Raw genomic sequence first — 248,748 nt, 5'->3', positions numbered from 1 at the left:
TTACACCTTTCTTACAATTAGTTATTTCAGTCATTATATATTGAAATGTGTTCCATTTCAACTTCTTTCTTCTACCTCAAATTTATTTTGCCAGGTATTTTTAGAACAAGAAAGTTGGCAGAGCATTACCATAATTTTATAGAAAATCTATCCATGGATAGTTTGTAATTAAGGAAAAGACGATTGGTTCTACTAGAAAAAAAAATGTTTCCACAAATTGCATATCCTTTTCAAGTGAGGATACTAAATTTTTTTTCTTCATTTTGAAAGCTAGAGAGTTTCTTTTATTCTTGATTTCTTGTCCTGTTATTCATAATTCCCATGGCGATATATGGCTCTTAAAACAATACTGGTTCTTGTGAATTGACCAAGTTCCATATTTACTATTTCCCTCTTTTTTTTCTTTGGTATTTTAACTTTTAAAGAAGGAAACAGGAATGATCTAGTTAATGTTTTACTTAAATGGAGAGAAATTTGTTTTATGAAGACAGAGAGCTCTTGTTGAGTCAGAAAGAAGATGGTTTGGGCGGGGGGGGGGGTGTTAATTTTCCTGCAGTGGCTAGCATTGTGGTGAGTTGAGAGGGGCGAGCAGTACTAATGAAGTAATGGAGGCAAGTCAGGGCATTACTAACCTACCTAATATTTAGCATTCTTATTTCAGAATGGGTTTTGAGAGTAGAAGAATTAGTATGTAGAATGTTGGTGTGAATGTCAAGGAGCTAGTAGCTCCTTGAGGGTGGGAATGGTTTCATTTTTGTCATTATATCTCTGGCACCTATAATAATGTCTGGCAATAGTTGGAGCTTAATGGAAGCGTGTTTGATCTGCTTAAGAGATTAAGATACATTTAAATTGGTGACTTTGAGATAGAGAATTAGAATTGTAGAATTTGAACCTGAGAAGGTACCTTAGAAATCATTTAGTCCTACTTTCTTATGTATAAATGGAGACCCCCAGAGAGATTAAATTACTTGCTCCAAAACACATAAGTAGTTGTGTTTTTTTTTCTTTGCATCTCTCACCAATTACTTAATTAACAGGAAGTCAACACAGCTACTGTCTTCCTTTCCTTTGTTTGGCACATCTTATCTTTATATAGGTGCAAGTATACTGATCTATACAGTGTGATATTATTTGTGTGACCAAATATGATAAATGTGGAACAATGTGGAACTAGGAAGTATGTAAAGTCAGAAGGAAATATAATCTCTAAGAAAATCTCAGCACAACCTGAAGAAAGAACATATAAGTTAAGTAAGGAATAAGAAAACTGACTGATTTCTGTATTGATTCAGCCTTACATACAGCCTCTTTTTACCTCTTCCATAAGGAATAAATCTTGGTGGGGAGAAGGTAAGTTTTCCTTCAAAATTTGGAGAGGAAAAAATACAGGATTGGGAAAATTATGTATGTTAATGTGGTAATTGTTTTTAAGTAGATCATGCACTCCTCCTAGTCTTTCCTCAGAACCCCATATCAGTCTTAACAATTGAATTTAGTATACATTAATTCTAGAATTTCCTCCATGGAATAAATATTAGATACCATGTTTGCTATTTATTACCTGTCTGGCCTTGGGAAATTTCCCTTAATTCTTTGGGCTTCCATTTCCTTATCTGTAAACTAAAGAAATTATATTAGATATTTCCGAAGTATAAATCCTATTACTGTCTAAATAATAACCATAGCTTTTTTAGACTAGACTGGAAATTATTAGTTTGTGGTGGTTCGTTTGCTTCATAAAATTGTATTATACTTTATTAAGATGATTCTTAATGGATCTGAAGATTCCATTCTGTTTATTTAGATTTGTCCTAGTTACCATTTTATCTTGAATTGAAATATCAAGGGAAACTCCATTTACTCATGTTAGGTGACTAGCCTGTTATATTTTGTACCATAGAACATTCATTTTATTATTTAAAATAATTTTCTACATTTGGCTTCTTTTGTCCTAATATTTTATATATGTTTATGGAGTAAATGGAGCTTTTAACTGCATTTGAAAAATTATCTCATTTCAGTAATGTAAGTATTGCTTTGTCAATTGTGTGTGTGTGTGTGTGTACACAACACATTTTGGCTAAATTGAACAAACATTAAGTGCCTACTGTGTATTGTAAAGCATTGTTATGCAAAAAAGAAAAATGATAATTTCTGTTCAGAGGAGTTTACAATCTAATGTAGTGTATATAAAATGTACACATGTAGCGGTATATTCTTTGAATAAGTATATTTAGCAGTCACATGAACCCATATATGGCCTGATATACTAAAGTAAAATGACTTTAAAAACAGTTGGCCAAAGTTCTATTGTTTCATTCTTAAAACTGGCAAAGTGTCAGGGAAAAATAGAAAATATATATTTTTTGAAATTTATATTTTATGAAATAATTTTAATTACATTTTATTTTTTAAATTATTAAACATTTATTTTTTTCTCCCCACCACAGGGGAAAACCCTTGTAACAATAGACATTGTCAGACAAAATAAATTCCTGTATTGGCCTTGTCCAAAACTGTGTTTCCCATTTTGCATACTAGTACATCAGTATGTCAGAAGGTAAGTAGCATTCTTCATTATTTGTCCTCTGAAATCATTATTGATCATTGTTCTCAATCAGAGTTCTTAAGTCTTTCAAAATTGTTCGTTTTTCCATGTTGAGATTATAGTATAAATTTTTCTCCTGGTATTTAACTTGGCATCAGTCAAAGTCTTCCCATATTTTTCTGAAACCATCTCTTACTTCATTTGTTTTAGTATAATTCTGTTCCATTGCATTCATATTCAATAATTTATTCAGCTGTTTCCCAATTAATGCCCTCCCCAGTTTCTAGTAATTTGCCAACATAAAAATAGCTGCTATAAACATTTTTGTACATATATGATCTTTTTTTCTTTCTTTTGTTTTTTTGGGGTATAGGGAGAAAGGGACAGGGAATAAGTGTTTATTAAGTGTCTATGATATGAGAGATAATGTGCTAAGTCCTGTAGAAATATCTCATTTGGTCCTCACAACAACCCTTGAAGGTAGTTGCTATTATTATCATTTTACAGTTGGGGAAGCTTGAGGCAGTCAGAGGTAAGTGACTTGACCAGCATCACACAGCTAAGAAGACTGAAGCCAGATTTGAACTCAGTCTTCTTTACTCCAGGCCCAGTAATCTGTCCAATATACCATCTAGCTAGGTACAAGCCTTAAAAAGGTATTGCTGGATTACTTTGGGGGCATATTTCCAAATTCTTTTCCAGAACGCACGACCAATTCACAGCTTCCTCAGTAGTGCATCATTCTGCTTGTTTTCCTATAGCTCCTATAACACTTGTCATTTTTCTTTTTCACTATCTTGGCAAATCTGATGAAAATGAGGTAGAACCTCAGGGTTTTAATTTGCATTTTTCTGATTATTAGTAAGAAGTTGTTTTTTAAAAAAAACTTAAATGTTTATTTTTCATATGCAAGGGAGTAATCAAGTGCTCCATTCAAGTTTTTAAAAGTTGCTATGTCATCGTTGGAGATTTTAGTGCGTAAAGCAGATAAATTGGACATCAGTGAATTCATCTCTGCCTTTTAATCCCGTCACTTGATAGTCCTTATTTATTGGTCACAGAAGTCTTTCTCAAACCAGGCCATGTAATTTACAATAGAAAGAAAACTATTCTTGGAGTTAGGAGACTTAGCTCTGACATGGGTTTAAGCATATCACTTAAATTCTCCATGCCTCAGTTTCTTAAATTTCAATTACAAATAATATTTGCTTTACATACTAACCACAGGTGTATGAAGAGCAAATGAGATAATGGATTTTTAAAAGAATAAAGTTCTTTCCTTTCCCTTTTATATGGCCCCCCCCGCCCCCACCACCAATTCAGCAAGCATTTGTTTAGTGCCTACTACATTCAAAGTACTATGCTAGGCGCTGGGAATACAAAGATAATGAAATATAGTCCAGGCCATCAACGGAGGTAAAGTGACATGTCAGTCAACATACATTTCTTAAGAGCCTAACATCAGTGACACACATGTGATGCCCACATATACACAAGTGCTAGAGATTGAAAAGTAAAAATATGGTTTTGTTGGCCTTAAGGAACTTACCTTCTTTTGTTTTGCTAATTAAATTTTTTTTTCAAATAAAGATCTGCTTTCTCTCCATCCCATCTCTTTCCCCACCAAATCATAATTGAGAAAGCAAGAAAAACAAAACCCCTCTTATAGACATATTTAGTTAAGAAAAACAAATTGCCACATTGGCCGTGTCCAAAAAAATTATGCCTCGCTCTACTTTTGAGTCCATTACCTTTCTATTAGGAAGTGGGTAGCCTGGTTCATCATGAGTCCTCTGGACTTTTGGTTGGTCATTGCATTTATCAGAGTTCCTAAGACTTTCAAAATTATTTGTCTTTAAAATATTGTTGTTATTATTTAAATTGTTTTGGTTCCCTCATCATTACACAATAGTAATCCATCACATGCATATACCATATTCTCTATTTGATGAGCACCCCTTCAGTTTTCAATTCTTTGTTACCACACAGATAGCTGCCATAAATATTTTTATAAATGTGAATCATTTTCCTCTGTCTTTTTATGTATCCTCTGTCATTGGGCTATAACCCTAATAGAAGCATCACTACACTAGGTAAAAGAGTATACACAGTAAAATAAATTTTGGAGCATTTTCCCAAATTGCTTTCCAGAATAACTGTACCTGTTTTCCCACAACATCCTTGTTATAACCTCTTCTCTACCTTGCATTTTTCCTTTGCTTGTTCATTTTGTCAGTTTGAGATGTGAGATGGAACTTCTGATTATTAATGATTTAGATCATGTTTCCATATGGTTGATAGTTTTGATTTCTTCCTCTAAAAATTAACTGCTTTTGACAGTTTATCAGAGAAACTTGCTACTAAGGATTTTTTCCCCATTTAATGGCTGCTTTTATTTTTTTTATTGATTTTTATTGATTTCTTGTTTTTTTTACATCATCGTAGTTATCTCTAGTATCCCTAAATTTCCCTTTCTCAGAGAGCTGTCCCTTATAACAAATAGTATTTTTTAGAGACAAAAAAGAAAGAAAAAAAAGAGGACAATCATAAGCACAAGTGACTGACACACTGAAAAAGTCTGAAAACGTGTAGTTATAACGCCCATAAACCTCCTAACTTTATGAGGGGGATATCCTGTCGTATTTCTTCATTTGAGTCATGCTGTATCTTTATGATTATTAAATTCTCTTTAAAAGCTTTTACTGTCTTCTGTTTCTTACATGATCATAGTTATCCCAAGTATCTACCTCTTCCTACAGGGCTATTCCATATAACAAATAGTATTTTTTAGAGAGGAAAAAAAAACAGCACAATTGAACAAAATATTTAAAAAATCTAAAAAGATGTGTAGTTTGAACCTGTCGACTTCTTACCTCCAGAAAGGGGTAGGCTAAGGATGTCCTCTCACATCTTTTCCTCCCAGTTCTGCTTGATCTTTGTATTTTTGTGACCTCCATTTTTTATTTTTTGCTGGACAGTTTATATTTATATTGTTTTAGTTATTGTGTATATTATTTTCTTTGCTGACTTCCCTCTATATCAGTTCATATAGATCTTTCCATACTTTTCTGTATGTATTGCACACATTTATTACAGCAGAATAATATTTGATTACATTCATGTATCACTGTTATATTTAGGGATTCCCCAATCAGTAGGCATTACTTTGTTTACAATTCTTTGCCATTACAAAAAGCACTACTGTAAGGATTTTGGTGTATATGGGGGCATTCTTATTGATCTCTTCCTTGGGATATGAGCCCAGTAATGGAATAACTCATCCAGAAGGTGTGGACATTTTAGTCACTTTATTTGCATATATCCAAATTGCTTTTCAAAATGTTGTAAAGCTCCATCAGTAGTGTATTTAGTGTCCCTGTCACTCCACAACCCCTCTGACATTGACTATTGCCATTTTTGTAATTTTTTTGCCTGTTTACAAAGGGTGAGATAAAACTCAGGGTTATTTTAATTTACATTTCTTATATTATTGATTTGGAGCATTCTTTCATGTGGTTGTGAATACGTTGCTATTCTTTTGAGAACTGCTAGATTTGACCCTTTGACTTTTGACCATATTAGTCACACACACATATTCATTCAATACCAAATTCTCATCACACAAAATTGATACAAAAGTTTTTTTTTTTCTGATTCAGCCACTTCCCTTCTTATCCTAAATGCATTAATGTGGTCTGTGCAGAAACTTTTCAATTTCAAGTAATCAAAATTATCTGTTTTATTTTGTATTCACCTCTCTCTCTTGTTTGGTTAAGAATACATCTTCTACCAGTAGCTGTGAGAGATATATAATCTGTTTCTCTTTTAACTTTTTTACAGTATGATCTATAATGTTAAAGTCATATATCTATTTAGAATGTGTTATGAAGTAAGGTTTAAGATACTGGTCTAAGCCTAATTTCTGCCAGACTGCTTTCCAGTTTTCCCGGTAGTTTTTATCAAATAGGAAATTTTTCCTTAGGTAATTTATGTTTTCCACTTTCTCAAATAGTAGGTTACTGAGTTCTACTGTTTCTGTATCTCCCTTGTCTAATCTGTTCCATTTATCTGTCTCTCTATTCTTTAACCAATACCAGATAGTTTTCATGATTGCTTGTTTATAGTATATTTCTTATTGTCTGAGGTATTCTTTAGCATTTATTTGGTCAGCTTTAATTTTCAGGTAGTTTTTTTCTTCAAGGGTTGTGTACTGATATTCTCATTCCAAATTTTTCCTCCATAACACTCAATTCTTTAAAAAAAATTCTTATTTTTTTTAGCTTTTTCCAATTGCATGTAAAAATGATTTTGAACATCTTTTTTTATTATTCTTGCTTTGGTGACAAAGAAGACCAAAACATACAGACAGAACAAATCAACAAAGTGCAAGAGCCTACACCAAAAGCCCCCAAGAAAAACATGAACTGGTCTCAGGCCATGGAAGAGCTCAAAAAGGAGTTGGAAAAGCAAGTTAGAGAAGTAGAGGAAAAATTGGGATGAGAAATGAGAATGATGCAAGAAAACCATGAAAAACAAGTCAATGACTTGCTAAAGGAGACCCAAAAAAATACTGAAAAAAGTATTGAAGAAAACAACACTTTAAAAAATAGACTAACTCAAATGGCAAAAGAGCTCCAAAAAGCCAATGAGGAGAAGAATGCCTTGAAAGGCAGAATTAGCCAAATGGAAAAGGAGGTCCAAAAGACCACTGAAGAAAATACTACCTTAAAAATGAGACTGGAGCAAGTGGAAGCTAGTGACTTGATGAGAAATCAAGTTATTATAAAACAGAACCAAAGGAATGAAAAAATGGAAGACAGTATGAAATATCTCATTGGAAAAACCACTGACCTAGAAAATAGATCCAGGAGAGATAATTTAAAAATTATTGGACTACCTGAAAGCCATGATCAAAAAAAGAGCCTAGATATCATCTTTCAAGAAATTATCAAGGAGAACTGCCCTGATATTCTAGAGCCAGAGGGTCAAGTAGAAATTGAAAGAATCCACAGATCGCCTCCTCAAATAGATCCCAAAAAGAAAACTCCTAGGAACATTGTCGCCAAATTCCAGAGCTCCCAGGTCAAGGAGAAAATACTGCAAGCAGCCAGAAAGAAACAATTTGAATATTGTGGAAAAACAATCAGGATAACACAGGATCTGGCAGCTTCCACATTAAGGGACCGAAGGGCTTGGAATATGATATTCCGGAGGTCAACGGAGCTAGCATTAAAACCAAGAATCACCTACCCAGCAAAACTGAGTATCATGCTCCAAGGCAAAATATGGATTTTCAATAAAATAGAGAACTTTCAAGCTTTCTCAGTGAAAAGACCAGAGCTGAATAGAAAATTTGACTTTCAAACACAAGAATCAAGAGAAGCATGAAAAGGTAAACAAGAAAGAGAAATCATAAGGGACTTACTAAAGTTGAACTGTTTTGTTTACATTCCTACATAGAAAGATGATGTGTATGATTCATGAGACCTCAATATCATAGTAGCTGAAAGGAATATGCATATATATATATGTGTATACATATATATACATATGTGTGTGTCTATGTAAATATGTAGGTATATATATACACACAGAGGGCACAGGGTGAGTTGAATATGAAGGGATGATATCTAAAAAAAATCAATTTAAGGGATAAGAGAGGAATATATTGAGAGAGGGAGAAAGGGAGAGATAGAATAGGGCAAATTATCTCGCATAAAAGTGGCAAGAAAAAGTGGTTCTGTAGGAAGGGAAGAGGGGACAGGTGAGGGGGAATGAGTAAATCTTGCTCTCAGTGGATTTGACCTGAGGAGGGAATACCATACACACTCAGTTGGGTACCTTACCCCACGGGAAAGAAGGAGGAAGAAGATAAAAAAGGGGGGATGATAGAAGGGAGGGCAGACGGGGGGGAGGAGGTAATCAAAAACAAACACTTTCGAAAAGGGACAGGGTCAAGGGAGAAAATTCAATAAAGGGGGATAGGTTAGGAAGGAGCGAAACATAGTTAATCTTTCACAACATGAGTATTGTGGAAGGGTTTTACATAATGATACACATGTGGCCTATATTGAATTGCTTGCCTTCTTAGGGAGGGTGTGTAGGGAGGGAAGAGGGGAGAGAATTTGGAACTCAAAGTTTTAAAAACAGGCGTTCAAAAACAACAACAAGAAAAAAAAGTTTTTGCATGCAACTAGGAAATAAGATACACAGGCAATGGGGCATAGAAATTTATCTGGCCCTACAAGAGAAGAAGGGAAAGGGGGATGGGAGGGGAGTGGGGTGACAGATGGGAGGGCTGACTGGGGAACGGGGCAACCAGAATGTACGCCATCTTGGAGTGGGAGGAGGGTAGAAATGGGGAAAAAAATTGTAATTCAAACTTTTGTGAAAATCAATGCTGAAAACTAAAAATATTAAATAAATTGAAAAAAAAAGAAAGTTTAACTTTTAGTTATCACCAGAAATGGCTGCATTCAACTTTTTTTTATGACGTCTTTTCTCTTAATGTTACACTGTCTGAAAAACTAAAAGTATTACCAAAAATAAAAAAAAGATAGAGAACTATGAAAATTAACTTCTGAACATAATTCATTGACATCTTCTCAAACGTTTTGCACAATTCACAAAAATTATTTTTCACCACTGCTCAAGAGCTTCATTCAATAGCTGGTAAGAAAATATCAATGAAAGAAAATGAAAATGTCACTCTGAATCATACAAATGTGTGAATAATCTGGCATTAAAATCTGAATAGAAAAACCTTAATTTTTAGTTATTTCAAGATACCTAAAGAAAATAATGAGTTCTGGAAGTGAAAACATTTCTAAAATTTCAGGACTTCAGTGTCACAATATGCTGTGATGCATTTGTAGAAATTAATGTCGCCAATCTTTTTATCCTAAAATGTTCTGAAATTTTATGCTAATTTGAATGTTTTATTTCAGATATTTGTATTATTTCCATTAAAAGTGAATATAAGAGAGGCAGCAAAATAAAAGAGTTAACATCTGAATGAATAAGACTGGAGTTGGAATCCCACATCTGGCACCTACTGGCACTATGTCCTACAGCAAATCACTTAACCTCTCAGTGCACAAGTAGGCTTTGTAAGATTGATTATAAGAACAGTTGTCAACCTGCCTTTGGCATAGAGAATTTCTTCCCTGGGAGTTCTTTGTACCAATAAGGCAAAGAAGAAGAACAACAAAAAAAAGTGAACACAAAACTGTTTTTAGGTTCAATGCAAACATGATGAAACATTATTTTTGTCTTTTAAATACCTTTCATAGAAAACCTTTTTGTTTGTTTTCTGTATGTATAGAAATTGTTGTTTTAAGTTCAGAATTTTAAAATTAAAAAATGCTAAACAACTATCTCTCAACAAATTACATCTTGCTATTATAAATAAAAAATTTACTGAAACGATTGTTTCTATTATAAATATCTAAACATTTTTAGATTTAAATTTTCAGTATGGAATATGCGTGTGTACTTATTTATGCATACATGTATATCTATCTATATATACATATGTGTGTATATGTACATGTGTGTATATTTATATTCTACATACATAGATATGTATCTCTCTATAAATTTTTCCCCCAGCCCAGAGCAACTTAAGAACACAGACAGGTTTGTCAATAGTTGAGTGGGTCCAGCTAGGAGTGTGCTTGGGGCAGTGACATCAGATAACATTCCACTTCCCCAGAAGAGAAACAGGACTAAGATAGAACAATACAGGAAGTACTGAGATAGAAAGAGATCCCAGGGGTTCCTGAGCTAACACTGGTTTCCCAAATGGGTGCCAAGTTATCAGTATCAAAAATGAAAAAGTAAGTTAACAACAATAAAGAAAGATTTTTAAAATGATCATTGGGAGCTATTTTGCCCAACTAATTATGAATAACACTGGAAATCTAAATGAAATATATGAGTATTTGTGCGTGGTAGTTTGCACTTCGTTCTTGAAGAGGACCATGACATCAGGAAGATGATGCCATGACATACAAATGAACTGAATTAAAGTGAGGGAGAGCTGTGCAAAGTCACCAGCCTCACTTTCTCCTCTGGGTCCAGTGTCCAGATACAGATCAGAACAACTGGAGATAGCCCAGCATATGACTATTTATAAAAAACTATGTGGGTCCATATTAACAGAATGGTAAATAGAATACTTAAATAGCCCTATTGGGTGGTGGGGAGGGGGAGGAAGGAGGAGAGGCAGAGCCAAAATGGGTGATCAATGTCAAGGACTTGCCTGAGCTCTCCCAAATTACCCTCCAACTTTAAAATAACACCTAAAAATGAATTCTGAAATGGCAGAATCAACAGGGCAGGTAGGTGGCATAGTGGATGGAGCTCTGGCCCTTGAGTCAGGAGGACCTGAATTAAAATCTAATTAAAGTTAATTAAAAGCTAATTAAAATTAAAATCAGACGCTAGCTGTATGACCCTGGGCAAATCACAACCCTGATTGCCTCCCAAAAAGGGGGGGAGAATACCATCCATGTCTTAATTGGGATTCCTCCAGGTTTAGCCCTTGATTAGCTTGGGTCCCCTGACAAAAAACATTGTTTCTCCCTATGTTGGGAGAGCTATGAACCCATTTATAGTACAGAAGGGCCAATGAGGGAATTTGTGTCCTCCCAAGAAGTATGCATGAAGTGCATACCAAAAGCACTGACATAACCCACAGGTTATTTTTTTTTCCCTTAGCCATTAACTGACCACCAGTTCTGGTGCTAAGACACTGGCATCTGATTTCTTGGTATCTTGAACAGTCAGGAAGAGATTCCTGGTAGGGACTCCTGAGTTCTGATTAGATTCATAAAATGAACACCAAGCCTGTGACTAGGCTATTTAGTTGAACCATATGACCCCTGAAAAAAATTGAAACTTTAGCAGGGCTTTCTCAGAGACCATAACTCAAAAATCTAAGTTGGAAATAAAGCCAAAAGATTTATGTCTAGGTCACATTTAAGAATTTTATACACACACACACACACACACACACATATATATATACACACATATACATACATACATACATACATATATATATATATCCCAAGGTAGCAAAATCAGCATTCCAAAAGGAACTCCCTTATTTAAAAAAAAAAAAAAACTTATAGCATAGAATAAGGGAGAGCTCCCAACTAAGCCAAGTATGACAAAAAAGCAAGCTATTAATTGTTCTGTGATATTTGGTTTAAAGCAACAACCAATTCAGCAGAGGAATTATTGTGGCCTCGGCATTTATAACTTTGAATTGTCAGAAAATGAAAGATTTAAGGCTAATTATAGTGGACAAAAATGCAAAGCAGCTGGTGTATTGGTATTTATGGAGCAGATTAACCGATCCTGCCACTAAAATTCAGTCATCTGATGGCATCTGCTCAATTTTTTTTCCCCGTTTCTCTCCTCCTGTACCCTGCCTTACCTGCTCCCTCCCCTGCTCCTTCAACCCCATCTACATCTTCATCCTTATCTTCAGTTTTCCAGCCTTTTCCACCCCTCCCTGTCCAACCCCAGGCTGTCCTCCTTAACCTTTGCCCCACTACTGGGCACTATCTGTTCCTTTCCCTTTTCTAAACTTTTTCTGCTACCACACCCTTTGTTCATGAGCCAGCTACTGCTCTACACTTGTAGCTCAAAGAACCCCCAAGCAGACGGCACTGAGATTCCACAGAGCCACCTTTGCCAGCTACAACTCCTTCATATCCTGCCTCTCCTACCCTAGTCTCTGCACCTCCTTCTTACTCCCAAGAGCTTGATTTCTCATGAGACAAAGGAAAAACTAAAGGCATTTTTCCTCTGAAGAGGTTGCCATTCATGATTGAAGGGGGAATGTAGTTTTATTCGCACAGCATGTGCCTTTGAGCCCCATTGATCTTTGTATTTGGAGAAGAGATAGTGCCAAGCTTGAAGAGGATCCAGCACCTGTGGTGCAATTTCAAACCATTTTTAGCGGGGAGAAATACAGATTTAATCCAAATTTTACTCTCCTTTGTGGAAAGGCAAACAGTGAATTGGCTAGTTCCTACAGGTGGATCAGCCCAACTTTGGCCTCTAAAAGATCCTAATTGAAACCCAAATTATTCCAAGGATTACATCAAATTGCAAAAGGAAAGAGAAACCTTACTTCGGGGACTAAAAGTATGTGCTTTTATATCAGAGAACTGGGATAAATTTCAGGGAACATTGCAAGAAGAGAAAGAAAATCACCACTACTCTGTAATAGACTGTACAAAAGTGCTAAATGATATGCTGGATTAGAAAATTAACCTGCAAGATACACATATCATCTGTATTTGCTTTGTTAATCATTGCCAGAGATATGAAAACATTTCCATAAGTGATGTCCTGGTTGCCATGGGATGAATATAGAAGAGCTGAAAGATACGGCTTTGTGTGTATGAAGGGAAAGAAAGGAGAGAAGCTAGATAGGTGAAGGCAGGAGAAAGAAAAGCATGAAAAAAATGGGGTGATTACCACAACCTCTGTACAAGACTTACATATCTCTCATAGGAGGCATCTAAGGCTCTGGCTCAGGTAGCTGGAATCATCTCGAAATCCCAAGAATTACATGCTTTTATTGAAGACAAAAAGGCCATGTCATTGCAGACTATAGGAAAAAGAAACATGACTTCAAACATAAAAGATGCAATGACTCTAGGGGCTCCCAGGGGAATAGCAATAACAGAAGTTCCCAGAGGATGATGGTGAATGAAGGTATGGGGGAGCGGTAGAAGCTGTAGAACCTGAAGAGAATGCTTTTCTTTTCCCAGAATCTGATGTCCCAACCGAGTTATCCTAGTCCATTCCACTTCCCAAAGCAATGAACCTCATGTCACCTTTAAGTTTGGGGACACTTACTATGACTGTTTATTGGACACTGGAGCTTCTAATTTAGTCCTGGTGAACAAGCCAATTTTTAAGTTTTTAAATTTATTTTAAACAAGTAAAAAATTAAAAAAAAAACCCTTGCTCTGTACACAGCAGAACATGAGAGGATTCAATGTAACGCAATAAATTTCCATTTCACAAAAACCCATATAATAAATACTACACATTGTTTTCAAAGCTGTACTACTTTTCTTTGCTTCCTTGTAGGTTTTCTTTTGTTCCCTGCTATGCACTTTTAACTTTATTTTGCCTCTTCCCTCCTCCCCCCCAAAAAGGCTACAATTAAGTACGGGAAGATATAGATATGTGTGTGTATGTAGATATATACATATACACATATCTACATACATATACACACAGACATACATATCCATAGATATTTATAAATATACAATCATACACACATGTAAGACTGTATTATGCTTATTTCCACTTGTCATTTGTTTCTCTGAAGATTGATAGCATCTTTCATAAGTCCAAGGCTTTCCACATCTTTCTAAACTAACCGGCCCATCATTTCCTACACTACTGCAATATTCCAACCCAATCCCATTCTATCTGAGAGATTGTCTGTGAAAATGTTTTTCTCCAATTTTCTGCATTCCTTCTATTCTTGACTGCATAGGTTTTATTTATACAAGAAAATTTTAATTTAAAATAATAAAAATAAAACATTTTACACTTCAACAATGCTCTCACCTTATAATAGGGTTCTAGGTCTGGTACTACTGAATCTGCTTCCTTTACATCTTTTCCCCCCTGGTTTCTTTAAAGTTCCTGACCTTTTGTTCTTCTAAGTGAACTTTGCTATTATTTTTTCTAATGCAACAAGATAATTTTTTAGTAACTCAATTGGATGGCATTATATAAGTTGATTAGTTATGTAAAATTGTAATTCTAAAAATTATATCGGCTTTACCTACCCATGAACAATGAACATTATTTCAATTATTTAGATCTAACTTTGTTTTAAAAGTGTTTGTTTAAATTTGTATATATAGTTCCTGTGTCTTTTTTGGCAGATATATTCTCAGGTATTTTATACGGTCTAGTTTCAAATGGTCTAAAACAATATTGAATAAAATGGCTGACACATAGTGTAGTTTCTCTATTTTTTCTCTTTTGATTAATCTATTTTAGTTTTAACTTTGTCTGAATTCATGATTACTAGCCCAGCTTTTTTTATATAATAAACTCTACTCCTGACCTTTATTTTATGCTTGTGTGTATCTCTTATTTTTATAGCATTTCTTGAAAGCAACATATTGTTGAATCCAAATTTTTAATGTACTATCAGTTCCCATTTTATGGGTAAATTCATCTCATTCACATTCTAAACTATAATTACTTGTATATTTTCCTCCTTATTTTTCCTCATTTTCCTTCTTACCCTATTCCTATCCCTCCTCACTCCTCTGCTTTACCTCTATCCTTTACCTTGCCCTCCTATTCCTTAACTTACCCACCCCTCCAAAAGTCCCTCCCTTATTGTCTCCCCCCACCCTATCCACTTGCCCTCTTATTTCTTTCTGAATATAGAAGACTTTTATACCCTTCTAGAATCACCTCATCATACTCAGCTCAGCCCAAGTCTTTCTTTCAAACTACCCAAATAAAAATTACAGTCATAGTAGAACTGATAACATTTTCATATATAAGATGTAAATTATTTGACCCTCTTGAGTCCCTTATTTGGTCCTTAATATTTGCTTTATATTTCTCCTGGATGTTATCTGTCAAATTTTCCCTTAAGTTCTGCTATTTTTGTCACAAATACCTGGAAGTGTTTCAGTTCACTAAATGTCCTTTTTTTTTTTTCCATTCAGGATTATACTTAACTTTGCTGGGTAAGTTGCCCTTGGTGGTAACCCCAGCTCTTTTGCTCTACAGAATATAGAATTCCAAGATCTGTGGTTCTTCAACATAGTAGCTCCTAGGTCTTGTGTAATCCTTATTATAGCTCTATAATATTTAAATTGGTTTTTTTTTTTGGTTGTTCACAATATTTTCTCCTTAACCTGGGAGCTCTAAAACTTGGCTATGATATTCCTGTAAGTTTTTGTCCTGGATTTCTTTCAGGTGGTGATTGGTGGATTTTTTTTTTCCTTTTATTCTTTGCCTTCTTCTAGAACTTTAGGGCAATTTTCCTTGATAATTTTTTATCCTAATTTTCAGGCAATCTGATTATTCTTAGATTATTTTTCCTTGATCTGTTCTCCAGATCAATTATTTTTCTGATGAGGTGTTTCATATTCTCTTCTATTTCTTCATTCTTTTGATTTTGTTTTATTACTTCTTTGTGTCTTAGAATGACATTAGCTTCCTTTTGCCCAATTCTAGTTTTCATTTTTATTTTTAGAGGGGGGAAGGCAGGGGAATTGGGGTTAAGTGACTTGCCCAAGGTCACACAGCTAGTAAGTGTGTCAAGTGTCTGAGGGCAGATTTGAACTCAGGTCCTCCTGACTCCAGGGCCAGTGCTCTATTCACTGCACCACCTAACTGCCCCCAATTCTAGTTTTCAAGGAATTTTCTTCCTTAGGTTTTTGGTTCTCTATTAAGTTGGTTGACTTTCTCTTTTCATAATTTTCTTGATTTTCTTGGTTTGCTCTTATTTTTAAAAAAAATTTTCCTCAATCTCTTTATTTGATTTTTTAAGTTCTAAGAAATCTTTTTGTGCTTGGGATCATTTGATGTTTCTTATTGAAAAGGGAGTGGCTTTTTTAGCTACATTATCTTCCTCTGAACCAGATCTTCTCTATCCCTATAGTAACCATCTATGGTTGGGTTCTTTCTCCTTTGCTAGCTCATTTTTATTTTTATTTAATTTTTGCAGCTACTGGGGTGATCAAATTCTAGTCCTGAGTAATGCCCCAAGCCTCATGTTCTTCTTACTGTTATTTTCTGAAGTCTGTCCCAGAGTTCGACCTTGGGGTCTCCACTCCTAAGTCATGGCTAGAGCCCCCTGGTCATGCTGTCCTGCAAATAATCTTACTCCCTCCTGTCTCTCAGGTGACTGTAAACTACAGTTGTCCCCTCTTCCCTGAAACTGAAACCAGGGACTCTGCTCTCTTGCAGGTGTTCACCATCAGCAGGGTCTCATCCCCTCTGCTACTGCACTCACCAGTTGTGTGCTAGCTCCTTCTCCTGACAGCCACAGCCTGGGGTGCATCTGATCAGCACAGGTGTGCTTGGTGTCCCTCAGCAGTGGAAGGTTCTTCAGTCTTCTCCTCAGCTGTCAGACCCTCACATAGTCCATGAGATGAAAGTTTCTAAGGCTGAGGCTGCCTCCCCACCCCAGCCACCCCTGTTGAGGGTGAAAAGAAACCCAGGGATGCAGGGATCCCAAACCAAAGTTCCCAGGGCAAGGCCACCTGGAATGAATTCGCAGACCCAAGCATTCTTTAAGTTAAGGAGGCAAAGATTTATTACGCTTTACAGTGGGCAAGAGTTCTTAAGGAACTTGCAACCATAAAGAGGGGCAGGGGAAATTTCTCTAGAAGCTTTTAGGGGACTAAAGGGGGGGAGCATGTCAGGTATTTTGGGGTGGGATTAAGGAGTGGTTAGTTCTTAAAGGAACATGCACATTTAGCATCTATTGCGCAGGCGTATTACCCAGAGTTCTCTAGGAAACAGCCCCCAGCGGGATTACTAGGGGTGTGGTTTTTACTGTGAAATGTCACTGAGTTCACTATTGGTTGAGGCTAAAGGGAATCTCTATATAGTTTCTCATCTAGTGTCTTAGACAAAATACTATGTCTGGGATACATGTTAGAAAGGTCAGTAAATAGTAAATATGGTTATAACTCAGTGTACTAAGGAAGAAGCAGAGATAAGTTGGGGCATGCTGCCCTTTAGCTAGGCAGAGACTGCCTGAGAGAGAATATCTTTTGAGAACTAGATGTGTTTTGGAATTGGGATTCTGGTACAGGCATCCAAGCAGAGGCCGTTAGAATCAAGGTCCAAGCAGAAGCACCTCATCACCCTGAGGGCTTGTTGTTTGTTGATTCTGCAGAGTTGGCTTGCAGTTGTTTGCACTTCACTCAAGCCAAACCTCTGCCCCTAGAGGTCAGCTCTTTCCAGGGGTCTTCTTAGGTTTTCTTAGAAGAACAACTGTTTTACCCAGACTTTATTTCCATGGGTCTACTTTCACTCTGGGACAATGTTCTGTCTTTTTCTGTGGAGTAAATTTGGAGAGCCACAGGTTTTCTGACCTGCTCTTCCCAGAATCTTTTGCAAGCCTGATTTTAAATGTATTTCTACTGGAACTTTAAATGTGGTTGAGATTTCAAAGAAGCCTCAACATGTTCCTAAACTATCCTCCCATATGGTCTCTTGCAGTAGACCACTAATTTTTCCTCATGCCCAAATCCCCCGTAAATTTATTGGAATAAAATTTCCTGTGTAGATTTATGACTACTATTTCCTGCACTCCTGAAGGTACTATGTCTCTACATATGCCTGAGGTACTATGGTACTATGTCCTCATGCCTGAGGACTCCCTCTCTTTGTTCCCAGTCCTCACTCAAAATACCCAGAAGATAGTAGGAAATACTTTTGATATCCCCTCTGACATCCCTAACTCCCTGCTTCAACATAGGCCTCCTAAAATCTGCTGTTTCTGTTACCATTAAAACTAAAGGAGGCTCCCCATCATCTGCTTCCCAGTTTCCCTTGTCCAGGGAAACTATTGAAGAAATTTCACCTATGATTGACGTGTTAATCAATGAAGACATTTTTAGTCCATATAAATCCCCATGGAATATATTCTCCCAGTTAAAAACAAAACAAAAAAAACCTAAGCCATGGCCAGATGGCAAACCTGTGGATCTGCATGAGATTAATTTGTATATCATGCCTAGGCAGCTAGTGATGCCAAACCCTGCCACTATAATCTCAATACCTTGTGAGGCAACCTGCTGGATTTTTTTTCTATGGCCACACATCTGAATTCCCAACACCTGTTTGCCTGGAAATGCTCACAGTGGACATGGACTCATCTGCCTCTTGGGTTTGTAGAGCCTCACCTTATTTTCTCAAATTTTGCAGCAGATCTTAGCCTCTATCACCTTTAAAGGTGCCACCCTATTTCAGTATGTAGATGATATGCTCCTAGCTGCAGCAGAAGAGATCTGCCAGGAAGACAACTCATCTATTACTGGAACTTCACCAAAGAGGCCATAAAGCCTAAAAAGGTACAGTGATGCCTTTCCACAGGTGGAGTATTTGTAGTTTATTTTGGCCTCTGGGACCTGCTCTCTTTCTTGGAGGAGCATTCAAGCTATTCAACAATTCTCTGCTCTCTCCTCCAAGTGGCAGCTGAGAGCCATCCTCGGAGAAGCTGGATCCTGCAGGGAGTGGCTAGCTTCTTTCAGTGAGATTACCAGCCTCTTGTATCTCTGACTAAGAACTTTGTTCCTGAACCCTTGCATTTAGATTCTCAACATCTCTCAGCTATAGCAGAGCTGAGATAAGCCCTGTTATCTGCGATTGCATTGGGACTCCCAGATTTCAGTAAGTACTTCACTCTTTTTAAACATAAACAGAGCAGAGTGGCTTTTGGTGTCCTAATTCAAGCATTAGGACTCACCCTGCACCCAGTAGCTTATTTTTCTGCTCAGCTTGCTGCTGTGGCTACTGGAGCACCTTCCTTCCTCTCAGCTGTGGCTGCCTCTGTAGAGAGGCAGCCACATGAAGTTGAGGCCCTCTTGCTCCATTATCAGGGCTTTTCAGATCAAAGACTTGGTAAATATGAAGTGACTTTGCTAGGGAATGAGAACATCATTGCTCTCCAATTTGCCGCTCTTCAGAGAGCCATTATGACTGTGCCTCTAGTGGGCAAGGCCAAAAAGCCCCATGATGATCTCTCTGTCACCCTTTTAGAGAACTCTGACTTCTGTTTTCTATACTAACAGGTCTTTTATTAGAGAAGGCACCCTCCACATTGGCGCCACTATGGCTTTTATCTGTGATACTGTCTGGGCAGCTTCTCTGCTCTCCAGTCTTAGTGCCCAGGCTGCTGAGGTCTTGCTCAGGCACGTCACCTAGCTAAAGAGAGAAATTCCACAATTTATACAGCTACAAGATATGTGTTTGGTGTCTGTCATGCTGTGGGGATGCTTTGACTACAGAGGGGATTTTTGACTTCTTACAAAGTTGTTGCAAATGTAGAATTCATTAAAGGTCTCTCTGCCCTGAAACTTCCCATTGCTCTGGCCATTGTGTGCTTCTCTGCCCATACAGAAGAGACCGATCTGAATTTGTCTAAGGATGGAATGGTCATGCTGCCACTGTTGCTAACCTTGCTGCCCTGGAAGCTCCTGCACGTATTTTTGATTGCTTACCTTCTGATACCCACCTCTCTTTCCTATGATGACTCTGAAGTGGAAAAGTAGAAGCAAAGGTTTAAGGCAAAATAGGTTGCTGGGATCTGGGTGTCTGCAGAGGGCAGACGCTCCTTCCCCAGAGCTTCTAGCACCAGGTAGGTCTGTCTGTTTGAAAGAGTGGCCACTTTGGCACTCAAGGGATTGCGTATTCAATTAGGAGGGTCTGGATCACCCCAGATGTCACAAACATAGCATCTTTGTGTGTGCCTCTTGCTCTACCTGCCAAACATATAACCCCCATGCTCTCTGTTCACCAAGGCCTATGGTAGGCACTCTATGCCTTACACACCTTTTGAACATCAGACACAGATCTCGTTTGTATGCCTAAGGCTGGACATTATAAGATTTACCTTGTTATTGTTGATCAAATCGCCCAATGGCAAGATTCTTTTCCTGGCTCCCATGCCACTGTTGTTTGTTGTTAAGATGCTCCTGAAGGAGAATGTCCCTTGCTTTGGCCCACCAGCACAGATAGACTCTGACGAGGGCACTTATTTCACTGATTTTGTCTTATTCCAAATCTACTTTTGTCTGGGGATGACTCTGAAATTCCACACACACAAGTTCAGGCCAAATGGACCACGTGAATAAGGAACTTATTTTTTTAATTAGGAACTCATGATTGGCAAACTGTGTTCCAGACACATCTGGAACAGCCTGTTGTTCTCACCCTAGTATTGTTCTATCTGTGCAGCAGACCAAAATAGGAATTACATATATCACTTTTTGGAATGTGTTTTGGATATTCCCTTATCCGTTACTAGGAGAAAATGCCTCTGTTGCTTCCTATATGTAGGAATTACAATCTAGGCTGTATGAATTTTACAATGTGAGAGCTGCAGTACAGGCTGGACCCTTGGACTTTTTAAAAACTTTCAGCGTATTAGTGGGACTTGGCCTACTTAGAAGGTCCATTCCAGGTGCTGCTGACCACTCCTACTGCCATCAAGATTGGAGAATAAGATTCCTGGATTTGTTGCTTCCACATAAAACTAGTACCATTTTCTGAAACATAGTGCTCTTGTCTTTCGACTCTGGTAATCCAACATCAATTATAGCTAATAAAGACTGCTTCCTTATTTGAGTGTATACTACAGTCTGTTGGTGTCATTTTAATCTTAGCATCATTACCCTCAGTCCTCTCTTCTACAGCTCCCTCTTGCCATGGTGATGGGACAAGAAATAATGCTGCATTGGACTCCATGTAGGACATACCCTACGCTAGGGATAGTGGCCACATGTGACCTTCTAGGTCCTTGGATGTGGCCTTTTGACTGAGTCCAAGTTTTACAGAACAAATCCTTTTATTAAAGGATCAGTCAAAGGTCTGCACTTGAGGACCTAGAGGGCCACATGTGGCCTTGAAGCCACAGGTTCCCCACCCCTGCCCTATACCAAGCCAAAGTCACTAGGCCCCATGGATTCTGGGTCTCTTACCAGCTCCATCAGTGCACGCTTGTCTCTTGGGTGCCTATTCCTGTTCAAGCAAATGAAATAGTGCTACACCTTGTGATTGAAGAAAGTGCTATTTGCACCTTTGTTTTTGTCTTTTGTGAAATTACTATTAATAATTGGAACCCATTTAAGTAGTCACAACCAGTGTCAGTAACTTTCAGACATCTCAAGAATTTCTAGATTCCAGTGAACCTTATGTCATCTAGAGTGATGCTCAGTGTTGGGTTTCCCCAATCCCACTTGCTAAACCTCTGTCCACCTTTGAATTATGTATTAAAAAGAATAAGAGCTGGGGTAGCTAGGTGGCGCAGTGAGTAGAGCACCAGCCCTGGAGTCAGGAGGACCTGAGTTCACACTTACTAGCTGTGTGACCTTGGGCAAGTCACTCAATCCCAATTACCCTGCCTTGCCCCCTCCAAAACAAAAAGGAAAAGAAGAAAAGAGCCTGTTGGCTACTACATACATGTGGGATGGCATGAAATGCAACCTTACCCTTCCATCCTCTGTAACATTTACCTGTAAGGCCCATCTCTCTAGACTCAGGGATAGGCAGTCTGAAAACATAACTCTTAAAACTGTTATCGTTTCATTATCACTATACCTAGAATTTCTATGGGGCTAGTGACCCTGGGACAATTCTACATCTATAGTGTTTCAGCTTACTTCTCTCTTCACCAAGGTGGTATGGAATATGTGGAATGGACTACCTAGCTCCACCCATATCAGTACACAGCCACTCTATAAGCCAATTAGAAAGAAAAATTGCTAGGAATTGGGCACCTGGTGGCATGCACATAAAGATCTAGAGCAAATTCTGTAGCCATCTCTACTGCAGAATTCTTCTGGGTTGCTATGCCCACTTTTGGGATGTTGGCAGTTTTTAGGAACATTTCTGCTGAGGTTATAAAACTAGCTCAAGATACAACCCAAACCATCTCTGAGACATCTAGTGCTATCTCCTCCCTCCAGGCAGAGATTGACTCTTTAGCAAAAGCAGATCTACAGAACTTCTTGGCTTTGGAAATTCTTGCTGCTGCTACAGGGGGATGCTGTGTTCTCATTAATTGCTCCTGCATTAATGGGTCAGGAGAAATTGTTACAAATGTCCATAAACTCCAGTGAATTATGATTAACACTTAGCAGGCTGTGATGGAAACCCATGGAATGCTTGATGATAGCTCATGGTGGAATCCCTCTTTGTGGTTGCAGAGGACTGGTTTGTCAACCACCCAGGTTAAATGGGCCCTTAGGCTTTGCCTTAGTTGCTGTACTAGAAAACGTCCCAAGCTTTTGCCAAAGGAGAATCTAATGGCAGTAGGTACTGATGATAATGACGATAATGATAATGATAAAAGTCTTATAGAATTAGCTTATAAATAAGTGATCCATGAGAGAATCAGATTAATATTTAGCTCATTCTATACAAATATGTGAATTTAATTGTTAAACAACTGATGTAAATATGTTTGAGAATTATTTATTTAGAAGAATAATAAGATAATGGTGATAATCATCTGTGTCTAACTCCCTTTTACAAAGTTTATATTATAGTAGTAATTTATGGATGATTTGTGATTGTGAAAATTATGAAGTTATACCTGGGAAGCTATATATTGAAGTTGCATCTTGAGTCATCCTAGTCTTAACAAACTTCAGTCTTAGAGACTTGAGGTCAATCTACAATACTTAACAACATGGGAGTATTAATAATCCAGCCTTAAGCTATGATTAGTGAAGCTTGCTGTTTTTAATGTTAGATCTTATGGGACTGTAATTGATATTATTCTGAGTCTGATTCCAGGTATAATAGTCAAGAAATCTATTGAGCCAATGATCCATAATGTAAGCAGCCCTATGGAATGACATCTGTGAATTAAAGGTGGAGTTCCATCTCAGGAAAAATTGGGGAGAATGACTTTTGGTATGGCTCTCTTGACTTGATGTCTCTAGTGTAACATTTCCTCCTGAACAGAAAATTTTCTCACCTGGCTAAAATTCTAAGCGTGGCTGTGATATTCTGTCAATAAAATTGGCTGCCTATATGACTCTTGCCTGGAATTGACATCAGGTTGTTGTGATTCAGTCATTTTTCAGTCATATCCTCGTTTGGGGTATTCTTAGCAAAGATATTGCAGGGATTTGCCATTTCTTTCTCCAGCTCATTTTATAGATGAGGAAACCGAGGCAAATACAGTTAAATGACTTGTCCAGGGTCACACAGCTACTAAGCATCTGAGGCTGGAATTGAACTCAGAAAAAGGAGTCTTGACTCCAGGCCTGGCACAGTATCTACTTCAACGCCTAGCTGCCTGACATCGTTAGGGGAACATTTTTCTCTTACTGTAGCTATGTTCCTCTTTTCCTTATATGGAAAATTTCTATAATCATGGTAGGTGGTCAGTAGAAATCTTAAATCTTTATCTAATAGGCTAATACTGGAACACATTTAAGCTACTATAATAAGATGCAGATATGTAAGATCAAAGCTCATCAGCCTGAAATTATATTCCTTTTCCGTATCCTGAACAACTAAGTAGATGAGTACTTGGGCTTATTATCTGTTAGCCAGTAGTTATGTGTAAAATTAGGTCCTTGAAATCAATTTGTATATAAAGCATGCTCTGAAATGCAAGCAAATTACACAAGAGTCTGAAGAGAATTTGAGAGCAGTGGCCTATGTGAGTTCATTTGAACATGGTAACAGTTGAACATGCAACTCATTTGATAAAACCTGGAGCCAATTACTTAGTGTATTTACACACACTTCATCACAGCCTTTTGTTACAATTGGAGTGAAATAAGCATCTTTTAAGTAAATTCAGTTGTGTGGCCATTAAACTTAGGCATAGAAGTCATCTACTTACAATGTTGTTACCGATGTGCTTATGTGCTTATTTATAGGATAAGATTTCTTGCAGTATCTCATCTTCCTAAGGAGGGAATGGGCAGCTAAGTGAATAACTAGAGTATATAATTGAAATGAATAACTAAAGTGAACATTTTTAAAGAAAACAACAAGACCAGATGATTGCATGTCAAATACAAATATTTCTAATGGGATACAAAGGCTTTGAATGTGTTCTAATCACAAGTTCTAAAACTGGGTTCACAGTTTTATATATGCCTAAGTATATCAACATGACAGTTTTCTAACTCACAGCACAAGGCTACTCCTTTGTGGAGTTTGAATCTGAACTGAAGAATAAAATAAATGAGCACTAGTCTAAAGAAGTTAAAAGATGGTGGAGTTAATGCTGACTTAAAAGCCCCCCCTAACCTTAGCTTATGTATCTACATTAGTAAATATCTAATTTGTAACTAAAATAGCTCTTTCTACAAGTCAGGTCCTCATATATTGTGTTAGGTTATTCCTTTAGCTGTTATTGGTAGTGTCTAAATCAAGGACCTGGTTTAGATAAGGATAGGAGCTGCAAGGGATATGGAAAAATGCAAATTCTCTAGTGTAAGGATTCCTAATTTAATGTTCTTTTTAGAGCTGTAAGGTTTGAGCTACTGTTTACCACATGACCACATTGGCAAAGCAAAATTAAAATGATTGTATTAAATTGTATTGAGATTTGTTTTGCAAGGGATTTTAGCAGAAAAGGGATCTCCACAAGTGACCTGAACTGGAGAAGCAGATCTGCTAGAAGAAACTGCTCTGAGAATTGGCCTATTTCAGAATGCCTGAGGTTTCCAGAAGATTAGCCAATGGCATTAGGAGATGTTCTCAGAAACCAGATGGCTGTGTGAGATGTCTGAGCCCTAAGATATGATGAACTGATGAAATGGACAGTAGAAATGGGTTACTGAGAAAGAAACTGACTGTTTACCCTTCCTTTTCACTCCTTCCACATGTGCTATTTTTCTTTGTAAGGCCTACTTACTGAAATAGACTGCCCCCAACAGTTCCTGTCAATGTAGTATTCAATCTCTCTCCCTCTTCCCCTCACAGTCTTCCCATAATGTTAAAACATTTGAACCTCAAGTTTAAATACCCTTGAATAAAGTACTTAGTACCTTCAGGTCTTTTTATATTGGTAAGCCAAATTTTTGATTGGTAGGGCAATCCTGAAATTTGTAGGAGACCATGTCTCTCAGTGAATTAGAGGGGAGAATAAGGAGAATTAATGTTGGATTGTAGTATTTATTACCAGTATTTCCATTCATTTACTTAGACTCTACTTCTTAAAGACAGGCAGTGTTTTCTGAAGGGCATAATACAACAAAGTAATTACTTCCAGCCCCCAAGGTATCTGCTAATTAACTAGCTTCAGCAGGGCACCCTTCTATTTACCCCATAAACAGAGGGCAGTTTGAACTAAGGCTTGCCTCACCCCCATGCATTCCCCCACAAAGAAGAATATGGAGAGAGCTGAGAACTTAGACCATCTTTTCATTAAAACGTCTACCAATCAAGGTTTTGTTATGTTTGCCATGAGAGGTCCAAATGATGTATTGTTGGGCCAATCAGATATAAAAGACACTGTTGGCTCTCCTTCCAGGTCTTTTTTGGCATAAGTAGAGGCTAGTCAATAAGACCCCTCTGTTATCAGGTTGCATACCCCTGCTAATAAAGGATATCTTCCTCAGAGAATCACCTCAGCCTACCTTTTGTTAAATTCTGGCCACTACATGTATATTTTTTTTTTCAGTCAATAAACATTTATTAAGTACCTACAATGTACCAGATGCTATGCTAAGTACTGGGGATATAAGAAGAGGTAAAGACAGTCCTTCCTTCAAGAAGTTCACAATCTAATGGAGGAGACAACAAGAAAACAAACACAGAAACAAGTTATAAATAGGATAAATAGGAAATAATCAAGAGACTGAAGGCACTAGAATTAAGAGAAGTTTTATTATTTATTTATGCCTCTTAGCACCTGCAAGTGATGGTTGGAAATGTACCAGAGCTTGATGATATCCACCATATCCCTTTCTAGTGATTATGTGTAATTTGCTATTTTTTATGATAGCAGCCTGAGTGTATTGTTTCTTTTTTAAAATGACATTTTATTTTTTCCCAAATTACATGTTAAAACAATTTTAAACATTTTTTAAAGTTTTGAGTTCCATATTCTGTCCCTCCCACCCTGCCTCTCTTCCCCCCTCCCTGAGATGGTAAAGCGATCTGTTATAGGTTATACATGTGCAATCATGTAAAACATTTCCATATTAGTCATTTTGTACAAAAAAAACAAAGAAAGAAAGAAAAAGAAGGAAGGAAAGAAAGAGAAGGAAAGAAAGAAAAAAGAAAGGAAAGGAAGGAAGGAAGGAAGGAAAGAAGGGAAAAAGAAAGAATGTTTCAGTCTGTATAGAGACTCTTTCTATAGATCTCTTAATGTAGAAGCTGCCAGGTCTTGAGTTATTCTGATTGGGTTTCCACAATACTCAAATTCTTTCTTTCTGGGGGGGCGGAGCCAAGATGGCGGCTGGTAAGCACGGACTAGAGTGAGCTCTGTACCCGAGTCCCTCCAAAAACCTATAAAAATGGCTCTGAACCAATTCTAGAACGGCAGAACCCACAGAACAGCAGAGGGAAGCAGGGCTCCAGCCCAGGACAGCCTGGATGGTCTCTGGGTGAGGTCTATTCCACAAGGAGCTGGGAGCTGGGAACGGAGTAGAGCAGAGCCCAGCCTGAGCGGCGTGGACGATCCAGACCAGAAGCCGGGCGGAGGGGGCCCTAGCGCCCTGATTCAGTGAGCTGCGGCAGTTACCAGACCCCTCGACCCACAAACACCAAAGACTGCGGAGAAGGTTAGTGGGAAAAGCTGCCAGAGTGGAAGGAGTTCGCAGTTCGGCTTCCAGCCCCGGGGGCAGCGGAGGTGGGGCAGCTACAGCTGTTGTTACTTCCGGCTCCAGGCCCACCTGGTGGGAGGAATTAAGTGGCGGATCACAGCAGGAGTGCAACAGCCTGCTGAAGATCTAAGCCCAGTCTGGACTGGGGGTCCTTGGGGAAGGAGGAGTGCGGCTCTGACAGAGCTGGCACCTCCCCCCCAAACATAGAACATAGAACTCGTTAGTCTACAAGCAGTCATACCCCACTGAAAAACTCAAGGGTCAAGTTAGTTGGTTGGGAATATGGCCAGGCAGCGAAAATGCGCCCAGATTCAGTCTCAGACTTTGGATTCTTTCTTTGGTGACAAAGAAGACCAAAACATACAGCCTAAAGAAGACAACAAAGTCATAGAGCCTACAACAAAAGCCTCCAAGAAAAACATGAACTGGCCCCAGGCCATAGAAGAACTCAAAAAGGATTTGGAAAAGCAAGTTAGAGAAGCAGAGGAAAAATTGGGAAGAGAAATGAGAAGGATGCGAGAAAACCATGAAAAACAAGTCAATGACTTGCTAAAGGAGACCCAAAAAAATACTGAAAAATACACTGAAGAAAACAACACCTTAAAAAATAGACTAACTCAAATGGCAAAAGAGCTCCAAAAAGCCAATGAGGAGAAGAATGCTTTGAAAGGCAGAATTAGTCAAATGGAAAAGGAGGTCCAAAAGACCACTGAAGAAAATACTACTTTAAAAATTAGATTGGAGCAAGTGGAAGCTAGTGACTTTATGAGAAATCAGGATATTATAAAACTGAACCAAAGGAATGAAAAAATGGAAGACAATGTGAAATATCTCCTTGGAAAAACCACTGACCTGGAAAATAGATCCAGGAGAGATAATTTAAAAATTATTGGACTACCTGAAAGCCATGATCAAAAAAAGAGCCTAGATACCATCTTTCAGGAAATTATCAAGGAGAACTGCCCTGATATTCTAAAGCCACAGGGCAAAATAGAAATTGAAAGAATCCATCGATCGCCTCCTCAAATAGATCCCAAAAAGAAATCTCCTAGGAATATTGTTGCCAAATTCCAGAGCTCCCAGATCAAGGAGAAAATACTGCAAGCAGCCAGAAAGAAACAATTTGAGTATTGTGGAAACCCAATCAGAATAACCCAAGATCTGGCAGCTTCTACATTAAGAGATCGAAGGGCTTGGAATGCGATATTCCGGAGGTCAATGGAGCAAGGATTAAAACCTAGAATCACCTACCCAGCAAAACTGAGTATCATGTTCCAAGGCAAAATATGGAGTTTCAATAAAATAGAGGACTTTCAAGCTTTCTCAGTGAAAAGACCAGAACTGAATAGAAAATTTGACTTTCAAACACAAGAATCAAGAGAAGCATGAAAAGGTAATCAAGAAACGGAAACTGCAAGGGACTTACTAAAGTTGAACTGTTTTGTTTACATTCCTACATGGAAAGATGATGAGTATGATTCATGAGACCTCAGTATTAGGGTAGTTGAAGGGAATATGCATATATATATATATATGTATATATATATATGTTTATGTATATATATAAGTGAATGTGTATGTATGTATATATCTATGTGTATATGTATGTATGTGTATGTATGTGTATATATATGTGTTTATATATATATATATATATATGTAAAGGAGAGCAGACACAGGGTGAGTTGAGGATGAAGGGAAGATAGCTAAAAGAAATAAAATGAAATTAAGGGAAGAGAGAGTAACATACTGAGAGAGGGAGATAGGGAGAGATAGAATGGGGTGGATTATCTCGCATAAAGGTGGCAAGAGGAAGCAGTTCTATGGGAGGAGGGGAGAGGGCAGGTGAGGGGGGAATGAGTGAACCTTGCTCTCATCAGATTTGGCCTGAGGGGGAATACCATACATACTCAGTTGGGTATCTTACCCCACAGGAAAGAAGAGGGAGGAAGATAAAAAAATAAAAATAAAAAAAAAATTGTTTCTTTCTGGGTGCTTGCAATATTTTCTCCTTGATCTGGGAGCTCTGGAATTTGGTGACAATATTCCTAAGAGATTTCTTTTTGGGATCTATTTGAGGAGGCGATCGATGGATTCTTTCAATTTCTCTTTTGCCCTGTGGCTCTAGAATATCAGGGCAGTTCTCCTTGATAATTTCTTTCTTTTTATTTTTTTGATAATTTCTTGAAAGATGATATCTAGGCTCTTTTTTTGATCATGGCTTTCAGGTAGTCCAATAATTTTTAAATTATCTCTCCTGGATCTATTTTCCAGGTCAGTGGTTTTTCCAAGGAGATATTTCACATTGTCTTCCATTTTTTCATTCCTTTGGTTCTGTTTTATAATTTCTTGATTTCTTATAAAGTTACTAGCTTCCACTTGCTCCATTCTAACTTTTAAGGCAGTACTTTCTTCAGTGGTCTTTTGGACCTCCTTTTCCATTTGGCTAATTCTGCCTTTTAAGGTATTCTTCTCCCCACTGGCTTTTTGGAGCTCTTCTGCCATTTGGGTTAGTCTGTTTTTAAGTTGTTATTTTCTTCAGTATTTTTTGGGTCTCCTTTAGCAAGTTGTTGACTTGTTTGCATCACTCTCATTTCTCTTCCCAATTTTTCCTCTACTTCTCTTACTTGATATTTCAAATCCTTTTTGAGCTCTTCCATGGCCTTAGACCAATTCATATTTTTCTTGGAGGCTTTTGATATAGGCTCTTTGACTTTGTTGACTTCTTCTGGCTGTATGTTTTTATCTTCTTTGTCACTAAAGTAAGATTCTATAGCCTGAGTCCTTTTATACTTTTACGCTTCCAGATCATTTCCCAAGCCAGTTACTTGACTTTTGAGTTCTTTGTCAGGGTATGAATGCTTTCAGAGTGGAGAGTGCTCTTTTCCAAGCTTCAGGGGTTTTGTGCTGCTGTTTTCAGAGCTACTTCTAGTCTGATGTGGTATGATACTCCTCTCCTGGCCTGTGTGTGGTATGTGAGTGCAAGCACTACTTTCTGCCATGTAACTACCAGGAGGACTCCCTCTCCACAGCTACCACAAGCTCTGCCACCCCAGCACTCCTCCTCCCCCAAGGACCCCCAACCAGAACTGTGATCCAGATCCAAGCAGGGCAATGCAAAAGAATCCTGCCTCAGTGCCAGCAAAGAGATCCCTGCATTCCTGCTCTGATAGGCCAGTTGATTCCCCCCACAGAATTTCCAACAGCAGCCACCAGAGCTTCCTGCTGTTGCCACCTCTGCTGCCCCCGGGACTAGGGCCAGATTGTACACTTCTCTCACCCAGGTGCAGCAGTTTTTCCACTGACCTGCTAGGTTGTCTTTGGCATTTGTGGGCTGAGAAGTCTGGAAAGTGACACAGCTGCCAGTGATTCAGTGCACTGAGGCCTGCTCCACCGGTTCTGTTCTGGCCTGGTCTGTCCTGGTGTGGCCCACATTGGGCTGTGCACCACTCCCAGCACTATGTGATAGCCCCCTCCCAGCCACCAGCCAAGCTTTCTTGGGTTGGAGACCTGTTTCACTCTGTCATTTCATGTGTTCTGTAGCTCTAGAATTTGTTTAGAGTAATTTTTTATGGGTGACTAGAGGGATTTGGGGGAGAGCTCAAGCAAGTCCCTGTTTTCACATCACCATCATGGCTCTGCCCCCCTGGAATGTCTTTTTAATACTATAATTAGAAGCTCCAAAATTAAGATAATTTTTTCATATTCAGGTTTAACTGTTTATGTTGGTTTTGTTTCAATAGATTTGTTTGACCTGTGTCATACACAGTTATCTCTTCCTAATCTTTTCAAGTTCTGTTAATCTTTTTACCTCTGTGAATTTCTTTCCATGTTATCATGGTCTATGTTGCTCTGAGGTAACCGAAAGTTTTACAGTGAATTTCAAATTAACTGCTGGAGTATTATCTGCATATCTTGTTTTCATGTTTCTTGGCTTAATGAGAGTAGTTTATAGAGTTAATGATACAGATCTCATTTACTTTTATTTCCCTATGTTACATGGCACCAAAGAAGAGGACTTTTCTTCCTACTTCTTATGAGACAGTCCTGGCCAGTGGTTTCACATATTAAGATTTAAGTTTTGTTCTGTCTGTCTTTTGAAATAATCAGGTTGATTTTGTCTTTTTAAAATTGATTTTGTCTTTTTACTGCCTAAGTCATGATTCTTTTTCTCTGAACTTAGTTCAGAAATTCATTTGTCCTATCATGAGTTAAATTTGAAATCGAGTTCTCTTGTTCTCTCACTTTTCTATTTTTGTGTCAAAGAAATCTGTTTACACTTATGTTTCAACAATCTGGCTAGCAGCTGCTGTGGGCATGTAAAACCAACAACAACCAGCTCACAGAATGCTGAAAGCCCAGATTCTTTTGATCTGCTTTACTAAGGAAAGCAAAGTCAAGGGGTTAACAATCTTACTTTAATCCAGCATACAAATATCACTCACTTAGTTCAGGGGAAAAAGCCAGCACCCTGAACTTTAGAGCAAATACAAACAAATTACAAACAGACCAAATACAATTCATAGTTACCAAGAAAACCATCAATATCTGAGTTCAGCTAGAATGCCTTTAGAGTGGCTCCCCAGAGTCCCACACCTCCAGAAGTGAGAGCCTTAAGCAAATAACTCTGTTCTCTCTTTTTATACAGTTTCAGACATCATCAAACATCATCTGAGTGACAAGAACTAAGGCTTTCACTCCTGGAGGTGCCGGACTCAGGGCAGCTGCTATAATGACCTTCGGGCTGAACTCAGATGTTGATGGTTCTCTTGGTAACTATGAATTGTATTTGATCTGTTGATGTGTGTAATTTGTTTGTATTTGCTCTGAATTTCAGTGTGCTGGCTTTTTTACCCTGAATTAAGTGAATGGTATTTCTATTAAACTGAGATTGTTAATCCCTCAACGTTGCTTTCCTTAGTAAAGCAGATCCAAAGAACCTGGGCTTGCAGTGTTCTGTGAGCTGGTTGTTGTTGGTTTTATACCCCCCACAGCAGCTGCTAGCCAGATTGTTGAAACACCTTAAAGGAGGCATGTGAATACCAGGGAGTCTGTTCTAGTACTGTTATACCACCAAGCAGTCCTTCAAGGATGTCTGGCTTGTTATCCAGAGAAATCTGATCCATTATCTCTAACCTTGTAGGTGTCTCAAGCAATGAACATTTCTTAGTCAGAAGAGAGAAAGAAGGAGTTGTTCCCACCTCTAGTTCCAAATTTCCAGTCAGTCATATTGTCCTCACGCTCTATTATAACCCATCTCATTGTTTTCTCACCTACCCAACCCTGTTCTTTGTTCTCTTGTACTTCCCCAAACTCTATGAAGGCTAGTAATCCCTATCTCATGTTCTTTCATCGTGGAGAAAGCCCATTGACTCAATTTATTGGTTACTGCTACTCTAACTAATAAATTGATCATGCACAGACCATTGTCTCTCAGTTTACCTTTCATTTTCAAATGTAACAGTGTTAACTAGATCAAATATATAAATCAATCTTCACAGCTTTCTGTGATTTGGTATGAAATGAGTATCTCACAAGAAACTTAAAATTTAAAAGTAGATTTCAAAATAATCAGCTAAATGCATAATTAGTAAAATAGAAATTTCTTAACCTTTTAATCTCATTTTAAAATAGATTACAATAGATGAATTATAGCTGTGTTAACTGCCATTACTGTTAATGACGGAATTTCATCCGTGTAAGAAAAGTAATTCTAAATAAAATAATTTTTTGCTTATTCATATAGATTTAACATGAGAATTGGAATTTAAAGGGTCATCAGAGGGAAGCCAACAAAGTTTTGATAAAAGTGACCCAGAATAAGTATGTAAAAATGATATTCAAATTTCTGATATTTTACTTCAATAGAAGTGCCATTCATGCTAGTTTTATTGGAAGTTTTTAGAACTTAGTTTACTTTTAAGTGCACTTTTGTCTGATTTCAGGAGTTGAAATTTTCTTTGGTGGTACAGGGGCCAGCTGTGAAACTTCATCCCTAGTTGTGTAATAGTAGAATAAAGAAAGAGTCCCTGGATAGTGTTTACTGCTGTCATTTTTATAAATTTCTTACATGATAGGTTAAATTATACTATCTGATCATATAATTATTTTGCCCTTTGTAGGCAAAATAATTGTGATAATAGAATTACCATGGCTCTGGATGCATATGAAAGAGTATCTTAGTCCTGACTTTAGTCAGGCTAAAATTATTAGTCACCAATGGCAGGATAATGACTTGGAATGTCAATATCTGAGAATGTATATCATTTTAGACAAATACACTAAATTCTAAATTACAATGTTAATGTATGCCATAATAATAAAATCTTAGCATTGAGGATCAAAGTTAATCTAGTCTGTCTTTAACTCAAACAGCCAATCCTGTCTGTAATAACCCCCCAAAGTAGTTGAAGACTTTCTATGACTAAAAATTTTCTTGGGGGGCGGAGCCAAGATGGCAGCTGGAAAGCAGGGACTAGTGTGAGCTCCCTGCCCAGTCCCTCAAAAAACCTATAAAAAATGGCTCTGAACCAGTTCTAGAACTGCAGAAGCCACAAAACAGCAGAGGGAAGCAGGGCTCCAGCCCAGGACAGCCTGGATGGTCTCTGGGTGAGGTCTATCCCACACGGAGCTGGGAGCTGGGAGCTGGGAGTTGAGCAGAGCAGAGCCCAGCATGAGCACCAAGGACCAACCAGACCAGGAGCCGGGCGGAGGGGGCCCTAGCACCCTGAATCAGTGAGCTGCGGCAGTTACCAGACTTCTCAACCCACAAACACCAAAGACAGCAGAGAAGGTTAGTGGGAAAAGCTGTGGGAGTGGAAGGAGTTCGTGGTTCGGCTACCAGCCCCGGGGGCAGCAGAGGTGGGGCAGCTACAGCTGCTGTTGCTTCTGGCCCCAGGCTCACCTGGTGGGAGGAATTAAGTGGCAGATCAGAGCAGGAGTGCACAGCCTGCTGAAGATCTAAGCCCAGTCCGGGTTGGGGGTTCTTGGGGAAGGAGCAGTGCTGGTGTGGCAGAGCTGGCACATCCCCCCCAAACATGGAACATAGAACTCGTAAGTCTACAAACAGTCATACCCCACTGAAAAACTCAAGGGTCAAGTTAGTTGGTTGGGAATATGGCCAGGCAGCGAAAACGCACCCAGATTCAGTCTCAGACTTTGGATTCTTTCTTTGGTGACAAAGAAGACCAAAACATACAGACAGAAGAAGTTAAGAAAGTCAAAGAGCCTACAACAGAAACCTCCAAGAAAAACATGAACTGGTCCCAGGCCATGGAAGAGCTCAAAAAGGAGTTGGAAAAGCAAGTTAGAGAAGTAGAGGAAAAATTGGGAAGAGAAATGAGAAGGATGCGAGAAAACCATGAAAAACAAGTCAATGACTTGCTAAAGGAGACCCAAAAAAATACTGAAAAATACACTGAAGAAAACAACACCTTAAAAAATAGACTAACTCAAATGGCAAAAGAGCTCCAAAAAGCCAATGAGGAGGCAGAATTAGCCAAATGGAAAAGGAGGTCCAAAAGACCACTGAAGAAAATACTACTTTAAAAATTAGATTGGAGTAAGTGGAAGCTAGTGACTTTATGAGAAATAAAGATATTATAAAACAGAACCAAAGGAATGAAAAAATGGAAGACAATGTGAAATATCTCCTTGGAAAAACCACTGACCTGGAAAATAGATCCAGGAGAGATAATTTAAAAATTATTGGACTACCTGAAAGCCATGATCAAAAAAAGAGCCTAGATATCATCTTTCAAGAAATTATCAAGGAGAACTTCCCTGATATTCTAGAGCCACACGGCAAAATAGAAATTGAAAGAATCCACAGATCGCCTCCTCAAATAGATCCCAAAAAGAAATCTCCTAGGAATATTGTCACCAAATTCCAGAGCTCCCAGATCAAGGAGAAAATATTGCAAGCAGCCAGAAAGAAACAATTTGAGTATTGTGGAAACCCAATCAGAATAACCCAAGATCTGGCAGCTTCTACATTAAGAGATCGAAGGGCTTGGAATACGATATTCCGGAGGTCAATGGAGCTAGGATTAAAACCTAGAATCACCTACCCAGCAAAACTGAGTATCATGCTCCAAGGCAAAATATGGATTTTCAATAAAATAGAGGACTTTCAAGCTTTCTCAGTGAAAAGACCAGAACTGAATAGAAAATTTGACTTTCAAACACAAGAATCAAGAGAAGTATGAAAAGGTAATCAAGAAACAGAAATTGCAAGGGACTTACTAAAGTTGAACTGTTTTGTTTACATTTCTACATGGAAAGATGACATGTGTGATTCATGAGACCTCAGTATTTGGGTAGCTGAAGAGAATACGCATATATATATATATATATGTTTATGTATATATATATATATATAAGTGAATGCATATGTATGTATGTATCTATGTGTATATATGTGTGTGTGTATATATATATATATATACATATAAAAGAGAGAGAGAGGGCAGACACAGGGTGAGTTGAAGATGAAGGGAAGATATCTAAAAGAAATAATATCAAATTAAGGGATGAGAGAGGAACATACTGAGAGAGGGAGATAGAGATAGAATGGGGTGGATTATCTCGCATAAAGGTGGCAAGAGGAAGCAGTTCTGTGGGATGAGGGGAGAGGGCAGGTGAGGGGGGAATGAGTGAACCTTGCTCTCATCAGATTTGGCTGAGGAGGGAATACCATACATACCCAATCGGGTATCTTACCCCACAGGAAAGAAGAGGGAGGAAGATAAAAAAAGGGGGGGGATGATGGAGGGGAGGGCAGATGGGGGTGGAGGTAATCAAAAACAAACATTTTCGAAAGGGGACAGGGCCAAGGGAGAAAATTCAATAAAGCGGGATGGGTTGGGAAGGAGCAAAATATAGTTAATCTTTCACAACATGAGTATTGTAGAAGGGTTATACATAATGATACACATGTGGCCTATGTTGAATTGCTTGACTTCTTAGGGAGGGTGGGTGGGAAGGGAAGAGGGGAGAGAATTTGGAACTCAAAGTTCCAAACAGATGTTCAAAAACAAAAAAAAAAAGTTTTTGCATGCAACTAGAAAATAAGATACACAGGCAGTGGGGTGTAGAAATGTATCTTGCCCTACAAGAAAGGAAGGGAAAAGGGGATGGGAGGGGAGTGGGGTGATAGAGGGGAGGGCTGACTGGGGAACAGGGCAACCAGAATATGTCATCTTGGAGTGGGGGGGAGCGTAGAAATGGGGAGAAAATTTGTAATTCAAACTCTAGTGAAAATCAATGCTGAAAACTAAATATGTTAAATAAATAAATTTAAATTTAAAAAAGCCATAAAAATTTTTTTTTCTCAAATGAAGCAGCCCATTGTCTATTTGAACAGCCCTGTTTGTTGGGGATATTTTCCTTAGGCTGAGCTATAATTTACCTTCCTATAACGTCCACAGTGGGTTCCTGTTCTGATTTGAAGAGTCAAGTTGAACAAGTCAAGCCCTTCAGCATTCTAATCCTCTAAATATTTGATGAGTATTATCCTAGTATCCCTTAAATCTTCTTTCCTACAGACTAGACACCAACACCCCCACTTGCTTAGCAGACCTTACTGTGATATGAATGATGGATGACTTCTAAGCTCTCTTTTAGTTCCACTGAAGGCACTGCAGTTTTCCAGTATCCTATCTAAGCATAATAATACAGATGTCATCTGACCAGGACAGAGTAGAGGATTGCCATGTCTCTCACTCAGGATGCTGTACTACTTTTGCTGCAGACAAAGATCCCATTATCCCGTTTGATAGCCACATCAGTATTAAACTTATGACCTGCTAACAAATACTTCTAGATCTTTCTCTCAGGAACTCTTTTGAAAAACTGTTTCTCCCATTTGTACATACATAGTTGTTTTTTTTTAAAGTCCAGGTATTGCATTTATCCCCTTTTAAACTGTATCTTCTCATCACTAGCCCACTGTTCCAATCTATCAAAATCCTTTGGAATCTCAGTTTTGTGACTTGTTTTATCAGCAGCCTCTCCCAATTCCATGACATCTACAAATCTGATAATAAGCATTCTATATATCACTTCCTCCTGGCTATAAAATGTTGAGCAGAAAAAGACTGAGGATAAAGCTACCTACTGCCCCCCAGATTAAATTAGTGTTCATTGGGTGTTCCCAGTGAAGCTGCTCCAAACCTACATAATTTTCCTTTAATACCATCCACATTTTTCATCTAGTCCACAAAGATTTGGTGAGAAACTTTTTCAAAAATTGTTGAATTCCAGGCACATTGTGTCTTTGACATTCCTTGAATCTAGTCTTCTATTCTCTAGTCTACTAACAATTTCAAAAAAAAAAAGAAAGAAAGAAACTAATAAGGTATCTAGCATAACTTGTTTTTAATGAACTCGTATCAATTCTTAATTATCCCTCTTAGAACCTTTTTTGGAAGTATGCATGAATATTACTTTGATAATTCAGGCTAGAATTTATCAGAACCCAAGAACATTCACCTTTTTCTAGTGCCATGGCAGCACCTTGCTAAACTGTAACTACTCAAAGATTTAAGACAAAGATTCTTCAGCCCCCAATGCAACTTAGTTTCAGTGTCTTTAGATGCTAATCCTAATCATATAACTTGAATTCAATGAAGATGGCGTCGGGATGCCCCATACTCTAGAGCCTCCTGACAATATCTTCCTTAACAGAAATTAGAGTTCCAAAACCCATGTTTCAGATGTTCTATCCAAGTGAGAATCTGATCTTAGAGTCTTGTTGTCATGTTTCACTTAGTTGTTATATCCTGCACAAACAGGAGTTGGGCGGGGTGGAGTGGAAGATGAATCAGGTCACAGTGTCTTACCCTCCCAAAGAATCTTTCTAATACCAGGTTCCAGTTCACAACCAGGGCCTTCAGTCCTATACTTTGCCTAGCCTACACAGTTTTCTTTACTATATCACTGCCCTATAAACAACTATCGAAATCACCATTTCAATGTTAATTCCTGATAATCAGAAATTTGTTACTGTATAACTTAACTTCATGAATGTATTATAGAACTTTAATCTAAGTATTGCCCAAATAGGACCACCATTTAGTCAGTTAATTGATTATTTTCTTAGAACGCATAAATTTCAGGTCAAGGAATAGCTATGATATACAATAGAAAGTGATTATGATCTAGGGATTCAATAACCTTTAGAGCCATTACTGTTACATGAAAAGATTCTATCATAACTTCATTTTTGTTCATTAAAGAAAATAATGGCATCTCTACTATTAATTAATAGAACAATAATTAACATAACTGATTTAGAAAATGGTATGTACCCAAACATTGGATGTCTCCAGCTGAAAGCAGACTGTCGACTTGTTAGGGATATTTTAGTTAAGATTTCTGTCCAATTACATGATATGATGATGAGTGAGGGCAGCAGAACCAGGAGAACATTGTACACGATCATAGACATATTGCTTCTGTGATGACTAACTTTGATAGACTTGGCTCTTCTCAGCAATACAAAGTTCAAAGACAGTTCCAAAGGACTCATGATGGAAAGGGCTATCTACATTCAGAGAAAGAACTATGGAGTCTGAATGCAGATTGAGGCAAACTATTTGCTCTCTTTTTTCTCTACTTTTTTGGTTTTGTTTCTTCTTTCTCATGATTCATTCCATTGGCCATAATTCTTCTTTACAACTTGACTGTTGTGTAAATAAGTTTAATGCAAAGGTCTATGTGAACATATATCAGATTCCATGCCATCTTGTGGGGAGAGGAGAGAGGAGGGGAGGGAGAGGAAGAAAATTTGGAATTCAAAAGCATGTGGAACTGAGTATTGTAAACTAAAAATAAAAAAAAAAATTAAAAAAAGATTTCTGTCCAAATGTCATGAACTAGTTTCCTTCCAACTTAGAGATTTTGAGGATCTATGAATTTGGAATATGGTAAAAATCAGTCAAAGAAAATGTTGCCATCTCATTTAAATTATGAATTTTATAATGTCCAGTTTTGGGGAAATGATATTTTAGGTAATTTAAAGTAGTTTATTTTGGTATAGACAGCTAAGGGGCACAGTGGATAGAGTGCTAGGCCTAGAGTCAGGAAGATTCATCTTCCTTAGTTCAAATATGGCTTCAGAAAGTCATTACTTGTATGACCATTGTCAAGTCACTTAACCCTGTTTGCTTCTGTTTCCTCATCTGTAAAATAATCTGGAGAAGGAATGGCAAACTCTTCTAGTATCTCTACCAAGAAAACCCCAAATAGGGTTACAAAGAGTTGGCTATGACTGAACAACAAAAAAAAGTTCATTGTGGTCATTTGTAAATGATAGAATGTGATTCTGTCCTGTAAACATTCCTTATGTAATTTATTCAAGAATATTTATATGTAAACTATTAGTATTGTGGTTTATCCCATGTAAACTAATTATGGGACTATAATGCCAGTACATCTCAACATTTGGAGATTCTTGCTTTGATCCATGGTTCTTACCTGTATTGGGGTCAGGGAATCATGTCTTAATTGGCTGTTTTGAAGCAGTCATTTCTTACCCCATAATCCCCACTAATTCTGTTGCTGGATCTAAGTTGAATATTGTAATCATTTCTTATTTCTTGCTCAGAATTATATACAAAAATTATATCCCTTCTCTTGGCCAACTCCTACCCTCCAATTAGTAAAATAATCAGAGAGGTAATTTTTACTGCAATCAAACTTAGACATGGACAATCTATACAGATACATCTCATGACAATACAGTTATTTTAAATCACTTTCTAGTTTCCCATAGACTTATGTCATAGTTTAAAGTTGCTGTTTTTACACTTATAACTGACCTTCACTTTAAAGAAATGTAAAAGTCAAAAATTTGCAAATATATAAATATAGTAAAGAATCTCACTACTTAAAAGTAGTAGTGAGGTGAGTTTCCTATCCCATCCCAAGTTTATATTTTATTTGGTTTGGTTTTTTTATTAGACAGAACATATCTTTATTATAATTTTGACCATTCAAAATTATTGTCTGTTTTTAACCTAATTTGAAAAATATTGTACTGTGAGACCAAAAAAAAGATATGAAATGGGAAATTATTCCTGTTTGTTTTGTTCGGAATATAGTATGATACATGGATAATAATACATTTACCCTAAGCCAGGTTACCCTGGATGAAACTTGCTTTGAAATTTTATTTGTTCTGTCATTTAGGGAAAGTTTGAATAAGTTTAACATTCCTTTGAAACACAGTGATTTGGGAATAGATAAGGTCCTAAGCTTAAGAGATTAATTTTAACTATTGTTCATTTATTCTTTAATTTTTCTTCTTCCATATTTCATTACACAAGGAAAACGTTACTTTAGAAACTGCCAACATACCAGAACAAACAACACCTAAGAAACAAGTAAAGCCACTTAATTTTCCACTTTTGCATCTGAAAAGAATGTCTCAAGAATTAGAATCCAATAAGGAATCTAATAGTGTTGATATGCATTTGGCTGTGATCCAAATTGGGAAGAAAGGTATGAAAAATGTGGGCTGAAGAGGAGAAAATGGAAGTCAAAAAGAATTTTTAAATCATTACAACTGAGTTAAAGCAGATATTTGGTAAAATTTATGAAAAAGACAAAATTGCTGATCAGCCTACAGAGAAACTATAAGAAGAGAAATCACAAGATGACTTTGAAGAGGAATCGAAACAATTACAGGAAGAAACCCCTAATTTGGCAAATAACTCAAGTGATATTGAGGAAATGGAGAAATATGGAGGCCCTCTCAATGTAGGAGTTCAGCCATTTCCTGAACAAAGGGAGTACAGTCTGGAACATTCTGTTTTACATAGTTTAAAGCTCACTCTCCAAGAAAATGTTCTTCAGTCATCATCTAATCTATGCTCAGAAAGTAGCAGCCTACACCATGAGAATGATAATAAGCCAGAAATTGAATGTACTTGCAATTTAAATGAAGAGGATGCTGCGTATGATGCAGAAAGTATAAAAATAGCAGACTCACAAATAGCTACAAACAAAATGAAGGAAGATGGAGCATTTGGTATGCAATTTGCAGAAAGTCTGAACAGAAATACCACAAATTTGGAACCAGATTCAGGACATTTGCTACAATTAAGTGGTCTAGGAAGCCATTTTGGTGGTTGGCTTACTCACTCTGATGATATGAAATCAATCATCCAAGAAAAAAAGTTTAAACTTACTACTGCCACAAAATTTAATGAGAAAATAAAACTAAAAGAAAAGTTATTCCAGAGTAGTAATCACAATGCCAGTAACTCTGCAAATGACCTAAGATACTCCCTTCCATATAGTGACAAAATATAAAAAATGTACTTGGATAAAGAATTAAATCAAGATATGCAAAGACTGAAAATGAAGTAGAAGTGTTGCAAGTAGAGTTCCTGTCTTTTGAGGAAAAAAGAGTACAATTACAGAAAGAAGTAGGTTGATTCATTCACCTTCTGCCACTCTACATTCTGTTTATTTTTCCTCTCCATCAATCATCCCGTGTAATTGACTTTTCACATAAGGAAAATGCTATGTTTAAATGCTTGCTATTTGTAAAAGGTATATTTTAAGTTGAATTAAGGAAAATATCCAGAAAGCCTTTTTTATAGTCTTTATTTTGGTTATATAAATTACTCCATCAGATTCCAAAATATTTTGCATGTGAACAAGAGACTTTCTAAAGCAGACATGCAAATTGGAATATTAGAGTATGTGGCCAAAAGAACAAGGATAAGCCTAAAGATAATGAGGGCACAGGCCTAAAAGAAATGTAATGAACTCAGGTTCTCTTATGCAAGTCACTGTAATATTTTACCCTTGAAATAACTGTGCTTTCTGTGGACACTTATTTTCTCAGCCAAGTGTAAGATGTTGTGGCTGAAAATATTGAAAATAGAGGCTAAAATTAGGAAATATCTAACCAATCCACCTGATTGGACTAATACTTTTATTGTGATCTGCTATGTTCATCTTTACTGACTTTACTAAAATCACTAAACTTTATTTACTTTTTTGCCTTTCAAAATGGAACACATTTTTGCCAATTTAATTAGTATCAATTTTCAAAAAAGCATTAGTACAGTATTTCTCTATTTATCCCACAATTAACACATGATGGAGTTGGGACTGAAACCTAAATCTTCTGACTACAAGTTCAGAGTTTTTCTTCTTGAATTTAGTTGTTTTTAAAATATTTTCATTTGCTATAGAGAGACAGTTATCATCTTAGTAATAGAAATAATATAAAATGTCAGCAAAAGATGGAAAAATAATGGCAAAACACTGATTTCTGATATACGTGAACACTGATTGGCTTTAAATACTATCAAACCAGCACAGTTCATTTAATCACCGAATTTGATTTTTTGAAAGTGGCATTGGCAATCATCCAGTCAAATCCCATTATCTTATGGATAAGGAAAGTTTAGGATCAGGGAGGTTAAATCACAAGGCTAGGATCCCTTGGCTCATCTGTACATTCACATTTTCTCTTCTAAGAACTCCTTGGACTAGTTAAATCACCAGTCTAGTACTTGTCCCTAAGTAAACACATAATTTTTTTTTTAAAAAGTGACAATTATACTAAGAACTAAGCTTTCCTTTCAGATTGAAGAGGAAAAGAAAAAGCATCAACACAATGAAATTGAAACATTGGAGGGAAATGATAGTGATAAATTAATTGAAAATAGAATGATTGGCAAGGTTAATGAGCTGTTTTCTATGGAGAGGAATAAGCATGGTAAAAATGAGAAAACTAAAATCCCTGGGTGTAATGGTAATTTAAATTTGAAGATCTTTCCCACCCATTAATAGGCCCATGTGACTTGCTTATGTCACTAGAAGGACAGCCTAGTCACTAGAGGAAGCCTAAGTCACATGTGGTGGGAGCAGTTTACTGAATAACTGGAACTGGAAGGGGGAGCAGGAAATTCTCAGAGTGAGTTAGAATCTTGGGAGGAGAAGGACACAGACAAGGAGTGAACTAGCTATGCTGTGAGTGTGTTTGTGGGAAGGCCCTAGCTGGGGGGAGGATGGGATGGCTTTGGGATGGAGTTTTTCTCTGCTATGATACTGTATACTAACTTCTTTGCTGCTATGATGGATTGGACTTACTGGTTTTGGGATTTGGTTCTCTGGTGTCTGAATAAATGTTTTACTTCTATTTTCTATATGGAGAGTCTCACATTTTGTGATACAGAACTACGCAGGCATATTCACAATTATCGTCGACACTGAGATTATTGCCGTGCTGATACATTTGGTGACAAATAAGGTGGGATTGTGTTGCAACAATCCGGCTAGCAGCTGCTGCGGGGGTGTAAAACCAACAACAACCAGCTCACAGAATGCTGCAAGCTCAGGTTCTTTTGATCTGCTTTACTAAGGAAAGCAGCGTTAAGGGGTTAACAATCTTACTTTAATCCGGTATACAAATATCATTCACTCAGTTCAGGGGGGAAAAACCAGCACCCTGAGCTTCAAAGCAAATACAAACAAATTACAAACATCAACAGACAGACCTTGTCTGATTCAAATCTCAATGCATAGTTACCAGAGTTTAACAAAGTCCCAACATCCAGGCTTACAAGCTAGAGGGCTCTACAGCTTCCCAGAGTCTCCACATCAGCATGCCACTAAGAGTGAGAGCCCTAAGCGAATAGCTCTGTCTTCTCTTTTTATGCACTCTTAAGCCATCATCAAACATCATCCAAGTGACTAGAACTTAGGCTCTTACTATTGACTCTGGAGTTAGCACCTCCCCCTAGGACCCTGAGGGCTTCACACCCACATCTACTTAACACCTAATAGATAGGGGTTTGGGCTTGGGACTTAGAACAATCAAAGACACTTAATCATTTTAAAAGAACAAGAAAGTCCCAACTTAATTGATATTACAGATTGCAAGGTGTAAAAACTCCATTTAGAGGTAGAAGGGCTTTAAAGGAAAAAATGGATATCCCAGGATGGTATGATATACCATATTCCTCCCTAACAAGGGAATAGGCTAAAGGCACGAGACTCTGTGGAAGTTGGGAACAGAAGCTACAGAGGGAAGAACTTAGAGATTTGGAAAGTTGCTTGTAAGAAATTAAGGGAGAGAACTGGCAGCAGTGTCTAGGAGAGGTTTTACTAACAGCTTATCGTATTATATATGAAAGCAGGGACAGACTGTTAAAAGAGAGAACTGAGATGGTTAGAGAATCAGCTAGCTCGAATGGGAATATTTCTATGCCACAGCAAGATGGGGAATCTCAGGTGGCAGAAAAACAAATTATTGTTCAGAAATCAACTGATTTGAATGGGAATTTTGCTGTTAATTTAGTTAAGAAAAAGTGAAAAACAAAGAGGTGAAAAATGCACATAAGTTCAGGACAGGTTGAGTCTGATTGCCAGTCTTGTTGCCATGGTGATGGGGAAAGAGAGTTGGTAGAAAATACTATGTTGCATGATGCTCCTGAGGCACGAAATGAGATAATGTTAGATCCTCAGGCAGAAGCATACCCCATACTGTGAAGGAAACAAGAGACCCAAGGAGAAAATATAGTGTTCAGAGAGGTGCTTGAAGATTTTCCACAACAGGAAGTCACAGATATCTTGAGTAGGTTTATCCAAAGAATGGGAGAATCATTAACATCTTAGATGGTGAGAATCAATGATGAAGGGGCTGGCAGAGTAACTGTAGATAGTGTGGATTGTATGAAATTTATAAGTATTAGTCAGAATCCTTTTGTAAAGCAAGTTTTTAGGGATTGTCATTTGCCAGGAGGTAACAGGATCACCAACTTGTTAGTTTTAGCATTAGAAGGATGCAACAGAGAGTATCCTGTTGATTCTATGTGGACCAGTGGGAATAGGCCCTGGTACTCACTTAGGGATTGTATGAGAAAGTTAAAGGAGGTAATGAAGACTGCTATTATGACAGGAAACACAGCTGTGTACTATGATACGCCTTTAGACGTTTCTCATAGAAATATGATAGTTAAGAGAGTTCCTCCTGCTTATGAACACCTAGTCCTGACTCTGCTAATTGGGGAGATAGGGCACCCTCTTTCAGAGGTGCTGGATAAGATTTCAGTTAAGTGACTCAGGAGACTGGAAAAAAGATAAATTTCCTCAAGAAAGAAGAGTGAATAACCAGCAGATGCAAAGTCAGAATAGAGTGACAAGAAGAACAATGTTTATGGCTCTATTGAGAGCAGGGATAGATTTTGGAAGTATAGATGGTATTCCAACTAGTGAGCTACACAGAATGTACTGAGATAAAGGGTTTAATAGTAGGTGGAATAGAGAAGTAAGAACTGCCCCTACAGATCTTGAAGCCTTGTATCCAAATGAGTCATACCTTCACAGAGACTAGGAAATAGGCTGAACCTCAGCTCAGATTAAAGAAAAACACAGACAGGATTACAGACTCAATGTTAACCTGACTATATATTGGAAAAATGGATCAAACTAAGAACTAGGGAATTGATTGACACTGGGGCAGAGGTCACCTTGATTTATGGGAATCCTGACAAGTTCAGGAACTCCTATTACCATCACAGGACCAGGAGGAACTGAAATATCAGCCAGGCAAGTTAAACTGATGATGAAAATTGGACAGTTACCTAAGAAAGAATATACCATGGTCATCGTAGCTGTTCTTGAATATATCATTGGAATAGAGATACTGAAAGTCATGACTCTGAGTTTACCTGAGGGGAGATATCAATTTGCAGTAAGGAAGATAGAAATTAATACAGTTTTAGTGGTAAAAGTAAAAATGGACCCAATTACTTTACCTGAACCTTCTGAAGTAATTACTTTGAAACTGTATCGTGTGCCAGGTCGGCAAGATGAAATTGCCAGTACTACAAAAGAATATGTTGAAGCAGGAGTGTTAGTCCCTACAACCACTTGATGAAATAACCCTGTATGGCCAGAACAAAAGTCAGATGGAAGATGGAGAATGACAGTGTATTATAGACAATTGAATAAGGTGACTCCTCCATTGTATGCTGCAGTTCCAGATTCTGTTACCTTAATAGAAAGGATCCAGAAATATGATGGGACTTGGTACACAGTATTGATTTAGCCAATGCTTTTTTATGATCCAAATATACTCTAAACAATCGGACCAGTTTGCTTTCACGTGGCAGGGCTGACAATATACTATTACCTATTTGTCACAAGGATATCTGCATAGCCCAACTATTTGTCATAGGAATGTGGCTGAACATTTGGATGAATTAAAGTCACTTGGTGTACAGCTTACCCACTACATAGATAATATAATGATACAGGGAAAAATGTAAAAGAAGTGAAGAGTTTGACCTTATTAATTGAGCATATGAAAAGCAAAGGATGGGAAATTAACCCTGCAAAGATTCAAGGACCAGCTCAAACTGTAAATTTTTGGGGGATACAATAGAATAAGGGAGTGCAAGAAATTCTCCCACAAGCCCAACAAAAGATTCGGGATTTTCCTATCTCTACTAATAAGAAAGAGCCCAAAAAGTTCAAAGGACTATTTAGATATTGGAGACATCACATTCCACATTTGGGACAGATTTTGAAACCCTTATATAAAGTTAGTAGGAAAAAATATAAATTTGATTGGGGACTTGAACAGAGAAAAGCTTTTGAAGAAGTCAAAGCTGCTATACAATTGGCTCTAGATTTATGGCCTATGCAAAGTGGCCTGGTGGAATTACAAGTGACCGTGCATGATCAATATGCAAACTGAAGTTTATGGCAAAAACAACAAAGCCAAAATGTACCCTTAGGATTTTGGTCTAGGAAAATTCCTTCATCTGGAGTTCAACATACACCTTTTGAAAAGCAGTTATTAGCTGCACATTGGACTTTGGTAGAGACTGAACAACTGACTTTGGGCCATGAAGGCCTGGAATCCCAATTATAACCTGAGTAATGCGCACCCCAGCATCTTACAGAATTAGACATGAGCAGGAGGCTAGCATAATTAAAAAGGAAATGGTATATTCAAAATAGGTCAAAAACAGGCAAAAGTGGAGTTTCTGCTCTACATGAATCTATAGCAAGCATAGATCCTGAGGGAAATGCTAAACTCCCAAACCAAGGCAAAAGGTGGTACAATCCTTGGTAAAATGGAATGAGGGATATGATGGATTAACTGAAGAAAAGAAGAAACATGCATGGTTTACTGATAGGAGAGCAAAATATTTTGGCCACATTAGAAGGCAGTACCCTATAACCCATGTACTAAGCAGACTTTGGAAAGTACTGGGATAGGTGGAAGTAGTCAATATGCTGAACTTATGGCAATACATCAAGCTACCAAAACAGTAAAAGGAGGACAGTGTCATACATTCACTGATTTGTGGGCAGTAGCTAATGGATTAGCTACATGGATGCCCATGTGGAAAAATCAAAATTGGAAAATTCATGGTAAACAAGTTTGGGGCAAAGAATTATGAGAAGATATATGGGACATGCCTTTGGTTACTAATTTGTCATTTTTTCATGTAGATGCTCATGTGGCTCTCACTATGCCAGAACGTGAGTATAGTGTGCATGCTGATCCACTAGCAAAGATTCCTACTGAATGTATTGTCCCCACCCTGACACCAAATGACGATTCAGTACTAGCAAAATGGGTCCACCAAAGGGCTGGCCATTTAGGGGTCCAGGCCACACACCAATGGTCACAAGATCAAGGTATTAGTGTCTTTCATTCATTGTTAAAACAAGTAGCAGAGGAATGTTACATATGCATACATACATACATACATATGCACATATGTATATGTATGTTATACATACATATACACATATGTATATGTATGTTATACATACATATACATATACGTCAATTGGAAAAGGAATGAACTGTTCCTAGGGTAGTAACTGGAGAGATAGCAAGGGGAAAAGTTCCAGCCCAGATACGGCAGACAGATTATATTGGACCACTACCTCAAGAGAAATGATATAAATTTATATGCACTTGTGTTAACACCTATTCAGGTGTACTAGTGGCTTGTCCTTATAAGAATGCAACTCAGAAAAATACTTGTAAAACTCTAGACATCATAAGTCTATATTATGGAACCCCAATGCAGATTCAAAGTAACAATGGGCTATATTTCAAAGGTAATGAAATAAAGAGATATTGTGTATTGAACAATATAGATTGGATATATCATATTCTATATTATCCACAAGCATCTGGGTTAGTTGAAAGAATGGAGTATTGAAAGAACAGTTAAGAAAGTTAAGTTCTAATAATTCATATCAACATTGGAAAGATAATTTGTTCACTGCTTTACATTATTTAAATAATAGACCATTAGGAAGAAGTACACTTCTAGCCAGAACGATGACTCCAGATCTGCACATTAGAAAACAGCAAACACATAAAATCTCAAATATTATGTATTGGACTATGAGGGAAGATGTCCCACAACCATATCCAGGAATACCTGATTCAGCAGGATATGATTTACATTATTTAGAGAACTTTTGGTTGGATAGAAAGGAGATAAGAAAAATCTGTATTGGGATATATATGAGAATCCTCAAGAATCATTTTGGACCAATATTACCTAAATCTGGAGTAGCAGCTCGAGGAATACATGTATTAGCTGGAGAGATAGGTTCTAATTATCAAGGAGGAATTATTGTGACACTCCAAAATTTGGGTAAAGAACCTATAGAGTTTTGTAAAAAAAAATGATAGAATAATTCAAGTGTTTATTATTCCTTGTGAAACCATATCCCCTTTGAAGACTGACCCTCCTTCTAAAATAACTAGTAGAGGAACAAGTTTGGTTCTACTGATAGAATAAAATTGGGAGCTAAAGTAGGGGTAAAACCTATGTTGGTCAATGTTCCAAAGGTTGTGGAAATTATAGAACATGGGAAAAATAATACTGTAACTATTGTTTATTCAGAAGAAGATGATTTCCAAATTGTACCTTTGACTTATATATTCTACTGTGAATGAGGCTATGATAGCCTCCTTGTTTGTTTTTGGATTTTTGTCCATTAAATTTGTTTGCTAGATTTCTTTCCTGCAGTCTTAGTACCATCCACCTGCAGATGCCTGGGGCTTAAGCCAGATGTCATCCACTGATATCAATATCACCCCTGGACCTGTCCATGACTGTGATGTGTCACCCCTGGACATGGCATCGACCAAGCTCCAGATGCCAGCTAAAGAACTGACCTCTCCAATAGTACTCTTTACCTCTTGGGGCAGGGACAAGTTTATGTCTAATTTCAGCAGGAAGAAGCTATGGACAAGACCTTCACCCCTTACCCCAAGATTTTGAGCCCCATTCGTTTAAAGGGGGAATGATGATATTGTTTCATATGCTTATTTTGTGTTAACCCTGTTATATTGTTGTTAAGTCCTGTTGACACCAGTTATCCCCAAACTCCTATTGATTGCCCCATTGACCTATGTAATGGATAAGTAAGATCTTGGGGCCAAATGTACTGCTAATTTAAATTTGAAGATCTTTCCCACCCATTAATAGACCCATGTGACCTGCTTATGTCAAAGGAAGGCTAAGTCTCATGTGGTGGGAGGAGCTTGCTGAGAGGAAAAAGAAAGTGTGCCACAGGAAATGCTCAGAGAGTGGTTAGAGATGGAGGAGAGGGTAGATGTGTCTTAGCTGTGCTGTGAGTGATTGTTGGTGGCAAGGCCCCAGCAGGGGGCGAGAAGGTTATGGGATGGCTTGGCTCCCTGCTGTGATATTGTGTATTGATTTCTTTGTGTTATGATGGATTGGACTTGTTGGTTTGGGGATCTGGTTCTCTGATATCTGAATAAATAGTTTACTTCTATCTTCTATATGGAGAATCTCTTATATTTTGTGATACAGAACTACATAGTGACATTGACAATTATCATCTTTTTGTGATTATTGCCTTGCTAATACAGATACATAGGAAATAATTAACATAGGGAAGGCATTGGGATTAAGAAGGGTTAGGGTAACATCGATGCTACTTGCCACTACTGTGGCTTGTAAGACCAATAACACCAGTACACAGAAAGGCTCCTAGCACAGGTTCTTTGACGTGCTTTTCTAAGGAAAGCAACTTTAAGGGGTTTACAATCTCACTTTAATCAAACATACAAATATCATTCACTTAGTTCAGGGGAAAAAGTTAGCACCCTGAACTTCAGAACAAAAAATACAAACAGAAATTATAAACAAAGCAAAATAACAAATGATCAGACAGGCTTCTGTCTGTCTGACCATAGCAATACATACACAGTTACCAGAGAGAGAAGCAGGCACATTTGGGTTTTTCAAAGCTGGGGCGGGGGTGGTTTCCAATGGCTACCCAAAGTCTCATCTGTTCAAATCACAAGACACTCTTCCAGTGAGTGAGCCCCCCCAAAATGCTAACCTCAGAGCATATATACACTTCTTCAGGGTCAGAGCACTTCACACCTCTGGAGGGTTTCGCACATCTTGTGGGTTTCATACTTCTCCTGACCTAATTAGCAAAAGGATGTGGGTTTTCCTACAAACAAAGGCAAGACTCACTCAAAGGCATTTGATTGCCTTAATGCTGAGAAGCACTTCAAAAGAAAACAGCAAAAAGTCCCACTTTGCTTGCCCTTACAGTTAGATGAAGGCTTCCTGTAGAAGGTAGGATTATTTGGATCTTCAAGGAAGCCAGGGAGGTCAACAGTCAGAGAGGAGAGAGAGTGTTCCAGGCATGGAGGACAGTCAGAGAAAATGCCTGGAGCCAAAAGATGGAGTGTTTTGTTTGTGGAACAGCTAGGAGGCCAGTGTCACTGGATTGAAGACTACTTGAAAGAAGACTGGAAAGGTAGGAGCAGGTTGGGTTATGAAGAGCTTTGAATGTCAAACAGCATTTTGCATTTGCTTCTGGAGGCAATAGGGAGCTACTGGAGTTTATTGAGTTGAAGAGGGGAGAGGCAAAGGTGAGTGACATGATTGGACCTGTGTTTTAGGAAAATCACTTTAGTGGCTGAATCAGGAATGGATTGGAATGAGTATGGAACTAAAGTAGGCAGACCCACCAAGAGACTATTGGGATAATCAAAGAATGAGGTGATGAGGGTCTGCACTAGAGTGGTGGTAGTGTCAGAGAAGAGAAGAGGGCATATGTTCAAAAGATGTTGCAAAAATGAAGTCAGCAGGTTGTGGCATTGGCTCAGATATGGGGGATAGAGGGGAAGAGAGATAGTGAGGAATCCAGGATCTAGGTTGTGAGCTTGAGAGACTTGGATATTGGTGTTGCTCTCTACAGTAATAGAAAAGGTAGGAGGGGGGAGGGTTTAGGGGGAAAGATAATGAGTTCTGTTTTAGACATAGTAAATTTAATTTGGATATCCAGGTTAAGGAGTCTGAAAGGCAGTTGGAGATGCAAGATTGGAGGTCAATAGATTGGGGTATATTAGGTAGATTTGAGAATCATCAGTATAGAGATGGTAATTAAATCCACAGGAGCTAGTGAGGTCACCAAGTGAAGTAGTATATAGAAGGAGAAAAAAGGCACAGAATGGAACCCTGAGGGATATCCAGAATTAGAAGTTGTGATCTAAAGGAGGATCCTGCAAAGGAGACAGAGAAGGAGCATTCAGATAGGAGGAGAACTAAAAGAGAATGGTGTCCTGAAAATTCAGAAAAGAATATCCAGAGGAGAGTGATCAGCATCATAGGCAGCAGAGAGGTCAATGAGAACGAGGACTAATTAAAGGTCATTGGATTTGTCAACTAAGAGATCATTAGTAACTTTGGAGAGAGCAGTTTTTGGTGGAATTATAAAGTTAGAAGATGGATTGTTAGGGGATTAAGAAGAGAATGAGAGGAAAGAAAGTGGGGGCACTTATTGTAGAGGGCCTTTTCAAAGAGTTTAATTATGAAGGGCGGGAGAGATAAGGAATGATAGAGGGGAATGGAAGAATGACTTCAGGGGTTTTTCAAGATATGAGAGATGTAGGCATGTTTTTAGGAAGTAGGAAGTGGGTCAGTAGAGAGGAAAGAGATAGAAAATAATTGAGAGAGTGGGGATGATGGGGGGCTATGTATTAAAGTGGAATAGTATGGGATTGCTTGAATAAGACTGACAAGGAGTAAGGCGACTTCACCATGTGGGACTGAGGTGAAGGAGGAGAAAGGGGCAGAAGGCATCTGAGTGATAGCAGATGAGGCAGAGGGGAAAAGTGGGAGCTCATGGCAAATGACCTCATTTTATTCTGTAAAATATGAGGCAAGGCTCTCAGCTGAGAGTGAGGGGAGGAGGAGCCATGGAAGGTTTGAGGAGGAATGGAAAGGTTTGGAAGAGCCTCTGTGGAGAGTGGGTTGGTGAATTGATGAGAAAAGTACAGTAGGATTCCCTAGCAGCAATGAGGTCCCAGTTAAGGTTATGTAACATGAATATTTAGTGGATTCACCTTCTGTCCCACCTTTTCCATGAAGTCATTCCTACTCCTCTGCCCTCAATGCTAATTTGTTCCCTCCCTAAAACTTTGTATTTACTTTCTATGCATTATCTTTATATTTATTTTGTATATACTTTTATACATACTCTTGACTCTCCCATTATTGTGTAAGGTCCTTTTGAGAGAATGGATTGTTTCATTTTTTAGTCTTTGTGTTCTCTTGGCCTAGCACAATGCTTGGTATATAGTATATAGTAGGTACTTAAATTCTTGTTCATTGATTGATTTCATGTCCTGGCCAAATTTTACTGTTAGCTTGTCCCTATACTTAACATTCTGTCTTCTGCCTTTGTGCATTTGGCTAAGCTATCCCCAATCCTGGGACAGATTGGGAATAGTTGAGAGAGAAAGTACAATGGAAAATTTAATGCAGGCTAGTGTTTTGACACAAGGAAGTTTGGGTTAGCCACATTGATCTCTCTTAATGCCAGAGCTTCAGCTACTAAATTTCTTGGTATGTATAATAAAATCCTATTCCTATGAAAAGGGTTCAATCTTAATCTAACTCCCTAATAAGGTCAATATGCCTTCATGTACATATTCCTCTTATTAATGTGCATTGCATACTGATATTTCAGCTATCTGGACCAGTTTGGCAAATCTTTATTGCTGACTTTAGTTCAAACACATTTGAATAGCAGGATTGGCAATGGTTCTACCAAGGTTCATCCACAGGAAATCTGCTTTGAGAAAAATCACTCCACTTTACTCTGTTTTTCAGATTAAGTTGCCTGAACCAAGGCAAATGATAGCAATTCATGTTATCATAATCCAAGTGTATTAAATATTAGCTCCTTGAGATGTTTTCTATAGGAACTTTTAACTACATGTCTTAAGAAAGGATTCAGAGCCATTGACTATTTAGTAATTAAACCTTTATTGTTGATTTTCATCCATGAGTTGGATATTTCAGACCAGATTAAAATTGATTATTTTCTGATTAAATTTAATTTTAAAGCTTAATATTCTTGTCTTTTAATCTTACTATACACATAATTGGAATAATGATATTTGGGGAGAAGATTAATATAGAGAGTAAAGATATCTCCAATTCTGTGATTAACCTACTGAAGACTAAATAATTTAGAGTGCTTCATATTCACTTTTGGGAGATTTTCCCGTACTGAATACATTTCCACTAATTATTGGTAGGATGAAGCCATCTTTGGTTTATTAAGCAGTCAGAGGATTGTTCATTTTTCAAATCTAATAAAGATAGCAAGAAAGCTTAAAAAAGAAACTGGGAAAGTTCTAGAAACAGCAACACAAATGGAATTCAACTGCTATTCCCTGTACTCACCTTCTAAGAAATATTTTTAAAAGAAACTTTCTAGAAGGATTATAGTAGAGCTTATTGGGAGTCTTAGGGTTCAGCTGACAGGAATAATAATAGTTAAAAATTTGGAGACTTTTTTAACCATAGTATAGCTTCTGTAAGAGGATCAGAAGCACAAATATTTGTCATTAATTAGGTTGTTTCATTCACTTGTAGGCTCTCACTGTGATCTCTGAATTTTATAGATTCGTCTCTCTTATTGGATTTAATAACTCCATTTATTTCTAATATCTCACCAATTACCTAAGGCTGAAGGAAAGGCTCTCTTACTGCTCAATTTGTTCTGAACACGGCCTCAGTTCAAAACAGGGCTGCAATGCTTACCCAGTTGACCTTATACGTATAAACCCATTCTCCCATAGTGAACTCAAAGCATAACCTACTTTCTCTTCAAAATACATCCCTTTTTATGTCCCCCAACATAAGGTCCATTGTTATGCTGTACAATCTGTTATAACTTGATGTTGGGAAACACAGAGAGATACCTATACAAGGGATGTAATGTAGGAACACCAAATACCATCCTTCCAGAGCCACGACTCTCTGCCCCAAATGGGTCTTAAGTGGGTCTCTTACATTCACTTCCATCAAGACAATAATTTTTACAGACATTTGTGATGTTTAAAAAGGTTCAAGAGATATAATTTCTAGGTAATTTAATCATATTTATTAATAATGCCAGCATTTTAATAAAAGGATGGTCATTTGGCTGTCTCTCTCACACCAACAAGAACCCTCATGTTGGTGGTCTCACAGTTTATATGCTCTTGGAAGAGTAGGTTTTCCTGAGGATGGCAATCAACTTTGGTTAAGAATTAAGGAGAAAATGAATATTACAATAGGAAGCTGGCCTATATTATAGTAAGGGTCGTGGGGTACATGACTTGGATCAACCAGATCTTGGTCAAAGAGATTTATCAATTTCCATATTGCCTGTGTGACAAAAGGGAGAATCAATACTTCCCCAGAGCTGTCTGAGTAAACACAATGATCATGAATGCAACCATTAGCAAAATCTTATTATTTCTTTTACTGTCTGATTAGATCTTGGCCTGGGTATATCTTTGAGAGAGAGATTTCTGACAGGTTGATTTCTGGATGAGGAAGTAGAAAAGGGGAAAAAACCCTGGTTGTGATTGAATAACTATTTAATAATAGATGAGAGAAATAAAAATTTCTCCTACACTCAATCCAAGAAATGGTGAATCTCTTTGTTTTATTTACTCTATTGTATGCAAGTAGAATCAAAAGAGCCTGGTACCTTTGTTCATTAAGGCTCTTTGCAGAAGTTGCTGGGGTTTTTTCTCCTACAACTCAACTATCCTGTCTCACTTTGACTATGGTAACATAGTGAGTTTGTGTGTTCCTCTTTGAGCCAATGTTTAAGGCATGGGTCCTACTAAAATAGGAAGAATAGAGATCCCTGGTGGGACCCAGTCCTATCTATCCATCTGTAGATTCTGTGTATGAGGGACAGGAAGGATTTGGGGAGAATTGTTCAAATTCATTACGTTTTTATGGGTAGCAGTCATTGATGAAAACTAGTTCCCCCATAGCAAGCATCTTTCCCTATCTCTAAGATCAAAGAAGAACACCTGCAGATGAACCTGTTCCCTCTCTACTTGGTAGAGCTTTAAGTGACTTCATCTGCCAGGTATAGTGCAATGGGGAAAAAAAAGGATTCTACCTTTGCTGATAACACAGTTTTAGACAATTTCTTCCTAGGTATGAATGAAAGAAGTGGAAACACCTATTAATGATATCATTAGGAAGAACAGCTTGACATCAACTTACATTTGGTAGATATTCTCCAACATTTAAATTAAAAAATACTAAATTACACCATTTAAGAATAGCTAGCCTCACATTATGTAGCTATAACATACTATGGAAGTTTGGCCTCTTCTTCAGGCATTCTTACTTTATTTAGAGATGGGGTTCAGTTGGAGGGATTTTACTAATCTGGGCCTAATTTTAATAAGTATCCATTTTGGGCCATGGGCCATGGTTCAAGGGCAGAGCATTTAACTGCAGATCAAAAGGTCTCTGTTACACATCCAGGTGCCTCACTCAGGAGCCTCACCTTTTGGAGGCAGTTTAATTTGGTGAGTAGATAGGTAACTGGACTTGGAATCAGGAAAACTTGGATTCAAATCTTATTTCAGACATTTACTAGATGTGTGATTCTGGGCAAGTCATTTAACCTTTCTATGCCTCAGTTTCCTCACCTGTAAACCAAGGAGGGGTAGGACTCATTGACCTCTAAGTTTCCAGCACAAAACACTGATTTCAACCCCACCCTCCACAAGCACTCTCACAGAGTTGGAAGGGACATCAGTGGCCATCTAATCCCCCCAGGCCAAAAAAGGAAACCCCAACATGACATATTTGATAAATGATCCTCCAGCTTTTGCTTAAAGACCTTCAGTGATGGAAAATCTACCACCAGCCCATTCCACTTTTGTAAAGCACTAAAATTAGGAAGATTTTCTTGACATCAAGCTTAAATTTGTTTTGTTGCAATTTTTACTCTTATTGCTGTTTCAGACCTCTTGGGGCCAAACAGAGCAAGTTGAAATTTTTCTCTAAATACTTGAATGCAGCTATTCCTCTCTGAAACGTCTCTTTGGTCATGCTAAACATTACCAGTTCCTTCAAATAATTCAGCTGAAATGGAATCAAGAACTTATATTATTTTGTTTGCCTTCCTACGGATATTTTCAAGTTTACCAGTATTCCAATAATGCAATAAATACAATCCAATAAACATTTAGTAAGGGCCTATGATGTGCTGTGCACTGTCCTTAGCTCTGAGGATACAATAAAAAAAGAAAGACAGTCCTGCCCTCAATGAACTTACAATCTAAAGGGAGAGACAACACAAAAGTGGAGGCATGAAACCTGGGGGTGGGGAGACATGAAAACGGGACCTCAGGGATACCACATCGCGTTCCATGGAGTTGAAACCAGGCAGGGCACCAGATGCAAAGTAGAGTGATCTGAGAGTCCAGGTTCTTCCCTCTATAAAGGCAGGTAATAGGAGGCGTGTAATACTCCATCCTCAAGCTCTCCAATTAGAGGGGAGGGGAGGCTGAAGGAGGTGGAGTCAGTGAAGGCTTGACAGGAGCCTGGTGGTGAGTTTAGAAGTGATGAACTTGTCCTTGGAGGAGCACCTTGTTCTGTGGAGTTGAAACCAGTCAGGGCAACAGATGCAACAATTTTAAACTGTCATCTAGAACTGAATTCAAAGCAACAGATATTAACTGACCAAGGCAGCATACAGAAGGACTATGTATTTTTTATATTTATGCTTCTTTTGTTGCAACCCAAGTTCTCATTAGCTTTTTGTTTGGCTGCCATTTCACACTGTTGGGTGTTTTGAGCTCGTAATTAAGTAAAACCTGAGGTATCTTTTAGATGAACTGCTCTCTAATTAACCTTCCCCCAACTAGAAATGAATTTTTTTGAACCTGTGTAAAATGCTATATTTAGTACAATTAGATTTCATTCAGAGGAGAGAAGTGTATTTGATCATCTGTTCTCTAGGTTGAAGACTGGTCATTAGAATGAATCAGAGATTAGCTCGTGGACTTACATTTTGCAAGCTCAGTATACTGCAATTCTGTTTTTTTTTTAAGATATCCTAAATGGGTCATCTTGAGATTCTTTTATGGTTCAGGTAATTGACTGGTAACATCTGTCCTTAAATCATTCAGATGCCAAATTTGTCTCTTCTATGTGATGTACACAAAGTATTGAAGCATTGATGTGTATGATGAATTCTGAGATCTCTGTCAAAGTACCATCTAAGTGAGTGAGTATATTTACCAGCTTTTTCTTGAGATAAATATTTGCCCTGCCTTCAGATTCCCTGCACCTCACTGCAGTGCAGAAATGTGCTACCTCCATTTAGGTAAAATAAATAAGAGCTGGGCTTTTAAGATTCATAGCAGGCTATTTGGTACCTAGAACATGGAGACTCCTCTTTAATGAACAGCACAAAATACCGGCACCTCAGGCACTTGTCGGAGAATTTAAACATGAATTGATTGTGTCCAACACCTGCCAAGTGGCCCTGTAAAAATCCTGCTATTTGAGAAAGAAGTTTAATGGAGGTATTCACTCTACATTTCTCTAAATTCCCTCAACTCTATCCCTGAATTAAGACAGATAAACAAAAGTCAGAATACCTCGACTATCTTATTCGGCATCTTACAGAAAGTGATTTCACTGAGTTAAGATTTATTGTTACACCCTTAGCTATTTTAGTGGGTCAATATAACAAGCATTATGGTTGGAAATGTTCATTATTTTATGCAATGTCTTTAAGTAAGGAATTATGTGATCAATGCCCCTTGAATTGGGGATAGGAAAAAGTCTCTGCTCAAACTCGTATGCTTTCTTTTTATCAGATGAGAACAATGTATAATCACATCTATTTTTTCTTCTTGCTTTAGCTGACAGGTTGGTTGGGGTGGCAGTTACTGATGGAAACTGGTGCCAGACTAGTGTGGAAAATATTTGCTACTCACAACTAAAGTCAGTACCCAGTTTCAAAAATCAGCTTACCCTAGACGCTTGGTAATACGTATTTCTCTTCTCTTTATAACTTTCTGTGTTTTTTTTAAAAAGTCCAATTTTGTATTGTATTTAATATAGACAAATGCAAAAAATTCTCTACAGATAGAAAATGGAGAATAAAAATGTAGAATATGATCTATTATAGAACTAAACATATAAATTTTATTTAGATTACCTGTTATCCCTTTGAATATACATATGAAGATATAATAAAATAATGTTACCAGCTATCTTTTTGTTCTGTTTTCTTTAGATGTACTTTTTAAATTTACTTTTTAAAAGACTCAAGTGTGATCTTGTATTATAGCTGGTTATCAACTTGAAAAAAACCCACAGAAGACTATTTCTCTTTTTTGCATCAAAGATTTAAGAAAGGTTCCCAACTGCACTAAAGATCTTCAGTTAAGAATAAATGTATTTGCAGTGAAATAGTAAAGGAGAGGTTACAGTTAGAAAATAGAATGGAAGGTATGTTAGACTGAAATACATAGCTCATAGCTACAAAGATATATGAAGTAAAGTTAAATAAAATATGGGCACAATTTATGAAATGTATGAAAACAATTTTTATAAACTGAAGGTAAACAGACATTATTTTTCAAATGTAAATTTTTTGCTTGCTGTTGATAGGTTACTAATAAGGAAAAGGAAAAGGGAAGTGCAGACTGTATCATTTATATGACTCACTTTGCTAAGTAACCCAATTAAGAAATACTTATTGAGTACTTAATAAAGGCACATCTTGAAGATATAAAAGGCTCATTATGCCTTCTTGAGAAGCTTAAATTCAAGAACAATTGAGAAATGCCCATATGACTCACCGTGGAGACACAAGACCTGAACTCAAATCTTGCTCCTGACTCATGAGACATTAGACTTGATCTCTCTGAGCCTCATTTTCCTCATCTGTAAAGTGAGGAGATTGAAATAGATGTGTTCTGAGGGATTCAACGCATTGCTACAGCTAGAGACTCTGGAGCTTTCTGAATCTGGTGGTGGACTTAAGACTTTTCTCCCTCCATGAATTCAAACAATGAATTGGTTTGGTCTATCATGGGCCTAAACGGAATGCATCATAAAGATGGGGTCATACCTATGGAAAGCTCAAGAAACATAATATAATGCATTAGATGAAGAGAACAGAGCAAGATAAAGGTGTATAATGACCACGTACAACATATTCAAGATTTCTGTTGAATTAGTTGAAAGAAACCTTCCCTACAATCGCAAGGTAAAATGAAACAGATGGGATTTGCTCATGACTCGCTTGGATTGCTTGGATTCAACACATTGCTACAGCTAGCGATTCTGGAGCTTTTCTCATTTGGTTGAGCAGTTAATGCTTTTCTCGTTCCATGAATTTTTAAAATGGATTGGTTGGGTCCACCATGGCCTTGAGAGGGATACAATGGAAGGGTGGGGATAAATCCTACAAAAAACTCGAAAAACACGATATGATGTATTAGATAACGAGAAAGGAGCAAGATAAAGCTGTATCCTGACCACTTACAACATATTCAAGATTTCTGTGGAGGTACGCTAAAGTAAATGTTTCGTAGAATCCTATGGACTAAGGTAAAATAAAACACCTAAGAATTGCTCATGACTTGCTTGGATTCCTTGGATTCGATGCATTGCTACAGCTAGAGACTCTGGAGCTTTCTACATCTGGTGGTGGAGTTAAGATCTTTTTCTTTTCATGAATTTGCAAAATGGATGGGTAAAAATCCTAGAGAAAGCTAAAGAAACAGGATATATTACAACAGAAGAGAAAGCAGCGAGATAAAGCTATCTCTTGACCACCTTTAAATGTTCAATATTTCTGTAGAGTTACATTAAAGGAAATCTTCCCTATTCTGCTATGCACCAATTTAAAGTGCAAAGGATGGGAATTGCTCATGACTTGCTTGGATTCCATGGATTCATTGCATTGGTATAGCTGGAGACTCTGGAGCTTTCTGCATTTGGTGGTGGAGTTAGACTTTTCTCTTTCTGTGAATTTCCAAAATAGATTGGCTTTGGTCCACCATTGAGTTCAATGGGATACACCTGAAGGATGGGGAAAAAATCCTACAGAAAGCTAAAGAAACACAAGATACTGCATTGCATGTATAGGAAGGAGAAAGATTAAGCTGTATCCTAAATACCTTCAATGTGTTCAATGTTTCTGTTGAGTTACTTTGAAGAAAACCTTCCCTATTCTCCTATGGACCAATTTACTGTGAAAGCACAGGAATTGCTCATGACTTACTTGGATTAATTGGATTCATGCATTGTTATGGCTAGACACTCTGGAGTTTTTGCATTTTGTGGTGGAGTTAAGACTTCTCTCTTTCCATAAATTTGCAAATAGGATTCCTTTGGTCCAGCTTTGAAATAAATGGGATAAAAAGTTGGGATAGGGAAAATTCCCATAGGCACCTCATGAAGCTTGATATAATGTATTACATAAAGAGAAAGGTATGGATTCAACATACTGCTATAGGTAGAGACTCTTGAGCTTACTGCTTTTTGTGGGGGACTTAAGTCTTTTCTTTCATGAATTCTTTCACGAATTTGCAAACTGGATTGGCCTTCGTCCCCCACTGACTTCAAAGGGATACCATGTAATGAAGGGGGATAATCCTACTGAAAGCTCAAGAAACATGATGTAATGCATTGGATGAAGAGAATGCAGTGAAATAAATCTGTAATCTGACTACCTCCAACATGTTCAATATTTCTGTCGAGTTACATCGAAGGAAGCCTTCCCTATTCAACAAGGAACCAATTTAGAGTGGAAAGGATGGGAACTGCTCACAACTTGCTAGGAATCCTGGGGTTCAATGCTTTGCTATAACTAGAGACTCTGTAGCTCTCTGCAGTTGGTAATGCAATTAAGACTTTTCTCTTTCTGGGAATTTTCAGGGGTTTGGCTTTGGCCCACCATTGACTTAAATGAGTTACAAGGTATGTATAGAGAAAAATCCTATAGAAACCTCAAGGACCACCATATAATTCATTGGATGAAGAGAAAGGAAGTAGATAAAGGTGTATCCCGACCACTTCCAATATATTCAATACTGCTGTTGGGTTACATTGAAGGAAAACCCCCCTATTCTTCTATGGACCAATTTAGAATGAAAAGGATGGGAATTTCTCCTGACTTGTTTAAATTCCCTGGATTCGATGTATTGCTATAGCTGGAGACTCTGGAGCTTTCTGCATTTTCTGGTGGAGTTAAGAGTTTTCTTTTTCCATGAATCTGTAAAATGGATTGACTTTGGTCCACCATTGACTTCAGGGGGATACATTGTAAGGATAGGGAAAAATCCCACAGAAAGCTCAAGAAACACTATGTAATGCATTAGGTAAAGGGAAAGCAGCAAGTTAAAGATGTATCCTGACCACCTTCAACATGTTCAATGTTTCTGTTGAGTTACATTAAAGGAAACCTTCCCTATTCTCCTATGGACCAATTTAAAGTGAAAAGAATAGGAACTAGTGTTGGGAAAATGAATAGGATAAGTAATAGAATAAGCTATATTCTTTCATTCCCGTTTCTCATTTTTCTCATTTGATGCCTTTATCTTTTGCTTTGAATGAATGTTTTTCTCAGAAGGAAAAACATTGAATGGTAAGGATGGTATGACCTCCTGACTTATTTTATTTCATTGGTTCATGGTTCATGTTGAAACAATATGGGAAATCTATAGTGCCTTGGAATAATCTGTGACCATTGGACTTTTTCTAGAATCTTTCATGGTTCATGTTGAAATTTAATCAAAGAAAAACATATTCAAGGCAGAATCAAGTGAAAGCCATTGAATTCAATGATGCATCGCCATAAGAGAAACCAGAAATTGAGATTTTAAACTACTGTTGGGAAAAAATAATGGTATGAGGCATACCTTATGTTGTTTCAATCAAATTTCTCTTTTTGCTTGTCACTTGATGTCGTTATCTTGTTGTGTTGAATGGAACACTTTTCTCAGAATGAAAAACATTGAATAGTAAGGATGGTATGACCTCAAGACTTAGTTTTATTTCATTGCATTCAATGCATTACAAGAGGTAGAGATTGTGAGGTTTCTTGTATTTGTAGGTGCAGTTATGACTTTTTGCTTGCATTAGTACTAAGGATTTCCTTTGGTAAAATCTTGCCTGAAGAAGCGTCACATGGTTTTGAGTCACATGATTGTGATGCCCTTTGACCCTGAACAGGGTCTATAAATTCAGAGATTAGCATTTTGTCACTCACTGGAAGAGTATGTCGTGTGATTTGACCAGTCGAGACTCTGGGTAGCCGCTGGAGGCTTCTGGCTTTGAAAACCCAGATGTTGGTGCTTCTCTCTGTTAACTACGTGATTCTTTGGTCAGATAGCTAGATTGTCTGCTGATAACTGTGTGTTTGCTCTGTTTGTAATTTCTATTTGTATTTGATCTGAAGTTCAGGTTACTAGCTTTTCCCCCTGAACTAAGTGAATGATATATGTATGTTTGATTAAAGTGAGATTGTTAACCCCTTAAAGTTGCTTTCCTTAGAAAAGCAGATCAAAGAACATGTGCTAGCAGCCCTCCTGCGTGCTGGTGCTGTTGGTCTCACACAGTCACAGTAGTGGCAAGCTACATTGTTGTTACATTGATACAATGACAGGAATTGTCGGCCTTTAGGAATTATAAGAATTGACCTCAAATATTACAAGTGTTTCTACATACCCATGCATTGAGAACTCTTTTATAGGAAATAGCCACCCAGGATGCAATGAAAATAAGTTCATCTTATCTAGAGACATAATCTATTATAAAAGTACAGCTGAAAATAAAATTTTAAAGAGAGCCGGTAACTTCTGAGGGTAGGCATTTGCCAAGAAGAGATAACGTAAGGAAATGGGGACAAGATGAGTTAAGGAAACTTCAAAATCTTGTCAGGCAGATCACTCCTTAAGCAAGCCAGTGATCCATACAAGTCTCAAATTAACTCATAATTATATTCAGTGTGGGGTAGCAGTGCCTTTTTTTTTCTTTGCAGTGGGGAAGGCAGGGCAATTGGGGTTAAGTGACTTGCCCAAGATCACACAGCTAGTGTGTCAAGTGTCTGAGGCTGGATTTGAACTCAGGTCCTCCTGACTCCAGGGCTGGTGCTCTACTCACTGTACCACCTAGCTGCCCCTAGCAGTGCCTTTCATTTATAATTAGCCGGCAACTAGTAACTGAAATGCATCCATATTCCTTCTCCTTCTCCCCCACCTTGGATACTCAAAAGTTCCTAAGTTTACCCCATTCTGAATAGTTTCTGATTCCCATGATCCTTAAGTCCCTTCTTCCAGGTGAGGAAAAATAGACTTCCCATTTGTCTCTTTGCTGATAAACGTCTACAAAAATATTGTTTTTTAATGTTTTTGTACGTTAATACAGATACAGGAGTATTGCCTTACATAAAGAATGAATGAATGAATGAAAAAGCATTCACTAAGTATTTACTATGTTCCAGGCACTAGGCTAAGTGCCTATGGACACAAATACAAATATAAAGATAGTCCCTACTTTAAGGAGCTTACATCAGGGAAGCCAAAATATAGTAGTGGCAAGTAGTGGTAGAAGTGGCAAGGGATGGGGTGTTTTTGGACCATGAAGTCACAGGGATGGTGGGTAAAGCCATAAGTCAATTGATTAACATGATCTTTCCAGTGTATGAACTGAGTGAAGCACACTGACTCCATCTTGTGACTCAATTCTAGAGCTAGCTCAGTTCCCTTTCTATGCAATTATGGGAACTCTTGAAACTCACTCATTTCCTTCCCAACCAGAAAGCCCCTAATCTTTCCTCCAATTAGGAGTCAGATTACCTAATCTTGTATTCTGGTTTATATCCTGTTCTTTGTTTTTAATGCATAAACATCTATCTCCCTGGGTATTTGGGGTCTAGTGTGAAGCTGAAGAGGGCTGGGTAATCGGTATGGCATAAATTGATATGCTCAGAAACTCAAACCTTTTGTTTCCTCAGTTATTTCAAATTTAGCTCATTACACCAGTGATAGAGGTGTTGTTTTGACTATTATTTTCAAAGCTAGAGGTGGAAAGGGGAAGATAAGTAGGAAAGAGGGTCATCTACATGGAACAAATATGGCTGGAAAGCAGCATCTTGATAGGTTTGGGTCACACTAGTTAGGGAGAACTCAAGAGTACAGGGTTCCAGGAACAGAGCTGGGGAGCAGTCCAGATGCAGGAGCATGGCATGAAGACACCCACTGGAAAGCCTTAAATAAAGACAAAGAATTCACATGGGTAGGTTTATTTAAGTTCTGCCCAAGCTTTCATTTACAAGAATATTTTCAGCAAAACACATACAACAAAACAAGGAAACAGCATTTTAAAATGTTGACTTACATAAAATTTTAAATTGACAGCATTTACAAATTAAGATTCTAAGGCTTTGGAAAATTATACATCCTTTTTCATTATCCATTCTATAACATTTAAAAATTCATACAGGCACAATGGAGAGTAATCTTTCTTTACATTTCACCTATTTACAAAGCTTTTCCCACTGCAGATATATTTCTTATTTAACTGCCAAGGTTCAAAAATGTAGTATATTTAAAATGTATTTAGCAGAATATATAAAAATTAGATAAAAAGGAAGAACATTTTGTTGTTAAATAAAATGAAATTAAGAGGTGATAATGGAAACACTTCATAGTGTTTAACATATTTATGATTAATATATTCTGTTATATTCTAACAGATTCTAATAGAACATAAAGATGTTTCTCATCACAGAAGATATGAACAGTACTAAGAACAAAATGGAGCAATCTAACAGACTTCAATCCTGAGCACAGAGGATAATAGAGCCATACAACTTTGATCAATAAGGGGAAAGGCTAACAACAACAGCAGTTATTTAGAATTCTTAGTTAATACATTAAGGTAGATTGCATTTCAAGAAACACCATAGATATCAGGGAGTATAATTTCATTACCATTTCCAATCTATTATAATACGAAAATCATGTGAATAGTACGCTTAAAGAAGTTAAGGGTTTTGCACTGTATTCCAGTTTCAAATCCTATATCATGATTATTACGAAAGCAAATACAGATCAAAGAATTTTCAAGGTTCCTTTTTATATAGAGGTATAAATATTAAGCCACAACTAAAGTGAGACATAAGTATTTTATCCATAATAGGGTATATATTTGTGTGTGTGTGTCTTTGTGTTCAGGGTATGTGGAACTGCATGAAGTAGATACAATTTATATTTAGCAATTTAGTTAAGATGCATTTCCAGTTTATTTCATTTAGCAATGCTTGCCTATTATAAGACAGCGTATAAAAGAGTACACATGTTACTTATCTTTTATCACAGTTTTCCATTTAATGGCTATCTAAATTTGTGTTTAATTAACGGCAATATCTTCGTTGGGGTCTCCTATGTCAGATATCTGACCATCTTGCAAACTGCGTGCCTTCCAAATCCTCACAGTATGATCACTGAGAAATAAAATATGAAAAAATAAATATATGCATACAGTAAAGTCAGGTAAAAAAAAGACTATTTGATTCTTGAGAACTTTTTATCAGCTATTGGTCCAAATCATTACTGTTCTACAACTATTTTTGAAAGCTGTATTCCTTCAATACTTCAGAGACATATGATTTTATCTGCATAAGTACCCTCTCCACAAAGACTGCAATGCAAATCCTCCCACCTTAGTAACTAACCATTGAGTTATGATTTATCTGTCATCTGATGACCAGTCTGTTTAAATGTGTCTTCATATATATATGTATATATATATATATACACACACACACATATATGTATGTGTACACACACACACACACACACACACACACACACACATACACACACACACACACATATATAATGAGAGAAATAACAACATCACATAACAGATATGTAGTAGTTTATCACTAGTCATATATTTAAAGTCTCCCGTATTTGGTAAGACTTGACATAACTTGCACTCTATTGGCATAGTCCTGGAAACCTGCGGGTTATCTCCACAGCTATATTCCCCTAACTGATCTGTTCAAAAAAAGACCAAAGTGAAGTTATAACCAGTTGCTGGGGGACATCAGAAATTTGGCAAAAGCTGAATTCAAATCAATTTAAGATCTCATAAAAGTGTTACAACAATATCATTATTGTGTTTAAAAATATTTATAATTGTCTACTTTGTGCTAGGAATTGGGATAAAAAGACCAAAATGAAACAATTCTTGCTCTCAAGGAAGTTATCTTCTGAGTAGGGAAAGTGGTGGATAGAGAGAATAAATTATCCAAAAAAATAAGTAAACATGAGTTTGTACTTGCATTAAATGGCACAACTACACAGGCCAACCAGAAGTCCTAAACATTGACATAAAACCTAACAAGTGACCTAGGAAAAGGAAAGTTTGAAATAAAAAATTTGGCTGTATTCTTAAAGGAGAGATGTTGTGAATATGAGCACCTAAGACAAGTTATTAAATAGACATAATAATTATTGTTGGGTATTACTCTTCCATCAGTCTCCAATATGCCCCTTTTGTTTGATCTTATGATGACATTAAAAATTAATTGACAGTGTTGTCAAGAGGTTGTAAGCAAATGCGAGCAGAACTATTAATAATGTTTCATAGAATTTTAGAAAGTGATTATCTAATCTCATTTTTATCTAGATCTGATCTATTTATAGAAAGCCCAATGTAGTCAAATGATTTGCCTGTGGTCACACAGGTAGGTAAAGGAAATAGGACTCCAGTCTTCATACTCCATTAGGAAGTTTAGTGCTGTCATTACTGCAACATACCGACCAGTCTCATTTATAGCTCCTGTAGTATATTAACAAATGATAGTTTTGGTGTTTACTAGAACTGGTAGCCATGTCCAATTCGTGATCTGAAACAAGAGTATCTGTCTGTAAGGCTGAGAATCTAAACATGGTAACTACAGCAATTTGAAACTCCATCTTTCCAGAGTTAACAATTTTTAGGTTTATTTTCACTTTTATGCCTATCATTTCCTATCTTCCTTTATAAGATTTTAATATCAATAGCTGCCAAATATCATAAAATAGGTTAAGCTCAGCTCTGCACAAGCTCTTAATAATCATAGAAACAAAAGCCAAAAGCAGAATTCAGATGAAAATATACCAAACCAGCAAAATGCCAACCAGCTTTGGTTTCTTTTAGTACATTGAAGTGAACCAACAAAAATGACAGGGGAAAAGGGAGAGGAACACGAAGGTTCTGAAAAGGTAACAAAAATCAGCACTGTTAGCCAAGATGAGTAGTACAAAGGAAGAAAGACAGTATGTTATGGTACAACAGGAATGATGGGAGGCAGTTAGTTTATAAGAAAAGAATAAGTAGAACAAATTTTTACATGTAGGAGTTATCCAACAGAAAGGGAAAGGATATAAAGTTATGGCTAAAGTTATTTCTGAAATGAGCCCATCAGAAAAATCATTAAAGCACTGTTACACTTAGGATAGACTCCTACGTAAGTAAATACATTAGTAAATTAGCTCCTGAATTCTCCAGTGCAGTCTCCTGCACAGTGCATAAATAGTGAACAAGGCTGTCACATAATGTGGGGAGGTGCTTGTAGCAAATGTTCATGACAAATCTTACTTCCCTCTATTCATTCCATCTATTAATAATTGATAATGATTAGTCATTGAGAAGCAGAATGTTATATTGGATACAGAAGTGTCCTTAGAATCAGGAAGACTTGGATTTATATCCTACCTCTAACCCATACAGGCTGGGTCACTTTACCCTATCAATACCACAGAACTTAAGAATTCTAAGAATATAAGTTATACATCAGTTGCTACATTGTTGAAGGGAGTTTCATTACCAGAAGTTCTCTACACCAATAAAAGCACATGCCTGGAACCAATAATAATACATTAACAACAATACAATTATATTATTGAGTCTAACACTCATTTCAAAATCACTTACTAAAAATCCTGTCTTATTTTATACTATAAGGTAATAAGGAAGACCTACTACTATTCTTGTTTCAAATGTAAGGAAGCAGGCAAGGAAGGATTAAGTGACTTGTCCATGTACATGTGACTGACTAGTGACACTTTATATAAAGAAGTGGCAGGGCCATGATCTTCTGTGAGAAAATGGCTTTAAAAATTAGCAATCTCTGAATCATTTTTAATTACAAGAAATAAAATTAATGACTGAAAAACTATTAATGAAAAGTACAAATGTTTAATAGAAAAATGATATACACTATTTCAATTTAACATGAGAAAAAAAAAGTATCCCCCCAAGCATAAATGACATATTATAAGGAAATCTTAAAACATAAATCAGAGTGATTATATAAGTTTTAGGAAAAATTAATTTTCTAGGTTTGAGAGAAGGCATATACATATATGTATATACACAAACACACACACACACACACACACACAATAAAATGTCTGTGAGGATTAGACATAAATAATACAAAGAAAATCATAGAGGAAACAGACTTACTCAGCTGCAGTAAAAATCTGGGTAGCATTGACACAAATGGCATTTATGGGACTATCATGACCCTTCATCTCTCCAACTGGCACAAATGTATCCACACTCCAGAGTTTCAAAATGCCTCCTCTGCAGCCACTGAGCAGAATGGGATGGCCTGGAACCAGGCCCAAGGCACACACCCAATCCTTGTGTGCATTTGGAACTTGCTGGGGGGAGAGGGGAAGGGAAAAGAGAGACCAGAAAATAAATGGAAGCCTTCCCAACCTTTCTCTTCTCATATAAAAAATAGGTGTAAATAACAGAAATAACTAAAATGGAGTAGCTCAAACTTGTCTAAACTTCTTGTAGAAATAATTCATATTTTAAAGAATAAAAAGAAAAATTATATCTTTTGTAATATTTTCCAAAGATGAAGGTAAGATGATGCTTTGTTCATAAATATGGGATTATAGCTAAAACGGGTTAATGAGATCACATATTCAAAGACTTCAGAGGCCATCTAGTCCAATTCCCTTATTTTACCAGTGAAGAAACCCAGGTCCAGAGAAATTAAGTGACTTAACAGAGGTCACAGAGCTAGTGTTAGAGGTACCTTCTGAACTCAGGTTCTCTGGCTCCAGAGATCTGGCTTCCACTTTTCTTTAAAGTTGGAGAAACAACACCGTGTGTGTGTGTACATATATGTGTATATATATATACACATACATGTCCCCATTCACAGGCAGCAAATATTGTTTTTTATTAGCAAATACCTTTTATTCTATTAGCAATTCCTTTTTACTCTACCAAAACATATCATGGCATTATCTAATATAAATGACTATATTCCCCTTTGAATGATTTGATAAGAATCCAATCCTTTTTCTGTGGTGCTGAGAATAGTAATAGGAAATAAATTCTTATAGAAAAGAATTCTTAATTAATCATTATTATTTGATGAAATAATTCTTTTGAAACCCAATCACTAATACTATGTTAAATAAAATTATTTAATATGTGATCATAGATTTTAGGGTTGGAAGGACTGTAATTGGTCTTATAGAAATGTAGACTCTCAGAGTAGGATGTGATCTCAGAGATCATATCTGAGCAAGAATGCCCTCTATCACACCAATGACAAATGGTCACCTAGTTTACACACAAAGACTTTCATTTGGGAGTTCATTAACTCCCAAAGTAGCCTATTCAACTTTTAGACAGTTATAAGGGTTAAGAGATAGAGCCTAAATTTCTCTCTTCAACTTTTATCCACTGCTCCTAGTTCTACCCCCTGAGCCAAGCAAAACATTTAAATATGTCTTCCATAAGACATGCCCTCAAATATCTGAAGACAAATATTTCCCCAATTAAGTCCTTACTTTTCCAAGCTGAAAAGCCCCAGTTCAATCAATCAGTCAGTTAACAGGCATTTATTAATCATTTATCTGCCAGATACCAATACTTCAAATGATGTTCATGTGGCATTGTTACAGAACATCCCTTTAGTCATATCCCAGTTGGTCAATGTCTTCTTTAAAACGAAGCATCCAAAACCAAACACAATACAGAAGGGTCTAATTTGGAGAAAGGATAGTGGGACCACAATTTCTCTTATTCTGAATGAAGGAACTTTATTAAGGTGGTATTGCATAGTGGATAGAGGCCTGGCTGCAGAGTAAGGAAGACCTGGGTTCAAATTATATAAGTCCCTGAAACATCCCAGCAGCGTGACTCAGTAGTTATTGCATATCATTTAAGATCAAGTTACTTTCAAGCAACCCACTAAGACTCTTGAGTTACAGTTGCCATCTACATCGATGGTTTCTTCATTGAGAGATACTGTTAATATAAAAGATGTAGACAAAAAATAAATTTTAAAAGATCATGTTGCATCATCTTCTGCACTCTCTAGTTGTATAAATGATTTTTTTAAGTATGGAATTTTCTATTTCTATACATTGATATTCATTTTATTCAGCCTACTATCTGAACCTACTCACAAAGGCATCTTTGGATTAACATTCTGGATTATCATTCTGTAGTCTAATGTGCTGCCTTTCTTCCTAGTTCTGTGTCATTTTCAAATCATCTAGTCCTAACCCTCTTCATTTTACATATGAATAGGATGGTTCTCAGAATCTAAGTGTTACCAAAAGTCACACAGAATTTTTTTCTACTACAGCCTGTTTCCTCATGTTTCTGGCAATGCATTCATTCAATCTTGATGCACTAGAACATCAAAGATTCATTTGCCTAGACAAACAAGAAACACTGTGGTGTAGTGGAAATAGTGTTAGACTTTGTGTTAAAGAACCTCAGTCCAAATCCTGGCTCTGTATATAATCTTTGGCAACAACTCTTTAAAAAAAAATCTCTGGGTATCAATTTCCTCAACTGTAAAATGAGGGGGTTGGAACAGGTGATTCTGCAGATGACACAAAAATGGAAGGGAAAGCTGCCCTGTTGGACAACAGAATCACGATTCAAAAATACCTTGTGGGATAAAAATTATGGGTTGAATGTTAAAAGGTAAGATTTGATGGGGATAAACTGTAACTCAAGATATACTTGGGTTAAAAAAATATCCACACTATGCTGTACAGCAACTTGTGTGAAAAATATCATTTAATGGACAAAAATAATAACAAATTAACATTTACATAGTGCTTACCACATCTTCCTTTTAATTGAATATTTTGTGCCTAAATGGAGTAAAAACCTCGTTATAATAAGCCCTGATTAAGAGGATCCTTAGAAGACATTTATGTAGAAATTGTGCACAGAAGTTGTAGTTGTCACAGCATTCAAAGGTCTTGTATTACCTGAAGAAGGTCTTTTTGAGACAAATCCCACTTCTTTATTCCATTGTCTCTGGATCCACTGAAAAGATTGTCTCCTTGTATAGTAAGGGCTTCAATGCCATCATAATGAGGGGGCTCAAAATTGTGAGTAGGACTTACAGTTCCAAGAGCCCCTTCAGTTACATCAAACATCTACAACAACAGAAAGAAAAGGGTTGAGCATGTCTAACATTAAATAACAACTGTTTTCTTTTGAACTAGATGATGATTTCATTGATATGGGAATTTCCAGTGAGGGAACATTTGCCAGCAATGTGTCTCCTATGCTATTTAATCTTAGCAGGTTTCTTGGGAAGAGTGAGAGGTTGAACGACTTGCCCAGAATCATACAGGCATTTTCTGTCAGTGGTATTACTTAAATTCAGCTCTTCCTGACTTGAAGGCTGTATTTATACTATGTTTCTACTCTAAAATAAAGATATTACCATAAAATGGTCAGTACAAAGGAACTTGACATGTAAAATAATAAGAATAAATGTGAGCTCTAGTTTTTAGGTAATCTTTTGAGAAAAAATGGTTTAAATTTATTACAAATTTAAATATTTCAAAATACAATACAATAAAAAGGAATTATATATGCAACTGTGAATATTTATTGTGTACAATTTGCCCTTTTTCTATTATGTACAATTTTTGTACTTTATTTTTATTTTTTTATAGTTCAAATTTAACATTGCGGTTTCAATCTGCCCTGGGTATCTGTGTTCCTTTCTTCCTTTTTTTTTTTCTGCTTACTGATGTTCTTTTCTTCCTTTTTTTTTTTATTTTTCTTCCAACTCCCTCCTCTCCAAAGAAAAATAACAACCCCTCTATAGAACACATGAGAACATTTGTGTTCTGTTGTCTGGGTCTGAAAATATGCTTTTCTTTTTATACCTCTTGGTTTTTCATGTCTTGGTGAGAATCATGATTTATCATCTGTTTTATGAAGTCCTGATTAATCACTGCATTGATCATTCTTAAGTCTGTCATAGTTATATTTCTATACTACATTGTAGTTATCACATAAATTATTCTGCTCACTTTAGTTGGCATCAATCCATACAAACACTCTCAGGTTTCTCTGAATTTTTCTCTTTTGTCATTTCTTATGGCACAGCAGTATTCCATAAAATCAAAAAATTTGTATTTTTGTTCACCTATTTCCCAACTGTTCTACTTCTTTGCTAAATCCAAAAGTACTGTTATAAATATTTTTGTACATAAGAGTCCTTTCACTTTTTGTTGATCTCTTTGGAGGACATGCTTAGTAGTAGTATCAAGAGGTCAAAGAGAATACATTTTAGAGACTTTTTTTGTCACTAAGCTGTTTCTCAGAACACAGCTACATGAGTGTGCCAGTCCTCCCAAATTCCTTCCAACAACTGTCATTTTCCATTTTTTGTCATTTTAAACAATCTGATGGGATTTTTGTTTAACATTGCCTTTTATATCGAAGTCTTATATGACCCTTATATGACCATTTAACTCCCTTTGCCTCAGGTTCCTCATCTGTAAAATGGGCTGGAGAAGGAAACGGCAAAACTACCCAAATATCTTTGCTAAGAAAACCCCAAGTGGGGTCACAATGAGTTTGACACTACTGAACAACAACAGCTTGTACCTATTTGGAGGTCATCATTGAACATAGATAATAAGGAATGTTGATATAAAGCTAATTTCTGCCAGACCGTTTTCTAGTATTCCCCCAAATTTTTGTCAAATAATGAGACAATAGTTGGGGGGAAAAAGGGGGTGGTCCTTGGACTTATAGAATACTATGCTACTTATTATGTTAATTTACTTTCGGGTCTTGTGAATCTAATTATTTCACAGATTTTGGCTCTGACATTACTGAGTGTTTTCAGTTTAAGATTTCTTTAAGGGGGAGTAAGTGGTAAAAATTTTTGTAGTTCCAACATACTGGGAAGTTTTCTTTTACGATTTAAGAAAAAATGCGGTGTTCAGGGAGCTTGATGGTTTTCTATTATCTTTCCTCGACTTGTTTTTCAAGTCAGTTAATAATGATTGTTATCTTTGACTTGGTTCTAATATTTTCTTTTCATTCACAGAGACATTGAAGTCTGATTGCTCCAGTATTTTTATTTTTTCCTCCGGGATTCCACTACTTGGGTCAGATTTTCTGCCTTCTGTCCTAAGTTATTTATTCTTCATCCATTTTCTTCCTTCCAGAGGTCTTATTTCAATTCCAATTTCATTTATTCAGTTCTTTCAGCCACTATTTGAGTTTTCCTTCTTTGTAGTTAGCATTTTTTCATCGTGTCTAGTATTTTCTTCTTTTTACTCACCTATCCAGACTCAGTTCCTAATTTGGAATTTTTTACTAGGGCCAACTTATTCCTCTCCTGCCTTTTTCAAAGGACTGGCCAGGCTCACTTTGGCCTTGACTTTGAATTCTTGGGTTCCTGCTGCTGTCTTCCTATTCTTGATTTATTTGCAAACAGACATCAACAGGCTTCAGTGTCAGGAGTCAGGGTTCTGATTCAAGTTCCTGGCCCCTCTTTTGCATCCCTGGTCAGAATGCTGCTTTAGGCTTCAGACCTGAAGTCATACTGGCTAGTCACCCCTCTTTCAGTGGCTATGGCTGCTGTCTTGTAGCCCTGGGTTCAGTGAAGGAATTTATGATTGTTTCTTTTTTTTGGAATTTTTTGACCATTACAATATTCACCTAGTGTCCTTTTAGATCTTTGCTGGAATACATGTGGGAGAGCTAGGTTCACTTATGACTTTCCACATCACTACCTTAACTGGATTTCACCACTTTCTGTATGTCACAGGCCTTGTTTATCCAAAGAATTCTAAAGAAAACTATCTATAATTTATCATCATATCTGAGCAAACAAATGAGGACATATTCAGCAACAGGATTTTATATATTGGAAATGACCTAACTGTAACCAAGTCCATTTTAATACCTAGATTATTTTTTAGGAGAATCAGCAACATTTCTGGTATCATAGGAATAAGAATCTGGAGCTTCATTATAAATGGTTTTAAAGAACTTTTGGAAAACGGGAAATGGGAAAGAGAACCATAGCTCCCTCTGGATATAGGGAATACTTAATATATATTTGCTGAAGTGAATTAAAAAGGAAGGATCCTTTGTCAGCATGTAAACTTCTTCTCATGCCATGAAATTTTAACTTGGTACTACAGTACTAATCAGCCAAAGATGAATATAGGGTTTTATAGATGAGGAAACTAAGGCCCAGGGACACCGTGACTTATTCAAGGTCACATAATAAGTAGCAAAGATAGAATTTGAAATTCGGTCTTCTGACTCAAAGGCCAGTGCTGTTTTCACTGCTGTGCTGTCTATTAAGAACAATGTATAAATATCTAATGAATGAATTAATGAATGAAACAAACAGGAACCCTGCACTGGGAAGTACGGTACTAAAGTTAACTGCATATTTCATTATCTATTATTTAATTTTAAAAGGCACAATCAATAAAATGTGAAAAGGTTGGTTGTGGGGCAACAGCTTTGCAAACCTTTAAAGATCATAGAAATTCAAGTTATTATCATCTGAAATCCTGGTGGGCTTTGCCTAGTTTTAGTGACCTGAAGAGGTCCCATTAACTTCCAGGACTTATCAACACTAAGAAGTTATGCTATAGAATTGCACAAAAAGCAATGTTATCTGGGCCTTTCATAGTTGTCACATTTGGGTAATATTCTGGGCATGGAAAGAAAGATGTGAACTTTTTAAATGTCATAACCAAAAAAATAGAAAAGGACAAAGATTATATTATATGTACACACCTTAATGTAGTGATCTTTGGAACCAGTGATGATCAAATCCTGTCCGTTAGACATTTGATCTACAGTAAGGCACATAACAGGGCCCAGATGACCAGTTAACTTTCCTGTGGACTGAAACCTGAGAGAAAGAAAGAAAGGTAATTTGGGTATATTCCAGAACCTCAAAGTTACAAAGAATTTCAGAGATCATATTGTCCATTTAAATAAAAAACTTCTACAACATATATGATAAGTGGTCAAGGCAATTCTCAGCATAAAAAAAATCTAAAAGTGCTTTGATAATGATTTTCATTAATTTTTTTCCTGTCTAAACTTCCATGACACCCTATATATTTGAATGCAGAAATGTTACATTTAAAGAGGGAAAAGTAAATAAACTTGGGAAATGAAGTCCAAAGCTGACCAATTCCAATGTTAATTAAATATGCCAATTATTATTGGAAATTTATTGGAAAGAGCACAGGAATTGGATTCAAATCCTGGGTTTTGCTGATTCCTAATTTGGACAAGTAATTTAAAAACTCTTGGCCTCAGTTTCTTCATCTGTAAAATGAGGGGACTGTACTAGATGATCTTTTTATTCTAAATGCTAGCTATTACTAAATCTAGATATTGGAAAAAACAAACACCTAAGGACTAAAACAATATAAACACCTGATCCTAAGTCTAACAAAGTAACTCCATAGCTCTAACCATACCTAAATGCCCTAACTTACTGAAATGCTGAGTTCTTAAAACAGGATGGAAATTTTCCTGTGTGCGTGTGCATGTGTGTAAATATATATGGATACATATGTGCGCGTGTATGTGTATCAGGGCTATCCAAAGTGCGGCCCTCATGCGGCCCACCTGTGTTTACTATGGGTGTGGAAATTGACATAAATGCTTTAACTAAAGCACTTGTGTCAATTTCTGTGCTTGTGGTGGACACAGGCAGACCACATAGGGGTGCGAGGCCCGTGTTTTGGACAGCTCTGATCTATATGTCTATATCTATATCTATTTATCTATCTGATACTACAATTGTCTGTATTTTGGACTTAAGTTGAAACAATTATATCAAGTAATTGGTAACTACATAATCAGTAGCATTACGGAAAAATCTATGTCATTCTCTGTCCGATACAGTAAATATGAATGCGTAAGACATAGCTACCCTGGATGAAGACTATAAAGATATTGAAAAGATATGAAAATGATTAATTATTGTAATAGAGAAAGAACTAGCCTGCGAACACTAGAACTGGATTCTAGTCTTAATTTTGCAAATAATTAGCTATATGACCTTGGACAAATCACCTTTTCTTCATCTGTAAAATGAAAGAGTGGACTAAGTGATTCCTAAGTCTCTTCTAGTTCTAATTATTTATAAGATAATCACAGACAAGCTGACTTTCTTTTGAAGGTTCTACAAGTCAAATGTCCAAGACTACTAAAAAATTGTTCTGTCTACATAAGGGGATTGGGATACAAAGATACTTTAAGCTTAAGGATTCCAGAATTTCCCCACTACTGTTCTCAAATAATTTGACAAGATGAGTCCAGAAAAGTGTATTTTTGAGCACAAGATAAAACACACAGTGCATCTGAAAGTTTATCGATTGTGTTGGCAAACTTTTCTGTCCTATATATAGTTTCCACATGACCTGTGACACTCTCACTACAAAACAAAAACTTCAGGTGCTCTTCCTGATCAACTCCATTTCCCAAACTTCTAGAGAAAGTTAATGTTTTACATGGCATTTGGTGACATGATTACATTATAATTATTTACTAATGGTAATTGGCTCTATTTAAGATTTAGAAGTGTGCCCATTATTAGTCCAGCTGTACCTCTAATTAGATTGTAATATCATACTACCATGAATATTATTATCTTTTAACATAAAAATCCAAGTGTCCACTCTCAAGAATGAAATCCTGGAGACACAAGATAAATAATTCTTATAAGGAGGAAAAGGGAGAGTTACCCACTTAGAGATTTTTAATAAATATATACATAGGATAGAGGCAAGATTAGGTTACAGAAGATGAATATAAAATTATGAAATGGACTTAAAAGACAATCAAGAGGGTAGGAGCAGGTGCTAACAGCTATAGTAAGGACATCAGTCTCTGGACGCTACATATAACAATAAACTCTGGGACAGTGTTTCTGAATTAATTACCTGTAAAACTAAAGGTGTTAGAAAGAATGAGAAAAGAAGACCATCTGTGGCAACATGAGGCTCTGGGGAGTTTACCTAGTGGACTTTCACTGTAATATTTATTTGTGCTCCCCTCTGTTTCATATGTCCTTGAGAAAATCTGGTGCATGCTATAAAATGGCTAGGTCATGATAATGATTCTACCACAAAACATGACAGCTGAATCCTTGACAATGCCTTCTCAATTATCCAGTATCTCTCAAGTGGGCTTTTATTAAAGTGGATTTGAGACCCTAGCGGTTAGCAGTTGGAAAACACCTAGCAATATTTGGAATCAAAAGACCTGGATTGGAATCTGAGCTCAAATGCTTCTTGGGCTCTGCGACTCAGTTTCTTTATCTGTGGCAGGGTGTTGACATTAGTACTACCTAAAACACAAGGTTGCTGTGAGAAGCAAATGAGACAATGTTGCACTTTGCAACTTTAAGCACAACATACACAAAAGCTATTACCATTTTTATTTAATTACATACCTCTTCAGATCCCACATTCTCACTGCATTTCCAGAAGCTGCATAAAGAAAAGTGCCACTTGGGTTGAGTGCAATTTGATTGATCTGATTCTCTCCAGAAGAAATAGTTACTGTACGGTTAGTACTTGTAGAGCAGGCATCACCAGGCATAACTTGACCTGAAGACCTTAACAAGGATGAAGAAAATTATACCTTATGTGACTTTGTTGTAGGACTTTGGAAACTCAGTAGAAACACAAAACAGACATTCATTCTTTTAAAATTTTTGTTTTGAATCTGTATTATTTTAAGATAATGCCACGAGTCACAAACCAAGCAATATCTAATTTAGCAGATACAAACATTAAAAAAAGCCTTGGTAGATTTATAACATCTTAGGAGAGGGGGCCAGATTGTAAGATCCGTGAGGAGGAAGCAGTAACACCTTAGAAAATGAGGAGAGAGATCTTGCATAGCTTGTTTAAGGCTGAACTGTTTTCATGGAATTTCCTTGTTTTTATGGAATTTATTAGACTAATATATGAAGGATTAGTGATTTCATCAGCATAAGGAACTCTCACCGTGAGAGCTCATTCTACTATCTCAGACTGAAATCTGTCTATGAGTAGGTAGATAAATTCTAGGAAGTTGCTCAAATGTGGCATATTGAGTTTAAGTAATTTGCCCAGGGTCAAAGAACTAGTAAAAGTCAGGATATTCTTGAACCAGAATTTCTTGACTTTTGAGCTGAGTACTCTACTCACTATGATACATTGCCTTCATTTTATTATGTCAAAGCAGATTCTTAATCTTAAAAAAAATACCCTCACAAATGAATATTTTTATATCAATAAGTACCTCTCTTAAGTTCCTAATATAATGCTTTGGGCTACGTGGCTTTAGTCTCTGAGCAGTTTTAATTAACGACTAATATTTTGAAAATACCATGTTATTATTCCTTGACTTGACTTTGGTGTATTATGACAACAAGAAAACCTGGTATTTGCCCATAGTCTTATTCTAAATTATTAAAAAATAATATAGATGTTAGAAAGGAAAAAAAAAAAGATTTGTATTGCTTTCTTTTACTTACGTCAATGTGCGAATACACTTTGCTGAGTCTCTGATGTCCCAAACTTTAATGTAAGATGTTGAAACAGTGAAGACCAAACTGGTATAATTACAATATTTCACGGACACGACATTATTAGGATGACCACCCAGTGACATTATCTCTTGCCCAGTTACTAGATTCCATACTTTACAGGTACGATCTTAAAAAAAAATTAAGAAGAGGCATATAGTAAAATACATAAATATATTCATGTCTGGAGGTATTTTAAGTGACACAATGAAATAAATATTTAACTTAAAAGAATATACCAGCTAGAAGTGAGGGTACATGCCTATCACCTCTGTTAATGGGGATGACAAGATTTGAGCTGCAGTGTGCAAGTGTCCGCACTAAGTCTGGCTCCAATATGGTGGGCCATATTATTAGAGTGGGGGTACAGCAATTTGTTAAAGGAGAAATGAACCATCTCAGGTCAGAAATGGAGGGTCAAAACTCCAGTACTTATCATCAGTGGGATCAGGCCCGTGGACGGCTGTTGCATTTCCAGCCTGGGTGAGACAGGCCCATCTTAAAACAACAATAAAAACAAACCAAATGGTGTTTTATGACGACAGAGAATCCATTCCTTCACAACCTGTTCCTCTCTTCACTACTGCCTCATAATAACCTCAATTCTCCAGCTCAAAGCTGAGATGAGGACTACATAAACCTGGTTAGTGGAAAGTATCTTTCCATCTATAAAGCTGATGACAAAGGTATAACATACACAAACATCCTATTCCAACAGGATCCTGGAGATGTGTATCAAACTACCTTACCCAGTACTCTCAAGAAGCAAAACAATAATGCTTAAGCAAGTGTTACAAAACTTTCATGAATTACTCTCTGAGAGTAATTTGAATTACTCTGATTCATGAGTAATTGATGAATTACCCTCAGAGTTGTACCTGCAGTCCTATTATTGACCTCAGAGATAATAACTGTTTCCTTTACTTGAAGGTGACTGACCTCAGCTCCATGAAAAAATACAGGATTAGAGCAGGGATGACTATTCATTTGGGTTCAAAAATATGTAAAAATAATTTGGACAGAGAATTTTATGTAATATTCTCCATAACATACATTTGCTTATTTCCATAAGTTCAAGGTACAAAAATAAATTCTAAAATTGTTGTCTCCCCTGCTAAATAACTATATTTTGAATACTTATGTCAGGCTTTCTTCTGTCAGGATTTTTCCTTACCTTTTTCCTGAACTCAGGTACATGAAAGCCTCTTAGGGAACCCCTTACTTGCCTTCTAGATTAGGCAAGGTAACCAGTCATTTGTTGATGTCATTCTTAATTAGGGAAACACATCCGTTTCAATTACAATCTTTTGGGTTGCTCAAAGGATCATAGATTTATGAGGTACTGGATGTTATTGAGTCTATTCCCTCATTTTACAGGTGAGAAAATTGAGGCCTAGACAGTTTAAGTGCCTTATGCAGGGCCACATAGCTAATAATTGACAAAGCCAGGTTGAACTCAGGTCTTAAGATTCCAAATCTTGTGTTCCTTCCATCACAACACATTGCCTCCATGACTATTCTAGCAAACTAGGACCTATCTGCTTTACTCTAATGTGACTTTAACTTCTGACTACTAGAGTACATTTAGGAAAGAATGAGTCCATGATTTCTGACTTTGACCAGTGGTTGTCCTCCTGGATTTGCTACAACCTGATGTGTCTTCCTGATCTGAAGTTTATGTCCTCACACATCAGTTCTGGTTGTAGCTCTGGCGTAATCTTGAAGGTTCTAGATTATCTGTCTGGGTATCTAAAACTTGGATAAGACTCTTCTGGATTAAGGGATTTAAAATTTCTTGGACCAATTTATCTGGTAGTATAGAGTATAAACAAATTTTTTAAAAACCAGCTGTAAGTGACATGTGTGTGTATTTTTAAACATCAAACATCAGAGTTATAGAACGAAACTTGTTCTTGTTTGAATAGCCACTTATTATAAAAGTAAAGTCAATTTCACTCATTTGAAATTATGCTTTCATTAAAGTCCTCTCTTATTTCTTCCACAACTGGAGATTAGACATTAGCCACTATCCCACTGTGTGGAAGTGACCTTGGGCTCTAGAAAGCTATGCTAACAGAACAAATGTCTTGGCAGGTCTTATAAAACTGGAACAACTCTGAATGTGGGCTCAATGATAAACCACCTATCATTCAAGGAGCAACCTAGTGAAGTTTTAAGAGATTTATTACCAGGGGACTAACTATGATGCGATGAACATTTTTGTTGACACTAACTCGTGATTAGTGTCTACTAAGGTGCAATGCAATTGTTATATGCATCTGTGGAAGAGGAACAACACCAATGAAATACGGGATGTTTGTGGTAAGTATAAAGTTGTTACATCTATTATCAAGATCGGAGATTGGGGAGTTTTGCAATTTTAATAACTTACTGCTGACTCAATTTTTGGCTTTCAGTATATCATTCATATAATGAAAATTTGTTTCTTGCTATCTTTCTCTCTATAACATGCAAGTATGAGCTAGATTATCTTTAAGATTCTTCCCATGTCTAAGACTGTATTAATCTAGGATTTCCTTAAGTTTATGTTAACATTTTAATGGCACTTACCTTTTGATCCAGTGAACAGAAGATCATCAGTGGAATCTACACATAGCACAGCTTTTGTATGCCCTTCAGCAACATGAATGCACTGGAGTGGAGAAGATTTGATACTCTTCAAAGCAGGACATGGGTTGATTATTCCCCTGAGGGAAAAAGAGGGATATATTTACAAATAACTATTATGTGTTGTTATATCCTAATTCATTTTTTAATCCTTGATTTTCAGAAGTCTTAAGTAAGAATATTATTTGAATGAAAAGGCAGAGAGACCACACAACATAGAGATAAGAAATGTAAACTCTGGAGATTTAATAGGAATATAACTGTGCTATCAGTAAAACATAATACAAATTAGATTTTAAAAAAAGCAACTGAATGATGATAGGAAAGATCTACATAAAGAGGAATTTATATATTTTTTAAAAACCTCATGGGGGTAATACAAACTCAGTATTGGCCAACAACATTATGAGGCTGCCAAAAAAAGGTAAAAATAATATTAACTTACACTAATAGAAGTAAAAGTTACAGGATGATAGACATAATAATTTCACTCTAACCTACCTTCTTCACATCAAATGTGAAGTATCATAATCAGCTCTGGGTGTTACATTCTACAGTGAATGTTGACAAAAAAGTACATCTCTATAGGTGAGGAGCCAGAAAGGAAGGTTGTGGAAACCATAATATTTGAGAAGGGAACTAGGAATATTTATCTTGGAGAAGAGAAGATATATGAAAGACATTATAGATGTTTTCAAATATATGAAGGAATGTCATACAGTAACTAAACTGTTCTAACTCAAAACAGGAGAACTAAGTCCAGGCGATGGAAGTTATAGGTAGGTAGATATTGTCTGATAAGAGAATGTCTCTGAAGAAATAAGTTGCTCTTTACTTGAAGTATCTAAGCAAAGGCTACATGACTTCCTTAACAGGGAGGATATAATGAGATAACTTCAATAATTGGGAGGATGCAACATTAGAGCTAGAAAGGGGTCTTAGAAATCATCTAGGTCAGAGGTCCTCGACTTTTTTTTTTTTTAAATACCATGGATCCCTTTGGTAGTTTACAGAAACCTAAGGTCCCTTTTTCAGAATAATGTTTTCAAATACATAAAGTAAAATACATGGGATTACAAAGGAAACGAATTATACTGAAATACAATTATCAAAGTATAAAAAGTTCATTAATCTGAGGTTATGAAACCCTAATTAGTCTAATCCTTTATCTTACAGAAGAAGAAACTGAGGCTCAGAAAGGTAAAGTGATTTGCCCAAGACCAAACAAGTAATAAAGAGCAGAGAAGTTTTGAACCCAGGACATGTCACTCATGTTGCCTTTCAAGAAGATTATAAGACTGTTAACATGCCTTCTATATCTAAGACCCAATGATTCTAAATTCCAAGAAGAGTCCCTATAACAAAAAATATCATTTAAAGTATAACATTTATTCAGTGTTTTGAGGACCAAGAAAAGTACAAAATAAGGATTGAATGAGATAATGTGAGACAGAAGAAACAGGTACGGTAGTCATTTAGTTTAGGGAGGCAGAAAAAGTAAAGAGGAACATGCAATACAAGGATGCATAGAAGGCTCATGGAAAAATCTTGGAATGCGTATTTCTTCTTTAGTATTGACAAACTAGGTTTGTATTAAATTGATGATAAACTAAAATATGTATCGGGAGGAAATGGGTGACAATAACAAGGAGAATAGTGGAATTTAATGCATACATATGCAAAATAATACATAAGTGAGGTATGAATAAAGTGTTATTAAGAAGGAAAGGAAAGTCATTAATCACAGCAAGACCTTTATTTAGACCTTTACTCATTTAGGGTAACCTTTAAAGGATGACTAGAGATTTAGCAGCCAAAGAGTATTCGAATAGGGCCAACAATGTAGATATAAAGAACAGAGCAAAGGCATTGAGGTAGAAACGTGCATTGTCTTTGGGGAGAATTATAATCAGTTTGGCTAAAGATTAAGAAAAGCAGAATGATATATGGCTGTGGTAGGAAGTAGCAGATTGTGGAGGAACCTGAATGCCTAACAAAGGAGTTCGAATAGTTCTCAGTAGATATTATGGAGCCACTGATGACTCTGAGCAGAAAGATGACAGGGCCAGATCTACGGATGAATGAATGAACATGAATGAATGCAAGTATAAAAATTAAGTACATTATTATGCAAAAAAAATGTGCAAAACACTGTGCTGAATGTTAGAGTCTTGTCCACATTCTAATGGGTGAGACAACAAATATATTAGGTTTCAGCACCAAGGAATTAATTGGTTCTTAGGGAGCAGCAGGAAGTTATCAACATGAAGGATGGATTGCAGGAAGAGAGTAGAGGTAGAAAGAACTGTTAGGAGTATACTGCAACAGGTAGTTTAATGAGGCCCTAGACAAAGGGTAGTGGCAGTAGAAACTGAGGAGGGAATGGATTTAGAAAGATGTTGGCAGACTACTATCTACTATTAACACCTACTATACTACTATTACTACTAGAGATAGGTACAGCAGAATTAATGCTCTGTTCATTAAATAGTGAATAGTAAAATATTTCTGACTAGTATTACATGAAATACTATTGTCTGGAGGAGGCGGGTAGCTTCATTTATTAACTTCATTTTTTCTCATGTCTAAATTTGATAATTAGTATAATTCCATTGATTTAAGAATCTCATAAAGTTTGGTCAGTTCATTTCAGGTTGTGATCCTAGAATTCATGTCTTTCTCCTTGGCCAAAAGCCAGCCAGTTAATAATATGTCTGCTGAGAAATTTTTTTTAAAACAACTGGCACATCCTCAAAAAATAAAAGCTGAGGCTTCTCAATAGCAGTCATACTCAGGTTTAATATATTTATCTACCCAACTCAACTGTGTGTGTGTATGTGTGTGTGTGCGCGTGCGCACGCGCAGAGTGTGTATATGGTCATTCAAGAGGTGTCATAGCTCTTCATCAAGTAAAATGTAAGGTTTCCACCCACAGCAATTATAGAAAAGTTTATTGTTTGGTTAATGCTCAGTGTGATAAGTAGTTAAGGGTCAAACAGAACATAATATAATATATCCACTTTATGCAATCTTGGTTGGGTTTTGATTTTTTCATTACAGAGAAATAATTAATAATTTTTTTAGAGTAGTGAACTTGAAGACCACCACAAAGTCAATATAAATTAGGCATACATACAACATTTACATGTTATATAACATATACATATAACATGTTATACAACATGCATATAACATTTGTTTCCTATTTAAAATAAAACCATGCAAATTTGAAAAAAAGTCAAATTTTGAGTATTTTAAAACAGTACAATAGAAATATTGAAGTTATTGTTCATCAGAAACTAAATAGAAAAAAATTCTTCATTTTTCTCCAGGACATCCATAAAAGTATATAGCAATGAATGGGAACATTTCATCTCACTTTCATCTTGCCTACATTCTAGAAGATTAGCTGTTAATAAACAAAATTACTAAATAACAGGAAAAATAAGACAGACAGAAATAGGCAAAAGGAAGGAGGAAGAGAGAGGAAAAAAGGTAATGGAAAATTCCAAAAGCCAACAGTTATTCTTTTAATTAAAAACCAATCAGGAATGTAATTCCATATCCTATTTTCCTTTCTTTTACTTTTTTGCTTCATTCTTTTTTTTTTCTTTCTTGTTTCTTCTTTTTTTTGTCATTCACACCATTCAAGATCTGTTGCTTTAAAGAACACCTTAAAAATTCTCGATTTAAAATAATATTAGTAGACACAAATACCTCACCCAGAGCCCCTCATTTCTATGAATTATATCTGTGAACTACTAAATGGGGAATAATTATTATTAGCTTCTATGTATGTATAATTTCTACTTTTGAAAAATATTGTGCCACAGCAAGCAAAGACTGTAAATTTTAAAAGCCACCATAACAAAAAGTTTACCCCTATTTTCCCCTAAAAAGCATGCTTACAAAAGAGTAAATTTCTGGCAGACAAAAGTAAAATTCAACGCAGGTATATGGTTTAGAAGAAAGGGAAAAAAGGACATGCAAGAAAACGAGACTTTGCTTGGAAAACTCTTGAAAGGCATTTAAGAAATCAGTAAGAGATAAGAATGCAAGAAAGAAAGAGAAAGTACCTGTGTACCTCCGACAGAGAAGAATCACTGTCATCAGACCTACAATGAACAGTGGTAGTATCATGAGGAGAAAGAATACAGGTATCAGCATTGTAAAGTTTCTGAATGAACTGAACATTAATAGTATGGCTAATTCACAAATGCTGCCAACATTTTGCTTATGGTGTCCTGCTTCTCCATTTGAGGGGAAATCAATAATTTTATAAATTGTTAACATGGATACTAGTTTTTAACTTTTATTTCAAGTTTTTACTTTTATTCCAGGTTTTCCAAATTATAACTTACTTACTGGAAGAGCATTAAGGCCATAAAGAATGTGGGAAGGATAACAAGGGCATAATATAAATTCCTTCAATTCAAAACAATTTCTATTAATTTTCCTTAAAATGAACAACTTTAAATCCATAAAAAGACAGCCTCTAACTTGGAAGTTCCACTAGGAATGAGTATGGTGAATTTCATCATTAAATGTATCAAAAAATAGTAAGATGCAGGAAGAAATCATTTTGTTTTTATATACCACTTGCTCAAACATAAAGGTAGGGAAGTCACACTGTCGGGGCTCTGTGACTCATAAGCCTTCAAAATGGCAAATGGCCATATTTATCGTCGATAGGCTTAAGAAAAGAAAGGGATGGAGGGTGGGATTTGATATAGGGTGTAAGCCTACATGAGACAAGACTCAATATATGGAATTAGGTGTCTAGTTTCCAATGTACCAGTATAATAAATGGCCTAGGAACTATTCTAACGTGGCTGTTTGTTGAAATGGGGACTTACTGAAAATAGAATGGGGATAAAGGAATGACTGAAGGAAGGAAATGTACTGTGCATTTGGGTGGCTGATTACAGGTTATAGTAATCTTTCTTTTTATAATTGAAACTCTGCAAATAGCTTTTAGCTTTAAAAATTTTATTTATAGAGTCAAATTAAGTTGGTAAATTTCACTGGGAAATGCAGATCTATACGCAAATTATCAAAATTATTACAAATTTGAAAAAAAAAATTCTTAGGACAGTGAAAGTTACCATAGTGGTTATTTGGTAATTTTTAAAGCTACTTAATGAAGGCACAACTGTCAAAAGGAATCCTCAATTTATTTCCCAAATATTGCCACAAATATTTGTTAACCTAAATAAAAATAACAAAAGTGGTAGATAGAAGTTAAAATAAGTTAGAACCACTTTTACTTCAATTATTTCAAAACACAAATTTCAGTTATATCCACAGCATTACATTTATTATCTGAAATTTTAATTAATTATTAATTAGCAGAAATTCTTACACAAGCCAGATTGATTTTTAAATGACATTTGATAGCATCCTGTAAATTTTATGATCCACTTGAACACTTGAAGAATAAGAATAGCATAGAAAAACAAGCAATGAAAAAATACACATACTCTCAACATGCTACAAATTAAACTTAAAACAGTTTCCAATTACTAATGAGAGCTGATATGTGTATTATGCCAACAATATCAGTAGTGAATTTTTTCAAAAGATATTCTAGTTTAGTAATTTTTTGTACAGTTTGTTCTTAAAATCTTAATGTTCTTATTGTCAGCATGTCAAAAAACTATAGTACTCTTTTTTCCAAAACCAGAATTGATGCCATTCTTTGGTAGAGATGTTCTGATAGATCATTTTAGGCTATTATTTATATTTCAGGCTATTACTGAAGCTAGTGGATTTGCCTCTAGCAATGCAGAATACTGGGGTGAGAGGATATCATAAGAACTGAATTGTGGGCTTAAACTTCTAGGGGTCTTGAAGATAAATTTCTTTTGAAAGAATTAGGAAAGTTAAGCTCTGAAAGTACATAAGTACTAATCTTCTAGTAGTGAATATGATACTAAAGGAAAGTAGTTTTCTCTAATTTTTACCCTGTATTTCATTTAAACATTTATGCAGTAGAAAATAAATTTTAAAATATAGCAAGTGTTTAACTTGGGAGGAGATGAAAAGATTTTTTGGAAACCATACTAAAGAACTTAGAATGCCATGAAAAGTCCAGCTTTCCCCTGCAACTTACTTATCATGCTGAACTGATGTGTTTCCCTGAGAAACAGTAAGACGACTAAAAACATTCAGTTCATTACGGGGCCGGCTTGGTGGGGAAGAAGGAGGTGAAAGACTAGCCTCTGAGGTTCCAGAGTCTGAGCTACAAAAAAAAAGAACATTAAAGATGTGTCTTTAGTTGGTTATGATTTGTTAGAAAAGGTTGAAACATGCCTAACACAGCTTTAATTAGGTGTTCCCAGTATAAAGAAAAGGTAAGATAGCATGCATTTTCAAAAGAATTCTGAATATTGAAAAACTTTGTTGTCTGGTATTCTTGTGCTAACTACTCTGTGGGACCACAGAGAAAGTTCTGTCTGAGGACACCAGAAGTGAGCGTAAATACTTATCTTGTTCAAATACATGCAGAACATTTTGTCTGATTCTTATCTTTATAAGTAATTTATTTGCTTTACTCCTAAAATACTCTGAAGGATTTGATTCAGTACTATCAGGCAAATAATATGAAAACCTGAGGCTATGCCCCTGTGCATCTTTAATTAGACAACTCTAAACAATCAGCTATTGCCTCTCAGAAATATGTGATAAATCAATGTGATTAAAATAACTTGTGTAATGGATATCCTAGTGTTTGCAATTAGGCAGAGTACTTCTTACTCAACATTTGCTTTTGAGAGGCAGTTTGGCTCAGTGGACAGATAGAAAGCTGGCCCTGGAAAGAGGAAGACATGAGTGCAAGCACTGCCTCTGACATACACTGGCTGTGTAATCTTGGGCAAATCACTTAACTTTTCAAGCTCTAAGAAATCCTCTGATCATAAATTGCAGAGAAGGTGCTGATGTGCATTGCTGAGAGAGTTTACTTAGCTGAGAGTTCCCTATGGCAATGAAATAACAGGTCCAATCTCTATCCTAAGTTACAGATACATTATCACTAAATAGTATATTTTATCTGGGAGATGAATGGCAATAGCAACTTACTGTTTCTGTTCCTTAGTCTTTGATTTTTCTGCTCTCTCAAATGCCTTTCTCTTGGTTAAAGGTGAAGGTTCAGGTATTTTCTTTTCAGGTACAGATGGTTGTCTAGAGCTAAGGTGAAAATAAAAATTATTTTAAGTACTAAAATTTTAAAATTGAAATATAATTTAATTGGCCATATTGCCCTATTTATGAGGCCACTTGCCACATACTTTTTTTTCCTAAAAGAGGAATTTAGAAATGAGCATAATGTGAAAAAAGATAAAAAACAGAAACTCAGCATGAGAAAACCTTACAAATTATTTAAACAAATCTCACTAAATATATACATTTTTAAGTGCTTTTATTTGACACTAAAACATCTATTATACATTATTCCATGTCTATGCTTTAAATAGTGGTTAAATTAGATGTAAAACTGAATCACTAACTATCAAGAAAGAAATTAATAAGATATTAAGACACTGGTTTAAAAAAAAACCCAAAATGCCTCAAAACAAGTTGACTAAAAAACACAACCATACAAATGACTGTTAGTTTTATTTAATATAAATTATGAGAATAAGAACTCTTTGAATTCAAGAAAATTCAATAAATATTTGAATTTAAAAATTCAGTAAGAACCCACTATGTACTATAGATACTTTTTTTTTAACCATTTACCTTCCCCTATCCCATCTAATTGTCAAAATTTTATATTGTCTTGATTTCCTTTTTATATTGCAACAAAAACAGCTATGAGACAGCTTATTTGGAAAAAATATCTTTGCTTTATATTTATCCTTGAGGACTAAGAGAATTACTTTAAAAGGATTTAAATTAAACTTAAAAAGTATATTCTATAGAATAAGTAGGTAAATATATGACTGTCAGTGTATAGGATATTTATTCACTTATCTTAAAATACAAATCAGATTTTGCCATAGAAAAGGTATAAAATTGATGAAGTTTGGTATATTTCTAGTAAATTATTTTACTTTGAACAATAAGTAATTTCAGTCATTTATTGACTAAATCTTCATAACAATACAATAAAGAATATATACAAATTAGCATTTAAGAAGATTTAACTACAGTGAAGGAGGAGACATAACCAAGACAACTGTGCCTTCCATGACCAATAAAACCCATCAGGAGGGCTAAACGATAAAAACCGCAAAAAGTCAAAAAGAAGACATTACCTGAATCTGGATTCCAGGCCATAGTCTTGGAGTCTTGAGGCTCCAAAAGTTTCTATTCATCTGACAGACTAAATATTGAAACATGCGTGTACCTAAAATCCACTCTAATCTTTTAAGTAAATTTTATCATAAAAGTATTGAAATGCTCAGCTGTGTCAGTTAGCAGGCTCTAAACAGCAGCTGCAATTATTTATGCCACTTCAGGCACATGCAAGAAATATTTGCCATCATTAAAATAAAATCTAAACTGAAGACATCAGAAATATCTGTAGAAAATAAAGATTATAGTAAAAGAACAGATTTTTTTTTTGAGTGGGGAAAATGTGTTAATTAGCTTATTTGCAACTTTCAAATTTGATATGGTACACATACGTAGATCATTATTTTTAATATTCTTTAATACAGCCATGCTATCGAATGCACAAATTATTTGGTAAATTGTGTGTGAGGGTTAGTATGAAAAATGTCAATGAAGATCTGCACCAGAAAATGGTTGATACAATTTTTAAATAAGAAAAAAGGTCTGTGGGGATAGGTTATACTATTTGATCCCCAAAAGAAAACAATTTTAAAAGAGAAGTATCTTTCAGCTGTAGTTTTGTATGCAATGAAATGTGTGCAATGAAAAAAAGGATATGTCAGGACAGCATGTGAAAAGATTACGAGGGGCTAGACCTAGGCTTCATAGTGACAGAGATAGAGACTGTAGCCCCTACTTGTGATACTTTAAGAAATATCTTCTGCTGGGAAATGTTTAAATGCAATAAATTTCATGGAGTGAAGGATTAATATAAGTTTTTAAAAATTAAGTATTTCATAAATAAGTTACAAAGGACTAGTAGACCTCTACTGTGTCCAGGTTCTGAAAATGAGGGCATTTGCAATGGATTTAATATAATCTAATTTAGATGTTAACATCAGGATTAGAATTTGTTTATGCAACTGCCCCTAAAAAAAACCCTTACATTTAAAAGGTCACCCCTAAAATTTAGAAACAAGATAATTTCAATTCTGAAAAAAAAATTCACCTTGAAAGATCCCAAATTGACATAAACTTTAAAGTATGAAAAAAAATTAAATTAACACTCTTTAGGAGTGTATCTAATGCTTATTAGTCTGAAAAGTACAGATCCTATAAATTTAAAAAAAATGTTTATACTACATATAAGATATTTGCCACATGCATATAAAAAGCCAAAAGACAGAAAGTTAGTTTAGCTGTGCCAAACTTACATGCTGCCTATCTTAGAAGGTAAGCCAGACGGGGGAATGAGCTCTTTTTCCCTAGCAGAAGTACCACTTGTCTCTGTATTCATTCCAATCTCTTGCCCTTCAGCAACAGGTGTAAGAGGGCCAGACAAGATGGCATCTCCTGTACTAGTGTCTGAGGCTAGTTCACTGCTATCTGCATAGAGCAATTCCATTTGAGTTGTAGTCCTCCTTCGTGCCTAATACCCAAAGGGGGAAAAAGTAGTTAGAAGCAAACTATTATTCAAAAGATTAAGAAATATCTTAAACTTACATTTTTATTTTATATATATGTACACCAGGATGTCATATGAGAAGATGGGGGTGGGAGACTAGAGCTGGGCTTAAATAGTAAATACATGAAAACTTTAAATCTGCCACTTAAAATGTAGAACCACAAGTTAAAGCTTAGCTGCTTCCTCTATAGAAGATTTGTACTATCCCTACAGAATGACTGTGCCCAAATGATGATCATAGCAAATTAGTTCCACCAATGATATACGACAGCAGTTAGTAACAGCCCGAATAATTAAACTAGCAGTAATGTATGCCACTTTTAAGATTTCTGATGAAATCTACATATTTTTATAGACTAATTTATATTAAGCCCATTCTAATTTCTTTAGGTGCTAGATTTATGACAACTAGAACAGGTGATTAAAACATAAATGGAGAAAGTGAATAGATGTGCCAATGAAAGATTAGTAGTAGAAATTCACATTTTTCCTATTATCTTTATTTCACCTTACCTTGTTTTTTGGCTTAACTTCACCACAAAGCTTCATGAGATCTGAAGATAGTGAGCTATAGGTAAATAAATCATTGAAAGAATGCTTAAAAACTATATTCCACAAATATTCATGGCTAAAAATTCTTAACTGGACACTTTATCTTTGTTTTGCTTTTCTTCTTCTTCTAGCAGCACAATTAGGAATGGCAAAAACCATGCTAGCGGCACACAAGCTCTGGAAGTTTTAATATGCTACTAAGGACTTAAGTAGGAACTAGGTGGTGCAGTGGATAGAGTACCAGGCCTGGAGTCAGGAAGACTTATCTTCCTGAGTTCAATTCTGGCCTCAGACACTAGCTAGCTATATGGGCAAGTCACTAAACCCGGTTTGCCTCAGTTTCCTCATCTATAAAATGAGCTAGAAAAGGATATGGCAAATTACTCTGGTGTCTTTGCAAGAAAATTCCCAAGTGGGGTCACAAAAAGTCAGACACAACTGAAAAAGGACTGAACAACAAAAATTTAAGTGTGGTTCCGAGTGACAGGATGTCAGCTTTCTGAGGACTAGTATAGTTAATTATAAACAGGACTAGGACCAGCTATTAGGCAATCTATAAATACTGACCTAATTGTTGGTACTCTAAAGGAGAGATCCTTATCTAATCACCAAATGAATGTGCTGAAGGAACTAAATCACATCAGTCTTGATGTTCTCAATATAAGTGAAACCAGAAGACAAAAGTTAGTGGCAGTCAAAAAGAAGGATAACTCATAAATTCTCCTTAAATAAGCAAACTGTCCATCCAAAGATAAAAAGAAACAGCATGATTTCATGAGAAACTTGATTATCGTATATAGCAGTGCTCATGATGAACACTTGCAAAAAGACAACTATGAAGACAATTGTAGACTATATACCAACATCTGTCATAGAGAATGAGGAGGAAGAAAAATTCTAGGAAGATTTCAAAACTATTCTTGGTTTTACCAACATATATTATAATATTTTGTAATGGTAGGCACAGGGGATGACAGTTAAAACATAAAGGAAAATATCTTTAGGGTTAGGAGGTCATAGACTGAACTAGCTTTAACAACAAAGGTTCTGTTGGTTTTCCCTTAAAAGCAGTGAAATTATCCCTGAGATTTAATTGGCTTTGGGGACTAAGGCTTCATTACTTACAAAACTTCCTACTTGACTGAGTACAAAACGGGTGAGGGAGATGAGCTCAGACTACTTTCTCAGGACTCTGACGGTAGATAAGCCTGAGCAACTCAGAGGCAGAAGGTTATACCCTTGTTGAGTATCTTCTCTATGCTATGGCTAAGTACACATTCTTTTATCAACTACTAAATATTCCACAAGTCTCTCATTTCATTCCAATCTAGCAGCTGAGGTACGAGGATGTCCTGGCCAGGCCTAGACTACTACAAATGGACAAGGAAGTGAACCCAGAATTGAATTGGATGAAAACAGCAGACTGGATTTGCATCTGTGAAATTGCACAATGCTTTAATTACTCTTAGCTTCTCCTGTAAACAAAAGTCTGTATTTTAAAAATACAAATGCTTCTGGTAATACTTTAGGATTATAAGAAGAAAATGATAGTCTCCAAAGAATTAAAGGTGATAGACTGGTATATGGTGAATATGCATATTACCAATAAACAACTGAGCACCAAAAAACAGCACAAAAGTTAACACCAGAGACGGAGGTGGGATGGTCATATTTGAAGAGCCATGCAAAACCAATGGATAATCAAATAGTCTCTTATTACCCATATAAAGCAAAAGAATCCATAGAAAAACCCCAGAAAGACCACCAGCTTCCTGTGGAGAACTGACAGAAAGGCATCACAAAGGAGGAGGTGTAGTGGATTAAGATATGCACCACTGAACTGAGTATCCATAACAGTAAGATTTAAAATCCACTGAAATGCTGAAGAATGTTTCTGGTTCTAGATAATATTCATTTAGTTAAGTAGTTTAAGTAGTTTTTCTACTGGACAAATTATTTAACCTCTGCCTCAGTTTCTTCATTTATAAAAAAGGAGATAATAAAAGTACCCACTTCCCAAGAGTTGTGAGAATAAAATGATATATTTGTAAAGCACTTAGCAGACCTTAAAGCGCAGCAGCAGCAGCATCATCACCATTACAAAATGACTTCTTACCTTCCTTCTACTCCTGGGCTGTTCAAAGGTGCCTCTTCATCAGTACTATCCTCTATATTCTCTAAAAAAAATTCCAAAATAAAAAATTAGATATTATAATTTAAATTATAACCTATAAACCAACTATCTGCAGTTTAATATATGTATTTCTGTTCTAGTGATTAAATAAAAATAAAACCTCAAAGAAAATTAATTTTTAAAATACTTCTTCATTAGATCTTTTTTTTCTAGAATGATGCAAAAGACAAATCAAAAAATGGAAAGTAGGAAGGGCAAGAATATAGAGTACGACATATCAAGAGTGGGAACAATGCTATGAAATTTGTGAACAGACAAATCCTTTGGTCCAAAGACAAATTTTTTGTGGTACATTTTCTTAATTAGAAAAGAAAACTCTAAGATTCCGCCTTGATGTACGGTATCAATATTGGAAATCAGCAAATACATATAAACTGTGTATTTGCACCATGAACAAAAAACATGTTTAACTCATTAATTAAATCGAGCTTGCAAAATAAATATACCCATAAAAATGTGTGCCTGTAATTTTTTACAAGTCATATACTAACATTGATCTGATTCACAAGTATATGAAAAACAAAAAGATTTGCATGCAACAGATATTAGCAATTATGTGAACTTGTCCATAACAAACATAACTCCAGCCATTTCAGATAAATGCAGCAGACTAATAAAATAAAAAATATACAAATCTAATAGAGCCAGGAAAATAAAATGGCCACTCTGCATTTTAACAGTCCACTATTTTAAGAACTGGGGCAGCTAGGTGGCATAGTGGATAGAGTGCTGAGACTGGAGTCAGGAAGACCAATCTTCCGGTGTTCAATTTTGGCTTCAGGTACTTACTAGCTGTATGACTCTGGGCAAGTCACTTAACCCTGTTTGCCTTAGTTCCTCATCTGTAAAATGATCTGGAGAAGGAAATAGCAAACCACTCTAATATCATTGTCACGAAAACTCTGAATGGGATCACAAAGTGTCAGACACGACTCAAATGACTGAACAATAAAAATTTTAAGAACTTTCTGCCAGTTCATTTTGTTTGTGCCTTTAAAGGAGTATCATTAGGGAAACAATAAATCACTACTTCTCTACCACCTATCCATACCCTCTTTTTAGTCACAGAGCCACAACCTTAGTTCACTCCATCAACTGCAATAACCTTTTAAATGGCCTTCCTGCCTCAAATCTCCACTATTTCAATCATCTACAAAGTTGCCAAAGTGTTATTTTCTAAAGCAGGAGTCTAAATAAACCATTCCCTTGATTAAGAAGGCCCAGTGGATGAAACTCCATTGAAGGAAAATACAAACTCCTTTGGTTTGACATAGGAGAGGGGAACCTGCAGCCTCGAGGCCCTCAAAATCCTCAAGTGAGGCCCTGTCTGAATCCAAACGAAGTTCCCCATCCTTTGGCATACTTCACAATCTGGCTCTAACCTACTCTAAGTCTATTTCACATTATTCCTCATCACGCACTCTACATTCCAGACAAACCAGGCTACTTGTTCACCATACACGATGTCATCATCCATTTCAATGTCTCTACACACACTGTCTCGGATGCCTAAGCTGTAATTTCTCCTCATTTATTATTTTTAATATTTTTGTCTTTGTCATTAAGAACTTGACAAACATCAAGGAACATGAATACTTCCCCAAAGGGGAATAGAAAAAAAAATTGGACTGCTCATAAAACTCTGGCTTGGAAGGTTTTATAAAGCATAATTCCAATTTAACATGTTAGTTCCAATGACCTACTTTTCTTGTGTTTCCTTTTGGACTTCCTGTGGATCTCTTCTGTGTATTTCAAAAAAGAGACTCAATGAAACTCCTTTCTTACCTTTCAAAAATATCATTACTGTCCCCTAAATTATCTCCTTACTAACATACTCTGAAAGAAGTAAGAAAAAAGCATAACCGAACAAAATTAATTTACATACTGTTCATTTGTTCAGCACTTCTAATCCAATTCTCTGCCAAGCGATAGGCATCATGGATAATCAGTCTTAAGCTTTGATCATAGGTCTTAAGTATTCAGAAGTTTTGTTTTACAGTGCTGCATCTTGAGTTCATCGTTCTCAATTAGGAGAGTAACACAGATAACATGATTTTTCATCTATCCTCTGGAATCATAATTAGTCACTGCAATGACCAGAATCCTTAAGTCTTTCAGTTATTTGGTACTGTGATGCTGATGTGATGGTATAAATTGTTTTCCTGGTTCTGTCTACTTAATTCTGCCTGAGCTCATCCAAGTTTTTCCAGGTTTCTCTAAAATGGATGACTTTTAGATTACAGACAGTTCTCATTTTACATAAGTGGGCCATTCTGTAGACCTCTGTGTGATGAGAATTTACTCTCAGATATGTGGAAAGGAGCGAGCCAGCACACTGTTCACATGGGGGTCAGGGATAGACACGTGGTACTGTTTACATAGGGACAGAAGACAGACATGGGGGCAAGTCAGCACAGCAGGGGAGAAGTCTCCTCTCTTGGTACTGGAGGTCTCAAGTCAGGACCCCCAATCTAGCTATGGTGGTGGTATATGTAGGTTCTGTATTAATTTTGGAGCTTATTCATTCATTCAATAAACATTTATTAAGTATCTATTATATGCCAGGTGCTAAGTGCTTATTATTGCATATGGTACAAAGTTGGTCTACTCCCAATTTTTGACAGACTTCTTATGTAATACTGGAATTTTTAAAATGTTTGATAGAATTTATTTATAAATTCATCTGGTCCAACCCCTCCCCACCCATTCCCACTCTCTTTGGAGTCCATTTATAGCTTGTTCAATGTCTTTTTCTGAACTTGAGTTATTTAATCCTCTTATTTATTGTTCTGTTATTCATGATTCTTTTAAAAAATTTGTAAATATTCATCCTTTTCATTTAGTTTTCAGTTATCTTTTTAGCATATAGTTGGCCAAAAGTTTCTAATTTCCTTTGTTTCCTCTTCATCAAGAATTTTTTTTCAATTTTGGTCAGAAATTTATTTTTCTGCTCTATAAAATGATTAGCTGTGGCTTATTATTTTATTAACTATTCAAAAACTGGATCCTAGTTTTATTAGTTTATCAATTCAATGAGTTTTTAATCAATTTATTGTCTTTAGATTTTCAGAATATTTATATTTGTGTTCTGTTGTTTTCTAAAAAACCTGTTAACTTTTACATTTTATTCAGCTGTATAACAAATTTAGTAACCAGATTCTAATTTATTTATAATTCAATAGATTTTTTTGGTTATCAATTTTATTTATTGCTTTTTTGGGTTTGCTTGCCTTTATAAAAAAAATTTATTCCTTTTCTGTTTGTTAGTTATCTTTTTAAATTTAATTTTTAAATTAATTTTTTTAAAATTTCCTCTAAGGACTGTTTTTGCTGCATTGCAATAGTTTAGAAATATTGTGTCATTGTTTTCATTTTCTTTGTTTAAAATATTTATTGTTGCTCTTTCTTCTTTTGATCCAACAATTCTTTAGGATCAAAATTATTTAGTACCCTTTAAGTTTGAATTGTTTCTTCAAATACCCTTTCATTGATTATAATTTTTATTGTATCAGGTTAGTAAGGGATTTAATATTTCTCCTTTTCTGCATTTGCTTGAGGCTATATAATGTTAACACATGGTCAATTTTTGTAATAGTGTTATACACACCTGAGAAATCTTTATATCCCTTTCTATTCTCAGTAATCACTAGAAAAATAGCATAGCTAACCTTTCTAAAAAATATATTCAGTTTCTTATTTCCTGTTTGTTAAATTTATCTAGGTCCAGGACTACAATAATTTTGCTTTCTACTTATCCTTGTAGTTCAATTAACTACTTTTTCTTCAAGTATTTAGGTGTTATACCTCTTTGTTCATGTGTATGTGTGTGTGTGTACAGATACACAGATGTATTTATATACACACATGCACACACATATATGTATATAATACTGATATTATTTCAGTATCTATGGTTCAATTAGGAACAACACAGCTTCCCTGCTTATCTTTTTCTGACCTTGTCTAGTTTTATTATTGAGGCATAGTGAACTCTGGCCCAGGTCCTCATTTTATCTCTGTGTAAATTTTTATGCTTCAAATGTGTTTCTTAAAAACAACATATTTTTGAACTCTTCTTTCTAGTCCATTCTGCTATCCTCTTTCATTTAATGAGGGTGTTCATGCCATGGACATTCACCTATTGTGGCTGTTAATTTTTTATTTCCCTTCATACTCTTTTTCTCTTCTTTTTCCTCTCTTCTCCATTTATCCTTTACAAAGAAGAGAGGAAAGGAAAGGAAGGAAACAAGAATTTATTAAGAACTTACTATGTGCTGAACACTCCATTAAGTGCTAGGAACATAAACACAAACAAAAAAGACAGTCCCTGTCTTCAAGGATCTTACGTTCTAATGGGGGAAGACAATAATACAAGAGGGAGCTAAAGAAAGACATGTGGAAAAAATAAAGTACCTAGCATAGGAACATGGTTTTGAAATCCAGAAACAGGGTCAGGAAGGGAATGAAGGATGACTGGGCCCTCTACACAATGGAGGCTCCAGGAGGAGGACTTCACTAAAGGGAGAAGGGGGTGGTTCTTATAGTGATGTAGTCCACATTCAGAAGGTTGCAGGAATAATTGATTAGATGTTCCAGGGTTAGGAGGCCCCAGGTGTTAAGGGAGATACAGTGTGAGACAGAATGGTTTCAAAGTCTGAAAGCTAAAACAGGGATGGTAGGCAAATTTCAAGCTTTTTACACATTTCAGATCTTTAAATGAGAGAGGGAGGAAGGGAGGAAGGAATTATTTATTAAGCACCTTCTATGTGCTGGGCATTGTGTTAAGTGTCTTATAAATATTATCTCATTTGATCTTCACAACAGCTCTTCAAATGGGTGCTCCATTTTTCAGTTGAGAAAAGTGAATCAAATAGAGATTAAGTTACTTGGCCAGAATTATTTAGCTAGCAAGTGTCTGAGGCTGGATGTAAACTCATCTTCTGACTTTAGGTCCAGCACTCTTATCCACAGTGTGATCTTAGCTGCCTGAAGAATGTGTAAATGTACTCTATTCATTTTTCTCTTTAAAATTATACTCTGTTTTGAAGAGTAAGTTATTTTTAGTATTAGCTTTTATCTTCTGCTTTTTAGAACACTTTATTCCAAGATTTCCTTTCCTTTATATTTGCCATATAACCTTGTATGATCCTAACTACTGTTCCATAGTAGTTCCTTTCTGGCTCTTTGTAGTATTTTTTATTTAACTTATAAATTCTAGATTTTGACAATGACATTCCTGGCTGTTCTCTCTCTCTTTTCTTTCTTCCTCTCTCTGCTTCTGACTTTCACTTAACCCTCTAGATCTGAGTTGCACAATTTTCTTTTGTGACATCTTAAGTGACAGTATGCAGATTTATTGTTGTTGTTTCAGCATGGTATACAAGGAGTTTGCTATTTCTTAAAGCTATTTCTAATCAATCTGTTTACCACGTCATTTGTTTTTTATACAGATACTTCATATTTTCTTCTATTCCCTCCCCCCATTCCCACCAATCTTTTGATTTTATCTTAGTATTCCTTGTTGTCTCATGGATTCATTGAGTTTCTTTTGCTCCATTCTATTTTTTAGGAAGACCACAATTTCAGTAAGGCTTTCTACCATCTAGTTTAAGCTATTTATTCTCCCTGCAACTCCTTTTCCTCCAGAGCTCATAAATTTAATTTGGAATTTCATTTTTCATCACTCATTTCATTTTTTCTAGTCACTGTTGCAGCCACTTCTGACCAAGTCATTTTTTGCCTTTGTGGATCTACTTGCGGCTAATATGGATTTATTCTCTTCTGGGTTTACCTCTAGCTTCTCATCCCAAAAATATTTCTTCCCTATGTTTTCCTCTGATCACGTATATTTTAAGCTTCAGATCTTGGATCAGGTCTGCGTGCTCTGGCCAGTCTTCCCTCATTCTCTTAGGTTAGGTAGGCCTTCTTTGTTTCTTTCCCTCTGCACTATGGATCCCACTGCTGCTGCCTTTCTGTATGTATGTAGTGTTGTACTAGGTCCTATCCTCTGCCTTAATCCCTGATTTCTGTCTGATTCTTTTGGTAGAGTCAAGAGAAGCACAAAGATTTGGAAGCAGGATGAAGACGGTTCAAATGGTATTTCAGGAACTTACTTCACTTCAATTTTCTCAATTATAAAACTAGAGATTTGGACTCATTGGGCTTTAATGTTTCTTCTAGCTACAAATCAATGGTCTTATTTTCCACTAACAATTCTAGCCAGTCTTTGTCTCCTCCTTGCATAATTCCCCTGGTAGGGTCCAGTTACGTGTGGGAGATCATGCTGGTCTCTTGCTTCCTGAACTCTGGTGTAGACACTCTGGCCTTGTCTTCATGGTCCATGACCTATAGGGGCTGGCCTTGCCTTCTATATTTGTTCTCATAGGCCAGGGTCCAAATCTTTTTCAGTACCCCAATATTAGAATGTAACTTGGTTTGTGACCCTCCTGGTCAGAGTACCAGTTGGCTTCAAGATTGATTATTGGACCTCAAGGTGAAGCCAATGGTGTTCCCCCCAAATGTAATTATGGAAAATCACATCATCTAAACATTCCCCAATATACCACTTAAATGTGAATTTACAATGACTATTTAATCTACATGGTCTCTACAAAATTTCCATTTAATTTTTCAGTTGTGCTTCCTTGTTCTTTACCTATGAGATTTTTAAGAGATTTTAGTTACCTTTTCAATTTTCAAACTTGTAAGATTAATTCTGTAAAAATAACACTTCATGGAAACAAGAAGATTCCAAAAGAACCTTTCATATTTTACCTTGTTGATGAAATTTATCTAATACCTCTGGGTATTCAGGTACAAAGTCAAATACAGAAAGGCTGAATTTCCTAATATTAGGTATAGAATTACGCTTCTTAAACTGACAACAATTGAAATTCCTCAGATAAGCCATGGAAGCTGTGTGAAATGCATGCTTTTCTTAATTTTGCAATTATACAAACACAAACACCTTAGTATACAACACTAACATGCCAGTCTATAAAGTCTATCTCAAAGAATACCAGGCTGATTAATAACAACACAATATACAAATTCATGAAGAGCTTAGGTTCCAAAGTAAGTTATTTTACAATGTTAAAACAAGAAACAGAAGTTAACAGATACAAATTTAATTAATACTGACTCTATATTCCATTTTTCTCAGCTGAAAAGAGAACACAAATGAGATGTAGTATACTACACAGGGTTTACCAAATTACAGGTTCTGTGGAGGTTCGTAAGATAGAAAGGTAATTAATGAAGGTATATTTCTTGCTTTTACCTCTGGGTGGTTAAGTGATGAATTGAAACACTAAACAGTTTTGAATTAGGGGAAAAATAACTCTGTGATGAGTATGCTGACAAAAATAGTACATGCAAAAGCAGCTGACTATTGAAAAAACAACAACAACAACCCTAAGATGCACCACAGTTAGTGGACATGAATAATTAGTAATCCATGCAGCTGTAGAGCACACAAAAAGCTAATATACTTACCTAATGATATGCTATCTAGATCTGTGTAAACAACAGTAAAAAGGAAACAAAAAGCAACACTCCAATCAAAACAGATCCAACTTCAAAAATTCCCACATAAAATAAGATTATGTTCTTTTTAACTTTGGAGAAGTAGAATAGATGCCGTAGCAAACACAATTTCATCCTCTGAAATACACATAAAGCGAGTAATAAAATCGTTTTAATGTCTTAATAGTCTTAAGGATACTCAAGAGGCTTAAATTTTAAAATCACAAAAATGATAAATGGTATAATGGGGCTAAAAGTATTTTTTTAAGTGAACTTTTTTTTTCCTGTACTAGTCTATGTTCAAAAAAGTCCCTGCATGCAAATTAAAAATAGGATAATTTTCAGAAACATAAGTAAATACAGCATCTATTCACAAAAGGAATAGAAAAATATCCAGCACAGCAGGCAACATGAGCTAAACAACCATGCATTTTATTAAATAAAAATGTAATCAAAATTACCTTGTAAAGCATGTCCTAGTAAAGCATCTAGCTCTGGATTTAACTCTGCTTTCTCTTTCAACATATGGAATAAAAGCTGATTTTGAGTGGCACTAGTTATTTCAGTTTGCTTAAGTCGACCTTCAAGAACTTTAATTTGGGCTTCTTTCTGGGCTGCTTGGAGACCCTGAAATATTACCAAAAATAAAAATGTTTAAATGGCCTTTTTGAAAACATGAACAAAACGTTTCTCCTCAAATGTCTACATAACTGAAGAAAGTTAACTCTCACCACGGGAAAAAGTGATATGAATCAGAGGACAATTTAACACAGATTAGTCATAATCATATTTTTTTATTCATTTGGGAGTAAGAGGAGAAAGAAGTCTTCCAGTCACAGGTTTCAAATTAAAATGAAACTGTATATTTCAGGTTATTTTCTTTCCCCTTTGATTTCTTAATGAATGTCTAAAAATCAGTATTATTATTGCCACACTAATAATGCTGGGATTCATTAGACTTCTAGGGCTTTTATCTTTGCTTGATGCAAAAGCTAAATTACTTTCACATGTTTATCTGTTCTAAAATCTTAGGATAGAAAAAGACAAGCTAATGAAAAACAAACAGCACAAGTGATTCTGCTACCTTTAATTACCTAAAAAAAGATACTTTACAAATTAAGGTCTAAAGTGAAGAAAGGTGTTAAGTTTCATAGTGGAAATTAGGTAAGTAGGTAGAATTAAAAGAAGAATCAGACAAAATTTTAAAAGTCAACTAGCTCAACCCCTCATTCAATATAGAAATTTCCCATGCAACATCCTGAAATATAGACTGAGTAAGTCTAACTCTTGCTATACAGACATAGATGGCTGAGATACATAGCCATACCTCACACAGCACTTGTTAAAGCAATGTTTTTTCACAGTAACATCATTAATACATAGAATCCTAGAGTTAGAAGGGATCTGAGATTCCTTACATAAAGCATAATGTTGTAAACAAGGCCTACCTTAACTTTCCATTTAATTCAGTAGATTACCTAAACTACTACGAGTGACAATTCCAGTTAGTACCTAAGTCCAGGTGCAGATAGGTGGTGCAGTGGATAGAAAGCCAGGCCTAGAGTCAGGAAGACCTCACTCAGTTCAAATCTGGCCTCAGACACTTACTAGCTGTGTGACCCTGGGCAAGTCACTTAACCCTGTTTGCTTCTCTTATCTAAAAAATAAGTTGGAAAAGGAAATGGCAAACCACTCCAGGATCTTTGCCAAGAAAACCTCAAATGGGGTCATGAAAAGTCAGAACAACTAATCAACAAAACAACAACCACCTAAGTCCAGTGATGTGAACTCCTCCATAAGAATCAGTCTGAAAATAAGACCCATTCCTGAACTGCCAGTTAAATCAAAGGATAAGAGCAATAGGCAGTTTTAAGGACAAACAATTTTGAAAGACTTAAAGGCTCTGATCACTACAATGATCAGCCACAATTCCAGAGGCCTAATGATAAAATATGCTACCCACCTTCTGATAGAAAAGATGGACTAAGAATTCAGACTGAGACATTTGGGGGGATATATCCAATGTGGGAATTTGTTTTGTTTGACTATTCAAGTTTGTAACGAGATTTTGTTTTTCTTACTTTCTCAATGCAAGGCACAGGAGGATGAGGGTGGGGGGTTTACTAGAGAGAAGGTGGAAGGAAGAGAAGGTTCATGAAAATAAATAAAATTTAATTTTAAAAAATCAGTTTGACATGTATGTGAACATGAACACATTTTCACAGAACCAATGAATGCTATTAGTCATGAAGATGTGCTTACATAGAACTGGGCTGGACCTGACTAATATATTCCAGGACAGAATAAGTACTTCATACTATATTTAGTGTATTCACTAAATCATGTATTCATACTTTACCTTATTAATGCCCATTGACAGAAAATGGTCTAGAAGATATCGAGCTTCTGTAAGAGTACAAGCATTTATCACTGCTGTGACATCCAGGGTCTCTCCTTCTTCCTGAAGCAAAAACAAAATTGTGATCACTAATTTGAGTTAAATGAATTAATTACTCTACACTGAAAGTTCATTGTGCTCTCCATGTCTTAACAACTTACCACTGCTAATGTAATTATTCTGACTTTTATATTACAAAAGACAGGTGTAACTGAAAAAGTAAGTGGGCCAGTCATTTAGTAAGAACAACGGAGTTCAAATTCTACTATGACAACTCTAAAATTTAAAAACAAACCAAAAAAAAAAAAAAAACCACAAAAGGAAAACTTCCAAAGGTTTATAACAAAACATGGAAAAAATTTACAACAAATGAGAAGATAAAGAAGGGTAGTAATCTCTATTAGTGGAAGGAGTACCCACACTGAAGAAATCATGGATCCTCCTAGTATCACATTTGTTATTTGTAAGGCAATGTAGACAATTTAGAAAAGCACAATATGTAGTCTCTGCCTTCAACATGCTTACACTGTATTAGGAAAAAAAGACATAGGTACATGTATGAAAAGAACTCTATATAATATTATATTATATATCATAAGGAAATATATGGCAGTATAAGTGCCATATCAATCTTAAGTCAGAAGGAAAGACTACTTCAGAATAGGGTATCATAAAAGTACAGATTCACAAAGTCTGAAGGAGCCATAGAGACCATCTATTCCAACTCTTCCTTAAAGTATGAATCAGTAGTGTTAAGAAAAAAATTACATTTATATGGTATTGTTTCCTGTTTTACAGATGACAAAGCTGGGGCCTTAAGCAAGAGAGAAGTTAGGTTTAAGCTTGCCTTTAATGGTTGAGTAGTATTTAGATAAGGAATAGATGTAGGAGGGCATTCTAGGAAAGGAAGAACACATGATGAAAGCCATAAAGTAAAGAGAGTATATTTGGGGGCAGCGGGGGGGTGGGGGAAGGTGGGAGGTGGGGAAGAGTTAGAGAAGGAATCATATATCAGTTTGACTAGAATGAAAGGCATATGTAGAGGACTAGTGGAAAATAAAGTTGGAGAAGTAGGTAAAAATTAAATATTGGAGAGTGCTGAATTTTTGTTCCTACTTCAAGATTATTTAGAATAAAAAAATGCTGAATAAAGGTCCCTGACCCTTACAGTTATCTCTGTTGTAAACAAATAAGATTTTAAAGTAAGTAGTATGAATATGGGTTTAAGAAATACATGTGATAGGATGGAACCAAGATGGTGGAGAAATGGCAGGAGCTTGGTTGAGCACTCCCAAATTCCCCTCCAAATAATTTTAAAACAAAACTTTAAAATAACACCCCCCAAAGAGTTCTAGAGTGGCAGAATGAAAAGAAAGATGCCGTGAAACAATTTTCCAGCCCAAGACAACTTAAAAGGTCAGGAGGAAGGTCTGTCTCCCTAAGGTGAGAGTAGAGCACAGACCTCTCCTGGCAAGCCAGCAGCCAGTCTCCCATCACCTTCACAAGCAAGCAGTGAGGCCACAGGCCCCTGTATCAGGCAGCCCGTAGTGGGTCACACTGAGAACAAGCCAGCTGCAAGGCTTGGGAGGTGACTGAACCAGGAGCAGCAGCTTCCAGAGCTCTTAGCACACAGATGGTAAGGGGGTTGAACAACTGGTCAGAAGGAAATTAGAGGACACCCTTTGCTGGCACTGGGAGGCAGGAATCTGTTGAATTGCCCATAAGCAATTCTGGGTTGCAGTCCCAGAGCAAGGAGAAGCACTAGTACACTAGAACATGTGGCTACAAGGGGAGGAGGACCCTGGTCACAGTTCCAGGTTGTTCCAAATTGTGGCTGCTCAAAGACCAGAGCATAGGCCAGAGCAGTAACCACACCTCCCCCACCCCTTTCGAGATGCACAAATTTTAATTCATTCAATTAATGATTAAAAAACAGATACACAACCATTAATCATCACAATGATTCTCACCACCATCATCAACATCATGATGATTGTCACTGGAATTTTCCTTCAGAATAAAAGGTAGTAATTAATAATAATAGTACTATGTGTTAGGTAACATAAATCTGAAACCCCTACACACACACCTATAAAGTTGCTGTCTTGAATTAAAAAAAAATAAAAGCAATATTTAGGATAACACTTTAAAAGGAAAACAACTATTCACTTCTTGGTTAAAAGCTGAGGAATAAGAGATAATAGTACAAGTATGTGAATTCTGAGTTGTTTGAATGGCTGGACCCAAAGAGGAATCATTAATGGTTTGATATGCACTTGAAAGACTTTCTCACAGTAAAGCCAATCAGTAAGTGAAAGATCTTTTCCTGCCCACTGAATAGGCCTCCAGTGCAACAAAGGGAGGCCTGATTAGAGACAGGCCCACACCCTTTCACTAACTAGATGTGTGGCCCCAGGCTTAAACCCTTTTGCTAGTTACCAAAATAATTTGCTAGTTTGCAAGAGTCCTGAAGCCCTCAGGGCCCTAAGGGGAGTTGCTAAGACCAGAGCCAATGGTATGTGCACTGAGTTCTAGTCAATCAAGGCTAGGACTGTATAAAAAAGAGAACCTACAACTGTGAGCAGCAGAATTCAGAAGCAGACACAAAGGGAAAGCCAGCAAGCATCAAGACTTCAGAGCATAGAGTGCTGAATAAAAGAGAGTTGTGGAGATTAAGGAACTCAGAGCCAGCAGAGCAGCAGGAGAGAGTGCTGAGCAGAGAGTTAGGATTTATGAGTGATCTTTTATAGGAAGGCCCTAACAGCAGGGGGAGGCTACAGTATGGCTTGGTTCCTTGCGATAATATTTTGTTATAATTTCCTTGTTACTACAGTGAGGCGGGCTTACCAGTTTTGGAATATTATTGCTACTATATAAAATTGGGGGCATTGATCCTTGGATTTGATCCCCTGGAGTCTAAATAAATGTTATACTTCCTCAGCCTTCGACCTAGAGAATTCCTTATACTTCTCAATTCCAGAACCACTCAGGCACGTCCATGGCCCTCTTTGAGGTCATGAATTTTGCCTTACTACCATAATCACCTTCCTAGAAAAGCATCCCAAACTTCTAGGCTTGACCTTGGGCAGGCTACTTCAGTGACATAGATAAGGGCACAAACAGTATGCTAATCAACTTTGCAGATGACATCAAACAAGGAAGGATAGCTAACACATGAGAAAACAGTATCCAAAGAGATCTGAACAAACTAAAACTCTGGGCACAGTCCAAATAAGATGAAATGTAAGAAGGATAAATGTAAAGTCTTACCCCTGGGTCAAAAAAAAATCCATTTCTAACACCATCACCTCCCCCTACTCTTTTGCAAAAGTCATGATCCACAGATGTAGAATATTTCATATATCAGATTTTGGGATAATCTGGTTAGTTTTGTTAGAGCTTTCTTACTCATTTTAAAAAATTCTTTATTATGAGAGAGAGTTTTCTGGGAGGAGGGAAAGGGAGAATAATACAGGGGGAATGTAGAAGAGGTAAGTCAATTAGTAAAAGTCTATTTTTTTTTTTAAATCAGCTCCTCAAATATAAGGTAAGGGAGGCATGGTTAAATGGCAGTTCACCTGAGAAAGACCTAAGGGTTTTTAACAAACTGCATAAACTGAATCAGCAGTATAATAAGGCAGTCTAAAAGGCTAGATTTCAGACTGTATTAAGGAGAGCACAGCTTTCTCACCTAGGCAGGAGATCTTCTCTCTTTGCTCTCCCTGGTGAGACCACACATGTGGTCAACATAATCTTGTCTTCTGGGCACCACCTTTTAGAAATGACATCACTAAGTTGGTGCGGGCAGGGGAAAGGGGCGGAGCCAAGATGGTGGAGTGAAAGCTGGGACTCACCTGAACTCTCACATAAACTCCTTCAATATCTCTAAAAGGTGAATCTGAACAAATTCTAGAGCGGCAGAATCCAAAAAGAGATAGAGTGTGGCAGATTTACACTCCAGGACAACCTGGAGAGTTATATCGGGGATCAGGATGGGCTCTTAGCACTTGTTCGGCCAAGTGCCCTTGAAGAGTTTGGTCTTTGTTTCCTTTGATTAATTCAGTGTCTTTGATTGAGTCTTACTAAGTGCTAAGCCCCAGGCCCAAACCCCCTATCTATCACGTGCTAAGCCTATGTGGGTGTGAATTGGTAACTAAGGTGGGGCTTCAGGTGGGGCAATGAAGGGAGGTGCTAACACCAGAGCCAATAGAAGGAGCCCAAGTTCTGGTCACTCAGATGACCTTCGATGCCGTCTGAAACTGTATAAAAAGAGAAGCTATTTGCTTAGGGCTCTCCCTCTTGGTTGCTGATGTGAAAACTAAAAAATCTAATCTTAAAGAAAGAGTGGGTCAAACAACAAATCACAGAAACAATCAATAACTTCATCAAAAAGAATGACAATAATGAGATAACATACCAAAACTTATGGGGTGCAGCCAAAGCAGTTTTTAGGGGAAATTTTATATCTCCAAATGCTTACATAAATAAAATAGAGAAAGAGGAGATCACTAAATTGGGCATGCAACTGAAAAAAGCTAGAAAACGAATAAAATAAAAATCCCTAATTAGGCTCTTGGACTTTGTTAACTTCTTCTGGCTGTATGTTTTGGTCTTCTTTTTCGCCAAAGAAAGATTCCAAAGTCAGTCTGAATCTGAGTCCATTTTTGCTGCCTGGCCATGCTCCCAGACAACTCCTTGACCCTTGAGTTTTTGTTGGGGTATGACTGCTTGTAGAGTAGACAGTACTTTGTCACAAACTTGAGGGATTGTGCTGTTGTCTTCAGAGCTATTTCTACACAGCACCAGTGCTCCTCCTCCCCCAAGAACTGCCAACCTGGACTGGACTCAGATCTTAAGCAGGCTCTGCACTCCTGCTCTGATCCACCACTTAATTCTTCCCACCATGTGGGCCTGGGGCCAGAAGCAACTGCAGCTGTAGTTCTGTAGCTGCCCCACCTCTGCTGCCCCCGGGCAATGGTGGAACCATGAACTCCTTCCACTCTGTCCCCCGCAGTTTTTCCCACGAACCTTCTCTGTTGTCTTTGGTGTTTGTGGGTTGAGAAGTCTGGTAACTGCCATAGCTCACTGATCCAGGGCTCTAGGGCCTGTTCTGCCTGGTTCCAGGTCTGGTTGGTCCTGCCACTGCCCACGCTGGGTTCAGCTCCCCTCTACTCCCAGCTCCTTGTGATAGACCCTACCCAGCAACCATCCAGGCTATCCTGGGCTGGAGCTCTGCTTCCCTCTGCTATTCCATGGGTTCTGCTGTTGTAGAATCTGTTCAGAGCCATTTTTTATCAGCGTTTGGAGGGTCCTGGGGGAGAGTCCTAGGCAAGTCCCTGCTTTCCAGCCACCATCTTCTCCACAACGATTTAGATTTGACTTTATTTGTGTGGAGTGTTTTGTAATTGTGTTTGTATAGTTTCTGGGTTTGTCTTGGTAGGTAGACTAACAAGTATTTTATTTTGTTGTTATTGTTGTTTAAAACAACTTTTAAATTTATTTTTTTATTTTTAGTTTACATCGCTCAATTCCACAAGTTTTTGAGTTCCAAATTTTCTCCTCCTCCCTCTGCCCCCAACCCCCACCCCAAGATAGCATGTAATCCGGCATAGGTTCTACATATACCTTCACATAAAACTTATTTACAGAATAGTCAAGATGTAAAGAAGAATTATGACCAATGGAAGGAATCATGAGAGAAAAAACAAAACCAAAAAAGAAAAAAAAAGAGAGAGAGCAAATAGTTTGCCTCAGTCTGCATTCAGACTCCTTAGTTCTTTCTCTGGATGGGCATAGCTTTTTCCATCATGAGTCTTTTGGAGCTGTCTCTGAACCTTGCATTGATGAGAAGAGCCAAGTCTATCAAAGTTAGTCCTTACAGACATGGTGTGCCTGTAATCATGTATAATGTACTCCTGGTTCTGCTCCCCTCACTCAGCATCAGATCATGTAAGTCTTTCTGGGTTATTTTGAAGTCCATCTGCTCCTCATTTCTTATAGCACAATAGTATTCCATTACATTCATATACCACAACTTGTTTAGCCATTCCCCAATTGGTGGATATCCCCCTGATTTGCAATTCTTTGCCACCACAAAAAGAGCTGCTATAAATATTTTTGTACATACGGGTCCTTTTCCCACTTGTGTGATCTCTTTGGGATACAGCCCTAGAAGTAGTGTTGCTGGGTCAAAGGGCATGCACATTTTTATAGCCCTTTGGGCATAGTTCCAAATTGCTCTCCAGAATGGTTGGATCAGTTCACAACTCCACCAACAATGTAACAGTGTTCCAATTTTCCCACATCTTCTCCATCATTTATCATTTTCCTGTTTTGTCACGATAGCCAATCTGACAGGAGAGATGTGGTACCTAAGAGTTGTTTTGATTTGCATTTCCCTAATCAATGACTATGGATACATTTAATTTCTTCCTCTGAAAACTGCCTGTTCATATCCTTTGACCATTTATCAACTTGGCAATGACTTGTAGTCTTATAAATTTGACTCAGTTCCCTGTATATTTTAAATATGAGGCCTTTATCAGAGACACTGGTTGTGAAGATTCTTTCCCAATTTTCTACTTCCCTCCTAATCTTTGTTGTATTGGCTTTGTTTGCACAAAAACTTTTCAACTTAACATAATCAAAATCATCCATTTTGCATTTCTATCTCTCTATCTGTTTGGTCATAAATTCTTCCCTTCTCCATAAATCTGACAGGTAAACTATTCCTTACTCTCCCAAAATGCTTATAGTGTCAGCCTTTATTCCTAAATCATGAACCCATTTTGACTTTATTTTGGTATACAGTGTAAGATATTGGTCTATGCCCAGTTTCTGCCATACTGTTTTCCAATTTTCCCAGCAGTTTTTGTGGAATGCTAAGTTCTTAACCCAGGAGGTGGACTCTCTGGGTTTATCAAAGAGTAGATATTTTTTATTTTATATTTTGCAACCAAATCATACTATTCACCATTCCATAATCTCATCTCCAGACAATAAGTCCTAGAATGGGATTTTTCTACATCTTTCTCTGTTGAAACAAGGCCCAGCACAAGTACAATCTCCTCTATTAAGTTTTTTCCTGATTTTCATGCCCCACTCCAAACTACTTACAAGATCTCTCCCTCCTTAAATATTTCATATTACTTTATTTGGACCTCTCTTAGGTACTTAATGTAACATTCTCTCACAGGCCACAAGTGGCGCTGAAGACCTCATGGAACAGGAAGTTTGAACACTATGGTAAATGTACTTAAGTGTGCCCATGAGACTATCATGTGATTTAAAGAGCAAGGAGAGATTACACAAGTTGTATTGAGGTCCTGTCCAAGGCTTGCACTGAGGTGGTCAGCAATAGTCTTCAAGAAGAAAGACAGAAGGGGCAGCTAGGTGATGTAGTGAGTAGAGCACTGGCCCTGGAGTTGGGAGGACCTGAGTTCAAATCCGGCCTCAGACACTTTACACACTAGCTGTGTGACCCTGGGCAAGTCACTTAACCCCAATTGCCCTGCCTTCACCCCTGCAAAAAAAAAAAAGACGAAGAAGAAGAAGAAAGACAGAGGCATGGAAGGAAGACTAGAGTGTGGTAAAGACAGCCAAGAATGCTCAGGTCCTTCAGTGTAGCCAGTGTCATGAGTTATCCCAGGCAAGTTAAGTATAAACCCTACAGTTAGGGAACTTTTTCCTAGCTATGACTCCTAGAGGCTGACAGAATATCTCCTTTCACCTACCCTATTTTTTCTATATTCTTTCTCCTTCCCTCCAAAGAGATTTAAGTCTAAAGTTTCCTGTTTCTTCAATGTTTGAGCAATATTTTTGTTAAGCCTGCAGCTTTATGAGGAGTATGAAATGAATTTGCCAGACGTATAGCTTTCTTTCACCACTATGATAAGTAGTATTATCACATTCTATCATGTATCATGGTGATTTGTCTTCATATCCCCCTTACTGGAATATAGATTTCCTGAGGATATGGACTTATCTTTCCATCCCTAGTATATAAAATAGGGCATGTACATAATAGATACTTAATAAATATTTTTTAAAATTGTTAAACTTTTTGAACTAGTTATAACCTTCAAAACGCTTCAAATAACAATGATTCATTATTACTTAAAACCTACTTCAAAATACAGATTTTTTATATAGCAAGCATATATAGTTAAAATCAAGTAAAATGAAGTATGTAGATTGAACAAACTAACTAAACTAAAGAATCTTTATATTTCCCACAGTGCCGAACAAAGTGTTTTACAAAACAGGCCCTTAATAAATGTGTTGAACTGAATATAAATTTCACAAGGGAGGAAGGAGAGGAGGAATAAATGCTGGTCAATTAGGGGAAAAAAGAAAGAATAAAAGATGAATAATAAGGACTTCTTGTGCCAATATGGCGGAGTGAGGAAGGAACAACCCAGATTCCTCCCAAATTCCCCTCCAAAAAACCTTATGACAACCCTTCAGATTAAAATTTTGTAGCTGAGAGGCAGCTTACCTGCCCAAGACCGTTTGGAGGGTCAGCAGAAAAGGTCTATCTCACTGGGGTAGGAAGGGAGTTCAGTCAGGCCATAACCCAAAGGGCATGCAGGGAGGCTCCAAGCCCCACTGTGCAACATACCAGTGAGGCCCTGCCTCCAGTGTAAACCCAAAGCAAAGCTGAGCCCCAAAGCAAGCCAGCAGTCCCTGCAGACCAACAGCACAGTGAGGCCCCAGTTCAGGCTACCAGCAAAATCCTGCCCCTCCACTGTTGGCCAGCAGAGAGCCCCTGACCCTAGGACAGGCAAACAGCAAGAACCCACCCCTAAGAGCCAGCCAGCAGCAAGGCCCCAAATCTGGAGCAGGTCAGCAACTAGACTGAAGCCTCTGGGACAAGCCAGCAGAGAGGCCCTACACCCCATTACAAGCCAGCAGGGAGAACCCCACTTCCAGTGAAAGCCAGCAGCTGGGCTCCAAGGCACAGTGCAAGCCAGCAGCTAGACCCCAAGGCCTAGTGCAAACCAGCAACAAGGCCCAGAGGCCTAGCACAAGTAGCTTTGGACATTGCCTTCTCCACTTCAGGAGTAGAGCTCAACTTTTTCATACAAGTACAAAATCTAAAAACAGAAAACTAGTAAGCAAAAAACAAAACAAAGAAAAAAGTACCTAACCATAGAAAGTTACTGTATGACAAAGAAAATCAAGGCACAAATTTAGAGGATGGCTATCATGTCAAAATGACTACATGCAAAGCCTCAAAGAAAAGACCTTATGGAAGAGCTCAAAAAGGCTTTAAAAAGTAAAAAAAAAGTAAGAGAAAAATTGAGAAAAGAAATAAGATACAAGAGAATCATGAAAAGAGTCAACAAGTTAGTAGAGGAAGCACAAAAAAAATGAAATATATATATATATATAAGAAAATTCACTGAAGATAACAACTCCTTAAAAAATAGAATTGGCCAAATGGAAAAGGAGGTAAAAAAATGAAGCTCACTGAAGAAAGTAATTCCTTAAAAATCAGAACTGGGTAATTAGAAGCTAATGACTCCATGAGACATCAAGAAACAATAAAACAAAATCAAAAGAATGAAAAAATAGAAGAAAATGTGAAATATCTCATTGTAAAAACAACAGACCTGGAAAACAGATCAAGAAGAGGTAATTTAAGAGACCATCTGGAAGCTATGATTAGGGGAAAAAAAAAAGAGCCTAAACATCATATTTCAAGAAAAACTGTCCTGAGAGCAACCAGAAGGCAAACTAGAAATTGAAAGAATTCACAGATTACTCCTGAAAGAGATCCCAAAATGAAAACTCCCAGGAATATTATAGCCAAATTCCAGAGCTCCCAGGTCAAGGAGAAAATATTGCAAACACCCAGAAAGAAACAACATGAAGCCACAGTCAGGATTACATAGGATTTAGCAGCTTCTACATTAAAGAACCAGAGGGCTTGAAATATGTTATTCCAGAAAGAAAAGGAGCTAGGATTACAACCAAGAAACCCAGCAAAACTAAGTATAATCCTTCAGGGGGACAAATGGACATTTAACAAAACAGAAGACTTTCAAGCGTTCCTAATTAAAACACCAGAGCTGAATAAAAAATTTGATTTTCATATACAAGACTCAAGAGAAGCATGAAAAGGCAAACAAAAAAGAAAAAACATTAAATTGTTTATACTTAATAAGGTTAAATTATTTTTACTTAAGGTTTTATACGGCAAAATGATATATGGAACTCAAAAACTTTATCACTATTAGTGCAATTAGGAGTATACATAGAAAGATTGCAAATGTAAGTAGAATATGATGGAATGATATATTTAAAAAAAATTAATGGGTGAGAAAGAAGACTGCAGTGGGAGAAGAGAGAAAGGAGAGACTGAATAGGGTAAATAATTTAACACAGAAGAGGCACCAAAAGAGCTATTAGAGTGGAAAGTGAGGGAAATGTCTGAACCTTACTCTCATGAGAATTGGCTCAAAGAGGGAAGAAAATACATAATAAACACAGAAATCTATCATACCCTGTAGAGAAGTAAAATGAAGCAGGGATAAGAAAAGTTGGGGGAGTAGTGATAAAAGAAGGGGGCAGTTAGGGGAGATGGTGGTTTTGTGAGGAAAAACAGGATGAAAGGTGAGAGTGATAAAAAAGGGGAAAGAAAGTATGGAGGGAAAAACACAGTCAATAATCATAACTGTGAATGTGAATGGGATAAATTCACCCAAAAACCAGAAGCAGACAGCAGAATGAATTTAAAAAGAGAATCCAACAATATATAACATATGAGAAACTCATTTGAAACAGAATGACACACAGAGTAAAGGTAAGGGTCTGGAGCAGAATCTATTATGCTCTGGCTGAAGTAAACAAACACAGGTTAGCAATTGTGATCTCAGACAAAGCAAAAGCAAAACTAGATCTAATTAAAAGAGATAAGGAAGGAAACTATATCTTACTAAAAGGCATCATAAACAATGAAAGAGAATCAATACTAAACACATAATACACTAAATGGCACAGGATCTAAATTTTTAAAGAAGTTAAATAAGTACACAGTAAAACTATATTAGTAGGGGATCTCAACTTTCCCCTCTCAAAACTAGATACATCTAACCAAAAAATAAGTTAGAAAGGGGTTAAGGAGGTGAACAGAGTTTTAGAAAAGTTAGATATGATAGAGCTCTGAAGAAAACTGAATGGGAATAGAAAGGAATATACATATTTTCAACAGTACATAGCACTTTAAAAAACAGGACCATGTATTAGGGCATAACAATCACAATTAAATGAAGAAAAGCAGAAATATTAAATGCATCCTTTTCTGTTCACAATGCAATAAAAACTAAATTCTATAAAGGGCAATTAAAAATTCAATGAACTATCAACATAACTGACCATATTAATAACAAAAACCAATAAATCCATGATTATCTCAACAGATACAGAAGAAGCCTTTGAGAAAGTACAACATCCATTGCTACTGAAAACATTAGTCAGCACAGAAATAAAGGATAAGTAATATCTATCTAAAACCATCAGCAAGTATTATCTATAATGGAGCTAAGCTTATGGAGATAAGTCTTGAGGGTGAAACAAGGATGCCTATTATCAGGACTATCATTCAATACTATACTGGAATTGCTAGCTATAACAAGAAGAGAAGAAAGAGAATTAGAACAGGCAATGAAGAAACAAAACTATCACTTTTTGCAGATGATATGATGGTATAATTAACAACTTTAGCAAAGTTACAGGATATAAAATAAACCCACATAAATGAGAATTAAAACTTAAAAATAACTGTAGACACTATAAAATTCTTGGTAGTCTACTGGCCAATACAAACCCAAGAACTATATGAACACAATTACAAAATGCTTCTCACACAAATAAAGTCATATCCAAATAACTGGGAAAGTATTAATTGCTATGGGTAGGCCAAGCCAATATCATAAAAATGAAAATTCTACCTAAATTAATCTGCTTATTCACAGCCATATCAAACTACCAAAAATTTATTTTATACAGCTAGAAAACAGTAACAAAATTCATCTGGAAAAACAGAATGTCAAGAATATCAAGGGAATCAATGAAAAAAAAAAGTGAAGGTGGCCTAGCGGAACCAGATTTCAAACTGTATTATAAAGCAGTAATCATCAAAACAATCTTGTACCAGAAATAGATTGGTGGAACAGGAGAATAGATTAAATATACAATATACTGTAATAAATGACCATTATATTTTGATATTTGATAAACCCCAAAATTCAAGCTTTGGTGAAAAAAATTCATTATTCAACAAAAACTATTGGAAAACAGTAATTGCGAAAACTGGGTATAGACCAACATCTCACACCTTTTACCAAGCTAAGGTCAAAATGGGTACATGATTTACACATAAAGGGTGATATCATAAGCAAATCATGATAGCATGGAATAGTTTATCTGTCAGATCTATGGAGAAGAGAGGAATACACAGAGCATTACAAATTGTAAAATGGATAATTTTGTTTACATGAAAGTAAAAAGTTTTTGCAAAATAAAACCAATGCAACCAAAATTAGAAAGAAAGTAGAAAACTGGGGGAAATTTTCACAGCAATTATCTCTAATAAAAGCCTAATTTCTCAAAAATATAGAGAATTGAGTCAAATTTCTAAGAATACAAGTCATTTGCCAATTGATAAACTGTCAAAGGATACAAACAGGCTATTTCCAGAAGAAAAAAAATCAAAGCTATCTATAGGCATATGCAAAAATGCTCTGAATCACTATTGAGATTTACATGAACTCATACAGTAAAATGAGCAGAACCAGGAGAACCTTATACACAACAACAGCAACATTGTGTGATGAACAACTCTGAATGACTTAGCTATTCTCAACAATACAATGATCCAAGACAACCCCAAAGGACTCATGATGAAAAATGCTTTCTTTCAGAGAAAGAACTGATGATGTCTGAATACAAACTGAAGCATACTATTTTCATTTTCTTCCTTTCTTTTTTCTTTTCTTGTTTCAGTTTTCTTCCACAAAATGACTACTATGGAAATGTTTCACATGACTGCATATGTATAACATCTCAAATGGCTTACTATTTAAGGGATGAGTGCAGGGAGGGAAGGAGTGATAGAATTTGGAAATCAAAACTTAAAAAAAGAATGTGAAAAATTGTTTTTACATGTAACTAGGGAGAAAATAAAATATTATTTAAAAATAAAAGAAAAAATAATTTGATTTTTAGAGGACCAACTTTAGCATTTCTGGGCATAATACTACGATACACTTGCAAAATCTTAAGAGTAGATATACATAACTAAGTACTTTTTCCTCTATAAGTTTACCAGGTCATAGAAAACACATTTTATGTTAAATTTTTAAAATTAAATATATATTAATTTTAAAAAAGTTCCACTACTCCAAGTCATCAAGTATTTTTTTTTAATTACTGACCTTTGCTTCTTCCATCTGCATGATATTGGCTTGACAATCAGAAATACTATCATTGATGTAATCTATATTTGCAGTTAGTGACTCCATCTCTTCACTGATGTTATGTACATTTCTATCACTATCTCCATTATCCTTGATGAACTTTTCCTTTCTTTTTGAAAGTTTTTCTCTTCTTTTTGTGAGTTCTTCACGTTGCTATTGCCACAAAAATGGATATAAATGAAATATTTATATGAAATCATCAAGGCTAATAAAAAACTTGAAAAATATTTGTGTATTTGATCATGGAGAGAGTAATTTGAAAATAAAATCAAAATTGAACCATTATATGCCATACCTTGAGGAGTCTATTCATATCAGCTTCCATATTTGAAATAGTCATTTTTTGCATAATAATGTCTGTGACCCTGCGCTCAAGGAGCTGCCATTTCATCCGAGCTGTCTTTGATATGAACACTCGACTAGTCATTCCCTTCCTCTGGTATTTCTTTCTGTGAACATTTGTATAAAAAACATTTCTTAGTACAATGTTATAGTATACTGTTACACAACACAAGGTTTTTCATTTAGTCAATCAATCATCAAGAAGTCATCATGTTAGGCACTGAGGATACAAAGAAACAAAACTATCCTCACCCTCAAGAAGCTCACATTCTATCTGAGCAGACAACATGCACATCCATACATTTATACAAAGTATTTGGGGGATGGGGAGGGAGGTGGGAAAGGATAGGAAAGATTTCACATAGAAAGTGACATGTGAACTGAGCTTTAAAGGCAACTTGGATTTCTAAGGGGTAGAGATGAGGAGGCAGTGCATTCCAACTGCAGAAGACAGTCTTTGCAAAGGCATGGAGACAGGAGAGGGAAAATGTGGTGTGTTATGTGAGGAACAACAAGAAAGTCTGCCTAGACCAAACCATGTGTGAAGGATACTAACATATAAGGCTGGAAAGGTATGTTTAAGTACAACATTCAGGGACAATACCTAAAATAGCTGTTACAGGAGAAAAGGAGAATTATTTTTACCTGGTACCATTTACTGGAATAACTGGCAATGCCTGAACTCTTGCAACTGGTATTTTCATTTTCTGTTGTATTACTCCTCTGGCTGAATCTGAATCTACGGAGGTTATGCTAGAACCTGAGTCCTGAACAGGGACATCTGGTGAACTCAGTTTTCTTGCAACTTTCCCAGCTACTTTATCTGACATGGGTCGTACTTGCCTACGAAGAGCTGTAACCTAAAAGAGAAATGATGAACTCATTTCCTTGATCTAAGAAATTATTCAATTTATTACAAAATTTCCAATAAATCACATTACTATACCTCTTCTGTTTTACGACGAAGAACCACTTCTTGGTTTCTCTTTTGAGCTTCCAGGAGTCTGAGTTGATGCTACAAATGATATTAAAGAAGTCAGAGTAGTAAAAATAAAAACCTATTATCTCTGGGATATTAATTAGAACATATAAATAGTACTAAAAATATAAAAACTACAACGAAAAAGTCACACTAATGGTAGAAAATCAACTGAAAAAAATACTTCCTATGATGACACAGCATAGTGGAAAAATCTGCTGAAATTGGTTTCAAAAGAGACTTGAGTATGAATCTTTTTTCCTACATGTACTACCTGCATGACCTTAGGCAAGTCTTAAAATTACAATCATCTGTAAAACACGGATAAAATGTGAGTAATGTTGTAAAGATCAACTGAAAAAAATCTTATTAAATTCAAAATATCAGCTATGACTATTTTTAGTAGTTAGTTTTTCCAATATAAAAGGCCAATTATACACTTTTGACTGCTGAAATGCAGATATGATCTCTTATTTTTATCAGTGTTCAGTGGCTATTTTTGGAAATCTGGGTAGAATTCCAAAAGAGACAGACCATGTCATTCCTGCATTTATTATGTAGTATGTATTACCAGTTTGTTTTCAAGCAGTACAGGTAATTCCTAAGAATATGGTGACAGTACACTTGAGTGTTTGTTAAACGCTATAAGCTACACATAAGAGGTAAGATAGGGTACGGAGGAAAAGTTTCTGACTAGCAGACCTGAACTCTCTAACCTAAACATGGCATTGCCAAAATCTGTGCCTAGACAGATTTCTCTTTGCTCACTTTTTTCATCTAAGATGGAGTTGAACTAGATGATCTTTAAGTTTACCTTTAGCTGTAAAATTCTATGATCTATAAAGCTCAATTAAATCTTAATTTACATAGGGACTACTACTTTCCAATTTACTATATAGCTACTATTACGAGTCAAGTACAATTGAGTTGAAACATTTGGGGAACAGAAAAAGATATGGAAATCATCAAGACACATTCAATTTCTATGAAATTTGACCTTACTTGCTCATAAAACGTGATTTCCAATGATTTTTGTTGTTTTCTATACTTTGTTTACAATGCTTTTGAATTTGCCATTTTAGTCTGCTTCCAAGTGGTAAATATTACTGTAGAATTTATCTAACACACTAGAGTCCTCAATAAAGTTGCTGAATATGTCACTCTGCAGTTTTTTTAAGTCTGAGTACCTGGAAGTAAACCTCAGAATACAGCAAACACTTGGCCTTTCAACTCAGCTATTTTCACAGTATAAGTCTCATATTAGTTCAAATTCTACAAGTCATAAGATTATGAAATAAGGACAATCAATACTCTGAAGATAGAAGGAGCCCTCATTGGTATAGCTTACACCCAGTGAGTGAAGTCCCTCTTCTAGTGCAGGCCAGCATTTCCTATGTAATATATAGTCTTAAATTGTTACCTAGGGTACTAAGAGGGGTCACACAGCTAGTAGGTGTCAGAGGTAGGGCCTGAATCTGGAGTTCGTGGTTCCAAGGCTAGCTTTCCATCCATTCACCACTCTATCTCTTTGAGAAGCAATTCTGAGTTAAGAAAAACTACATACAAACACTGATCCACCCATAACCAAAATTATTTGTTAGGAACTTTTTTATTACATGCTAAAAATCTCATTTCTATCTAGAACCCAAAAACATTTTAACTAATAATAACCGACATTTACAAGGCAATTTACAGAGCTTTAGACTGAGTATTCCTCAGTCCCAAGAGGCAGTACAGATAATTATTATTCCTAATCTATAGATGAAGACACTGAGGCACAGAAAGCAATTTGTCCAAAGTATCATGGCTATTCAGTGGCAAAACCAGTACATACTGTAACCTAGGCTTTCTGAAATAAAGAATCATACTTAAAGACTTCAGGGGTTTGGAAAGGACCTCAGATGCCAGAGTCAAACCCATTCCTTAACATGAATCTTCACTGCAATGTATATAACATCCTTTGTTTGTAGACCTCCAAAGAAATTAACTCTATTTTTGGATAGTTCTACTCATGAGGAAATTTTTACTGACATCAAGCCTAAATATCTCTCTTTACTACTTCTATTAAATTGGTCCTGCCCTCTGGAGTCAAGCAGAACAAGTCTCACTTCTTTTCCACATAATAGTCCTTTAAATGCTGGAAAAGTCACATGGGCCTCCTAAGTCTTCTCTTCTCCAGACTAAACATCTACAGCTTCTTAAATCAAACCTCATATGGCATAATCACTAGGCCATTCACCACCTTGGTTAGCTTCCTCTATATACTTACTAGTTTCTTTCCTAAAATGTGGCACAATACAGTATTATAGATGTGGTCTAACCACAGCAGAGCTCACAGGTACTGTCACCTCTCCCCTTCCCTAGACCTGGACACAATGCTTTTCTTAATCCAATCTATGATGTTAACTTTTTTGGCTTCTGTATCACACCTTTGATTCAAATTGAGCTATTATTGACCAGGTCAATAAAACCCCAAAAATCTTTCTCCAAATGAACTGCTACTTTGACATACCGGGCTCATCTTACACTTGTTAAATTGATCTTCTGAACTCAACTATAATAATTTACACTTAGCCCTATTAAATTTGGCTCATAATTCAAGCCAGGATTTTTTGAAATCCTGATTCTGTTACCTAATGTGCTAAATGTACCTCTCAGTTTTGTGTCACTGGAAAATTAGGTAAATGTGCCATCTATGATTTTAGCAAAGTCACTGATAAAAATATTTAACAGTACCAAACAGGGCCAGGAACAGATGCTAAGGAAATAGAGACTTCCTTCCAAGTTAACATTGCACCATTACTATTATTTTGTTCAGTCATTTAACCACTTCCAAATCCACCTAATTTTAATACTGTCTCTCCTGTATCGCTCTGTCGCTTCATCAGAAGCAGATGAAGCCTCAGAATCAGGAAATTCTGGGTTCAAGCTCCATCTCTGCCAAATAATGACTGTTTGACCTTGGGCAAATCACTTAAATTCTCAGTACCTCAGGCAACTATTTAAGACTCTATGTTGTAAAACAACTAGAAGGAATTTCTTCAGCAGGATCTATCTAAACAGATGGTCTAGGTGGAGAAAAAAAAGTTGACAAAACACATAAACTTTAAATACACAAACCATTTTTCCTAAAACAAAACGCCTTCTCTCCTGACCTCTCACTGCCTGCTCAAAGGTCCTTTTCAATTTCCACAAGTTACCTACATGTTGATGCATTCTTCAAGGAGCGTTCAGAGAATCACATATCTAGTCCAACATATTATCTGAACAAAAATTCCCTGCTGACAAATGATCAAGCAGCCCTCTCATTTGAAAACCTCCTAAACTGTTAGAACCTATTACCATAGAAGCAGCTCATTTCTCTTTAGAATAACTTTTTATTAGAAGGTTTTCCTTTGCACTAAGCCAAAATCTGCCCCTCTGCAACTTCTACCTAAGTTTGACAAGACCTGCCTGCTAATGGAGAAGTGAACAAAAAAGAGAGACAGAAAAAGTCCAGTGATAAATTCTTTTCCAATAAGTAGCTTTCTTGAAGCTCCAGAAAGTTCTGTTTAGAATGGCTGATAACAGAAATAGCTTACTTCTCGTGTGTGACTTTGGACAGGGCCCTCCCTGGGCCTCAGTTTCTTCATCTGTAAAATGGTGGCGTTAAGACTAGGTGGTCTCTGAAGTCCTGTCAAACTCTGGATCAATGATCCTTTGATCCTATAGCCTCTAAAGCTATACTATTACCTATTACTCAGTTTCTCTCATTCTTCCTATAATCCGATCAACAGACAGACAGACAGAAAGACTGACAGACAGATAGATAAACTACCATATGCTGGAATAGTAAGGTTAATTTTAATTCTTTCTCTTCATAAATTTTCATATTTATTCAAGGAATTTCCCTCTAACAAGTGAACGAATGAATTCAATGTCTTTGATAAATGGAATTATTGTGGGAAAGCTGAATTTTGGGAGAGCTGAAATCTTTAGACTCACATCTCGTTTACGTTGATCTTTTTTAAGTTGTGCAATCTCTCTGTTTCTTCTAGATTCTGTCATTCTGGCTTTTTCTTGTTCTTCTTTCATTTGTTTCATTAGGCGCACCTATATAAATTAGAGATAATTTATAGAATCACAGAATCACAAGAAAGAACATTATATGTACTGTATGTAGTTTACTTCATAGGAAAGCACTTGGAATTTTTAAAATTCGCAAATTTTAAATGACCAGTTGGTTTCAGTTGGAGGAGGGTGTGTTGGTACAAGACTAATGTATAATGTATTTTTGTGCAAAATCTTATATTTTATATTTCTAAATTCCATGTACTCAGGTCCCAAGCTTAAGTTTGTTAATTAGCACTTACACACAAGTATATTTTTAGTGCTTCTACAGTTGCTTATGTTTGGTATTTTTAGGAAATGAACTGTTGTGTTGTCTTAAAAGTGGTCTATCCACAGAACAAGTTACAACTGAGATATACAAGTATTTAAAATTTAGAGAATAAAAACATTAGTGGCAATTTAAAGTGACAAAAGAGTAAGAATTTCAACTGAATTTCAGCTGCTCTACAGGACAAGAGTAAAGATGAATCAGCCTAGAGGAAACTGTTTCTTCACAGCTATAGGGGCAAGCATCATTTGCAAAACTGAAAATCACTTTGCTGAACAAATATGTCTTCCAACTCCAAGTGATAGGCATTCCAAACACCAAAATCTCTTTGAAATAAAAATCAATACCTTTGTTTTTTTCATTTCCATCACATCCTGCTGTAATTTCTTCAATTGCTTTTCATATTGAGATTGATTTTTCAGCAAACGTGCATGTTCTTTTTGAGCTGTTTGGAGTCGCTGTAGCTCTTTGTTCATTGTCTGAAGTTTTTTCTCATACTCAGATCTAACTTTTTTTGCCTTTTCTTCTGAGCAAGATTCCACCGAGCCTAAATAGCCCAAAGATAAATACTGAATTGTCTCAATGTAACACTCCCTGGCAAACTCCTTATCATACTTTGCAGTGATAATCTTCACCTCTGTCTCAGTTCTGATTATGTGAGTTTTTGCCTTACTGTGTCCAGAACCAGGCCCCCATATCACTTTCTGGCATTCTCTATACCATGTCACTACACTTATTATATCACCCCTTTCAGCCCTCAATTATGTGTTCTTTTTCCTCATTAGAATATAAGGTCCATGGGGGCAAATACTGTCTTGTTTGCTTGTCTTTGTTTCCTCAATAGTTAGCAGAATGCCTGGCACATAAGTGTTTAAAACATGTTCCTCCCTTTCTATCTTTCTGGTTGTTTCTTTCTCTCTTTTTCTATCTAATCTATCTCTCCTTATTTATATGAGTTGTGAGTTTTGACTTCATCAACTCAAAAATCAGGACTTTAAAGAGAACAATTACCCACTACAAAATATTTTCTAATAGACAAGTAAGATTCTAATAGACAAAGCTGTCTCTCTTCTTAGAGGGAGCTAGATGGAGCTGTAGATAGAATGCTGAGTCTGGAGCTGGGAAAATTTGAATTCAAATCTGACTTCAAATACTTATTAGCTGTGTGAGCCTGGGCAAGTTACTTAACCTCTGTCTGCTTCAGTTTTCTCAACTTTAAAATGAGGATTAAAAATAGCATTTATGGGGGCAGCTAGGTGGCGCAGTGAGGAGAGCACTGGCCCTGGAGTCAGGAGGACCCGAGTTCAAATCCAACCTTAGACACTTTACACACTTACTAGCTGTGTGACCTTGGGCAAGTCATTTAACCCCAATTGTCCTGCCTTCCCTCCTCAAAAAAAATTAAATTAAATTAAATTTAAAAAATAGCACTTACTTCCTAGGGTTGTGAGGATCAAAAGAGATAATATTTGTAAAGTCCTTAGCACAATGTTAACATATAGCAACTGGGTAATAAATGTTTGTTCCCATCTGATGCCTCATTCTACTACCCATGCTAATGCACATGTAATTTTTTTAAATTTCAGAATAAAGTATATAAATATAAATCAAGATATTAAAGGAAAATTAAACAGCAGTAAATAATCTGAATTTTGTGCAAAGTAATTATGGGTCCTTAAAGTCTACCAGCCTGGAAAAAAAAATCAAGCTATGACTATTAAGCATAATGGGACCGATTATATTTTTATCTAGCTTGTCGCTTTGTTATTTTCTTTCTTCCATTAAAAGAAAGAAATATAAGGATAAAATTGACAATGATCTGTGAACATTTACTTAAAGTGTAATTCTTACCTAAGTTTTGCAGCACCTGGTCTCTTTCAAGCTGAGTATCCCGAATTTTATGTTGTAACATCATTAGCTTTTCTTCATATTGCTTTTTCAGTGTCTGTAGTCTTCTCTGGCTGTTTTCTAATTCATCAATCAGCTTTTGTTTTATTGCAATTTCACAAGTAATATGTGCTAAGTCTTCCTGATAATTGGCTATTCATAAAAAAAAGTAAACAAAAACACTGAGAATGTGTCTAAAAGATGATCCTGGGTATAAGTCATTCAAATAAAAGCAAGAAAATAACAGGGTAAACCAGAAACTCATAGCATTGAACATACGAAGCACCACATTAGTTTGACACACAAAACACTGCCTGTTTGAAATATGAAAGAAAATCAAACAATAACTAAATTCAGTAGTAGAAGAATCACTTTCCTATGGACAATATGAATATGTGGGTCAGCAGCCATAAAAGCTGCTTTTGGGGAATTGAGAAAAACAAAAGTTTAACAAGAAGTTAGGTAACAGAAGTTTAACAGAAGTTAGGTAAGTTCCCCAAATACATTTTCAGTATTAAAGGATAGGGAGGACAGTTACCTTTTTCATCTGACTCAGAATCAGATTCATCAGAGCTTTCACCACCTTCAATGTTATCCTCCTCCTCCTCTTCATCTTCTTCATCTTCCTCGTGTTCACTTGCTTCTTGGTTTTCTTCCTATGAGGTAAAATATTATGGAAAATTATTATTGGCAAAAATGTTGGTTTCCTCATAAAAGGTATTGTTAAATGAAAAAAAGATTACTTCTACAAAAAAGGCAAAGAAAAAATTTCATTTTTTCAAAAATTTCAAAATGACTAAAAGATTTTAAATAATAATGATATATGATCACTTTTCCCCTGAAACGAAAGTGTAACTAAAACCATCCCACTATTGTACTTCACAGACCGGTCAACCTACTTCCTTAATAACAGGATTCAAGATATGCCAATATATCAAGCTAATAAGAAGAAAAAAATTCCTTAATAAGTTTATAATCAAAGCAACAATTTATACCAGTGTGCCATTTAGACTCTGGTTTCCAAAATATGTTTAAAAACAGGTGCTAGGAATTACAAACAACAAAATCCAGTGATTAAAATTCATTCTTTCATACTTACTACTTCTAGTTCGTTATTTTCTCTTTCTGAAATGCCCCTTTCTTCTCTCTTCTCCTGTTCAGTGTCTGTATTTTCCTCTTTAACAACACTAAGAGAAACATAAAGACGAAATATTAAATTAAAGATGTTATTAATTTGCTTTCACCTTCATCTATTTTAAAAATAATACTCTACAACTATTTATAAGAACATAATCTCATAACAGATCAGATGATTAAATTACACACTGTAATGTCTTATGCTTCAGAGAAAGATGGAAAACACCAGTCATTCAGTCCTAATTCATAGGAAAACATATCATTTCAACAACAGAGGATGAGATTTTACCCTGAAGCATGAGAGTGATGACATAGCTAAGACTCCTGATAGCTCTAATTTGCTAATTTAAACAAGCTCTACTCTTTTCCCCCTGCTTCCCCAAGGACCTGTTTTTAAAAACAAATTTAAAATACATATGTAATTTATCACAGTTATAAAAGTAAGGATAGAGTTTGTGTCTCCACTAACAGCTCAAGTCAAAGTGGACCATAAAAACCAAGCTCAATTGTGCCTTGATGAGTGTGCCCACATTGGCCAAACTTTTATACAAGAGGCCAGCTTTCTGAGAGCAACAGTACTAGAACTTTTTGCTTTTGCCATCTCCATAGCACTGGGCTACTGTTTCTCCTTGTGCTATGACTGAAGTAGCTATCTTTTATAACACTATTTTGAATATACAGGTTGGGCTCTGAATGGATATGAAAATTCAGGTGGCTTCCTGTAAAACTTATGACCAACTGAATGTTTTCCTCTTCAAACATCAAGGACCAGCACCAATTTAAGTATAGATAGAGAGTCATCTCAGATAATTGTTCATTTGGGCTAATCTAGTGCTGAACTTTAATGAATAATACTGGGGCTTTTAGATGACCAGAGACTCCTTCAAACTCCAGATAATGCAATAAATAATGACTCCTCCAGGTAAATGGAGACATAGCCTTAGGATGTGAAAAAGGGAATTCATATGCATGTTAATTAGGTACAGAATTTATCAATATAAAACATCTAAACAAAATGGTTGTTTCACAGGATCAAATATTTAGAGCTAGAAGTAATCTTACAGAGCATTAAGTCTAACTTTCATTTTAGAAATAAGGAAATTGGATTCCTGAAAGGTTAAGTGACTTGCCCAGGACAGAAATTTTAATGATCCTTGACCTAAGATTGTATTTAAAAAGCTAAAAAGACATTCTAAAATCGTAAGAATTAAAAGAAGACATTAACAATGAAGCATCCAATATAAAAATCCCCTTGTAATAAGTGAAGCACTATACCAGAAAAGCTTCACAAGAGTTTTGTAGATATGTTTTAGATATTCTAATGTTTTTTAAAGCTTCTCCTCAAATATAGATTTATTTTTAATGTTTGGTTTAAAATATAATTTTATTAAGATATAAAATTCCTCAAGTGTTTGATAAATAAAACCTTAAAAGCTACTATGTTGTTGCCTTTACCAAAGACCAGTTAATAACAAAAAATTTAAGCAGAAAATAATGTGTGAACTGAACCTTTTTATTTTATTTTAAAGTATCAACAATTTTAAAGGCAAAGAAAACAAGAAAGGAATACATTTATGGTGGTAATGCAAACTGAAAAAGCAACATTAGAATTAAAAGTAGACTATAAAGTAAATTAGAAACTTTTTATTTCAACAATATATACTCTGCTGTTAAGGGAAGCAATCAGTATATGTATGACCTTCAGGGAAAGAATGAGAATGAAATTTAATGAAGCTTCACTTGGTTATGGATTTCCCACCTCCATGCAACCAGGTTGCACCCTACCTTCAAAGGATTCCCAAGTGGTAGCACAGCTTTTGTGAAACACTAAAAATACAGGTCTGATGTATAATGAGGACATTCCATTTTCATATTTCCTTTTTATAAACAATCACCTGTGTATATTATGAATTTTATCATAGCTATAAAGGCAAGTTTGTATTATTACAGAAATTTTGTATTCAAAACGAAGTGAAGTGAATGTATATATGTGTGCATACTTGAGCACTCATGCATCTTATTTAAATAGATAACAAGGATTCACATATCTCATATGTTTCAGTGTCAGGATGATGGTGAGTAGAATCAGGAACTTTAAAGCAGGCTGAAAATACGGGAGATGATCACATAAAAACATGCAAAACTGGCAGGGAAGAATGCTTGATTCTATTAAGAGAAAGAAATGAAGGGGACAGCAAGAAAATAAAATTCTGATGAAAGAGGAGGGAATAAACAAATTGAGCAGATTTAGTGATTGTTATATCACCATCATACAAAGGTCTGGTCTGAAGCAAAATAGATGCCACTTGGAGAGGACTTTTGTGGAAAAAAAAAAAAAACAAACTGTGTACAATATACTGAATGCTTCTCTTCTCTTAGTTATTCAAAGTATTGGAACTGCTGATTTTTCACCATCATAGAATCCCACTTGAAAACTGAAAAGAAAGTTAAACTCATTCACTTAAATACCAAGTTAAGTGTCATCACCTAACAATGTCACTAGTAGCAATGCTATACTTGAGTTTGGAACAAAGACATAAAACAGATAGCAATGGGGAAAATAAGAAATCTCATAGTCTTATATCCTCTATCTCTTTGATACCTCCTTGAATATAATATTTCCCTCTGGTCCTCACTAATCCAATCTAATTCCCTTTTCTCCACTCCCACCTACTTCATTTATCTTAACTACATTCAGGTTTTCATCCAACTGTCCAGCCGCCACACCATCTACCTCACTCTTTTATAATATTCAGTCTAGTGTTCCTCTTTTCTCACGAATGCTTAATTCTTAGTTCCAATATTCTCTGAAAGTAAGTAGCCTATAATTTTTTCTTTAATGCTGATTTTCTTAAATTGGTTGAAGTATTTATTGCCTAATAAATCTGATTCTGTAAAACAAGGAAAAGGTCTTTCTCTATGGAAATTTTTTTTTTAACCTATACCTACACAGGAAGGAAATCTCCCTCTACCAAAGTATAACAGCAAGAATTCTACAACTAATAATCTTAAAGAATAGCCTGAGGGCACTGGGAGATTAAGTGACTTTCCCTGGGTCACACAGCAAGTCTGTGTCAAATGTGGGACTTAAATTCAATTTTTGCTATACCATATTGCCTTTCATGCATTTTATGGATTGCTCTATCTCCTAAGGGTAAACTGGGGGTCTACATTTGTCCTCCTGTTGAAGAATGAACTCGTGTTCATTTAAACTAATGCCAAACAGAAATTACAGTTAAATGGAACAAAATTCATTAAAATTCCCAATCTTGCCAAATTTTATAACAGAAAAATCAGCAGTCCTGAACTATTAAATTAATTTAATTTACCGTTACATGTCACTTTTAAGAGTTTGCTTTCCAAATCCAAATTGATACTATATTATTCTAGCATGAGATGTGGAGTACTAAATGTTAATGAGCCAATTTGTAATCGAAAATTAATCTGAAGCATTAAGGTTATGTTTTAACATATTCATTACATTCTAGAATATAGAGTAAGCAGCTAGAAATTAATAAAGTATTACTATACTGAAAAACCATTGACCAGTTAGTTTATAAATCTTGTTAATATACAGTGTTGGTTCATGCAAAGCACAGTTAATTTCTTAACATTACTTCCTCAAACTGCAAATGCATTAGAAGTATGATTTTAGCATGAAATGAAAATAAGTTATAGAACAAAATTATATTTTAAATTCAATTTTAAGAATCACCTTAGTCCCCTCCCATTCACAAGCTCAATTTTTTTCCTTTTTTAAAAACTATTTTAACGGCATTTTCCTTACTAAACTTAGATGGACTATGTAAGAAAAGAGAATCATAGATCTAGAGCTGGAAGAGACCTCAGAGGCCATCTAATTCAACACTTTCATTTTACAGTTGGGGAAACTGAGGCCCAAAGAAGTTAAATGACTTGCCCTTGTCATACAGACACAGATTGGGACTTGAACCAAAGTTTTCTGAATCAAGGGCTTATGCCTTTTCCATAGTAATACCATGCCAGAGAAAAAAAGGCAACAAATTTCTCATCTACTTTATTAATTTCCAGGCTGTTCATCAGTTTCTTAAAGATATTGAATCTTTTTTTTTTAAAGTAACAGAATAAGGTAGTTTATTGTTGGATTGTTTCCAGCACTCTTTAAATTAAAGCTATGTCACCCCACTTACAGTATTCTAGTCTAATATATATGAGGTTACCTCATTCAAGTGTCTGAGTTGTTTTGTTTTTTTACTTTTAGAAAATATTTTTTAAAAAATCATTAGCTTTATTACTGTTCCTGATAATGTGATCTAAATCAATCAGCCTAATAGTTGTGTGTGTGAATTGCAACTAAATACTGAAATAACATTTTAATTTTTAAAACCTGGGAAATGTTCCAACCTTTTTTCTTCTTGATTTCTTTCCTCAAGTTTCTGAAGCCTTCAAAAGCACGAAGTACAGTATTGGAAAGCCAAGCCAATGAAGGACAAATCAGACAGTAAAAAGTGAAAGTGACAAGAAGGTAAAAATGAAACATGAGCTGGAGGACTTAAAATAAGCTTTCAAAGATATCATCAAAGATATCAAAGGACAACATACAGTAAAAAGGCAATACATTTTGCATGAATAAAGAGTAAACAGAAAATAACGAAGTTGATAAAATTTATAGTAGCTACTTATAAGTTTATGCTTAGCAGTTATTAGAAACAATACTTATTTTAGCTAGTTTTTTCCCAATCTTTCCCCCAAAACAGTGCCTTCTTCCTGCAATGCCTTCTTAAAACATCTTTTGATAGAAACACTAAAAGGTCATTTGTAAATGACTTAGAATTCAAAAAATAATGCATTTATACCCAAACAAAAAGAGAGCTAATACTGGATAACAGCTTACTATTTCAATACATTTTAACAAACTACACATAAATATTAAAATCTATAGAAAATGTACACTTAGAATTGCTAAAGATACAGCATTATGGTCAAATGGATGTTTTCTATGAAGTCAGTCAAAAAGTTCCAACTCTTGTATTTACAATTATGACTCATAATAGTCAATTAAAGAGGTTAGAGTAGACATTTCATTGCTTGTTAGAAACTAACAAACAAAAGGACAAATCAGAAGAAACAGAATTATTGAGATGGGAAACAATGCTTTCCACTAGTAACATAGCAATTTTTTTAATGTAAAAGTGTGGATGGGGAATCTACAGAAATATGATTAATATCCTAAATAGCACACTGAATATTTAATACATGAATGTTGGACCATTTAGTTATACTAAATGTAAATATTTGTGTGATGGTATATCGGCAATTAAGATGGGCTCTTAGCACTTATTCAACCAAGTGTCCTTGAAGAGTTTGGCCTTTGTTTCCTTGATTGAATTAGGAGTCCTTGATGAACCCCTTGCCTCAAGGGAAAGCCTAGTTTACATGGGTTTGAGTGACATGTTTGTGACACCAGAGGCTTTTAGACCATGTGGGGTTAAGTTGCCTCTTTGTGACTATTTCAGGTCACGTGGGTGAGTCGCATGTGTGACTCACCTTTGACCCTAAACAAGATATATAAACGCAGAGGTTGACCTTCTCCTTTGGAGCTCTGAGCCACAGCAGGAGTGGCGCATGACTCTGGGCCCGCTGTTGTCGAGCTCCCGGCTGAACTCAGACGTTGATGGTTCCTTGGTAACTATGAATTGCATTTGGTCTGTTTGTAAATGTATGTTTGTAATTTGTCTGTATTTGCTTTGAAGCTCAGGGTGCTGGCTTTTTCCCCTGAAGCGAATGATATTTATATGTTGGATTAAAGTAAGACTGTTAACCCCTTAATGTTGCTTTCCTTAGTAATGCAGATCAAAAGAACCAAAGAAAAGATCAAAAGAAAGCTTTCTGTGTGCTGGTTGTTGGTGGGTCTTATACCCCTACAGCAGCTGCTGGCAGATTGTTGGACAAAAACAAAGACCCACAAATTCTAAACATTTTCTAAGTACCATCATTACTTAACAGACAGAGTAGTGAAGTAGTGGGGAAAGACGTTGGTCATTCAGACCTACGATGACACAGAATCATGTGCACCAAAGCGCAGTCAAAAACAAAAAAAATGTCAAGAACAGATTATTGCTGTGGAAGAGTTTAAATAATTCTGAGAGAATAAACAAAGACCTTTAAAGGGATCTGCTGAAGGGGTTGTTACTGATTCCTCTACAATGCAGTACAAGTTGCATCACAGGCCTTTCGAAGTTGAAAGAGAAGTCAAAGTTGAGTTAAAAAAACAAATAGTTCATAGCTAACTATCGATAAGATAAAAAAAAAACCACAACCAACTTACCTGTTATGGTAAGACAATGCAAAGACTTAAATACTGAAAACTGGGAGAGGGGAATCTTTGCTGATAAAACTTGCTTTACTTTATCACAATGAATGAAAAATATATTGATGTACTGATAAAAGCAGAACTATAGAAATTCCCAAATGGAAATGGAGTACCACAGCATGGTTTTGTAACATGCCACATGTCATGAATGGTTAAGAAATTTATTCAAGAGATAACTATCCTTCAATGGCTGGAAACTCACTTGATTTAAACCCCAATAAAAATCTGTTTACTACATTCAAGGTTATATTTGGAAAAATGGACTATTCATCAAAAGTATACTATTATCCAATGTGATGTATGGTTTCATGATGAATTAAAGGCTGTATAAGAAGCTTAAGAACTCAATGCCAAATGATGTGAAATAAGTGATTACAGCAAAATGAGAATATATAAATCAATCAATTATTGACTTTTTGCCAAGTAATTCACATACCACTATGTAAGTATTAATGTGTTAATTACCCATACTATATTTTCTCTTTAGATAGATAGGTATAGTATATTTTTGATGAAATGTCTCTTTCATTTACTATATCAATATATAAAACTTTAATATCTGACTTTATCAGAACTGTAAGATGCAAAGATTTTTCTCTACTCAATTTTTCCTCCTATCCTAACTACACTGATTTTATGCAAAACCTCCTTAATTTTGTTTGATCAAAATTGTCTATTTTTTTTTTAAAAAACAGATAATCATTGATCTCTTTTGTTGCTTAGATTTCTCCCTGTATTCTCCTCCTTCCCCCTTTCCACAGAGCCATCGCTTATAACAAAGAATTTAGGAAAAAAAAATTCCACAAAACCTACCAATATACTGAAAAAATCTGACACGCTATGCTCTACATCCACTGTTGTGTTTTAAATCCTCTTTACATCCTCTGTGAAGGAGTGGAGGGAGGTAGTTTCTTATATCTCCTTTGGGGCTAAGCTTCTTTATTATTTTGTACGTTTATTTTCCACTGTTGTGTGGTGATGGTTCTTTCCATTTCCATTGGTGTGGTAATGGTGCATATTGTTTCACGGGCTTTGCTCACTTCAAGGCAGTTCATAGAGTCTTTTTCACATTTCTCTATATTCATCATATTCATTGTTTTTTAGAGCACAATAAATTTCCATTACACTCAAGTAATTCACCTAGGCATTCACTAATTAGTGGGCATCTACTTTGTTTCCAGTTCTTTGCTACTACAAAAACTGCTGCTATAAAAATTTTAGTCTATTTGGAGCTTCTCTTTTTGTCCTGGACCTCTTACCTGATCTTAGTGGTAGCAGCTTTGGATCAAAGGTATGAATATTTATTTAATTCTAAATAGCTTTCCCTAATGGTTGTACTAATTCACAGCCCAATTAATAATGCATTAATTGATATATCTGTCTTTCTAAAAATTTCTATAAAATACTGACTTTTTATTTTTTGTCATATTTGCTGATTTGCTGGATGTGAGGTTTCAACCTCAGGTTTATTTGGATTTGCATTTTTCTTGAACATAATTAGGGATTTGTAAGATTCTTTCATTTAGTTTTTAATAATTGGCTATTCTTCTTTAGAGAGAACTCTTTGTTCACATCACTTGACCACTGTTCCTCCCTTTTTCAGCCAAACTCCTGCACTTCCTTTCTTTTCACTTGTTCCCCAGTCTTAGCAATTCAGCTTCTGACCTCATCATTCAACTAAAAGTATCTCTCCAGAATTACCACTGATTTCTTAATTGTCAAAACCAATGGTTTTTTCTCAGTCCTAATTCTGCTCCTTGACAACAGGGACTATCTTTTGCCCTTCTTTGTATGCACTGTGCTTAGTCCAGTGCCAGCTACATAGGAGGAGCTTAAAATATGTTACTGACTTGACTTAACATTATAAAAAAAATAGTATATATGCACACATTACAAAAATACATACACATGTATACATTATGTAAATAATAAAGGCTTGTACAGGTATAGCATTATATTGTGGGTAGAAACCTTGGATTTAAGTCATCCATCTGACACACACTACCTGTGTGACCATAAACAGATCATTTAAGTCTCAGTGCCCCATTAAATTTTATAAGATAATAAATTACAGTCAGATTCCATATATGTAACCTGTGGAGGAATTTTACATACTATTCTGATTATATCAAAGGTCTGTTACTAACAGATGGAGAAACTGAATTAAAGTGGAGGTCCCTGAGTAAAGAAGTTCCGAACCAAAAACTTCTGACTTTCACTTTAACAATGAGTGTTCTCTGCTCTAAATCACTATTGACTAGAGAAATGCAAATCAAAACAACTCTGAGCTTACCAACTCACACCTATGGGATTGGCTATCATGACAAAACAGGAAAAAGATAACTGTTGGAGAAGATGTGGGAAAATCGTAACACTAATGCATTATTGGTGGCTGCAAATCAATCCAACCATTCTGGAGAGCAATTTGGTGTGATGACCAAAGGGCTATAAAAAATGTGCATACCTTCTGACCTAGCAATACCACTTCTAGATCTATAACCCAAAAAGATCATTAAAATGGAAAAAGGACCCATACGTACAAAAATATTTATAGCAGCTCTTTGTGTGGTGGCCAAGAACTGGAAATTGAGGGGATGCCCATCATTTGGGGAATGACTAAGCAAACTGTGGTATATGAATGTAATGGAATACTATTGTGCTATAAGAAATGATGAGCAGGCCAACTTTAGAAAAACCTGGAAAGACTTACAGGAACTGACGCTGAATGAAGTGAGCAGAACCAGGAAAACATTGCACACAGTAACAGCAATACCGTGTGATGACTAACTTTGATAGGCTTACCTCTTCTCAGCAATGCAAGGATCTAAAACAACTCCAAAAGATTTGTGATGGAAAATGCTGTCCACATTCAGGAAAAGAACTATAGAGAACTAAGAGTCTGAATGCAGATCAAAGCATAATCTCTCTTTTTTTGTTGTTTTTTTCTTATGGTTTCTCCCATTGGTTCTGATTCTTCTTTACAACATGAGTAATGTGAAAATATGTTTAATATGAATGTATATGTAGAGCTTGTATCAGATTGCATGCTGTCTTAAGGTGGGAGGAGGGGAGGAATGGAGAGAAAATTAAGAACTCAAAATCTTATGGAAGAGAATGCTCAAAACTAGAAATAAATTAATTTATTTAAAATTTTTTTTTAAAGAAATCTAATTCATTCCCACAACCTCAACAAGTGTCTTTATATAAATGAACCTCAAATTTAAACCTACATTTTCAACAGCATAGGTAGTGCAAGTTCCACTAGCTCAATATAGCCAAAACAGAACTTATTAACTTTTTTCCTGAAATTCTACTTTTCCTTCTGATGTCCCTACTTCTGTCAACAGAAAAATCAGTAAGTCAAAAACCACAAAACTATCACAACACCACAAGATAATCTCTTACTCCTCTCTCCCCTTTACCTCCTACATTCAGTTGCAGAATCCTGTCAATTCTGCCTCACAATATTCCTCAAATCACTCTTCAAAATCATTCACATGTATCTCCCCCAATTTGTCTTTCTACTCCCAATGACATCAACCTGATCCAGGTTCTTAATGCTCTCTATTGGACTTTTATAATAGCTTTTCAACTAGTGTGCCCACTTCTATTTTTTATTGATGATATTATTTAATATCATTTCCAGATCAATAATCCCAACACACAAAATTGATCAAGTCGCTCCCCAAAATTATTCAATCACTCCTAATTCAATTCCAAAATTTAAAAAAACACAAATCATTTAATCACTCCCGATTTTATTCCATCACATTTTGAAACTGGTCAAGTCACTCCTCAAAATCATTCAACAATTATTTACTAAGAAAACAGCTCACATCGCTTTCTACCATATGCTCTATCAAGCCAAATTTCACTAGCCTTGTACATGTATTGACATTTTACTGCATTTGTACCTTTGTCATGCCATTCCCTACACATGAAATGACTATACCTCCCATTTCTATTTGCTGAATTCTTTACAAACTTCAAGACCCAGAGAAGAGGTTAAAAAAAGGCATTTTAGTAGATTTCAAACTCAATGAGTCAACAGAGTAATCTGGCGGTCAAAAAACTAATTATATTTTCCACTCAATAAACAGAAGCACAGTGTAAACTTTGCCCCCGCACTCTTATTAATGTTCAGTCTTTTCTTCTCTACTGTTTCCCTGCTTCCCACAAATACACCCATATCCTCTCAACCCTGAAAAACCCTCTCATCATCCATCCATTCCCCTCAGATGTTGTCCTACATCTTGCCTACCTTTCATGTCTAAACTCATTGAGAAAGCCATCTACAACTGGTGCCTGCACATCAGACCACACCTAGAACTTCATATTTGGTATAAGTACCACATTTTAAGAAAGACATTATCAAGTTAAAACATGTCCAAGAGGATAACAAGGATGGTAAGGATACTTGGAATCATATAACACAAGAATTATTCGAGGGAACTGGGGATATATAATTTAGGAAGAGAGGGCATGACTTGTGCTCCCATATTACTCTAGTATCATGATACTCTAGAGAGATTAAATAAAAGCTGTTGTTTTATTAATTGAATTATCTATGGCGTTTATTTACATTTCCTAAGATAACATTTGCATCCAATTTATGTTACAGGGATAGGTAGCATCCAGCCCTCAATCCATCATGTGAAAATGCATTTAAAATGTACATTATACTGCGCAATTTTTTGTGATCACCTAGATCTTTGTAAAATTAAATTGCAATATTTGACTTTCTAACTTATGACAGCAATGACTTCTAAGTCATGTTCCCTGTTCTGAGTCTTTGCAAAGACTGAGTAACACTAGTCTTAACAATACTGTAATTAGTACTCTATTTGTAATTACACTTCATAAATGGCTAACTAATTATAATGTATCCTCCTTTTATACTGCTATAGTCAATCATTTATGATGAACATTTTTAAGAGCTTTATGTCTTAAGTACATAATTTCATCTACAATGCTTCCTAATGAAAGCTGTGCAACTCTTTCTGCTAATTATTCTGATGGTTCCTTTTCAACTCACGGCACACAACAGATCTAAGTGGAAGAACTAAAACTTCTAATAATTTTGTTTAAATACTCATTGTCTGAATAACCTAATTTATATAAATGAAGCAAAAATGTCGAATAAACACCATGTCAAATATAATACTTCAGAATTGGAGGTTTGTTTGGCATGAGAATATATAAACATATACTTGGCAGGTTTATATAAAAGACTAGCAGTTTTATGAAAAATTAGTAAATATAGAAAATTTGTAAATATTTAGCTGACATTCAAACACAAAGAAAATTTTTCATTTTCCTCTCCTTCCTTTGTCCAACCAATTTCTTAAAACATTGTGCTTCTCATGAAAAAGCACATGAGTTGCTGACAAAAGAGATAATGTTCACCGAGGAAAAAATATGGATTAGACACATTCCTTGTTGGAAGAATTTTTTAAAAAAGTAAACAACAATAACATAAAGATCTACTGAATAACCAAATTAGAAACCTTGCTCAAAACATTTAAAAGACCAAATGACATTAAACAACATTTGGAAGAATCAGTTTGTCTTTTAGATAAATACACCTACAAAAAAAATTTAAGGATGTGCATGAGTCTACTTAAATGTATTAAAGAATTAGAAACATATTTTAAAACTGAAAATATTCAAGTGCAGTGATATATGTTTTGTTCAATGCATGATGACTGCATCTGCAAGATGATTAAAAGCAAGAGCAGTTAATTCTATAGATAGAAAAAATATCCCATAAATATAATTTCACTCTTTCAGGATCAATAAAATAGATAATAACTTATGCTAATTTATCAAAAATAATTTCCCTACATGTGAAAATATACTCATAAGAAGAAATAAAATCAATTTAATTGTTCTAATTTCAATTACTTTAAAACATTCTTATTTTGACATACAGGAGGCATTGTTTACTATATCTTGAATGCAAATTAAAATATACTTCTTAAAAAATAAGTACCTTTTCTTCTTCTTTTTTTCTTTCCTTTTCAGTTTTTCTAAATCTTTTTTAGCCATATCTATAATTTCAATGGTTTCTCTCTCTGAAGAAAGCATAGAAGGAGAGAAAGCTGATGATCCACTGAAATACGGTGATCTTGCTGTAGCTCTTGTCAGGTTACGTCGAAGGTTCTCATTCATTGCTTCACTTTCTAATAATTTTGCCCTGGTGACCAAACACACACACACACACACAAATTCACAGGTATTATTTAACATGCTAAAAGGTGAATTTTTTAAAACTTTATGAATATAAATATTTCAGGAAGACTGCTTCTTCCTCCTGTTATTCGTAAAGACATGCCATTTCTCAACTCTGAATTTTCACTAACTCTCCTTCATGGCTAGAACTTTCTTCCTCCTTGTCTATGTCTCCTGTCCTCCCTGGCTTCTTTCAAGGCATAGCTAAAATCTGACCTTCTATATGAAGCTTTTCCCAATCCTCTTTAATGCTACCCCTGTTTATTATCTCCAATTTATCCTGTCTACATCTTGTTAGTATAGTTGTTTTCTTTCAATTGTGAGCTCCTAAAGCAAGGACAACCTTTAATACCTTTCTTTGTATCCCCAGCACTTAGCACAGTGTCTGGTACATAGTAGGTGCCTAATAAGTGCTTGACTAACGCCCGTAGTACTAATCTGATCAAAGACCATCCCCACCCATTCAATAGGGTGGGCCTGGGTGGGAAAACCTGATTACATCTTGGTTTATAAGTAGGTGCTAAGCTGATATGGGATGTGGCCCTGAAGCCCTCAGGGCCCTAAGGGGAGTTGCTAAGACCTGAGCCAATGGTATGGCACTAAGTTCTAGTCAATCTGATGAAGGCTAGGACTGTATAAGAGTCTAGAACTGGGAGAAGCAGGACTGGGAACTGAGAATTGGGAGCAGTGGAAGAGAGTGGCAAGATTCAGAAGCAGAGAGCTGGCATCGAGAGAGCTCAGATTGGAGAGAGCTGAGCAAGAGAGAGTTGTGGAGATCAAGGAACTCGGTGTCAGCAGAGCTGCAGGAGAGTGCTGAGCAGAGCATCAGGATTCATGAGGGATCTTTTTATAGGAAGGCCCTAGCATCGAGGGGAAGCTATAGTATGGCTCGGTTCCTTGCTATAATATTTTGTTATAATTTCCTTGTTACTACAGTGAGGTGGGCTTATTGGTTTTGAAATATTATTGCTACAATATCAGATTGGGGACATTGGTCCTTGGATCTGATCCTCTAGAGTCTAAATAAATGTCCTCTGTCTTCTACCTAGAGAATTCCTTCTACTTCTTGATTCTGGAACCACTCAGGCATGTCCATGGCCCTCTTTGAGGTCATGAATTTTGCCTTACTACTATACTAACTGACATTCCTGATCCTAATCTGGCATCTCCAACTGCAACTGGATATCCTATAGACATTTTAAACTCGGCCATGTCCAAAACTGAACTCATTATGTTTATTCCCAAGCCCTCCCTTCTTCCTAATTTTCCTATTACTGTTCTTCCAGTCACTAGGCTCACAACCTAAGAATCATCCTCCTCTCCTTATTTTTTCTCATTCTACTTTCTATATTCAATCTGTTCCTGTCTTGTGGATTCTACCTTCCTTTGTAACATCAGTACACCCTTTTCTCTCCTCTGACATTGCTACCAGCCTAATAACATGCTTACATTATAGCTTTCTAGTTGTTTTCTCTGCCTTGAGTCTCCTTCCATTCCACTGAGCTATCAATGTGATCTTGTGGAAACACTGGTATGGCCTTGTCCTCATCCCCTGCCCCTATTCAATAAACTCCAGTGGCTCGCTGTTACCACCAAGATCAAATACAAAGTCGAGAATTCTCTTATGCATTCAAAGCCATTCATAACCTGCCTCCCCTATACGCACTTTTAAAATTTTCTTATACTTTAATCCCCTCCATACAATTCACAGTCCAGTGACACTGGCCTCATTGCTGTTCCTCACTCAAGACCCTCCACATCCCAACTCGGGACATTTTCACTAACTGTTCCTTATGCCTGGAATGCTCTCCTTCCTCATCTCTGCTTCTTGCCTTCCCTGGCTTTCTTCAAGTCCAGCTAAAAACTCATCTTTTACAAGAAGCACTTCTTGATCTCCCCTAATGCTAGTAACCTCCCTCTAAGATTAGCTCGTTTACCCGATTTATATTTTGCATGTACATAGTTGGTTGTATGTAAGCACCTCCATCAGAAGCTGATTTCCTTGCAGGCAGGGGTATATTTGCATTTCTTTGTATCCCCAGCAACTAGTATGGTGCATGGAACATAGTAAGGATGTAATAAATACTCATTGACTTTAACTAATTCTAAATTGCAGGGTTATACATCTGAAACCACACTTTTACTCCTCTAGAGCACAGGTTTTAACATTTTTGCATGTAACAGAACCACTCTATCAGTATTCTGAAACCCATGAATTGAATATTTTTTATTTAGAACAATGTTTTTTAAATCATTAAAGAAAATGTTAAATTTCAGTTCGAGGTTAGTGAAAATAAAGATATGATTTTTTTTCTGAACCAAGTTCATAGACTCCCCTGAAAACATTCCACAGAATAGATCACAGGTTTAGAACCCTTGTTCAAGAGAATATCTTTGTATATGATGTTAAAAATAGTTATAAAAAAACAAAAAACATAGACAAGAAGGTGGAGCAAAGATGGTATAGTCAAAAGAATCACTGGATGCTTATTTACATAACTCCTCCAAACCGATCTAGATAGAACATACATAAGACAGAATCTTGATTAGGAAATCCAAGGGCAAAAAAAATCACAGAGTCATTTGTTCAACCCCTGTTATCACAGGGAGGACAGAGAAGTATTCTGACACTGTGTATAGAGTTTGGCCAGGAGCATTTTGTGTGCATGGAGCACTCTAGCACGCAGGGAAAGACTATGCACCAGGATAAGAAGTCCCAGAACCAGCACCAAGGGACCTAACCAAACTGGAATCTCAACAACAGCTCACTACCCAATTTTAGGTCACTGATCCAAAGCTGACAGAGGAAGGGAAATGCACCTAAGGATGACATTCTACAATAAGAAGCAGTCTTGGGCCCTAGGCTATGTATCCAACAAGGAATAAATTCAGAAGCAAGCAGCAGCTGTGTGGCTCAGACTCCAGGAATGAGTCAGGATGCCCAGTTTGAAGCCAGCAGAGGAATAACCAAGGCTTGATGCCTTAAGATCTTTTAATAGGAAACAAAATTTTCTTTTCATTAATAGAGATAAGATTTAAAATACAAAGCCATTAGGAAAGATAACACATTTATTTATATTAGTAATCATGTTTAGATGAATAATGAATAATTTCTTTTTTCACTTTTTTAAAATTTAGTTTTCAGCATTAATTTTCACAAGAGTTTGAATTACAAATTTTCTCCCCATTTCTACCCTCCTCCCCACTCCAAGATGGCGTATATTCTGGTTGCCCTGTTCCCCAGTCAGCCTTCCCTTCTGTCACCCCCTTCCCCTCCCATGCCCTTTTCCTTTCCTTTCTTGTAGGGCAAGATAAATTTCTATGCCCCACTACCTGTGTATCTTATTTCCTAGTTGCATGCAAAAACTTTTTTTTTTTGTTTTTGAACATCTGTTTTTAAAACTTTGAGTTCCAAATGCTCTCCCCTCTTCCCTTCCCACCCACCCTCCCTAAGAAGTCAAGCAATTCAACATAGGCCACATGCATATCATTATGTATAACCCTTCCACAATACTCATGTTGTGAAAGACGAACTATATTTTGCTCCTTCCAAACCTATCCCCCTTTATTGAATTTTCTCCCTTGGCCCTGTCCCCTTTCGAAAGTGTTTGTTTTTGATTACCTCCTCCCCCATCTGCCCTTCCTTCTATCATCCCCCCTTTTTTCCTGTGGGCTAAGATACCCAAATGAGTATGTATCGTATTCCCTCCTCAGGTCAAATTTGATGAGAGCAAGATTCACTCATTCCCCCTCACCTGCCTTCTCTTCTCTTCCTACAGAACTGCTTTTTCTTGCCACTTTTATGCGAGATAATTTACCCCATTCGATCTCTCCTTATCTCCCTCTCTCATCCCTTAATTTGATTTTATTTCTTTTAGATGTCTTCCCTTCACCTTCAACTCACCTTGCACCCTCTCTCTTTCTCTATGTGTGTATATATATATACACACATACATATATACATACATACATACTCACATATACATTATATATATATATATATATATATATATATATATATATATATACACACACACACACACGCATATTCCCTTCAGCTACCCTAATACTGAGGTCTTATGAATCATACACATCATCTTTCCATGTAGGAATGTAAACAAAACAGTTCAACTTTAGTAAGTCCCTTGCAATTTCTTTTTCTTGTTCTTTTTCTTGATTACCTTTTCATGCTTCTCTTGATTCTTGTGTTTGAAAGTCAAATTTTCTATTCAGCTCTGGTCTTTTCACTGAGAAAGCTTGAAAGTCCTCTATTTTATTAAAAATCCATATTTTGCCTTGGAGCATGATACTCAGTTTTGCTGGGTAGGTGATTCTTGGTTTTAATCCTAGCTCCATTGACCTCTGGAATATCGTATTCCAAGCCCTTCGATCTCTTAATGTAGAAGATGCTAGATCTTTGGTTATTCTGATTGTGTTTCCACAATACTCAAATTGTTTCTTTCTGGCTGCTTGCAATATTTTCTCCTTGATATGGGAGCTCTGGAATTTGGCGACAATATTCCTAGGAGATTTCTTTTTGGGATCTATTTGAGGAGGCTATCGGTGGATTCTTTCAATTTCTATTTTGTCCTGTGGCTCTAGAATATCAGGGCAGTTCTCCTTGATAATTTCTTGAAAGATGATATCTAGGCTCTTTTTTTGATCATGGCTTTCAGGTAGTCCAATAATTTTTAAATTATCTCTCCTGGATCTATTTTCCAGGTCAGTGGCTTTTCCAATGAGATATTTCACATTGTCTTCCATTTTTTCATTCCTTTGGTTCTGTTTTATAATATCTTGATTTCTCATCAAGTCACTAGCTTCCACTTGCTCCAGTCTAATTTTTAAGGTAGTATTTTCTTCAGTGGTCTTTGGGACCTCCTTTTCCATTTGGCTAATTCTGCCTTTCAAGGCATTCTTCTCCTCATTGGCTTTTTGGAGCTCTTTTGCCATTTGAGTTAGTCTATTTTTTAAGGTGTTGTTTTCTTCAGTATATTTTTCAGTATTTTTTTGGGTCTCCTTTAGCAAGTCACTGACTTGTTTTTCATGGTTTTCTCGCATCCTTCTCATTTCTCTTCCCAATTTTTCCTCTACTTCTCTAACTTGCTTTTCCAAATCCTTTTTGAGCTCTTCCATGGCCTGAGACCAGTTCATGTTTTTCTTGGAGGCTTTTGGTGTAGGCTCTTGCACTTTGTTGACTTCTTCTGGCTGTATGTTTTGGTCTTCTTTGTCACCAAAGAAAGATTCCAGAGTCTGAGACTGAATCTGGGTGTGTTTTCGCTGCCTGGCCATGTTCCCAGCCAACTAAGTTGATCCTTGAGTTTTTCAGTGGGGTATGACTGCTTGTAGAGTTAAGAGAACTATGTTCCAAGCCTGGGGGGATGCACCATCTCTGCCACACCAGCACTCCTCCCTCCCCAAGAACCCCCAACCCAGAATGGGCTTAGATCTTCAGCAGGCTCTTCACTCCTGCTCTGATTCACCACTTAATTCCTCCCACCAGGTGGGCCTGGGGCCTGAAGTAACTGCAGCTGTAGTTCTGTAGCTGCCCCTGGGGCAGTAGCCAAACCGTGAACTCCGTCCACTCTCCGTCCACTCCCGCAGCTTTTCCCACTAACCTTCTCTGTTGTCTTTGGTGTTTGTGGGTTGAGAAGTCTGCTGCAGCTCACTGATTCATGACGCTAGGGCCCGCTCCTCCCGGCTCCTGGTCTGGTTGGTCCACTCTGCCCACGCTGGGCTCTGCTCCGCTCCCAGCTCTGTGTGGGATAGACCTCACCCAGAGACCATCCAGGCTGTCCTGGGCTGAAGCCCTGCTTCCCTCTGCTATTTTCTGGGTTCTGCAGTTCTAGAATTGGTTCAGAGCCATTTTTTATAGGTTTTTGGAGGGGCTCAGCAGGGAGCTCACGCTAGTCCCTGCTTTCCAGCTGCCATCTTGGCTCCGCCCCCCATGAATAATTTCTTGAAAGCCATTTTGCCACACAAATCAACAGGATTTTGATATATAATAAAACCAAGCAAGAAGAGATGGAAAAAGAAACACCACTTTAAAAAACTGCAGACAGTAGAAAATACTTGGGAGTCAAACTGCCACAACACACATAGGAACTACATGAACACAATTACAAAAAATTCTTCACACAAATAATGACAGATCTAAACAATCAGAGAAATATTAATTGCTCATGGGTAGGCCAAACTAATTTAAAAAAAATGACAATACTCTCTAAATAAATTATCTATTCAATGGCATACAAATCATACTACCCAAGAATTATTTTATAGAGCTAGAAAAAAATAACAAAATGCATCTAGAGGAACAAAAGGTCAAGAATATCACAAGAATCAGTCAAAAGAAAACCATGAAGAAAGGCAGACTAATGGTACCAGATCTCAATCTATGATACAAAGCAGCAATTATCAAAATAATCTGGTACTAAATAAAAAATAGAATGCCTGATCAATCGAATAGATTAGGAATACAATATCTAGAAGCAAATGACCACAGTAACCCACTGCTTGACAAATCCAAAGATCCAAGCCATCGGGGCAAGAATTCACTATTTGACAAAAACTGTAGGGAAAATTGGAAAGCAGTCTGGCAGAAACTAGGCAGAGACCAACATCTCCTATGATATATGAAGATAAGCTCAAAAATGAATATATGATTTAGACATAAAGGGCAATATCATAACCCTATTAGTGGAACATGGAAAAAATTATCTGTTGATCTATGGCTAGGAACGAATTCATGACCAAACAAAACATAGAGAGGATCACAGAAAGCAAAATGAATAATCTAAATTACAAAAAGGTTTTGCACAAACAAAACTAATGCAGCCAAAATTAGAAGAAAGCAAGAAACTGGGGGGAAAATTTTATAGCAAGTTTCTCTGATAAAGGTCCTACATCATATATAAGGAACAGAGTTATATTTATAAAAAAAAAAATTGAGCCATGCTCCAATTGATAAATGGATGAACATATGAAAAGGCAGTTTTCAGATAAAGAAATCAAAGCTGGGGGCAGCTAGGTGCTGCAGTGAATACAGCACCGTCCCTGGAGTCAGGAGGACCTGAGTTCAAATCCGGCCTCAGACACTTAACACACTTACTAACTGTGTGACCTTGGGCAAATCACTTAACCCCAACTGCCCTGCCAAAAAAAAAAAAAAAAGAAAAAAAAAGAAATTAAAGCTATTTCTAAATCACTAATAATTAGAAAAATGCACATTAAAACAACTCTGACATACCACCTCACATCTATCAGATTAACTATGACAGAAAAGGAAAAATAACAAATGCTGAAGACATAGAAAAACTGGGACAGTAATACATGGTCGTTAGGGTTGTGAACTGGTACAATCATTCAAGAAAACAATTTGGAACTGTGTCCAAAGGGCTCTAAAACAGTGCATACTCTTCGACCCAGCAATCTCACAACTAGGTCTGTATTCCAAAGAGATTAAAGGAAAGGAACCATGTGTACAAAAATATTTATAGCAGCTTTACTAGTGGTGACAAAGAATTGATATTGAGGAGATGCCCATCGGTTAAAGACTGGCTGAATAAGTTGTGGTATATGTTTGTGACGGAAGACTATTGTGCTATAAGAAATGACAAGCACAATGATTTTCAGAAAAATGTGAGAAGAGTTACATGAATTGATGCAAAGTGAGCAAAACCAGAACACTGCACACAGTAAAGATGTTCAACTGTGAAAGATTAGCTACTCCGATCAATACAATGATCTAAGACAATTCTGAAGGACATTGATGAAAAATACTATCCAATTAAAGAGACAGAACTGATGAAATTTGAGTACAGGTTGAAGCATAACTTTTTTTATTTATTTTTCTTGCTTTTATTTGTAATATGGCTAATACAGAAATATGTTTTGCATAATTTCACACGTATAATTGATATCACATTGCTTGCCTTCTCAAAGTGTTGGAACGGGGCATGAGGGAGAAAGAGAATTCAAAACTCAAATTTTTAAAAAAATGAATGTTAAAGATGAATAAATAACAAATTTACTTTTAAAAAACCCTGGAAAACTTATATGAACAGTGAAAGAGTATTGAGTAGAAAAATGGGACCATTGTACATTATAACAGCAATAATGTAACACTAATTAATTATGAAAGACTTAGCTACTGTGATTAATACAATGATCCATGACAATTCCAAAGGACTCATGATAAAAAATGTTATCCAACTCCAGAGAAAACTGATGAACTCTGAATGCAGACTGCAGCATATTTTTTTAAATTTGTTTTTCTTCCTTTATTTTTCATAATGTGGCTAATGTGGAAATATATTTTGTATGATTTCATATGTACAACGGGTATTTTATTTCTTGCCTTTTCAATGGGTGGGGAAGAGGGTGGAGAGAGAGAGGGAGAGCACTTAGAACTGAAAATAAAAATTCAAAATAAAATAAAAGCAGTGATAGAGGCCATAGGAGCACTGAGATATAAAAGGAGTAGCAAGCAAATAGCATTGACGTTAATTTTTACATGTGTAAATTACTTTTAATATTACAAAACTGCAGAGATAAGATTCGGGAAGACCGCTTCTATAATAAGGAACTCAAATTATGTTACCAAGGCTACACATTCTGAAAATATGAGTGAAGCTGGTAAATGAAACCTAGAAAAATTTGAACACACATTGAGCTCCAGACCTATTAATCATCTCTGCTCTAAAAATCACAAAAAAACTAGAGGCTCTCCCTCTGATAGAAGAGAGGAGTATGCTTGTAGCTATCAGAAAGATAATGCAGAGAGGTCCCAGTGAATAACGGTATCTGTCATCAAGTCCATATGATTACAAGTGAAAATAAGCCCAAAATAATAGGCGAAGAACTCAAACTTCACTTTGGAGTAGAAACAGTATTGAGAATTGGCTAATGAATATGATTTAGGCAAATCAAGTAAGTGAAAGAGAAACTGATAAAGAATAAGATTAGAATTGGTAGAAGCCTAGAATCACATTAATTGTTGCTCTATTAACTCGTCAGTTTTCCCATTACAATGCAGGCTCCCTGAAGGTGGGACCAACCTGTTTGATTTTACCTTCTTATGACAGATGCTTAATATATGCTGAACTGTTCAGCCCTTTTTTTTTCTTTTTCACTTAATTCTCTAAAAAATTCCCCTTTTGAAAAAATTCTGATTTTATTGTTCTTTCTCCTTTGTTTTCAAAGAGGACCAATGATATCATAGGGTGATGTTGTATTTGCATGTGAATTAGATTTAAGTGAGGCAAAGTTGCAAAAAGACATCGGAGTCACAGAAGTCCAGTGACAAAACAAAAGTCAAGATGACTGGTGATGCCCTGGGATGCAGTGGATGACCTTGGAGTGTCTGATGTCTGACCCTGCTCTACAGCACCTGTTTTAGCTGCCTTCATGGCCGCTGGCACAAACTGTTCTCATCCACCTATTCCACTGGGGGGGGTGGGGTGAGGGTGGGGAATCTTTACATGCTTGGGTAGACATTCCCTTTATTAAACGAGGAGTTTGAGGCCTGTCAGTTACCCTTAACCTAGTTTATCCCATCTACCAAGTCAGTTTTACCAGTTTTACCAAGCTACAGCTAAATGAAGCCACCAGTGAGAGTTGAGTGATTGCCTGCACACCAAATGAATGAATAGCCCTGAAAAGGGCTTAGCAAGCCCTCACACCAGAGGTGCTAGTCCTGTCTTAACACTCCTAGTCCTCTGAACTAAAGGGAATATTTCTACATCTTAACACAGGGAAAATACATAAATTCCTAGAAGCCTGGTGGCCTCTCTTAGTTCAGAAGAGGTGGTGGACCAAGAGCATGGAGAGGTGGAGAGTCAAGGACAATCATGGACAATGGTTCCTATACATTCCTACTTGAGACCTATTGATTTAAAGTGGAAATAAGAGTAGAACCCCAGTAACTTATAGGTTCAGTCCACTTGACAAGTAAGTAGGAGCAGCATAACCCCCAAAATATCACAGACATCTCCCAAGGCAAATTGGGATGGCTATGCTAGAAAAGAGGCCTCCAAATTCCAAAGAACATGATATGTCTTCTCAGAGGAAGTAGTAGCTAACGGATTAAGAGTAGAGCAGGAACAATCTTCCTTAAAGCACAAGAAAGTTGGGGTGGTTAGAGAAGTGAAAACATAAGAGGCACACAAGACTTGGAAATTTTTTTTTTCTCTATAATTTATAAATAAAAAAACTGAGGCTGAGAAAAAAAAATCATCTTGTTCAAAGTCATACATACAATCAACGATTTAGACATGCAAGTGGCTGAGGAAGCCATTGAATCCAACTCCCTCATTTTAAAGATGAGGAAACTGAATCAAAGAGAGATTAAATGACTATCCAAGGGTAATACAGCTAGCAACTGTCTGAAGCAGGTTTTGAACCTAGGTCTTCCTGACTTCATATCCAGTATTCTGCCCATCATGCTACCTAACTGCCTCAGTTTCACATCTAGTAACTGGCAGAGCCATGACTAAAATCCAAGACTTGTGATTCCACATTCAGTGCTCTTTACACATATAAATGATAAATATATTATTTGCCTGAAAGGTGAAAATTACAACATTCTGAAATAATTCTCTTCCTGTTAATATAACTGTTAGTATCTAAAAGCAAAATCTTTTTGAAAATTGAATATAAACATGTACATCAGTAAGATCAAGCCATACCTGAGATCTTCTATTTCTTTTATATAGTTATGGATCATATTGCTGATCTCCTCATTACCCTCCCCTGAAAAATGAAAGACAATAGAAAGATTTAATAAACATTCTAATGAATTCTGAACATCAGCCAAATAAACCCAAGTAAAAGCAAAAAAAGTTTGAGTAATTTTCAAACTGAGATCAATAGCCTTAGTTGAATAAGTAGATAATTATATAATTCATTAACGTGAACTATGTGATTTGTTGAGAAAATGTAAAAAAAAGTAAAATGTAAAAATGAAAAAATAATTAGGTAGTGAGTTTAAGTCGCAACTCTGAAAAATGTTTGTGTTACTTAATACATGGCTCAAATAATAAATGCACGATTTAAATATGCTAGGTACACTGCCTTCTCACGAAAGAGAGGCTTGTGTAGTTCAATAAAGCTATGAGCTATTCCATGCAGGGTTACACAAGGTTGACAGGTCATAATGGGGAGTTTGGACAAAAAGTGATCCACTAGAGAAGGAAATGGCAAACTACTCAGTATTTTTTCCAAGAAAACCCCATGGACACTACTAAAACGATAAAACAGACAACACTGGAAGATAAGCCCCTCAGGTCAGAAGGTGTTCAATATGCCACTGGTGAAGAGTGGAGGCACCAGCACTAATGTGTCTGGTGACAAAAACAAAGTCAAATGTTGTAAAGATTAATCTTGTATGAGATCCTGGAATGTAATATCTATGAAGCAATTTAAGTTGGATGTGATCAAACAGGAGATGGGAAGATTTAACAGTAACATCTTGGGTGTCAATGAACCTAAATGAATGGGAACAGGTGAATTTAATTCAGATGATTACTAAATATACTATTGTGGGCAAAAATCCCTTAGAAGAAATAAAATATCCTTCATAGTCAATAAAAGGGTGAGAAAAGTAGTACTGGGGTATAATCTCAAAAGTGAAGGCAAACCATTCAATATCATAGTAATACAAGTTTACGCTCCAAATATTGATGCTGAAGAGGCCAAAGTTTCTCAGTTCAATGAAGACCTACAACATCTAGAAATAACATCTAAAAAGATATGACATACATCAAAGGGGACTAGAATGCTAAAGTAGGAAATCAAAAGATAGTTGAAATAAAAAGCAAGTTTGGCCTCGGAGTACAAAATGAAGCAGAGCAGAGACTAATTGCATTCTGTCAAGATAACTCACTGGTCCTAACAAACACTCTTTTCCAACAACCCAAAAGGTGAAGATAACTCACCAGTCATAACACACTTTTTCAATAACCAAAAAGGTGACTCTACACTTGGATATTACCGGATGGTCAATAGAGAAATCAAATTGATTTATATTTTGCAGCCAAAGGTGGAGAAACTCTATACAGTCAGTTAAAACAATACCTGCAATTGACTTTTAAGGGATTAGATCTGATAGAATGGCTGAAGGACTATGGACAGAGATTCATAATATAGCACAGGAGGCAGCAACACAAAACATTCCAAAGAAAATGAAGAGCAAGAAAGCAAAATAGTTGTCTAATGAGGCTTTACAAATAGGTGAAGAAAGAAGGAAAGGGAAAGGGAAAAAAGAAAGGAAAAGATATACCCAACTGAATGCAGAATTCCAGGGAATAGCAAGAACTAAGGTTTTCTTAAATGACCAATGCAATGAGACAGAAGAAAACAATAAAATGGGAAAGACAAGATATCAAGGCAAAGTTTGGGGCAAAAATGTTAGGGATTTAACAGAAGCAGAAAAGATTAAGAAGAGGTGGCAAGAATACAAAAAAGAACTATAAAAGAGAGATCCTAACATCACTGATAACCACAACGGTATGGTTACTGATCTAGAGGCAGACAGCCTGGAGAATGAAGTCAAGTGGGCCTTAGGAAACATTGCTACCAATAAGACTAACGGAGGTGATGGAATTCTAACAGAGCAATTTAAAACTCTAAAAGATGATGGTGTTTAAGTGCTGCCAGCAAATTTGGAAAACACAACAATGGTCACTAGACTGGAAAAGAGCAGTTTATATCCCAATTCGAAAGAACGGTAATGACAAGGAATGTTCAAATTACTGAACAACTGCACTCACTTCACAGGCCAGCAAGACTATGCTTAAGATTCTGGGAACTACCAGAAGAGCAGGCTGGTTTTCAAAGAGGCAGCGGAATTGGTGGCCAAACTGCCAATATTCATTGGATTATGGAGAAAGAAAGTTCCAGAAAAACATCTACTTCTGCTTCACTGACTATACTAAAGCCTGTGACTGTGTGGATCACAACAAAATGTGGCAAGTCCTTAAAGAGACAGGAGTACCAGACCATCCTTCCTGTCTCCTGAGGAACCTGTTCAAGGGAGAAGCAGCAAGTTAGAATCAAAACATTGGAACAAGTGATTGGTTCAACACAGGAAAAGGAGTACAACAAGGTTGTATATTGTCACCTTATTAATTTAACTGATGCAGAGTACATCATGCAAAATGCCAATCTGGATTAAATCAAAGCTGCAATTAGGGTTTTGGGGAGAAATATCAACAATCTCAGATATGCAGATGATACTACTCTAAATGAAGAGAAATGAAGAGACCTCTTGATAAGGGTGGAAGAGGAGAATGCAAAAAGTTGGCTTGAGGCTTAACATCAAAAAAACTAAGATCTTGGCAAATGGTCCCATCACTTCCTTGCAATTAGAGGGAGAAGAAATGAAAGCAGTGTCAGAGTTTATATTCTTGGGCTCAAAGATTACTGCAGACAGTGACTGCAGCCATGTAATTAAAGATGCTTGCTATGGCAAATATGGACAGCATACTAAGAGACAGAGACATCACCTTGCCGACAAATGCCTGTATAGTCATTCTAGTAGCAATGGAAGCTTGTGAAAGTCACACTATGAGGAAAACTGAGCACCACAGAATCGACACTCAAACTGTGGTGCTGGAGAAAACTTTTGAGATTCCCTTGGACACTAGAGGACAAATCAGACAATACTGAAAAAAAAATTTAATTCAGAATATTCACTGGAAGGTCAAAGTGGGAGTTTAAATACTTTGGCCACATAATGAGAAGATGGGAATCATTGGAAAAGACCCTGACACTGGGAAAGATTGAAGGCAAAGTGAAAAGCAGATGGCAAAAGATGAGATGGACAGATAGTGTCACAGAAACAACAAACATGAATTTGGAGAGATTTTGAGAGACAGTGGAGGATAGAAGAGCCTGGTGCGCTATGGTCCTCAGGATCATGAAGAGTCAGACGCAACTGAATGATTGAACAATAATTACAGTTATAAAGAATTATCCTTGCTTTTTTATTTTTAATATTCACTTAAAAAAGAAAATCAAATTCAGAATACCTGCTCTGGCAAGAATCTGGTTGGCTTGGTCACTAACAAGTTGTGTTATTCGGGTTCTTAATGCATCAACAGTTTCTTGCATTGCTTTAATTCTCACACGTAAATTATTATTTTCAGTTTGTAGCATGGCATTCTCATGAAACATGTCATTGATACTTTCAACGCCTTCCTCATCAATAATTCTTTTACCCTGAAAAATAAATTTTCCTTTTAGTTGATATACTTCCAAAAAAAATTCTAAATAAGGACAGAAATTACTCTTCCAAAACATTTAGTTCTTTATACTTGACCTGAACCAGTCACAACACAGTAAAAGTATCCCCTTCCCTCTATTAAGTTTTCTGTGATGTTAACTGTTACTGTCATCATTGTTACTAATATTATTATTAGCACTTTCAATTAGTTTTATATTATTATTGATTAGGGCTAGGAACTAGGCCTATGATTTAATTGGCATAAGGATCTCCAGGGAGAGGAAACCCTCTCCATCAATGCAAGTCTGTAACTTCTCAAGTCTTAGTTGCTTAACACAGCAAGAAGTTGAATGACTTACTCAAAGTCATACAGCCAGTATGTCTCAGAGAAAGGACACACAGTGTAGTTCCTCAACGCCATTTATCACATTCCATTTTGACTTAAAATAAAAATACAAAGTTAAAACACTCAAATGCATTGGCTTACAGTTTTATACTCCATGAGTTCCATCTGAAGTCGTGTGATTTCACTACGAAGTGAATTAATTTGTTGACTGGCTCTGTCCTGATTGACCATAACCTTGTTCTTGATATTTCGGGCACGGTTGGCATACTTCAGTGTATTCAAAGTTTCCATGAAATCTCTGTCTGAAGGGCTGACACATGCTATCATGACGGTTTGGCTGTAAGTTACAAAGATAACTTGTGTTTACTGATAGATGAAAATGAAATCCAACATAGAAAATAATCATTTTATATTTCAAGCAAGCAGCACTTTGGCTATTATGTACCAGACACTGGTGATGGGTACTAAAGATACAAATACATAAAGAAACAACTTCTACTCTCAAGAAGGTTACATTTTAACATCATATTTTCCTCCAACAATGTAAATTACTTCTGTATCATTAGCTCAGAAATACAAACAGTTTTTAAAAAGCTAAATAAAGGAAAAAGTTTCTTGTATTATTCACTATTTGGAATTCTCTCCTATCTACACCTCTGTTTTATAAAACTCCAGTCTGTCATTCAAGATCCAAGTATTGTTCCACCTCTTCCAAGTACTCTCTCATTATCCCCTCATCTTGAACCTATAACATTTTGCACTGCTTCCATGAACTTGATGAATGTGCATGTCATCTCCTCTACTAGACAGGTAAATATTTTAATTTGTATCTCCCCGGGTGCCCAGCACCTCCCGGTACACACAGTTAGTGTTTGTAAATGAACTCATGAATAAGCGAAAAAGGCATAACGTAGCTACTCCAGTGAAATACTGAATTAATGTTCTTAAGTTACCATAAGACGGTTAAAATTACAGCATAATCATAGGCAAATTAATTTTTCTGGTACCCAAATTATATGTAACGTGGAAAATGTAGAATGAGATAATACGGCACTATTTACCGTGCAATTTGCTATTTACTTTCAGGATTTTATATATCCTCTTACATTTAAAAAGAAATTAATGCTGTCCAATTCAACCAACATTTATTGTGCATTTACTAAATGTTAGGTGCTATGTTAGTCACTGGGGTTATAAAAATAAAAAGTAAGTGAGACATACACATAAATATCTATATAAGAAGTTGGAAGATGATTAAGAGCACAGAAATAGTGAAATACAGTAGTCAGAAAAATCCCAAAGGGGAGGATGAGGGATAGATGAGAGGATGCCAGAGTCAGGTCTTAAAGGTAAAAGATTTTCACAGGCTAAGATTTTAGGTAATAGAAAAGGGGAAAGTTCTAGGGCTGCAGGATGGCAGGCTGAAAAGAACAGAGAGAGGGCATGATGATCATGGAACAGTGAGGAAATTGGTTTGGTTTAAGTACAGAATATTCAAAAAAGTTAAAAAGAAAGCTATAAAGGTAAGGAGACTGTATATGGCCTTGAATACCTGGAGTGTGTGTTTCAATCAGCAGGTAATGGGGAACCATTAAAGGTTTTTGACCAGGGAATTGACATGATCAGACATACACATATTTGGATTTAGGAAGACATATTTAATACTGAGTGCAGTACAAAATCCTATCAAGCAGAACATTAAGAGAATACACTGTAGTCTTAAACTAATATAATTTTAGAGTTGTGGAATTTTTAAGATTCTAGTCAAATTTCAGATGGAAAATAAAAAGAAAATATTGCTTTATACACTTTGTTCTAAGTCTCCCTTTACAAAATAATGTAAATGAAAAGAAAGGCTTGTATTAAACATTCTCCAATTCCTATCCCAATGAAAGACAGTCATATGTGAATATTCTCATATATCGGTGCTCCACATTAAGAAAAGTGGATATAGCAAAACTCTTAGTATATACTTCATTCACATGACTGGATATACTTGATGCCTTTAAGAATCGTCAGCCTGCTCTGCTTATCTCGAGTGTCTTGCACACAGCAGATATTGTCACATTTGGTGAATTAATAACTGTCAATTTTTGCTTTATGAGAAGCAATACATTAAAATTTAACATAAGAAGTCAAACTCAATATTTAACTAATATTAAACTGAAATAAGACATAAAATATTTTCTTTTAAAAAGCAGTTCTATCAAAAGTGTAGACTCTTGTCATGGAGAATGTACTACATAAAGTCAAAAATTCCTCATATATAATGAAGATTTCTAAATGCTTTTGTTCTGCTGATTGTGTTAAGTCATAGAACACCTCTTCAATAAAATGTCACCATTCAAAAGAGATGCGTTTAGACACAGGAAAAATAAAGTTGATGAACTAGAAATATTGCTTTGATTATGATAGCTGTAGGGTAACCTTGAGAAGGAAGAATTAGAAAGGTGAAAGACAGGTGGAAGGGAGTCTAATTAGGAGGGTATTATAATGGCCCAAACAGAGGAGGAAAAGACTGTACAATGATTATAGCAGTATGAGTAGAGATAGAAGAATAAATGTGAGATGTTCTATGTTTTGGAGGGAGAACTGAGGAATTAGCATCTTATTGACTATGAAGTATGAGGTAAAGGGAAAAGTCCCTTTCCCTCAGTGATTCTTTGTCAAAAATGTCTCTTGATGACAGAATAAAATTGTCCACTTAGTTGTTAATACTCACTCTTTCCTCCTCAAATTGTTAAACTTAACTGTTTATAAGTTATACCACCTCAATAAAATATAAACTCCTGGGTCTGTTTTTCATTCCTTTTTTCTTTTTATCCCCAGAACCTAGCACCATGCTTTACATACAATAGGTGCTTAATAAATGTGTGTTGGCTTGTAATCAATCAAAAGGATTAAAATTTAATATCAGAATGAAAGGATAAGACAGAAATGGTACATATCCAGTGAAAAAGAAAGCAGAGAGATAAAAGCAAAATAGTGTCCTTGGATTTCAAACCAGGGCGGCTAGCTAGAAAGTGATTCCACAAACAGAAATAGGGAGGAAGGGAAGTTTCTTCTGGAGAGATGCTAAGTTCAGTTTTGAACCTAATGAGTTCAAGATGCTGACAAGACGTAGAGATGAGGATGTCCAACAGGTGACTGTGGATGTAAGAGTAGAGTTCAGGATCTGGAAGTCATCTACATAAAAATGATCACTGAATCATGGGACTACATTATTTCATTACAGAATCATGCGACTATATGATTCTATTACAGAAAGTGGAAAGAAACGGAATTCTGGAGGATACTCATGCAAAATAAGAATAATGAAAATAGATCAAGAATGAACAGTCATACAGGCAGATGAAGAACCAGCTTTGAAAACGATATCACAAACCAAAGGAAAATAAAATGCCCAAGAGAAAGAGTCAAATGTTGAGAGAGGAATAAGAAAGGGTCAAAAAAGCTGAGGAGCGGGAAAATAGCACTGGATATAAAAACTTAGGGGCTACTGGTGACTTTTGAAGGATCAGTTTCCAAAGACTGATGGAACAGGAAGCCATCCTGCAAGATGTTGATAAGTAAATGGGTTGGTGAGGATGTAGACAGCAAACATCAACTATTATTTCCAATTTAGCCTTTAAAGGGAAGAAAAATAAAAGCCCTAAGCTTTTGGGATTGTGTCTCTATTTAATAGAGAACCTGAACATTTTTGTGGGCACCTGGGTAGAAGTTAGTAGATACAGACTGAAGATAAGATGGAACGATTAACTTGTCAAGCTCCCCAAAAAAACAGCAGTCGATAGGATCAATACTAGAAGTAAAGTAAAGCCACCTCATCTAGGACTGCAACGGAGGAGAAGAGACTCAGTGAAGTCATAGAAGATTTTGCGATATGGAAAAGGGTAGATGAGGAAGTGCATGATCAATAGCCTCAACTTTCTCAATAAAATAAACTAGGTTGCTTGATTGATAGCTGGAAAGGGAGTTGGGTGAGAAACAAAATACATTAGCCAAACTGTGGTGTGATAGCAAGAGATTAATACAATGGACTGGAATGTAGGCGTGAAAACCAAGTTAAATATATAAGAACCTGCAGTATACCCAAACCCTGCCTGAAGTGGAAGAAGGAGGATATAAAGCAACTTTGACTACAATGACTGATAGGCAAATTTTAAAAATTGTTAAACCTGAAAAGCTTAAGTGTGATTAATCTATCATCTAACTGAAGGGTATACATGTATGTGAATTATATATGTGTATATGTATATACACACATGTGTACATATACACACATATATGTGTGTGTATACACACACACACACAAATCTGCTATAAAATTTTTTACACAAACAGCACCTTTAAGTATAGGCCTAGATGAGTAGAAGGGCACTATTTAGCAATGTTTTGCATAGAATTCCAAATTGCTTTACAGAATGGTTGGACTCACTCACAGCTCTACTAATCAACATGCCTATTTCCATACAGCCCTTCTAACATCTGTCATTTTTCCTTAATCTTTGCCAATCTGATCAGTATTGGGTGAAACCTCAGAATTATCTTAATTTGCAATTCTCTAATTAGTGATGGGACATTTTTTCACCTCTGATTTTACTGGAAAAGATTCTAGTTTATATTCATTACATATAATGATCACTCTCGCTTTTAGATATATACTATTCACCATTTTGAGAAAAACTGTATCAATTCCTTGTTTTCTAGTGTATTTAACAGAAATAGGCATATTTTGGTTAAAAGCTTTTCTGTAATTATTAATGTAACCATATATTTTTGTTGATTTTGTTATTAATATAGTTAAGATTATAGTTTTCCTAATATTGAACCAACCCTGCCTTCCTGGTAAAATCCAACCTGGTCATAATAAATAATCTTTGTGATGTTATTTTAGCCTACTTGTTAATATTTTGCTTAAAAAATATTCATTCATAATATTTCTAGAGCTGCCTTTGGAAATACATTTATGGCTTATTCAATTTCTTCCTCTAAGATGGGATTGTTTAAGTTCACCATTTCTTGCTCTGTCAATTTAAGCATTTTATATTTTTGTAAATATTGATTTATTCCAAATAAATTGTCAGTTTTTTTAGCATTTAGTTGTGCAAAATAATTTCTAATAACATCCTGTATTTCCTCTTCATTTGACGTGAATTAACCTTTTTAATTTTTGATACTAGGAAATCTGGTTTTCTTCTTTTGAATCAAATTAGTTAATGGTTTGTCCCTCCCCCCAAAAGAAAAGCAGCTCCTACTTTATTATTTAAATGGATTTTTTTTTTCCAATTTTGTTAATCACTTTCTTTTCAGGATTTCTATTTTGGTGATTTACTGGGATTTTTTTTGGCTTGGTTTTTTTATTGTATTTCCAAATTTGTTTATATGTTCTTTCTCTTTATGTTACTGCTTAGAGATACAAATTTTTCTCTAAAAATTGTTTTTTCCTGCATCCCAAAAATGTTAGTTTGTGGCCTCATTGCTGTCACTGTCTTAAGTGAAATTACCTATCATTCTATGATTTCTCCTCCTACCCATTCTTTTAAAAATTTTTTATTTTATATGATTTTTAATTTATCGAATGAAACAAGCATTTCTATAACAGTATAATTTTTTTAAAAAAGCTTGCACATGCCTCTGCAAATCTATTATGTACAATTTGCCATTTCTTTTATATATACATACATATATATATATATATATATATATGTATATATATATATATATATATATATATATATATATAGAGAGAGAGAGAGAGAGAGAGAGAGAGAGAGAGAGAGAGAGCGTGTAAATTTATTTTTTCCCTTTTTTTTTGCTTCTCCCCCCACCCTAGAGATGGCTACAAATATGTACATATACACAAAATCTTTCTATACGTAATTCTATTTATCAGTTCTTTCTCTGGATGCAGATAGTGTCTTCCTTCATATGTCCTTTGGGTATTTATAATAGTCAAAATAACTTCTTCACTCAAAGTTGTTCTTAAAACAATCCTGCTGTAATTGTATACAATGTTCTCTTGGTTCTGCTCATTTCACTCTTCATTATTTTGTGCAAGTCTATCCATGTTTCTCTAGGATCATCGAGCTCATCACTTCTTATAGCACAGTAACACTGCATCGTAATCATATACTACAATTTGTTCAGTCAAGGAATCTTCTACTTATTCTTTAGAATTAAGTTACCTTGTTCTCCAGTTGTTTTTAAATATCTTTTTCAATGGCCCTTAATTTAATTTTTATTACATTTTGTGCTCAGCAAAGGATGTGTATAATATTTTTGCTTTTCTGAACCTATAAGATATTTTAAATTTTTTGGAAAAGTACACAGTTCAGAAATATGCCTGTTCTTTTTTATTTCCAATCAATAATCTCCAGGTCTAGAACATCTTATTTTTCTAAAATGTGACTCCCATCCTTACTTTCTCTCTTGTTTGTTTTTTGGTTAGTTGCAGCTAGTGCTGAAAGGGATAAGCTGAGGTACCCCACTATTATAGCTCTACTGTATAATTCTCCTGTAGATGCAATAGGATTAGGTACAGATATGTTAAACATTGAAATCAATTCAAGGTCTATGATACCTTTCAGCAAAATGTAATTATCTATTCATTTAGTTTAATTAAGTTTATTTTTGCTGTTTCTTTTTCTAAAACCATGACTGCTATTCCAACTTTTTTTGAGGTCAGCTAAGGCATAATACATTTTGCTCCAGTATCTTATTTTAATTCTTTGTGAGTCTTTATGTTTCAAATGTGTTTCTTATAAACAAAATTTGATTGGATTTATCTTCGTTACTTCATTATTCTTTTCCATTTTATGGGTAAGTTCATCCCATTCAGATTCATAGTTAGGATGGTCAATTGTGTACTTCTTTTCATCTTATATCTTATATTTTCTTCTTCTCTATACCTCTTGATACTTTTCTCTATGGTACGTTCTTACTCTTAAACTTCTCCTTTAATATCCCTTCTTCAAACTTAGGGTTTGTTTTCCTTATGAGTAATTCCTCCATGAATCCATCCTCTCTCTTATTCTGCCCTTTCCCCTCTTCTTGTCCCTATTGCATTGAGTATATTCCTGCATGTGTGTGTTCTGCCCTCTTCTAACCAATTTAGATGAAAGTGAAGCTCACTTCCCCAATTCCCTCTTCTTTCTTCTTACAGCATCATGAAAACACAATAAAACTATTTATGGACCTTCTGTCTCATTTGACTACTTCTATGACCTCTTATGACATTAAGACTCTGAAAGATCCTTATTATCATTCCCCCTATCAACTGGAACACAAACAATTCATCTTTATTTGTTCTTTCCTATTCACTTGTATTTTCCTTTTTAGCTTTCTCTTGACTTCTGTATTTATATTTCAAAGTCCTTTGCAGGCCTGACTTTTTCTTTCACCAGGAATATTTGAAAGTCCTGTATGTCACTGAAGGTTCACTTTTTCCTTGTGAGATTAATACTCAGTTTTGCATATTTCTTTAGAGTGATAGGTGCTGTGTAATCCTGACCATGGACCCTCAATATTTGAATTCTTTCTTTTTGGTTGCTTGAAGTAATTTTTTTTCTTTTATCTAGAAGTTCTGGATTTTGGCAATGACGTTTCTTTTGGGGTTTTTTTTTTAAGAGCTAATCAGTGAATAATTTCTATTTTAACATTGTTTTATTATTCGAATATGTTTGGGCAATTTTCCTTAAATGATTTCTTGAAATACTGTATACAAGTTTCTGGTTTTGTCTTATTTTGTTTTTATCATAGATTTCAGGTAATCTAATGATTCTTGAGTTATCACTTGTGGATGAACTGCTTTTGATATGAACTATCTTACATTATCCTCTATTTTATTAATCTTCTGACTTTGTTTTAATAATTCTTCTTGTCTCCTGAAGTCATTAACTTCTATTTGGTCCTTTCAGATGTTGAGGGATGTTTTCACTTGGACATGGTTTTGTACCTCTTATGTTAAGCTATTTAATCTTTTTTCTAAGTCTCTCCTGCATAGCTCTCATCTCTTTGAGAAATCCTAATTGCTTTTGTGGGTAAGCTACTTTTTAATTTAAGGTTTTGATTGCAGGTGTTTCTGAGTTATTCTCTTTTGGGTTCATGTCTTCGTCACACCTGGTATTATAAAAGTCCTTTTTTTTTTTGTTGTTTGTTTACCCATTTTTGTTGTTTGTGCTCTGAGTTACTCTGAGAAACATATCAAGTTGAAGCTCTTTCCTTTGCCCCAGGGCTCTTTCTTTAGGTAAAACTCCCTCTTTCTTCAGGGGTCAGAGTAAATTAGGGGCCCTTCTTTCGATCTATGCATCTTCCTTCACCACAGACACCAAGGTTCCCCCCTCATTCTGTGACCAGCCTAAGATGAAAGATTTACAGCCAAACAAGTTCATCTTAGTGTTATAGTAAAATGAACACTGAAATTTAAAATCAGAATGACAGGATAGGACAGAAACTTAAGTACAGTGAACAAAATAAATTATAAGAGAGAAATAAAATATTGTCTACAGTCAAGGAAGAAATGGGATGGTGAGGGAGATAGAATTGAGGTAACCTACAGACCATAAAGTTATAAAAGGAACAAAGAATAAAATATACTTTGATGATATTTTAAGTGAACAGAGAAATAAAAACAATAATGACAACTTGTAAAATCTTTCTTTCTAAATCAAACAGAATTCAAAACAAGCTGAAATTGCCTTATGAATGTTTATTTTTCTAAATGAAATAAAGTTTTGTAAATAAAACGTTTTCATTAGGCCTCTTTTAAGAAGTTTGTGAGAGGAGTTAACTAGTATATTTCACAAAATTCACTATTTTGTTGACATTACATTATTTTGTAAATATGTATTACACTAACTTGCAGCTCTGACACCTGGTATACACCTTTAGCTTAAAATAATCATTTTTCCTAGATGATTTGGTACTTAAGCAAAATGTGACATTTTATTTAAATGTGCAAGAAATGGTTATAAAAATTCAATGCAGACTTCTTGAAGTTGTAGAAATGTTTTCACCAGACAACATGTATCAAAGTGATGGGCAATGTTTGATGACAGGAGGTAGAGAATCATGAAAGAGTAAGAACCAGCAAAAACAAAATAATAACTACATTTTATGAGACCTACACTAAGAAGTTTGTCACACATTCTATCAGAAAAGTAGTTAAAAAAGTGTTCAAACACTTGTAATGAGTATGTTCTGTATAGTTACTTTGCAAATTTGCTTTCTGAACAACTCTCATAGCTCATTTAATGAATAACTGAAACCAAGCATTTATTAAGTAAGAAATATGTGGGAAAGTATTTATTTTTCATACCTGTTACCTCCAAGGGAATCCTGCAGTAGTCTTGTTAGTTTAGAGTCCCTATATGGTACATGAGTGGCTCTCTTACTTTTATCTCCCAATGCACTTATTACGTTTCCAAGTGCCAACTTAAAAAAAAAATGCAAAATTGTATAATTACAATTAACTTCAAAGAAACTATGAGTTTTGGGGAAATAAGATTAAGAACTAGTTGCAACAGTATTTAAAGTTGTAAAAAATTTCTTCAATAGAATCCACTTACATGACATACGTAAAAGTAACAAATTTCTGTTAAAATAAAGTCTTTAAAAATAGAATTATTTCACGGCTGGTGATGACTAAAAATTTATAGAAGTAACAGGATATCATCTTGTGCTTTTGAAAAGTCATTAACTCACACTGCTAAACTGGAAGGGGTCTCAGAGATCATGTAGTTCAACTCCCTATATCCTAACACTGGTGCTCCTCCTTCCATGACTACACCTATTAGAATGCAGCAAAGCAGGCTCCATTGTAATCATTGAAGAACTGGCCACATTAGCGATTAATTCTATTAAATGTATTATCTTTTTTTGTATTGTTACATATTTATTCAATTAATAAGATGAATGCACATCTGCAAAGCCCGTTTCCTATCTGCTTCCCCTCCAAGCTACCATAGCACCTGAATCAGCTATTCCTCAGTGACCATGTCTTCTCAATAAAGGAACTAAATAACTCATGCTCATTCCTGAGACAGAGTCAAAAAAGATTATATGCATCAGTGACTATTCCTAATAATGGTGGAACTCTCCAATTTATATCTCATTTCAAAAGGAAATGGAATTGGAATGCTCAGGATCCTGAGCCTAAAACAAAACCAGAAGTGTTACAAATCCCTACACCTCTCTTCTCATCACAAAAACTGAAATCATTCCCATAATTTCAGCAGTTTCTACAGTAGCTATTTTCTTGCTATTCAGGGATAGACCACCAACATTGCTCTTCCTCAGAAATTTATAGCAATTACCAAAACCCAAGATCATAATCTTCCTTCTTGGTTCAATATCCAAGCCTGATGATAAGATCATTAAAATGGGCACCAAGATATAAAAATCTGGTCTCCCCTGTTCTGTGCCTTTTTATCCAATGGATCAGAAAGCAGTCTAAGTCAACTGCTTCCCCTACATCTTATCAATGACAAAAAGGGATCACACTCAGAGGTCCTAATCACAGACCAAGAGTAGAAATGAGTGATGAAGAAAATGAAGGGAAGCAACACACCCTGATATGGAAAATATCTCAAACTGCCAGTACTACACAGAGATAGAGTATCTTGGCATAGGAAAACACGTTCAATCTTGTGATTAAGTCAATAGGAATGCAGTATTCATTACAAAAACAATTCATTCTATAGGCAGTTTTGTATAATATCTCTTCCATATGTCCAAAGATACCTATGCTAAGCTTCTGCTAAGTAAAACTTTGTTCCTAAGCTTTCTGGCAACCCCAACTTTATTCCAAAAATAAATGTTACTAAGTAGTACAGAATTTTCCAGTATAATTTAAAAATAAGTTTTGGATGAAATACTGCTTCCTACAATCTTAAAATTTCTTTAACTTTCATATATTCATATACTTAATAATCTAGATGGTACTGATAATTTGAAACAATTATTTCTTGAAAATTATCAAAATTTAGTATAAATTCAAAGCTTACCTGGAAATTCTTCTCCCCTAGAATATGTTCAAAATCATCAACATACTTTCATACAAATGAAAGGGATTTTTAAATAATTAACATTTAATTTGATATTAATACCAAGAACAAAATATAAGTTAACTGAATTTATAATTAGGAGCCATCAAGCTTATAATTCAACAGACACTGATAAAAATAATTTTAATCAGAAGTAATCCTGTAAGTAATTGGAAGAACAGGACTTCAACTTGAATGGATATATTTGTCATTAAATTAAATTATACTTTCATTTGTTAGTTGCTATCAAAGTCCCTCAGTGATCTATTTATATAAATACCTTCATTTAGGATATTATAAATTACAAAGGAAAAGAAAGACTAAAGGAATACATTGATATACTGATAGCTTATCACTTTTAATCAGTTTAACATCTTTAATCTTACTAGACCACAGTTGATGGATATGCCTTCTTTGGCCCTTTCTCCAGTAGCTCCTGTACGTTTTAATCTTTCTGATCCAGCGAGATCAACAAAATGAAATTTTGCAGTAAGGGTTTCAAATTCATTCATCTGGGATGACTCAGATACCATCTTATTATCAATTACATTTTCCTGCAATTGAGGAAATAAAAATCCAAGAAATTTCGTTAATATAATAATAAAATGCTTTGTTCTCTGTATATACAATGTGAGAGGCAGACTGGCATAAGAGATGGAGTTTTAGAATTAGGAAGAGCTGTATTCTAGTCCTGTCTTTGAATCAGAATGTCTGTGACCTTGGACAAGTCATTTAACCTCTCAGTGACAAAGGCAATTCTCTAAGACTATAAGTTCTAGAGAAGAATATCAGCATTGGTAGAGAATTTCTTCATTGGGAGTTCTGATACCAAAGAAATCACAGATCTTGTCTAAAAACAATGTAGAAGATAGTCTATGAACAAGAGGTTAAACACAAAGGTCCACATAGTAACATCCAAAGCTAGGACAGAGGAACAAACAAGAGGAACCTTTTTAAGTGTAGTTAAATCTTTTTGTAAATTCATTATAGAGACTAAATAAAAATGACTCTCCATTGGTGTACGTTGGAAAAGGAATACCAGTGGCATGTCTATCAAGCCTGCTGCAAACACAGATATTACAAGAACTGGAACAGGAAGAACAGAAACTATGTTCAGCCATAATCACAACAATGTCTAAACTTGCCTCTTAATCTTACTAGTTTAGTTCCACTTTGTGAAAACAAGCCCAGTGGAAAGGAAAACAAACCAGAAGACAATATTGGGGAAAAGAATGGAAAGATGACACAGCTAAAAAGGTGGAGAAATGTTACTCCATTAACAACACTGACAGGCTAAGAATGATGAAATGTTAATGAAATGTGACAAGCACTAGAAATGCCAAATTGTCTTTCTTTCTGTTCCTCACAAATAGCACTTCACCTCCGAGCCTTTGCACTAACTGTGCCATACTCATCTTGTAGAATACCTTGCTTCCTTCAAAAGCAGCTCAAGAATCACACAAAGCCTTTCCAGATCCTCCCAAATACTAGTGCTTCCCTCTCGAAATTATCTTGTATTTAACTACTTCATATTTATTTTTATTTATTCTCTCTGTGTTTATTCTGTATATACTTATCTATGTCCTTGTTGTCTCTCCTATTCAAACAAAAGTTCCTTGCAAGTAGAGATTGTTTCATTTATTGTATCCGTATTCCCAGTATACTAAAGGCACTTAATTATTTACTGATTAATAAGTGAGCAGCTTAGATAGACAAAGTCAGGCCATCAGTGTTTAAAGTAAAACCTAGGGACAACCTTATGGTTTATTCAAGAGAAACCTCCAAGCCCAGTGTTCCAAAAGGCACAGGGTAGATCATTTACGTTATAAGCCTACATGGAGTCAAGGCAATTGGAGCTTTTCTCTATTTATCACTGAGTGGGCAAATCTGAAAGTCAAACAATAATATTCTTCTAAGGAAGGAAAGAAAGAAAAATAGGGATTGCTGGTAGGGTAGGTTCAATCTGTTAACAGGACTGGAGATCATCAGAGCAGTAGTAATATTAAGCTTCTGTTGAGGGAACAACTTAATGGTCTCACTGAGCTTTTCAGACAAAGGCAGGGACCGGCTAAACTACTGCTCTGGCTTGTCTTAAGGGCAAGGAGTTGAAGCTGAGTCACTTAGTCTGGGCTTAGCAAGCTAGTGAGTGCCCTTAGTGAAGGTTCACCTCTATCATCACATCTCATTGTTCTGAGAGAGAGGGCAGCCCAAAACCAGCCATGGGATGAGACTTATCTTTCTACCCCACCCCACTCCATCCCAACACACATACACACGTATATACACAATCAGTCCAGAAAAAGGGGCCTTAGCCATGACTCTCTGAGGATGCCTCTGTGTTAATTATAAACTTTATATTTTATGTTATGATTATTGCTGATGTTTGATGTTATGGATACTGTTTGATAGAACTCCAATACGGAGTCACTTAGGCTAAGTGGTCCCCTAACGCCATAGACGCACAGAGGCAACGCAGACAGTGGTACTTTTCTACTGTTAACTTTCTATCAGGTGAATCAGGCTAGCAACTTTTTAGTGAATAAACTCTTGATCTGCTACAGGGCCTTGAGTCATTCTCCTTCTGCCTTAGTTAACATTAGACCCTCACATTAATCTGTAGTCCTGATAAAGAAACTCCCCCACCTGAGCTTCACCTAAGTCTGGTATCAGTAAAGAACACTGAGAACTTTTCTACCATAACACATCTTACTTACATCCAGCTGGGGTAAGTTTCTTGCATGAGAGGAAAAACCTCTTTGTATTGCAATTGTGTGTGGATATATATATATTTTTGCTTGCTTTCTGTGCCACATCATAAAGTTAATGATTATATAATGTCTCAAGTATCAATTTTCTAGAAATTCCACAGTCAGGTATTTGCTTTAACCCAAGCTTTAAGAGGCTAAACAAAGTACTCTGGCCTTCCCCACTCCCAGCATTTTTCTTTCTCTTGAGCCTTTACCCTTCCAAAATACTTATATTTTCCTGAGGTTTGGATATTTGCATGGGGTCAGGGTACTCCCAGAAAGACCTACACTCCCTCATCATTCACTATCCTGAGTTATAAGGACCCTAGGCCTTTGCCCTAATGTATTGGTAATTAAGGTGGGACTTTTTTTTAACTGTTTTCTCTTTTAGAAATGCTAAAGTAATCAAATGCATTTGATTAAGCCTTACTAGGTGTAAAGCACCAGGCCCACAGCCTTCTGCTGATTAGGTGTGAATCCTTCAGACCCTGATAGGGGTATATAAGATCCAAAGTGGGCCTTTGACTTTTGGGGCTCTCAGTCACTGGAAGAGTGGTGTGTGACTCTGGGCAAGCCATTAAGGGCTCCCAGCTTTGTCAACCCAGATGTTGATTCTTTCCTGGGAACTATGAATTGTGATTTGGTCTGTTTATATTGTGTATGTTTGTAATTTGTTCGTACCTGCTCTGAAGTTCAGGCTTTTCCTCCTGAACTAAGCGAATGATATTTCTATGTTGGATTAAAGTGAGATTGTTAACCCCTTAACGTTGCTTTCCTTAGTAAAGCAGATCAAAGAACCTGTGCTGGCAGCTCTTGCTCCTGGTCTTGTTGGGTCTTACACCTCAACAGCTGCTGCTAGCCCAATTGTTGCTACACCTAGAAGGAATGATGCCCTTTTATCCTCTATGGATCCCAAATGTCAACATGCTAGCTAAAAGGACATGTCCAAGAAGCCAGTGGACCCCCATTTTAGTGACTCTGCCTCATAAATCTGATTTCTCTTCTATAAATGATAGGGTTAAAAAGTGGTTTCTAAGATCCCTTCTGGCTCTAACAGTCTTTCAATCTGTAGGGTCCATTTGACTCTACTTCAACTCAGCCTCAATTTCTTTTCCCCCCCACTCCCACTCCCTATACCTCAATTTCAATAAGAGTTGGATGTCCCTTCTTCTGTGTACTTCAGCAAGTTATTTCCCATCCATGAGAATTATTTCTTTCTCATTAAAATCAAGGAATTGAACTGGATAGGTCCTAAGGTCTGCTGCAGCTCTAATATAATACACTGATATCTGGGGAGAGTAGAAGTTTCAAGCCCTCTTCCCAATCATACCATCTGTTTCCTGTAAAAAATTAGCATTTTACCCACACTCCCAAGTAATCAGGCTTCTTAGATGTCAAATGAGAAGGAAAAACTAATTACTCTGAAAACTAGGTGCTATGCTCATTTTAAACAGGGAACTAAAAAATGATCCTCTTCTGGGTAAGGCAGGAAGAAAGACGGTCTTCCCAACCAGTGGCCTGTAGTCTTTGTACTATTTGCTCGAGGTGCAAAAATTCTTAGTTAAAGCTATAGGCCTATGGGTAATTGCTGCACACTATAAGACTACTAAGATATAAGCCTATTTTAATAGCTGCATATTATAAACCTGTTATACATGCTAATCAATTATTTCTCTTTAGAAGGTTTAAGTGTTAACCTTTATTTTTAATCAGGTTAGAATGAAACTCAATAAAATATGATTGAGACAATGAATCTCCTAGATGTGCAATATAGAGGACTTCATTTTGAACACAAAAAAATCTATGTAATAATTCACGTCAAAAGCACAATTATCCTTCCAGTCACCCAGATTTACTATTTTAAAGTCATTTTTGACTCCTCTCTCTACCTTACTCCTTACATGCAATGTGTTCCAAAGTCTTGTTGATTCTACCTCCACAATACATCTTGTATACAATCTCTTTTCCACACTTATACAACCACAACTTTGGTTCTAGCCCTTATCACCTCTTACTTCAACAACTGCAATAGCCTCTTGGATGATCACCTAGCTAATCTTTTTACTCTCTAATCCATCCTCCATCAGCTGCCAAATTGACATTCCTAAAACATAGTTGTCACTGCCTTCATCTGCTCAAAAAAAAAACCCCCTCTTCCTTGTAGAATATACCCCTTTGTTTGGCTTTTAAAGCTTTGCACGATATAGCTTCATACTACTTTTCTAATCTTGTTGCACATGCACATTTTTTCACTCAGCCCTTGCATTCTGGCCAAATAGGCTTACTTGCTGTTAATCAGCCAATACATTCTATCTCCAATCTTGATGCTTTCGCAAAAGCATCCAGCTGTTCCCCACAAATGGAATGGAGTCCCTCTTCACCTCTGCCCTGTAGAATACCTAACTACTTCAAAGCTCAAGTTCAAATGCTAACAGGAAACCTACTCTGATCACCCCAGGTGCTAGGGTTCCCCCTCCCCCATAAGAAACGGGGTGTATATTTTATAATTTTCTATGTATATATTGTTTACCTTGAAGAAAATGCAAGCCCATTGAAGGAAAAAACTTTCAATATTGCATTTATATCTCCATTGCCTAGTAATAATAATTATTAGCTAACATTTATGTAGCTATTTTGCAACGTGCTTTAGATACATTATCTCATTTGATGCTAACAACAACGTTGTAAAGTAGGTATTATTATTATTCTCATCTTATTGATGAGGAAACTGAGAGTGAGAAAAGTTAATTGATTTGCCCTTGGTCATACAGTGTCTGAGGCAGAATTTCAAACTCAGGTCTTCTGAATTCCAAATCTAAAACTGCTCCATCTAACTGTCTAGTTTAGTGCTTAGCACATATTGAATGATCTAGGGAAAGTCAAATTTGAATTTAGCGAAATCAAAGACTTTGAGAAATTAGAAACAGAAACTTACAGCATCTATTTTGGGACACACTCTGGTCTGACACAAGTGAATGGTAAAAATGGCATGTGAACGAGAGCTTTGCACGTTCATCTGAGTACTTGCAGTAGTTCGAGACAAAGCTCCCAGCTTTAAACACTGCATCATCTAGAAAATGGGAAGATGAGAAAAAAATAACACTTGGACAATATTTAAATGAGATACAACACAACAAAGATTTACCTTAAATGGTTAAACCAATCATATTTACTGATGTTTAGGACAGAGTTGATTAAGATATTATTTTATATCATTATTGTAGGTGCAACGAATCTTTGAGATTAAATTCCAAGTTCAATAGCCTATTATTTTAATAGAAGAAAATCCTATGAGATTTATTTGTTCAGTATTTATTGGCATATGCAGTTTTATTTGAAAATTATTTCCTAATAAGTTTTTGCACAGATTAAAAAAATGTATATCTGTGTGCACGCGCATGCACACGCACACACACACACACACACACACACACATCTTTTGCTAATTTTTAAAATTTTTTCACTATAGTCTTCTTTAAGACATCACAACATTACTAAAACTATGATAGCAAATAATGCAAAAGGATTCTGGTTTCATACCTCACCCCATCCATTTTATCCCTTTTGCTCCATTGTAAATTTATTAAAAGAAATGATTTTTTTTATTTCAGTACCCAGCCTAAAGCTTGAACATATTAAAAGCTTTATAAATGTTCAATAATTATTTGAAATGTAAGGTAGTCATCACCTCCGATTCTGTATTCACACTACGTGTTGTAACTCCCACAGTATAAATTCCTCCAGTTGAGTCCTCATGGATTCGTATACTAGACTTTTTGTTTCTTGCATCAATGTCACGAGTGGTATCAAAGAGATCAAGAACTTCTTCATTATAAAGCTGGCAAAATAAAATGTAAAATGTTAATCTTAATGAAAATTTCCTTTTTTTTTTTTGAGGGTTGAGGGCAGGGCAATTGGGGTTAAGTGACTTGCCCAAGGTCACACAGCTAGTAAGTGTGTCAAGTGTCTGAGGCCGGATTTGAACTCAGGTACTCCTGACTCCAGGGCCGGTGTTCTACTCACTGTGCCACCTAGCTGCCCCTGAAATTTTCCTTTTTGATACTGAAAAATTCCTTTTTGAAAATTACTTAATTCATAGCTACTTACAACTCTATATTTCTTTAATAAGATTATTATTTAAAAGCAGCTAATATAGAAGGCAATTAAAATTAAATTAGAAAACAATATTTACAAAAGTAATCATTTAAGGTACATAATATGCAAAACATCAAATGACTTTGTGGGTAAAGACACAAACAAAATGGAAAGATCAAGGTAAAAATTACCTGTTATGGTAAATAAATCATATGAAAGCCTGAAAATGGATTTGAAAGATTTTTATACATAGGAAAAATATATACCTCACTTTTCATATACCCTAAAAAATGACTTAAGGCACTCAGAAAGTAAAACTTCACATTTCAGTTGGTTTAATACAGTAATTGACACCCCAGGTTGAGGAAGCTGAGCAAATCTTTGTCATGAAGGCAAAGGGATAGGTCTCAGTAGTTGAAAAAAATACATTCAATCATGTAAAATGTAAATGTATTTAGGAACAATAAGTTTATCTGTAGCTCTAGAAAGTTAAAAATATTTCTCAGGTGAGTACTTGTTTCTTTTAGAGAATTTTAGAAAACATCAGCTACATCGTCCCTTAGTAAGCTATCAGTAAGTCAGAATAACATAACAATTATAATAATACAATATACTATTTTAATGTAACCTACTTCCTTGGTAAAATACTTATTACTATACTAAATATAGGTGCCTGAGTCATCTGTTAACAGTTTGCTTAATTTGTGACTTGGATGTTTAACTATGAACAAGGTGAATTACGAAGGGGCCTTCTAAAATAAGTTCAGTGGGGTTCTTGGTTTAAATGGGAAACTGGTAAATAATGAGATCCATTTTACGGATGAATTTTAGATGAGGAACAAAATAGGTGATATTTAATTTGAACTTCCTAGCAAATAGTGTTATAAGTTCAAGAGTAATCAATATTTTTTTGATATTTTGATAGATCCATGAACTTGTCAATATGGGTATTGTCTCCATCAGTGCATTCCTCCACACTCTCTCATCCTGTGCAATACTTGACCATGCTTTTCTCATCATTTCTCTTCATGGAAGATGAATATTCAGAAGACTTTCTTTGTTTTTATATTTTGTAGATACCAACGTAGTATTCAGACTAGATTGCTTTACTCTTGCCACATGACTCTTGGTACTTTTCTGGTCATATATGCCCATGCGATGAATCTGTCCACTATTTTTCATGTGCTAGTTAACATCATCACACTGCACTACCTACTTACACATTTGTTTCTGCAATTTTGATTCTTATGAGTTTGTGGTGTTCCATGATTCACACCCATATAATGTCATTGTTAAATATGTAAGTTGAAAAGATGGGGTCTAAAGGCAATGAGCAGCTTAAGATCACTGAAAGCAAAATTAACAAAATTTTAAAAAACCCCACTGAATAACAACAAAAACAAACATTTACATAGCACTTACTATGTGCTGGGCACTATGCTAATCACTTTACAGTTAAATCTCATTTGAACCTCACAACAATCCTAGGAGATGGCTGCTATTAGTATCCTCATCTTACAGATGGGGAAACTGAGGCAAATAAGGTAAGTGACCTGCCCAGGGTTACACAGCTAGGTAAATATCTGAGATTGAATTGGAATTCAGATCTTCTTGATTCCAGGCCCAGCATTCTATCCACTGCACCACTTATCTGAATTGATAAATAAAACTAGGAACTATTTAAAAATAAATAACTAACCTGATTAAAAAGAAAACCAAATTATCACATCAATATTATAAAAATAAAGAATTTTGAACACTTCTATAAACTAATGAAGAATGACAACAGCAGAACCACGAGAACACTAAAAATAAACTACTCTGAAAGCTACAGAAAAAATGATAAATATAATGGTCATAGCATCAGTGATGAAATGTACTATCCAATACATAGGTGATGGATTTAAGGAATAGAATGAGATAAATTTCTATGTACAGACAACAGGTGAATTGGTTTTGCCTGACTACATATACTTGTCACAAGAAATTTGTTCATTTTTTAAAAATAATGCAGTGGGAGTAGGAGAGAGAAAAAAAGAAGTTTTTTTGGTTTGGTTTTTAAATAGGCCGAGATGCTCTAGATGTGAAATGTTACATGAACTTTCAGATGAGGTCACTCTACCCAAATGCATATCATAATTTGATCACTATGTATTCTTTATGCATTTTCCCCAAATAACTAGGGCAAATTCTATTTTTAAAAAATTTTTTTAATTAACAAAAATTAACCTTTTCTCCCTCTCACTGCAACCCTTCTTCTCCCTCTGCCAACTGAGAATGAAAGAAAACAAATCCCCCATTGCAAACATATAGCCAAGGAAAAGAAATTCCCAAATTGGCCATGTCCTACCAGAAATGGCTCATTCTACACTCTGAATCCTTTACCTTTCTATTAGGGGGTGGACAGCATGTTTTCTCATGTCTTCTAGACTAGTGGTTGATCATCAGTCTTATCAGAATTCTTAATTCTTTCAAAGATATTTGTCTTTACCATATTGTCATTTTGTTCACTTCAGTTTGCATCAGTTCATACAAGTCTTAGGTTTCTCTAAAACCATCTCTTTCATTATTTCTCACAGCAAAACAATATTTCATAACATTTATATATACTCTACTTGTTCAGCCATTCCCCAATTTATGGACACCCACTCATATTCCCATTCTTTGCTACATCAAAGGAAGCTTAGCACTAATCCCTCCTATATTCACCCTCCTTCTAATTGCCCTCTTGTCCTTCTTCCCTTTTCTATTTCCCTGTGTATGTATGTGTATTCTTCCTTCCTTGATCAGTTCAGAAAAGAATGAGGTTCATAAGGCAGCTGCTCCTTCTCATCCCCTCTTCCTTTTTGTATTAGATGGCTATTCTGATATTACTGGTCATCACATTATACTCATATAAGGAAAATATTCTGAAATGAACAGCATTAATTGTCCTTGCTTGGTATAAACATTTGTCAAGTTTTTTTAATCATCAGTTACAGTGTAGTTTTCTTATCAGAATGAGTTAGGCATTCAGGTTATAAAACCCGTCAATCTACAAAATTAAGCACACATAAAAAAGTTTTCACAAAAGATGCATTACATTTCAAAATAGCATAGTAACATATGCATATATTTAGTAACAGTCCTTTTGACTCATGATGAAAGATGCTATCTACCTCCAGAGAGAACTGATGAACTGAGCACAGACTGAAGCACGCATTTTCATTTTCCTTACATTTTCTTGCAAGGGTGAGATGGGGGAGGACAAGGGGACGTGACTAACACGAAAATATGTTTTGCATTACTTCACATGTATAACTGATATACTGTTTGTCTTCTCAATGGGTCAGGGGGCGAGAGGCAGGAAGAGAATTTGGAACTGAAAATTTTTTAAAAATCAAGGTTAAAAATAAATTTTTAAAAGAGAGAAAAAGAAATACCTTTTTCAAGTACAACTTTAAATATCAGTACCACTTTTAAAAAGAATAGATGTTTTCAAAACAATCTTAATGTTATTCCATGATTTTAATTATCATATGAAAAATGTAAAAACAATTCTTACTGAACCACTTAATTGAAGACAAAGTTTTGGTTTTTTTTAAGGTTAAGAAAATAATCAAATATTACCTCTAAGAATTGTGAATTAACTTTAAAATCAGGGGGTGGAACTCCATTTTTAATAGCAATTTCTTTTTTTTCTTCAATACACTTAAAAAGATGCTTAACAGCACGAGAAATAATACCCTGTTCTTCTTCAATGATATTGACATCAAATCCTGTTCCCATAGTGTATGTTTTGCCAGCTCCAGTCTAAATATCAGAAAAAAAGAAAATGAACAAACTTGCCAAAAAGAAAAGATACAGTTTTAGACAATGTCAAGAATAGCAATAAAACTGCTACTGAATAACAATTCTGCTATAAGGAATGACTTGACCGATTTTTTACAATTTAGTCATAATTCAGTACTTACTTGTCCATAAGCAAAAACTGTAGCATTGTAGCCCTCAAAACAACCTTCAATTAGTTTTTCTATACATTGTGTGTAGATCTGTTCTTGCTGAGATTCAATATCAAACACATAGTCAAAGGTAAAAGCTTTATCTTTTCCTAGAAACACTTGAGGTTCTCCTGGTGTGACAGAAGTACAAATATGGCATCCTTCAATTTTTTCTTTCGCAAGCTGAGGTCGAATCCTGTGAAAAAACAAACATATAAATAAGAGATTGGGCTTTCGTTGGCTCAGGGTCTTGTGCTTAGTTGTCAGGAGAGGTAACACAGCTAATTCCACCTCCACCATAAGAAGCAGCAAGAAATATGATGGGCTAGGGGAGATTTCTATACCAGAGGGTAAAATAGAAATTGAAAGAATCCCCCGATCTCCTCTTAAAAAAGATCCCCAAAAGAAAACTCTTAGGAATATTTCAGCCAAATTCCAGAGTTCTCAGGTAAAGGAGAAAATATTGCAAGCAGCCAGAAAGAAACAATTCAAGTATTATGGAAACACAATCAGGATAACACAAGATCTGGCAGCTTTTACACTGAAGGATCGAAGGGCTTGGAATATGATATTCTGGAGGTCAAAGGAGCTAGGATTAAAACCAAGAATCACCTACCCAGCAAAACTGAGTATAATACTTCAGGGCAAAATATGGACTTTCAATAAAATAGGGGACTTTCAAACATTCTTGATGAAAAAACCAGAGTTGAATGGAAAATTTGACTTTCAAATACAAGACTCAAGAGAAGCATGAAAAGGTAAACAGGAAAGAGAAATCATAAGGGACTTACTAAAGTTGGACTGTTTTGTTTACATTCCTACCTGGAAAGATGATATTTGTAACTCATGAGACCTTTCTTGGTATTAGGGTAGTTGAAGGGAATATACATATATATAAACAGAGGGCACCGGGTGAGCTGAATATGAAAAGATGTTATCTAAAAAAAAAAATTAAGGGATAAGAGAGGAATATATTGGGAGAAGGAGAAAGGGAGAGGTAATAAATATTTATATTATTTCTTCCCTTAAAGCTAGCAGAATGTGTGTGTGTGTGTGTGTGTATGGAGCCAGATAAAATCTGACTGCCTGACAAACCCCCATTCAGGGTCCCTATGTCACTCAAATTTATAATCTCCATATATGTTTAACTATATTATAAGGAAGGAACTTTCTTAATTGAATAGGTGGCATATACAATAAGATAAGAGAGCTGACAAAGTGTCAATTGAAATTATGACCCAGGATATCTGTGTTTTCTTTATCATTAACATGCCACAACATAGTATATGTCCATAAAATATTAAGAAAAAGTCCCATTATTCAGGATAGTGTCTCAGGTTAAGGGTCTCATCCTTCATGGTCATAAACAGGAAAAAATGCTCTTAAGTCAGCTCCATCTGGCCTTGTTGACATAGGAAGAGGTATTCTCTGAGTTTATTCAGGGAACAAAGGAATATCTGTTAGGTCGAGGTTCTTCTGGTTGATTAGTTCAGGCTCTGGACCTTACTAGGATTCAAATGATGATAAATGATTATCAGTGCATAGCCCATAGCAGATGCATATTCAATGTTTAGTGACTGACTGACTTAGAGCATGCACAAATATTCTCTGTCTGCTTCCAATCCAAACACAAGAGGGCTTGGGGTGAGAATTTGTTTCTTATTCATTTCTTATTTCATTTCTTATTAATTCAGCTCTAAGCCTTGGAACTATTTTCTAGCTTAGCTAGAAAATCTGATGACTCACATACCACATCTTGTAGAAGAAGAGATAGGCAGGTTCTGTGAGATGTAGTTAAATTGAGATAAGACAACGTGATTCTAGTATCAGGGTGTAGGAAAAAAGGCTCTCTCCTTTTCTTTGAAAAATGGATGGGCAGGGGTTCCCCAGGCCCCACATTCTCCACATGAAGCATAGGCTCAGCTAGTAGGTCTTATACCAGGGACCCCTAGCTGCTTTTGCCTCTTTTTTTGTGTTTCTTTTCCTTTAAACATCAAAACATCAAGAACATCAAAAAGCCCTAGAAGACCTTCAAGTGCTGATGACAAGGGCAGTTTCTACCACAATTACAGTGGCTCGAAATGGCAAGATTAGATTTTCGTCTAGAAAAGCATCATCATCAGGACAGGTCACCAGAAAGATCAGACTTGGTATGATTGGACAAATAGCCAAAGCAAAGATGAAATGTGAAATGCTTCTACTTAATTAGCAGTCTCTCAACATACTGTAGCAATAATTATGATTAGCCACTAAATTCTGTTCTTAGCATTCCCTTTATTAAGTGAGAATAAATTATCTGCTCCATGTCCAATTCAAGTTTGTACACTAGGTACCTAATTTACATTGTTTTTACTGACTCTTCTCTTTGGTAAACCCTAGACAACAAGCAAAAATTTCATATGCTCTATATAGCCAAGGAGGAGGAGACTAATCAGTTAAATGTGAGAGTAGGGAGCACAATCTCTGATGACTGGAAGGTTAGACTCCCTGAGCAATGAACCTGGTACACATCAGTATGGCAAGGTACATACCAAGGAGGGAGGTGTACCCTGATCACCTGTGAGGTCCAACACTGGATACCTGTATCTAGCCTCTATGTTAGATGTGGGACAACTTAACCCAGTTTTTGTGGGGTTGATGCCAGTCAAATCTGAGTGCTTAATCCCCGTTTTCTGGAGCTCCTCACATGGTCAAGTTTTACCCAACCCTATTTCTGTTGTTCTTTCTTTCACTTTTGTTCTGAGCTTTTTTAACTTATTACTGGAATGCTATTAAGATTGTCCTTACAATGGAAGGGGATCCACTAGGGAGATTTTGCTATAGTATGAGAATGCAGAGAAAATTTTATCTGGAGAAATATGGGTGTGCCTTGTGCGTACAAAGGAAACACAGAGGTTTTGTATAGACCTTCCTCACTGCCATCTAACTCTATATTTATTTACCACATAGAACACTCTGGTAAATAAAGATTGTGGTTCTTATTATGGGTGACCTTTTGCCTTATCTTGCCAATAACCAGGTACCTAAGTCACTTTCCATTTCCTCAACATGCTGTCTGCCCTTTGACCATCATCCTCATTCATCTTCCTCTCAATGGACACCTGGAATCTGCCCCTGAAAAGCTGGGCTCTAATAAGTAAATTTTCACTTTATCTTGTCCCAAATCAGGTCTCCAAGCCACTTCCCATCATCCTGGGTGTCAAACCCAAAACACTCTCAAGTGCAACATCAAATCAATTAAAATGTAATTAGGAAACATTTAACAAAATAAATTTAAATTTAAAATACAAAAGAACATAGAAAATCTGAATATGTGGTTTTCTAAATCAATACGCAGACCCACAGGGATCCTTATATATGGCTCTTGTGTCTATTTGAGACTCACACCACTGACCTACATAACAAGTGGCCCATTCTAATGTGGCCATTAGAATGTAAGGTAAGGACAACTCTAACTGTTTATATTTGTATTCACAGTGCTTAGAAAAAATGTCTTAAACATAACATCTCAGAGAAAACTAAATTTTCAAAATGAAGGAAACAAATATTGAATGAAATCTTTTATATATTTATATTCATGTATTTATATTTATGAATAAATAAATACAATGTATTTATAAATATATTTCACCAAAGTGAAAACAGGAGGTAGACAAACAGGAAAAGGGATAGATACATTCACAGATATATATTGTTAGATTATTGTAATTTTATTCTATCTTATTTATTACTAAAATATGCTAATTCTGTTTCAACTAAATACATAAAAATTAGATGCAAAGTTTAGTTGCTGAGATAACAATCTTAGGATATCATCCCAGAATGTATTTTATTTAATTTTATAATTTATACTCAATAGTCTGTTTTCCTTGCTAATGAAGGAGAATCTTTAGAAAAGGCAATAATCATCTACTTTATTTCAACACAATCTCAAGGTATGGGAAAGGCATCTTAAGAATTACCAAGATAGGTGAGACCCCTGAGCTTGCGTGGCAAGAGGTAAACACTGCCAGTGTTCTGACAAAGTAGCAACCCCACAATTTAACTAGGGGCACAGTATCCAGGATGGAATCACAGAAATGCACCTAAGAAGACGGTTACATTTGGAAAGCTAAGGGTATAGGTACTAGAGGGAGACTGTTTTAAACCAAGTAAAACCCCCTAAAAATTATGTAAATCGGGAATTCTCAGATGAAGGTCCAATTCAAGCTAATTCAAACAAACTAAAATATGAAGTTTAGAGGCAGCTAGGTGGCGCAGTGAGTAGAGCACTGGCCCTGGAGTCAGGAGGATCTGAGTTCAAATCTGGCCTCAGACACTTGACAGGTGTACTAGCTGTGTGACCTTGGGCAAGTCACTTAACCTCAATTGCCCTGCCCCACCCCCAAAAAAAACCGAAATAAAATAATGAAGCTTGAAAACTAACTTGCCATAAGTCTAAATTGCAACCATGAAGTTTGCGGTAATGGATTTTCAAAACATATCAACTCTTATGTTAAAGAAGGGACTAGAAAAAAAGCATATGCAGCTCCAAATACTCAGAAAACCTTTCTTAAAAGAAAAAAAGTTATACAATATGCCTGAATGGTTCGGAATCGCAAAGTATGAAAAACTCTATGTAGAAGGCAGAGGAAGCATGGCATTTATTTAGACTCCAGAGGATCAAATTGGAGAACCAATACCCCCAATTCAATAAAGTAGCAATTATGTTCCCAAACCAGTAAGCCCACCTCAATGTAGTAACAAGGAAATTATAACACAGTATTATAGCAAGGAACCAAGTCATCCTGTAACCTTCCCCTTAACTAGGGCCTTCCTCTAAACAATCACTCACAAATCCCAACTCTGCTCAGCACTCTCTTCTGCAGCCCTGATAACACTGCTTCTCTCAAAGTTTGCTCTTCAGCGCCCTCTTGATGTCTGCTGCCTCAGTGTCTTCCTCTCAGTTCTGTGGCTCTCAGTTCTGCTCTCTCTTTATATAGAGTCCTAGCTGGCATCTGACTGGCTAGAACTCAGGTCTCCAATTGGCTGAATTCATGATTGACTAGAACTCAGTGGACATACCATTGACTCTGGTCTTAGCAACTCCCCTTAGGGCACTGAGGGCTTCACACCCACAATGGCTTGGCACCTAGTAGGGACTTAAGGCCTACTTACAAACAAAGATATGATAAAGCTTTCCCACCTAGGCCCACCTGAGGCCTAGTGAATGGGTGGGGAAGATCTTCTATCACATTAATACTACAGATGTCACCAAAGTGAAAATAAGAGGTAGACAAACAGGAAAAGGGATAGATACACTCACAAATATATATACCAAGCATATTTAAGTGCATAGGGGATATAAGATGAAGGTTTAGGGAGAAAAGAGAAGTGCAACTTTTTCAGCTGCTGCCTTCTCTTGCTCTAGTGCTTAACGGACAACCTGAATGATAATTAAGTTGTGCCTGTTAGGTATAAGACAGATCCTCAGAGCTCCTTTAATTTGCATATCTCTAATCACTAATGATTTGGCACATTTTTAAAAAACATGGTTCTTGATAGCTTGGATTTCTTCCTTTGCAAACTTTCTGTTTCACATCCTTTGACCATTTATCAATGACCAAATTTACAATATTACAATATTATCAAATTTCTCAGGGATAGAGATGAACAAATCCTACTTGTTTCAATACATGTACCTCTCTATACTACTTAATCATAATTTTCTTTTCTTTTAACATTTAATATTTTATTTTTTCCCATCACATGTAAAGATAGTTTTCAACATTCATTTTTGTAAGACTTTGAGTTCCAAACTTTTCTCTCTCCTTCCCTTCGTTCCTCCCTCCTCAAGAGAACAAGCAATCTGATACAGGTTATACATGTACAATCATGTTTAATATACTTCCACATTAGTCATGTGGAAGAATCAGAACAAAAGGGAAGAAACACGAGAAAGAAAAGACAAATTAAAAAAAAGGGAAAATTGTATACTTCAATCTGCATTCAGACTCCATAGGTCTTTTTCTGGATGTGGTTAGCATTTTCCATAATGAGTCATCATTGTATTGCTGAGAAGAGCTAAGTCATTCATAGCTGATCATCACACAATGTTGTTGTTACTATGTACAATATTCTGCTAGTTGAGCTCACTTCACCAGCCTCGGTCCATGTAAGTATTTACAGGTTTTGCTGAAATCTGCCTGCTTGTCATTTCTTACAGGACAGTAGTATTCCCTTACATTCATATACCACAACTTGTTCAGCCATTCCCCAACTGATGGGCATCCCTTCAATTTCCAATTCTTTGTAACCACCAAAAAAAAAAAAACAAGCGTGCTATAATATTTTTGTACATATCAGTCCTTTTCCCATTTTTATGATCTCTTTGGGATACAGACTTAATAGTGGTATTGCTGGATGAAAGGGTAGGCACACTTTGGACATAGTTCCAAATTGCTCTCCAAAACAGTTTCATCAGTTCACAACTCCACCAATAATGTATTAGTGTTCCAATTTTCCCATATCTTCTCCAACAATTAACATTTTTCTTTTTTATCATATTAGAAAATCTAATAGGTGTGAGATGGTACCCCAGAGTTGTTTGAATTTGCTAATCAATCTCTCTAATTTCTCTAATCAATAGTGATTAAGAATGACTATAGATAGATTTAATTTCTTCATCTGAAAACTACCTATTCATATATTTCAACAATTTATCAATTGGGAAATGACTTGTATTCTCACACATTTGATTCAGTTCTCAATATATTTTAGAAATGAGGCCTTGACTCATTTCTAAAATACATATAAATATATATGTGTGTATATATACACACATATATATAAAATATATATGTGTGTATATATACATACATATATATAAAATATATGTGAAAAAATGTTCTAAATCACTATTTATTAGAGAAACGCAAATTAAAACAACTCGGAGGTGCCACATCATACCTATCTGATTTGCTAGCATGACAAAACAGGAAAATGATTAATGTTGGAGAAGACGTGGGAAAATTGGAACACTGATACATTATTGGTGAAGTTGTGAACTGATCCAAACCATTTTGGAGAGCAATTTAGAACTGTGTCCAAACTATGCACATCCTTTGATCCAGCAATACCACTCCTAGGGTTGTATCCCAAAGAGATCATAAAAATGGGGAAAGGACCCACATGGACAAAAATATTTATAGCAGCTCTTTTTATGGTGGCCAAGAACTGGATTGAGGGGATACCCAAAAACTGGGGAATGGCTGAACAAATTGTAGCATATGAATGTAATGGAATACCACTGTGCTATAAGAAATGATGAACAGGCAGACTGGAAAGACTTATATGAATTGATGCTGAGTGAAGTGAGCAGAACCAGGAGAACATTGTACACAGTAATAGGCATAGTATGCAATGACTGACTTTGTTAGAATTAGCTCTTCTCGGCAATGCAACAATTTAAAACAATTCCAAAAGATTCATGATGGAAAATGCCCTCCACATCCAAAGAAGGAACTACGGAGTCTGAATGCAGATTGAAGCAGACTATTTTCTTTTTGTTTTGTTCTGTTTTGTTTTTCTTTCTCATGGTTCCTCCCATTGTTCTAATTCTTCTATACAATATGACTCATGTAAAAATGTTTAATAGGAATGTACATGTAAATCCTGTATCAGATTGCATGCCGTCTTGGGGTAGGGGGAGGTAAGGAAGGGGGAAATAATTTAAAACTTAGGGAAGTGAATGTTGAAAATTAAAAATACATTAACTTATAAAAGAAAAAAATACTTTGAAACTTGACAGTATAGAAACTCAGTTATCATCAGTGTCATTTGTGGTGTGAGGGCAATGGGAGGGACTGTGATTTCACTGGCATAGGGAGTTCCAGGCAAGGAAATCCCCTCTAAGCCAGAAGTCACAGCCAACAAAACTCCCCACCCAAACCAGAAACAAATGTAACTGAGAAATGTTTAACAGTATAAATACAACACAGCAACAACAACAAACAAATGAGGCCTTGATCAGAAACACTGACTATAAAAACTGTTTCCCAGCTTTCTAATCTTGGCTGCATTGCCTTGGTGCAAAACCTTTTTTAATTTAATGTTATCAAAATTATACATTTTGCATTTCATAATATTCCCTATTTCTTGTTTGGTCATAAATTCTTCCCTTCTCCAAAGATCTGACAGGTGAACTATTCTTGCTCTCCTAATTTGCTTATGGTATTATCCTTTATGTCTATATCATGTACCCATTTCAACCTTATCTTAGTATAGGGTGGAAATGTTGATCTATGCTTAGTTTCTGCCACACTATTTTCCAGTTTTCCCAGCAGTTTTTATCAAATAGGGAGTTCTTATCCCAGAAGCTGGAGTCTTTGGGTTCATCAAACAGTAGATTACCATAGTCATTTACTACTGTGTCTTGTGTACCGAATCTATCCCACTGATCCACCACTCTATTTCTTAGCCAGTACCAAGTAGTTTTGATGACTGCCACTTTATAATATAGTTTTAGATCTGGTACAGCTGGGCCACCTTCCTTTACATTTTTTCCCATTAATTTCCTTGATATTCTTCTTGAACTTATGCTCTTCTAGATGAATTGTTATTATTTTTTCTAGCTTTGTAAAATAAATTTTGGTAGGTTGATTGGTATGGCACTGAATAAACAAATTAATTTTGGTAGATTTGTCATTTTTATTATATTAGTTCAGCCTACCCATGAGCAATTGATATTTCTCCAATTGTTTAGATCTGGCTTTATTTGTGTGAAACGCATTTTGTAATTGTGTTCATGGAGTTCCTAGGTACGTCTTGGCAGATAAACTCCCAAATAGTTTATACTTCTACAATTATTTTAAATTGAATTTCTCTTTCTATCTCTGGTTGCTAGGCTTTGTTGGTCATATGAAGAATTGCTGATGATTTATATGAATTTATTTTATATCTTGCCACAATGCTGAAGCTAATTGTTTTAAGTAGTTTTTTAAGTTGATTCTCTAGGATTCTCTAAGTATACAATCCTATCATCTCCAAAGAGTGATAGTTTTATTTCCTCATTGCCTATTTTAATTCCTTCCATTTCTTTTTCTTCTCTTACTACTAAAGCTAACATTTCTAGTACAATACTAAATAATAGGCATTCTTGTTTCACCCCTGATCTTATCAGGAATGCTTCTAGCTTATCCCCATTACATAACGCTTGCTGGTGGTTTAAGATAGGTACTATTTATCATTTTAAGGAAAACCTCATTTATTCCTATGTTCTCTAGTGGTTTTATAGGAATGGGTGCTGTATTTTGTCAAAAAACATTTTGCATCTATTGAGAAAATCATATGATTTCTGTCTTCTTACTTATGTGGTCAATCATTCTGATAGTTTTCCTAATACTGAACCAGCCTTGTATTCCTGGTATAAATCCCACCTGGTCATAATGTATTATCCTCATGATAAATTGCTGTAATCTCTTTACTAGTATTTTATTTAAAATTTTTGCAGCAAAATTCATTAGGAAAATTGGTCTATAATTTTCTTTCTCTGCTTTGGCTCTTCCTGGTTTAGCATCATATTTGTGTCATAAAAGGAATTTGGCAGTATTCCTTCTTTGCCTATTTTTTCAAATAGCTTATATAGTACTGGAATAAATTGCTCTTTAAATGTTTGGCAGAATTTGCTTGTTAACCCATCTTGCCCTGGAGATTTTTTTCTTATGCAGTTCATTGATAGCTTGTTCAATTTCTTTTTTCAGAAATGAGGTTAAGTATTTTCACTTAGATTGTCAGATTTAATGGCATGTATTTGGGCAAAATATTTTCTGATGATTGCTTTAATTTTCTCTTCATTGGTGGTTAATTCACCCTTTTCATTTTTGATACTGGTAATTGGAGTGGTTCAAACAACAAATCATAGAAACGATCAATAATTTCATCAAAGACAATGATAATGTTTGTAATTATTTTAAATGAATTTCTCTTTCTATCTCTTTCTCCTAGACTTTGTTGATAATATACAGAAATTCTCAAGATTTATATGAGTCTGTATATCCTGCAGCATTGCTAAAGTTCTTGGTATTTGTTTCAATTAGTTTTTTTTCCAGAGTTCTTTAACTTAATCATATCATCTGCAAAAAATGATAATTTTGTTTCCTTTTTGCATATGTTCTCTCATTTTCTCTTTGCTATAGTGGGCATTTCAAGCACTATATTGAATAATAATAAAGTTAAAGGATACCCCTCTGTAACAACAATGCTGCTTGCAGTTGCTGTAGAGATATAAGGCCAATAACACCAGCACACAGGAGGGCTGTTAGCACAGATTCTTTAATCTGCTTTTCTAAGGAAAGCAACTTCAAAGAGTTTACAATCTCACTTTAATTAAACATACATATATCATTCACTTAGTTCAGGGGAAAAAGTCAGCACCTTGAACTTCAGAGAAAATAGAAATTATAAGCAGAAATTATATTAACAGAGCAAATAACACAAATCAGCAGACAGGGCTTCTGTCTGTCCATAGCAACACATACATAGTTACCAGCAAGAGGAGCACCAATATCTGAGTTTTTCAAAGCCAGGGGGCTCCTTAATGGCTACCCAGAGTCTTGTCTGGCCAAATCACACTAATGAGTGAACCTCAAAGCAAAATGCTAACCTCAGAATACACTTCTTCAGGGTCTGAGGGTGTCACAACCATGTGACTCAAACTCATGTGACTTAGGCAGGTCATCAGAGACTCTCCATTCAAACAAAGGCACCTGATTGCCTCAGTGCTGAGAAGCACTCCAAAAGAAAAAATAGGACTACCTGAAGCCATGATAAGAGCCTCACTATCATCTTTCAAGAAATTATCAAAGAAAACTGCTGCTATATTCAAGAACCAGAGCTTAAAAGAGAAATTTAAAGAATCCACCAATCACCTCCTCCTAAAAGAGAGCCCAAAACAAAAACTCCCAGGAATATTATAAACTTCCAGAATTCCCAGGTCAAGGAGGAAATACTGCAAGCAGCCAGAAAGAAACAATTCAAGCATCGTGGAGCCAGTCAGAATAACACAAAATTTAGCAGTTTTTACATTAAAGGACTGGAGGACTTGGAATATGATATTCTGGAAGGCAAAGCTAACTAGGATTACAAACAAGAACCACCTACCCAGCAAAACTGAGTATAAACTTTCAAGGGAAAAAAATGAACATTCAAGAAACAATAAAACAAAATATAAAAAATGAAAAAAAAATTGAAGAGAATGTGAAACATCTCATAAGAAAAACAACTGATCTGGAGAACAGATCAAGAAGAGAAAAACGTAAGAATAATCAGACTACCTGAAAGCCATGATCAAAAAAGGATCTTGATACAAGAATACAAGAAAGAATTAAAGAAAATTGTCCTGAAGCATTACAACAAAGGGGGAAAGTAGAAATTTAGAAAAAATCCATTCAACACCACTTGAAAGAGCTCCTACGAGGAAAACACATAGGAATCTTCTCATCAAATTCCAAAACCCCCAGCTCAAGGATAAAATATTAAAATCAACAAGAAAAAACCCATTTGAATATAATGGTGCCACAATTAGAATGCACAAGACCTAGCAGCGGTGACACTAAAAGACCACAGGTCTTGGAACACTATATACTGAAGAGTAAAAGAATTGGGGTTCTAGCTGAAAATAAGTCATACCCAGCAAAGTTAAGCATAATCCTGAATGAAAAAAAAAATGGACATTTGATCAACTGTCAGGCTTTCCAGACTTTGAAAAAGAAAAAAACCTGAACTTAATAGAAGAGTTGACATACAAGAGCCAGGAGAAACATTAGATACATACTAAAGACTGATTAGAAGGGATTCAATAAGTATAGTCATTTACTTTTTATACATGTAAAATGTACATATGTCTAAGATTGTCATTAGTAATTGGCTAATTCTTGAAAGATTGTGGTACACCTGAGTATGATATGACTTAAAAAGAGTAATTATTTTATACAAATGAGGTACAAAAAGAAGAATCAATACAGAGGAATTAGACAGGGGAGGAAGGCTTGTAGTTCTGGTAACCTACTTTCATTGGGAATGGAATTAAGAAGAAGCAATATATATATATATATCTAGAGGAGTATAAAAGTCTTCTAAATTCAGAAGAAATAAAACAGTAAGGGGCCAGAGAATGGGGAGAGGACAAGGGAGGGATCTCTAGAGGGGAGAGTGAGGGAATAGGTGTATCAGTAAAGCAATAATAACAATGTAGATGATAACTGTCAAAATGCCTATGTGGTTCTGTATTGCAAAGTATAGGAGACCCTCCACATAAAAGGTAGAAGAAGTAAATCATTTATTTGGACACCAGAGAACCATATCCCAGAAGCCATCTACCCAATCCATCAGAGCAATACAGCATTCAATACATAATATATCACAACATGGAGCCTTGACATCCCAAAACCTCTCTGACCCCCTGCTGGGGTCTTCCTAAAAACAAACTCAAAGTACAGCTATATCAGTCTATTCAGCTCTAAGTATCATGATGGCCATTAGCAGCCATAGCTGCTCGTGCTCTTGCGCTCGCTCTCTCTCTCTCCATAACTTCCTTTTCCTGTCAGGAAGCTCCTCCCACCACACCAGACTTAGGCTTCCTGTGACATAAGCAGGTCGCATGGCCTATTAATGGGTGGGAAAGATCTTCAAATCTAAATTGCTACTACAATAGGTTAAAGGAGGGTATGGAAGGGTGCTTAGATCAATGAGAATGGGAGGATAAGGCAGGGACCTCTAGAGGAGAGGGTGAGGGAATAGGTTATAGGGGACTATAGAAGGGTGTTTAGATTTATGGAATGGGAGGGAAAGGGAGGGATGGGGGGAAGGCAGGTAGGCTAAGCAAAAGGAATGCAAGGCAGTAGGTAGAAGTAACAGAGGAATCAGGAGAGAAAGGAAACAGAGATATGCGCAAATACAAAAACAAAGATCAACAGTAGAATTTGTATTTTTGTATGTATGTATATATCTATATTTATACAGTAATATATCAATACTTAATTGGAGTCTTCTGGGGGAGGAAGGGTGAAAAAAGAACAAAGTAAAAAGTGCACAGCAGAGAACAAAAGAAAAATTACAAGGAAGTCAAGAAAAACACGGTTTTCAATCCAACGTGTAGCATTTATCACATGGGCTTTCTTGAAATGAAAATTTATCATTACATATATTGAATCCTCTCTTATGCTCTGCTATGCACATGACTTTTTTTTTTCTTTTCTTACTTTGAATTTAAGGAAAAATATAAATTAAAAAAGAAAAAAAAAACTAAAAGAAAAAAAAGAAGCCTGCTAATGAACTGTTGATTAAGCTGCAAATTGTTCCAACCCACTCTAGAAAGCTATTTGGAACTACGTTCAAAAAGTCATTAAACTGTGTATACTTTTTGATCCAGTAATACTACATCTAGGCTTAGAAAGAGGAAAAGAATTCACCAACCGAAAATATTTATAGCAGCTCTTTATGCAGTGACAAAGAACTAGAAACTAAAAGGGTAGCCATCATTTGGGAGATGGTGTCATAAAAATTACAAAAGTGATAGTTTTAAATAATCAGAGAGCAACAAGATGGGGGACTGAATATTTTCTCTGATCCCCAAAAGCCATCAAACCTCTCCAAAACAGGTATGATACATCAAAGATAAAGCAATTTCAGCTGTCCCCATGGTCTAGTACACTCGGAATCCAAAAGAAAGGGAAAAAAAAAACACAAACTAAAAAATTCATGAATTCAATGACCCTGAACTCACTCAGCAACCATCCCTCTCAATTCCCACTGTACCAGCAGCAAGGCAGATCCAACAACATGAAAAAGGATTTGACGATGGACAAATAAGATACTCCTTTCAAAACGTACATCGCAGAATAAGGATCTAGAGTTGACAGAAAGAGGATGGGTAATGAAAGAGTAAGAGTGGTAGGTTAGTTGGTTGCTGTCCTTCGTTTTTTAAGAGGATCAAAATGACATCACTATGTTAGAATCAAGTTACAATGCATCCAACTGATCAGACCAACACGAGTTCAGAATGCTCAGTTCGGGCATAAATAGTCCATGTGAACATGTGGAGTGGACTCTAAACTTGTGGATCCTGCATTTCTTTTGAGCTACTTCAATTCTGCTTTGCTCAAAGAGCACAACACCTTCTCTGATGAGGGGACGCCAGGCTGGGCAGTCCTGTGCCAGTGTCTCTTATGTCACACAATCAATTCCAAAGTTCCAAAGGAAAATGCTAGGGAATCAGCAAATATACTAATCAAGACAATTAATAGCTTCGGCAAGTTGAAGACTAAAAAAGAAACCCATAAAAATCAACAGCATTTCTATATAATTATGACAAAAGAAAACATAATATATCTTGGGAGCAACTGCCCAAAGCACATGAAACACCCCAAATCACTAATAATAAGAGAAACATACATCAAAACAACCCCAAGTTTCCATCTTATACCCCCAAAACTGGTAAAAATGACAAAAACGGTAATAGTCAATATTGGAAGAATTGTGGAATGATGGGGACACAAAAACATTGCTGGTGGTGAAATGGTACAACCATTTTGGAAAGCAATTTAGAATTGTGCAAATAAAGTAACTAAAATGTCCATATCCTTTAGACCACACACTCCATTACTGAACTTACAACCCAAGAAAATTGATAAGAAAAAAGTCACCATATTATACCAAAATATTTATAGCAGCACTTTTTTGACACAGCAAATAATTAGAAACAAAGTAGAAACAAAATAGAAACTGAAACAAAAAAGATGTGCATTTATTGGGGAATGGTTAAATAAACTACAGTACATAAATGTAATGGAATATCGTGTCTTATCAGAAATGATTTATGTGATAAATTGAGAAAAGCATGGAAAAATTTACATAAACTGATACAGAGTGAGAGTGAAGTAAGCACAGCCAAAATTAAAAAAAAAAACCCCACAGTAACTATAACAATATAAATGGAAAGAACTATGCACCAAAAATTCAACAGTAAATGAAACAAAATTATAAAGATCAAGCAGAACTTGAATGAACTTACTTACTTACACTTAACTTACCTCTTTCACGGAGGAAGGCAATGGCTGTTATACATTTCACCTGTTTTCAGAGGAGTTTTCAGAGAGTCAATTGTATTAATTTTTCTTTCCTCTCTAAAAAAATACTATTTGTTATATAAGAATACTCTCTGGGAAGGGCAGGAGGAAAAATATTTGGGATTACTATGGTGATATAAAAAAGAAAATATCATTAAAAACTTTTTTAAATTTAAGAAAGATTCGTATGAGTCAGTCAATAATCATTTATTAAGTACCTACTATGTGCCAGGCACTGTGCTAAGCACTGCAGATACAAGAAAAAAAGGCAAAATAAAGTCCTTCCCCTTGACTCATGATCTGATGGAGGAGACAACAAGAAAACAACTATGTATAAACAAAGATAGATATAGATAGATTAAACAAGGATATCCTGGAAATAACTGAAAGAAAGAAGAGCTTAGAATTAAGAGGGTATGGGAAAGGTTTCCTACAGCGGCAACTAAGTGGTTCAGTATATAGAGCGCTGGGCTTGGAGTTAGGAAGACCTAAGTCAAATCTGGTCTCAGACACTTGCTAGCTATGTAATCCTGGGCAAGTCACTTAGCCTGAATTTAATCATCTGTAAAAATGGGAATAATAATAGCACCAACCTCCCAGGGTTTTTGTGAGAATAAAATGAGATAATACCTTTAAAGCTCTTAGCACAGTGCCTGGCACACAGAAGGAATCATACATTACCTACTATCATCATTATTACTTATCATTATTATTATTATTATAGAAAATGAGATTTTATTGGGACCTGAAGGAAGTCAGGGAAACTAGGAGGTAGAGATTTGGAGAGAAAACATTCCAAGCATGGGAGACAACCAGCAAGAATGCCGGATCAAAAAATGGAGAAACTTGTTTGGGGAACAGGAAGGGGTCCAGTGTCATCAGACCAAAAGGTACACGGTAGGGGGTAAGATACAAGAAGACTGGAAATGTAAGAAGGCAGTAGGTTATGAAGGGCTTTGAATACCAAACACAGTATTCTGTATTTGATCCTGAGGGCAATAGGGAGTCATGGGAGTTTACAGAGTGAAATGACAGGACCTATGCTTTAGGAAAATCAGATCAGGATCTGATGGAGGATGGGGAAAGCCTTGAGGCAGGCAGATGCACCAGCAAATTACTGCAATAATCTAGGCATGAGGTGATGAGGGCCCGCACCAGAGATGCAGGTGACAATATCACAGGAGACAAGGGGGTGTATTTGAGACATGCTGTAATGGTACAATATCCTCTAAGTTCCCAAACTCAGGTCTTTGTTTTAACCTGAGCTATGAGGGTCAATAAATTAGTACTGCTCCTCAAGAGGAGATGGGTAGCATGTATCAAGAGAGAGGGAGACATATTTGAGAGATATTGCAAAAATAAAGTCTATAGGCCTTTACAACCAAATGGATATGGCACTTAGATAATACAGAGTTGAGGATAACACCAAGGTTGTGAGACTGGGGGACTGGAACAATGGTGGTGCCCTCAACAGTAACAGGGAAGTTTGGGAGGTGGAGAAGGGTTTAGGAGGAGGATAATAAGTTCAGTTTGGACACAATGAGTTTAAGATGTCTACTGGAGGGGGCGGAGCAAAGATGGCAGCTGGAAAGCAGGGACTTGCCTAAAGCTCTCCCCCACGTCCCTCCAAACACCTATAAAAATGGCTCTGAACAAATTCTAGAACTGCAGAACCCACAAAATAGCAGAGGGAGACAGGGTTGCAGCCCAGGACAGCCTGGATGGTCCCAGGGTAAGGTCTATAGCACGGAGCTGGAAGCAGAGCCCAATGCAGGCTGTGCCTGGACCAACCAGACCAGGAACCAGGCGGGACAGGACCTAGCACCCTGAATCAGTGAACTGTGGCAGCTACCAGACTTCTCAACCCACAAACACCAAAGACAACAGAGAAGGTTAGTGGTAAAAGCGGCTGGGACAGAGTGAAAGGTTGTGGCCCTGGGGCAGTGGAGGTGGTGCAGCTCTAAGGCTGCTTCCAGAGCTACAGCTGCAATTACTTCTGGCCCCAGGCCCCCCTGGTGGGAGGAATTAAGTGGCAGATCAGAGTGGGAGTGCTCAGCCTGCTTGGATCTGAGTTGAGGTCTGTGGGGAGGAGTAGCACTGGTGAGGAAGAGCTTGCTGTACAGAAATAGCTCTGAAAACAACAGCGCAGCCCCTCAAGTTTGGAATAAAGTACTCTCTACTCTACCAGCAGTCATACCCTGACAAAAAGCTCAAGGGTCAAGTAGTTGGCTGGGAACATGAACAGGCAGTGAAAATGGACTCAGATTCAGACTCAGACTTTGGAATCTTTGGTGACAAAGAAGACCAAGACATACAGCCAGAAGTAGTCAACAAAGTCAAAGAGCCTACATCAAAAGCCTCCAAGAAAATCATGAATTGATCTCAGGACATGGAAGAGCTCAAAAAGGATTTGGAAGAGCAAGTAAGAGGAGTAGAGGAAAATTTGGGAAGAGAAATGAGAGTGATGCCAGGAAATCATGAAAAACAAGTCAATGACTTGCTAAAGATCCAAAAAAATACTGAAGAAAATAACACCTTAAAAAATAGACAACTCAAATGGCAAAAGAGCTCCAAAAAGCCAATGAGAAGCATGCCTTGGCCAAATGGAAAAGGAGGTCCAAAAGATCACTGAAGTAAATACTACCTTAAAAATTAGATTGGAGCAAGTGGAAGCTAGTGACTTTATGAGAAATCAAGATATTATAAAACAGAACCAAAGGAATGAAAAATGAAAGACAATATGAAATATCTCATTGGAAAAACCACTGACCTGGAAAATAAATCCAGGAGAGATAATTTAAAAATTATTGGACTACCTGAAAGCCATGATCAAAAAAGGAGCCTCGATACCATCTTTCAAGAAATTATCAAGGAGAACTGCCCTGATATTCTAGAGCCAGAGGGTAAAACAGAAATTGAAAGAATCCACCAATCGCCCCCTGAAAAAGATCCCAAAAAGAAAACTCTTAAGAATATTGTCGCCAAATTCCAGAGCTCCTAGATAAGGAGAAAATACTGGAAGCAGCCAGAAAGTAACAATTTAAGTATTGTCGAAACACAATCAGAATAACTCAAGATCTAGCATCTTCTACATTAAGAGATCGAAAGGCTTGGAATATGATATTCCAGAGGTCAATGGAGCTAGGATTAAAACCAAGAATCACCTACCCAGCAAAACTGAGTATCATGCTCCAAGGCAAAATTATGGACTTTCAAGAAAACAGAGGACTTTCAAGCTTTCTCAGTGAAAAGACCAGAGCTGAATAGAAAATCTGACTTTCAAACACAAGAATCAAGAGAAGCATGAAAAGGTAAACAAGAAAGAGAAATCATAAGGGCCTTACTAAAGTTGAAGTGTTTTGTTTACATTCCTACATAGAAAGATGATGTGTGTAATTCATGAGACCTCAGTATTAGGGTAGCTGAAGGGAATACATATACACACATACACACACACATATTGCAGAGGGTACAGGGTGAGTTGAATATGAATAGATGGTATCTAAAAAAAACAAAATCAAATTAAGGGATGAGAGAGGAATATATTGAGAAAGGGAGAGATAGAATGGGGTAAATTATCTCACGTGAAAGTGGCAAGAAAAAGCAGTTTGTTGGAAGGGAAGAGGGGGCAGGTGAGGGGGAATGAGTGAATCTTGCTCTCATGGGATTTGACTTGAGGAGGGAATACCATACACACTCAGTTGGGTACCTTACCCCACATGAATGTAGGGGGAAGGGGATAAAAAAAGGGGGACAAGAGAAGGGAGGGCAGATAGGGGCAAGAAGTAATCAAAAGCAAACACTTTTGAAAAGGAACAGGGTCAAGGGAGAAAACAGAATAAAAGGGGACAGGATAGGAGGGAGGGAAATATAGTCTTTCACATCATGACTATTCATGAGAATGTTTTGCATAATGATACATGTGTGGCCTATGTTGAATTTCTTGCCTTCCTAGGGAGAGTGTGTGGGGGAGGGAGGAGGGGAAAGAATTTGGAAGTCAAAGTTTCAAAAGAAGATGTTCAAAAAAAAAAAATAAAAAATTGTTTTTACATGCAACTGGGAAATAAGACATACAGGCAATGGGACATAGAAATCTATCTTGCCCTACAAGAAAGTAAGGGAAAAGGGGATGGGGTGCAGTGGGGTGACAGAAGGGAGGGCTGATCGGGGAATGTGGCAATCAGAATATATGCTATCTTGGAGTGCCGGGAGAGGGTAGAAATGGGGAGAAAATTTGTAACGAAATCTTGTGGAAATCAATGGGGAAAACTAAAAACATTAAATAAAATAATAAATAATGCCAATTAAAAAAAATATGTCTACTGGACATCCGGTCCAAGAAATCTAAAAGGCAACTGGAGATGCAAGACAGGGAAGAATAGGTAGATTTATTGAAAAAAATAAAAAAAATTGTCTCTCTCCACAAACGACTCCCAAACTGTCAAAACCAATTTATTCTCCTGAACTCCTCTGTCATGTCATGTTCAGAAAATGAACTCATAAATCCTCCCTTCCTTCAAAATTACCCATTCTGTTAAGGATATCACCATACTTCTAGTTACCCAGATTTGTTACCTCAAAGTCATCTTTTAACTTTTCTAACAATTGATAACAACAATAATACCATTTATACAGCACCTGCTATGTGCATGGCACTGTGCTAATAAGCCCTTTACAAATATGATCTCATTTTATCCTCACAATACCCCTAGGAGGTAGGTGTTATTATTATCCTTATTTTCACTTGAGAAAACTGAGGCAGAAGTTAAGTGACTTGACATGGTCACGTAACTAATAGTACCTGAGGCTGGATTTGAACTCAGGTCTTCCTAACTCTAAGCCCAGAACTCCATCCATTGTGTCACCTATCTTTGACAGAGCTCTCATCATCTGTATCTATCAACTGCAGTCTTATCAATTCTACCTCTATTAAATAAATCCTCATATCTCTGGCCACCATGCTAGTTCAGACCTTCCTCATCTCTCCTCCTAACTGCAATAATAGCTTTGGAACAGGTTTCTCCCCTCCAGTCCTTCATTTCTCCAACTAAATCTCCACACAGTTGCCAAATAATTTTCTTAGGCAGACAAATCTAATCATGTCACTAGTCTGCTCAAAAATCTTTAGTTGATTCCCAATGACTGAAGGATAAAACACACATTCCTGAGCCTAGCATTCAAGACATCGACAATGTCTTCTTCTTAGCTTTCTTTTCATGCTACTTCTATTCTCAAACTCTACCTCAGCCAAACCAGATTGCTAGCTGTTCCCCAAATTCAGCATATGATCCCCAAAACTACATTCTTCAAACTATCCCCCACGTCTGAATTCCTCTTAATTTCTAACTCTCAGAATCTGTCTTAGTGGAAGGCTCAGCTCAGAGGCCACCTTCTCCAAAAAGAAGTCTTTCCTGACCCCTAAACAAATTGTTAATGCTTTCTCCCTCCTCAATTTACTCTGTATTATGTCCATGATCATTTTATATTCCTTCATCTAGTACAGTTGCTAAGCAACTGGCTCTTTTGTTCCTTGTATTCTCAAAGTAGTACATACATAGAAGATCTTTAATAACTGTTTATTGCATTGAATTGAGCAGGAGGAGTTTTTTTTGTTGTTGTTTTAAATGTATTTAAGAGCTTATCTTCTCATACTTTACAAGCTCTAAACAGTTTAGAAGTTTGAAAACAAAAGCGGAAATCCTAGAGTCCAAGCCTAGGTGAACAGATTTTTAAAATCCAATTAAATATTAAAAACAGCTTACCTCCCAGTAGCAGTTTATCCCTAGTCTTCAAGCACAGAAACTTAAGTCAGAGTCAGTAAGAGTGAAACAGAACAGCAGAAGTCTCCACAACTTTAATCTCATACAAGAGAGCATGAATATACACACATCATGCACTTGCACGGACATACATGTGCGGGCACATACACAGATACACACACACACACACACATATTCTATATTTTAATAGCATAAGATTAGCTTTATACTTATGACATCATAGTTGGTACAGACACATACAGAGATTTAACACTTGCCAAAGGTTCCCATTTTTTGAACAGCTATAGCACTGCTCATTTTCCAGTGTGAAAGAAGGTTATTTTCCTGAAAGAACAAGTGAAAAGAGGAGGAAGGAGAGGAAAAGCATCTACCACCAAGGAAGCTCTAAGTTCAAAGTAGGTCTCAGACAGTTATTAGCTGTGTGACCCTGGACAGATCTCTTAACCCCTATTTGCCTCAGTTCCTCATCTGTAAAATGGTGACACACTGGAGAAGGAAAAGGCAAACCATTCCCATATCTTTGTCAAGAAAATCCAATGGACTCATACAACTGAACAACAGATATCTTTATTGGTACTCTAAAAATTTGTGATTTGATTTTTATTTTCACATTGAAATTATATCTTATCAACTAGATTGCTACACTTTAATTTTTTAGTGGTTGATTATTTCTAGAAGCAAAAATGGGTTTATATAACAAACACTTAAAACCTTTCAAAAGCTACAGACTTCTAATACCGAAATGGCAATGGAAATAGAAGTGAAGGTTTCAACAGGACTGCATGATTACTGCTTGAAAGGCTACGCAAAGGACTTTTTAAATGTGTTATCGCCCCTTTCAAAAATATTCTTTATGTCAGCATTTAAGAAACATCTATGGATGCTTTTCTATGTAGCTGTTTTATAAAAGTATATATAAAGCTCCAAAATAAACTACTAAAAAAGCTCTACAATATTGCTGATTATTTTTAACAAAACTTTCTCTATTTTTAACAGAAGGCAGCCTGTCCATTGTAATGCCTAAAAACAATGAGTTGGTCATTCTTAATTGTGTAATTGAAAAAAAAAAGTGCAGAAATGAAAATAATTAATTCACTGAACTGCTCACAAGGCTACAAACCTTTTACTGTATTTGTAATTAAAACATAAGGGCTTTATTCTACTACTAAATGTTAAATCTCACCTCTAACTCATAATAAAGTAAAAATATTCTGTATTTTCTTCCTGGAGAGTCTTCATGTTGAAAAAGATTAGCCATATTCTAAATACTCCCATATTTTTAGTTGAAAGGCTTAAACTTCAAATTCTATAAGTAATACAAACTTAAAAAATATCTCAGTACTAAACAGCAATAAGATTTCAAAGCCCCCAATTAATTTCAAAAAATATCTAAAATAGTAAATGAAAAAGACTCAAGCCCAATGTGGTAGGATTTACTGTATGTATGACTTACAGCTATATTAATTATTTCTCATTTACTCTGTAATATAGCTTGCTTTGTGTATATTGGTTTGCATGCTCTCTCTCCCATCAGATTACAAGCACCTTAAGGACAGGGATTGTCTTTTGCTTCTTCTTGTATCCCTAGCACTAAGCAGAGTATCCAGCACAGTCACCTGATAAATGATTGATTATGGCTAAGTTACTGTTTATTTTAGCCTACATTGGGTTTGGACTACTGGTGCATTCAACTGGATCTAATATAGCTACAAATAATAAAGAATTCCAAGGCTCTCCGCAAGAAGAAGCATTTCTAAAGCTGGAGAGATATTAATCAATTAGTTCTATGCCCAGTGAAGCTTCCCCTGATTGCTAGGGCACACATTTTTTCCCTCCCCTCCTCTGCACTCTGATATTATTTATGTTTTGCATTATTCATTTGGCACTTATCCAGCTTTAGGCTCAAGAGATCCCAAATTCTGGACCCGGGAGGAACTTTTTGAGAGATCTTCTAGTACAGTACCCTCAATTTAAAGATGAGAAAATTGAGTCTGAAAAAAGTGAAAGAACTCACCGAGGTTACAGATGATAAGTGATAGTGAGTTATAGAACCCAAATTATTTCATTCTTACTCAGTATTCTTTCCACTACATAAGTTATTTCTCTTCTAAAACATTGATTTTTCCCTATAAAACAGCTCTTATATTCCTCTCACCTTTCTACTCATCACATGATCTAGAATCTCCTCATTACACAGTCAGATTCCAAGCAAATAGCTCTGTTCTCTCTTTTTATAGACTCTTTAGCCATCATCAAACATCATCTGAGTGACCAGAACTCAGGCTCCTACTATTGGCTCTGGTATTAGTAACTCCCCTTAGGACCCTGAGGACTTCACACCCACACAGGCTTAGCACTTAGTAGATAAGGGTTTGGGCCTGGGATTTAGCACCTAGTAAGACTCAATCAAAGACACCCAACTTAATTGATATTTACAGACTGTTGCAAGGATCAAAGAAGGTAATGTAATTAAAATGTAAACCAGAAAATGCTATATAAATGTGAGTTGCGATGATGATGATGGTGGTGGTGGTGGTAGTGGTAGATGATGATGGTGATGACGATGACAATGATGACTCGCCATTACTAGACAATGAAACTTTGGCCCAAATAAGCAATTTTGGGTCCAAAAAAAAATTTATAAAAATTCACATAAAATTAATTATGAGATTATGGTATATATTTTTCTTTGGTGTTTAAGAAGATATAACTACATAACTGCTGTTCAACATTCAACCCTCATATACTGTGTCTAGTAGGGGCAAAACTTTTGTGAAAGGAGAGCACAGTGTAATCATAGGATTATAGATTTAGAACAGGAAGGGCTCTCAGAAGTTATCTAGTACAACTCTCTCATTTTACATTGTGAGAAAACTGATGCCCAGAATAATTAAATGGCTTCATGGGATCAGAATGTGAGAGTGAAAGGGACCTCTAAAGTCATGTAGTCCAGCCCATACCTAAAAGGAATCTCTACTTGTATTAGGAGGGCAGAGTTTATAATCTCAAAGAGGATCATAAACACGTCTGAAAGGTTCGGAACCGCCGGATATAAGAAACTCTCAAAGTAGAAGGCAGAAGAATCAAAACATATATTTAGGCTCCACAGTAACCAACCCATGAACCAGCAACCCCATTTTGATATATTGATCAAAAGCTTCCAGGCCCAATAAGTACGCCTTGAAAGAGTAACCAGGAGGCTACAGAGAAGCATGATTGCATAAAGCAAAATCATGCTTCCCCCTCTATGGTAAAAAGATTACCCACTGGCCTGAAGTCTTTGTTCAGCTTCCTCCCGTAGGTCAGCTCTGCTACTGGCAGCTCCTGCTTCGGCTGTGGCTATAGCTATGGCAGCCTCTGGCTCCAACGGGAGCTGCTTTTAACCATCCAGCTTCTGCGGGGGTGTAAGGTACACCGGGGAAAGCACAGGTTCTTTCAATCTGCTTAAGCAAGGTGAAGGGGTTGACCGGGAAAGCACAGGTTCTTTCCATCAGCTTAAGCAAGGGAAGCAAGGTGAAGGGGCCGACAAGCTTACTCCAGTCCAACATACAAACAGCATTCAGTTCAGGGGAAAAAGCCAAACTAGTCAAGGGCACTTGTTGACTAAGTGCTAAGGAGCCCATTTTTGGTTGCCAATACACTCCACCCCTTGTTATAGGATACATAATCTAATCAGCCATGTATCCTAGAACATACATTGTGATCCAATTACAAAGGAAACTAAAACATATCATTCATTATAAAGCAAAACATATCATTTGGTGACATTCCTAAATATTGGTTTACGATTCAAATGTGATCCACCCCTAGGTCCCAGCAAGATAATCTCTTCAATCAATCATCCCCAAAATAATTATTAATAATTCAAATGTCCACCCCTAAATCCTTGTATCCATTACATAGGATCAATAATATCATAATAATAAAACAACATAGCAAAGATAACACAAAATAAGTAAACATAGAACACTATCATTATTCCCACCCCCCCTTGAATGATTGGGGCTCAAAATCTTGGGGTAAGGGGTGAAGGTCTCATTTTCCATAGCTTCTTCATGCTGAAATTGGATGTAGAGATGGCCCTGCCCCCAAAAAGTCCCATTCCAGAGGTCAGTTCTTTCAGTGAGCTGGCAGGAATTCCAAGAACACTACATGCTTAGGCAGTCACTGGAAAGTGCAGGGTACTTAAGCCTAAAGGAGACAGAACTAGCAACAAAATTAACCAAAACAAAGAACAAAAAGAGTAGGCAAGTATGGGCTATTATCCTTCAGATAAAATCATCCAATATCAGAAGCCAAACTCAGGTGGGAAATGTTTCTTTTCAAAAGGAACATAATGAGGAAGCCAAGAGGATCCCACCCTAGATAGAGACTAAGATTGTCCTCTCAGCCTTTCCCCAGATGTACAAGGAAACACAATGGGAAAACTAAACTAAGAGGATCCCATCCTAGATAGAGACTAGGATTGTCCTCCCAGCCTTTCCCCAAATGTACAAGTTTTCATCTGTTAATCACACAAGGTCACCTTCAGTCTGAGTGGCTTGTGGGCTTGCAGGAGCAGTTCTTATTTCCCTATTTCTTGTGTTATCAAGTCCTCTATACATTCTGTATAATTCATTGGTTGGAATTCCATCTATCATTTCAAAACCTACCCCTGCTCTCAATAGAGCAGTAAACATTTCTTTCCTTGTTACTCTCCTTTGGCGCCAAGTTTGCTGGTTATTCACCCTTCTCTCTCGAGGAGATCTATCCCTTCCCCAGTCACCTAAGTCATGTAACTGTAAAATCTTATTTATCACTGTTGTAAGACGGCTCCCTACTTCTCCAAGTAATAAACAGTCCAACATACAAACAGCATTCAGTTCAGGGGAAAAAGCCAAACTAGTCAAGGGCACTTGTTGACTAAGTGCTAAGGAGCCCATTTTTGGTTGCCAATACACTACTATAAAATAACTAACAAATAGTCATCTAGTCTCTGCCTGAAGAACTTTCCCATATCATCCCCTTCAAGAAAGGATAATAAACAGTTTTTCTTTTCTTCTTAAGACTAAGGCCATTGCAGGAGGTGAAGGGGGAACTGATATTTTCTTAACATTTTAAAATTTTTTCTTACACAATGTCAGAGATGACTTGAACTTAGATCTAGCAGAGTATCGAGGTAGACTGATCTCAAAGTCCCAACACAGCCAAAACTCCCTCTGATGTATGACTTCCCCAAAGTTACATATGTAGTAAGTGGAAGAGTAAGAATTTGAATCTAGGTTTCAGAACCAAATCCAGTGCTCTTGATATCTCCAATAAGAAACAATAAATCCTATCCTTGATCTCATGGGGCTTAAGGATGAACAGAGACATATAAAATAATTGTAAAATGTTTTCAAAATATGCTACGATGTAAAATTATTTCACACTAATACATTCATAAGTGTTGGGCTTTGGGATTAAGGAATAATCTGAATTCTGTAAGTAGGTCCTAGTGTCCATGTTTTTAAATCAAATCAATAAATATTTATTGTGCACATCTTATGTGCAACTGCTTGTATCAGCTGTTATGGGTATACAAGTGTAAAGTCTGGTTTCTACACTCACATCAAAGTACCAGAATGGGGAAAGAATTTCATGAGCAAAAAAGCAGTTTTAGTTCTGGACCAACTAGAACACCTCCTTTTACATTTTTCTCTTGCTCTATAATTTTTGATAGCTTAAGTGGTATGACACACAATAAACTGATTAATTTAGGTAGAATTGCCATTTTTATTATATTGGCTCTGCTTATCCATGAGCAATAAGTATTTTTCCAATTCCAATCTGACTTTATTTGTGAGAAAAGTGTTTTATGATTTTGTTCATATAGTTTCTGGGTTTGTCTTGGCAGGTAGACTCCCAAGTATTTTATAGTATCTACAATTATCTTAAATCTAATTTCTCTTTCCATCTCTTGTTGTTGGGCTTTGTTGGTAATTTATAGAAGTGCTGATGATTTATGTGGGTTTATTTTGTATCTTGCAATTTTGCTAAAGTTATTGATTATTTCAAATAATTTTTAGCTGGTTCTCTAAGCATACCATCATATCATCTGCAAAGAATGATGGTTTGTTTCCTCACTGCCTATTTTAATTCTTTTAATTTCTTTTTCTTCTCTTATTGCTATAACTAACATTTTTAGTACAATACTGAATAATAGAGGTGATAATGGGCATCCTTGCTTCACCTCTAATTGTACTGGGAAGGCTTCTAGCTTAACCCCATTACAGATTGTACTTGGTGATGGCTTTAGATAAATATTACTTATCATTTTAAAGTAAAATTCATTTTTTTCTATGCTCTGTAGTGTTTGTAATTGGAATGGGCACTGTATTTTGTCAAAGGCTTTTCCTGCATCCATTGAAAGAATCATATGATTTCAGTTAGTTTTGTTATTGAAATGGTCAATTATGCTGATAGTATTCCTAATATTGAACCAACCCTGCATTCCTGGTATAAATCTCACCTTGTCATGTTTGGTAGATTTGACTTGTGAATCCATCTGGCCTGGGGATTTTTTCTTAGGAAGATCATTAATGGTTTATTCAATTTATTTTTCTAAGATTGTGTTCTTTAAGTATTCTATTTCTTCTTCTGTTATTCTGGATAATTTATATTTTTGTAGATATTCATTCATTTCATTTAGATTGTCAAATTTATTGGTATATGATTGGGCAAAATAGCTCCTAACAATTGTCTTAATTTCTTCTTCATTGGTGGTGAATTCACTCCTTTTATTTTTGAACTCCTTTTATTCATTATCTGTCTTGATCTATTTTCTAGATCAGCTGTTTTTCCAATGACAAATTTCACCTCTTTTTTTTTACTTTTTCATTTTGTTTTATTGTATCTTGATATCTCATACTTTTCACTTGCTCAATTCTAATTTTTAAGAAATTATTTTCTTCAATAAGTTTTTGTACTTCTTTTTCTGTTTGGTCAATTTCGGTTTTGTGGGAGTTATTTTCTTCGACGAATTTTTGTGTATCTTTTTCTATGCTGTTGACGTTTTTTTTCATGATTCCCTTGCATTACTTTCATTTCCCAATTTTTCTTCTACTTATCTAATTTGTTGTTTAAAATCCTTTTTGAGCTCTTTTAGGAGTTCTTTTTGGTTTCATTTTTGGTTTTTTCATTCTAAAAATCAAATTAGCCAATGGTTTATCTGTTTTATTGGGTTTTTTTTTTCATAAAACCAGCTTATAATTTTATTAGTCTAAAGGTTTTCTTACTTTCAATTTTATTAATCTCTCCTTTGATTTTCAGGATTTCCAATTTAGTGTTTAATTGGGGAATTTTTAATTTGTTCTTCTAGTTTTTTTTTTTTTAGTTACACACCCAATTCAGTGATCGGCTCTCTTTATTTTATTGATATAAGCAATCAGGGATATAAATTTTCCCCTTAGTATCACTTTGCCTACATCCCTTAAATTTTGGTATGTTGTCTCACCATTGTTACTTTCTTTAACGAAATTATCAATTGTTTCTATGATTCATTCTTTGACCCACTTATTTTTTAGGATTAGATTATTTAGTTTCCAATTAATTTTCAATCTATCTTTCCATTGCCACTTACTGAATATAATTTTTATTGCATTATGATCTGAAAAAGATGCACTTACTATTTCTGCTTTTCTATATTTGGCTGTGAGGTTTTTATGTCCTAACACTTGGTCAATTTTTGTGTAGGTACTTCTGAGAAAAAGGTATATTCCTTTCTACTCCCATTCAGTTTTCTTCAGAGAGCTCTCATATCTAACTTTTTTAGAATTTTATTCACCTTCTTAGCTTCTTTATTGTTTCTTTTTTTGTTTGTTTGGTTAGATGTATCCTCTTCTGAGAGAGGAAAGTTGAGGTCCCCAACTAGTATAGTTCTATATCCTGTTTCTTCCTTTAACTCATTCAACTCTCCCTCAAAAATGTAGATGCTATACGATTTGGTGCATTTTTGTTTGGTATTGATATTACTTTATTGTCCATAGTACCTTTCAGCAAGACAGAGTTTCTTTTCTTTTCTCCTTTAGTTAGATCTATTTTTGCTTCTGCTTTGCCTGAGATCATTTTTGCCATCCCTGCTTTCTTCACTTCACCTAAAACATAATAAATTCTCCTCCAGCCCCTTACCTTTCCTTTGTATGTATCTCTCTGCTTCAGATGTGTTTCTTATAAACAACATATTGTAGGATTCTGGTTTTTAATCCATTCTGCTATCTGCTTCCATCTGATGGGTGAGTTCATCCCATTCATATTCATAGTTATGATAACTGTGTATTTCCCTCCACGCTATTTTTCTCTTGTTTATCCCTCTCTCTCTTACTTTCACCTTTTCCCTCCTCACAAGCATTTTACTTCTGATCACTGCCTCCCCTTATCCACCGCCTTCCCCTTTCTATTATCGCCATCCCTTTCTACTTCCTTATATGGTAAGATAGATTTCTGTTACCAATTGAGTGTGTGTTATTCCCTCTCTGAACTAATTCTGTTGAGAGTTAAAGTTTAAGCTTTGCCTGCCACCCCCCCCCATCTTCCCCTCCATTATAATAGCTCTTTTGTGCTTCTTTTATGTCTCTTTTATGTAATTTACCCCATGTAACCAGAATGGCCTTTGTTTTCTTTGAATGACTCAGCTTACCTCATTGGGCCTCTGGATGCTGTGGCTTGCTCTTCCGGGGCAGGAAGCCCCATTCTATCTCCCCCCTTCCTCCTTCTTCTTTTCATCCCTTTATTTCAACATCACCTTATATATGCACTATGTATACTCTTCTAATTGCCCTTATAGTAATAAAGTTAAGAGTTACAAATATTATCTTGCCATGCAGAAATATAAACAATTTAACCTTACTGAATCCATTATGTTTTCTCTTTCTTATTTCTTTTTTAACCTTTTTATGTTTCCCGTGAGTCTTGTATTTGCAGATCATGGTTTTTATTCAACTCTGGTCTTTTAATTAGTAATGCTTAAAAGTTCTCTATTTGATTGAATGTCCACTTTTTTTTTCCCCTGAAAGATTCTATTCAGTTTTCCTTAGTAGGTGATTCTTGGTTGTAATCCGAAATTCTTTGTCTTTCAGACTACCATATTCCAAGCCCTTCAATGTGATTTCCAAGATTCTTTTATGTGAAATCTGCCAAATCCTGTGTAATACTGGTTGTAGCTCCACAATATTTGAATTGTTTCTTTTTGGCTGCTTACAGTACTTTCTCCTTGATCAATAAGCTTTGGAATTTGACTATGATGTTCCTGGGAGTTTTCATTTGGGGATTTCTTTTAGGTGGTGATTGGTGAATTCTTTCAATTCCTATTTTACCTTCTTGACAATTTTTTGAAAGATGTTGTCCACTTTTTTTTTTTAATCATGGCTTTCTGGTAATCCAATAATTCTTAAATTATCTCTCCTGGATCTATTTTCTAGGTCAGTTGTTTTTCCAATGACAAAATTCACCTTTTTTTTTACTTTTTAATTTTATTTTTTGTATCTTGATGTCTCATACCTTCCACTTAGTCAATTCTAATTTTTAAGAAATTATTTTCTTCAATGAATTTTTATACTTCTTTCCCAATTTGGCCAATTCTATTTTTTTGGGAGTTATTTCCTTTGATGAACTTTTGTATATCTTTTTCTATGCTGTTGATACTTTTTTTTTCATGAATCTCTTGCATTACTCTCATTTCCCAATTTTTCTTCTACTTTGCTTTTTAAAATCCTTTTTACACTCTTTCAGGAGTTCTATTTTTTCCCTCTTTCAAGGCGGGGTTCAGAATAGGCTACGGCCTTAGAAGATTTAAAGCCCCTAAGCCCTTATTGCCATTCAAGGCTCATATTTCTGGAGGTTCCTATCCATAAAGACAATGCTAAATCAAGCTTTTAGCAGATACCAAGAAGTGGCCAGAATAAATGATTGTCAAGTTTCATTCATTCATTCAATTCCATAAACTTTTGTTGAACACATTCTACATACCAGACACCATGCCAAGTTCTGGGGATACAAAAAGAGGCAAATGACAGTCTTTACCCTAAGGAGGTTACAATTTAATGAGGGAGACAACATGAAAAGAAATATATACAAAGCAACCCATTTACAATATAAATAGGAAATAATTAAAAGAAGAAGCACAGTAGAATTAAGAGGGGCTAGGATTCTGGAATTCCAAGATTCCCGGTCCCTTGCACACCACTTCTGAACAGCAGTTGTTTTATCTGTTACTGGGCCATAGTTGCCAGTGAACAGATGATGCAAAGTTATACAATCACCCTTTGTCCAGAATTGCCTATGAATTGGGTGATGCAAAATAATTCCTGAAGAACATTGTTTCGCCTGATTTAACAATGGCTTTATCCACTATGTGAGGCACATGTGAATAGACTTCAGCAGATACTTCCCTAGTGAATCCCCTGGGAATGGGGCCCTAGCAAGTCCTCTCAGTGGTTGAGCTCTAGGCTATATGGCATGGGAGAAATCCCTGAGGTATAATTATGGAAGAGAAAATATCCCTCTACATCAATTAAGTGGTCTGGGACCAGGAGGGCACAGGACTGGACAATCAAAAATTCATCAGGACTGAGAAAGCAATTTTGTCTCCTACTTCATGTAGTTGTTTGTGAAGCACAACAGCATCCATAAGTAACATTATATGCTAAACTAATATGGAACAATTATAAGAAGAGCAGAAGTCTGGGAGTGAGTCCATTGCCAATATGGATAATTGGGGTAGTGATACCATGTGGTGCTAGGTACAGGACCATATTGATCCCCCTAAGGACAAGGAAGGTATTCCTGCCCAACTGGCTCCTTGCACCAATTTAACACAAATGCTCTTCAACTTGTCTCCATCTGTTAAAATGACACTCTCTTACCTCAGTGCAAGAGGTTTGCTCCTGCTAATTAAGAGCTGCATCATCTGGTATGCCCAGGTTAGATGTCCAACTACCTAGCAGAAATGTCTATGATAAAATAATGCTGCCACCACCCAAGGAAAAAGAACAACTCTCCAGTCCACTGGTTCCTGGGATCCAGTCTCCAGGAAGGTTTACCTGGAGACATATCAGGCTAACATATGAGGGGGAAAAATACCTCTCTACTGGTTAATCTGCTTTACTAGTTAAGATTACCTACATTTAAAAAGTGATATGATGAAACTACACAAAAAGCTACACATGCAGGCCTTTACTTCACTAAGCTGATAGCAGTTTCAATGAATTTGATTTGCCGATGATCAATTTTTTTTTCACCATTTTACCCACTGAATATCATCAGACTTCATCTAAGTCATCAGAGCAGTTAAGTAGCCCAAATGTGTTGTGAACAGGGGACCATGGAGACAGTTAAGGAAGGGGGGAAGGAAAGAGGAAAGGGTGCCTAAGAGGTATAGGGTCTTTCAACTGCCCAATTGTCCCAAATGGTATACAGAATAAGAATAGAAACAAAACTAGAGAATACTATGTAATACATGCAGGAAACGAAGGGAAATATGGGTAAAGATGGTATCTTCTGCATTGTTGCTAGTTGAAGTTAGGAATACTTGTTAGTATTATGTCAAGCAAGTACTGAGAAACATAAGAAACTAAAATGAAATAATAATAACAATGTATCTTCATTAAAGGATCAATAGTAAAATAGAATTCAATCACATATTCTATGGAAGCATTCCCACCTTGAGTTTTAGAAAATTTTCACCTACCTCCAGAAGCCAAGATAGTGGAATAAGAAGTTAAGTTGCTCTCACCCTCCCTTACTGACCTCTGAAAATCCAAGCAATATCACCCAGGACAAACCCAGGAACTGCTGAGACAGCAGAAAGATGAGGTACAACAGTCTTGTAGCCCAGAAGGCTTGGGGGATTAATGGGAAAGGCCCTTCTCGCTCTGGGGGAGGGGGATCAGTACAGGACTAGGGATGTCCCAGGGAACCAGTGGCAAGCCCCACCTCAGCAAACCAGGAGGAGATTCTGAGCCTCAAGGTGGTAGAACAGGCAAGCACCAACACCAGGACCCCCAAGTGCCTCAGCACAAGCAGGGAAATGGTAGACACTAGCTCAGAAAACTACCATGTGTGCCAGCGTTCTCCAGCAGCCAAATCTCCCAGTGCTTCAGCACAGCTCCAGGTTGGCAAACATCCTCCAACAGCCAAACATTCAAGTGCAAGGCCCGGGTAAGCAGGAGCCAAATACTTGAGTGCAAGGCCAGGATGAGCGGGCATCCCCCAGGAACCAGACTCTCCACTTCCACCCTAAGAGCTTCAGTGTTGCTGACCCCAGCTCAGCAACAGGAAAGCTGCCAGACCCCTAAAGCCTCCAGCTGCCAGCACTTGAGGTCCCTGCACACAAAACCAGTGACTAGGTCCCGGGCTCCTAGCACAAGAAGCTTGGGTCAGTGTCCCCTGCACTCCAGCAAGAGAGCTCAACTCTAAACGCCAGTAATTAGGCAAACACCACAAGCAAAAAGCAAAAACAGACAATGACCATAGACTGTTATTATGGGGACAGCGAAGATCAAGGCATAAATTCAGAAGAGGACAACATTGTCAATATACCCATGCCCAAAAACTCAAAGGGGAATATGAACTGGTCTCAAGCCCAAAAAGCCTTCTTGGAAGAGTTCAAGAAGAATTTTAAAAGTAAAATAAGAGAGGTAGAAGAAAAATAGGGAAAAGAAATGAGAGGTATGCAAGAGAGAGTCAATAGCTTGGAAAAGGAAGGACAAAAATTAATTGTAGAAAACAAGTCTTTAAAAAGTATAATTGGCCAAATGTAAAAGGAGGCACTGTAATGGTAATCAAGAAAGGATTTTTTGCTATTCTTCTCTGGCCTTTGTTTGAATGGGACAGGTAAAGTGGGATCTTTTTTGTCTTGGAGTGTTTCTCAGCACTAAGACAATCAGGAGTCATTATTTTGTATATGATGTGGTTCTAGAGATTGAGGAACTTTCCCACACCCTAAACGCTAAGTTGGCCCCAGCCCCCAGGGTCCTGAACAGGGTATATATACTGGAAGGTCAGCATTTGACCTTTGGGAGTACACTCATCAAAAGAGTGATGAGACTCTGGGCAAGCCACTGAAACAGCTCCCCCAGCTTTGATAACCCAGATGTTGGTGCTTCTCTGGTAACTACATATTGCTATGGATAGACTGGTTTGTTATCTGATCTGTTTATAATGTATGCTTGTAATTTCTGTTTGTATTTCCTCTGAAGTTCAGGGGGCTGATCTCTTCCCCCTAAACTAAGTGAATGATACATTTGTATGTTTAATTAAACTGAGGTTGTCAACCCCTTAAAGTTGCTTTCCTTAGAAAAGCGGATCAAAGAATTTGTGTTGGCAGCCCTTCTGTGTGCTCTTGTTGTTGGTCTTATACAGCCACAGTAGTTGCTAGCAACATTGTTGTTACAGGCACAAAACTCACTGAAGAGAAGAACTCCCTAAAAAGTAAAATGGGCCAAATGGAAAAGGAGGTACAAAAGCTAATAGAAGAAAACAATTTGTTAAAAATTAGAAATTTTAAAAATTTAAAATTGGGCAAGTGGAAGCTAATGACTCTATGAGAAATCAAGAATCAGTAAAACAGAAACAAAAGAATGACAAAGTAGGAAAAAAAAACCCACAAAATACCTCATTGGTAAAACAACTGACCTGGAAAACAGACCCACAAGATACAATTTAAAAACTATTCATTTACCCGAAAACCATGATGAAAAAAAGAGCCTGGACAGCAACTCTCAGGAAATCATCAAGGAAAACTTCTCTGAGGTCCTACAACCAGAAGGTAAAATAGTCATCGAAAGAAACCACAGATCACCTCCTGAAAGAAATCTCAAATTGAAAACGCCAAGGAATATTGTAGCCAAATTCCAAAATAACCAGGTCAGACAGAAAGTTCTACAAGCAGCCAGAAAGAAAATTTAAATAGCATGGAACCATGGTCAGGATTACACAGGACCTTGCAGCTTTGACATTAATAGATCAGAGGGCGTGGAATACAATATTCTATAAAGCAAAGGAGCTTGGATTACATGCAAGAATCAACTAGTTAATCAACTAGCAAAATTGAGCATAATCTTTTAGGGAAGGAGATGGATATTCCATGAAATAGGGAACTTCCAAACTTTCCTGATGAAAAGGCCAGAGCTCAACAAAAAATTTGATCTTCAAATACAAGACTCAAAAGAGGAATAAAAAGGTAAACAGGAAGGAAAAAAACCATGTTATTAATAAGGGCAAAGCAAACTGTTTACATTCACATACATAACATTTGTAACTCTTGAGAACTGCATTGTTATTATGCCATTTAAAAGAGGTATACATAGACAGAGGGCATGGGTATAAGCTGACTGCTGTGCTGATAAAAAACCTAATTAAGGGGTGAAAAGGGATTGTATTGGGAGAAGAGAGAAGGAAGAAGGATAAATTACATCACGTGAAAAGGCACAAAAACTTATTACAGTGAAGGGAGAGAAGGGAGAGAGATGAGCATTATCTGAACCTTACTCTCATCAGATTTGACTCAAAGAGGGAATAACATAATTGGTTAGGTATAGAAATCTAACTTACCCTATAGGAAGTAGGAGGAGAAAGGGGAAAGAAAAGGGAGAGAGTGGAGGGAAGAAGGGAGGGAAGAAGTAGTAAGAGAAAAAGGAAAGAAAAGGAAGAGGCTGATAGAAGAGAGGGCAGATCGAGGAAGGCAGTGCTCAGAAGCAAAACACTTGTGAGGAGGAAAAGGGAGAAAGAAAAGCGTAAACAGGGGGGAAAATATGATGGAAAGACACAGATAGTAAGCACAACTGTAAATGTGAATGGGATGAACTCTCCCATAAAATGGAAGCAAATAGCAGAGTGCATTAAGAACCATAATCCTACAATATATTGTTTATAAGAAACACATTTGAAGCAGAGGGATACATGGGGAGTAAAGGTAAAAGTCTGGAGCAGAATATATTGTGCTTCAGCTGAAGTAAAAAAAAGGTGGGGGGGAGGATTAGCAATCCTGATCTCAGACAAAGCAAAAGCAAAAATAGGTATAATTAAGAGAGAAAGGAAGGAAACTACATAATGCTAAAAGGTACCATAGACAATGAGGTAATATCAATACTAAATATACATGCACCAAGTGGTATGGCATCCAAATTCTTAGAGAAGATAAGGCAGTCACAGGAAGAAATAGATAACAAAACTATACTAGATGGGGACCTCAACCTCCCCCTCTTGAAGCTAGATAAATCTAACCATAAAATAAACAAGAAGTTAAGGAGGTGAACAGAATTTTAGAAAAGTTAGATATGGTTGACCTCTGGAGAAAACTGAATGGAGAGGGAATGGTCTATACTTTTTTCTCAGTGGTACATGACACCTACACAAAAACTGACCACATATTGGGGCATAAAAACCTCACAATCCAATGCAAAAAAGCAGAAATATAATATGTATCCTTTTCAGACCGTGATGCAATAAAAATTACATGTAATGAAGGGCCTTGGGAAGATAGATTAAAAATTAATTGGAAATTAAATAATCTAATCCTAAAGAATGAGTGGGTCAGCAGCAGCCATGCATGGAGTGCTCTCTCATTCAGTTCCTCCTCCTCCCTTTCCCTCCTTCTAAGCCTGACCCCCGCCCCCCCCCCCCCACCCCCCCCCTGCAGCACCCTCTCCCTGCCCAGCGCCTCAGACACCAGACTGTCCCAGCCCTGATATGGCTCGTGGACAACAGAAGATTCAGTCTCAGCAGAAAAATGCCAAAAAACAAGCTGGACAGAAAGCTGCTGCTGCGGCTGCCTTGATATAGACCTGAACTTCCTGTAGGACACAGATGCTGGACACCAAGACTTTCAAACAGCACTTTGAGAACAAACATCCAAAGACTCCATTTCCTCCAGAATTGGCTGATGTTTAGTCATAAAGTTGTTTACAGGTAAATTCATGGCACCTATTGACTCTTCTACTATCTCAGACCTTAGGAAACAAACCTGCAGCTGGTTTTCTAACAAACTGTTGATCAGCAAGAATAAGGGGGCTACAGAAACACTCATTTTATGCTGTTCCCTTTTGGGCTTCATGGAAAGACAATTCTGTGCAAATGTAGTCGGGCACTGAGTTGGAAATCCTGAAAATCGGTCCATTCTTGTTATAATTTTTATTTTTCCGGCTCAGATTCAATTCTAGTAGATTGAATCTGGCCCGCTTGTGAAAACAAGCGTCACAAAGGGTGGGATTTCTTAAGACAGCCCATTATGGTGAATCCTTAATAAACTTTGTCTTTTCCCTTGGCTGAGAACGCTTGAGACGAATTCTTCACGCAGGACCCGGCGTGTAGGTATTTTGGGGTCTCGAGCACTCCTAAAAACCTATGGTTCCCTACCCATCATCATTTTGCTTAGACTTCTTCATTTTTGGTTCCCTGACTGGGAATATTGCTCATCTCAAGTTCTTCTCCAGCCAAGACTGGAAGGTAAGCCTCTCCCTATCCCAATCCCCTTCTCGCTCTCCAAGCATTTTGGAGGTGCTTTTCGGGCCTGACTCCCCAGGTCCCCAGTAGGTCAGACAGCTGCTCGCTGTCTCGGACTCAGCCTGACGCAATCAGGTTCTCAGTCCCATGGTTTATGTTCGAGGCCATGGACCTGGGCACACCTTCTGAAGCACAGAAGACAAGGACGGACACCCTATCCAGAAGTGCGCCCCCAATTTTCTCAATTCTCTCAGCGCTAGGGAATGGGAAAACCCCAGGTACCTTTTTGTGTTTATTTTTTCCTGTCTTGTTTTGTTCCTTTTTGAGGCTTACTGCCAGATCCTCCTTGCAGAGGAAGGAACTTCCAGCCCCCGAGGCCACAATGGGTCAAACCTCCTCGATCCCCAAAAATTCACCCCTGGGCTGTCTTTTACAAGATTGAAAAAAATTTAAGTTCTCTAAAGTACTTAAAAAGAAAAAGCTGGCATACCTTTGCAATACTGCTTGGCCACAATATCACCTAGAAGGCCATGAAGAGTGGCCTACTTTTGGGACTTTGCAATATACCACTCTTTTACAGTTAGAATTATATTGTCAGCAAGAAAGAAAATGGACAGAAATTATTAGGGGAGCTAGGTATGAAATAGTCATCTTTAATTCCCCCCAGGGAGACTGTCATTTACACCAGGGAAACTGTCCTTTCTCTATACTCCTATACTGTCTGTCTGGTTGTTTGCTTAACCTCCTTGCCAGGTTTATCTCCTCCAGGCTCCAAGCCATCGACTTCCAGATGACTGCTCAGACTATGTACCCCTTGAACTGGAACCATCGAGGCAGGGACAGCTCCTTTGTCCCTGACCCCAAAAGAATTTGGGTCCTATTTGTTTGAGGGGGGAATGATGAGGGCACAGTCTCTGGGAATGCCCCTGAATCTGGAATACAGTCTCTGGGAGCCCCATTGAACTCTCCTTGATTCTTCCAACTAGATCTGGCCTTCCCCTAAGGCCATAAGCTTTACATCCCTACCTAGCCTTGCCCTTTTTTGTCCAGCTACTTCCCACCCTTGATACTATCAATATCCATGCCTTCAGCTACTTCCCACCCTTAATCCCATTCTCTCCCGGTTCCATGGGACTCCTCCTCAAGACCCTCCCTAAATCCCTCCTCTAGTCACCCCAGACCACCCCTCAATCCCTCCCACAATCTTTGTGTAAAAGATTGTAAGATGCTCATAGCTAGAGCCCCCCCACAAAGGGGCAATGGGGGTCAACAGAACATTTTGGATAACTCCCTCCTTATGGCCCCCAGGGTTTCAGCCCCAGCCCCTCCTCCTGTTCCCCAACCTCCTCAGAGCACCCTTGTTTCCTGTGCTCCCCCTTCCATGGCCATCCTCTCTTTCCCTTGGTTTCCTGTAGTGCAACCCCTCTCTTTTCCTGCCTCCTTCACAGTCCAAGTCTCCTACCCTGCATCTCCTTCCATGGCCCCTCCCCCCTTGGCAACACCTGCTCAGGTCCCAGCCAAGGGTCTGGTTGAGGTGCCTCCCTCTGTGGCTCCTTCCCCTGGAGGGACCCCTACTCAGGTTCTGGCCTCATGGCCTGCCCCTGTTTCAGGCCCTGCAGTATCTACCACCATGGGCCCTAACCCCCCAGGCAACCCCTACTCAGGTTCCAGCCTCCAGCCCTGCCCCCATGGCAGTACTTCTTCCCCTGGCCCCTCCCTCTGAGGTGGCGCCTGCTCAGGTCTCTGGGGTACCTGCCCCTCTGCCCCCTACCCTCCCTCAGGTACCAGCTGATCTTCTCCCTCGTCAGCGGGATCCCCCTGCCTTGCAGTCTAATACAGATCAGCCAGATCTCTCTCCCCAAGCTCCAGGCCCCATAAAGCCTTCAAGGCTTTTTCCCCTGAGGGGAAAAAAAAGTGCCTGCCTCCCCTACAGAGACAAGAAGAGGGCATGTTCCATTCTCCATTTCAGATCTCACACAAATTAAAGAAAAACTGGGGAGATACTCAGAAGACCCCGCTAAGTTTACTGAGGGTTTTAGGGCTATGTCCCTAACTTTCTTGGTGTTATTTGACCGCTGTGGAGAAGAGGAGAATCTGGGAACAGGCCCAAAAATTTGGGGATAGTTTGGCTAGCAATAACCCCATAAAATATCCCCCAGGTACAGCTGCTGTTCCCACTAGTGACCCAGGATGGGATTACCAAAAGACTGAAGTATTAGGGGAAAGAGAGGCCATGTGATAATCTGCCTGTTAGAAGGCCTAAGCAAAAAAATTAGGGAAGTTACTCAGGGAGAAAAGGAAAACCCTGTTCTTTTCCAAGCCCGGCTAGTAGAAGCTATTAAGAAGTATACAAATTTGGCCCTTGGGGAAAAAAAAATTATTTTTATAATTGTAATTATATTGATGCTTATACTGCGTAAAATAACTCATTTAAATAAAGTAGTATTTTGATTTTACAACACCACAGGACAAATGTTTGTAGAAATTCTGGTCCACTTTTACCCACCTGCCTTAAAATCTAATGAAGACATCAGCTAGAATTGCAAATGCTTTGCCTCTGCCCCTTTTCCAAACAAATTTGTTGGTTATTCAAACTAAAGCAGACTCATTCAATACATATATTCCTATCATAGTATTTTAGGTAGCTAGCTAGCTAATTGAAACAAGAGAAGCATTGGTTAACTGCTGTCATTATAAACTTGATAAATATTTTAATTTGTAGGTTCGTCTAGTAAAACTCCTTAATAATTATATGCCATTCACCCTTCTTCAGTTCTGCTTGTACTGGGTGTGCCAATCCTTGGGAAAGGTTCTGAGAAAGGAATTGCAAATTTGACAAAATAATCCTTTTCTTGCTGGCTCTGAATTGGATATAAATTAAATTATTAGTTAAAGAACAGCCTACAAGTATTTGGTAAATGATTGAAGGAACTGAGTTTCCCTTGTGAAAAATAAGATTCTAAAATGTATCTCTGTCATAATGAAAGAGGTGAAAAATTACTGAACCATTATGTAAGATTAAGCCTGGAAAATTTATTACTATAAACTGGTCTGTCTTCAGTCTGTAATATGTAAATCTCTTTCAGAATTATTCTAGATATTTTTAAATTGAAGGTTAAACCTCTGAAAGGATTATTTTAAATATTTGTCAACATAATTGGAAAGTGAATTAGTTTAAATGGGTCAGATTTGTGGCTTGGGTCATTAACAGGAAGAAAAGAATGGCATACTTAAGCTTAGTACCCATATAGTGTCATTTGGTTTTATTTTTAAACTCTTAAAGGCCATATACATTGGATTTGGTTTAAGGACTTAAGAACAGTTTTATACCCATAAACGTGTTACGTAGGAATGTTAAAAGTATCTGTGGAGAAGAGCAATAAGAAATTAAATCCTACCAGGTGAAGAGAGGCTATGTTTAGAAACCAATTCTTAACAATTTATTCTCATCAGACCCGCAAGATTAAATTTGTTAATAGTGTCCATTTTAACTGATTTGGTTTTTTTTTAATGTAATAGAAATAAGAGTATTCAAATATAAACTTAGGAAATAGTAACAGACACTAGTAGTCAGACCAGATTCTATCTTTCTTTAACTGTGTCAATGCAGATTCTTCCTGCAGTTTTTATTTTATTTATTATTACTGTTTAAAATGAGGTTTTAAGAGAAAGATCTGATGATCAGATGGAGATAATTAATAAGAAAACTCTTACTGTTCACCTGGCCAATAGAAAATCTTTTAGCACCCTTTTCCATTCCCTAAATGTTATATGGCTATTGTTATATGGTATCGTAATAGCGATCTACCAGAATGCTAGAATTCTGCCTTTATTCATGTGCTGGGTGTTATTCTGGTTAATTTTGGTTAAAAGGAAGCATTTTGAGCATTTATGTTTTAGTGAAGTGTTTTTCATTTAAAAATCATTATCTTTGAACTTCAGTTTTTCTTCCAGTTGCCTTACTAATTGTATATTTTTTAATAAAATATTTTTATGTTTGTATTAAAAAAAAAGAATGAGTGGGTCAAACCACAAATCATAGAAACAATCAATAATTTCATCCAAGAGAATGACAATAATGAGAAAACGTACCAAAACTTATGGGATGCAGCAAAAGCACTTCTTAGGGAAAATTTTATATTTCTAAATGCTTACACAAATAAAATACAGAAAGAGGACATCAATAAATTTGGCATGAAGCTAAAAAAGTTAGAAAAGGTACAAATTAAAAATCCCCATTTAAGTACCAAATTAGAAATACTTAAAAACAAAGGAAAGATTAATAAAATTGAAATTAAGAAAACTACTGAACTAATAAATAAAATTAAGAGCTGGTTTTATGAAAAAACCAATAAAATAGATAAAGCTTTGGTTAATTTGATTAAAAAAAGAAAGAAGAAAATCAAATTACCAGCATCAAATATGAAAAGGGTGAATTCACCACCAATGAAGAGGAAATCAAAACAATAATTAGGAATTATTTTGCCCAACGGTATGCCAACAAATATGCCAATCTTACTGAAATTGATGAATGTTTACAAAAATATGAATTGCCCAGATAAACAGAAAAGGAAATAAAATACTTAAATAACCCTATCTCATAAAAAGAAATTGAACAAGCCATCAATGAACTCCCTAAGAAAAAATCACCAGGGCCAGAGGGATGGATTTACAAGTGAATTCTATCAAACATTTAAAGAACTTCCAATGCTAAATAAACTATTTGGGAAAATAGGTGAAGAAGGAATCCTACCAAATTCTTTCTATGATACAAATAAGGTGCTGATACCTAAACCCATAAGACCCAAAACAGAGAAAGAAAATTACAGATCAATTTTCCTAATGAATATCGATGCAAAAATTTTAAATATTAGCAAAGAGATTACAGCAACTTATCTCGAGGATAATATACTATGAATACGTAAGATTCATACCAGGAATGCAGGGCTGGTTCAATATTAGGAAAATTATCAGTATAAGTGACCATATCAACAACAAAACTAACAGAAACCATATGATTATCTCAATAGATGCAGAAAGAGCTTTTGACAAAATACAATACCCATTCTTATTAGAAACATTAGAGAGCATAGGAATAAATGTAGTCTTCCTTGAAATGATAGGTAGCATCTATGTAAAACCATCAGCGAGCATTATATGTAATGGGGTTAAGCTAGAAGTATTTCGAATAAGATCAGGGTAAAACAAGAATATCCATTATCACCACTGTTATTCAATACTGTACAAGAAATGTTAACTTTAGGAATAAGAGAAAAAAAGAAATTGAAGGAATTAGAATAGGCAAAGAAGAAATAAGCTATCATTCTTTGCAGATAATGATATACTTAAAGAATCCTAGAGAATCAAATAAAAAACTAGTCGAAATAATAAACAACTTTAGCAAAGTTGCAGAATATAAGATAAAGAAACACAAATCATCAGCATTTCCATATATAACTAGCAAAGCCCAACAGCAAGAGACAGAAAGAAAAATTCCATTTAAAGTTACTGTAGACATTATAAAATATTTGGGAGTCTGCCTGCCAAAACAAACCCAAGAACTATATAAACACAATTACAAAACACTTTTCATGCAAATAAAGTCAGATCTAAACAACTGGAAAAATTTCAGTTGCTCATGGGTAGGCTGAGTTAATATAATAAAAATGACAATTCTACCTAAATTAAATTACTTATTCAGTGCCATAGCAACCAAACTACCAAAAAATTGTTTTATAGAGCTAGAGAAACAATAACAAAATACATCTGGAAGAACAAACGGTCCATAACATCAAGGGAATTAATGAAAAGAAATGCAAAGGAAGGTAGCCTAGCTGTACCAGACTTTAAATTGTATTACTGTAATGTTAATGGGGTTTGAAGATCTTCCCGGCCCATTAATAGGCCTCACTGTGGAGCCCATTGGGGGAGGGATTTACCTTAGGGGGAAGTTTGCTTGTAGGATGGATCATAGCTTTTGCTAGTTTCTAATTAGGCACTGAGTCAGGAGGGTTGTGATGTCCTCTGGTTCTGAGAAGCGTGTATATATACTCTGAGGCGAAGTTTTGCTTTGAGGGCTCAATCACTGGAAGAATGTTCATGTGATCTGGCCAGATGAGACTCTGGGTAGCTGTTAAGGAGCCCCCCTCAGCTCTGAAAACCCAGATGTTGGTGCTTCTCTCTCTGGTAACTGCACATATATTGCTCTGGTCAGACAGCTGGAAGTCCCGTCTGTTGATCTATGCTCTTTTCTCAGTTTGTGTTTTCTCTGCTTATCTCTACGTTCAGGATACTGACCTTTCCCCTAAACTAAGTGAATGACTGCTGTGTGTGTGTGTGTGTGTGTGTGTGTGTGTGTGTGTGTGTGTGTATATGTTGGATTAAAGTGAGATTGTTGACCCCTTTAAAAGCTATTTTTCCTTTAAAAGCAGATCAAAGAACCTATGCTAGCAGCCATCCTGGGTATGCCAGTGTGGTTGCCTTTACAATTTATAAAGCAACAATCATCAAAACTACTTGGTACTGGCTAAGAAACAGACTGGTGGATCAGTGGAATAGGTTAGGTACACAAGGCAACAATCAAAGACTATAGCAATCTACTATTTGATAGTAAGACTCCAGCTTCTAGGATAAGAACTCACTATTTAACAAAAACTTCTGGGAAACCTGGAAAATAGTATGGCAGAAACTATGCATAGACCAACATCTTACACCCTATACCAGGATAAAGTAAAAATGGGTACATGATTTATTTGTAAAGACTGATACTATAAGCAAACTAGGAGAGCAAAGAATAGTTTCCCTGTCAGATCTATGGAGAAAGGAAGAATTTATAACCAAACAAGATGGAGAACATTAAGAAACGTAAAATGGATGATTTTGATTACTTTAAATTGAAAAGTTTTTGCACAAAGCCAATATAACCAAGAGTAGAAGGGAAGCAAAAATCTGGAAAACAATTTTAACAGCCTGTGTCTGATAAAGGCCTCATTTCTCAAATATAGAGAACTGAGTCAAATGTATAAGAATACAAGTCATTCCCTAATTGATAAATGGTCAAAGGAGATGAACAGGCAGTTTTCAGAGGAAGAAATTAAACACATTTATAGTCATATGAAAAAATGCTCTAAATCACTCTTGATTACAGAAATGCAAATCAAAACTACTCTGAGATACCACATCACACCTATCAGACAGGCTAACATGACAAAACAGGAAAATGATAAATGTTGAAGAAGACGTGGGAAAATTGGAACACTAATGCATTGTTGGTGGAGTTGTGAATTGACACAACCATTCTGGAGAGCAATTTGGAACTATGCCCAAAGGCCTATAAGAGGCCAAAGAGATCATAAAAACGGGATAAGGACCCTCATGTACAAAAATATTTATTGTAGCTCTTTTTGTAGTGACCAAGAAATGGAAATTGAAGGGATGCCCATCAACTGGGGAACAGCTGAACAATATGTTGTGCAATATGAATGTAATGGAATACTATTGTGCTATAAGAAATGATGAGCAGGGGGCAGCTAGGTAGCGCAGTGAGTAGAACACTGGCCCTGGAGTCAGGAGGACCCTTAACCCCAATTGCTCTGCCTTCCCCCTGCCAAAAAAAAAAAAAAAAGAAGAAATGATGAGCAGGTCAACTTCAGAAAAACCTGGAAAGACTTGCATGAACCCATGTTGACTGAAATAAGCAGAACCAGGAAAACATTGTACACAGTAACAGCCACATTGTGAGATGACTGACTTTGATAACACTTAGCTCTTCTCAGCAATGCAAGGTCCTAAGAAAACCCCAAAAAATTCATGTTGGAAAACGCTATTCACGTCCAGAGAAAGAACTCTGGAGTCTGAATGCAGATGAAAGCATACTATTTGTTCTCCTTTTCTTTTGTTGTTTTGTTTTGTTTCGTTTCTTCTTTCTTACAGTTCTTCCCATTAGTTCTAACTCTTCTTTAAATCATGACTAATGTGAAAATGTTTAATATGAATGTATAAGTAGAGTCTATATCAGATTGCATGCTGTCTTGGGGAGAGAGAAGACAGGGTGGAAGAGATAATTCAAAACTAAAAATCTTATGGAAATGAATGTTAAAAACTAAAAATTAATTAATTATTTAAAAAAAACTTCATCCAAGAGAATGACAATGAGACAACATACCAAAACTTCTGGAATACAGTGAAAGCGGTTCTTAGGGGAAGTTTTATATCTCTAAATGCTTACATGAATAAAACAGATCAATGAATTGGGCATGCAACTAAAAAAGCTAGAAAAAGAACAAATTAAAAATCTTGAATTAAATACCAAATTAGAAATTTTGAAAACCAAAGGAGAGATTAATAAAATTGAAATTAAGAAAACTATTGAACTAATAAATGAAACTATTTTTACGAAAAAACCAGTAAAATAGATAAACCTTTGGAAAATTTTCAAATATACAGAAAGGCAGTACTCAAGACTAGTAAAGGAAACATTAACAGAAATTTGGGTAGAGGGCAGGAGGGAGGGTATATTCATTTTCATGCAAATTACTACCTTTCTCTCAACACTAATTTCTCATTTGTCTCTTTAATCTCTAAACCTGTCAAGTGGGGGTCTTAGGGAGAGAGAAGAAAGGAAAAGTGCAGGACAAGCCTCAGCTACAGGAGTTTAAGTCTGTGTTCCCTGCACAGCAGGCAAAGTTTAATGTATATGGGTTATTTATTACTCTTTTGTACTTAATTAAGCAACTGGTTGGAGAGAATGACTGAAAGTCGGATTAGTAAAGAATATAGTATAGTTGTATAAAAATAATAACACTAAAAATAATTGTCAAAACAGTTACTGGAAAGGTTAGAGGCAAGGAGGGCATTATACTGATACCTCAAAAGAGTTCTATTTAAAAGCTAAAGGAGAACTGAGAGAGGGAAGTCTTTTACTTTTGGGTAAACCAATTCAATTCAATTTAATTCAACAAGCATTTATTAATCCATTGTTAAGTTTAAGGAACTGAGGACACAAAGGAAAAAACAAAGAGGCCCCACCCTAAAGGAACTTACATTATACTGGAGAGATCAAACATTTACAAAGATAGACAAATATAACATAATGTGAAGAAGGAGAGAAAAATAACAACTAGAGGATCCTGAAAGCCTTCCTACAGGATGTTATACCTGAGATGAGCCTTGAAGGAAAGAGTGACATTTTAGTAAATGGAGAAATAGGGAAAATATGTAACGAACTATGACTCACTGACAGATAATAGAAACAAGACATCTTTTTAAATACAAGACCGATAAGAACTCTATCACACACGAAGTCTGGCTTCCTTATTGTAATTTGGAATATTCCAAATGCAGTAATGCTTCAATAATGGACAGGTAATACGATGTAGTGGAAAGATGATAGGAGTTATAGTCAGAAAAGACTTGGCTTGGAATCCTTGGTCTCACACTGATTAAACTTGCTCTAGGCAAGTCACCTATATTCTCCGTACCTCTTCAAGTCCCTCTTCTGTATGGAAGAATTAATATTTAGATCATCTACATCACAAGATTGTTGCGAGGAAAGCCCTCATAAAACGTAAAGCATTATAGAAAAGTGAGTTACAAGAATAACATATTGTATTATTATATTCTATTATTTAATTAATAAACTGTCAAACTCATCTTTAAGAGCCTAGAATGTGTCACTTTTCCACCCTCACCGACAATCCTTTTGATCTAATTAAAGTACAACAGATTAGGCATGCCACTATCTACCTTCTGGGGTCAGCTAAAGTGGCATAATGAAAAAAGTGCTAGACCTGAAGGCATTTATTTACTATATGATTCTGGGGAACTGTTAACTTGTCTAACTCGGTTTCTTCTTTGTTAAGCTCTTAGCACAGAGACAGTGTTCTACAAATTTTTCTTCTCTTGCTTTCTCCCCTTCCCCCCTACTCATTTTGTAAACCTTACAGCATTACAGAATTGTGAAACAAATTTGGCAAATAATTTTACTAAGCACTTATGTATAAGGCCTTGTTCTAGCCTCTGACAATACAAATGATAATAAAAGTAGCTGTTATTATCCTTGGTTGACATGCCTTGCCCCTCTCAATCACTGCTTGTGGCAGGGAAGGGAAAGAGGAGGAGGGAAGAAAGGTTGAAGAAGACTGTTATGAATAGGTGAATATCTGATCCTGGAAGTCACTGGGGTTTAGTAAATACCATTTAACAAATAAGTTTAGTGAATAACATTTTCAGACCTGTGCTTTAGGAATATCACCTTGATAGCCAAGTGATGGATGGCCTAGAGCGGGGAGACACTAACTGCAATAGTCCTGGCATGAGGAGAGGAGGACCTATGCCAGGGTGGTAGCAATGTCAGAGGAGAAAAGGGAATGAGCATGAGAGATGTTAGGGAGGCTGAACTGACAAGACTCAGAAATGCGGGTGGTGGGGCAGTGATGTAAGATAACTGTCAAAGATTACATGACACCTAGTTTTGAGCCTCGGTGACTGGGAAGATTGTGGAACTATAGAGAGTATAAGCAAAGTTAGGAACAGGAGGAGGTTTGTGGGGGAAAAGATAAAGAGTTCTGTTTCAGAGCTTCAACAACTAAAATACATTGGTAAATAGTACAAAATAATGAATAAATGAATCTCAAAATATAAGTATTTAAAATTGTAGCTGTTCAGCTATTTCAGATGTGTCCGACTCTTCATGACCCCATTTGGGATTTTCTGGGTAAAGATACTAAAGTGGTTTGCCATTTCTTTCTCCAGCTCATTTTACAGATGAGGAACTGAGGCAGACGGGGTTAAGTGACTTGCTCAGGGTCACATAGCTAGTCTGAGGCCAAATCTGAAATCAGAAAGATGAGTCTTCCTGACTTCCTGACTTCAGGTCCAGCACTCTATCCACTGCTGTATATAGAGTGCTGTACCTAGAGTAAAGAAGACCTGAATTCAAATTTCACCTCCCGTACTTACCAGCTATGGGACCTTGGGCAAATCAAGGTTTGCCTCAGTTTTAACAACTGTAAAGTGGGATAGCAACATCTACCGCCCAGGATTGTTGTGAGGATCAAATCAGATAATATTTATGAAGTACTTAGCACATAGTACGTGAAATATTTGGCATATAGTAGGTGCTACATAAATATTAGCTGCTATCATTATTATTATTATTGTTACACCAAACTAAAATTCTCCTTTGAGCAAGAAGTATGTGAATAATACATAATTTTTAAATAATTAATAAAGTGGTTTTCACTATACAAAGCTTCTCTTTGTATGCTGCTTATTCTCAGGCAAGCACCCTCAATGAGTCAGTAGCATTTCTTCCCTTTTACTCTGAAACTCATGACAAAATGGCTCATTGACAGAAAATAGTATGACCAACAAATGTTTATAGTCACTGTCACAGAAAGGAGCTCCACAGCTGTTTGCAAAAAAATTAGCCATAAGAGAAATTGTTGCACGGTTTCTTTCTGGGGGAAGTGGAAAGAGTAGGGCAAATTATGAGGGACTGCCTGATTGTTGGCTTAACTGCCAAAACACTTTCAGACTTTGCTGAACTGGAATTTCTGGTGCAACTTTCCCTACGCCATAATTATGCCCCCAAAATATCAATCAATTAGCACGCAAGAAGGTAAGAGCTTAAGAAATAGTATGAAAATATTAAGGAAACATTCCACTTATGCTTTACCTGAAAATTACATGTAAACCAATAACACAGAAATAAAAAAATTTTCCTATTTACTTATGTTACAATTTTATAGATTCTTTATCTTCATGTTTAAAATCATTTTCAACTGGATCTCCTAACACTTCAAATTTATTTCTTTTCCCTTTCCCACATGAACACTAGGTCAAATGATCTATTAAAAAAAAAAAAACTAAACTAGAATGCCCAAGGAAAGTGTCTAGTACAGTAAGAATCCTTTTATGACGCTAACATCTGGTGTCAAACTCCCTATTTTGCAGGTTTGCCATTTCCTTCTTCAGTGTGTCCCCATCTTTACAGGTGGAGAACCGAAGCAAACAGGGGTTAAGTGACTTGCCCAGGGCATACACAACTATTATCTACCTGAGGCCAAATGTGAATTGTAGGCCCAGTGCTCTATCTACTGCACCAGTTTACATATTTGATCTGTACAACCACCCAATGAAGTTTGATATTCTGGTAGTATTATGGCAACTTCACATACGAAGATACTGAGGCTGAAAGTAGTTTCTCTAAAGTCATACATCTAATAAGTGAGAGTCTTACTTAAAACCAGATTTCCTTAAATTAAATCTTGGGCTCTTTACTTCATCTGGGTTATATCTTGAATTCAACTCAAAACAGGACAACTAATGATTCTAAAAGCCTTATTTTTCAATTGTGTCAACTGTATTTTTTGAATTACTTAAAAGAAAAGTTTGCTCATCTGTGAAATGAGAAAGCTGGATTAGGATCTCTAGATTTCCTTCCAACTATAAATCCTATAACACTAAGACCAATCTTTACCCTAATATTTGAGAGGTCCTTCATTCATTAGCCTAATATAATTAAATACTCAGCAGATCCATGATCTTATCAATGTGGTTATTCCTTTCATTTGGTGAAGATTCAAACCCATCCATCCACATCTCATTCACCGTGATTTGTATCTGTCTCCAGATCCTCCACAGAGGATCCATCCAATCGAAGCTTTCATAGAAAGTACTAAATGAAAATATCTTGAAAACATTTTGATATCATTTAACAGGAATTAAGGAGACTAAGTGGCACAGTGGGGAGAGCACCAGCCATGGAGTCAGGAAGACTCATCTTCCAGAGATCAAATCTGCCCTCAGAAATTTAACAACTGTGTGACGCTGGACAAATCACTTTATTTTGATTGCCTCGGTTTCCTCATCTGTAAAATGAAATGGAGAAGGAAATGGCAAATCATTCCAGCATTCTTGCCAAGAAAACCCTAAATGAGGTCATGAAGAGTTGGACACTACTGAGAAGGAGACTGAACAGTTCAAATTTTTTTTCTTTTGGAAAAAGTACCTCCAAAAGGGCATTTTTCTCTGGAAAGATAAATTTGGTTTGTTAAAATAATGCACCAGATAAAAGGACTTTCTGAAATTAAAAATTTTATCTGAAAGTTCCCTATAAATGCCAACGCAACATTAGTATGAAAGGTTGATAAAGAAGTACACTTCAAATCACTTTATCAATCCTTTTAACACTTGACAAAATTTGGTCATCAAGTAGTACAAGCTTAAAGACAAAGGAAAGAAATCAAACTCCAATGATATATTACAGCATCAAAATAGAACTAATACTTAGTACCTATTAATATTAAACCTAGAGGATTCTGGGAAGATGGTGGAGTAGGTCGAAAAACTCCAAGCTCTCAAGATTTTCCCCCACAAAAGAGATGAAATAGTGCCTCAAGGTGAACACTGAGCAGTAAAAATAAATAAGAGCAGTAGCAGAACAAGGGTCCTCTCGGAACAATCGAAGAAAAGTGCCAGGTCTAGGTCCTAGGTCCACTTAAGCTGCAGGAATTTCTACCCCTGGACAGGGAGGGATGTTGGGCGTCTGGGCCAGGGAAGATCAAGGAAACCTCTGCTGACAAGGAATGCTAGACCCGGTTGTGCTGGAGAGATGCAGAGAACCAGCACATGCCCAGTGAGTGCAGAAGCAATGGGGCAGGGACCTCACTGGCTATGGGCACTTACAGGAGGCTGGAGGTGTTGGTTCCAGTTCTAGGCCAACGGGGAGAACTCAAGGAGGGTCTGAGGCCAGAGGCACCATCCCCATACCCCATGACCAGAGGTGATTATAAAATTTAAGCTACTACAAATTTTAAAAAATGCACAGGCAAATGGAGAAAGAATCCAACCATAGAGAGTTACTATGGGAATAGAGAAGACTAGGGTTTGTCTTCAGAGGAGGATACTGAAGCAAAAAAACCTTCTTCTGCCCCAAAGAGTAATGTCAAATGGTTACCTGCTCAAAAAGAATTCACAGAAGAATTTAAATAAGACTTTAAAACTCAAATGAGAGAGCTTGAGGAAAAGGTTAGAAAAAATAAGAACAATCCAAGATAAACAAGAAGATTATGAAAAGAAAATCAACCAGTTAGAAAAGGAGATCCAGAATCTCATGGAAGAAATGATTCCTTGAAAATCAGAAGCCAGTGAAGTTGAGAGATCAAGAAATAACAAAACAATATAAAGAATGAAAAAAATTGAAGAGAATGTGAACCATCTCATAAGAAAAACAACTCATCTGGAGAACAAATCAAGAAGAGAAAACATAAAAAAAAAATCAGACTACCTGAAGGTTATGATCAAAAAAAGAATCTTGATACAATAATAAAGAAAAGATTAAAGAAAATTGTCCTGAAGTATTAGAACAAGAGGAGAAAGTAGAAATAGAAAAAAAAACCACCAATCACCACCAGAGAGAGATCCTATTAAGGAAAACCCATAGAAATATTATAGTCAAATTCCAAAACCCCCAGCTCAAGGATAATATATCATGAGCAATAAGAAAAAAAAAACGATTTAAATATGGCAGTGCCACAGTTAGAATCACACAAGACCTAGCAGCAGGGACCACAGGTCTTGGAACACTGTATACTGAAGAGCAAAAGAACTGGGGTTCCAGCTGAAAATATCATATCCAGCAAAGCTAAGCATAATCTTGAATGAAAAAAAATGGACATTTAATGAACTTTCAGGACTTTGTTAAAAAAAAATCTGAACTTAATGGAAGATTTGACATACAAGAGTGAAGAGAAATATATAAAGTACATACCAAAGACTAATTACAAGGGACTCAATAAGGGTAGACTGTTTACCTTTTATGCATGTAAAATGTGAAACATGTGTCTAAGATTGTTATTAGTAACTGGGGAGTTCATAAGAAAGATTGGGGTAGACCTGAGTATAACATGACTTTAAAAAGTAAAACCATTTAGGAACAACTAAAAAGATTAATCATTTTATACAAATGAGGTGTGAGAGGAAGAACCAACACAGAGAAATTAGATGGAGGAGGAGGGCTGTTAGTACTGGAAATCTACTTTCACTGGGAATGGGTTCAAGAGGGAGCAACACACTTACATCTAGAAGAGTATAAAAGTCTTCTAAATTTAGAAAGAAACAAAGTGCTAAGGGGATAGGGAGAAGGAAGAGGATAAGGGAGGGATCTCTAGAGGGGAGGGTGAGGGAATAGATTAAAGGTGGGGAGAGAAGGGTGCTTAGATTTACTGGAATGGGAGAGTAAGGGAGGGATCCTGGGGTGGGGCAGGGGAGGTAGGTTAAGTAATAGGAGGGCAAGGTAGTGGGTAGAAGTAAAGAAGTTAGGAGGGATAGGAAATAAGAGATAAACACAAACATAAAAATAAAGCTCAGAAGTAGAATCTGTTAGGGAAAGAATATACGTGTGTGTGTGTGTGTGTGTGTGTGTGTGTGTGTGTGTATGTGTCTGTATTTAAATATATCTGCCTTTAATCGTGGTAGAGGAAGGGAAAGGAAAGGAAAAGAACAAAGTAAAAAGTGCACAACAGAGAACAAAAGAACGCTATCAAGAAAGCAAAGAAAAGATGGACAACTCTCAACAAAAAGCATAGTATTTATTATACCGACTTTCTTGAAATGGAAATTTCTAAATATTCTGAATCCTCTCTTATGTTCTGCTGTGCACATGATGTGCTTTTTCCCCCTTTCTTATTTTGTTTTTATGTTTCAATATTTAAGTCTATAATGTTTCTTTTTCCTTTCTTATTGTGTATTTAAGTTTCAGTAATAAAAAAAATTTTTTTAAACATTAAACCTAAACTGCAGGTTTAGATGAATAAATTATACCTGTAAGACTAGATTAATAACTTAATAGGTTATTTAAATAATTTATTAAAATGAAAACTAGACTACATTGCATAAAATTCAAAATTAGGTTCAAGGATACAACTCCTGAGCCAAGAAGGAAAAAGAGCAATTTTTTCTGCATCTGATTTTTTTTTTGTGCTCCTGACATATTTTTGGAGTTGACATCCTTTAGGGAATATGTCATATCCTTAGGAAAAATAAAGTCTGAACTTCACTGAGTTAGTCCTATGAAGAAAAGAAGTAGCAAAAGACACAATTCCTAATAATGTCCAAAGCTTTAATTATTTATATTATGACAGAGGGACTTTGCTCATCTAGGAGTTCCCTATGTCAATGAAATAACAGATCCTGTCCCTATTCCCTATCATCTTATAGGATACTTATTTTTACAATAAATTGCTGTTATTCAATTAATAACACTGTCACTTTCAACAAGCTCCTTTATTTTTCTTTTTTTTGTCAACTGCCAAACACCATTCAATTCAATATAATAAACATTTATTAAACACCTACTATGTATAGATTTGAAGATACAAATACAAAGATGACAGTCTATGGCTTCAAGAATCTTACAATGTATTTGGAGGAAGGATACAAAGCAAAATGTTACAGGGCCAAAAGAGAAAACTAGATAAAATGTGCTAAAAAAACATGAGGAGAGAGAATATATACAAGTGGCAAATCTCCTTATGAAAAACAACCTATAATCATGAATATTTTAAGTTAGCTTCTTACAAGTTACAATTTTTTTTAAATGCTCCAGAAAATTACATATCACAGAGTCCATTCAAACAGCACTCAACAAAATCTATTATGTCAACAAAAGGCAAGGTACTAACTATATATACTAGGTTACTAAGAGAAAATACAAATATGAACAAGCCAAAAAATTAATAACAATTAGTCCCTGACCAAAAGGAGCTTATAACCTAGTAGGTCACAAATATAATAACAAATAGAATACAAAGTATGATAAATGAGAAAAGTAAAAAAAAAAAAGTATGAAATTTCAGACAAGAGAAAAATTACTTCTTGCTTGGGGTAAGTGGTAAGTGGATAGAAGTTAAGCACGGAAGAAACAAGGAAAGTTACATGGAGGAGGTAGCATTTGACCTAGGCCTTGAAGAGTGAAGAATTTTAACAGGTGAATTTAGAGAAACAGTAGCATCTTAGTATCAGAAATGGTAGGCTGAAAGAAAGAACATGTCCCCAGAAAGCAAGTTGCCCAGACTGGCTGGATGAGAGTAGTGTAAATTAAAGCTGGAACCAGATTCTGAAGTGTCCTGAAAGCCAGAATACTTGTAGGGAACAACAGGTTCCCAATGTCTTTTCTCATCCCATTTCAAGTTTGGCTTTTAAAATAGTTCTTGTTTTTATGTAGCAAACTGACCTCCAAGCAAACACAAGCTTGTTTTCTTAATCTAGGAAGACAGTAGGCAGTAGAGTGGAATGGTATTAGCCATGACTATTTTATTCTATGCCTGACTTCCTCCCATCTTGAGAAATAGAGACCAAGATCAACCAGGTGGAAGAACCTGCAGATTAGCACTTTTCTTCAATTTACAATCTTAGAGTTATCTAGAGCACTGAGAAGTTAAGTGACTCAGCCAATTCTCCATCCACTATAGTATGATGCTTCTATTAAAAATAGTTTAAAAAGCCAAAAGAGATGTAGTATGAAACAGAAAGGAATGATGCATTACGGATTTGGGTCTTCTATTATTTACTAAATTTCTTCACTTATAAAATAGGATTGTTAGACTAGATAATAGGATCATAGATTTAGAGTCAGAAGGAACTTCAGAAGCCATCAATTCTAACCTCTCATTTTACAGATGAGGCACAGGGAGATTAAAAGACTTGCCCAATATAGATGGTAAGCATTAGACAGGATTTGAAGTCAAGTCCTCTGACCCAAAAGCCAGTGTTCTTTTCTTACCATGCTAACTCCCCTTCCTCCAGTCTAATGGGAGAAATTACCCTACAGTCAACCAAGATCCCATAGAGTTCTAAATTCTGTGCTTCAAAGGAATATAATTATATAAGCAACACTATAGGACTGCATTGACTACATTAAAACTTCAAAAATTTTCTAACATTCGTGTCCCAAACTAAAAATGATGTTGGGAATTTTAACCATAAAAACTCAAAGTTATGAGCATTAACTACAATTTTTCCAACTTAAAAATGTCGTTGACATTCTATTACCATACACAAATAACTGAAGTTAGAATTCTTTAAGCTTTCAAGAAATAGTACAAATTATACATGGATATTCACTCTTTACATCTCTGATGTAGTACATTTGCCTTAAACCAGACATGGGAAACCTGCGGCCTACCCCTGCCTTAAAGATAAAGATACATATTTAAGAAAATAATATATGTATATATTTAATCTCACATCAGGCATCTTGGGGATGGATTTTTATTACTCCTGAAGAAAAAAAGGATACGAGAAAATACTAGTACTTAGCTAAACTAATGCATTTGTTCTACCCTGAATTTTATTAATTTTTCAAGCAGTACACAATGACGTTGCAATTTTCTATAAACACAACTGTCATATCTTCAGTTTCAGAGAATAAGTGAAACTTTAAGTTATAAAGTCTAAAACATTAGATAATGGCTATACATTCTATTAGAATTTGCTGGCCAACATATACTTCGAAGGCCATACTCTCAAAACTGCACACTTAGTATTCTTATATAATTTAAACATTATTTTGCAACCACTCTGTTCATTCATTCAGAATAGTCATCTATTTAATCCCTCTACTCCTGAAAGGATCATAATTTTCCTCTTGTTACATATGAATTATAATGGTTTCTACTTAGTGTTTAATAGAACACCCAAACAAATATGTTCTAAATAGGTTACACACATAACACAAAGAAAACAAACGAAAACCTCCCAGGCTTATCTGGTTCTTTCAAATGCTAATAATGCATTAAAGACCTGAATACTTTTAGGGAGTTACTCAATAATCGAAAGGGCCTTTCACAATCTGTTTTAATGTTTTTTGCTTCACAAAATTTACACAGGTAGGACGGTCTTAACAAGAATAACACCAGAGCCTAAGAGGGAGACCAATTATACCCACCCCAAGCAGGACAGGCAGTCGCCAAGGGCAGCCAAACAGTTAGTAATTGTCCATTGTTTGTATTGAGAGTGGGAGGAGAGAGAAATGTACTTGTCTTCGTGTGAAAACAGACACCGCAGCTCAGGCAGGGCAGCCACCTGCGAAATCTAGGAGCCGATAAACGAAATCGGGATTACGTACCAGTGTGTCTTACACGCGTACAGCACAGATATTTGTATAGGCGCAGTTAAGAGGTAGGGGGATGACGGAGTTCTCTCCATAGTCCCCACCACAAGCCTCTCCCGCACTGGTCACAAATAGGAGGCTGCCATGGCCGGGGTAGATACATGTCCAAGTAGCTCAGGACTTTAATAACACAATAAACTCTACACTGACATCACGTGGACCCCCCCCCTCTGGTTCCCGCCCCCAACACACACACACACACACACACACACACACACACCCTCCCCCGCCCATTCGCTTCGCCTCTGGTCCTTACCTGACAGCTACCCTCACGGAGCTCTCGTCCTGGGCGCCCCACATGCTCCCGGTGCTCGGCGCTGGGCGGGGGCCACAGGCTGCAGATTGGGGCGCCTCACACACTAGGGGCCTCCGCTGCCCTGCGGCACCGAGGGTGGGAGGGAGGGGGCCTTACGACTCGGAGCGGAGATGAGAGGCGGGAGGCTGTAGGCGGAGGCCAGAGGCGGGAGGCGGAGGCCACAGCTCACCTCCAAAACGCTCCTGCCATGTTGGGCGACTGAATGGAAAGGTGGCGGCCACGAAGAAACGCGAGGAGGTGGAGAGTGATTCGCCAACCACTCAGAGGCCGCCCCCCTCCCCCCCACAGGACAATCTAAAGCTTAAATGGATGGCCGGCCGATTCTCCACCTCCCTCCAAGCCCTTCTGACCCACCCCGCGGCCCGCCCCCTTGCTTCCTGGGCCTGCCTGCGGCCTCCCAGCAGGCGTGGCTCTGGCTCCTCCTGGTCCTTCAGGTTCCAAGCTCCGCAGTGCGTCAGTGGCTGCGGCCGGCTCCAACCCCTTCACATTCCCACGTCCTGCTCTATGTATGGGTTCTCACAGAGGGAGAAGGAAAACCTATTCACGGACGCACCCCTTCTCTTCTCATCCTTGCATTTGGTGCTTGAAACCAGGCAGATGGTGTCCAATTCAGTCTTTGTTTTCACCCTTGGCTTTAATAATATTCTCCCAGGCTTAGATTTTAAACAACTCTCCTCCTGAACCCTCCCCACGCCCGCCCCGCCTTCCCATTTCACCATACCCAACACCCCCATTGCCAAAAATCCTTTCTGCCAGGCAAGCCCTTTCATTGCCCATTACCACTGTGCTCTCTGACTTTTTAAATCAGTTACACGGCGTAAAGCATTCAGGGTTAAAAAGGAAAATTATCTACTTTGCGAGACCTTACTAGACTGTACTTAAATCAGTTATTAGTTACTAATACAAGCGTTGCATCTTTGGATGTCTAGAATTCCCAGAACTGTTATTTCCATTACGCGGTAAATTCTTTTCTATAAAATTCTACTTACCCCGGGGATTTAGCAACCATACAGCATCTTTGGCTTTTGTAATAGTATTTTTATTTTGCTTCCATGAACCTTTTTTGTTGTTCAGTTACTGGTATTGGACTCTTCCTGACCCCTTTTGAAGTTTTCTTGGGAAAGACATTGGAGTGGTTTAACGTTTCTTTGTCCAGCTCATTTTACAGATGAGGAAACTGAGGCAAACAAGGTTAAGTGACTTACCCAAGGTCACACAGCTAGTCTGAGACCACATTTGAACTCAGGAAAATGAGTCTTCCTGACTCCGGGCCTGGCACTCTGTCTACTGCACCTCTTAGCCGCCCTATCCTTTAGACAGTTTTCTAGAAATCCTTTTTAGCTTTATCACAATGTATCTTTTCTGAAACATTATGCATCACTACAAATAAAGAAAGAAAAATATATAGCAAAGTCCAATAGTACTGGGTGTATTGGCATATCCAAATAAATGCAGTATCCAAAGTACTGGCTATCTATAATTACAAACAAAATATAAAGCAACAGACACATAAAATAAGTCAAAATAGAAAAAACAAGGTAAAGCCCTCTAATCTTTCTGCCCATATATCTGTTCTTTTTTTTAGTTTTGTTTATTTTATCTTTATGGAATAAAAAAGCATTTCCATAACATAGTGAAATTAAAAAAAGGGTGATTGCACATGAAACTGCAAACATACAACTTGCAATTCCTTTATATAATAGTTATATACATTTCTTTTTTTTTTAATTTTCCCTCTCCCCCCCCCACCATGGCTATCATTAGATACAAATATGTATATATGTAAAATCATTCTACATACACTTCTATTTATCTGTTCCTAACAATGCTTTCATATTTATCTTCCTAAAGCATCATTCTGGTCATGTCACTGATCTATTCAAAAGCCTTCAGTGAAATATAAGCCCTTCAAAATATAGCCCAAAGTCTTTGTTCAGTCGTTTCAGTGGTATCCAACTCTTCATGACCCCATTTGGGATTTTCTTGGCAAAGATACTGGATTGGTTTGCCATTTCCTTCTCCACTTTGATTAATAGATACCCAGAAATAATTACCAAACACATAAGAATGCAGCATAGCAGATTGTAATGAACTGGCCTTGAAGCCAGGAATATGTGTTCAAATCTCATACTGGCTGTGTGACCTTGGGTAAATCACTTAACCTTTCAGTGCTCTAAGCAACTCTAAGAGGATAAGGTGAAGATAAGGTGCCAATCTGAATTAACAGAGGAACTGGAACTTCCTATGCTAATGAAATCACAAGTCTTATTCTTATCCTTTATAAAAAATGTGAGGGAACAGGATGTGATGGCAAGGAGGGTGGGACTTTTTGCTATTTTTTTGTTTGAGTGCTTCTCAGCACTAAGGCAACTGAGTGCCTTTGATTGAGTCTTGCCTTTGTTTCAATCAAGAGTCTTTGATTAAATAGGGAATCTTTGATGACCTGCTTAAGTCACAAGAAAGCCTAAGTTGCATGAGTTTGATTCGCATGGTAATGAAGCCCTCTGACCCTGAAGAAGTATATATAGACTCTGAGGTCAGCATTTTGCTTGAGGCTCACTGGAAGAGTGTCATGTGATTTGGCCAGACCAGACTCTGGGTAGCCATTGTTAAGGACCCCCCTGCCGCGCTTTGAAAAACCCAGATATTGTTGCTCTGTTAACTATGTACGTATTGCTAGGGATAGACTGGTTTGTGTTATTTGCTCTGTTTATATAATTTCCGCTTGTAATTTCTGTTTGTATTGTCTCTGAAGTTCAGGGTGCTGGCTTTCCCTCCTAAACTAAGTGAATGGTATTTGTATGTTTAATTAAAGTCAGATTGTTAACTCCTTAAAGTTGCTTTCCTTAGAAAAGCAGATCAAAGAACCTGTGCTAGCAGCCCTCCTGCATGCTGGTGTTATTGGTTTTACACAGCCACAGTAGCAGCAAGTAGCATTGCTGTTACACAAGAGCAGCAAGGAGAAGAGGTAGACCATCATGGGTCAATGCCTCCAAATACCTTAGTGTAGTTACAGCCTTGGATCAAATTACTTCCCTACCTCCTGTGACTTCCCATTGCCTATAGATTCAAGTCCGTACTTCTTAGCCTGGAATTCAAGGTACTCCATGATCTTCTACCATCTACTTATCTCTGATTTATAATCCTACAGTATATTCCAGACAAACTAAACTACTTATTATAACTAAGTACATCCAACTGACTGTTTCCATGCTATTCCCTCAGCCTGAAATCTGCTCCAATACCCATCTCTGCCTATCAAAATCCTACTTAGAATCTCAGCTCATACAGTAGCATCTTCATAAATTTTTTTCTGATGAATTCAACAGAATGTGATCTCCTTTACTATTTATTTCTCTTATAAAAAGTTGCCACATTTTTCCTTATTTTATAATTAGTTGTATACTTGCCTTTTCTTCTCCATTAAACTATAAACTACTTAAGGACAAAGATGGAATCTTGTTCTTTTTTGTATCATCCCACTGCAGCTATGTAGCATAGAAATAAGAGAAGATATACAAGAAAGAATATATAACAGACAATACAGAATGCAAAAGCTTTCCCATTGGGATCAAGGTAACTCAGTTTAACCAGGAGACAGAGTCCCAGATCTTGCCCAAGGAGAAGATCCCCAAAGCCTCTACTGTAGCAAACTAGGGTTAGGTACATGACTACCAGCTTCTCTAATGTCAGCTTCTTCCCAAAGTCTTTTCCTTTAGCAACCTGAAGTGGCATTGGCATCTTCTGTCTTCCTTCTCAAAGCTGGAAGCCAGAAATACGCAAAGCAACTGCAGAGTCTGAAGAGACTCTCCAGCTTGAAGAGACTTGAAGGTCTAAAGAGACTGGCCCTCTGCTCTCTCACTCTCATCAACTTTTCCCCACTGCTCACATAATCACAGGGTATAGATCACCACAAATGAGGAGAAAGTCACATACCAATGGGCTTTGGGAATGGGGTACATATGAATTATCCCCAAAGTGTATATTTATATTTAAACACAGAAACTGTTTCCAGAAATCCTTTGTAGATTTCTGGAAATTTGTAGAAAGAATGTTTCATCTACATGAAGGAAGGCAGAGAATTATTGATGTTTTAGGAAAAGTTGCAAACTAAGGACCATATATTTTCCCTCCACCTTGGAATAAAACAGATCCCTGTTCCATAGAAGTCCCAATCCCTTACCCTCTCCTCATAAGGTAGGAGGTTGGATTAGAAAATTTCTAATATTTCTTTCAACTCAAAAATTATTATATAATTCTTTGATTGAAAGTTTATCCTATACCATAACAGACATTTGGAGCAGTTAAATTATGTAAAAAAAGTTACAATGAGCAATAACTCACTTAAATTCTTCTAATTAGGTGGGCTGCAATAAAACCCATCTCTTTTTAAAAAAAACTTTATGGAGCAGAACCAAGATGACAGAGAAAGGGATTCTCCTGAGCTCTTCTCCAAACTCCAACAAACAAGTTTAAATATTGCCTACAATGGGACTCTGTTGCTTTGCCTATACTTGGATCTGGGTTGGAGTCCTGGGTCTCAGTCCCAGGACAAGGAGAAACATAGTACACCAGAGCTTGCAGAGACTTTGGGAACAATTCCAGAGCAGAAAAGAGTGCTTGTGGTTACTCACAAACCAGAGCACAAGGCTAAGAGAGTAGTGAACATACCTCTCCCTAGATCATACCACCTTAAAAGAACTGAAAATTTACAGGTCCCCGGAATTATATCTGAAAACAGCTGTACAAAAAACCTGAAGCTTGGGAGAGTGTGTTCTCCACCCCCAAAAGCAGAGCTCCATTTTAGCATAGAAACAGGCTAGAAAAATGAACAAATGAGAAAAATATTCTGACTATAGAAAGTTACTATGGTGACAAGGAAGATCAAAACACACATTCAGAAGAAGACAACAAAGTCAAAACTGCTACATCCAAAGCCTCAAAGAAAAATATGAACTGGTCTCAGATCATGAAAGAGTTCAAAATGGTTTTTAAAATCAATTAAGAGAGCTAGAGGGGAAAGAGAGAAGAGAAATGAGAGTGATGCAAGAAAATCATGAAAAAAAAAGAGTCAAGAGCTTGTTGAAGGAGGCAGGCACACACATACATACACACATACAAACACTGAAGAAAATAACACCATGAAAAACAGAATAGACCAAATAGCAAAAGAGGTATAAAAATACAATGAAGAGAAGAATGTCTTGAGAGTAGAATTGGTCAGATGGAAAGATATACAAAAATTCACTAAAAAGAAGAAGTCCTTAAAAAGCAGAACCTGCAAGAGGGATGGGGCAGAGCTGAGAAAAGACAGGGAATTGCCTGGGTTCTCCCCAAAACCCCTTTGAATATTTTTAAACAATGCCTCAAAACAAACTCTAGAGCTGCACAACCCTCGAAAGGATGGGGTGAAACAAATTTCCATCCAAAGACAGCTTAGAGCATTGGCAGGAAAGGTCTGGCACACCTGGGTGATAGTGGAACTCAGTTTAGTGAAGACCAGCCAGGACAGACCAGCTCCAACAAACCAGTAGGCCTTGGGGGCAACTAAATCAGTGGCAACAGTGATGGTTTCCAGACATCTCAGCCGTGGGCTGATGGCAAGGGAGTCAGACAACTGATCAAAAAGAGATTACAGGAATCTCTTTGCTGGTACTGGGGGCAGGATTCTGTTGCTTTGCTCATACTCAGATGTGAGTGGCAGTCCCAGGGTGAGGAGGAGCACTAGCACACCAGAGCTTGTGGACCCATGGGAACAGTGATGTTGGCCACAGTTCCAGGGCAGATAAGAGTTATCTTAATAAGAATTATCTCTGAAAACGGCTGCACAAAAGCCCTGAAGCTTGGGACAGTGTGCCCTCCAGTCCTAGAAGCAGAGCCTCACTCCAGCAGAATTAAAAGTCAAGAAATAACCTGGAAAAATGAGCAAACAAGGAAAAAATATTCTGATTATAGAAAGTTACTATGGTGACAAGGAAGATCAAAACACACACTCAGAAGAAGACAACAAAGTCAAAACTGCTACATCCAAAGCCTCAAAGAAAAATATGAATTGGTCTCAGGCCATGGAAGAGCTCAAAAAGGATTTTGAAAATCAAATAAGACAGGTAAAGGGGGAAAAATGGGAAGATAAAGGAGAGTGATTTAAGGAAATCATGAAAAAAGAATCAACAGCTTAGTAAAAGAGGCACAAAAAAATACTGAAGAAAATAATACCTTAAAAAACAGAATAGGCCAATAGGTAAAAGAGCTACAAAAATCCAATAAGAAGAATTCTTTGAAAAGCAGAATTTGACAAATATAAAAAGATATACAATAATTAACTGAAGAGAACTCCCTAAAAAACATCAGAATTGGCCAAATGGAACAAGAGGCATAAAAATTTAGTGAAGAAAAGAACTCCTTAAAAAGTAGAATTGGGGCCCCAGGCCATACAAGAACTCAAAAAGGATTTGGAAAAGCAAGTTAGAGAAGTAGAGGAAAAATTGGGAAGAGAAATGAGAAGGTTGCGAGAAAACCATGAAAAACAAGTCAATGACTTGCTAAAGGAGACCCAAAAAAATACTGAAAAATACACTGAAGAAAACAACACCTTAAAAAACAGACTAACTCAAATGGCAAAAGAGCTCCAAAAAGCCAATGAGGAGAAGAATGCCTTGAAAGGCAGAATTAGCCAAATGGAAAAAGAGGTCCAGTGGACCACTGAAGAAAATACTACCTTAAAAATTAGATTGGAGCAAGTGGAAGCTAGTGACTTTATGAGAAATCAGGATATTATAAAACAGAGCCAAAGGAATGAAAAAATGGAAGACAGTGTGAAATATCTCCTTGGAAAAACCACTGACCTGGAAAATAGATCCAGGAGAGATAATTTAAAAATTATTGGACTACCTGAAAGCCATGATCAAAAAAAGAGCCTAGATACCATCTTTCAAGAAATTATCAAGGAGAACTGCCCTGATATTCTAGAGCCACAGGGCAAAAGAGAAATTGAAAGACTCCATCAATCGCCTCCTCAAATAGATCCCAAAAAGAAATCTCCTAGGAATATTGTTGCCAAATTCGAGAGCCCCCAGATCAAGGAGAAAATACTGCAAGCTGCCAGAAAGAAACAATTTGAGTATTGTGGAAACCCAATCAGAATAACCAAAGATCTGGCAGCTTCTACATTAAGAGATCGAAGGGCTTGGAATGTGATATTCCGGAGGTCAATGGAGCTAGGATTAAAACCTAGAATCACCTACCCAGCAAAACTGAGTATCATGTTCCAAGGCAAAATATGGATTTTCAATAAAATAGAGGACTTTCAAGCTTTCTCAGTGAAAAGACCAGAACTGAATAGAAAATTTGACTTTCAAACACAAGAATCAAGAGAAGCATGAAAAGGTAATCAAGAAATGGAAATTGCAAGGGACTTACTAAAGTTGAACTGTTTTGTTTACATTCCTACATGGAAAGATGATGTGTATGATTCATGAGACCTCAGTATTAGGGTAGCTGAAGGGAATATGCATATATATATATATATATATATATGTTTATGTATATATATAAGTGAATGTGCATGTATGTATATATCTATGTGTATATGTATGTATGTGTATGTATGTGTATATATATATATGTGTGTTTTTATATATGTATATATATATGTAAAAGAGAGAGAGCAGACACAGGGTGAGTTGAAGATGAAGGGAAGATATCTAAAAGAAATAAAATGAAATTAAGGGATGAGAGAGCAACATACTGAGAGAGGGAGATAGGGAGAGATAGAATGGGGTGGATTATCTCGCCTAAAGGTGGCAAGAGGAAGCAGTTCTGTGGGAGGAGGGGAGAGGGCAGGTGAGGGGGGAATGAGTGAACCTTGCTCTCATCAGATTTGGCCTGGGGGGGAATACCATACATACTCAGTTGGGTATCTTACCCCACAGGAAAGAAGAGGGAGGAAGATAAAAAAAAAATAAAAGGGGGGGGATGATGGAGGGGAGGGCAGATGGGGGTGGAGGTAATAAAAAACAAACACTTTGGAAAGGGGACAGGGTCAAGGGAGAAAATTCAATAAAGCAGGATGGGTTGGGAAGGAGCAAAATGTAGTTAGCTTTTCACAACATGAGTATTGTGGAAGGGTTATACATAATGATACATGTGTGGCCTAGGTTGAATTGCTCGACTTCTTAGGGAGGGTGGGTGGGAAGGGAAGAGGGGAGAGAATTTGGAACTCAAAGTTTTAAAATCAGATGTTCAAAAACAAAAAAAGTTTTTGCATGCAACTAAAAAATAAGATACACAGGCAATGGGGCATAGAAATTTATCTTGCCCTACAAGAAAGGAAGGGAAAAGGGGATGAGAGGGGAGGGGGGTGATAGAGGGGAGGGCTGACTGGGGAACAGGGCAACCAGAATATAAGCCATCTTGGAGTGGGGGGAAGGGTAGAAATGGGGAGAAAATTTGTAATTCAAACTGTTGTGAAAATCAATGCTGAAAACCAAATATGTTAAATAAATAAATTTAAATTAAATTTAAATTAAAAAAAAAAGTAGAATTGGCCAAATGGAAGAGGAGGTACAAAAGCTCACTGAAGAAAATAATTCCTTATAAATTGGAATTAGGAAGTGGAAGCTGATGACTTTATGAGGCATGAATAAACAACAAAACAAAATCAGAAGAATGAAAAATAGAAGAAAATGTAAAATATCTCCTTGGAAAAACAACTGCCCTAGAAAATAGATTCAGGAGAGATAATTTAAAAATTATTGGACTGCCTGAAAGCCACGATCAAAACAAAGACCCTACACATCATCTTTCAAGAAATTATCAAGGAAAACTATCCTCATATTCTAGAACCAGACAGTAAAATAGAAATTGATAGATTTCACTGATTACCTCTTGAAAGAGATCCCAAAATGAAACCTCACAGTGATATTATAGTCAAATTCCAGAGCTCCAAGGTCAAGAAGGAAATCATGCAAGCAGTCAAAAAGAAACAATTCAAATACCATGAAGCCACAGTCAGGATAATACAAGATTTATTAGTTGCTACATTAAAGAATCAGAGGGCTTAGAATATGTCATTCTGAAGGGCAAAAGAGCTAGTATTACAACCAAGAATTACCCACTCAGCAAAACTAAATGTAATCCTTCAGGGAAAAACATAAATATTCAATAAAATACAGGACTTTTAAGCATTCCTGATGAAAAGAGCAGAGCTGAATAGAAAATTTGACTTTAAAATACAAGATTCAAGAAGGTAAACAGAAAAGACAAATCATAAGGGATTCAATAGGGTTAGACTGTTTATATTCCTACATTGGAAAATGATACTTGTAACTCATAAAAAACTTGCTCGTTATTAGGACAGTTAGAAGGAGTCTACATAGACAGAAGGCATAAGTGTAAGATGAATGTGATGGGATAATTAACTAAAAAAATAAAATTAAGGGAGTGAGAAAGAGGAATGCACCAGGAGAAAGGGAAAGGGAAAGGTAGAATGGGGTTATCTAACAGAAGAGGAGTGGAAGGGGGAAACCTTACTCATCAGAATTGGATCAAAGAGGGAATCACTTACATACTCAGGTGGGCATGGTAATCTATCTTACCCTACAGGGAAGTAAGGAGGGGAGGTGATAAGGAAAGGGGGGAGGGTGATAGAAGAGAGGCCAGATTGGGGGAGGTAAAAGTCAGTAGCTAAACACTTTTGAGAACGGACAGGGTGAAAAGATAGACAGAGTAGGATAAACAGGGGAAATTGGATGGAGGGGAATACATAGTAATCATTACTTTGAAAAAAATTTCTTTTATCAGTTTCTCTGATAAAGGCCACATTCCTCAAATATATAGAAAACTGAGTCAAGTTCACAGAAATAAAATATATTACTCAATTGATAAATGATCAAAGGATATGAACAGGTAGTTTTCAGACAAAGTAAACAAAGCTATCTATAGTCATATGAAAAAAATGCTTTAAATCACTATTGCTGAGAGAAATGCAAATTAAAACAAAAACCCTAAGCTACCAACCCACATAGAACAGATTGGCTAATATGACAGAAAAGGAAAATAGTAAATGTTGGAGGGGATGTGTGAAAATTAAAACACTAATGTTTTGGTGAAGATATACACTGATACAGCCATTCTGGAGAGAAATTTGGAACTATGCCCAAAGGGCAATAAAACCACATATGCCCTTTTGTCAAGCAATACCATTACTAGGTTTATATCCTAAAGATATAAGAAACAAAAAGGAAAGGGACCTGTATGTACAAAAATAGTTATAGCATCTGTTTTAGTGGTAGCAAAGAATTGGAAATTGAGGGGATATATATCATTTGGGAAATAGCTGAACAAATTGTTGTATATGATTTTGATGGAATACCATTGTGCTATAAAACATGGTAAGCAGGCTGTTACCCGAAAAACCTGGAAAGACTTACATGAATTGATGCAAAGTGAAATGAGCAGAAGCAGGAGAACATTGTATATAGTAACAGCAATATTGTATGATGGCCAATTGTGAATGACAGCTATTCTCAGAAATAGAGTGATCTAAAACAGTTCTGAATGACTTATGATGAAAAATGCTGTTCATCTCTACAGAAAAACTGATGGAGTCAATGCAGATTGAAGCTACTTTTTCTTTTCTTTATTTTTTGGGGTTTTTTTTTGCCTGTTTTCTTCCACAACATGACCAACATGGAAATCACAAGTGCATATATATAACCTATATAAAATCACTTACCTTACTCAATGGGGGGGAGGGTTGGGGCTACGGAGGAGAGAATTTGGAACTCAAAAAATTTTATTATACATTCATTTTAGAAACTTTCAAAACCACTTATAAATCAAAAATTTTAAATAAATTCTTAATTCCTATCTTTAATTTTCTCCAACTCCTTCTTCTTTCTTTTTTTCTTCTTCTCCTTGTCCTGGTTATTTTCAAAAACTAGTAATTATGCCATTCATTAATTCTTATTTAAGAGGAAATAGTGGAATTATAGTCAAATTTTAATGCATGCATTTACCATTATCAGAACTTAGATTTTAAAAATATATTGAATATATTGTGCCTAAGTTCTACAGAAAGAAGAATGCCAAAGGACAAACTATTTTTCTTCTAGCATATGAAATTTTGAGAGATTTTAAGTTATAGCTGATATATTTGGCTTACAGAATTTTATGTTCACTATAACCAAGTTTGCTCCCCCAGAGATCTAGACTATTTAATTGCATTCCAGTGTAAAGTATCCTTATTAAGTAATGTTAGTAACTTCAGCCAAGTTAGTAATAGGACTGCTTTTTTTCTAACATACAGGACTGAACTTGATAGTTTTGTGGAGGGAGGGAGAATGATGTGCTAAAAGTCATTAATTAGAACTTCATTTTAATGACATTTTAATTTTTAAATATTATAGAATGTCAATTAGCATCCATTATTTTACTTCAGCCTTAGTTTCCTTATTTGTGCCATGGAAAGGCTGCACTAGATTTCCAAGTTCCCTCTCTGTTGCATGATTCTATAATAAATAAACCTTCCCTATTTTTACTTTAACTTTTACCTTACTCCATTCCTCATCTATTATGTTAACAACCCTGATCTTTACTTTCCATTCTAATGTAAAGAAAGTATAAAAAAGTATAAAGAAGTTTTTATAATTATTTTTTTTCCTTTGGGAAGTGTAAAGAAAATCTTCAATCAGACTCAATAGAATTATAGGGCAGTAATCCATCGTCTGGCTGAAAAATCATTCCAGTTTCTAGTGGTTTTTAAAAAGTTAACTTGCAATCAACAAAACCTGATATTCATTAAAGGATAGAGAGAAAGATCAATTGTTGGTTTTCTTTCGTTCTCAAAGAGAACCAAAATGACATCACTATGTTGGGGTCAAGGTATAGTGTGTCTGACTATGATCAAAGCAATATGAGCTCAGAAAGCTCTACCACCACAAATTGGGCGCAAATAGTCCATATGAATATTTGTAATGAAGATGGCTCTAAATTTGTTAATTTCACGTTTGTTTTGAGTTATTGCAATTCTGCTTGACTTGCAGAGCATAGCACTTTCTTTGATGTGGGCACAGCATGCTGGGTGCTTCTGTGCCAGTGTCTTTCATGTCTCATAATTGATTCCAAAGTTCTTCAGAGAGACCTTGAAAGTGTCCTTGTATCACTTCCTCTGATCTTCATGTTAGGCAAACATACTTTTGACGTTTAGACATGGCCAGCCCATTGGAGTAACACTGTCTGCAGTAGGGATTGAATGCTTGGCATTTCAGCTCAAGAAAGGAGCTCAGTGCCCAGTACCTTATCTTGCCAGGTGATCTTCATAATCTTCCTAAGACAAGTCAAATGGAAACAATTCAATTTCCTGGCATGGCACTGGTAGAATGTCAAGGTTTCACAGGCATACAATGAAATCAGCACAATGGCTCTGCAGACCTTATTTCATAGTCCTTCTAATACTCTTCTCTCCCACACTTTCCTTTGGAGCCTGCCAAGCACTGAGCTAGTTCTGGCAAGGTATATATCTATCTCAACATCTATGTGCACATCCCTGGAAAGTATACTGCCAAGGTATATACTGCCAACTTATCCACAGTATTCAAAATTTCTCTATTTGCTATAACCCTTTGTTCTCTATATGAATGATGTGGTGCTTGCTGGAGAAGAACCTCTGTTTTCTTGGTGTTAATTATGAGGCCAAAATTAGTACAAGCAGCAGAGAATTGATCTATACTTTGTTGCATCTCAGCCTCAGAAGCTGCATTGAGTGCACAATCATCTGCAAACAAAGTTATGCACTAATTCTCCTTCCACTTTAGCCTTTTCAAATTAAATAATTTACCATCATTGTGGTAGCTGACCTTGATGCCATTTTCATTCTCATCAAAGACATCTGACAACATAGCTGAAAACATCATGCTAAAAGGCATGGGGGCAAGCACGTAGCCCTGTTTCACTCAATTGGTAACCGGGAAAGCATAAAAGCATTGTCCACTGAACCCATGCAAGCATGCCATCTTGAATCTGACATACAATACTGATGACCTTCTCTAGGCAACCAAATTTTGCCATGGTCTTCCACAAACCCTCACAACTGACAGTATCTAATGCCTTGCTCAGATCGATGAACCTCATGTATAGACCTTTGTTCTGCTCCTGGCGTTTCTCCTGGAGTTGTTGAGCAACAAACACAAAATCAACTAATCCTTGGCCCTTTCTTAAGCCACACTGACTCTTGGGTAGATGACCATTTTCTAGATAAAGGAGCAGCTTATTAAGGAGGACTCTGGCAAGAATCTTGCCAGCAGTGACTAAGAAAGAGACCCCCCTGTGATTGTCGCAGGACAGCCTATTTCCTTTTCCTTTATAGAGATGGACAGTAGAGGCATCCTTGAACTCCTGGGGGATAACATACTGGGGATAACCCAAAAGATTTCAGTCAACTTTGGCCTTGGAAATCTCAGCTGGACTAGAATTAGCACCAGGTGCTTTGCCACAGGAGAGGAGCCTAAAGGCATTCAAAGTCTCTGCTTCAGTTGGAAATTTGGCTAGCAGTGGAATGACTTCAATCTGAGATATATGGTCAATGGCTTCAGCATTGATTGATGAAAGTCTTTTGAGAACACTGTTGGTGGGGGTTTGGGGGGAGGCATCCCAGCAGGCCTCACCACAGCAGATCAGTGGGAGATCCTGAGCCCCAGGATGCAGGAGCAGGCAAGCACCAACATCAGGCACAAACAGCCACCACTTCCAAGTCCAGCTCAGCACCAGGTAAACTACCAGATGATTACAACATTCAGCTGCCAGCACCTGAGGCCCCAGCACAGAAAACCAGTAATCAGACCTCTAGTCCCCTGCACAAGAAGTCTGGAACAGTGCCCCCCTGGGCCCCAGAAGCAGAGATCAAATTTAGAAGCCAGAAAAAAGACAAACAACATGAGCAAGAAGAATAAAAGAAAAATAATGACCATAGAGAAATATCTTGGTGACAGGGAAGATCAAAACACAAATTCAGGAGAGGACTACATGGTCAATATACCCACATCTGAAACCTCAAAGGGGAATATGAACTGGTCTCAAGCCCAAAAAACCTTCTTGAAAGAGCTCAAGAAGGATTTTAAAAGTCAAATAAGAGAGGTAGAAGAAAAATTGAACAGTTCCTCTAGAAATATAATTGACAAAATGGAAAAAAGTACACTGAAGAAAACAACTCCATAAAAAGTAGAATTGGCCAAATGGAAAAATAGGTACAAAAGCTAACTGAAGAAAAATATTTGTTAAAAATTAGAAGTGGGCAAGTGGAAGCTAATGACTCTATGGGACATCAAGACTCAGTCAAACAAAATCAGAAGAATTAAAAATAGAAGAAAATGTAAAATACCTCATTGGAAAAACAACTGACCTGGAAAATAGATCCAGGAGAGGTAATTTAAGAATTATTGCCCTATCTGAGAACCATGATGAAAAAAAGAGCTTGGACAGCATCTTGCAGGAAAAGAGCAAGGAAAACTGCCTTGAGGTCCTAGAACAAGAGGGTAAGATAGTCATCAAAAGAATCCACAGATCACCTCCTGAAAGAGATCTCAAATTGAAAACACCAAGGAATGTAGTAGCCAAATTCCAGAATTATCAAATCAAGGAGAAATTACTGTGAGCGGCCAGAAAGAAATAATTCAAATATTGTGGAATAGTAGTCAGGATAATGCAGGACTTTACAGCTTCTACATTAAAAGATCAGAAGGCTTGGAATATGTTACTTCGTAAAGCAGAGGAGCTTGGATTACAACCAAGGATTAACTACCCAGTGAAATTGAGCATAATCTTTCAGGGGAGGAGATGGATATTGAATGAAATAGAGGACTTCCAGACCAGATCTCAATGGAAAATTTGATCTTTAAATACAAGACTCAAGAGAGGCATAAAAAGGCAAAAAGGAAAACAAAACAAATCAAAACAAAACATGCTATTCGATAAAGACGAACTGTTTACATACCTACATGAGAAGATGATACCTGCAACTTTTGAGAACTGTATCTTTATTATGTCATATAGAAGGGAAATACATAGACAGGGTGGGTTTAAGTTGATTTTGATGTGATGATAAAAAACCTAATTAAGTGCTGAAAAAAGATCAAAATGGGAAAAGAGAAAAGGAGGAGGCAGAAAAGAGTAAATTACATGATGTGAAGAGGCACAAAGACATATTATAGTAGAGAGAAAGAAGGGAGGGTGATGAGCATTGTTCAAACTTTACTCTCATAGGATTTGGCTCAAGTTCAGAATAACATACTCAGTTTGGTATGGAAATCTAACTTGCCCTATAGGCAGTTGGAGGGGAAAGGGGAAAGGAAAGGGAGAGAGGGATAGAAGGGAGAGAAGAAGTAGTAAAGGGAAAAGGAAAGAAAAGGCAGGGGGCTGATAGAAGGGAAGGAAGATTGAGGGAGGCAGTGATCAAAAGCAAAACTCTAGTGAGGAAAGGGATAGGAGAAAGAAAAGCATAAATGGGTGGGGGGATAGGATGGAGAGAAAGACACAGATAGTAATCGTAACTGTGAATGTGAATGGGATGAACTTTCCCATAAAATGGAAGTGAATAGGAGAATGGATTAAAAAATCATAATCCTACAATTTGTTGTTTACAAGAAATGCATTTGAAACAGAGGGATATGTACAGGGTGAAGGTAAAAGGCTTGAGTAGACTATGTTATGCTTCACCTAAAGTAAACAAAGAAGAGGTAGCAATCCTGATCTCAGACAAAGCAAAAGCAAAAATAGATCTAATTAAAAGATATAAGAAAAGAAACTACATCCTGCTAAAAGGCACCATAGACAATTAAGCAATATCATTACTAAACATATATACACCAAGTGGTATAACATCCATATCCTTAGAGGAGAAGCTAAGGGAATTACAGAAAGAAATTGACAGCAAAACAATGCTAGTAGGGGACCTCAACCTCCCCCTCTCTGAACTAGATAAATCTAACCACAAAATAAACAAGAAATAAGTTAAGGAGGTGAAAAGAATTTTAGAAAAGGTAGATATGATACACCTCTGGAGAAAACTGGATGGGGTTAGGAAGGAATATACCTTTTTCTCAGCAGCACATGGCACCTACACAAAAATTAACCATGTACTAGAGCATAAAACCTCGCAATCCAATTCAGAAAGGCAGAAATATTAAATGCATCCTTTTCAGATAATGATGCAATAAAAATATATGTAATAAAGGGCCATAGAAAGATAGACTAAAAATAAATTGGAAACTAAATAATCTAATCCTAAAAAATGA

At 36.5% G+C, this 248,748-nt stretch overlaps 2 protein-coding genes across 8 annotated transcripts; one reads left to right on the top strand and one right to left on the bottom strand.

Annotated features, from left to right (window-relative positions):
• Positions 1 to 64,714: 64,714 nt before the first annotated feature.
• KIF21A (kinesin family member 21A) lies at positions 64,715 to 232,743 on the bottom strand. 7 transcript variants are annotated; one of them, XM_036758758.1, is made up of 37 exons: positions 232,400 to 232,743; positions 175,601 to 175,823; positions 175,257 to 175,439; positions 171,241 to 171,390; positions 170,488 to 170,622; positions 165,192 to 165,359; positions 163,080 to 163,195; positions 153,902 to 154,097; positions 153,221 to 153,410; positions 149,879 to 149,942; positions 138,952 to 139,155; positions 130,991 to 131,029; positions 126,570 to 126,657; positions 126,009 to 126,126; positions 125,435 to 125,623; positions 123,931 to 124,130; positions 123,190 to 123,297; positions 119,173 to 119,241; positions 118,872 to 119,086; positions 118,180 to 118,333; positions 117,843 to 118,037; positions 104,365 to 104,466; positions 102,467 to 102,632; positions 101,976 to 101,996; positions 94,404 to 94,464; positions 92,249 to 92,303; positions 91,485 to 91,699; positions 89,074 to 89,181; positions 88,106 to 88,234; positions 86,070 to 86,108; positions 81,937 to 82,073; positions 79,315 to 79,495; positions 78,244 to 78,408; positions 75,564 to 75,681; positions 71,759 to 71,929; positions 68,964 to 69,163; positions 64,715 to 65,946 (listed from the first exon to the last, which is right to left on the bottom strand). In XM_036758758.1, exons 1-37 carry the CDS (start codon positions 232,441 to 232,443, stop codon positions 65,853 to 65,855), a joined length of 5,010 nt encoding a protein of 1,669 aa, XP_036614653.1. In that variant the 5' UTR covers positions 232,444 to 232,743; the 3' UTR covers positions 64,715 to 65,852. The 7 variants fall into 7 exon arrangements, with proteins under 7 accessions (XP_036614653.1, XP_036614654.1, XP_036614657.1 ...); XM_036758759.1 differs by lacking the exon at positions 130,991 to 131,029; XM_036758762.1 differs by lacking the exons at positions 86,070 to 86,108; positions 88,106 to 88,234.
• On the top strand, positions 212,217 to 212,417 carry LOC118849793 (zinc finger protein 706-like). The gene is given in 1 exon segment (XM_036758766.1): positions 212,217 to 212,417. A coding segment is annotated over 1 exon segment (201 nt).
• Positions 232,744 to 248,748: the final 16,005 nt, after the last annotated feature.

The sequence above is a fragment of the Trichosurus vulpecula genome, chromosome 5 (assembly GCF_011100635.1).
Source record: "Trichosurus vulpecula isolate mTriVul1 chromosome 5, mTriVul1.pri, whole genome shotgun sequence".
NCBI lineage: Eukaryota > Metazoa > Chordata > Mammalia > Diprotodontia > Phalangeridae > Trichosurus > Trichosurus vulpecula.
Note: the sequence above shows the minus strand (reverse complement) of the source record. Positions and strands in the feature narration are given on the sequence as shown.

Excerpts from the sequence above, each read along its gene's own strand:
- KIF21A (XM_036758758.1), bottom strand. The coding sequence starts at position 232,443 with ATGTGGGGCGCCCAGGACGAGAGCTCCGTGAGGGTAGCTGTCAG. Across the intron at positions 171,391-175,256 it reads TTAATTCACAATTCTTAGAG|CTTTATAATGAAGAAGTTCT; the intron begins GTAATATTTGAT and ends TTATTTTGCCAG. Across the intron at positions 163,196-165,191 it reads TATCCATCAACTGTGGTCTA|TTGGCACTTGGAAACGTAAT; the intron begins GTAAGATTAAAG and ends TTTTTTTTTAAG.